Source organism: Ammospiza nelsoni, chromosome 17 (genome assembly GCF_027579445.1).
Source record: "Ammospiza nelsoni isolate bAmmNel1 chromosome 17, bAmmNel1.pri, whole genome shotgun sequence".
NCBI classification, from domain to species: Eukaryota; Metazoa; Chordata; class Aves; order Passeriformes; family Passerellidae; genus Ammospiza; species Ammospiza nelsoni.
This window is the reverse complement of record NC_080649.1, coordinates 10,260,905-10,549,262: the sequence shown is the minus strand read 5'-3', so window position 1 is coordinate 10,549,262 and position 288,358 is coordinate 10,260,905. Positions and strand designations below refer to the sequence as shown.

General features: G+C 40.1%; 2 protein-coding genes and 1 long non-coding RNA gene across 3 annotated transcripts; all 3 read right to left on the bottom strand.

Annotated features, from left to right (window-relative positions):
• Positions 1–32,303: 32,303 nt before the first annotated feature.
• LOC132081222 (uncharacterized) lies at positions 32,304–42,762 on the bottom strand. Its single transcript, XR_009419652.1, has 4 exons — positions 42,661–42,762; positions 37,075–37,143; positions 34,224–34,294; positions 32,304–32,432 (listed from the first exon to the last, which is right to left on the bottom strand). It is a non-coding gene; the product is annotated as an uncharacterized LOC132081222 (long non-coding RNA).
• Positions 42,763–64,936: 22,174 nt separating this feature from the next.
• GRIN2A (glutamate ionotropic receptor NMDA type subunit 2A) lies at positions 64,937–254,828 on the bottom strand. Its single transcript, XM_059484215.1, has 14 exons — positions 254,766–254,828; positions 219,849–220,271; positions 137,855–138,450; positions 127,422–127,536; positions 118,822–119,027; positions 117,277–117,445; positions 117,009–117,162; positions 112,435–112,560; positions 109,656–109,885; positions 103,646–103,806; positions 89,646–89,833; positions 78,677–78,915; positions 75,448–77,108; positions 64,937–71,936 (listed from the first exon to the last, which is right to left on the bottom strand). Exons 1-14 carry the CDS (start codon positions 254,781–254,783, stop codon positions 71,921–71,923), a joined length of 4,302 nt encoding a protein of 1,433 aa, XP_059340198.1. The 5' UTR covers positions 254,784–254,828; the 3' UTR covers positions 64,937–71,920.
• Positions 254,829–257,173: 2,345 nt separating this feature from the next.
• On the bottom strand, positions 257,174–278,297 carry EMP2 (epithelial membrane protein 2). Its single transcript, XM_059484023.1, has 5 exons — positions 278,067–278,297; positions 264,261–264,371; positions 262,184–262,277; positions 261,439–261,585; positions 257,174–260,862 (listed from the first exon to the last, which is right to left on the bottom strand). Exons 2-5 carry the CDS (start codon positions 264,336–264,338, stop codon positions 260,678–260,680), a joined length of 504 nt encoding a protein of 167 aa, XP_059340006.1. The 5' UTR covers positions 264,339–264,371; positions 278,067–278,297; the 3' UTR covers positions 257,174–260,677.
• Positions 278,298–288,358: the final 10,061 nt, after the last annotated feature.

Below are 288,358 nucleotides of genomic sequence, written 5' to 3'. Positions count from 1 at the left end.
GTCCTGCAAGGAAAACTGCCATCAATTCTGCCCAGTGAAATTCCACCTGCTGCACAAAGCTAGACAAATGGTAAATTCTCAGGGGTGGATTTACACTGCTTAATTTAATGCATCTAACAATAAGTGTCAAAGCTGGAAACTAGTCTTCCTGGGAATCTTGCAGAGAGGAAGAAAGAGGGTTGTTGAAAAAATGATTAAAAGTAATACAGTGACTTATATTCCTACCAGGAGGTGGTCAGACCCAGAGCTTTTTTCCTTTTAACTGCACAGTTTCCACCTCTCATGTTATTCAGCGTGCACTTATGTTTACCACTTTCCAAAATCAATATTCCTCCATTTGGAGGTAGCTGCCTGTTTTCTTAAACAAGTCCTGTGCTTCCCTTGATATGAAACCAGTTGTTCATGTCATTAAATCCAGCAGAAGTCCCAAGGCACTGAATTTCTACAAATATTGCCCAAGCACAAGGCTGGCTGGAGGAGAGAGTCCCCATGAGCAGCAGCCTTTGCAGGACCTGAGGGAGCCACACACAAACTCCAGCTCCAAAGCAAACTCACAAGATGCCAGGGGCTGGTTTTGGCAACAAAATCCACTGCAACCAACAGAGCTCAAATCTTCTTCCACAATAAGAAATGAACATCACATCAAATCTGGATGCTTTTTCTCATAGCTTCTTTTTTATTTCCTTGTATATAATGAATTCTGCCTTTCACTTATCTGGGATTATTTATTTCAAATGGTGCTGCATGTCTGAAGTAACAGAACCCAATGACAATGTCAATGCCTATTTCCAAAGAACTGAGTGAACATAGACTTACTTGACAATAAAATGTCTCTCAGCTAACCTTAAAACTTGGATTGAGAGTTGATTGAGCTGTGATTTATTTTATGTGGCAGTTCATCTTAAAAAAAAAAAAAGGAAGAAAGAGGAAATATTGAAATTATTGAAAATACAGTAATATTTCCCATAATATTCATTTGGGAAAAAAAAAAAAAGAAAATAATTATTCGGCTCTAAACTAAAAATGTTTGTTTGGCCTCAAACTGAAGAATTTCTGGTTGTGCCTTTGTGTTGTGAAGATGGATGCGACAAAAAGCTTCCAATTATTTTTCATTATTCATTCATATTTAACTGAAAAATGCAATTTCCAAAGTAACAGTCAAAACTCAGATTGAAAATGTATGAAAATAAAGATTTCCTTCCTAGGGAAAAATTCAGCTTTCTTGAAATGAAATATTTAATTGACATGTGTTGAGAAGAGGAGAGGCTCACTTTCATTCACCTCACCCTGGCTAGCACTCAGCCCAGAGCCCTGCAGATTGCTACATTTTCTCTTCCTAAAAAAAAAAAAAAAAAAAAAAAAAAAAAAAATTTGGAACAAAACCATCTCCTCTTTAGCATTCTATGGAACAAGCCAACAGTGCAGTAATGTAGCTGAACAAATTGAAGAAATTTTCTTAGGAGATTCAATTTTCAGTTAATATCTCCTCTCAGACTATACTCAAGAAGCAGTCAAGGCCAAAGAATACAATGGTGGGGTTTAGCTCCTTCTGCCTTTGCCCTGAGCTGCACTTCCCTGGCTCCCTTGCAGGACATCTGCTCAGTTCCTCCATGAAGACATTTCTCAGGAAGGACAGAGAAAAGCCATTTGCCATCCCAAAGGGGTCTGTATCTGGTACCCAGCACTGCTGTTTCACTGCTATATCCCAGATTAAATGCAAGGTATCTGCTGCCACAGATTTTTTTTTTTTCTTTTTTTTCCAGCCTGTGCCTTCCTGGAGCATGGCAAAAAGACAGAACTCCTGCAGCCCTGCACTCCTAAGAGCTGTAAAATGTCTTGATGATGGGACACTCAGAGCTCTCTAAGTTCCACAAAACTCTAAATATTTTTGCCCTTGGATTTCTACAGCAGCTCCTCACCACGTTCACTCCTGCCAGGACTGCTCAGCCCATTGCTCTCTGAGGATGGATGAATGCAAGAGCTTTCTACTACTTTTCAAAGTTATCTCCTGGGTGAAGGCAAATTTTCTTCTCTTCCTCTGACATTTCAATAGCTTGAGTGGAATCTGAAAAGCCTCTGAAATATCAGCTCATTTCAACCACTCACCCAAAAGACTGGGAACTTTTTGAGGATTATCCCAAACCATGGGGTTTAGCATTCCTTCCCAGTCTTCAGGACTTTTTCCTCCAAAAGAATTCCCTTTCCCCCTCATCTGTCTTCTTTCATCTGAGCTATGCAACAAAGACAAATTCACAGCTTCCTCCAGTCCCAAGTTTCATATTCACTTCCAGAATGAGCCTTGGTCCTCTGCTCAGTGTTGAATACAATTTCCTGTGCTCTGCCTCAGAGGGAAGCAATATTGGTAAAACCTCAAAGCAGACAGAATTTGATTTTTCAGCCACCCCCACAAAAGCCTGGCCAAAAGTATTAATTGCAGCAATAATGCAAATCAAAGAAACTGCATTAAATTATTTACCTGCTGTTACATGGCAAATATGGCTTAGTTCCTTTAACCAAAGAATGACAAAATGAGATTTTTCTGTCACTATTCAAGGTGATGACCTGAATCAGGAAAAATTAATTCCACCTAAAATGTAAAGATTTCAAAAGCTTTCAACATTTTTTTTATTTAGAGGAAAAGGAATCCAAAGACAAAAAGAGCAGGAATTGGAGATGTTATTCAGGGTAAAGACATGAATCTGGTTCCCTCATGGCTCAGTTTGAATATCCTGGGCTCTAAGCTAGCATCTGTTCCAAGATCTTCCTCCTGTCAACTGATATGTTTCCACAAAAAGTTTTAATTTTGATGAATTTGCCAAGGAGACAGTTCTGCTGAAAGCTCCTCTACCCAGTTTGTGTTCATCTCCATGGTAATTCACGTTTCTGGTTTCCCTGCTGGCACTTTTTTGTGTATCCAACAGTAGAACCCATGGCTACAGAAACTATTCCATCTGACCCCAAAGCTGGGATGCTCCTGACCTACCAATTGAGGAGGTTTAGCTTCAAAGCTTTCAAATGCAAGGAGACATTTCTAGAGAATGTCCAGAAAATGTGGCAAATTGAGTAAGGGCATTGTCCCATCCCTTCAGCTTTGCATGTTGGTTCAGAACCTCCTGGAACTCCAATCAAGCAAATTACACTCTGATAGAAAAACTGTATTTAGAAGATTTAGTAGATATTAAGTAGATATTAATCAACATGTCAGCTACTAATGCTGATTCACTGACTTCAAAAGAGAAAAAAAACACTATCTGCACTTCTGAAGGATATTTCAAGAGCCCTGGATGAAGGGAATAATTTTCATTATTACTGTATTTCACTGCCCAAAACAGAACTGAAAGTTTGGTGATACAGTAGCAAATGAAAAATATAAAAGGCATAAATTAAACAACCCAGGAAAATAGACACCCATCCAAGAGTTCTACCTCAATAAAACCCCTAAAATTACATTAAGATGCTTACAACTAGGACAAGAATATAATGTATCTACACATTAAATCAATTTAATGCATGCAGAGCAAAAGATCTCTCTAAGCTTCATACAAGGCAGGACAAAGCTTTGAAATGAGAAGCAAATAGCTGCAATTTTTGCTTTCAGCAGTTCTATTTCCCTCCCTCTGAACATTTCCCTTCTAAACAAAAACCCCTAAATTCTTCTGTCTGGGAGATCACACATCACAGGCAGTCAATAGAAATGTTTGCTTTCCTCCCTTATCTTCCCTTCTACAAAGTGCAGAGCCAGAATGCTGAATTCAGTTATGAAAATAAATGCATCACTTCTTAATGTGTGACTAAAGCATAAAGAAGTTTAATACCAGACACCAGCAAAATATACAGTGAGGGTTTAGTCATACACTTTGATACACATGAATCAAAAAGGCTCTTTCTACAGGCTATTACAACATGCTGTGTGGTTAGAAGTTGTCAAACCTTAAAACACAGAATTCAAGGCCCCAAAACAAAACAGACACAGAAATGATAGGAGAGTAAGAAAAGATGCAACATGTTTGCAGCAGAATCAAACAGAAATTGCCTCTGTTTCAGCACAAATATGTAGCAATATTTAAAGGCAAAAAAAAAATAGAAGAAAAAGAAAAAAAAATAAAAGCCTGGCTGTTATTTTTCTGGTCCACTGTACTGTAAAAATGGCACTGACACACCATTCAAATCTCCAATTTTTTATATATGCATTCTGGCTAAGACTAACACTAGCAGTAAGACTACTTAGAGCAAGACTGAAGACCCAGCATTACGAAACACTTGCAAAGCTCTTGAGCAACACCAATCTACAAACTGGATCACTATTGGTTTTAACTCCAAGAATTGTACCCAGGGGTTACAGGCTGGTGGGTTAAATAAAGGGAATGATATTCCTTTCCTCTAGATAAGAGTGGTGATGACTCCAAGCAGCATTTCTTATTTAAATTGTATACAACTTGCATGTGTAAGGGATTTTGAAAGTAGGCCAGTAACAAACATTAAAGCATTAGGTTCACTTATTATACCTGATAATTGAACTGGCAGTAAACAGTACAGATGATTAAAGGCATACAGGGTACAGGAGCATTAAGGAGATACTGAGATTACATTTTAATTTTATTAACATTTTGTGAACACCAGCTTTATCAAGAGGACCAATTTTCTGTGTTTCTTTCAGCACGTGTCTGGACCAGATAAGGAAACAAACACCATGATCAGAGCAAGCAGAGTGTAGATTTCACAGGAACATGGGAATTGCACTGTGTTTCACTCAGCATTAGAGTCAATAACACAAGAGCTGCAAAATCACTTTCCACGAGCATGGAAGTACAAATCCCTGGGTGGAGATTGAATCTCTGAAAACCAGGAGCAGCCTGAGCAGCACTGGAGCTGAGTGAGCAGCTCCCAGGACACAGACCTGTGTCTGTGCCATCGCTGTGACACCTGCCGGGACCCTGGTGACTGCACAGACTGTGGCTCCCCCTGTCCCCATCCCCCAGGAGCAGCCCTCAGGGCAGGACTGTCACCAAGCAGAGCCAGCAGTGCTAGGCAATCCCTGTTTCTGTCACTGCCAATGCAAGTCCTGAAGCCCCATGGTCTGTAAGCAGCAGAGGAGAAGAGCTGGCAGCAGGGCAGGTGGCAGAGCAGCTCTGACCTGCAGGGCAGCCAACATTCTCCTGGGCAGAGCCACACACATCCCCCCACAGCCACAGCAGTGGCACACACGGGAGTGACCAAAATCAATCCCACACCAGAGCAAGGCCCAGAGTGTGATCAATATGGGAAAGGAAGCACAAACACTTAGAATTTGGAGAATCAGATGTTTGCACCAGTCATGTTTAAAGACGTGGCGCTGTCTGACCTCCATGAACATCCTGGTGTTTGAGAGGGATGTTAGTGCAGTCTGCTCATTGCTGCAATTTAACCTGTTAGATTTATCTGAGGAGATGAGTGTTCAAGGGAAATCACACAGGGAGCAGCCCATGCCTGTCCCACTGAGCTGATGAAAAATAGCTTTCTAATTCCATGACCATATTTGTTCCATTCAACCTCTCTCAGGTTTTGTGGCAAAATAATGTGACATCTTTTTGGAAAAAACCAGGCAATAATAAGAAAGTAAGTGACATTCTCAATACCCCATGAAGCACAAAATATCAGAAGCCAATAAACTCATAATACTTACTTCATAGTCCCACAAACTGCCTATCCCCCTTATCCTGCACTTCTCATTTCAAAGCAGCTTAAAATACCTCCCTGACTGAAAATAATTTCCAGACTTTGCACAGAGATTATTTCACCCATCAGTAAAAGGCAGTCATTTCTGAAGTAGCATTTAACAGAGCACAGCAGCCTGGAACAAAAGGTGAAGAATAACTTATTTAAATGAAATGTGGGAGGAAATCTAGATAGGTAGAACTTTCCTTTCAAAATTAGCTTAGGATATTCAGTTTAAAAAAATCTGCATTGTGGAAATTACAACAAGTCATTGAAAGAACAAGATCTGAGATGTTTCATGAGTTGATCAGTCCATCTCCCCCCACCATCCTGATATAGCAACTGCATATTAACTCCACTGCTGGAGGCTTTTAGCTGGAAAGCCACCATCTGCAGCACAAATCATGCCTTGGAGAGCCCTCATCCAACACTGAGGAGGTTAATTCAAACAGCCCAGGGAAATCAGGCAAAGGCAAGGCAAAGTCCAACAAGGCTGTCATCTGTATGGCAGCTCTAGAGCAAATTAAAGATTTCCCCACCCGAGCACGAGCTTGCTGACCTGAGGCAAACCCCTGTGGTTTCTTTTTGGGCAGCTATTTGTCATGTTGAAGTGTGTCCTGGATTCTGCCATGTCCTTCTCAGTGTAGGTGTGGGAGCACTCTGTGGACAGCTGGCTGGCCTGGGAACCCTTCCCATAATAAACACACTCACTGCACACTGTTGGAGCAGCCTGGAGCCATTCCTGCCTCCATTCTGGAGCCTTCCCTGCAGCCAGCTGAGAGGTTTCTCTAAGGGATGCAGCTCCCAGGGTGTTGAGGGGCTTTGCTGGCTGTCCCACTGCTGAAGGCACTCAGGGCCAGGGGTTGGTGTCACTGAGACCTCCCCAGCCCCGATAATGCCAAAACCCCCCTGGGGCCAGCACAGAGGAGGGCACAGAGCCCAGGGGCACTGCAGGTTGCAGCAGGGATGAGAAAAGCCATGAAGGTCAAGGCACCCACTGCCTGCAGGCCAGCACTGGGAAGGAACACACTGTGAGAGGTTCTGAGAGGAAATTTCATCACACAAAAGAACAGACACACAAGTTTTGGATATTACAGTCAATTGCACGAAGCTGGTCCTACACAAGAAGCAAATGAAAACTGCAGCAAGTGGACAATCACCTGACATGGAAACAACACACAGGCACTTGTATTTTTCTCTATAAAGTCTCTGCATTCTCAGGGTTTGAATAGCAAAGCCAAGGAAGGGAAAGCTCTCCCTTGCAGTGGCAGTTTCTATGGCACCCAGACAAGTGCCCATGCTGTCATTTTAGGATTCTGTGCCTCTGCTGTTCCGTGGGGGTTTGTGGAGTGCTGAGGAGTTGCAGGGTGCAGGGTGGGTGCTTGCTGTCAGCTTGCACAGCTTCCCCCAGCCAGGCAGCAGGGAGGGGGCTGCTTGGGATTCTATCCTGTGAAAGATGGAGCTGCTCCAGGGGCAATTTTAGGGCAGAGTGAAAGACAGTTTAAATTATTACTCTGTTAACAGGAATAGATGTCTTTCTTAGATATGTTCACAGATATTCAATTTAGAAATATTTTTATACAAAAAACCCCAAACCCCAGAGCAATAGCATTCTGCTCAGTCAATAAGTCTTTGCTTATCCTGGATATTCTCAAAATAATTACCCTTGGAAAAAAAATGTCATTTATCGAGGTTTTCCCCTCCCAACTAATTTATCCTGACTGCTCTTGCAATGAAATTAAAATCTCTTCTCTATTTAGGATTTAAAATAATCTGTTGCCTGAAACCAGCCATCAGAAATCCACATTATAATTTTGCTTGAAGAGTAAAGAGGACTAGATAAAGAGAGATAAGTCCCTTCTTTGAGATACAATTATCTTTCATAGCTTAAAAAGAAAGGAACAATGGTGTAAGAAATCATATACTATAAATGATTAAATACTGCAACATGAAATTCAGCCTGTAACAAAAACCCACTCCAGAGAATATTCCTGAATACCAACATCATCACTTTTACACATGATCAGAATTCAGAACTTGAGCATTCCTCCACACCAGGTGTTAACTATCCTATGTAAAGCTGATAATGTTTCTATCTTGCAGCAATAATAAAAAGATGGATTGCCTCCTTGGCAGCCTCAGGAAGGAACTACAATCCCAAGTTACAATGTTGTGAGTTAATTTTATTACTTTCAGCCCTGGAATACAATATTATTTTATATTAATACTGCTTGCCTTGTGTTAATGAAATCCCAAGTTCAGCTTACATGTAGACTTCAAATATGAGTGTTTCACAGATAGAATATTTTGTCCATGGTGCTGTGTGCGTATCCATTGCAGGCTCACTATAGAAATATATTTACTGTATATCCAAAGGCTCACTATTGATTATTTAAGGAATTCTAAGTGGTCCAAGTCCTTTCCTTCCTCATTTTTTAAAGTGAAAGGCAAAACGTTGTCATAGGCAATTCTCAGAAAGAATGTCTTAAAATAGTATTTGTAATATGGCCCTTGGTGGATTGCTCCAAGTTAGGAAATAAATAAATTCAGCAACACTAAATAAAACTCCAAATAACAACCAGAAAAAGGATTTCTATGTTTTCCTTAAGAGCAAATCGGCCACAGTTCCAAATCACTGTGCTGCTTGTATCCAACCAAAAGCAAACAGCAATGAGCTTGTGCCTGTGTCTCCACCAGCTGCACAGAGCCCTGAGCATTTTTACTTGATTTTCTTTCCACTTCATGTTTGGGCCCTCAGCTCATTGCAAATCCAATCCTCCAGTCCCTGAGCATCTCCACCACCCTTCTCCCCCATTCTTGGGGCAGCACTCAAAGGTCTGTGCTGCCATCAGCCAGGGCCCAGCGACAGGAACCAGATGGACCCTCCTGTTAGCTCATGCTGGTGTCACACATGATTCAACTCACAGCCAAATAATTAGACCACCACCTTCTGCTTCCTGCCTGCAGTTCTTGCTGTGGGAGAGACACGGGCAGCTTATATAATATTTGGGCTGTCTCCCTAGAGGGTGTCCCTATGGATAACCTGCAGCCTGTACACAGACACCAGCAGCCTCTTAATGCTCAGTACAACAGTACAAATTCCTACCAGCAAAGGAATTGGTGCAATCACTTCAATCAGGTCATCTCCCCTTTAAATACAGAAGCAAGCTTCATAACAAATTCACTCCCTGACCTGCCTTAGCCTTTGGCCCTTTCCAGCCATCATTTACTCCTTTGCAAAGGTACTGCTATGGATTCTTAGCATATCTTCTTGTAGACTGAAAATTATTTTGAAAAACATTTTAAAAAGGCAACCTCTCTTGAAAGAAGTATTCCTTTTCTCTCAGTAAAACTGCTACTAAATATAAGCAATGCTGTCTTTGAAAACCTACAGAGAGCTGGGAAATGAGACACGATTCCTTAAATATAGCCTCCTATTTCTGAAGTGTACCTTTACCTAATACGTCCATAATGGCTAGAAAAGAATAGGACTGTGTAGGCACTTGAGCAGTGCTACAAATGGGGAGGAGGAGGTGTTGCTTGCCTAGATTATTTCTAATAATTAAAAGGTTTTCATGCAGCCTTTAACCTGCTAGAAATTGTATAATATCTATTAAATCTCCTTTTTGCAGATCTTCATAATCTGTCCAATAAAGTAATGAATGCTGTTATCAACTGTCATTGGAGAGTTAAGGATTAATTTTATAATTTCATGGATATTTTTTGAAAGATTACCCCTCACAAAGATGATCATCACTATTTCCTTCTAACACCATTTATCTTAGTTCCTTCTTTAAAATGCAGATTCTCCCAGGAGCAGAGCTTAATACCCCATACCCCACTACAAACAGGAAGACTGAATACATCAAATTCAGACACACAGGATACTGATAGTAAACACAGGAGTTTTAAAAAATCAGGGTTTTAAAAATAATATTCATGGCTAAATGATGTGATTTTCCTTTTGTTGTTTGGGGTATTTTTTCCCTTCTGAACATTTTTCCTGTTTAGAATTGTTTTGATTTCTAAACTCAATAGTTCAATTTAGGTCAGTTCTAACTTCTGCTGTGCTATCCTTACCCTAGCTGTTAAAGTACCTCCCCAATTATTGCAGTTTTTCCCTCAATACTGAGCATCTTTCTAGATGAGACATGAATTTCAGCATGAGTTACCAGGTGGGGTTGCACAGTGAGCAGTACAGGGTGTCTGGGGTAACCACAAGGGTGCCTTATCTTTCTAGGACTCATCAGGACTTTATCACCCTCTCCCATTCATAACCAGCTGTGTCCATCTTGAAAACAGCTTGGCTCATCACACCCAAAGCCACCCATCAGCTCCTGCATGAACCCCTTTTTTCAAAACGGTGGGGCAGAAAATAAGATTCCCCTGAAGCACCGCAGCCACCTCTTACTCCCTCTATCCTTGCCTTGCTGCATTCAGTGCAGTGATTTTCCTGAACTGCCTCACATAACCCTCCACAGAAAAGTGATGGACTGCATTTTCTAATTTGTTTTTCCTGAAAGTTATGGGCATGGAAAGTTTGACCACAGATTGAATTTACAAAGCAACTTCTGCAAATGGTGCTATCACTTTTCCTCTCCTGCCCAAGTTAAACATCCAAGGCATTTGAAACATATTGCCAATTATAAGACTGCTTACAAAAGCCATATTAATGTATTCTGAAGCAAATTCCAGATAACATCTGTAGTGGATTATGTAAAAAGCAGCCCTCATTTTCTCTTTAGCTATACAAGCAAATTCACCTGCTGTTCCCTGTAAAGCAATGAAATTCTTAATGATAAACAAAACCTCACAAGTTGAGACAAGATATTTCATTACCGTGGTGATAACATGGTCCATGTTATTAGATTTTCAGTTTCTATCTACATCCCATGAAGGATCAAATTACTAGAAATCAAATAGCTCCACCATGGTGTATTGAGAAACAGTAACTCACAGGGACCAGCAGAAAAAGCTGAGCTCTTTCTCTCAGTGAAGGACACAAAAGCAGAGATTGATGTGTCAGCTCTGTGGTGTCTTATCACAAACAACCTGCTCAGATAATACATACTTGGTTCAGCTGGTGGTGCTCTATCTCCCCAGACTCACAGATGCCTTATTTCAACACTGAATTTCTGGCCAAAGAGTTTGGCTGTGCCTTTTAGCACATTGCCTTCTCCCCTTGGCTGGGACACACTGGATTCCAGGATATGGATATGTAGCACACACTGAGTGCACCTTCTTCATCTTACCCTCAATTGACAGAGTCAGTGAGTGAAATGCCTCAAAGAAAACTTGGAAATTACATTTCTGTTCTAGACATCAACTTGTTTTGTCAATTGGCTGTCCATTGTTTCAGGAGAAAACTGTTCCATTTAACTCAAGGTACCCATATTCCAGAATGACTTTTTATATTTGGACTTGCTTTATATCAACAGATTCCAGAAGGAATCATGGAATGATAAAAGATCTGTTTCTGCCAATTAGAAACAGCCAAGTCCCACGCTATGTGTGTTACCTTCCACACTAATTCTTTCTACAACTTTGATTTAGGTTTGGTAAGACACCAATTCCCTTCTCACAGGCCTTGCCATGGAAAAGACACCAAGCTGCCTGTTGGTTGCATCACAGACCCAATTCCAAAGACTTAAAAAGCAATATATGGTCTTCAAACTGCTGCAGAAGTTTCCCAGTATTAGCCATGGGGCCATCACAGCATTTCACACAGAAACATCATCCTTCTCCCATCCACTCACTGCAAAATTCCCTTGCCCACCTGCCCATACACAATGCCAAGCCACCTTCCTGCCTCCAGCCTATTTCATTCTTTTACCATCACAGGAGGTTTGCAGTGATGTGAGGCAGCTTTGGTGAGCAGCTGGGGCTGAGCTCTGATCCATCTCAGCCCTTTAAACTGAAGGATTCAAACTTGGGACAAAATTCTCAGCCTGCCTGGTGAATTATCAGGGACAAAATTTCTCCAAGCTATTTTATTTTTATGCACTTTCCTAATTTGTTTGTGTTTTCTTTTAATAATAGTTTCTTCTTGATGAAAGATGAGCAGCAAATAAATTTTCCCATTTCATTCTATAAATATTTTAGTAATATGGATGTATATATCAATAAAAAGGTATACAATAGAAACTGTCTTTGGTTATTTATTAGCATTTACCAATGCTTGATGAATCCATACTCAAATATGATTTCAAATTGTTTTCTTTATCATTTGCAATGACATTGACTCTCTATTCAACTTAAATCATATCCCTACTCACATCACAGCCTGATTTATTTATGATGTATCAATTTACAGGCACAGGAGAGTAGTATAAAGTTAAACAAAAATGTCCAGAAAACCAAAAGTGGTTATGCTGAAAATAACAAGTACTGGCCACAAAAAACACAATAGAAATAGTGTGAAGAAAAGAGAGGGGGGAAAATATAGAGGGAAACAAGAAAAATCAGCTGATCAAAATACTCTGCTGCTAAGTTTGCATTGGTCACCTTGAAAAGGTGTCTTTTAAGGTGAGATGACTCCAAAGAAAGGGGTCATGAGCTTAAAAGACTCAGAATAAATGCAAATTCAGACGTATTCCTGAAATTATTAAGAATTTCCACAACCTCTTTATTACCAAATGTCAAAGATTATATAAGATTATTCAATAACCTTAATTTTGCAAGCTATTTCTAAGATCCAGATGAACACGTATTTTTCTAACCATTCAATTTAAGAATTTCAGATTCTAAAAGTTGATTCAATTTCATTTCAATTTGCATATGCATTTGAAACAGTATTCAGAAATATTCTCTAGAGACACATGAATATGGACACCGCAGGAGTTAGAACTGGAATTTATTTACCCTTCTACAACCTCAGGGCATGATCTTGATCAAGAGCCTTTTGAATTCAGTACAAATTAGAGATTTTGGTTTCCCCAAAGAACAGTGACCTGTCTGTTCTAATATGCAATTTAAGTTTATATGGAAAAAAAACCTTTCTTAATTATGGGGGTCATTGTACAAACAAATTTCTTGAAGTTGTGATTAGTTAAAATGTTGTGATGATAATTACTGATTATACAGAAGTTGTGAAGATGCTTCTGAATAGAATCTGCAGTTTCTGATTGGACACTTGATCCTTTTTCTTCCCTTGATTTTAAGGCTCACAAATTGAATTCCTTCTCAGTTATTCTGAAGTGAATGTGAAGTAACTCCTGAAATAATATTTTAGGTACAGAAATCTTGTTCCTATAGACAAGGTAGAGACAACAATATCCAAGATGACAGCAGAGAGCCTGTGATTGCTAAAGCAAAATGCCTAAATTTTAGATATGAAACATCAAATGATATGAAATCTGAAGCCAAGCTAAGTTTCAGAGAGTCCTTTCAGAAGATTTTAGCTCTGAAATGACAAATATAACATTGGATGCTGGAAACCATATAACTACACCAGGGGTGTTTTTATAGATTTCATAATAAGAAAAATCTTATGAAGGTAATTCAAATGATCCCTATTGAAGATGATTCCTCCAACAAACATGAGTTTTAAAATCCAAATTGTGTCACCTGCTTCACACTCAAACTCTTGGACCAAAATTCCCACTATTGACAAACTCCAGATGAAACCACAGGAATCTGACAGCAAAGGACAAGTGCTAAGTGATGACACTAGAAAAGTGTAGATCAAAACTATTTCCATAAATAAACCTACAGATAAATGATGCCAAGCATTAATTACTGTGATACATTAATATTTTCCCACCTTCATCACAGTGATATTAAAATTAAAGTCAATTTTTGGCAATGCAATTTTGGATAATGACTGATATCAAGTTGCCATGAAAAAGCTGACAACCATTCAAGCAATGCACTTCATGGAATGTGCTCCATCAAAGTTGATGCAAAGCTTTCCAGTGGTCAAATACTGAATAGTCAATCTAGAGCTACATGAACCTGATTTGTTCTTGCTCAGTTTAGGCAAAAACACATTTTCAATAGGACCTGTCTGCTCCCTTAGTCTTAAAAATAATGTAAGAGTCAGGAGAAATCAGAAAATGTTCTCCTAAAAATATGCTATTTCCACATGGTGTATCCACATCCAGTGCTGGATACACCACAAATATTTGCTTAGTAGAAGCAGGGAAAAATAAATTTTAGTACGCATTTCAAATGACAGCATGCTTCAGTACCCAAATAGTATCTGACATCAGAGATGTTTCTTTAGCTGCACATTTTCCATACAGCACCAGTTAGAACTCCAGTCTAAGGTCTTCTTCCATACTTGTTTTATGCCAAACATGTTTCTCTTACACAAACTAATAAATACTCACCAGGCAGAAAGAGTAAAAAATTATCAACTGCTCTAAGCACTGTTTGAGCTTTTGCAGTGACCATTACAAAGAGGAACAGGAAATTTGCAGCTGAAGGGAAAAAGAAAGAATATTTGGGAGCTTTTCCAGGTGTCCCACACCAGTTTTAATAATGCCTTAATTCCCTATTGTTTTGAACAGACTAGCTCTGTAGGAACTTCAGCATTTTTTGCCCCACTCACTCCCCTAAATAATTTGATCTTGGATGTTTCTGGGCAGCAACAAAACACAAAAGTATATTTTGGGAATCCTGAGCTGCAGTCATCACTATGTCTCTGCTGCACTGACCTGTCTCACCAATACTTTGGCACTTTAAGGTCTACTGCTGGCAGAGCAGCAAGATCCAGGTACCCAACCACACAAGCTGCAACAAACCTGAGGGTGTCTTTTTCCAGATTCCTCATCAATAGAAATATCTAATTGCTAATCAATGAGCCAGCCCAGCATAACGCAACGCCTCTACCCCCAGGTGCAGTCACTGTCTCAGCAGCTCTCACAAAGTCACACACAGATTTTCACTGCACCACAGAAAAGGCTTCACAACTCAGTCATTGTTTGCTCTCACTATGGATTTTTTTCCCTTTTAAAAGCAGAATATAGGTTTCCTCGTTTCTGAACTGAGGCTGCTCCTGGCATTGCCAATCCTCTGACCCATGATGCTTCCCCTGAAGATTCCCATGCCAGTCATGTTCAAATCTGTATCTGTACATCCATCTTCATGGCACTTGTTAACAGCTCAGGGAAAAAGCCATTTTTGTTTCTCATTTGATTGATGTTGCAAGGTTCAGGATGAAAACAGATGATAAGAAGCTATTGTAGAGTGGACAAAGATTCTCCCTCAGCTACTTGTTTCCTGAATATAACGAATACCAGCATTCATAAACCATAAAAAGGGCTTATGTCTGCTGAAATCTACCCAAGGACTACAGAGGATATATAGAGGTTTTTGAGCAGCACCTCAAAAACCATCTAGAGCGATATCATCTGCAAAGGCACTCATCCTTTTCAAAATGCTACACATTCCTTGAATTAAGAATCAGCCAGGATCTGAAGACAGCAGTAGCAGTTTTAAATAGGAATAATTTAATTTAAACTGTTTGGTGGAGTTTTGTTCCTTTTCTTGTTTCAAATATAAAAGCCATCCTAATTTGAAAAACACTGATTGCAATATGGTCAGGATTTCCCCTTAAGCTTCCATGAATTACAGATTCTAAACCTAGAAATATCTCCATTATACTAACAATGCTGAGCACCACGTATTTCTGTTACTTCTCACTGTTGTACCCTCTCCTCACAGAGTCTAAAGGCATTGCTCCACTCTGAGAGAGGATGGTTTTGCTTAGTTGATGAGCTCCAAGTGCTTCACTGCAGCCAACAAAGCCACACTTTTATGGGGGTATATACTTAAATAAAATATATATATTAAATATATAATTTTTCCCCCCACCGGTTTAAAAATATCCACTTAACCATTCTGCAAAGCTGAGAGTAGCATTGAAAAAAATAATCCTTTCTAATAGCACCCAATCATCTACAATTCCAGATATGTCCATCTTGAAACAAGCAATATACTCCCTCTTGCATGAGTTCAAAGTGAGAAGAAAAGTGAGAAATAAATATTTAGCTTTTCTTTGTTTAGTATGATGATATCCCAGGAGTTAGTGATGGACATGAGTAGTTCTTTGCAGAGGGGTGGGCTGAGATGGAGGCACTTTACTGGCCAAATCTCACAGTGATCCATGACAGAGCTCTGACACTGCAATTGTACTGCTTGCACCTTTCTAGTACTTTCTATTACCTCAGATCACCTCTGCCCAGGAGAGTTCTGAACATTCCTGCAGGGGAGGGTGACTCAAGGAAATATCAAGCTGTCTTTTGTCTTTCTTAGCCATTCCTGCACACAGCAGGACCCTCCAGATGCTGTGATTCTGTTCCTCAAAGCATCTGTCCTTACCCAAGCTGGGTTAGCATGGTCCAGTCATTTCTTCTAAAGCGGGATTTTAATTCACTGAAAGACAACTGGTTTGTACATCTCGTAATGCTCCTCAGTCTGTAAGTGGAACGAAAATGTGGATTACTTGAATCCTGAGTCATTCCCTGTGAAAAGCTGCTGCAACATCAGAAATATTGGGCCTCGAGGCTCCCTTTAACTGGAGTGTGGTTGTGCGGTTTGTGCTTGCAGTGACAGGAGGAGCTGCCTCGACACCAGGCACTGCCAGCAGACCAGCAACCTGCAACTATTTCAGACCCCTCAGGGATCTGTCTACCAGCTCAACTTCCCTGCAAAGGCTTTTCAGTTTCAGTTTTATTGTATAAACCCAACTAACCTAGTTAAGGGGCTGTTTCTTTTATTTCTCTTGACCCTTCTATGTCTCTGCTTTTAAAACAAGTCAACAAGCTGAAGAGATTTTATGAAATAGATCTGCCCAAGGGTAATGCCAGAAGGCATACAGATTTTCAATAGTCTTCAACAAGTCTCAACAATCTATCTTTGAAACTAAATTTGCAGAAGTTTACCACTCTGATTCACACTTAAAATCATACTTAATTTTACAGTCTGCAGTGATTAAAATCCAAATCTGTTCTGACCACTTACGAGGAGCAGACAGTAAAACTTCAACCAGCAATTTCTGGATAAACCGTACAGCTTTTTTTTTTTACTTGAATAGTAGTTTACAAGCAACATATGACAAATCCACCATATCTTTAAATTATTTGGTTGAATGGTGAATTCTCCCCCTCATTAAAATATATTTATAAGCTTTTTGTGGCTATCATTGAACTTCTACCCTGTGTTTTACTACATATGAAACACAATCTCGAGTAGGCAAGTATCATTCAAAATAATGATGTTGACCTATAAAAAAACCTCTGCAATTTAAGTTTGAATTCCAGAGACCTTCTTAGATATATATATATACAAAAATCTATAAAGAAACTTACTGAGGAGAAAACCCCCACTTTTTCTTTTAATCTGTCAGGTTTTTGGTGTCTTAGTCACTAAAAGCTGTTGTAAAAACACTGTGCTATATTGACAGAAATAATAGCTCTATTGCAACTATATCACTTGTGTTGTGAAACTCAGAGTGCTGCAGAGAGCAAGAACACAAAGCAAAAAAGGGACTGAGCACCAGCACAGGGCAGAGCCCATGGGCAGAGTGAGGGGCCAGCAGGGAGCAAAGCAGCTCAGGATTCCCTCAGCAGCTCCTGTGGCAGCAGGGCAGGGACGTGCCCTGCTCTGGACAAGGCCTGGCTGGCAGCCAGGCTGGGAAGTGTCCCCACAGCTGCAGTGACATTTGCTGAGGATGTGCAGGCAGCCAGCTCCTGGGGCAAGGCACCACGCTCTGACCCAATGCACTGCTTCCACTGGACCTTGGCAACACCCCTGCCTCCTGTGCTGCTCCTTCCCTTAGGCTGAAAACAGTTCTGACTGTTTATATTGGTGATAACTTATTAATATCAACATATGTCAATATTATCACACATGGGCTTCCATCTCAAAAGATCAGCTGAATAAAGGGCAACTTAATAGTACTAGTAATCTTCAGACAGATGCAGCTTGTTAAGCAAAACCATCTGCAGCAATCTGCTCCAAAGGGTTTTTCTGTTTACTAAAAATACTTTTGAAAATATTTTCACAGAGATAAGGAAAAACAAAGGCCAGACAGCATTAATAATCCCTCTTTCTTGTACAAAACATTTTTTCATTTAAAGCTTAATACACAAATAAAGACAACAACTGTTCAGCCACTGCCAATACCTCTCCCTCTGTCTGACCGATATTAACTCTTTTGCTCCCCTGTGCCTCCTTCCCTACCTGTTTTCCCTTGATTTACACACAGAACCCAGTCTCCTGGCGATACCTTAGGTTTTAAGTTTTTCTATTTTGTTTTGGTGTGCAGCTTTAGCTTTATATTAAGTATTACTAGGATTTTTTCACAGAGCGGTGAAGACAAAACAATCCCATTCTAGCTGGAGACTCAAGGAGGACCTCTTCAGACTTCAGGCCCAAAGCACAGACATGAGAAGAGGAGGGTGGGCAAGCAAGCAAGGAGGATGAAACTCCATCATTTGAAGCTGTTAATTGGACAATTCACTCCTATATGCAAATGGACTAAAACTTACAAAAATGTGAGGTCTCATGACCAAGCTCTTTTGCTCCCATCTTGGAGCTGTCTGGGCAGGGCCACGACTGTTGGCTCCACTACTGCCAGGGTGTGGCCTTTGAAGGCTCTTCAATAAATATCCAATTTTTTCCTCTGAACTCCATCCAGCCTCTGTTCCAGCTCCTTAAGGCATCACTGGGAGCTTATTCTGCCTGTGGAACAGACACAGGGTATCTCATCTCTTCTGTGAGGTGCAGCACAGGTGTACTAAACTAAAAAACTTTGTAAGTAAAAGCAATGAGAAACCAGCCCAGACCAGACTCATTTCCAGTTCAAGGACCCAGGTGAATGCCAGGTTTTGCTGTTTGTGGAGATCTGGACTTTACTTACATATAAGGAGAAATCCTGAAACATGCAGTACCTAACAAGCGCAGGTAGCTCAGCTGAAGCAGCGCGTTCAACAGTTCCCAGAGATGAAGAAATCCCATTTCTGCATTGAATTAAGTCATCACAGTCCCCATATCGATTTACAGTCTCTTAAGGATTGGTTTGTTCCTGCTTTGCAGAAGTAATACCTGGACAAGCTTCTGTCTGAAAACTGACATGGCCCTGATGGTGAGGAACAAACCAGACATGAATCCAAATCCCTGAAGAAATCCTCCCAAATGCTCACATTGAAACCTTTGACTTCCACACCCCTACCCAAGAGTTCAGGGCAGAAGGTGAAGGTGGGAATCAAGGCTCCAAGAGTTTAACACTTAAACACACTTCACTAATCTCTGTGGAACTCACAAACCAGCACTCTTCCCTAAGAAATGCTGTGTGCATCTTCCAGTCAAGCCCTAATTTATCACTGGCAGAGAGGACACAGATCTCTCACATCCCCAGACTGTTTGGAGTGGAAAACCAGTATAATTTTTAAGCAAGTAGAGTATGAGCAGAGGGTGACATTACTACAATACTCATTAAAGACTTATTTAATTTTATTCAAGGGCATCCAGACCATGTGATCAAAGAACATGCACAGTTCTGGTGAGGGAGCCAAAAATCTTCAATAACCACAGGGTTTGATTTCTCCATTTCTGAAACAGGCATAATGCTCATTACCAAGAAGAGCTTTCACAGTAATTGCTTTGGAGCATCTGGGGGGGAAAAAAAGGAGAGAGAAAAGTGCTATTTTTGATAATATTGGCTCAATTTGTCAGTGTTGGCAGATGACTGGAAGTGCACCCACATTAGTGGAGTGATTTCTTTTTCTTTAATAATGTGTTCATATTTGCCAAATGAAGAGCCTCAGTTTCTTCCAGATGACAGAAAGTCTTCACAAAATCAATAAAAAATTCCTACATAAAAGAATCTGTGCACCTAGTATCATTTTTTTACATAATTGCTTCATTTCAGAAAGGCACAAGCAGGCTGATAGAAGATCCATACGTCAGAATTTATTCATGGCCAAACACTTTTGTTAGTTTTACAGATATTATTCCAGTGAAGCATTTGAAAGCAGAATTGAAGGTGTGTTGAGTTTATACATCTACATTTATACATGAAGCCATTTCTCACTGACAAGTTAATGACTGTCCTTTGCCATAAACTTCTTCAAGCTACTGCATGAACTGCCAATATCAGCCAGAGTGATGCAAAAGCCAAATTACTTGGTGCAGTTTCAGCTAAAATGTATAAACAGTCATGGTAATTAAAGAGATTATTAAAAAGATGGATAATTTAGAAGCCTATTCCCTTAATACCACTCTCTTCTTTGGCCTAGATTAGCCCCTGAAAAGGAAGCTCAAGAATAAGGGAATGAGAAGAAGGAAAAACAGTGGGAGGTCTGTGTTATTTAAAAAAAAAAAAATTTGTGAAGTTTTGAGCTTCAATCCCCTGGAAATCAGGATTATTCTTCACTTCTTTCACATGAATCTGCTTTTGCAAGTGGTGTTTTTATTTCTTCTTCTTTCAATATGGGCTTTTTAACACTATGCTGAGACCATATTGCTGCCATAAGAATGCCCACAGAAGAAAAATGAGTCATAAATCCATTCAGAATGATTTAGCCATGGTTTCTAGAGGGAAAAAAAAAAAAAAAACCAAAACCACCCAACTATTTTCTCCAGCTATTTGCTGTAACAATGAAATACTGACATATTTGTGTTATCAGAGTTCAGTTTCATGCTGGTGTTCCAATGAACTACACACAAACAGAAGAATTTAGTTATAAGAACACATTTCTGCCGCAGAAAATGTGTCCTTTTTAAGAGTCTCTGTTGACAGAATGGCATAACATAATATCTCTGAACAATATCACTTTGCCAGCTAAAATCTGCAGCAGGTGTGGCTTTATTCAAACAGTAAATGAACAAGCATTCAATATTTTCATTGATCCAGGTAGCCTGGCAAGATCTGAACAAGAAAATACTCAAATAAGAATGGCTGAGTGAACAATATCCATAAAATACATAAACTGAAATTTGCTTGCCATCAAACCACTGTGATTAATTAATATGCCAAAGTTTATCAACAGACAGTTCAGTTGCAGAGTCAGAAAAATGCCTGTGGCAAACGCTGGACTCCATTCTGCTCCATAGAAATTGTATCTCATCATGGTAATTGTAGAAATTAGGCCACTTCTAAGATTTTGTCACAAGGTTTAGGTGATATAGTCATCCTAAGACACAAAGGTCAAATCTCTTTTCGAGCCAAACTTTTAGAAATTAATTGGAGCTTTTTTCCAACAAACATTAACAAATTAACACACACTGCTGCTACTTTTCACTGGTTGTCAGAAAAATAGCTCTTGGATGGTTCCTTTTTGTGAAGATCATGCATTAAGACTTCTTTTGAGGGAGCAGGAAAATAGAAATAGAAACAGATATCAGCAGGAGGGGGAGAGAGGGGCAAAAAAGGAACAGACTCAACATTTTCTACAGATTCAATCATGGTGCAAGAATTAAGGTCATGCTGCTGCACTAACATGCAAAGATCAAGATGTGTAGAAGAAAGCCCAGCTGGCTGCTGGCATTGCCAGAGACACCTGAGCCCTCTGGGCAGGTGGAGCACAGGGGGTGGGTTGTAGCACAAGCCACCAGCTGCCTCAGCATCCCACCAGGCAGCAGAGAGAGACACTGGGACAGCACCTGGAACACCTGCACACCCTGAGGCCATGGGTATTTTTAGCACAGAAACAAGGAGTCACTTCAGAGCACAGACCACTGCACAAAATAAGGCCAAAAATTGCTTGAGCAGAGCTGTGCATTTGAAGGGACCAGTGCTAAATGGGGACCACAGGCCTAGAGCTGGCTGGCAGGGGGTGTCTAGGAAAGATCTTCAAAACCGAGAATTCTGTTTTCAGAATCCTCTGCATCCCTTACATGCAAAGCAGCAGAAACACACTGATGAAATTTCTTCCCTGAACTCTGTGCTCAAGCACTGAATCTTCTATGACCATAGAAGAACCTGAAGTTCTGATATTCCTCACATAGTTTGGTACTCGATACACTCTAAATGAGGGTTACTCACCCTAAGAATCATTTCTGTATGATGCACCCTGGAACACCAGTCTATTACTGAGAATACAGTTTCAGTGACATGGACAAACGACCTACATACACTCATTTACTTTGAAATGGTGCAGGGAATTTTCACCAGCACCCAGCAAATGCATGCAGGTGTCAGTGGGCTTGATGGACACCTCAGGAATACACTTCCATGTACCACCTCATTACCTCTCTTCAGGGGCAGCCTGGAGCTCTTTCCATGGAGAACTTTTTCCTCAGAAAAACAAATAAGCTGCCATTACTAGCTGAGAAAATCCTATTCTAAATGACCACCCATTATTCATTACATCTTACTTGAATATTAAATTCTGGTGGCCTTAAAATGGGAGACCAAAACATGACTTATCCCAGCAATTAGGTTGCCTTCCTCTTTAAAACCTTCTTTGCATCCACAGCATGGCACAACAAGCACTATGGCAAGGAACAAAACTGAGATGGATCTCATGAGACCCATCAAATTAACCTTTAGAGGTTTGCAACTACATCACACCAACTCCCCTCAGCCACTTGTTCTCTTTGTCACCAAGATCCTTTCCTGGAAAAAAACCTCCAAGTGCTTTAATTGATAATTCCTGATACCTTCTAAGATATTGATAATGCATTATCCTGAAATTTGTGAGGTTACTTTATTCACTCACAAAACAAATTGTTTCCTTTGTTGCCACTATTTCTTAAAGGGCTCTTATGCTTCTTAGCCCTTATTTGGCCAGAGAAAAAACAAAACACAAAAACTAGAAATAATTCAGAAATTGCCCAAGGGAGAATATTAAGAAAAGAATCATTAAAGAGATATTTTGTTTATCAGTTAATAAGCTTCATCTTTGCTGTGCTGTGCAGTTCTTCCCTCAGATTCTCATTAAGAGAAGTTTTTCATTAGCCTTCGTACATTTCCACGTGGTGGAAGCTCTCCTGTGCCTCAAGAAAGGGGGAAGGTCTAAGAGGTTCTTTCCCAGAACTCCCATGTGGGAGAAAGCTACAGCCAGAAAGCCGGGATAAAGCTCATTCCTGTGATTGAGGAGTTGTTTTACCTGGGTAATTTTTTAACCCTGGACTGAATTTGGACATGAGATATGTGCACCACAGTGCAGGAAGGGAAATTCTACCCCTGCCACTGAAAGGCAGGGCCTCTCATTGTCCTTCTCCAAGTGTTTCTGTGGTTGAAAACAAGGAGGTTCCAGCATGGATTCACCCCACTGTGTAGCCTTTGGTGCCTCTGAGGCTGTGCCCAGGGCTACAGAAGGATGCAATGGAGAAATCAGAGATGCTGTTAAGGTGCAGAAACATTCACAGCTCCACCTTATCCCCAGCAGAAACATCTACAGTTCCACCTTATCCCCAGCAGCAGCACAGAGAGAAGAGAGAAGGTGCAGGAGGCAGGAGATTATAGTAAAACAGGAGAACTCAACATCTGGGAAGGATTGGCATCTGACTCCAAGGTTTCAGAATGCTGAACACTCACTTTATCAAAACTATATTATATTACATTATACTATATCTATACTACAAAGAATACTTACTTCTAACTACTGAAAAACTCAGGACTGTCTGCAGACCAACAGCCCACACAGCTTGGACCTGATAGGCTAATTAACATAAACAATCTCCACCAGGATCCAATTACCAAATTCCTTCAGATAAAAAAATTTCCAACACATTCCACATGTACAAAACACCAGGAGCAGCAAGCAGAGATAAGAAATGGTTTCCCTGCTTCTCTAACAGCTTATCTCAGGAGAATCCTGAGAAAGCTAAGTCTCTCTGTTCAGAGGGCATGTGAATAGCACAGGAAATGCATCCCCGTGCTCCCACTTCAGCTGGAACTGCACAACCACCCTGGTGCTGGGCTGCACATCCAGCTCTGGGTGCACAACCCAGCCCTGCCCAGTCCCCACCACGCACAGGCCCACACACAAAACATCTCTACAATTCTGCTGGCATTTTTCCTGGTACCAGAACCTCTGTCGTGGCAGAAAAAGATCAATAAAGCCAAATAAATTAAATACAAAGCTGTCCTAATTAACTAGCTTAGTGGGCATAATCTCTTATCTGAGGAATTCCTTGATTTTTTTTCTGGATTGATTCAGGTGTCTCACCTATTAGAGTTGGAGGCACAGGCTAACAAAATCTCATGCAAATGGTTTGGAACAGAAATATTTGGTGAGAAAAAAATTAGTAGATTAATGAGTCTTCCTTACCAGACACAAAAATAAATATATCAGAGTTATCATGAAATAATTGAGAATTTAAAAAAAAAATCTGAAGATATAATGGGCAAAATATTTTATCCCAAGCCAAAGTTCTTCAATTTTCACTTTGATTTATTTATGCAGCAGCATTTCTGGGGTATGTAAAATTACAGAGCAACAGTCTTCTGAAATTTGACAAATTTGTCATGTGAACAGATGGGCTGTAAGAACAGAAGCTCTGAACTAGGATTAGGGATGATTTGGTCTTGAAGGATTCCATCTAACTGCTAGTTACAGCTAAAACAGCCAGATATAAACTTAGATTATCCATCTATTATAAATCATTCCGTTCATGACATTCTTTGGTCAGAAAAACTACATTTATCTCTCCTTGTAAACTTTCCCCCACTCTTCTGATTCTTTGAAAAATTATGCTGGACATCAGGTAGGGGAATTAATACTGGCTGACCAGAAAAATGAATGCCTTCCCCTCTCGACATGTCAGACATCACATTGAGTTATGTTGCTTAAATCTAATCATAGCATGCTGCCTTGTACCCTGCTGTTCCACCTAATGCAATAAATCACCAAGCCCTGTTCAAATCAATCCATGCTCAGCTGCAGCACTGCTCCTGTACCCACTGCTTTGTAGCATGTTTAAGAGATCAGCACAAAACTCAAGCTGCAGCAGACTGCTCCATAATTTCATGGGTGTTAGAATAGGATTTAAGGAACAGTAGAAGCCAAGGATATATTCACATACTTTTGTGTATCTAAATCCAAACTCTTGGCTTGGAGTATCGTGCTCTGCTGCATGAACCAGTTCATGACTGCAAGCAGACACGTGTGAAAGCTGCCCAAGCACTGGGTCACTGATCTGTGCCACTGGCTTCTCCATCCACACCCGTACAAGGCTGCTGTACCCAGTGAAACATGGTTATCTTTACATGCCAGTAGCTTTTTCCCAGTTTGGTTTTTCAAGGGGTTTCTGCTGAACATAAAATGTCTGATAGATAGGTGTGTATGTGGGTGTGTGTGGGTGTGTGTGAGTGTGTGTGCGTCTGCAGATGTTATTTCAAGCCTAGAAATCTCCAAGTACTAGAATGACTTAAGAAAAAAAAAAAAAACAAAAAGTTGGTATTTCACACCAAGCCTAACCAACAATTACTTTGGACTGAAGTGTCAAAAAAAACCTAAAAAAAACCCCACCCACAAAATCTCTACTAGTCTGTGACCACAGCTTCCATAAATAAACCTCCAAGCCCAGGCAAGGTAATAAAATTCTCCTAGCTGGCATTAGCAATTACTAATAAGAAAAATGACTCAAATACTAATCTGTTAAAGTACTTCATTAATTACATCTTCAACTTGTAGAGCACAATTTGCAGGAAATACTGTGCAGTTATGTACAGTAATTTACACAAAGACTGCTTGTCACAGTCCATTTGTTTGGCTTATAATTTTCTTTTCTGCTCTCCTTTAGTCACTCATTAACTGCTATAACAATTTACAAGCATGAATCTACTGTAGCTTTCAAAGAATATTTGCACACCTTGAGGTACATAGACACTGCAAACTCAATGGTCAACACAAATCAACTCTACCATATGTCAGTGAAAGTGAATAAAACCTAATCTCAGGCTTCCTGCAGCCTGCCATCTGAGAATCTTTGAGAGAATCTTCCTCTAAAAAAAAAAAAAAAAAAAAAAAGTAAAAAAAATGAGTCGGTCAGCCATTAGAGTCCTAATTCTTGAGCAGACGAATGCACTTGCAACCTTACTACACTCACAGGAATTGCTTGGCCATAGCTAACAGGGTTACCAAGAGAAGCATTAGGACCAGAAAAAATTTTTAAAAGTTATCAAAAAGACAAATGAAAAGATCATCTACTTCTGTCATTCATTGATCAAGTTCAATAACTTTACCAAATTTAAACAGGAATGATTCAAGTTGCAGAAATTTAGTACACCTTTAGATAGATACCATTCCTGCCTTGCTCACACCTATTTTCCAACCCACAGTGCTAATACCAGTGTAACGTCACTGACGTGTTATTCCCATTTTAATCACACACGTCCCCAAAACTGTATTACAGGTGGCACTAGAGAGAGTTGATGTATTCCCAATTACACCTGAAGACTGACAAAGATGCACTGCTCATTACAAAAATACATTACTCATCCAAATCTGTCGTGGGATGATGCATGAGCAATTCCTTGGTAAGCTATGCCAAAAGTGTCCCTGTTCAGAGTTCCTGTCTAAATTTAGATTCCATAGCACTCCAGTTAAAAAGAAATACTAAATCAGTGATGAGATGTGGAACATTATTATTTTAGATAAAAATAAGAGGTTGTCTGGGGATTCTAATTAGTTCAATAAGTTATGAATGAGTATAACCAACTTAAAATATGAAGAATAATTTTGCCTTCCTGTTCCACTAATTAAGAAATACCTTCAGTTGCTGAACTGAAGAGTCCTGTTAACTGTAACTAATAAGCCTAGGCTAGTTTTGATGACAATTGAGACCAGATAAACACATTAGAACTTTTTCTGCATTGGAAACAGTAAAGCTTTAGCTTCACAGTCTTGCCTCCAGCAATGCTTTACATAACTGCATTTTATAAAATGTCATCAGCTCTTTCAGTGCCTGAGGACCTACCATGAGGGAATGCCACAGTTCTATGTATGCCACACATATTCTGAATACTTGGCAAAATAATAGGAACATCAATAACCTGACTGACTGCATATGGACCAAGAAGGGTTAAATTGTTCTTTCTACCACTTGACCCCAACCAAAGAGTTTGCAGAAAGGATTTAACTAGATTCAAATTTCCAAATGGACTCAGTTTTGCCTTTGGTGACATGCTGCAGATCTTGCATAAACTTGCATTTACAGTTGAATGCCAAGGAATTGTATTGTTCCTTAAAACCAATGTATGAGCAAGCATCCTCTTCCTTCTGCCCACATGCCCCTATGTGCCTAATTAAACACTCCTATTCAATGAGGAAATTGTTTAAATTCACAACTTCTGTTGCCATCAAAGCGGGATAAGGTATGTTTTCCTTGCTAGGCACTTGTATTCTGTAAGATGTTAAAATTCCTGACACATCCAGGGTCTGTGGGACAGATGAGCAGGAATTCCCTCATGGCACCAGCTCCCACAGAGCAGCTCTAGCATGGGACTGCAGACATTCAGTATCAAATTGTTTCTGTCCTGAACTTCTAGGTTTCCAGTTGTAGATCAGGAGCCTTGGCAGTCTTGAAATTCCCAGCTCAAAACAGAGCTCTCAGTACTTTTCCCTATTTGTAAGGTTAGTTTGGCTGCCCTTGCTGGGTTGAAGATATAGCAAATTCTAAAATTTCTGACTTAGTCTCTTCAAAACAGGTATTTTTCTTCTGGAAGAGGCATTATCTAACAATTTTGGAGGCTAATTTTATTATAACATTTTGAAGTATTTAGCACAAATTGAAGGAGGAAAGTTTTAACTATAAATTGGAACTTTGGTGAAAATATGTAATGCTCAATTAATAATTGTACCCTGATAACACTGTGCAGGAGGTCATGCAGGCAAACACAGGTATTACAATTCCCTATTGCAAGTAGAGTGCAGAGGAAAAAGAGAGAACAGGGAAATTATATCTGAGAAAGGAACCAGAAAAGCATATTTACATGGCCTTTCATCTCTGGCAGAAAACATGGTGATCTGGGAATTCATCTTAGCAATCTTATCATTAGCTCACAGCCTGCCTAAAATGCACAGCAGACTGCAGAAAAAATACGCATACAGCTTGGAGAGAAAAAAACATCTTGTTTCACTAAGATCTATGTATTGCCAAAGGACAGTGACATTAAAAATACAGGAGGATGGCCAAGAGCAGCCCCTATAGCAAGTTTATGGCAAGCACTTGCAGGTGTGTGAGCTCTAGAGAAAGCCAGCAAGGAGCATCTGTTGCTTTGATTTTGTATTAGGCACTTTCTACCAAGCCAAATGAATCTGAAAGCCAATGCAAATCAGAGCTACTCCATTGTTTTCCTCTTGGAAAGAAAAATAAATTGTACCAGGTCAGATAACTCAACCAATTGGGAATAAAACTGAGAACTATGCCAGGGAATAAAATAAAAAGAACTTCTCTGATCCTAAAGAATGCTCTCCAAATGCCGTTCATAAAACACAATGAATAAAGCACATCTACAGTGCTCTATCCAAAGTGTTTCCAAGGCTGGGTGCCTCATGAATCCAGCACACAAATGCATGCAGGGAGCTGCTTATTCTCACACTAAATTTTTTCTTACTTTTTTCCTATAACAGAACTGAGCACACAATGTTGAGCTCAGAATGTTGCTGTATTTAACCATTTTATTTACAAAGCTGCGTATCCACTCAGGAGTCAATAGCAGCAGCCATTGCCTTTCACATCACAGGGTGCTAGTCAAATCATCTCCTATTTCATGTCTCAAACTCATTCAAAAATTGCCTGAAAAACCCTCCAATGTCTTTCCACACCAGATTACTTCCATCAGTACAAAGAGCACCCATTTCACACCCAAGGTGAAAAATATTGATGGTATTCCAATCAAATGTTATAAGCTATTCCTAAGACCAGATAGGAGAACATCTGGTGAGCAAATGTGCTGCTATTGTGCATTTCCCAGGGCTGGGAGAGACCAAGGAGGACATTTGGAGAGAAGAATGAGTGGTGAAAATTGCACAGCATTACAGGGCAGAGAGACCTGCACAAAGGCCAAAAGGCCCTTGGCTACTCAGCTCTGCCAGCCTCTCCTGCCAATACTGTTGGGTTTTAGAACTCCATCAGAAAACGTAATAAAGAGGATTTTTTAAAAGGGAACAGGGAGAGGAGGGGATAAACAGCCCAAGCCTATGGCATGCATAAATTGCCTGAGTCCCACATTTTTAATTAGCAATAAATATGAAAAAATTCCCCATTAAACCAAAAGTCCAAATGAACTAAATGAGTACTCGTGCCAGAGGACAATATGTCCATTGCCAAAGGCAAAAAAGCAGTTGATGAATGACACAAGTACAGCAGACAAAAATATAAATCCCTATTTCCCATTCCAAATCTTTTTAACAAATTAGTCATGTCATCAGAAGAAGAGATACCTGTGCTTCCATCCTGGCTGATCTACATCAAGAGCAGATGATATTAGAAACAACTGAGCAGGATTCAAACTTCACATTATGTACAGTCAGGGAACTGAAATGTCTCTGCTTTTAGGCACCATGTCCTGCTCAGCATTCTCTCTTGCCTACTGATGCCCTTTGCAAAGGATCAGGAGAAATTTTTACCCCTAACATATGCTTCCATGGCTTCATTATTCTTTTAATTCTCTTTTGCTATCACAAGATAGGAACAAAACATTTTCACTTTGATCATCTTTCCATTCCCTGTGAACCAGATAAAAGCATGAAATAATTGCCAGGTGAAACAATAGGCTGCTCCTTTCAGTTCCAGCCTCTCCTGCAAGCCACACACGCAGCATTTTTCTTGTAAAAGAATCAGGTGTGAGTTTATAGTGCTTGGTTTCTGTTCTGGATGCCAGTGGCTCTGCGTGGTAGAAATGAAAGCCTGAAGCTTTGATCTTGAAATAAATGCAAGTTGGTAGCAAAGCTTCCCTCAGTTTAAGGAATACAGTCCTCCTCTATCTGATTTGCTCAAACCATCAATCAAAACCCTCCCCATTCCCTGGTTTCTACGTCTGTGGGAGGAACTTTGCAGATTGCCCACTCTGACCCTTTCCATATTACATTTAAATGTGTGGTATAGCCTGTCTTATCCAACAGGAAGATTTGCTTAACTTGAAATATATTCCCCAAGATAACATTATCCAAAGGAAATTTTATTTTCTTAATTGAAAAAGATAAAAGAGAGCATAGGTGTGCATGTCTCAAACATATCCTACTTCCTCCAGAAGACAAAATGTTGCATCCAGGTTAAGTGGATTATAACTTCCAGGCTCCATTTATCTAATGTGCTATGGGAGATAATTCCCCATTCTCTGAATTGTTGTGCAGTAATATAAACTTGGTTTTCAGTAAAATTCCCCCTGATTGCTAAAGCCATTCAAGCTGTCTGTGATATCAATGGTACTAATCACATTTCCCCTCCATGGCCCTTCCTCTCTTTTCCCTCTAAAATCCAGAGATGCTTCTATATCAACATTAAATGAACTTGTTTGCTGCCTAGAAGCCAAATTAAATGCGCTCTTTTATACTCAGCACTCACAGAATAGGGAGAAATAAGAGAATAAATGAGAGCCATTAATTAAATCTCACAGGGAACCACATTGCTGCAAATGGAAAACAAAACCTATTTTTCCGGTAACTATTATTTTATGCTAAATGCATCATAATTGCTATTCAAGACCAGATTAAGAGCTTGTTTTTCCAACATGCACTTTCTTTTTATTTGTGATCAGACTGCAGACTGAGTCTGACTCTTGCTATTCAAGTCTAGGTATGAGTTTTCAGAGCCCTGGCTGTGCCTGTGGTCCTGCTGTGATTGAGAGACCCAACAGTGAGGCTGAGCAGTGTGTGCTGGTGACTGGGGCTCATTCTGTGCTCCCTCCCAAATTCCTCACCCCATGTCCACCTTCTCAGGTTGGAGGAAGGAGAGCAGAGCCTTTCTGGTCAATAACCTGCAGTTTTGGTACAAAGGACCCCATGCCTTGCATGTCTTTGGGCACAGGGCTCACAGACAGAGCCTGGGCCCATAGGGCTGCAAGCATTAAAGATGCTTTTAGGCCTGGCCATAGAAAGATCCTTTCCTTGCTAAAAGCCATTCAAGTAAAAATTGTTTTAATTTATTTAATTTCAAGGCTCCCCATCTCTAATTTACAAAGGTTATTTTTTTTCCCATCTCTAATTTACAAAGGTGAATTTTGTTCCAAAAAAGGCAAATTTTTTTGTCTCCATTTTGGTTTCTGTCCCAGTGCATTTTCCCTCCCCATACACTGGTCAAAAAGAACATCCTAAACATCTTAAAAAAACATCCCTGGTGTGAAACAGCTTTTTTTTTCTTTAATGAAGACATAAATCTATAAAGTTCCAAGTGCATCTTCCTGCATTTTGTTATATTACACATATATGAAAGCCTTTCTAAGCTTGCAAGTCTTTTATGACATTAATTTCAGCTGGCCATATAAAACCAAGCACATGACACCCTGGAAAGCACCTGAAACCAAAAATTCTGAAACCACAGCCTGTATTTAGAGCTATATAGATGTTTCTCAGCTTGCTCTGGGGCAGTGTAATCACTCCTGCTCCCTGGATAGCATTTTATAATCAACTCTCCATCCAAAGCCTGGCATCACTGTGACCCCACCACTCTCCAGACAGAGCCTGCAGCTCTCTGCACCCTGCCCAGCATTGCTTTGCTTCTCAGAGAGATTAACAACACACAGCACTCCTTCCCCATGGGCATGCTCGACCCTTGTAATTCACCTAATCCCTGAAAGGCTCAAGTCAAACTCAAATAAGAAATTTGATATTTATTACAGAGAGGATCCAGGATCTCCACTCTCAATTTTGAGAGCAGGAAAGCAGCAGAGGACATGCAAGTTGTAATCACAGGGAATTCACAGCCTGGCAGTGCTGTGGATACCCCAGCAGCTGCACAGATGTTATTTCTAAAGTGCATTTCCCAGCCAAGTGGGTAGTTAAGCTGTAAGATCCTGTCCTCCACAGCAAATAGGCTTCAAAGCCAAGTTCTAACAGATGACAGAAATGAGGGGAAAGAAAATCTTCCACTTAATACAGAGCAGAAAGAGACCTCACAATTTTAAGGTGACAATAACTGACAAGTACAGGACAACCTGTAAAAGCTGGAAAATAATACCAGAAATATGTGATGAGCAAAGCAACTCAGTAGGTGTGCACGGCCCCAGCTGTGCCCATCTGAGGACAGAGCTCTCTTTCTGTGCACGCTCACAAACACCAGAAGCCGCTGACTTTGTGCATTCATGTGCACACAGAGTAGGAATGCTACACCTAATATGATCCTAAGAGCTTTCTCCATAATTCAAATGGTTTCTGCCCTCTCACAGGCCAGAGGACAGGCTTTCTGGTTTGGGTTCACTTAGGTATTGCAACCCTGAAGTTTCTTCTAAACCTCTTAAACAGCCCCTGACACACTTAAACATGGATTTCTCTAATCCACTGTGAATCCATGTGTATTTGCCTTCACAGCTCTTTACACTAAGTGGTTCCACGACTTTTATTTTGCATTAAATGAAGAAATACTTTTTTTTGCTTTAAACCTTGTACTGTTTTTCTCAGTTCAATTCACCACTCCTGGTTTTAGAGGCAGCTATAATTTACACAGATACACACTCCTTTTAAAGACCTATTCAGAACTCTGTTTAGAATCCCTTTATTTTACTACACATGAAAGCCACTCCATCTCTTTCATTCCAGATATACCACCCCTCTTCTCTACTTCTGTTTTGTGAGGTGATGAGAATCAGAAAAATGTGTTGCATTCCACACATGAATCTACATCTGTATGAATGATTCAAAAAGAAACAGAGTGAAACTTGTGTTCAAGTTCACATAATAATTTCTAAGACTGTATTTACATTTTACTACTAAGCAGCTCAGGATTGATATATTCACAGAATTACCAATATTTCAAAATCCCTGTGTGTACAGCTCATCATTATGTAGGCATTGGTGCATTATTATTTTTCTACCATGCATTACATCTACATTTAGCCCAAGGTTCTAAAGCCAGTGACTCAGTATCGTGAGGTTCACATTGTAATAAGCTCTTGTAATTCAGTTAATGACAGTGAGGCCACGGATTGTCCTAAATAACCCTTTCGTTCTCACAATTGCTGTGGAATAAGGAGAGAGCTGATCATGGCATACAAATAATCTTCCACAGCCATTTTCTCTACAGGTCCACAGAGGAACCTTTAAACTCTAGCAAAGCAGTGTTTTAAATGATAACATCAATTCTAACAATACTCAGCTGGCCAAAAAGAAAATCATTCCAGTCAATCACAGCATGAAAAAATAAAATCCTATATTCCCTGAGCTCTCTTTTAACCAAATTATCCCAGTAATATTTAATTAATATTCTCAAGCCTTTAAACATTGTATAATTTAACAAAAGTGGTGACTTTTCAATAGTTTGATCTAATTTTGGTTAATAAAACACCAAAAAAAAAAAAAAAAAGAGGAAATATAATAATATAATGGCACCAAATGCAAAGGCCAAGTGAGTGTTTGGGGGGTTTTTTAATGTGCACAGTAGTCTGACTCTCTACCAATTGAAAATCTAAGTAATTCTAATAACTTACTGATTTCAGGGATATTTCTATGGAAACCTGTTGGATTTAACCCTTGTGATGTGATTCCAAGGGATGGCAAGCGGAATTTCTTAACACCAACTCTTCTCATAACTAATGGTGCACAAAATTTTGCATTTATCATATGGTAACTCAAGCATTCTCCAACATCACCAAAAGGTCACACAAAATTATATTGTAATGTATTCCAGTCTTCCCAGTGAGATTATCATTTAAGCAGTAATTTTATTTTGGGGGTTGTTATATTACTTAGAATATATTCTATACTTACATATTTATATATATATATTCTGTATTATATTTATATTTTCTGTTATTGGCAGCCATGGCAGTGCAGCTCTGGAGTCAGCACCTAACTTCTGCATTGGGCAAATCACCAGAGGAGCCAGGATTGACTGCTCAAGAGTCCAACCCAGCTCATCCCAGAGCAGTTTTTCTTTAGTACAAATGGAAGCAGCATCAGGTGAAGGCTACATCATGCAAAATTAAGAAATATGAGCTGGCTGCATCAAAGCACAGGGGTACTGAACACAATGTGGATGCAGAACCATAAAGTCTAATTAAAGACTTATGTGCTTTAAGTCTGATTTACTTCACTAGGATTATTTCATTCTCTTAAAATTCTCTGCATTTTTTATTCTTATAGCATTTAATTATAGTTTAAATATTTCTCCATGCCAAGAAAACTGCCATTTGCATGCTGAAAATGTTGAAACGAGGTGCTCTCAGCAGTTGAAATCTGTTTCTTAAAGCTTTTTCTACACAAAAATTAGAAAAAAAAGATCGATTCAGCCTTTTCCCACACAATTCCGGTTTGACAAATTGGCATTTCTAGATGAAGCATGTTCTTCTAAAACATCCTGTTCAGTTCTATTTAAATACATAAAAAAATGTGAGCAGTGAAATTATGTGATGAGGTATATTTTAGATGGGTCTGAAATCATGAAATATTGAACATGGCTACAGGAGCCTTACTCACTCACTCCAAGGAACCAATCCTGACCCAGCTGCTCCCTGGATCTGTGAGGAGACAGCAGTCAGAAAAAGTACCTGTGTTGCAAACAGAATAATTTTCATGTCATTGCTTCTCTCACAGAGGTGTTCAGAATATTCAACTGCTATTCCAAGTAAAAGAGGGGCAAAATAGTGTTTTAAACTTGGTACTGTGAAGCTTGGTGATGCCCAAATAGAGCCATTTTAGCATGGTATATTCATTTTTACAGATAATTTAAATTTTATAACAGCACAATTGGCACTGCACTGGTTATTGCCCCTTCATTTTTTGCATGTGAATTTTTCTCCAACATCCAGTACTGGAGAGTGCCATAAAATAATCATATCCATGAGGCTTCACTAGAACAGTTGAACACTGAATAAGCTGAAATTTTAAGTCATAATCATTCCTAATTTTTTTTAGAAATGCATGATAGAAAACATTATTCTGTCTCGCAAATATCCATAATTTGTTACCCGTCATTTAGCTCAATAATCATGTTATGAATTCATTTGTTTGACAAATTCCCTTAATTTTTAATCATATTATTTGACAGCAAGCATAAGAAACTGTATCAGACCTCTGTACATTGATGAAAAGATCTAAAAATTAATTAAAATAAGGAGATGAGAAGTGCAGAGCTCAAATGAAGAATTAAAACATTAATTTAATGACCTAATATGGGACTAAAACAATGGGAGATTGATAAAAATATTCACAAAAAATAGTAAAATAACTAATATCCTCAACCATGTCTCAGATAATGGGCAGTAAATAGACTTCAACACAGTTGTTATAGCAATCAATTTTTTTTAAAGTCATGGTAAAATCTAAACTGTAACTGCAGCTGACTAGAGACAAGTCAGTGGTTTGCAACCTGAAGTAAAATTTTTAAGATTTTTTTAAGATTTGAAGTAAATCAATCAACAGGAAGAATTCAAGCCCCATGTTGTAGTGCAGTAATATATCAGGCTGTAATCAATGAATAAAAATTTAAATAGAGAGGACACAATTCCTTCAGTTTAATATAAGGAGCATGGAAAATTCACAGAACTTTATTGCAATAAAATGAAATAAATCACTTCTTGGCTTCTTCTAGACAGCTTCTGAACACAGACCACACCTGATCTGGCCTCTTCTCTCAAAATACTCTTCTCCTATTTTTCTGAGTTCAAACAATAGGAAGAAATCCCAGAACTTCTACATTCCTGAAGAATCTTATTGATTTGCAATTGCAAGCAACTGATAAACCATGTGTGGCAGAGGTCACAGCAACAAGCAGAGATAAGGAGTAAATGATACCCAGGACTGGTCTCTGCTTTCAAGGATGAACTCACAGTAGGAGTCAGAAACAAACATATTTCTCATATTTGCTCTTCTTTGCTGTTGATTTCAGCGTAGATAATTAAATTTTTCTAATTACTCAAGCAGTGCTGCCTGTGAGACTGGTCAGGGAAGTTGCATGGTATCTTTTCAATCCACTTTTTACAGCATTTAATTGTTTTGTTGGGTTTTTTTTCCCTGATGTATGTGTGATTGAGATTCAGACTGTTGTGGTAAAACTACTAATATTGATGACTGAGGTCAAGCTAAGAAGTTGTCTTTACTAAAAGAGGCTTCCCTTCACCTAAAAGCTGATGGCCTGTGATTATTTCCAAGTCCTTGCTAAGATAATACCAGTCTAGGCTCCACCAAGAGCCACCCCTCTATATTGCCCATATTATTTACTGTCAATAATATTTGCTGTACCATTTACTGGGTTTAGTGTCCATATTATTTACTGCATTAGCTTGATTCCCAAAACGGTGGCAGTTAAGGAGATACTTCAGCATTCTGCCCTCCCCAGGGATGGACACCTGGCTGTGCTGACTTTGAACTTTGTGGGTTTCCCCTGTCTCTTTCTCCACCCCAGTTTATGGCTGGGTCTGCAATCTCTTGGCAGAGAATCAGATGCTGTCCCCCTGCTCTCTCATATTTAACAAAGCTTCTCTCTGACCTGTCCTAAATTGCACTGGCTTTATTAAACAGTTAGAGTCCAGAGTCTCCAATGGGATATAATCACTGCTTAGGAATGGCATTGCATGCGATGCTGGAATTCAAACATCAATTATTTGTATCACAACTGATTGGGAAATTCACTAGATAAACTACTCATAATTATTATTCTGTTGACTCTAAATTTCTTTGTGAATTATCCACCTCTGAGGTCAGAGTGCTTGTACTTGGGAGAGACATCACTGAACCAGTTGTAATCTTTACTTGACATGTCCAGAAACTGCAAGGAGTTTACATCAATTTTTCTGGGCTATAGGAGTGTATATCTAACTGAGGACAGGGGTTTAAAACTGCAATTAAAAAGGATTTTTTAAAGTGCTTACAGGCCAGGATGAATAAATGCACATTGCAGTCTGTGAGAAAGTCAGAGGAGAAAGGCTATGAAATATAACAATGAAGACAATTATATTCATGGATTCAAATATTTGTCTGCATGTCCAATTTACTGATTTTATGAGTTTCTGTACACCTGTAAAATAAGTTTGACCTTGTTCCAACCCTCACATTATGGTAACTTGTGTTTGATCAATCATCCTTTTCATATGAATAATTTACTTCCAGTAATGGCACATTACTCTGAAAACTATAACCACAGAGGTCTCTTCTGTACTGAAATACCATAATAACTAATGTTTAAAAAGCAAACTTATTTTTACCTATTATTGTTTTCAAAATTAGCAAAAGATAACAATATATCTAAATTCAGAATTCTTTCTCAAAACCATTTTCATAGTAAATGCAAAATTATCTAATGTTTAAGGATTTTTTTTAAAGTACTTACATGTATAAATATTCCTGGCACACAGTTGAAAAGTTGGGTGAATCAGCAATATTCTAGTTTGCTGGACAGCTAGAAAACAATAAAACACAAAGCCAATTTATTTTAGATCACCCTGATTCAAACAGCACTTGACACAGAATAATAAAACAGTAAGTTACTTCCCAGTGAGTTCTTTCAACATTTAATTAAGGATGGGGACCAAAATACATCAAAACTAAGAATCCAAATACTTAGGAGACTTCTATCAGTAAAAGGAAAATCAATATAGTAATCTTTTAAGATTCTTTAAACCATAAAACACTGGAGTTCTTATTCCCCCACCTTTTCTAAAATACTGCTAAAGATCAGCAAAACAGCACATTTCAGTGAGCATTGCCTGAATTTCTGCATTCACCCACTTGTCTGCCTTTCAAAGGAACAACCTCATCAATTGCTTCAGAACCATTGTGCTGTCAGTCAGCAAACTACTCAGGCCTTCCTTCAGCCATTCTGCACTAAAATGTTCAAACATGCCCAAAAGATACTTTTCTGCCTCAGAACACATCAAACATCCTGCCCTTTACAGGTCCAATGGCATCCAGGACCATTCAGCAGTGGGCTGAACAGGAGCAGAACATCTGCCTGTGCCAAATCCATGTGCTCTGCAGCCCCTGGAGCAGCAGTGGGATTTAAAACTACCTCAGGACCCTGAGAGCCCTTCAAGGAGTGGTCAGAGCCATCTGCTGAGCTCCACAAGAGCAGGCAGGAAGGTGGAGAATGGATATGAATAAATGCTTCAGGATAACAATGGGAATGGAACCAACAGTACCACAGTAAACACACAAAACCCCTGCAGTGCTTCATGCAGCCTCTGCAAAGGACAACAGACTTTAAATGAGTTCTTGTATCTAATTGGCACAGCCTGCACATAGTGCAGGGAAAACACTTCTAAATATATTCAGCATTGATTGTATTGGGGAAAAAAATAAGAGATCCAGTAAGCTATAACTTTTACACGTGGTTTCCCCCCCCCCCATCAATAATGTCCAGCATTTTAATGTGTTTCTAACAGCAATAATGTATTTCCCATCACCTCACACAAAAAATCACTAAATTATTCCTTTGACCTATTACTCTGGAAACACCAGGACTGAATTGTTTGAGGACCAGAGGAACAAACCCCAACACCAAAGGCCTCTCTTCCAGTCCTGCCCCACAGTCTCTCAAAGAGGACTCATCTCCATGTACCTCTAACCTGCTCCTTCATGGCTCCTGCTCCTCCTCCTCCCCTTCCCTGCCTGCTTTTCCTGAGCTGCCCAGCCTGTTCTCCGGGACTCCAAGGGTACTTCTCATGTTTTTGCAGGCACTCACAACGGGCATCTCTCTGTTTTGTTATTCCTGAGGTTTCCCCTGTCCCTGTCACCACATCCTTTCAGTCCTGCCTCACTCTGGGCTCAGTCTCTTCTGCCAGGCACCCAGCAATAGACCAAGAGGTCACAGTCTTGAGCTGTGCCTGGGGAGGTTTAGGTTGGACATTAGGCATCACAGAGAGGGTGATTAAACATTGAATGGAGTCACCATCCCTGGAGGTGTTTAGGGAAGGACTGGATGTGGCCCTCAGTGCCATGGTCTAGCTGACATTGTCTGCTCTGGTGCTGTTTGGTCACAGGTGGGACTCCATGATCTCAGAGGTCTTTTCCACCCTCATTGATTCTGTGACTCCCTGTGGCCTCCCAAGTTGCAATCTCTCCTCAGCAGGCTGGAAAAGGAGGCCTTGTCCCCATTTTGTCCAGGTGGATCCCATCAGGAGGAGACCCCTCCAGGGCTCCTGCCCAGGCCCCTCCAGCCCTGCCACTGACACTCATGGGGACAAACAGTGGGGAACATCCTCAGGCCGGACACAAAGCCTCTCCCCAGCCCCCTGGGCTCCACAGAAGCACTTCCACAGTGCCTGGAGCAGCCGGAGCCTGAGGGGCTCTGCCCCAGCACAGCCCTCCCTGCACAGGGGCCATTGGGGCACAGTTCTGGGCCCTCAGACAGAGCTCAGCCCTCAGCAGCTCCTGGGGCACCGAGCCCCTTGTGCAGCTGCTGGGGAAGGAGCTGCCTCCCACAGGAGCCAGGCATTGTTCCATGAGTTTCCATGGGAAAATATCCTCCTGTCAGTCCTAAATATCCGTCCTGTCAGCTGATTCCCTTAGCTCTTGGCTCCTCACCATCACAGCCCCAGCTCCACTGTGCTCCCCATCCTCAGCACCCACAGATCTGGTAGATGGAGGTGCCTGTCCCTGGCAGTTCTGAACAATTCCCAGAGAAATGAAGGGAAAGCTCCTAATTTATCTCAGCAGTGCCTGCTAGACTCAGAGAAGCCCTTGACTCAGGCAGGAGGTGGGCGTTGAAGGCCTTGCAAGATCAGCCTCTTCTCACTAGAGAATGCTTTTGAAGAGCTCCTGACATCTCCAAGTTCTCATTTGCAGAGGAATGTTCTTCACTGAGCGGCTGCACTCAGGAGCCCTCCCCAGCCCAGGACAGATCTTTGTCACCAGCTGGAAAAGTCAGCAATTTATCAGTCCAGAGATTTTTATTGATACAAATCCTCTTCCAACGTAATTTGTCTGGATCAAATTTTGCCATGTCAATTTGTAAACTTAATTAACTGTGGTCTCAATAAAAGCCAAGATTACTAACATAATGATTAATTAGATCCTTTTAAGTAATGCAATGGTTGAATTAGCTAAATAAAAATAGTGGAGAAACTGGCAAGATAACACACCACTGATGGATTGAGGTTTGTCCCACAAAAGCAAATGCAAGAAGCATTATGAATTAGCACAATAGAAATAACTACAACATTAATCATTGGAAGCACAGAAGTTACACACAGCTCCTTTGCATATAAAAGCCTAGTGATTGCACTGTCTTACCCCAGAGAAAAGGGAAGCTGTAGCCTCTCCATATGATGTCAGAATTTAAGCATTAAACTTTTAATCTCAAATAAAGAATCAGGTCCTACTAGCCTATATTTTTGAGATGAGCTATTATGTAGATGAAGATAATTCACTTCCCCCCCCCCCCATATTTATGTGGGAGTAGCAGACTTTTAAGTAATCAGCATTGCACATCAATGCCAACTTATATTGTAATTTTTAAGCTGTTCTGATATCAAGTTATTTTTATCTGAATTATTATTTATTTATGCATTTTTATAGTATATTAATACATGAGCACACATACAAAACAGCAATTCCAAACATTCTGTTCACCATCAGAAGCTCTGGGACTCAATCCCCAATCCCTGACCATGACAGCAGAAGCTGTAACAGGCTCTTCCTTTCAAGAGTTTAGCACACCAATGCAGATCTCTGTGAACATGCATCTGACACCAATTTCTCCCCCACTCGTTTTTGAAATTAAAAAAAACATATTCCACCCTCTTCTTGGAAAACATTTTAAAAGCATTGAATATTATTCTGTAGTTATTAGAAAAGTTACTACTCCATGGTCAGAATTTCACAGGTGCCTTAGGACTCCAGTTTACAAGTCAAGAAGAATCTGCTAAACGTTAAATACTTTGGAATATTTAACCAAGCCATTGTATAGCTGAACATTTATAAACCACACTACAGTGGCAAGTTGGTGTGAGAGAGAACAGTTCTTTAGGTCTGCAAGTAATTGGTAGTAACCAAATGGATTTAGAACTATTCTGTTTCTGCAAAGACCTTGCAGGCATCATTATTAATTTGTCCCTCTTTTCCCTTCCACCCTCTCTTTTCTCAGCTTGGTTACTTTGGACTAAAAGCCTTTTTGATACAGGTGCAGTTAAACAAACTGTTGACTCCTAGCAAAATAAGACTTCAGACTAGCTTAAGTTTTCTTAACAACAGGCTTAATACCAATCAGGAGATAAAAACAAGTAATTACTTCCTACAGGCAGGTAAGGGAAGGAATCTCCTTCATCATTTCCTTATTTTCTAGCACCATTCCTCAGACTAAAAAGGTTTCGAGGACAGATATATCTCACAAGGTTGATCTACAGTGGTGTCTTCGTTGAAGGAAGCTATTTTTTGTTCTAACCCAACAAAGACACATGTGAGCCACAGTGGAGTGAAGCTGATTTCAGATGTTGGGGCTGCTCATTGTCACAAGCACTGTTCTTTTTAGTAACCAGTGCTGAAATTTACTGGCATTATTGTTACAGCATAACTGTGTCAAATAAGTTTAGTTCTGTTTAATTGTTTCCCATGTACATTTAAATCTGGAATGGTTGTGATAACAGCTAACAAATTGTGAGATGGGATTTCACAGGTAGGGCCTAAAATTATCATGGTCCAAAATGTGTGAAATAGACTGACCAAAAAAAAAAACCCAACAAAAATAACCCCAAAACAAACAAACAAAAACAACAAAAACCCAAACCACACAAACCCCAAGAATCTCACAAATATTTAAAATTGCAGACCTTTTAGGAACAAAAAGAAAGGAAAACTATGCATGCTACCTATTTTCTTTTATTCTCATGACAAAACCAGAACTGCAGCTGAGGAGCTGACTAACTCGATCACTTGCAATGAGTCACAATTAAATGGAAGCTGCCAGACTCAATTAACGTATCAGTTTAGAACAGATATCATTCTGTCAAACTGAAGGAAGAACTGTTTTTTTCAGGTCTCAGGAGTTTATTGCTTCTTGCTTGTGAAAAAAGCATACCGCATGCCAGCCTTTCCAACTGCTTTTGCCACTATTTAGTAAACCAAAAACCTAAAAACTGCAGTTTATCAGGCCTACACACATTAAAAAATATGTTGGCCAAAAATTGGCATAATAAAATATTGGCACATCTGTCCAAAGTTATCTCAATGTACTTTAAAGTCTAATTAGCAGGGGCTGTGTCTGTTGTCATGTGGTGGGGTATTTGTTTGTTTTTAAAGCAGCTGTGGTAAACAAATTAAGATTTATGTAAAGCATCAGACTGGCTCTTGAGGATGAGAATCTAAGTGGATTTTATTAAATTTAATAGGCATTGAACTTACAGCTGAATTCCTTCAGAGGCAGCCATAGGGTTTTTTCCTGCTCCACACTAGGACTGAACTTGCAGTGAGACAAGGGGCCCCTGGGCAGACAGGACAAGAGCCCTGGAACTTCCTTCCCTGAAGGAGCTGAGGACAGCACAGCCCTGGGGAAGGGGCTCAAAGCCACAGCTGTGCCAGCAGCAGGCACTGGGAGCTGGGAGAGGCCACAGCAGTGGCTGTTATGGGGCTGACCCATTCAAAGGCACAGCACAGATTTCCATCCAATAAGCAATTTCCAGACCAGCCATCCCTGTTCTTTGCCAAACAAAGGAAAACTCCTCCAAAACATTAAAATCCATCTGTGTTTTTCCAGTTACAAAATATACTTCTCCATTTTCACGCATCACTTTAAAATCTACAGCGGCCTGCGCACACTTATTCTCCTAAAATGCAGGGCTGGAAGTCCCACCCTTTCCCAAGCTCTTTTTTATTACAACAAGAATTTTACAGAATCTCAAGAATGCCCCATCTAAAAAAGGAGGAACTGCCAAATAATCAAGTCCTAGCACACTGAGAAGACAAACTTGTACTCATAACTCACCCCATCAAGCATTTGATTCCACGCTCAGTCAGTTTTGTGTCAAGGACAAGAGAAAAATAAAGGGAGCATTAACTTCTCTCCCAGGAAGGGGTGTGACAGGACTCTAAAGAAGCAGCAAAGCCAGCTGCTTCCAATATTATTTATTAGCTTCCTTTAAAGGGCAGTTGAATCCCCTTTAAGGCAGACACACCTGTAATCAATTGATAATTTAGTCGCTAGTAATACAATTTCAGTAAACCTGGCACAACCCCGACTCCTGAAATACAAAAAATTGTGCTAAAAACTTCAAATTAAAACTCCCTCACAAAAATAATTATATGGTTTTGCTCTTTTATCTTTTTCTTTGAATTTTGTTTTGGATTTTTGCTTCTTTTTGACTGGAGAAGTAATAAGGCCTGTAGCTAACAGCACCATTGTGTTTACCCTTTGTAGCAAAGACAGCACTTACCCTGTGGCTTTCCATTGCCAATTCTCCCAGCCATACAGACACAGAGCTTTCTGCTTGCCTTGGAAATAACTATTGTAACTCTGTGTGAAGAAGTTTTGTGTCTTCCAGCTAATGATCAGGCTCCAAAGCTCACAGCCAATTAACTATCTTTGGTGGCTCTTGGAGCATGTGCCTGCTGCCAACATCTGAGCCCAACCCATTAAAATCAGCCCCAGCTTAGCACAGATGTTTCCCTGGTTGCTTTCTGCAGGCACAAGGGAAAAATCAACTCCACTGCCTGTGAGCAAGAGCCTTTCCCAAATAGGATCTGGCCTCTCAATATGAACATGAATTTCATGTGGGAGCAGACAGGGATTGCAAAGGTGTAATGCATTTGTGTTCATTACTGAAATAAAATCTGGGGCAAAACCCCACCAAAATTCATGAATAAAAATACTTTAAGCACTCTTTGAAATCATTCTACATTCCTAGTTTGTATTTATTAAACATTAGGAACTTTCAGTACATGGTCCTCAAACATAATAGCCCTAGGGAATCTCTTAATATCTAGAATACTCCTTATTTCTCATTAAGAAACAGACAAGCAATTGAGAACATTCTGATATTGCCCTTTCATAGCTGAGAAAAGATTTTTACATTCATTATTTAAATTTTATGGCACTGTCTGCAGTATTTTTTGCTTTGCTACAACAACAGAATTAAGGGACAAAGGAAAAACTATTCTTTCCAGCAGAATTTCATTCCAGACCACATTTTAAGACTCAAATGCTATGCACTCATGAAAAGATAATAAAAATCTTTGATAACCCCATGGAAATATGGCCTGAAGGAATGAAACTTAGAAGATATGAATAGGTCATCTAAAGGAATTTCTTCATGTTTGAAACCAGAGAAATGTTGACAGCTGCAAGCGCAGTGACAATACACATTATCCAGGGATGGATTCACAAAAATACTTAGGCAGACCAGGGAACCAGGGCCAGAAGCAGGGACTAAGCATCCTCAAGATTATCCTCCTAATTTTCTAACACTTTCTTTAGCAAGTTAAACTTGCAATTTTAGCTGAGTGGCCTCAAATGTACCCTTATCTCACTGGCCTTGCACCTGGGGCTATCAGATTCTTTTTAGAAGCTTTAGTTTCTAAAATAAAATATATAACATTTGCAATAAAAAAAAATAGGTGCTAAGTTATGTGTTGCTCAGATAATATGGGAACACTGATAAAAGAATACCATTGCATGTTAATGTAATCTTTCTTTTCCCTCTTCCAAGAGCACAACACAGAGAGTTTCGCTGCTTTTCCCTTTTATTTTGAAAAAGCAAAAAAGAAACTACACAAAACTGCTTAGAATGTAAAACTTATTTTTCCCCAGTAAAATAATGTCTTATCATTTGCCACCAGTAAAAGATTCATCTCAGACCCTGCACACAATACCCACACACAATATGACCATACAAGTGGCCACACAAAGCACTGTAGGAATGACTGGAAATGTGAACAGGACCTGCTGTGTCTCCTCACAAGCACTGATTCAGTGTCATATTTACTATAACCAAAATCATTGAGCTTTCCCATTTTCTTCTGATCTCCTCTAATCATTCATACAACCAGAATGCAACAACATCAGTAGCCAAACCCACTGCATGTGTGCCACACATTGAAGCCTTTTTCAGGCTCGCAGAAATGCAGCAAAAGTGAAAAGATCCACTAATTGAATTACACTAAGTCATTTAAGCAAGATACACAGCTGGAATTAACAAACACATGAGGATATTGCACTTTTTCAGATTGAGAGTCCATTTAACTCAGTCTCCTGCCTTCAGCAGTAGCCACAACAAACCTCGATGCATTTGCAGCTTCAAGTGCTTCCTTCACAGTGTCTGGGATTTATTTTAATAAAGCCATGATCTTTTAGACAGTTTATAGGAATTCAATTTTCTGGGCCTGAGCACAGAAAGGGGATGATATCTAAAACACCAGTGTGCAGCAGTTGGCAGCGGGTCCATCAGTGTCACTCATGGTCACTCCCAGGCCCTGGGGATGCACAAGAGCCCAGCTCAGGTGGGCAGCAGGGCTGCTCTGCTCCTCCTGCAGGCCTCAGCAAGTGCTGCTGCCAAAGAAACCCACTCCACTGAATTTAATTTGCAAGAAACAAGGACTATCTAGGAGAAATTTTTCTTACTAGAATAAAGAAAATTTACTTTATGAATAGAGTCCAAACCCGGTAGGACCTTGCTATCCAGATCTTCAATCACAGTCCAATGCACCATGGAGTAATCATTAGCAATTTCAGTTTGCAGTGGTTTTATATATGAAAATTCTATTTCTTGCCAGACAGCAAACATTCAAGATATTAGTATACAAATTTGTTCAAAGAAAGTTTAACATTTAAACAATACTTATTTTATTTTTGTCTTTTATTCCAGTCTTCTATTGGGAAACCCTGACAGATGTAAGTAATTCTTGGCCCATAGTGAATTCCAAATTAAGTTTATAGCATGAAATTATTTTTCCTGGCAGTTATTGGTAACAGAGATTCCAACAGCTTGCTAGTTAATATGTAATTTTAGTAGCATTCATATTTAAGCAGCAGCACTACTAATTTTGAAGGCACATAGCAACAAATATCAGTAAAATGACTGACTGCTGCAAGGAATTGAACAGTGCACCATTAAGAACAGGTGCATTGGTTTGAAAGTGTTCTGATAGTATAAAAAACTAACATTTCAACTAAGAAGAGTAGGCAGGTTTTCAAGTGCAGACCCCTATTGCATGTGAGAGAAGGAAACATACAGATACAACTCATGGAATCAAAATAGTCAATCAGAGAATATTTGCATATATCATCAAAACCCATTTGCAAATGTATGCAACAAGTTACTTTTCTTTTTCACGAGTAGTTCAGCTTTGTCCTGCCACACTAGCCAAACAATGAAATTCAGATAAAAGCCTGTCTGTACCATCATTTACATTCTCATTTGGCCAGGTGCCATAAAAATCAAGTTATTATGTAAATCAGGTGTTCAACTGGCCTTTAGAACGATCAGCACTTTACCATCATATATTTCAGTTTTATCTTGAAATTACTTCCATTTTTTTCAGTGACAAACTGGAAATACTTCCAACTAATTTCTTCTAAAGCATCTAGAATGGCATAAACCCAAACACATATTAGTCAGTTTACAACAGGCTCAATGCCAAGCCTTGCTAACGAAATGGGAAGTTGTCTCTTTTAGCCAGAAGATTTTTAGAAGTAAAAGACCTACACATGCAGGGGGTTCCTTGCAGGTGTCAGGCATGTGGAAGTCAAGAGTTTGAGACTTCTATAGCTATAAAGACCAATAAATGCTAATTCAGAGCTTTCCTTCCCTTCACCCATGGACTATAAAAATTCTTTAACATTTCTGGAAGAAGGAAATTCAAATTTGAGTGCAACACCAGGTGCTGTTTACATATAGTAATAATAAAATATATTTGCCTTGAAGACTTACTCTTCCTCTCTTACTCCCAACATCTTGATAGGCAAATATGAATAAAATCAAGTTTGAAAAAAAAAGACAAGAAAAAAAAGACATTGAAGAGCCTGGTAAAATAGTTTAGCAATTTAGCACAGACAATCTGTCTGTATTATTATGAGCAAGTAACCAGAAATATTCAGTTTTCCCCTAATCTTCACTGATTCCTAAGGCTTTTCTACATGGTCACATCAAAGAGAATTAACACCTAAATACATTTGTGTGATAATATTAATTCCCACACAATTCACACCATCTTTTGATCAGGATTATTTTTGAGCATTATAGACAACATGGCATATATGAAATTTTTCAGACCTTCAACATCATACTGTGTAAATGTTTGCTTAACCAATTGCCATGAAAAATCATGTCAGCTGGAAATAGCACTGATAAAAATATCTTAAATCTGATTTAACAAAAAGACTCTTCCACTAGAGTAAGACTGGAACATTAATAAATAATTCCAGTGATAACACTACTGAAATAAAATGCTGTGGGCTTCTTTTGGCATGTGGCAAGCTGTTAGATTACAGTGAACCATCTATAGACACTACAACCTCCACTATTCTAATGAGCTATGGAGAAACTTCTCCATATTTTTATGCTGTTGGTCTTCACCATATCTTTAGAATATGATTAATTGTATAGTTTTGTGTACAGGTGAAGCACTGCAGCCTAGTGACTGCAGCATAGGACCAAAACCTAACTGATGGTTTCATTTCTGCTCTTTGATAGGTGACCTTAAGAAAATTCTTTGCTGTCATTTGCAACAACAGGGACTTATTATTAGCCTATAAATGAGTTTGGGTTGAGATGGGCTGGCTAAGAAGGGTCAAAGATTGCAGTTGTGAGGGGAATGTGGCATCAGCCATGGGCAGATTTTGTAGTGCCAGGACAAAGTGTGACCTTCTGGCTAGGAAGGCTGATGTCCCATGTTTTAACTATGCTTGCAGGGTCTCCACAAAAAAACCTAAGTAAGAATAAGGTGCTCTTCCAATTCATAAATGTGTAGTTATTCTACTCTGTCCACGCACATTCTTATATTGTGTGAACACAGGGCAAATGTCCTGAAGAGCAGGACAATGCTCACTTTCCTGCACACCTTCCAGATCCAGGGCCTTGAAAGGCTCATGCTCCAAGCACTTGCTCTGCAGCCCTGCCCTGGATGTGGACACCACTGACCCAGCCAGGCCTGTGAAAGACTGTCACAGGTGTCCCTCCTTCACCACTGGAGATGGACAACGCCTTTCCCTCAGTGCCACCTTCCCTGCAGAGCACAGCCACAGTCACTCTGGGGCACTTCCTCAAGCCCATGAAGCAAACCTGGCCATCCCAGTACTCCTCAGCCCCACAGATTTCATTTCATTCCTTACAGAAAGCACAGGGACAGATAGAACCCCTGTCCCCTGCAGCAGTAACAGCCAGCAGCTCACCAGTCCCAAGGTGAGCAGGCAGCACACAGCCCTGCTCTGAGCCAGGGCACCATCAGGAGATGGCTCCACTTGCTGTGGCACACGTTGGCACCACGTGAACGACAAACAACTGTATAAAAAGTGCCAACAAGAAATGCCATCAGCACACATGGAGCAGTGCTGATGCACAGCTATCAGTGAGCTGGAGCACATCACAACCCACAGCAAAGGGACACCCCTCCTATCACCTCCAGCACCACAGGCAGGCAATTCCCTGGCTCTGCAGCCTGACACCATCTGCTGAAGTTCTCCAGAGGCAGAATGGATGCACTGCTGTTAAAACACAAGTTAGAGAACAGACATATTTAAGATTCTCCTTTAATTTCTCCTCTGAAAATCCATAATAAACTAGCAAAGGATTAAGATTTGGTGATTAGCACCTGAATGACAACAAGTCATTATTTTTGCACCAAACAAGGATAGAGTATCAGGGGTAATTTATAGTGGATAATTAAGATAATGAATACTTGAGAGTATATCAAATAAATAGTCCCTAAAAGTATCATTTAAATAGGGGCATGATTACAGACAGCACTAAAGAGGACCAAAACAGAAACAACATATCTGTTTTAGACCCATGTTTTAAAAAGGCATGAATCTGATCACTTAAACTGTCATCTAAGTTGATCTTTGATTAAGACCTGTTCTTCTAGTTTTTCTGCATGGGCATTAAAGTAAAATTGGCAATTGGTAAAATTATACCAATATCACCACCTGTGTGAACACATTTTATATTACTTTTTGCTTGGCCTACCTTGAACCAAATGATATTATTGGAGGAAGAACCGTCTTCTTCAGTGCTTCACCCATGGAGAGGTGAGCAGGTGGAGGGTTCCCATCAGATGAGTTAGCCTGATTTTCTGTCCTCATTGAAGCTTAAATATTCCACCTTTCAGTACAGCAACAGCAGAAGAGTGTAAGCCTGGACTAATGTTGCCAATTCCAGGGCTCAACAGGATTATAAAGCAGGAAAGGCCTGTCTAAAAAGTGTGTCCTGCCACAGAGCTGCAGGCTGTTGTTAGCTGTTTAGCTAACATTGAACCAACCCAGTGGTGTTTCCTATGTCCTCCATCTCAGCAGGAGTTCCTTACTCAGCACTTTGTAAGGCTCTAACACCCAGCACAGGCATTGAGTCATCCCTCTCAATCCCTCTGGGCACCTTGGACTCCAAAATGAAGCTGCAGCAGTGCTGAGCTCTTCCGCCCAGCTCAGCAAGCCCAGACATTGTTGCTTTTTATAGGGCTCTTCAGCCAAATTATGATTATTTCTTAGCACATCTTGAAAAGAGGGTCACTCCTCCTCAGTACAGACTGAGGGGAAAACACAGCTGCAGAGCATTAAAGAGCCAATCCACAACCAGGACCCATCCTTGCACCTGGGTCAAGGAGAGGCAGGTCCCCAAGTCACTATGGCCACATTACCAAGCTCAGGAAGATAAAAATAATCAGCAATGTGGGCTTTGCAAAGCTGCAGGATATCACCCGTGCTAGGAATTTATTTGGGAGTTTGAAGGTGGTAACAGCTGAAGGTGTCAAGTTGTTCCAGCTAGTCTATTCCTCCTGCTAAATCACAAAGTTGAAAAGGACAGGCTACTAATGAAAAGCTAAATGCTCATAATATGACCTGCTTCACTAGGAGAGTCCTTAGGTCCTGATTACTGGGAAAGCATTAATTGCAGTGGTTTTCAGGGGCAAGGTGAAACTTTAATGGGTAATGAAGTGTGTACCCAACATTAGAAGAAAACTCCAGGGGACGGAATATTCCCTTGTACCTGTGAATGCTGTGACCTCCTGGGGAACTGACTCCTTTGGAGAGGTTGCCCTGTGCTAGAAACAGCCCGGGGGGCTTATATTGTTTGGAAGGGAGTTTATATTGTTTATATTGTTTGGAAGGGAGTTTATATTGTTTGGAAGCCAATCTTTGGATTAACTGCAGTTTCATGCAGTCTGGTTTCCTTTCTTTGCTTATCTTTGTGCCTCAGTTTTATGTAATTTCTCAGTTTTATGTAATTTCTCAGTTTTATGTCCAGCCTGGAGTTTGTAACTCCAGCCTCTGGTTATGGCTGATGGCTTGGGAGGTTTCATGCATAGAATTCCATCTCTGCTTTATTAAAATCCTAAGTTTGAAGGGAAAGTAGTCACTAAGCCTCTAAGAACATAATGCTGGTTTTCATTGCAAGTGTTGATTGATCAGAAAATTGGTGCTCCTCACAAATTTTTTCCCTGCACTCCTGTGATTTTAAAGGTCTGATTTAAAATTTTGCTTGCCTGTTTGAAAGCATAATGAAGTCTATAATTATCTATTTTCTTCCAGGCAGTTCTCAAGTTTTGATCTTCATTATTACTTTCCTTAGAAATACAGGAGAAAATCCTTCTGCTATCTTAGAAAAATACCTTCTTCTTTCCTCACATAAGCATGAGCTATAATACTCAAAATAATCTATTTCTGCAGAGCTAGGAAAATAATTTAATAACCAAAACAATCACTACCACAACCTTCCCAATATTCTTTTCCAGCTGCTAATTAATATATTGCTGAACATACTTCATTTTGTTTCTGGAAAAAGTCCTGCAAGCTCCACTATTTGCAGTCAGTAGCAATCCTGTCCTTCAAATGTTCATCTTAACACAACAAGTGGAAATGTGATTTCTGGTCTCTTATCTCCTTGCTGTGCACTGTGCTGGGCAGCACTGGGAATCTTATTTACAGAACTTTCTGGTCAGGTACTGAAATCCTCCAGTCAAATCAAAGACAAAGCTGTCAAATATAAGTTGTCTTAAGAAAAAAAAATTATTTTCTTCTTTAAGAGACAGTATAAAGCAGTCAAAAGTAGGAAATATTCCTATAATTTGATATAATTTGAAATATTCCTGTAATTCTGTATATAAAGGGACCTGTAATTGTAATTTTGAGAAAAAAATAATATAAAACGAACCCTTTATGAATGCTCTGCTTAGGTTAGATATCTGTAATCCAATAGGATCAAGAAGAAATCAGCAGTTTGCATTTTGGAAAGAAAGAATCCATGAGGATTTATGTAACACTCATATTTCAACAACTTCATCATGAATTGTCCCAGCATTAAACTTTAGCTGTTTTCCCTGCAAAGTGTGGAAGCATTTCTTAGTTAAACAACAGACTTTTTTTTCTTTGTTTAATAACAAATAAATTATGAGGAAGCTTTTGTTTTCCATCGGCTTGACAATTATGTCACTGTTTTGCTGGAAATCAGAGCAGTTGGCATTTTCTTCATGCCAATATATGTGTGTGTGTGAGTTGAATTGTCTCTGAACTATGAGCAATACAAGATAATCCTTGTACCAGAAAGCAATTAGTGATTGCTCTGCAGCCAGGTTATTCCCAGGGGTGGGAGCCCCTATCACAAGTGGCAGCTGCAGCTTCTGCACAATGGGAAATCATTTCTGAATAACTGCTTAGCCCCTTTAAGGAGAAGAGACTTTCCCTCTTGGATGTATTTTATTAAAAAGAACCCTCTTCTAGCCATATGGAAAAAAAAAATCAAAATAAGGGGTGCAATGAAAAGATTGTAAATGGATTATTTGAATTTCCTAATGTTCTAAAGGATTTGAGGGCTAAGACAACAGCATTCTCATGCAAATTACTTTTTTGGCAGCTTTCTCTCTCTGTTAGAGACTCCAAAACTTTCTGTGAATTTGGATTTACAAGATCAGCACAGAACTAAATTTTCCTAGAAGCACAAAACCTATTGAGGCACCGGAGAAAACCACTGCAAACACCCAAATGTGCAACCATCATCTCCTGCCTCTTCAGCAATGTCACTCAGTTACATAAACATGCCATGCACACTGAATTTCACATCCCCAGTGCCACTTGAAGCAAGCCATAACATTTCCCAGCCAAATATATACACGACTCCCATATGCATATACATATAACTCCAGTACACAGCTAATGAGATGCAATTATTCACAGCTGATAAGACTCTTGTTCTAAAGCCCTCTACATGAAAGCAAGAAAAATTTGAGTTGCAGAGAGACTTTTCCCTTTCATCAGTACTGTCAATTAGAATTCCAACATTATGTAAGAAACAGGAGAAATCGGCTCTGATCTGGCTAAAGGTTAATAAATGCAGCAGTTCAGGGAACTGGAGCAGAAGAATACTAATGGCTCCTGCACCTGGAACACAGCTTCCCTCCTCATCCTAATTAACTTGTTCCCCATCAGAGCATTTGTGCCCACTGCATTTATGAAATAATGCAGGTCTCTGGCTTCAATAAGTCAAGTATAAGTCAAATAGAGGAAAGAGGGTGTTAGAAAAGACTGACCTTGTTATCATTACTTATTTGGCATAAAATAATATTGACAGCTCTTCTGCTTTTTCATCCCCATTAGAAAAACCCAGTCATGAGTAATTTTCTCTGGATTAACTTAGAAATATGTTTGCTAATTTTCCTGTGTTGATATTTTAGGGTTTTCTGTAAGTATTCTGACTTCTTGTCATGCACCAACAGGTAATGACAGATCTGCAGCAATGCTGTGTTTCTTGTGAAACCGTATTTTCAAAACATGCAAAAAACCCAACTCAATCAAAATTCTGTGGCAAGAGATTTCCTGGCAGTGCAGTGGTCAGGAATACACAGTGTACATTAAATATCTGATGGAAAAGGCGAGGGAGAGACCCAAGGAGTGATGAGCTGCTCATCTCTCACAATGCCCTCAGCCAGCACAACAAATTACATGCAAGACATGCAGAGGATGAAACACAGCTCCTTTTACCTGTCAGAGTGTCCTCCCTGGGATCACCAGTGCCACGGGGCTGACTGTGACACTTAATCAACCACCTGCTTTTTGTCAGCTTAGTGGCATCAGAGAGAGGCAAAATAAACTCATCAGAGAAGTTCAGACATTTCTCTCATGAAATCTGCCACATCATTTCCTCATTCTTATTGTGGGTCTTTAGCTCTACAAATATTGGCTCCCCAGAGCAAATCCAGCTCTTTTGGCTAACCACCAGCTCTGGAAGACACAGCCTCCATCAGCAGCTGCATATTTAATGATTCCAGTGATTTGTGGAACATATTCAGGGGTAGAAATACTACTGGTATAACCAGAATTGGTTAAGGTTACAAACAGCAGATGAGGTGTCAGAGGGAAAGTCAGTGATAAGAATCTGTGAACTGCTTGTCCCCCAGCATGTCAAAGTGTGTGAGATGGTGCCCTTCAAACCTTGCAACTCTGGGGGCAGGAGCCCTCACTCCCTGCCCTCCCTGCTCACTGGGACAGCCCCACACCAGGCCAAGGTGGGGCTGGGGCTGAGGCATCACCTTCCAGCCTTTCAAGCCCCCTCTAAAATGTCTGCACCAGGGGTAGGACTCTTATTTTCTTGGTCTACTTTCCTTTTCCAGGACAGGGAATCCACTCATGCAGCAGTGGGAGGAGGATTTTTTTTTTTTTTTAAGATAAAAGAGAGCACTGACTGCTGCCAGAAGGAAATCCTGCAGAGCAAGCCTGCAGCAGCAGCAGCTGGTGCAGCTGCCAGCATCCCAAAGTCCTTTTCCTCAGGACTAAGGAGCTGCCTCCTCCTGTGAAGGTGCTCCTGCCAGCACAGGAAGCTGATTCCAGAGGCAGAGGCACACAAAAAGCAGAATTCAGCAAATCTCAGGCGTATTGACTCTCTCTAAGGCTATGGCAGGAGGTCTGAAAGTGGGGCAGTAAACAGGATCCTGGCTAAGGGAAATGCAAACCTTCACCCAGTTCATAGATATTGGTATGGATCTCCTGAGAACACAAATATTTACCTCTCTAGTAATTGTTTATATATATTGCAACACGGAAGCAAACAGCTCTTTGCAAACTCAGGAACAACTTCTGCCTATTGTGAGGACATACTAAATGTTCTTGTACTGCAAATGGTTGTGTTAAACCTCTGGAGAGGCTTATGTGGTCAACATGTGATATATAAAGCTCTAACTCTAAATAGCTGCTGTTCCTGGGATATTTGGCCTAAGGGCTGCAAGCCTGTGGCCAGTGCTGTGCAGAACCAAACTTTACCAGTGGCTGAGGTCAGAGCCCAGAACAATGACACACCACCTGGAGCAGGCAGAGGTGTTTCAAACATGCACTAAAAATATTTCCTTTTACTTCTTGATTGAAGAAAAACCAAACACCTCCTGCCTATATTTACCTGATGATGTCAGCTCATGACCTGGCCCATCCAGCAGCTTCTCTGTACCTGAAGTCCTCAGTTGTTATTCCTTTGTACCTACCTCCAGGCATGTGGTGAGACAAAATCACACACAAAAGTTTGATAACTCCTTGCTGTGAAGTTAGTCACTGCTGTCCTTGGCACAGATTCTTCCCTGCAACATAATGTTTAATACAAAGGAAAGATTAATTAAATTTTGTGGAACTGTGGCTCAGGTATCTCACTAGGGACTTTTTTGCTTCTTTTTATTTAAACTTGCATTAGTTTTCATTAAGCTACATTACAGGTTGTAGCCACTTTTCCCTTCTTCAACTCAGCATATCAACTTAGATGCTTCAAGGATTGCAAACAATGCAAGGTAATTAGCCCAGGAAATACTCAATCCCTCCAGGAGTAACTTTTTCCACAGCACACCTTCCTGTCAAAGGAAACCAGAAGCCCTGTGAGCACTGAGGCGGAGGGCCAGGCTGTGAAATTCCTCTTGGAGGCACATATTCAGTCTCCAGAGTCAGTACAACATGCATCCCTCTGAGTGAGAAATCCCACCTCTCCCATGGTGGGAAGTGGTGAAAATTACACATACCACGACTTGCATGGTTGAGAAGTTCTGTAGACACTTTTTCATGCAGCTGGATGCAGCCAGCAGCAGTTGGGCTCTGTGTAATATCTCAGTGTCTTTTCAGGCTGAGAAAAACTGGGCACCTGGTGCTCGTGGACACCTGAGGGTGACACCCATCACCCTGACCAAAAACCTCCCCAAAAGCCTGACCCACTGCTTGGGCTGCTCTGGCACACACCCCTGTACTGCTGACCAGTGACCTCAGCAACTCTGACTGACTGGGATAAGAAATATCTGAGGAAAAGTAAAAAATATTTCCTTTTTAGCCTGAGTAGGGCCCATCTGGTTCATGCCACAGTGCTCCTGTACATGGGCAGGTCAAACAGAAAATCTCTTCAGTCAAAACACAGTGGAAATAAAACTGTTCAGTCATGAGCATGACAGACCCACTGTAATGCTCTTACAAAATTGATTGAATGTCTTGGAGCCCTTCAGGCTTTTACCACGGCTTGAGGTCTTGATGGCAGATGCATTTTCCATCCAACAGCCCAGAGGACAGGCCACGGCCTCTTGCACAAGCAGCTCCCCTCCTGCCCAAGTGCAGGGCAAAAAAGGCAGAGAAAGGCCTGATTAGAAGAAATACATAGTTTTATTCAGTTTTGTTTCTATTGTGAAGCCCTTTACTGTCATACTCAGTTCTCTGGTGGCCTGCACAAGGGTTTGTGCCAGAAGAGCAGGAGCAGAACTTCCCTGGGCCAGAAAGGAGCCTCTCATCCTGCTGCTGCTCTTCTTTAGGGTCACCCAACCCCCAGCTCCAAGAACACACTGCCTACCGTACTTTCTGCACTGTCTCCCCTACTTTCTCCACTGTCTCTGAATTCTGTCCTCCCAGTTTCATCCATCTTCTGGTTTGGGCACAATAACCCACTACAGCAGTGAGTATGTGACCCCTTCCCTTTTAGGACATTTCATCCACCTCTTTCCATGCACTCAGACCAGCCTTCCCAGGCAGGCCCCAGGAGTTCTTACCGTGCCCAACTGGACAATTCCAAAATATGTCTTGAGTTCCAGCACTCTCTGAAAGGTTTTAGCTGGGAAGGCCGGGCCAGGGGCAAGTGTTGGAAAGGAGGATCATAAATGAATGCTTGGGGTTTAGCAGGAACTTCTATCAGCCTGCCCTGGACGGGTATATGTTATCTAACATAACTGAGCAGATGGCTTTCAGGAGGAGAAATCCATCAAATCTACCTGGTTATATGTGGGGAGCACAGATGAATGAGAGGGAGAAATATTATTTATAAAAGCAAAACAAGGAGTGTGTAATACCAGAGAACAACAGAAGAATGCATTTCCAGAATAGGGTGTTAATGCAGAGTTCTTATGAAAAATGATTAAAAGCTGGTAGAAAAGACAGGTTGCACAAAATTGATGTTATCAGGTTCAATTTCATTTTAATCCTTCAAGATACTGAATCAGAGTTATTATAACCAACACTCAATAGTCTCAGTAGTTTTTCCTGCCTGAATGTTTATTATCAAGCTTTTCAGATTAAGGCAAGAATAGTGAGGAGCTGATGTTAAAGTACAAGGCTATGAGCACATTTGTTATAGGTTATAAAAACTGCATTTGCCAAGCTTCAAGTTGCCACATTGCAAGGGAAGGAAATTAGAGAGTGGAAATCCATTTGCAGCTTCACTTTATTCCAAAAGAAGTCATGTGGGAAAATACAAGGATTTTAAAATGTCTGTTACATGGTACACTCAACAGCTAAGACATCCACACTGGGGAAAGGCTGGGTCAGGAGTGAGGGGAGTCAGCAGCATCCTCAGTGCCTGCCTGTGCAATACACACACTCCTGCTCCTTCCGACACGGCACACACCAGCTGAGCAGAAATCTGACAAGGACTTTCAAGCCCAGCACTAACTACTTACCCGGGCACAGTCTGAACTGAAAGTTCTTGTTCTTGTGCAACCTGTCCTTCTCTTTTTTTTTTTTTTTTAACAAGAGCTGAATTTAGTGTTAGAAGAAAGAATGTAGTTCATTGTTCACAGCTCAGCTGATGTATTTCTGCACCAGCACCTGCGTAGACAGTTTCTCTCATAGGTATGAAAGGACACAACATCAAGGATGGTTGAACAGAAACCAGTTCTTCTGACACTCAACTGCAACTAGGACAACCTGCTGCCACCAGGGCAGTCACAGGAGAGGGCTGTGTCCCCTTCACAGGGCTGAAATTCAGGGTCAGCTCATCTGTGCCAAACCCCAAGGGGGTCCTGCGCTCCCACCCGCCACTTTTCACCGGGTCTGCATTTCATTAGTTCTTGTTGAAAGTTTAATACAATAGAAAAAGCTGTTTGAAAATGGGTGCAAACATAGAGGGCTATGACATACCTGTCAGAGTCCAGCACATACACATGGCTCCTGAAAACATGTATCTTCTGTCTCTGTCTGTCAGGATACAACACAGTGTTTGTCTCTTGGAAGAGTGAACATATCATAGGAGAAAAGGTACTGGAAAAATTAAAAAAAAAATTAAAAGAAAAAAAGAAAGATTGAAAGGAAAAAATAAGTATAATTAATTATAAATCATGTTTCTAAAAAAAAGCCCAAAACACCACACTCAATTTTATTAAGGGCTAATGTTCTTGCTGACTATGAAATTTGATACATATCTTTTTCTTCCCCTCTGTACCTCTGAGGATACCAGGGTGCCATATGTTGAACAACTTAATCAGGACTCATTGTGTTTTACTTGAAATTCTCTTTCACAGAACTGGAAAGGCTGAAGAGAGGTTCCAAACTTAGTTGGGCTACACTATGCCAGCTTCATTAATGTAATAAAACTTCAAAGTAGAGAATTTATTCCAACTGTAGCAATTAAAATGTAAATAAATACAAGAATTAAAATAAATCAACCAAACATTCAGGGGCATTGTATCACTTTTGGGAAGTGTAATACTTACACCAGCACGTCAGGGAGTGGAAAACTGGCTCACTCACACTCAGGAGATTCATTTGAATAAGAGGGCAACACTGTTGAATTCAATGGCACAGAGCAAGATAGCACTGCACCTCCCAGGGCTCAGGCCCTAAATCAAAATTGCTGTCCTGAATATTCTGCTGCATCACTTATTCAAAATATAAACATTTTATTCAGCATTTGGAAGCATTTATCAGCATAAGGAGGGATTCATTCTGCTTGTTATATAGGCTGAGTACTGTTTTCATTATTTAATAGAGAAATTTGACTGGAGCTTTGCTACATTTGATGCAGCTGCCATGTGGCTGCTCCATCCCATCCCCAACACTGTCACTCTCTCACTCTGCCTCTTTCTGCACTGGCAGACAAGGCTCAATAGCAAATACAGCCTCTTACTCACTGTTTCAGTTCTCCTCAAGCAGAGTTTCTGCTGGGCATTTCTTCCCTTTGAAACTGCCATTTAATACTTTCTTTTCTGCCAGTGGAAGGACCCTTGTGCCAATACACTGAGTTACCCAGTGGCTCTGTCCCCCCTGCCACTTTAACAAAGGGCTCTGTGGACAGATGTGGTGGGGTGTGGGCACAGGCTGTGCAGAGAAGGCAATTAAAAGACATCACAATTTTAAAATAGGACTGTCACCATCTTATATCCACAAAGAGATCTTTAGTTTGATTGGCGGACCATTAAAATGCAGGCCCTTAATTAAGATGCAACTCTAGTGCAAAGATCATTTTTGGAATACAAATCAGCTCTTCTGATTAAATCTCCAAAACCATTACTACATTGCTTCTCTTTTTATAACATATCTCATTAAAAAAATATTTTGACCACTCTTGTAATAGTTCAAATTCTTTCATTAAGTCCTCTTTTCTGACATTTTTCACATGTTGGAGTTCTTGAGGGGAAACAAGCTGCTTTCTTCAGAAGGCTTTTCCTTTGTGCCCCTTGTAAGGAGGACAGAACAATAGCATTCAGGACAGCTGTTCTGCACTCCACACAACCAACCAGCCAGCAAAAACAGTGAAAAATTAAGCCAAAAAAGGAAACACTTTCATATTCATTACTCCCTGAGGGCACTACTGCGAGTTCACAGGGGTCATACGAACAGCAAATGTCACAAGTGTGTCCACTGAAAATACCATGTGGAAAAGTCTTTAAAAACATGATCTAACAACATAACTTATATAAGGTTAAAAGAAAAAGAAGTTTCTGTGTAAGCTCAGGACAAAGCATCCCACAAAGGTCAAAAAACCCAGCATTTTCCTTGAGTTGATATTAATTTCATGTCCACAGCTTTAAAAGCAGTACTTTGTGTGCTCACACTGCAAATGTGTCTCCACAGCATGGAGAGCAACATGGTGTCAGTCCTGTCAAGGATTTATAGCTTGCCTTGCAGGTAATTGTGGAATAAGACTATTTTGGAGGCTTACCTTCATTGTTACACTTCATCCTGAATGTTGGTGGCTCAGTGACACTCTCTGCTTGTTTACACCTCCCTGTTCTTTGGGCTTCTGGTGACTAAGGGACAGATGTGGTGAAGTTATGCCAACAGACTGCAGGTTAGGAGAAAAATTAATTATTTTAGTGCTAGTAACTATTTTATTGCTGCAAAGCCAGAGTCTCTGCCAAGACTTTAGTGCCTGCTCCATATGAGATACTGGCAAGAGACACTATACAAACTGAAGGGGCTCACAAGATCCCACGACATGGTAACGCCAGGCCAGCATTAGAAACCACCCTGAGATTCCCAGTCCAGCAATCTGCTTTGATCCCTACCAAGAATGAAGCAGGACTTTCACAAAATCCCATTCCAAGCAGGCTCAAGGTTTTCCATCTTCTCCAGGACATGGCAATCACACAGCACAGGCTGTCCTCAGTGCATGGGGGCTCTTTGGCACACACTGGCAGGGCTTCTCTGGCCTTAATGACCACTGAGTCATCCATCACCCCAAAAATCATTCATATTTTTGCTGCTAAAATCAGCAAATAAGAGTCTGTGATCAGAGCATTGCAGTCGTGCTAGAGAGGAGTTGAGGGGCTGTTTGTTTAAACCATGCACACTCATGCACAAGTGTGTGCACACAAACACCCAGCACTGAAACAGCAGCAGCCCTGACTTGGTAACAGCCCCATGCCCCCTCTGCTCAAGCCCTGCAGTGCCTGCTGAAGACCAAGAATCCAGAACCAAGTTTTCCCTGGACTACACCAGCACAATGAAGCCAGTGGGAACACTTTGCAATTAGAGGGATGGTAATTGGTCTTTGTGCACATCAGCACAGCTGTTCGTGCACGGGCTGCCGAGCCACAGCCACTGCTGGCACAGGGCTAAGAGTCTGCAGTTCCCTGCAGCTCATTTGCCCTTAATTCCTCTTGTGCTGCCTATGTAAATAACTACCTCTCAACTTTCCATCTAAAATCATGGGCTTCTGTTGCTCCATCATTGAGTCTTTACAGTTATAGAAATATAAAATTATTATGGTTGGAAAAATCCTCCAAGATCATCGAGTCCAGCTGTTAAACCAATGTGAAGCTGTAGCCCACAGACAGCAAGGGGGTACAAGCATCACACTGCAGATAACATCACATCCTACTTCCCCCCCAGCCTCAGGAGGAAGAAAGGTTTCCAGAGAAATACACAGAACCAGGGAATACACAGATGTGAGCAACGAGCTGGCAGCTCTGGTTCTTAAACACTCGAATGTACCCACCCACTGCACTGAGAAATATGTAAAATACCATGATTAAATAGGGCTATTTTCACCATTGCCTCAAGTTCTCTCTATAAAACTGCTTCTGCTACCGGCATCCAGCTCCCTAAAGAAATAAATTTGTGATTTATTTAGATTGCAGAGTGAAAGAATTGAAGACACATGCCATTTTCTCAAGGTATCAATATTTAATACCTTCTTGATCACCTAAACTGTGGGTTTTTCATTATCTGACTTCAAAGCATTTCATGGTCTAACCCAGTAACATCACATTATATAATCGACCTTTTTTAAATGCTAAACATTATTTCAGAAAGTCCTCAGTGCACAGGATGCAGTTTCACAACATGCAGGCATTCAGGTGTGTAAATCTGTCCAGCACCCCTTGCAAGACACAACTCATACCCAAGCCCTGGTCTGCAAATGTTCTGGTATTTCTTTGCTATTCCAAGCTCAACAAATTTGAAGGATGTCTGAAATGGCCTGTCAGACTCAAATATTTAAGGGGAAAAAGTATGTTAGTGCTTAGAAATGTCATAAAAACAAACATATGCAAGGAGAAATAGTTCAACCTATCCAAATGTTTTGAGTGCAAAACCAACATCTGGAAAAGAAGGTTATGGATGCCATTATGCTCTGAATACTGAAATCATCTCATTGCAGAGTGGCAGTTGATAAATGAACAAAATGTTAGTTTTTATAAAGACAGGAATAGAAAAGAACATGGAGATTATAATGCTTGTAACACACAGAAATGTGCTGACCATGCAGGTGCAGCTCACACTTCCACAATCTAACAGGGACAGAAATAAAGAAAACTGCTAGGAGTAGATGGAAGGAATGGGAAATAAGAAGGAAGGTGATAAGATCACAGCTGTTTTGTTCAGAGAAGTACAAATATAATTAAGGTCACATTGGCTGCTCCCATTTGCTGAGACAATAGTGCATCCATGGAAAAGAACAGCAGTGGGTTTAAAGGTGAGGGAAAGAGGTCCTGAATAGCATTTCAGCATTTCAAATTAAAGAAAAAATCTAAATGGCCTAACAATTTGAGATTTGATGTTTCATTAAAATGAATTATTTTCTTGGGTTGTTAACAGCTACTGCTAGAAGTTCTTACTTCTAGCAGTATATTCATATTCAAAGAGATTTACACAATTTTTTTGCAGGATACTTTGAGTTGTCCAGTCCTATTTGAAAGTCTCCCCCATAGCAAAAACCCTCAGCATCATCCCCACCCCTATTTTTAAACATAAGCTTTTAGCACATTTACGTATAAAATAAAAAGGGTAACAGGAATTAACATGCTCTGCAGCTTTTGAAGCCCATATTGGGAAACACTCACTGTGGCCAAATCAATGCAACAGCAGTTTTGTTCTTAGAGGAAAATCAGCTATTCTTGTCATCCTCACTCCTACTACTTTTATCTTCTCCAAGGTATAGAAATGGTTCTTCTTTTATAACTGCAGAAAAGGGACTTGAAGGCATTTCAGCTACCAGGAGAATTATGCAATTTACCACATTTTCTGGGAAAGAGGAGGGTAAAATCAGTATTGTTCTATTGTGATAACACTGAGGAACCTTTTTCTTAAGTTGGCAAACCTCTTAACTGATAAAACTACACCATCTCAGGAACTGGAGGAAAATCCAGCCAAGGTCTCCGCTTTCCCTTGAGCACAAAGAAATGCCTGTTATGGTTCCTACTCAATTTGCTTTTCCCCATGCAGGATGGAAGGAGACAGCTGCTCACATCCAAGCCTCTGAAATGCCAAACAGCTTCAGTCCCCAAAGTAATTAGCAGAACTGCACAATTTTATAACGAGAGGGCCTGAGACTTTCAAACCTGGTTAATATTGTATTTTGTGTCTCTGGAGTTTTGTGTTCAGATTTTTTGCTTTTTGTATCTTTCATAGCTCTTTACAGACAGTGTAAATGTTATGCAGTTATGGACTATGAAAGGGTTCAATGATCTCATGAGTTGGGTCACATCTAACTAGTAAGCTGAGGTCTACTCTAAAAACACCATTTGCTTTAGCAGTGCCAATAGTTTTTTAAGGATTATTGCTATTAAATTACACCTGGAGCTGCATGGAGACCCCTGGAAAATGTCTTTGACCTCGCAGTAACCTTGTCTACACAATGCTAATCACCATTATATTCTGTATTAGCATCCCCTATTGCCTACTGCAAAGCTGAGAAACCTCCATGCGTTAAAATCATTACTGCCATAGCTGAGGAAAATCACTGTTTACATTATAAATACACATTATTTTTAAAAATATTTGAGCATGTTGATTTGAACAGAATGCAGTCAATATCTGCAATGATCATCCTCTGTAAGCTAACTAGTGGCAAACAAATAAATAGTCAGTAAACAACACACAAACACAACCCCATCCTTCCTCCCACCTGAAAACTTCTTTGGGAACATCTAGAGAGAAAACACAGAAAGCAGTGCAGAGACCCTTGTTCAGCTTGTGAAACTTCCCTTTTCCAGTGGAAAACAGGGCCAGGCTGCTGCACATGGGGAGGTGCCTGCTGAAGTGAGAGAAGCACAGCGTGACAGAGAATCATAAGATAGATCAATAATGCAATTTGTGGAAGCCATGGTTTGGTTTTTGTACTGCAACAAATCTGCAAGGGGAAGCTGATGCTGTTTGTAAACTGCTGGAAGAAGCAGAGAAACAAACAGCTAGAATGATCAGTTGGAAAATTCACCACAAGGAGGTTGAATTGTGTTTCTGTATATAGACATGAGCAGACTTCAGCAGTTGGCCTTGGAACAGCTGTTTTTGAGTCCAAATTACAGGGAAAAACTTGTGTTGGTACCGGGTGCATTGCTCAGTTCGCTGGGAATGCTGCTGGCAGTGCCATGCAGAATAAGCCATACTTAAAAAGCTTCCATTTCCCAGTCAACACTTAAACTTTATTTTTTTTTAGCAAGCAAAGTCTTAGAAGACTGGTAGTTGCCATAGACACATCAGCAAAGCCTCAAAAGAACGATCTGGGGGAATGTGACTGTCTTTGAACCCGATCCCAAAGGGAATCAAAGCTGAGGCTGAGCTGACTCAGAGACACACAGAGAGAATCAGCTCTGCTGGCAGGTAGAGCTGGGAGGAGCAGCCCTGATGCCAACACCAGCCTGGATACAAACACCATTATCACATAAAAACAAAGATTCAAGCTCAGATGATGATTCATAATGATTCAGTAACTGGGGCACATCTCATGTTGTTTCATGAAATGGAGATGTTTAGATACAAATAGGGCAGGGTCCCTTTGAAAGAATCTTCTAGCAGAAGAGCATAAACCCAGCAGGATTTACCTCATTAAAAACCTCATTAAGGACAGAAGTCCAAATTTATATCTCTCATATTATCCATGCAGTCATGTTCAACATGGGAACAAATAGACTGTTCTGCTGTGAGATATCCATAAGCACCTTTCACCCCATCATTATATTTACATCCAACATGTCCCTTTATCAAAAGGATACTTTGAGTTTTTATAACGACTTTCCTCCCATTGCCTCTAAGACCATTATTGTAATTGCCAAAGGTTTGCTTCTGCCCATTCTGTGGATTCAAAGGTTTTAATTAGCTGATGAGACATCAGGGAAAATGGGGTCCTACGGAACCACTTCAGAGCACAGTGTGAACCTCACTTCTTTAGCCCCCATGGCCAGGCAAATAGAACTAATTTTAAATGCACCACTAAAACCTCTATTTTGATTTATAATTTGATTAACCAGAACATGAGACAAGTCTGTGGGTACCAAGAGTCATAGCAGATGTGAGACTGCTGTTTTCTCACTGCTGTTTTCTCACCCCCTGCTTTGCTCTCCTCCATCCTCACCTGGCTGACTCCACAGCTCCAGCTCTCCTCAGGGGTGGCATCATTCCTGGCAGGACACCTCCTTCTCAGGCTGGATGCCACCTCCACAAGGGCCCAAAGAGCTCCTGCCTTTCAGTGGCCAAGATCTCCTCCTCCTGCAGGCCCACCGTGCCTCGTGCATCCGATGCCTCTCGGGATTTGGGAGGATTGGTGCCCCAGGGGAGGGTCTGTCCTTCACTGAGCTCCTCCTGCTCCCTCTGCTCAGGGAGCACCTCTCAAAGCACAATTCTCGCAACAAAGGGATTCTCCATAAGTTAATTGTCTCGATCCTCTTTGTGAATTAAATTAAATTGGGATCATCAAGCACACACTGTCAGCTTTAGCTTCAGGCATCTTCACCTTTAGATAATTTCTAACAGCAAAGGATGTCTCAAAACATGTGGCCGTTAGCACCCTTCAAATCACATCAATGGCTAAAGAAAAAACAAGTGTAAACCTTCTTCCTAGGTGATGCCTCATCTTGCCCCATTTAACGAGGAAGACAGACAAGAATGATAACATTGTTCCTTTTCATATTAATTGGCAGAAATTATCTTTATTAGAAAAATGAATTTTTCATATATTTACAATTTTTACATCATGTTATACTTGGCACATGTGTTCTTCCAAATAGTTATATACATTTCAGTACACACAGACATTCAAGTCCCCCATTCCCTTAATGTTTTTCTACATATTTAACAAAAAAAAAAAAAAAATTAACACAATACAATTTGTCAGACAACCATAATAATTATATATTTCTCTATCATAAAAAGTTTGAAGCAAACTTTTTTTTTTTTTTCTTTAAAGATATGTTTCAAAATATTTATACAGTATTAGCACTCAGTCATGCACTGGGTTAGAATATGGTCAGGGTGAACTGCAGTGAGACAGGATGTGAACACAGGAGAGAGGAGTGAGACCCCAGCTCCCCCACGCGCTCTGGGGCAGCTCCAGCCTCCCCCAGGTCTCTGGGAAGGGGCAGAGGCTGCAGGGGGAGCTGGGTGCTCGCGTGTCAGTGCCACACAGCAGCTGAAACTGCGTGTGCTCTAATTCATTTCACGTTGCTAAACCTAGCTAAAAGAACAGGCAGTAATTGGAATGTCAAAACTAGATTTTAAAACTTCCCTTTTCCCCCAAACCCTTTCTTTTGAAGAATCCATTAGATTGTGAATTTTATAATGGAATTCTGGATTCTCTAAAAACATAATTATTTTATAGTTGATTCCACTTCACCAATATTCTTTTATTTCTACTCTAACATCCTGAGTTGTTTTCCCAGATGTAAAGAGCTCTTCAAATCTCTACTATTCTTTGCCAGTAATCAGAAATTTGTGACTTACACTTTGGTTTGAAGTATGACGCTTTTGAGACTGCTACAGCAAATTGTACTAGGAAATAACAGAAGTGACAGGATTTTTATTTTACTGTGTATGGAATCGAATGGTTCCAAGATTTCTGGTAGAATTTTTTTTGGCATGCAAATTTCTCCTAGTGTATTGTAGGTTAGTGCTCCATGTAATCGATACAAACTATTACACCTGGAGTTCTTTTCTCCTATCAAAAAAAGAATATTCTAGTTTTCTTTGTTTAAAAAATCCTAAGTTAATATTGTGAATTCTTTTTCTCGGTTGCATTTCATTTTTCATAGTTCAACTGCAATTAACTTCTAATCAAACTCAAAACAACAATATATTACTTGAAACTGTTAATAAATTATTATAGAATCTTTGTCACAACTCTGGATTTCTGTCTTGCCCCTCATTCTCCCCAAAAAACTTTATACATATACATATTTATATATAGCTTATATATATACACATGTATATGTACAAAAACTGATCAAGACAACACATTAAATTGACATTATTCAAGTAAACAGGTAAAAAATGTTCTTCAAAGTGTAATTGGAGATTTTTAAAATATTTCTGGTGGGTATTGTTTAGCAGCACAGAAATATTAGTGTTTCATCTAAGCCCACAAATATCCTTAAACAGGATGAAAGGAAGCACAAAATACCCTTAAGGTTTAGTGTGAATTTGAATCTGATGAATTAAAATCAACATTATTAACTCACAGGTGAAGTGCTTGTGAGACCCTAGCATCTATGGATGCAAATTTTGTATAAAATGCAGTGATGGGTTAAGAATCAGTTAGGAGTTTGCCTAACACATTAATGAATTCTGTTTGTGCCTCCTGGTTTTAGCAGGGAAGGCACGAGATCCACTGTGCATGGGTGTGAGTGAGAAGACAGAGAGATCAGGCTGTTCATCGTTGGTGCAAAATGGATGTTCTGAAATGAGCAAGACTACTCCTAAATATTTTACCTGATATCAAGTATAAAGTGCTAACAGCTCTTACTGGAATTGCACTGGTTTCCTTCCTAGCTGTACACAATTTAACATGATGCAATTTCCAAACCTCTGCAACATGAGGTTTTAAAACATGGAGATTTTTAAAATCTGAGCGTGAACTGCATTTAGGATCTGCCCTCCCATCACTCCCTCAAACACCCCTATTTAAGTCAAAAGGTGTTTTTTCCACGTTTGTAACCCAAACCTAGACTAAGCAAAAATTTTCTTGAAACCAAGTTCTGCTCCAAAACATACTTGCAACGAGCAGTAAATAAAGTCTGACCCTACAGAATTTATTGTTTCTTGGTTAAGGTGGAAAATTTGGTAATAATACAACCTTCAAAAACAGCTCAATAATTACTTCTAACAAATGATTCCAAGGTATTTTTTTTAAGTTTTAGTTGAAGCAGTATAAATTTAGAAAAGAAGCCATTTCCACACTTATTCCTCAGTGGAAATCTCCACATCACCAGTACTAGCAAGCACAAAAGCCTGTGCATGGAGAGATGCGATTGTGCCTTACCCACCACTGCTAAATCCTGCCAGGCATGAAAAACCCATTTTGGAGCCTGCCCAGTCTGCATGGGAGAACACACTGGTGCACACTCCAGCTCCTCTTCCCTGGGGATTTCGTTCTGGAGGATCCTTCCTCAGCTACCTAAAGTAATAGATGACCAGATGTGGATCACATGAACTAACAGCGAGTTTAAGGTCAGTCTAAGTTCAGACTGAGTTTAAGATCAGTCACCCGGCCAACAGAGCCTCTCTGGCCAAGAATTTTAAACCAGCATGAAAAGCAATCCTTTTCCTATGGCTTGGTTATTACAGCAAGCATCAATTCCAGCTCTTTTGGACAGCAACTTTCTGAATGTTTCCATGTGTCCTAGCACAGAGCAGTCCTGACCCAAACCAGTCCTTTAGCCCCTTCTGTACCCAGCATCAAACACTACAATAAAAGCTGCTAGAGGATTTCTAGATGTGGGAGGTTTGGGAAGGAGAAAACCACTTAAAATAAAGCACTGCTGAGATGTGTCCCACAGCTTTGGGAGATTACTCACGCATGACTGCTTGGAAGGTGTATGCACGCACGCCTGTGTATACTGTATATATATTTAGGTTAACAAGTTTCAACTATTAATAAACAGCATCTTATGGTATTTGGTAATTAAAATATCAGGCTTGTGTCATTCAAAATAGTGCAACCTACATAGCAATATACAGGAAAATTACACACATTGTTCCTATTACCATTAATATACTTGTGCATATCAAGATAACAGGATACCCTTTTCCATAGGATTAACCATTTGCATATTTAATTGTATTCTTTGGCCCATTTTCCTGTGAAACCTCATACGAAAACGTAAAGACTTTGGCTTTAAAAGAAAAAGGAAACTCCCGCTTTTTCAGTTACTTTCAGAAACTTAAGTAGAATTCAAATTACTTTAGTTAAAAATTGTCATCTCCTCCAGAAACTGCAGACCTCTGTCACAAACCACCACCCCCCCCCCCCCCAAATAGTGTGGCTAACTGTGAGCCTCCAACTTATTTTTATTTTCACTTTTGAAGATCATTTACACTTGCATTGTTGCACAGCACATCCTCCAAAAGCGTCCTGGACTCCTCTAATCTGGTCCCAGCTGGGAACAAGGAAGGTCCCCGTCCCCAGGAGCGCAGAAAGGCAGAGCAGCCTCACCAGGGCCTTCCACTGCATCACTGAGTCCAAGTTCAGGGTTTGCAATGTGAGACAGAAGCCAAAATACATTCCCGAAAAGGTTTTTGCCATTAAATACCATTATTCAACGGGCTCAGGAGAAAACATTATCAGACAAAAAAATGCTGTAGTAATGAAGTAACACAAATCTCTTCAAAGCGGTTATTCTTATGTACTGCAATGCACAAAACAAATTTAAAAATGTAATCTCATAATGCATTTGCTGAGAAAAACATATCATTTCTTCTAATAGTACCAGAAGTGCAAAACAAGACATTCTCCATTAAAATTTCATGTCACTGTAAATATTACCATTTTCCCACATTAAAGCTTAGTACCATTTCTGAGAAGTGAGGAAACTTTCATCAATTCCCAGAAGCAAAGTACCATCTCACTTGGAACTTTACAGTGCACTGAATAAGTATCACAATATTTATTGGTATTTATTTTCACAGTTTTCTAACGTGCACAGAAATAGAATTTTTGAAATATATTAGTGAAAACAAATACTAATACAAAAGGGAAAGGACAAAACATCTAGTAGTATAACTGCTTATCACCACTACTTTTTAAGAGTTGGAGAGTCGAACCCATCTCTTTTAAATATGTAATACTATATTTAGTGTGGTTATCTATTAATAAAGGTATTGCATGACAATGTTACAGCATGGCTATATTCTCTACTAATTTAGCCTTGTTTCCAATACAGGTAAAGAATTAAGCAAAAGGAGTAAAAATTGTCATTTAAGCGCAAAACAACAAAAACCTGGTAAATAGTGAGGTAACTTATTTTTACTTATATTATTTCTGGTTTTTAAATTATAGATATGACAAAATCATCACAAAATCAGCAGTGGATTCTTACAGCTGTTAGAATGGCAGAAATATTTTTTTTAAAAAAGAACAGTTTAAACCATGGCAGATACATTCTGCAGTATGAAACAAAAAAGCTGATGATCCCACGAGGAGAACCAAGTGCATTTTCACTGCATTGCAGGGTGATGCACACCTGTATTCCTGGCTTCCAAAGCCACAGGACTTTGGAAGAGCACATATTTTCAGAGCGCATTCTCTGTACACAGGTCGAGAGAAGCAGGGGGAAAAAAAAGTTAAAGCTTGAGTGAGGGAAATAAATGAAGAGCTTATTTACAGAGAGTGCAGGAACCCTCCCCAGCAGGGCAGGGAGAAGCAGGGCAGGATTGCAGCTCCCTTGAGAGCACAAGCAGCCACGTCCCCTCTGACAGACACCGCTGCGACACGGGAATGGGGAGAGCAAGGGGCAGCTCCACAAGGACAGCGAGGAACTGGACAGAGCTTCACACCAGGGACAGGATGGGCACACAGACAGACACTCTGCATGACCAGAAACATGGAAGAGACAGCACAGTCCTGAGGCTACTCCCATTTAACCACAGCTTCACAGGTGACTCGAGCCTTTCTTCCATCACACCACTATCCTGTCTGTGCTTATACCCACATCACAAAGCTGTGATTAAACTGAGCTCCCTCAAATGCTGACATGCTGCCAGTACATTTAAATAAGACAGTACAGGTGAGTTTGGGCAGGGAAATGGCTTGTATCATAAGTCACATTTTGAAAGGCCTTTATGTTCTTTCAGAAGTTCCTTCAGTACTGCTAAGTTTGGAAGGCTCAGCTCTCAATAAAAAGGAAGTTTATATTAGCAAAAAAAAAGAAATCATTGCTGAGAAAATAATTTAAGTCTATCCCTGGAAAGCTGTTTTTATGTTGCAAACCAGACTGTCCTACTCAGGAAAGGTATCTGCTTTAAAAGGACTTTTGAGCTAAGATAGGACCAGAGCTGGGGGAGAAGGGAATGTATGACACTCATCTTGAAAGAAGCACAGAATGTGATGATTAACACTTGACACAATCTAGCCAAGCCACAGAATAGTTACTCTTTTATATTAAGTAGGAGAGGATTTTTTTTTCATAAAAGTTCTGTTTTCACTAGGTTTTATATATCAAATATCTTAAATGCAATGTAAAATAACAAAAAAAAAAAAATTTCCCCTCTTGAATTCTTCCTAAATCCAGGTAGATTCTCAGACCCTTAGATTTGTGACACAATTTCCATTCTACATTGATAAACCCAGCAAGGGAGGGAACAGTACCAAAACCTTCCCCATCTCTAAGGTGCAAATGGTACACTGCAGAAATATGAAAGCAGCAATTTATTACACAAGGATTAGATTCTGATACTTTTCACCCTTGCTGGGCAGTCACATGGTATAAAGCAAATTATCATCCCAACTATGCAGGGGGTATTGCAAACCCCAACAAAAACCCTATTTTCATGAGCACAGGAACCTATAACACCTCCAGGGCTGAACATGGTACTCACTGGCAGATTTTTGAGGCTGGGGGTAAATAGAGCATTGCTTTTCTAAGCCCACCTAACTGAGCTACATGAGTTAGGAGCCCATACTTTCTAAAAAGTCAACAGCGAGAGGTAATATATTTCTGGACACATCCCCCACATAAATGCTCCAGAGCCTTCAGTCCTCTGAACTTCCTTCCACAGGGAGCTTTCTTTCTCTTGCTTTCTCTCTCTCCCCACTGCTAACAGAGCTCAGCCTTCCAGCACAGAAACCCAAAGCTACTCTCACAGCTCTAGCCTTTGCTTCCTTTAAAACTATATAAAAATATTTGCTTTCATCAGGAAAAAAAACAAACAACCACACCTGATTTCTCTTGTGAGCCTTATTTCACCTCTTAAATGTTCCTGAAAGACCATAAAGAGACATGTATTTATGAGATGCTGCCAAAACACAGTGAGCTGGCGGTGATTTCATTTCTGTTTGTCTACAGCACTCTTTTTTTCCTAACCAAGCTTCTTAGATAGCAGAGTAATGAATTCTGAGCAAAAGCTGCAAAAACATTAAATTAAATTTTCCAGAAATGCAAAATCTCTTAATTTTCCCTTATTTTATCTTATATATTAAAATATCTTATTTCCATGCTTTTAAATTAGTGGGTGGCTACACTGTTCTAAGAAACACAAGCAGAACACAAAATCTATCTGAGAGAAAAAAGGAAAATTTACTGTGGTGAAAAGGGAAAGACAAAAACATGAAGAAATTCTACAATATCTTTAAAAGAGGAAAAAAAGCAAGAGGCAGGTATGTCTACATATCTGTTTTTACCTCCATGTACCTACTGCATTCCTCAGCAATTCAATATCCTGCCTCCACAAAAGGTGTCGTCCAGGAGCAGTGTAACACTACAGGACATGCTACCAAGAATGGCCCAAATCATTTACAGCCTGATTCAGTTCCAGCTGGAGTCACAGGAAATCGTGGTGATAGGAATGACCAACAAACTGCTAGAGCTGTAATCAGGAAAATGTAACAAGTCACCAGCACCATCCAGAAAGGTACAGAAAGGATGGCCACTTATGCAGGAAGATTCTTTTCTCCTCTTCAAGTATAGCAGCAGCTAGAGTGAGAGAGAGGGAAATACAGAAAGTCTTGATCTCGGTTTAATTGAAAGTCAGTGCAAATATATCAACAAAGCTCAGGCAAAACTCAGAATTCCACGCGCTCTAGGCTGAGCCTCACAAGCTGTGGCTTGTGGCTCTGTTGAAGATTTTTCTTCAACTTCTCAGCTGCTTCTTCTTTACACGAGCACATCTGCAAGCACACCGGTACTGCCCTCAGCCCTGCCTCAACTCTCCTTCCCCCTTCATCAACTCAGATTTATGCCAAGATCACAACAACGAAAGCATGCAGACTCTGACTCCCTCTACTTTCAGTATCTGGTGGGGTTTTTCCCTCTTTAAGGCAGCATCTTACATTTCCATGTGAACAACTGCTGTGCATGCAACATTATCAAGTCTTCCCTCAGTCTCGTTATTTTGGTTTAGGGCAGGTGGTTGTATTGCATATTGCAGGTAATAATAATAAATCTCTACAGTCACCAGAAATCTGCTCAAATCAGAAAAAGCAAACACTGCAATAAATTTTGTTGTAGCTAATTTGCTTGTACATTTCACAGAAAGATAAATCCACCTGGGTTGAGGATATTTACAAGTGAATCTCAAGAGAGAAAATGTAAATGGGAATTTTTCTTTCCCACAGCTTTCCATACAGTACTCGTATAAATATTGAATATAATGTGTGTCTGGTTAGATAGAGATGATGATACAAAAGACTTGGAGCAACCAACAAATACTTGAGAGCTTAATGATAATGTGAAAGACAAGAGCCACCACTGAGTTTTATGATTTACTGGGTAATATGCTCAGCAACTTCCATGGCAGGATTTGGCACGACATCAGCAAATATCATATCTGCTGATACACACTAGATAGTTCAAAATACTTTGGATTTTGGTTAATATACTATGATTTGGACTGGATATTAAAATTTGGCTGAAATATTTTTATTATAGTCATTACAACATTATGCCTTCAGTGCATTTGCCGTCCTGCAGACATAAGAGCAAAGCATAATTGTGTCTTAGGGAAAAGGTTTGGGTTCATGACAAGTGTTCATCCCACAAACATCCTAACCCCTTAGGTTAGCTCACACAACTCTTCCTAAGAAGTCTCTCTAAGGGTAGGTAAGGAACTTCTGTTTATAAAAACCCCCCAGTGAGGAATCAGAAAGCATCCCATGTGAATCAGGGCCAATAAGTATGACCAAATGTTGAATAAAGAATACCCAAAACAGAACCTGAACAGCATAGAGATACCCATAGATATGCTTTCTGATCATACTTATAATAAAGTATACGAGATTTTTGGAAGCTGGAAAGAGATTTGGAAGCCCAAATCTGATTACATTTCATTCCTTTAAAAATATCATCCTTCACCATCATGGTGAAGGTACAAATTCATTTGCAAATACCAAGAACTCATTCTGAACTTTGATAGCCAAAGTCAGTTTAAATCTGTTTAATAAAAAAAAATTCTGTAAACAAAATCAAGAAACTTTATTTTGACTATCCCTACACATCTCCCATCTATATTATCTCCCATTTGCACTCTGCTCTGCAGTATGCTGTTCTAAATTAAACACCTTGCATACTGCACCTCTGGCATGCAGATGCTTCAATTACAGCTGACAGGCACGATTCTGCTGAAAAGAGTTTCAGTTTAGAGAAAAGTTAGGATAATATTCACATTTTCCAATTCACAGTGGTAATGGTTTCCCTGCTCACCGTTCTTCAGTGAAATGGAGGGAATAATGCTTGAATAATCTAAATTTTGTCTACACAAAAATCCTAAAGCAATTCTCAGAGAAGCAGGAAAATGGGAGAGCACCACCTCTGGAACACTTTCAGTAGTTAAATGTACTAATACTTATATTTACTTCTTTAGTTGAAATTAAATTTGCAGCTGTACACTTTTCTCCTGAAAGGCTTCCTCTCTTCCCTTTCATGCTCCCTTATGGTTAAAATCTAGTGGGGTTTTTTATTCCAGTGAGGGTATGGAAGGGTGTGTAGCAGACATTTTATTTGTGAAATAATCTGACATCTATAGAAGGAAAAGTCATATAACAATGCATCCCTGTTATGTGAATACCTTTGTGTATCAGTAAGTGATAATAAAGTTACTGTTTCTTAGTTACATGTGCATATATTCACTTTATACAACAGACTTGGTTGTAGAGGTTAGAAAAATGGTCTGATGTTCAACAAATATGCGCAATATTGTGGAAGGAAGAAGTCCTTTCAAAGGTGTTAATCCTTCTCTGTGTATGGAAATAAATGGTACCACACTCCTCACTGACCACACTGAACTTATGGCTGTCGGTGTTTGATACTGTATTAACAGCTTTAGTACTATTAATATACAATTAATTAGTTGTCACTAATACACTATGAACAAAGAACTACAGTGGGTTGGGATTTGGTTTGGGAAGTGAAAGAATAAAAGAAATACTATACAGCCCTGAGTAATCACCAGTAAGGGGCAAATGCAAACTTACGTACACATTAGGCCTCAAGGTTACTAATAAAGTCCACAGCTCCATAGTAAGTGCCATATAGTGATATCTAAAAATATATACTCTGGATTAGGCAGCTGTGAAATTTCTGACAAGATTAATGCAAACTTTTCAATGAACTTACTTTGTAATGGTAAGTGCATGTGCAATATAAGAAAAGCATTTGTACATGAACATTAACCAATATCTATGGGGCTTCCTTTTGGTACACAGCAGTTCACATGTTTGGGGTTACTGCCTTCCCATCTACTGTCTGTCAGTCTAGAAGGAACATCCTAATTTTTGTGCTAACACATTGTATTTTATTTATTAAGGTCCTGGGGTTTGGGGGTTTTTTAAAATTATTTGGCTTTGAAAATGATTATGAAGCTAAAATATATTTTTGGAAGTCTTAGCTTTCTTTTCTCGTTTACTTTTGAATCTGTGCAAATGCATCCCTATTTCTTGTTGTCTGTGTCATACTACATGCATACCATATTGCTTATCCAGTACTAGAAAATCATTAAACATTTCTAAGGACAAAAGTACATTGAATGATACTTAGCAACATAAATTAGAATAACTGAAATAGTAAAATAATTAGGTACAAAACAGCATAGTTGCCAACATATATTGGGGCTATTTCAGTACAACTTGCCATTTATATATAAAGCACACATAAATGGCTATTTTTTATCCTTTTTAACAAGACATATTTTAAAAGGATAGATCAGAGCATACCAGTTTACCTATTCATGTACAAAAGTACATTGGGAAAGGGAGAGGTTTATGTATCATTTACCAGAGCAGGATACTGTTAAAGGAAAAATTCTCCCTCTAAGATGGTGGCAACTATTCTTTCCCTATAGATAAAGTGTTCATGGAAAATTTAAACATCTGATTCAATGCTAGGCCTTTTCTTATACACACGTGTATTGCTACAGGAATTTAAAAACCTTGGAGTTGAGTACAAGCTATTCCTATTTGCAACATAAGGCAAAACATGCTCTGAAATGTACATGTCATTATGGATCCGACCATCCCTGGAAGAGTATGATGCTGTAGACTGTATGGATGACCTTAAATAATTATCATTTCTTCCTCTTGTTGGCAATGAATGTTTATAAAGATCAGCTGGACTTCGCCTAAGAGATAAATGCTGGTCATCACGATAGGAGTGCAGGAAGGGGTTATCATCCGAGTGAACAGCGTACAGGGACTTGCTCCTCTTACTGTCCTCCAGAGCATGGGTTAAAAGTGAGGCCTTGTTGCCCAACAGTTTGCTTGAGGGAACACTAAACATGCTTGCATACGGACTACTTTGAAGAAATTTCTCTCTTTCTTTCAAGCTTATACTACGAGAAGGTCTTCCAATATCAATTTCCCTGGACTTATCAGCGATATTATCAAAAGAGTGTTGCCTGCTAATCCTCAGTTTATTCTTTTTAGAATATTGCAGAGCACTACTTTGTGACCAAGTACGCTCATATATTTCTTCAGGAAGTGATAAGTTCGTGGTGTCCTGCAGCATCTGATCTTCCTCAATGTCATAGAGGTTCCCCATCCGCAAGCACGCATCGCATTTATAGGGAGATCTGGTCGAGTAGTGCCCCGCGTAGGTGGGCATGTTGGAGAGACAGCTCCTGCAGTGCGTGGAATTCTGCCTGAACCTATCGTTCATGTCACCTAGGGAAGTATTTTTTTCTTTGAGAGTGTAGTGCTTTCCATAGAGTTTAAACTGGTCATTATTTGGAAGACTGTCTTCATTATGTGATGGAGTCCTGTTGGCGTGCTCGGCTTTCCTGTAGTTGTCGTTGTGATCTTGGTAAACATCAGGAAGCTCTACAGGTTCTGGAAGGACAATGTTTTCGATGTACTGAGGTGTGTCCAAGCGGAACCCTGGCTCCTTGTCAGCGTCAATTGTGTAGATTTTATCCCGTGGAGAGCCCTGTTTGGTTTTCAGATATGTCAGTTCCACATCACTAGTGTCTTTTGGGTATTTTGATGCTACTGTCCTTTTTTTAAAATTGTCCTTGGTTTTGTGGTGCTTGTTGTTGTTTTCAGCTTCCATGTGGCAAGTAGCTCTGCTTGATGTCTCTGAGACATCTGAATGAACAATCTCTTCAGGAAGGTATCTTTGGCTTTTCAATGAAAGCTGCCTGTTTTCCTCAGACCCGTTTTCTCTCTGGGATCCTTGGCCCTGACGTACAGAATCTTGGCGTAAAGATTCAACAGATTTCATCCAAAGCTGCCTGGGTCTGGAGTTGACTTTTGCTTCTGTTGTTACTGCAACCTCTACTGTATTTGGATTGGATTCATTCAGTGTGAGAGGATGCTGCCCTTGGAAAACATAATTGTTCAGGTTGTCCTTGTGTCGATTGCCAGGAAGTGTCTGCAGTTCACTTATGTTGTCACCAAAAAAGTTGTCCTTTGTCTGAAAGGATCTGTTATCAGAAAACACCAAGTTTCCCTTATCCATGACCATGTCCATAATCAAAGAACCCCTCTGAATAAAATCAGCTGTTCTTTTGGGGGAGTCAATTCTTGAAGGGTTGATATTGGTCATGTTTTTCGCTGTTCGTAGCAGTTTTAACATGTTAGTTTGTGAATTGGTCAAAGAAAAGTCAGGAGACTTCTTCTTCTCTTCAATGTGTACTCCATGAATGCAACTGTAAATACCCTGTAATATGAGTAATATAAGACAAATTAAATCACTAGGTATAACTTTTCACAACTTCTATTTTAGTTTTAATTAGCAATAAAGAAAAATTAAACATTTCTTATCTCATTACTGGAAAGATTAAAAGTACATCTCCAACTTTTTATCATTTCCTTGCATTGAAATGGAGGAATATTTTCTGCTATATCTATTAGAACTACAAAAGAAAAAAACTGCCAGTATTTCACAATCTAGTGGTCTGTCTTGACATCCCCAGCTTATTCCACAATACAAGATTAGAAGGTACCCCAAAGGCTTCCCTAATCTTGTCACAAAATGAAACTAACCTTCAGTAATAGATACTCTCTTATTTTAAACCAGTGATTCAGTTTCCCCTCTAAACAAGCCTGTAGTGGGACTATTTTATTGGAGATTAAGGTATTCTTCGCTTGTACTGAAATAAAAAGGCTTCTAGCCATCATATTTTAGCTTTTCTAATCCCTATCTCAAAAAAACCCAGCTCTTTTTAAAGCTGCATCTGAGTTAATTGTGAGCAAAAGGCTGAAGCCCATTTTCTCACTTCAACCTCTTTGGTCACTCCTGTGAGCCCAATTGACATTTCCAATCCTGTGAATTAGCAATTCTCAGACATTTACCTTTGGCATAAATACATCTTTTCCCCTGCAATTCTTAGGAGAATTTCATATAAAAAAAGCCAGAAACATAAAGTTCAAATATAAAATGTGGAGGTTAAGGTGCATGTGGTTTCTAGACAATCCCCAACAGGGTAGTGCAGACTATTTTTAATGCAGTTCCAAAATGCTCCAATCTACTCAACAGGGTAATTGCAGCACACTTTAAAGCAATTAGCCATTTTCAGTTCTCCTCAGCTATATAAAAAATCAAGAAAAATCAATTACCTAATGAAAGTTCTATCTGTTTTAAAAATATATTAAAAAAAAACCCAACCAATTTGTCAAAAATAATAGAATAAGCCACATTTCCATTTTTTTTACAAGTATCAGTTTCTTGCATAAGTAAATCCCCTTTGGGTCTGGGAAAGTTATCATTAAAATTTGCCTTAGTGACTAACCAGACATAAATGATACCTGTGTTTGACCTTTTCTCATACAGTTTATTCAAGTTTTTTATCAAAAAAAGCTTACAAAAATATTCCACTGTATTTTTATGAATTAAAATTCTCTTGCTTAAGAAATGCACAAAGCCAACAGCTAATGTCTCTTATCAAATTAGGTTTTTTTTTTTTTTGGATTTTTAATGTGGAAATAAATACATTTCCTGCATCTACAATTTCTTCATTGAAATTTTCCTTTACTGTATTTGTTTTCAGTATTCAATTACTGATTATCCTTGTATAAAATAATTCATATCCTGAAAAATCCAATGGATTAAGACTTCCCAAAGACTGCAAATACATCTTAAGCCCATTGACTACTCCAGAGCACCACGCTGCTTCTCTAACCTGGATTTTAAATGTTCAGGTTGGAATAAAAGGAAGGATGAAATTTTAGGGAGGCAGCGTTTATTCCTTCTGTTGCCTAAAGGGGATAAATGAAAGCAGTACTGACCCTGCTGATTGAGAACAGCAATCCTGGCCTATCTGAGCAGACTCCAGTGAAGCAGAATCTGAGTTTCCAGTAAAATAAGTGCTCCCAGACAAAGGTTATTAAGCTGAGTGCCATGGCTGCTGCGAGCATGTAGAACACTCCTGCCATGTTGTCGATGTCCAGCTGGCTGCTCATGACTTCGTTCTTCTCGTTGTGACAAATACCAGTCAGCCACAGGGTTTCTAACTCTTCCATTTCCCCTAAGGAGAGCAAGGAGTCAAACCAGTTAAAATGCAGAAATCACTGCTCACAGAATTCGAAAGTCTTTGCAAGTTTAAAAATACAGCACCGTTTAATGCTTCATTCGTGGAGCACTGCGGACTTATCGAGCCAGGAGTTGCAAATATAGCAGATTTCAACTCACAGCACCCTAGTTTCAGATGTCCTCAGATTTCATAAATTACGTGGGAAGCTGGATGCTCTAGAAAGCAGGATCGGCGGTTTAGACAGAACATTTTCTGCTTGCTATAACTATTAGGACTTGTTATAGAGAGTGGAGTGAGTTAGTGAAGAGCTGGGACAGGCTGTGTTGATCAGAGGGAGAACTCGTCAGAGAAGCATCCGGACACCCAAACAGACCCTTTCATGCCCCCTCCTCTCCACTGCCCTGCACTTGGTACCCACCTGATCCACTCTGATCCCTCCCTTTGGCCCTTCCCTTTAACATCACAAGACAAATTTCACAAATTCTTGTAATTCTTTTAGTGTGCCATGAGAAGTTTGTTCTTTCTCATCTGATCCGTGATGACATTATTTCTTCTTTGTAAATAAACTGCAGTGTTGTGGCTGAAGCCCTCCTTCAGAGACACATCTGGTCTCTGCATTTATCTCTGGTATCTATTCCCTGGTGCTGCTGCCATTCCAGCTTCCTGGGCAGCACCACAAACACCAACAGCCTCATCCCATGCCTGAAATGGAGCATTGCTGGTTCTGGCTGTGCCCCATCCCCACTGCCATTAAACAACTCCACTTACAGCTAAGGAAGCAAATCCACTCCCTCCCTCTCTTGTGCACTCTTAACTCTGAGTCCATATTTCACTGATGAGATTTGGCCTCAAATGAAGGACACTGTCACCTAGCAATGCTTGCTACTGCCAGCATGGACAGAGGTGGGCAAGAAACTGCAATTGTTCCTGCCAACATTTTTTTTTATTATTATTATTTTGCATGATTGACTAATTTTCAGACATTTAGTGGTGTTCTTACTGAAGCACTGCATGGGCATACAGGCCTTTTTACTCTCTTGGGATATAGTCAGCTGAGTAATTATTTTATAATGTTTAATGTCATAAACTTCATTGTTTATAGAAAATACAGCAGGCAATGTAGAGGGCCAAAAAGGACAGTATTAAAAGGACAGTATTAAAAGGACAGTATTAGCTTTCTTGGTGTGTTTTCCAATTTAAGATATGGCTTCAATATGGGGGAAGAATTTCCATGGTTCCAATCCCTAATCCTTAGCCAGTGATTAGGGAATACATTTTCAGTATTATTATAATTCATACATCATTGGAAATAAAGAACAGAAAAAAATGGCTAGAAGCTATATTGACATTTCAGCTACCTTCAAGCTAGACTAGAAGATCAATGACCTGCTGTGAAAAAGCATTTTGCAGGATAGGGTGCCAGGGCACCAGGAAAGCTGCAGCCCACAGATAATTTGGATGTGAGTTCCAATTGGAAATGGAACACAACACTGTGATGGAGAAATTGCTTCTCAGAGAATGTGAATGAAAAACTGAAGTAGAAAGGACAAGTTCTGATGCACTTTAGCAAAGGCATTTCACAAATTTGTAAGAGGGATTATTCGGTCTCTAGCTAATTCCAAATTTAATTTTGTGCTTGAAGCACGAATTGAACCTCTACATCTGCAAAAGGCAATGTGTCTTCTCCCAAATTACAGTGTTCAATCTTCAAAATACCTAAGAGCATCCCAAAGAAGAAAGTCAATCCTAATGAATCTTTAAAAATCTTCTAATCCAGGACATTGGGACAATAAATTATTAATTGTAGCAGCATAGATATTGCATACATAGATAATTGGGGTTCATTATTACATTTCCATCTCTTAGAACATTTGGATTTCTTTTGTTCTGCTAAACCTCAGTGGACTGTTTCCCTTGTCTCTCTTTCAAGTCCTCCCCAAGGTCTATGAATAAAACTCACAGAGGCCATGGAAGAGAAAAGAACCCAAGTCCAAAGAGAGAGCAATATTTCTGGTCTGTGCATTAGCTGAAGCCCTGCCAATCAGATCTCATCACTTCCCACAGGAAAGCTCACATCTCCCATGATTGTCAGGCATCAATTTGATTTGACTGCTGTGCCCTTTCACTGTTCATAACAAAATTCACGAAGGAATTTAAACCTCTATTTTATTACTGCTTCCTCTGTGTTCCTTTCCCTTTGGCATGTACATTTAAAGTAACTATTGATAATCCAGCAACCTTTCCAAAAACATCCCGACAGAAATGAGCTAAGCTTGTTTTGAGTCAAGATAAATGACAGTGCCCTGGCAAGCAAAGAAGAACAAAGCATCCCAGAGCCTTGCAGATCCTGCTATTGCAATATCCCTTCCATAATATCAGACAATTACAGCAACGTTAATTAATGCTCAAAAGGAATCCATATTTTTAAGACAGCAAAGCACTGTTTATCATTGGATTAGCATATCTGTGGAATGATGCTGTCTGGGAATGGACATATTAGCTGATAATTCTGGTCTCTCCATATAAAGCAGTTGCCATTTCCAGTATATATTTTTATACATGTGCATAAATATTTACATATGTGTGTGTGTATGTACACAAAGAAAGACAGACAAAAAACTGGTAATAATCTAACTGTAATAACACTTCAGCATAGCTGACCCTATAAAACTGGCAAAATGCCCAGTCTTCTTATTGCTTTTCCTGCCCATTACACTTTAAACCAGATAGTCACAGAAACCATAACATTTTTATTACAAAATCCTCAGGCATAAGAAACTTTTTTATCTGTGGTGTCAATTCATTCCTTATTAAAATCTATCACTTAAAAAACTGGCCTGGAGTTTGAATTCAAAACATTGAACTTTGAGGCTAGTTATAATTCGGTTCAGAAAATAAATTAATTTAAAAGAACAAAGTCCATTTGGAGAAATGTTATTTTTCAAATCTTTTTGGGTGGTCTGGCTTGTGAGTTGAATGACACCTATGGCAATATATTACAGTAGGCAATTGAAAGGCCAGCAATTTGTGATTACCAGGCACTGGAGAGTTCAGTCATCCCTGTGTGTGCATAATACTCATTAGCAAGTGGGAGCTCCAAATATCCCATAAAACAGACCTTGAAATTCTAAGTCAGCAACCTCAATATCCATAAATGCCAGGCCTCACTGAACTGAGTGTTAATGGAGTTCAAGTCTGCATCTAATTGGGGGGGGTCTCAAGTTACTCATAAATATTAATCAGACTTATTTTAAGGGGTTTTGTTTCTTCTTCAGGCACTTACTAAAGGAAACTAATGCCACAATCATTTCCTACCTTCATTCATGTGTGGACTAGATTAACATGTAAATGAACAGCTGATCTCAGTACATCATGACACTTGCAAAGACCAGAAAATGAAGTGTCACTGTGTATTTGACAAAAAAGTACAGTGTTTATTTTCTGTTTAATACATGCACAATCTATTTAACCTGAAAAACTCACAAATGACTACATGATTCCTACACTAAGAGATATTTTAAAAATTCTATAGCACTGTATAAAAAAAGATCTGCTTCATTTATAATGTAAGAATGAGCATGAGCAAGTGCTTTAAAAATCCATAGTTCAAGCAATGTTGAGTGTCTGCAGTATTCATTCAAAGCACACTCCAATAAATTACAACATTCCAGCTCTCTCACTGGTAATCCAGCACTATTTACAATGGGTTCAGGTTACCCATCCCTTTGTGCTCCTCCTGGGTTTGTTCCTGTGGCTATGGAGCTCTCTGCTGGGGCTGCTATTTGCACAGAAACATGCCAGTTGGCCATTTGGCCTGCACAACCCACAAGGGCCTTCCAATCTACATAAACTCCTCTGGCCTATTTCACACGTTATCATCCTTGGAAAGCACTGATAAACTGTCCACTGTGTCCCCCGAACAATTTTGTCACAATAAAAATTTCATTATCCAGACACAGAAACCATACAGCCTAAAGGGTACAATTACATGCTTTTCCTCATCAGGGCCCTTAGCAGGCTGTGCCACCCATCCCATCCCTCACACAGCCTGAGTCACTGGCTCTTGAGATGTGCCAGCTCTCTGGGACTCCTTTAGGGGAGTTACTGGTCTCCTCAAGTTCCTTTTGTTTCTGTGGCACAGAGGCACCTGCAACCACCTGAGCACTGGAACCCGCAGTGCTGGGTGCACCAGCACCAAACTTCAGCACCTGTATCAGCACCAGGCCCTTCAGCAGCTGTATCAGCAACTGCAGCTGCACATGCAGTCACCCACCCCTGACTCCAAAAAACATTGCCTTGCACCAATGAGAGTTGTCTGGAAAAATTAATTCTCCTTATATTGTGTTGTGTCATGCATCGCAGCCATCCCTGCTCTGTGTAGCCTGCACATCCTGCAGGAGGAAAGGAGGCCCTGTCCCAGTGGGGAAAGCAGAGCTGCAGCCCAGCACCCTTGTGCTTTGCTGGTTAAGTACAGCAGACCTCTGGAGTCAGCACTTCCCTGGCACTTACATAAGGCCCGGGCCAGGAGCAGGGCACTGCAGGAGATCTCAGTGCATGTGTCACAGCAGAAGGTGCCAGAGGAGCTGGCTGCTGGTGACAGTGTCAGGGCCTCTCGTGCAATGTCCTATCCTGAGGATCAGCCAGCACAGCAAACTGGCATGTACCCAGAAGAGATGATCAGCAGGAGGGTTAAATATGTACATCCACACTGGTCAGATGAAGGGCATCATCCTCACAGACCCTGGCGGCACTAACACTGCTTACTCAGGCTGGACAAAGGGTAGTTTTCAAATTTAGGGGCAGACTGTTCCATGTTTACTGTGGTAGAACTCCCCCTGAGAGAGGAGCAGGATAGCACCTCACCACTTGGGGACTTTAAAATAAAAGGGTGTTTCCCCCTGAATAGTGGGGTCAGCAGCCAAATGGGTTGATGTGCATTTGGTTCAATAAGCTCATCAATTCCAATCTGACCCAGTTATATGATCCATACAGAATGTTTCAGAGAAGAGATTACATAAAAGCACAGCAACTTTTCAAATTCAGCCTGGATCCCCCAAAACAATTTCTCTCAGTCTTATTTTCTGAGTTATTTCCCCCTGTAAAAATAGCAAGAGGAACACAGATGACTGACAGCAATAAACTTACTGTGAGCTAATGACTTCACTCTGCATGTCCCCATTAGTTAAGGATGAATTAACAGAACTGCTAAGCACGACTTTCAATATTACAATCCCTCTAACTCTTGTTCAGCTACACAAACGCCCTCCACTTATACACTCACACTCTTCAGTCACATTTGTTCCACCCACTGCTTAAGGAGGACACTAAATATATAAACAGAAAATCACTGTGATTGTGGGTGTATTCTGCCTGAGCAGCACACACTGAAAATATGTCCTTATAATCACATACGTATTTCCTTCTTGGGCTTTATCAGCCCGTGTGAGTCACACTGCTACACTTCCTTATAATCTAGACAGTGATTTGGAAGGCTTATGCTAAAATATGAACAAAATAGCAAAGAGCTTTCCCCTTCCAGATGTAAGGGGGCAAATCTCATTTCCATAGTTACCTATTACCCGTAAGGACTGGGAAGCAATTATCCACCCAGGAAAACAATTCTTAGTGTACTAAGCTGCCCTAAAAGCACATGAAGATTAACCAGAACTGAAAGTTATTAGGAAGGGATAACAGACTCTGTGGAAACTCAGACCAGAACCAGTTTTCTTCTTTATGCCTCTGTCTAATTGCTTTAAAGTTTTCAGCTTCAAGGGTTAAGGGGTTAATACAGCTACACCATCTGCCCTCTTCCTGGAGATCTCTTCCCACACTGTCTTTTGAACTGAGCTCTTAATCTGCAGGTAGTGCAATACATTACAAATACCTCAGAAAAGTAGATGCATAACCTGGCCAGCTGGCTGGTACTCAACACTCCTCCCCAAAACTGCTCTCTTTACCCAGCTTTTTCTGTTCCTTGTATCCAACCATTTCTGCTGCCATGAGTGTTTGATCCCTCTATTCTGCTGCATCCCTCATAGCTAAAGGCTCCTTGCTGTCTTTCTCTTCATTTCATTCACACTCAGGATCTCTCTTACTCTCTTAATTCTGAAGCAGCTTTGTCATTTGTAGCTCAATAATCTCATCTTCTCAAAGAGAGATGGGAGAAAGACTGAAAGAAAAAGAGAGGAAGAGAAAACTAAATTCTCCTCAGTTTCTATGCACCAGTGGTTCTACACCAAACCCCAAAGACAGAGTGCTATGGGTTTCAGAAACAATTCCTCCCAAATAACTTAGTGGGATATTTTTAGAAAAAGTACTACTCTTTAACTGGCCTGTGCAGCTCAAGCCAGAGGAGTATCAGCAACAGCTGGGCCTGCAGGCAGGTGCCTGAAGCTCCTGCTGTTCCTGGAGGAGCAGGGCTGTGTTCCCGATGCTGCGTCCAGAGCTGGGCACTGCAGGCTGTGCCCGAGCCCTCTCCCACTGCTGGCACCTCACCCCCTGTGTGCCCACAGCAGTGACAGTGCCAGGTGCCACGCTGCTGTGGGGACATCAGCCTGCCCAGCTGCTCCTGCAGAGGTTCAGAACAGAATTCCAAGCAGGGATCATGCGATTCCCCAGCGCGCGGCATTTCTGTTCTGACACATTCCTGCGGCCGTGGGCGGAGGATCCAAACAAAATGATGGTGCTGTTTCTTAGCAGCCGTATCATTTGAGCTGCTTCTGAACTCCTGGGTGCTTCTACTTCTCAACAGAAGATTGAGATTCTGTCTCAGTAGAAATATTTTTACTTCTCTGTTAAAAAACAATGGAGGTTTCATCTTGTGACCACAGCAAGACAAAAAAAGCAACACAACCACCATTGGGCTTTAGAGAATAATACCAATGATCAACTATCTTAAACAAAGCTGCAGATGTTAATCATCAACTCAAAGCTTTTGCAGATAATGAGATGTGCTGTACAGAAAGCAAGATGAACAAAGCCAGAAATTCACTAACAATGCACTTCACTCATATCCCTTACGCAAGAAAAAGCAACTCCTAATTCTTTCTGCTACAAAGATTCAGAGTTCCAAAGCAATTAATCTTGCACTAACAACTGCTCATTCATCTCAGCTTCCCATGAGCAGGGCTATCTATGTGAACTTGCACAGACCAAGGGATGAAACCTTTTGAGCACAACTATACTTTTGAGACAATTAAGTAGCTGTTCTTTAAACTCCTCAGCAACTCATTCCCATCATTCTTTCCTCTGTCTCTTTTCCTCCTTGTTAGAGTAACAAATTTGGCATCTTGTAGCCAGCTCCTTACACTGAGACTTCAGAGCTGCTCCCACAGTGTGATTGATAATTGTCAGTGTAATTGGTCCACCCAGTAGAGCTATCCTAAGGATGGGAACACTATTCGTGTACAAACATATATAGATAACCACCAGTGAGAGCTTGAAGTTATCCCTAACAAAAGCCTGCAGCCCTCTGAATTTAGTTAATTCTTTTTCCAGTGCCAATAAGATTAAAAAGAGGGCTCGAAGTCATTGGCTTTAAAGCAGAAACAGCATCATGCTTTGAGGAGTATGAAAAGATGCCCCTGCATGAACAAGCAATTAATTCTTCAGCTGGATGTTTTACATCAGCAAGGAAGAGGGAAGAGGTTCCTACCCACTGCACAAAAAATTCATTTCAATGTGTAAGTGAACTGGCTTAGATAGGAGAATGATAGAGAAGCAGCAAGGAAAAAAATCAAATGAGAAAAATCACAGGAGAAAGACACGTGCAGAGGAAATTGGAAGCTCTAAAATATATTTCAAAAGGCCATTTCAGTACTGGGTAAATGTAAAAAATAAATGAGATCATGGCTTTTTGTATGTGCAATCAGATATACTTTTACACAAATTACTTGGTCTTATCCAAGGTTTTTCCTCTTATTAACATATTATTCATATAAAGAAACAGTGTTTGTTGAATTCATTAGAATGTTTTCTTCTTATAGTTATGGAACTCATTAGGTTTACAATCATTCACTGAAATTATTCCATACCCTGATGAATGCCCTATTACACATACTGAAGAATAATTCAATCCTACTTGGGGCTCTGCTCTTTTACAGCTTATTCTTTGAGAATAATATATTCTACAGAAGCAATACATGTGAAATAAGATTTCTGCCTTCGTTTGTGTTTGCCTATTTATTTAAACAACCTCATTCAGGCTCCACTCAGCCTTTCCCAGGAGTACTCTCTTAGGATGAAACTTTCCCCCCAACCATACTTGCTTTTAGTCTAGAGAACTTCAAAGAGATTTTTAGTGATACAGCAAAGTGATGTTGGTCTGAACTCTGGGTTCATCCCTCCTAGCTCACCAAAACAGAGTTATGTAAGTTCACAGCTAAAAAGATTATCCATCGAACTACTGAAGTTAGACATGGATTACAAAATCAGGTCAAGCTAGTTCCAGGCAATTACTCTTTACATTTAATTTCTTGGTGTTTAGTTCCAGTTCACCTGCAATGTACTTTGTAACTCAGCAGAAGAAATTTCATTATTAGGGCTTGTTTGTTGATTTTTTTTTTCTCTTTTTTTCCCCCCACATTTGGTGGAAAATCAATTGTTTTCCCTGAAAATGGTCATCTAGACCTGTGAGACAAAGTGAGACAGTTCTGGGACTCAAAGAAACATACCTACAAGAATTTCTACACATCCTACATGTCCAACTACTATTCTCTTTTCTCTTTACTAGAGACCACACCATTTTCTGAACAAACGTAGGGATCCTTCACAGGAGAAAAGTAATGTTTTAGCATTCCTGGGTTGTTCAGAGTAACTTCTAATAGTAAGGAAAAAATACCATAAATGTAGTCACAATTCCCATGGTTTGTGCATTCAACATGTTTGCTTATCTTCTGAGCAGGGCACAAACATTTCATAATGAGGTTTCATTCACCTGGGTGTTCCCTTTATCTATTGCTATTCTGTAAGTTTTAATATTGAGTTTTGTGGACAATTCATTTGTATTATTTTAAGCAACTAAAAATGGGTTAAAGATATAAGGATTTGTATGCTATGGAAGTCCACAGGTCAAAGTGTAAACACAGGGTAAGACTTGTCACACTTTGCTCCCACCCACTTTGTTTTGTGCCTGATATTCAGAGTTGAGATGAAGCATAAAAATGCAGCACATTCAGTATTTTGATGAGATTTTTCTTAAATAGCTTCAAGTGCTTTCCCTTCAATTTCATTTATTATTGTTCTCTGTCATTTAATTTTTTGTGTTGGATGAGAAGTATCAAAAATGCTGAAGGAGTAAGCATGAAGGAAATGCAAAGTGAAAGGAATGGACACTCAAGTATTGCTGTGGACACATCTGTAGGGGTTAGCCCACACTGAGAAACACAACCCAGATCCTCCCTCAGGCTACAGGAGATTTTTCTTCTTTAGTATGGGACCAGTAATTCAACTTCTCTGATTCCTCATTTAAAAGTGGCTCTGAATTATAGCACCTAATAATTCTTAACAGTATTACACAAACAGAAAATAATATTCAGGAAAATGTGAATGTTTGAAAGGCAGCCATTGCAGGTCATTTAGGCATTCCTTCACCCAAGTTAGAGAGGTTTCTTCCACAGCCTCTCTAAACCCAACAGATGGATATGATGGCACTGTTATTTCCATATATTCATCAGAAAAAATGCATCAGCCGTGATGATGACACCTCTTCCAGCTGTTTAATGTTATAATAGGAGTAAAATCCATGTGCTGGAAGACTTACACACTCATTGTCTGCCCCATGAAAATTAATGTCCTGTGGTTTACGGAACAGGAGGCCACTCTGCTAAGTCCTGCTCTCTGCCACTGTTATTACACTGAAATTCACTATTCTTACCCTCAATTGCTTCTTACTGGTGACATTAAAGCATATTTATCTTTTCATAAAGCCCTCTCTTTCACTGATAAAGAAATGCAGAGTCAACACACACATCTATGTAAAAACCAAAATAAAGATTATGTAATACACACCATATCCCTATCTGATAGAGGATTTCATCAGTCACACCACAGAAAACTTTTAATTACCATATTTCTATTTGCTCCCACAGGTGAAACACGAAGCTTTCTACAACCAAAAAGGAGTTCATACCCTCTGTGGAGACTGAGTCATCACTGCTGTTTTCAAATATATCAAAGATATGCAGCAAGTTTTCTACTGCAGGGCAGAAGTGCCAAGAGGACCTACAGTTCTTCTATTTCATGTTAGAATAAAAAATATTTGTTTGAAGTGCAATGAAACGAGTCACCCTAATTCAATTTCATAGGCATTCTTTCAGCAGAAGTTTGAATGAAACCATCCTGGATTGGGGATCACTCACATCAGCTCAGAACTGAGCTGAACACTTTTCAATAGCAGAACAGTCATGCTGAAGGATAACTCATCTACTAAGAGACAAAAGCAAAGGAAATAAATAAATGGATAAATGCTCTCTAACACTTAGGCTAGCTTTACTTTGTGATGTATATGAAAACATTTTCTGAAAATAGAGGCTGATGCCCTTGGTGGTGAGGTGAGTGGAAAAGAACTCCTGTGTCAGCACCAAGAAGTAATTTTACTCTGTTTTACCTTTTTTTTTCATTTTAAAGACTTCAAGAGAACAGTACTAGCAGGCTCAGAGCTACTAAAACTGAATTAACTGTGCATACACAGAGGAAGAAAAGAAAGGAAAAAGCTTGGTCCCTACCATCTCCCACAAACTGGAGGAGGGCGAGATCAATTTGTCTCTTCCAAGGTGATCCTTTCTGGAGAGCAATCCCATAGCCAGTAGTGGCAAAGATGTACCCACTGCCTATTGTGACAAGTTTGCAGCCTTCATCTCTTCCAGCCTTGTAATTCAGCACTGCTGCATCATAGATGAAAGCATCCAACTTCCTGAAATAAAAGAAAACATTTTACAAACCAAATCATTAGGGACAGCTGTTGTCAGACTTCTTTTGTCCTTGATGTTAGGACCCTGTTGAATATCATATGGATTCTTTGATATCATTAATTACATATCCTGCTCTGCTGTATCTAAAATTAACAAAAGGCATCTATTTTAGTGAGGGGAAAGTAGGACACATAGTTTTGCATTTCTATTTTAAGGGATGCTGTTAAAAAATACTGAGCAGGAGAAACCAATCTACAAAATGTCTTGCCCTGATATCTTTGTATCTTTGCTCTTGGTATGGAGAATAAATACCTTGAGATGAAAAATGGTCTCCAAATCCAACAGAAATTACAAGAGAGAACTTAGAATTGAAACAAAAATAGACAATTAGTATATTTCAAATACTGAAGGAGACTGAAAATATTCACCAGTTTTACATACACACCCTTGTTTTATTTCTCTTTCCAAAAATAAACAGTGAAGGTGGAGGTTAAGTCCTTGATAAGACAAAGTCCTTGGTATGCTCCAGTATGTCAAAGTCCTTGATATACTGGAGCATATGTCATAGAGCTACCTAAATCCCACTGAAATATGATAGAAAATATTTCTTTATGATTCACAGTTCCAAACATACTATTTGTGTATCTGGAGCACAGCAGGAAGAAAAGAACTTGTGAAAAAGTTTAAGTCTTTTACCCCATCTACCTAAAAATGGAAGAATGTGATAATCCCATTCTCTAAAGAATACAGGGAACACAATAGGAGTGGAAAACAAACCCAGTAAAGAATGGAAAAGAAGCAATGTCCTCCAGGGATACTTTCTCAGAAGCACTGTAAAGCAAGCTAGAAGGCAGGTGCATGGATGTTTCACAAATGAAGGCAATGAAAATGCACATACAAGAGGAGGAGGCCATTTGGAAGGACAATCACTTGACAGCAGCAGATCCCAGTCAAAGAAAAGGCATTTTTGCACTGCCAGAAATTCACATGCAAACTTCAGAAAGAAACAGACAAAGCTTTATTTTGTATTACTGCCTTCATCTGCAGCCTAAACCATTTAAGATGTTTACTGCTTGCAGAAGAGCAGCGGAAGGAAAAAGATGTTGAGGCCTCAGCTCCAGCCTCACCTGAATGACACAGAAAAGCAAATCCACGCTATTCCCAGGAACACCCCCTCCCTTCCCAGCATCTGTGATCCTGCAGGAAGCCAGAGGAGCAGGAGGACAATTGGCTTTGCTGGGTGGTGTGGGAGTCTCCCCCTGAGCCCCAGGCCCTGCCAGCTGTGCCTGCTGAGCCTCTGCAGGGGCACAGAGCAGCACCTGCAGCACTGCTGGAGCCTCTGGCGGGCTGCAGCTGACACAGCTTGGCACCACACTGCCCACCAACAGTTGGGGTCTGTCTCCGTGGAAAGGCAGCTACAAAAATAAATGTACTGTCGCACAAACAGGTACAACAGCATCAGCTTCAATTACATTCTATCAGGATGCACCAGTTGTGAATTCTGTTGCTATGAAGTTTTGGAGTCACGCTTGCTGCTAAGCTTAAATCAGTTTATGTTGATAAAGCTTTTAATTTATACCCACAGAATGGAGAAGGATCTAGACATATCACCTTTTGACTACTACAGAAAAAAAGGCCCAACATGCTTTCATGCATATCATAATTCAAAGTTTATTCATAAATAATCAATCAACAGAACCCTCAGTTTTTCAGAACTCAAAATCAGACACCAAAAATGTGGCACTAAAGAAACCTGTGTCTATCTCACATTAAACCAAGAGGAATACCAGGAGAGAATTAAGTTGTTGGATTTTGTCTGCTGTCACAAAAAAGGGAACTTCCTGCCACTTATTACTATTCTTTATTGCTTTCCTTCAAGGATATTTATCCCAACAGTCACCATTCAAGTAATCTAATTGAAATTTAGTGATTTGGTTAATTCAGAGTTGAGGTGGTTCATGCAACCATTAAAAAAAAATAGTTGGGCCATCAGTTCTTTTGCTTTTCCCCTCTTCCCTAAAATTCAGTTGATGCAACTTTCAGTTTAAAAGTCAGATTAGTTCCACCAATGCTCAAAATCTGGTTTCCTCCTTCCTTTAAACGGATTATTTAATATGCAGAAAATCACTAAACATCTAGTAGGCAATGACACAAATTCAATCCATAAATAAAACATGGATGGCTACCTGGCACTGGGGGTAATTAATTTAATTATTAAATTGGAATAAGTCAAGAGGGTACTGGGGCACTGGCCAAGCTTGCAGCCCTCAACATAAGATCAGAGTTTTCTAAATGATGGGCTTTGATGCAGCACTTCATAGACAATATTTCCTTGTATGGAGAGAAACAACAAAAATCTGTGTCCTTTGGGTAGGCTCACAATGGGAAAAAACCTCACAAACCTTCTTGCTGTACCCTCAGGACATTGTAGCTTTTCTGATCTACAGCAGACAATTACCAAAATCAATAGAGCCCAGCCTGACTGGCTGCCATCTGCAGTTATCTGTGGGCAAGGAGGGAGGGAAGGAAGGAGGGAAGGAGGGAAGGACTCTTCCCCTCCCAGAGGATGCTTAGGGACTGGGAGGTTTTGCTCTCTCTGTGGGTACAGACACTGCTGCAACCAGACAACTTCAAACACACTCTGGAATTTGTTGTCTGTTTATTCTGGGATTTATAGTTTTGCAATGCAAGCACATAAAACACATGCTGCTAAACACAGAGAAAATATAGAGTCAGCTATTCTTCTGTCAAAACAGCCTCAGTCAGAAATACAAAGGAAGAAGATCTCTGCTAAAGACTCCAGGGCAAAAGCCTTGTGCTGCCTCTGAAATCACTCTCTTCACATGCAGTTTGCCTCCTTAGTTACTGAGCACTGCAGTAAAACCTTGGGACAGCAAGACACAGCACAGCCAGAGTTTCACTCCCTCGCTGTGGAAGTGCCTCCCCAGCTTCCCAGGAGCCTGGGATCAGTGCAGTGCTCACACATGGAACAGGTTCTGAGGATGCAGGAGGCTTTACTTTTGAGGACTTTTTCTATTCTGCTTCTCTAAGGTCACAACAAATCCCATTACATGAATCAATTTAAAAACATGAGGTACTTTCCTGACAGATGCTGAGAGCTGAAGGTTCTGCTGTCAGTCGCTGCCCAATGTCTTAACTATAAATCAAAAATTGATTGCCCTGAAAAACTCTCAGTGTCCACAAACACAAACTTATATTCACAATATATTTTCTGCATTTCCAACATAACTCTTATAACCTCTCAAGGCTTAATCATCTCTTCAATGTGCTGATTACAGAAGTACTGTTCCTGCAAAGCTCCAGAACACCCTGTACCCCTGCAGCGTGGGCAGGGAGGAACAAGCCCCAACTGAAGAGCTCAGATTTTAGGGCACCCAACTCTTCCATCACTAGGACGTGAATTTCTGGCATTCCAAATTTTTAAGAGCTTTCAGATAACTATAAACACTTCTCAATTAGCGTTTCCAAAAATGGAGACAGCAAAATCTGGGCAAATCCCAAAATGTGACCCTTTCTGAGCAGTTTGCAAAGCTGGCAGCTAGATCAGCCCTGGAGGAAGACAAGGCAGGGATGTGTGCAGGCCAGAAGGCTGCTGGGAACACGGAGGACTTTCTTTCCTGCCATGTCTGTGTGGGGAAAGCCACAGCTGCTGTTTTTGCTGGGCTCTGATGGAACACCAGGCTGGGAGCATGGCAAGGACTGCTGGACACAGGAGCCTGTCCTTGTCTTGCCATTCTCCAGGCAGGACTTGGAAGCCTGGACCTCCAGTGTCACAGACATCTTTTATGAAAAACCCTTTCCTTAGAATTTTTCATCCTGAGAAGCTGAGAGGCCTCAGGAACAAAATGTAAATAGTTATCTGCTGCTGTGGAATGCAACAGGTGCATCTGTGATTGGTCTCATGTGGTTGTTTCTAATTAATGGCCAATCACAGTCAGCTGGCTCAGACTCTCTGTCCAAGACACAAACCTTTGTTATCATTCATTCTTTTTCTATTCTTAGCTAGCCTTCTGATGAAATCCTTTCTTCTATTGTTTTAGTATAGTTCTAATATAGTATATATAATAAAATAATAAATCAAGCCATCTGAAACATGGAGTCAGATCCTCGTCTCTTCCCTCATCCTCAGACCCCTGTGAACACGGTCACACTCCAGCTCTCCCTGTTCTTCCTACAGAGACTGGCAAGCCCCAGGTGTTGGTTCTTGTGGCAGCAAAGCTGCAGAGTGCTGAAAGGTGAGCACAGTGCCCCTGGGGTCACACCCTGAGTGCAGAGCAGCCTCCACACGCCGAGCACACACCCTGCACCCAGAGAGGCTCAGAGCCCCTGCAGGCCTCAACCACAAATTCACAATTGTCAGCTCACTGCAGCCTCAGCAGGGAGTGAACAGCTCTGTCACATTGTGGAGGTTTAAATAAAGTGGTTAGAGATATTAGAGAGCTGAGAGAGAACTGCCAAAGCTGGAATGGCAAAGGTTAATACGTGCCATGAACCGGTCAGACTGGGCAGGCACCTCCAGCCAGTGCAGGACCACAGAGCTGTGGCTCATCTGAGCTACAGGCCGGTCTGCAAACCTCCTCACAAGCACTGCAATAATCCTGGCTAGCAGGAAAAATAAACAGTTTGGAATGTTTATATAACAGTGACTACAAAGGCAAATGTCCTTCAGCGAGCAAGCACCATGAGAAAAGGCAATGGGAAGATTTTATCTCACAGCATCAGAGAACATCAGGTGGTATGAAATCATGAACTGGAATAGTTCTAGAAAAACTCAAAAGAGCATTACTGAATGTAATAATTTGAAGTGGGAGATATGTGAAAAATAAGTGTGGACAATCCCATAACTAAACATTTATGATTCATCAAGAAGGATAAGAGTTGAAAAATCAGAATAGCTATAGCAAAAATTTGTTCTCAAGCATTGCTTAACACATGCAAAATTGCCTTTGTAGAGAAAATTTAAGTTAGAGAAAAAGGTACAAAAAGCAATTTCAGAAAAGTTGAAAACGCTTCCCTATAATTTTCCCCATCTTTATTATTGACACAACTTTTCATAAAATTCCTATGATGAAAACTGAAAAGGAAGATGAGGCAAGTGCTCCTTTTTTAGTCACTTCTCCCTTACAACAGAATTGCAACACAATTGAAAAATGTTCCTTTGCTTCCTTAACCAGCTACAATGATCCTTCAATGACTTTGCTCTCTTGATGGAATGAGAAATAAAAATCAAAAATGTCAATCTGCTCAGTAGTTCTGGAGGCACAATGACAAAAAAACCCAAAAACTAAAAAATAAAAACAAAAAAAAACCTGTGTCCATTTAAGGCGAGAAGATTAAGTTAAGTTTTTGGAGATCATCAATAGCAGTGTTGGGAAGGCAGCAAGTACAAATATACAAATATGTCTGTAAGATCTGATGGGTTTATGTCATCAACTTTCATTTCATCCCTTCTTTCTCCACAGAAGGGATAAAAGAAAGTGTGTCAAGAGTGAACAATGAGGGAGAGCATCATTTGTGTCTCTGTGTCCTGGGGATCCAGTGCTGAAAGGTCACTGTGGAATGGCACAGCAATCAAAGGGAAAGAATGCTGCTCTGAAGATGAGGCTCCCATGAAAGTCTCTAAAGTGACACTTTGATACTGCTGGAGCAAAAGCAGATATTTAACCTTTAACATGAAGGACTGTTGATTCCTCTGACACAGTTTTGACTAAAATGCATTTCAGCTTATCTGATGCACTTCATCCCCAGCAGTGACTTTATCTTTCATTACACATTCAAATGGCTCCTCACAGAACTGAACTTCACACACACTGAGTGGATTTCTTGACATCTTGATATTGCCAATTCATTAGGGGAAAATTGAACAACCACCCCCTGCAACAGCACAGGTCAGCAAAGTGTAACCCAGTTAAATGGTGAACTCAGGAGCACAGAACCAGCTTTCAGCTTTTCTCCCAGCTTAAACTATCCTCACTTCAATCTGCACACAGGAAACACAGACCAAATTTGAAAGAGCAGGTTCTGACAGACATTAACACCACCATCAGAGGTTGTGGAGGCTTCACTTCACCTGTCAGGGCAATCCCAGCTGCCAGGAAATCCATGGAGAGCCTCCCTTGGCTGTGGTCACCTGCATGGGCACCTTCACCCTCCTCGCTCACAGGAGCTCTCATCCACCTCCCCTCTGCCCAAACACCTTCCCTGTCCCTGTAACATTTCCCTTAGCAACAGAATAATGGAAAATTTAGTGTGCCTTTATGATTAATTTATACAATGGAAGAGTGTCCCACTTCACATCTCAGAAGCCAAGCCAAGAAGTTTTTGCAACGCATCAGTTTATCAAAACACAAAACTTGAAGAGCTGAGTGGGGGGAATATATTTTTAGATTAAAGATTTTGTCCCAGTTACAATAGCATAATGAAGGATAAATTCAGCACAGCTCACCAAGTACCTGATCTCAGCCCCAAATGAAATGAAGACTAAAACTCAGAATAGCTTCTGAAAAGAATGGGGGTTAGATGGCACACAGCTACTTCCACCTGTTCATTTTATTTCCAGGCTACTTGTAATATTTAGAGATATTAGATAACAGCATTACCTAAAAAAGTTATAATGCAGACAAAGGAAGCAATCTTAAAAAAAAAAAAAAAAAAAAAAAAAAAAAAAAAAAAAAACACAATCAAAAAAAAAAGTCTGCAGAAGAGCACTCAGGTACTGAATAAAAGAATTGGAAATAAATTGCTAAAAATTATTTTTTCCTAAAGGCAAGTTTCTATGCATCAGGTGAACAGGAGAAACAGGGTTGTTTGTCTCCTTTCTTTAAAAAAAAAGTTTCAAAAGAAGCCATATTTGAGCCAGGAAGACATTCCTGAAAATGTAAGAATTACAAGAATATAAGAATAACTGCATTTCCTGAAAGGACAGCAAGTTATGGGGAAGGAGGAATCAGCCATTAGAAAAACTGATGCCAGAAAATCCTGCCATGAGTGGAAATGCCACAGGAGTCCTTAAGTCTGAGCTGGCAGCTTGCAGTGCTGAACTCTGCTCACTTCAGCACTGAAATGAAAGCTGTGCTCATTCAGCCACACACTTCTTTTAAGATACTAGATTTCAGAACTGATTCTGAAGAGATCCTTCTGAAAAATATTCCTAGATGGAATAGCAAATTTAACCATTTTCACATCTCTGCAGCCTTCTGGCACAGACAGCAGCTGCCCAGTTGCAAACCAGTTTTCCAATTCTTAGCTCGTGTGGCTGCAGCTGGAACATCCATTGGAAATCATTCCCTGCAGAGCACAATGTCAAAATGAGCATTAGAGTGAACACTGAAATATATATTAGATTAAACCACCACAGAAAGCATCATAATGTAAATTGAAATTAAGTTACCCCAGCCCTCTGATGCCAAATTAAATGAAGTTATTGATTGCAGAAGTTGTCTGAACTTGGTCAGCCAGGACAGAAAACCCTGAATGGGCCAAACTGTTTAGCAGAGATGTTTTTTCACAGATAGTCAGGAAGGAAACAGTTATTCACATTTTTGCTCCTTCAGACAGTTTTAAGGAAAGTGTATTTGTATTTGTACAATAATTTAGTGCTTATTGTCAAAATTGATAGTGGTAAGTGGACACCATGGAGCACAGCAAACATCTGCTTGTCCCAGGTAGTTCAGGATCTTTGTTCAGTGCTCTTTGATGTTTTCTGTGTTTATATTATGAGAGCACCCATACATGGGACTCTCTCTTCATGCATCATAGCAGCTATCCTGGAGGATTGCAAGCAATAAATTATTATGACTACAGATATCTCATGCTGCCTACAGGCCTTTTCCTTTCTCCCTCAAACACTCTTCAGAGTTAACCATCCCTGTTAAAAATTGGCTTTTAACAGAGCTAACCATCCCTGGTAAACTCTTAAAAATCTGGTTAAAGATTTGGACATTTCTGTGAGTTCTGGTTGTAAGCTGCTATTGTATCCCCATGAGAACAATGAAGAATTTGTGCTTTTAATGAAAAATTAAAATATATCCTTTTTCTTTCAAATAGACAACTTCTCTCACAGCTTGCCCTCCTCTTTTAAGGTGAAAAGGTATGAAAGAACAAAAACCAGGAAGTTTTTCCTTTGGTGAAAATGTTGATTATATTTTTTCTTTAAAAATAAAATAAAAATATTGAAATTGGTTTTGCATTGAAGTGGAGAGATGTCAGCTGGCTGCCTAAAAGACAAGTTGGGTTTGACTTTAACTTTAGGCACATCACTACTTAATTGGCAGTCCTAATTAGCAGCAGCACCTGCTGGGCACAATCCCAACTGTGCTGCAGCTGATGGGACCAGGGATGTTTGCCTCCTGGTTATGCCTGTGCCACGCTGCAGAGGCTGCCAGCTCAGCCTCTGACCGGCTTGTATTTGTTCAACAAATAACAGAGTGTGTGAGGCTGTGAATTGGATAATTTATAATCACTGTGAGAGCAACAAAAATCCAATTCAGGCCAATAAACTCACAGATGGGGTTAAAAGGCCATTGGGGCCTTCTGGGGTCTTCTCGTGCACTCTCTGTGCTTAGTGCCATAAGATTCTATAAAACATGTTAATAATCATGTTCTGTTCACATGGGAGAGTGGGCTTGCAGGGAGGAAATAACTCCTCAAGCCATTGGCACTGCTTCCAGGTGTTTGTGCTGGCATTATACCTTGTCATTAAAGGATGCTGAGGACACAACCGCCACGTGTCCCTGTCACAGTGACAGCTCAGGACAGCCTGCAGGCTGAGGGCAGCTCCTCAGGGGCAGCTCATAAATCATGGGGATGTAACCCTTCACTTCTGATAACCCAGCACAGCTGAGGCCATCCCGGCTGTGGCAGTGCAGCCTTTCCCAGCAGCTCTGTAATTCCATCAGCATGTCACAGAGGACGTGGGAATAAGGTGTTCAGCTGATGTGAATCAACACAAGCACTGCTGTCTTTAACAGGAAGGCAGATGAAGTCCCAAGTAAACTTTTGCATCAAATCCCTGAGCACACAGTCACAGCTGTGGCTGGCAATAAAAGCTGTAAAGCACTCATGACAGCCAGGGGATCTGCAGCTGCTTGCCTGGGGAACACCAGGGACTCATTCCTGCAGCTCCCTTGAAAGGAAGTGACGGGCAACAGGCAAGCAAACATTTCCCATTCTATCCCTACAGTAAAAAGAGCCTCTCCCAATTAAATTTTCTCATTTCAGCCATTAGCAGTTGAATCCCAGACTATATGCCACTGTAGATGTGCTGGGGCAAAGGTGAGAACGTGGAATGCATTTCCAGTTTATTGCCATTGCAATTTCTCCTCTTGACAGTTTTACAGCCACAAATAGAAACACTGCGTGCAAACTCAAGAGCTATGAGCTCATACAGCCCACACCAGAGAGCTGCCACTGGAAGGATGCTTTGCCTGCAAAAAGATGGTATTCTTTAACTATAATCTCTTCAGGAAAGATATAGCCAGGCAAACAGAAGGAAGCACACCCAAAGAGCCATGGCCAACATAACACAATAATTAACGACTATTTGGGAACTTATTCTCTCCTCAAAAAGCACAATCAATAGGACCTGTCTCCCTGCTACAGAGGGTTCTAGAAATGTAGATCAATTAAATGCAGCATGGACAGAAATGCTTGCAATGCATTTTCAAGGCTGTATTTGATCAATTAACGTCTCAAGAGCTCAGAGGAGCCTCCCTGGCTCAGGCAGAGCTGGGCGCTCCCACCAAGAGCACATTAGCTAATCCTCACAGACCCTGCTCTCCTGAGCAATGCCCAGGGCAACAACTGCCATTTCTCTTCTCATTAAGGAACAAAACCCTACAGAAGCCTGAGCTGCTTGGTCCTGCCTGAGGAACAATCCCGAGCTCTGCACGCAGCACAGCACATGTGGACCACCTGATCCCTTAAATGCATGAAATTCAGTGAAAAACACAAGTACACGTTTTGACAAGCTTATAAGATCCAGGTTGCTTTCAACAGCAAACTGGTTTGAAGGAGGGACAATATTTTGCCATTTTGAAGATTATTAAGTAGCACTTCACTAACAAGATTTTCCTTTTTAACAGGCCTGGTTGCAAACTGACACATTAAATTAATAAATTTCTGCTGCTGTTCAAATGGTATTTCAGCAGCTTCCTGAGAAACACATCTGTGAATCTCAGAAATAAGGCTCTAGTGACAAGAGATGGATATTACTGAGTCTTTACAGAATTTTTTAAAGATCTTTTCAGAAACAAAGGTTGATTTTGTATCAAAGAGGAAAAACCAATAAAGCTGATAACTTTGCCTTCACCCCAGATGGCAACAAGCTGCAGTGAACCCCTATGGGGACTCACCTGAGGGAGGAGGTATAATGTCAATGTCAGGCTAACACAAAAATCTCATTGCCACTTTGATTTGCAGCATTTCCCAGGTGATGATCTCAAACATTTCTGATGCTAATTGAACAAGATAGGTCCAAGCCTATTGGCCATGCAATGAAGTTGCTTGTTCTAATTAAAAAAACAAAGGCAGATGCTTTCCTTGTACATTAATTTCTGAAACAGCACCAGCCTCACCTCTCAAAGATGAAAGCAGAAAGGGGCTGGGTTTTGTCAAGGCTTCCCAGACACAGATGTGAGCACGTTCACCTCTGCATGTACAGCAATGCTCCAACACAAGTCTTATCTAACCCTTACACCTGACCAGGAAATAAAGGCAGGAATACCATTTATTTTATACGTATTTCTATAAATGTTTCTATCTACATTTCTCTCCCCCATTAGCAAGTGGACTGAAGCAGCTGGTTTTCCACTTCTTGAAAGAAAGCAAGATTTAAAAAATATCCAAACCAAACAAAAAACCACAGCAGTTTGGTTTTGTTTTCAGAAATCTGTGCATCTGAAATTTTGTGTTTGTCCTCTTCCTGCTTTCTCCTTCTAGTTCAACTCAATAACATTATGTATTAAACATAATGGTCTCAAAGATCAAGATATTTCCAATCCATCTCAAGATGTTAATGCTAATTAAAGTTGATCAAAAGACTTTGTTTGAGACACAGGAAAATCAGACTGAACAGTGACAAGACGTTACTTTATAATTTCATTTTCTTTGGATCACAAGGGCCACATGTATGGCATTATTCAGTCACTAGCATTGCTTCACTGATGGCATTTTTTTATCCATCTTGAAATTAGAATCAAACACTATAAAAAGTAATTAAAAGGGACTAAACTTCATGTCTCCAATTAAACAAAAGTAGTTTTTCAAGTGATATTGGATATACAGGTTATACAAACACTCTTCAGGGATAACACAGTTCATATTTATTTTAACTCACAGCACCAATTATCAACCAGATTCTTTGCAAGTCCTTCTCAGTCTATAGAATATGACTAAAATTATCAGATAGTTCATTTTCAAAAAGCTGTGTAGAAGCAGCAAGTCTTACTGTGGACAAGGGAAGTTGCTTGTTGTATCCCAAGGATGAGAATGAAAAAAAAAGATAAAAGTACAGGAAGAGTTTTTGAAAGAGATAAAGATGAAAAGAAACAAATTAGCTGTAATAAGGTGAACAGAGCACACACACTGAAGAGGAAAATAGAAATTATATATTTGTTTGGAAGCAGAAGCAGTTTGAGGAAGAAGAGATGAATCATCCTCAAAAGAGCCATAGAAACACAGACTCCATGGGACCAGATGTACTAAATATCATGGAATCCAGTGAATCAGGGAGGGAAAGAAGTTAAAGACGTCTCAACTAGACTTCATTGACTTTAGTGAAAGATGAAAGGACAAATTTCACATGGAAGAGAGAAAAAAATTGCTCAACTAAATCATGAGGGGAAGAGAGAGAAGATACAATTCTGTATGCTGAAAAACAGAAAATTTGGCAGAAGAAATGAAGAATTGTTTTTGAAGACTATGAGTCTGAAAGCAGCTGACATCCTGCTGTTCAATCCTTCTGCAGGTGCCACCAGACAAAATCCCAAGGAGCACAGCTGGAGGCAGCAGTTACTTGTACTGACCCAGAAGTTTATTTGTACCATCTGCTACAGAAATATCAGCCAAGGGTAGCAAGGCAGACACCTGGGGGTACCCACACAGAGAAATCACTCACAAGAGGAAAGAAACTTCAGCAGGGGAAGAGGAATCTGTCAAAAATGAATAGCTGATGCTGTCAAAAGGAGCAAAGCTCTTGAGAAGGACCATCAGCTGGCCCAGAGCAGCCAGCCTGAGTTTCAGTGAACATCCTGAGCAGCCCTGCAGTCAGCTTGGCCCCCCTGTTTTCACACTTTAGTGTCTGAAGAGTGGCCTGATTTTCAAGCTAACAGCAGATTTTCAGGGCTTTCAGTAGCACAAATGGTTGGTGAAAAGTACAAGTAGTTTACATCCCCTAAATAAACTGTCCATCCAGCAGAACAAGTCCTACAAATGGCTGAAATCAGGACATCTCCTTCTTCAGAAATTCCCAGCAGGAATGGTAGGATCCAGCTGTCCATCTCTAATGCATAATTCATCTGTCACCCAGGAAATGTGACCTGCCCAGGCTGGGTCATAGCAGGAGTTGCAGCCTGGCAGCCCTGGGCAAGGCTGGTCTCAGGCAGTGTCACACACCTGGGCTGGCATGGCACAAACAGGCTGGGCAGTGCCAGCTGAGAGCGCCAATGTCACACACCTGGGCTGGCATGGCACAAACAGGCTGGGCAGTGCCACTGAGAGTGCCAATGTCACACATCTGGGCTGGCATGGCACAAACAGGCTGGGCAGTGCCAGCTGAGAGCGCCAATGTCACACATCTGGGCTGGCATGGCACAAACAGGCTGGGCAGTGCCACTGAGAGTGCCTGCAGAAATGAAGGCACACTGAGTCCACACAGCAGCAAGGAGAGAGGAGAAGGAAGAGAAGGAAGCAGCTGGAAGGATAACTTTTTGAAGAAGGAGCCTTTATTCTAAGAAAAGATTTCGAGATTTCAAGGTGTTTGGCTTAATTAATACATTATATTGCCATACAGGTTTGGCAGAACGGGAGTAAAAATTAAAAGGATAAGCAGTTCCCCAAAAAGTATCAAAACAGGGTATTTTAGTATAGGAAGAAACATCTCCTGTGTTCATAAATAAGGAGAGATGTTCCTTGAAACAGCCTCTAGAGTACATAAACCCACTTAAGTAACTTCTCACCTCAAAACAAAACCTAAAATCCTATATTGAGAAACTAATATTATTACTGTTTTTTTAACAAATATAATCATGTTGCTATCAAGGCTAAATGTTTAGAGCCTGCCACCCAGATGAATAATATATGAGCAATGAGTCAGTCTCATACCTTTGGAGGATTAAGAACGAAAATTTTTCTTTGTCCAAACAAGCAGATTGGGCTACTTCAGACAGAAAAGGATGGATGGCACTCAAGACTAAATTCTCAGATCTTAAGAAAGAAGGACACTAATATTTATCAGAATATTTACCAAGATTGTCAGAAGCAGGATTAGGCAGCACTGCCTATAACTACAGACTGTACTGTGTTCAAATTCAAGAAACATTAATTCTGCCCTTTGAAACTACTTCTCACAGGATATTGAAGCTACCATGTAATTTTAAAACAACCACAGAAATCACAGTCAATCATTTTCCTTTTTGATAACTGTACAGTGCAGTTAGAGGGAAAAAAAGCACCCTGTAGTACACAGCAGCCTGCCATCAGTCTGTCCAGTACCACAGAAAGTACAGATCAATAGTTCTCTGTTTCTGAAAAGTTTACAGTATTCTTTAAAAACCATGGGGAAAAAAAAAACTCACCCAGTTTTCAAGCTGACCAAGGCATCCTCAACTCCCTTCTGGTTAAACTTGGTCATGTAGAGGTGCATGTCAGGGTAGTTGTTCCGGATATTCCTCTCCGTGCTTCCATTTGGGACCGTCCCAAACCGAAAAGGAGGTGAATAATCATGAGGCCTTTGAAACTGGAGATAAAGGGGATAAACAAAGTGTTTCGGGCATCCAAAATGTGAAGAAGGGCAATTTCAGCTTTAAAAAGACAGAAGTTGTGTCAATTGCCTTAAATTTTCTTCTAGGCAAATCTGTGGGTCAATTCAGGTCTACTGTACCAGAAACTGTCTTCACACAAAGTGAACATAATCTACATCCAAGGTAAAACCAGCTCCATTTTGCCACTCAAATGTGACTCTCTCCCATGCATTGCACTTTGGCAGGACAACAGAAGCTGGAGCAGATCTTCATCTGCCAACATCTCTCAGGGAACCCAAGCACACTGGCAAACTGCAACCAAAGGAAAAGAGTATTTTGTTGATAGTAATTTCACGCTTCCATCTCAGTTGGGACATTGTGATTCCCCATCAGGAAGATGGGAAAAGGATCATCCTCAGTACTCAACAGGGAGCCCCAGTCCTGGAGAGTGCCAGGGAGAGGCAGAGTGAAGGAGTTTCCTTACCCATGACTGGAGGGGAATAAAAGCTCCTGCAGCTTCCACAGGGGCTCAGAACCCATAGGCTGATATGAGAAGGGCTTCTGGAGCTCCCACACCTGTAATCCTAGTCCCTGTTCACCCCTACCATTTATAACTATGAACCATTTGCTTGAGGACATTGAGGTTTATTCTACAATTTTACTCTATCATTATTGCATCAGCACAGATGAACCAGCCAGGGGCGATCTGCAAAGGAATGGCAATAGCTCAGGGCACGTGCAGGCTTCACACTTGGCAATCCTTCAAATAATCCCACATAAATTTTTTGCTAACAGATCTGAAAATTTTATATGCACCTTTTCAACATCTTCCTTTAAAACCCAAGTGACAATTTAGGATGAAAATGTCTCTTTAAGAAACAAATTAAAAAGGTCACTCAGATTAGAGGAACTATTGGCTAATGAGGAAATTGAATTGAGCATTGATAAAAGCAGTCACCCATGAACTCCACTCTAAATGCACTCTGTTTTTATTGCTGAAGTCAGAAGAGCAATCTATATATCCTGTGCTGCAAGAGATGCCTAATATTTATACAGCTGCTGATTCCTTTGGGGCTCCATGTGAAATATCTCTCTTTTTAACATTTGGTCTCGGGGCATCAAGCATTCCCAAGATCCAGTGCCAATTTGCAAAGAGAATACAAATGGGTTTATACAAAAACTGGGAGTATTTTCAATTCCATCAAAGTTTGACTGTGAAATTATTGCTGCAACACCATTTTCTTGTTACAGAACTACAATTAAATACTTCATTTTAATTAAGCATATTTTGACAAAGCATAAAGGAATGAACTCTATTTTTCTCTATTTGTTTAGCTAAGAGATGTCTTACTTTCCTCATTTTCCCTTTTCAGAGCTTTACTGTTTAAATTATAACTTTGCTACTACTTTTACACATAGTAATTGACCCCTGCACCAAAATTACACTGTACACTACTCATGATTCTTAGTCTATATTTGCTATCTCTCTTTCTGAGTTTATTATGCAGCACTAAAACAAACCCTGCTTTTAAATATATGTCCAGAGAGTCTACTGATATAAACATAGCTTGCTATGAACTTTATTTAAATCTAGAGATAATGTGTCTCTGATGTATTGAGATGGCTTCATGTGTCTCCTAAATTTTCCAGTCAATAGAACTGGAAAAAATAGAACTGCCAATTTCAAGACCTGTAAGACTTGCTGCTCCTTATATTGCTGGGATTTTTTGGAAATTCATCTGTGGGGAGCATTCTGCAAGCTCAGTTCCCAGTATGGCAGGGGAACTGGGGGAATGGCAGGAGAACTGGGGAAACAGTGATTTTAAGGTGGAGAATTCTGGTGATTTCAAAATGGAGTTTGTTTTTAAATATTCTCAGTTTTCAAAAACTTTCATATTAATCTAGGATGTTGGCAGGCATTTCTTCTCACAGGAATAGTTGAAAGAATTAACACATCTGTTCAAATTGAACTTTCATGGCAGACAAAAATATTTCTGCAGAATACAAGGATGAATAAAAAGCCCAAGTTCATTCAAAAGTCACAGAGTTAAAAAGCAGATTAATAGTTCCAAACCCCATCTACAGCCTGGAATTTCTTGGCACCAACCAACAAATTTTATCACTCACGAGGAGATTATTTTTGAAACCATCATCTGCTATTATACTGCTGCTCACAGACTACTTGTAAAGAAGAAAGAGGTTTAAATCTTTTTCTAACACCGCACTCATATCTGAGATGCAAAAAGTTTTCATCAATAATATTAAACTTATATTCTGTGAACTTCCACGTCCTGGAGAAGCAGACAGGACTGTCACTGTCTGTGACTGCAGCAAAGATCTCTATGGCAGGCAAGAGACAAGAAAAGAAAAAATAAATCAAGGCTCTATATGCATTCATTTTCCCTAAAGCCCCATGATGAGAAACAAAATATGTCATGTTTGCTAGGAAATAATTTTCTTCCTAGACATTTCATGAAATGCTGATCTTTTAAATCATGGAGAGAACTCTTGAGCTGAATGCACAAGGCCCTTGTTTGAGTCACAGAGGAGAGGTCTCCTGTTACTCTGAAGAGTGACCAATTCACTCTTGTCTCCCCCTGCTCTGCCACCCTACAGAACACAACTCCAGTCTTTTGCTTTTATTTTATTTTTTCTATATGCCTTAACAAAACTGGAGATCTCATTAAGTCAGCAAAGTCTTCCAGAAACATTACATAATGACTTAATTTAAAGATTTACTTGCTTGCCTGAAAAGGCTGGTGTTGAGAGCAGCTGTTTGTTGTTGTTCTGGAGTTTTTAAGGAACTTCAGGAAACACTACTAAAATATTAGAAAGCAGTAAATAATCTCCTGCCTGTCAGTGGCATCGTTAAGGTTTGCTGTTAAAGCTGAAGAGCAGCTCCTGGGCCGTGTGTATGTGAGGCAGAGCCCCAGCAGAACAACACTCTGAGACAGCTCTGTGCACAGCTGCCCACCCTCCTGCAGCAATTTTTTCTGTTTCATTGCATGGAATAGGCACAAAAGGTCTCAAAAGTACAAAAGCCACGAATTTCAGTCTTTGCTGGATACTTTGGACTAATTTTCTGTTCCTTTTGATGAAGACAAAGCTTTTGAACATCTATTACATACACAAGAATGTCAAAATATAATTTTCCTCTCATTTGCTGAATCATTTGAGTTTGTGAACACCCACCCCTCCTAACTCCAGAACAGGCTGTGCCATGGATTCCTGGGTGACACTCTGGTGACGTGGCATTCACAAATTCATGAGCAGCATTTCAAGGGATGAGGAAACTGTAAAGAGGTCTTAAAGCATAAGGGGTAAATAACACTGTTGGTTTCTCGGCTGTTTTAATGACGTGGAAAGGCTCGGGGTGGCCTTGGGCAGCCTGCGCTCCAAAGGACGAAAAGAGGCTTCAGGTTTTTTCTCGGTCTTCAGTGTTTATTAGTTTTTTATCTAAAAGATTTTCTCTCGGCCCGACAGAGGTCTGCACAGCAGCCAGCCATGAGCACACTGCGAGCCCCCGGGGTGGTCACTTATCTTTATACTCAAAATTACGTATACAATATTTACCTATTTTCCCCAATACCTCTTACCCTTATTGACCAGTGCACTTTTAGTAATAACCAATCCCAAAGTGCCACCATCACCACAGAAGATGGAGGCCAAGAAGAAGAAGAAGAAGGACAGGACATGCCCCAATTCCTCTATCTTACTTCTCTAGACCCCCCTGTACAGAAATCCTAAACCCTGTGTCTCACACTCTAATTAAATTATCCTTTCACCATTTACCCCAGTGAAATCCTCCCATCCTCATACAGGTGTCGTCTCCCGTGCAGGATCAAAGCCCAGCCACCAGACACTTCTGGCAACGTTCCAGGACCTCCAAGCCCCCCAAGGGTGGTCTCAGTCACTCTGCACATCAGTCCTGAGGTGCTGAGATCCCACATAACACCTTATCATCACATCAGCAAATCTGGTGAACCAGCTGACAGAGGGCAACAAAATTCCTGAATGGGACAACACTGAGTGCTGAGGGTCAGGGGTGGCTGCTCAGAGAGAGGGGCGTTTTTCCTGATTCTTCCTGATTTTTCCATCACACCCCAGCATCTCTAACTGGAAACACTTTGTTACACTGGCAGTACAGCATTGACAGAAGAGCTTGACTCTTCAGGTATGGCAGTGGGAAAAGTGGGAGAGGAGAATACTTCACAAGCCCAGAAGTGGGGTTTGGTTTTTTTTTTTTAATTTTTGCAAAAAAAAAAAAATTAGTGAACTTTTAGGTATTAATTATTCAAATTTGATTACACCCACATTTCTGGCCCTTGCCTGTGACTGCTTTGCTTCCTGCAAGGGTGAGAGTTCTGTACTGAACTGTATAAACATAGAGGGGGAAAAAAAAAGAAAGAGGGGAGAAAAACAATTTACCATCAATCAGATTACATTCCCATAAATTATCCCAAATTATTTTGTTTTTTAAAATCCAAGAAACCTCAGGATTGTGGAGGAGGCAAAACCTATGTATGACAAGAAGAATGTTCTTAAATAGTTCATTGCTGTTCTGGAGTTCTAACTTTTTTTATTTAATCAGAAAAGGCATGGCTTCCCTGCCTTATATCTACGTGCTTCAGGCAAAGTTTGAAGAACCAAAAAATAGAAACAAAGGTGGCAGATCAAATAAATGATCAGCAGACCACACAAGAACAGATGGTATTTTCTCATTCAAGTATTTTTCTATTTTTATTTTGCTCTTTGTGGAAACGAAATCCTACTTAGCAGTCAGAATAGAAAAAATGACAAGCCTGAGGAAGTTATTGGCCAAAAGCCACAGAACAGGCACTGACATTTCCAGCCCTGTGGCCAGCGAGGAGGGGAAGGTGAGGGTCAGTCACACCTGAGCCCACTGCGGTGCCAGGTGAAGGCAGAGCCTGCAAAAACCAGGGCCCAGGAAAATGCTCTGCTCTTGCTCACCAAATCCTCTGCTCTCTCTCACCAACGGCAGAAAGACATTTCTCAAATCTTCTTCTTCTTTAATCCCAAGAGACAATGCCATTTATCTGCCTCTTCTAAGAATATTATCTTAAAATAGAGGGATATTTAACAATCTTCATGCTCTTTTAAAGGTTTTGACAATACAATTAAGTGAAAACAAAACTATTATCATTTCTTGTCTCTTTTTAGCTTTCCTTTAACCATGCTTGCTTTGATATATCAGGCAATCAATCAAAGGCTTGTAATAAAAAGAAGTTAAAACAAAAAAAAAAAAAACAGACAAGGCTGAGATGTTGTCTTTCTGGTTTGTTTTTAGTAACATTTTCCTTTATTTTCTGTCCTTTGAGAAAAAAAACCTTTGTGAAATTGTCCCCTGGGCTATACTATATTTAAATATTTCTTCTTAATGTCAATATTTAGTTTCATTTTCAAACAACTGGGCACAGACTTAACAAAAGCATGCCCTTCAGGTATCTTGTGCATATCCATCACAATAATTCTGTAAATTGACTTTTTTTCTATTAATATACTACTAATATCCAACAAAATTTTTCATGCTTTTTATTTTGGTGAGGCATTATTTTTAACCAAGCACTAATTGATTTTTGTAATAAAATAAAGGTGATTTTCAGTTAATGCAGCTACTTTTGAATAGGCTATGCAGAGATTTTAAAAATAGACTGATGTTTTCATGCTTTGTGTCTTAGGTTTGTTAGTAAAGTTTGCACTTGCACTCAGAAGGAAATCATCCAGTTTTAGTTCATTATCTTGCTCAGAGATTTTACCACGAAGTACAAATTTGTAGAAGGATTATGGAGAATGCACACTGACATCTTTTGAGCTGAATACCTACCTTCTTATCACTCAGCCCAGTCACTTGGTCAACAAATTCCTCCTGAATCATGAAGGCAGCTAAGTTGGCAGTGTAGCTGGCCAGGAAGATGACAGCAAAGAAAGCCCAGACTGACACCATGATCTTGCTCGTGGTGCCCTTGGGGTTCTGCACAGGCACAGAGTTGTTGAAGACCAAGCCCCACAGCAGCCACACTGCCTTCCCAATGGTGAAGGACGGCCCATGGGGATCTGAAAGTTCAAAGAGCACTTAGTTCAGCTGCACTTAAATTAAACCTTGCCAATATACCATGCAGGGACAACCCATTAGTGCCAGAGACATGGTTAGAAAATATTTTGGTATATATATATATATATTCACTGTACTCCAAATCTACTCACAGGATTTACCATAGGTACCCTCCATTGCAATCACAACGAGTTCCACATTTTTAAAGCATAATTCAACATTTTTCTGCATGGCATATGGTTCAAAATTTTTAAGACAAAAATGGAAAGGATAGGTTTGGAGGAGAAGCAGGCTGGTGTGTCTCCTGCAGGAAGAAATGTGCCACACTGTTGCCCTGTCAGTTTTCTGTGCCAGCAAACATGTGAAATGGAAATCTGGAGGTTTAAGTCTTAATGATTCAATTCTAGTACTTTTCTTACCCAAATTATTTTTATCATCTCCAGTCATCCAACATTATGCTTTTTGAACATTATGTAAGCATTTTTAAGATCAAAGTGTGTGAATGTGTCACCTACTTTTAAGCACCTTTGTACTCAGAGCATGAATCAGAAAGACAGAACAAAGGAGGTACCTCTATAGACAGGGAATTTAGAGCAAGCCAGGCTCCGGCTGCCTCACATGTTCAGAGTCTGTTCTGTGGCTCCAAATGTGTTGACATTGCAGGTGAAATTCTGTCCCAGCTAAGCCATGCTGTAATTTTTGTTATTTCTATTTGGGGTCATCTTTTAATTCACCCCAAAGCTGCCCCCAGGCTCACCCAGGGGCAGAAGTGAATGAACAATGTCATTATCCACCCCAAAGGCCCCATTTATGGAGCCTGGGAGCACCAAGGGCAGTTATTCTCACCCAGCCCTAGGCAGGCACAGTGCAATCACACATTGCTCATCACCCAGACTCCCTGCACCCTCAGTGCAGAGAAACAGAACTCCCCTGACTGTGACTCATTTGGCCTACTTATAATTATCCTTTTTTCACTTCAATTGCAATTTAGTCAATAAGCTCTGATGCAAAAATCTGTAACTTTATCTCCTTCCCTGCCCTGTCCCTTTATCCAAGGGGATGCACATTACAAATATAGATTTAGCTATTCATTTAAACTATAATTTATCTTAATAATAATTCAACAATTCTTAAAATAATAAAACCCTAAGTGGGAATACTCAGTGCATGTTCTCATTTCAGTAGAAATGCTCTCTAGTGCGGTGCAAATATTTCACAATGCAGCCAAACTCTACATCTCAGATTATGCTCCTGTTCTGCAGCAGCACTAGGAAAATAGAGTGCAGTAAAATAAACACAATGGAGCTGCAACTACCTTCTAGACATATTAAGGACTGGCTGATACAGGAATAATGTGCATTTTTCTGAACAACAGTATTACAGAAATTATATGCCAAGGGAGCAATCTAAAATTCTGTTTATGCCACTGGGGATTATGTTACCACTGAGATTCATCCTGCAAAAAATGCCAAGGGAAATGAGAGATGATAAACTTGTTTGTTTGTTTTGGTTTTTTTTTTTACTATTACAGGTTTGAAATTATTGGCAGCTAGATTAGTGGCAAGTCTTTAGAGGTAAGTTGGGATGGTCTAGTGCCATAACATGTCTTTGTAGTTGTAAGTGCACTAAATAATCAATTCAGGCATAGAACAGAACAGCCAAGCCCCTGGATCCCCAGTGTCTATATTCACCTTTGACTTCTCTTTTAACACAGTGTTTATTTCAGACAGAGGTTACACATTTACCATTTTATAAAAATGATAACATCATCTGAACATTACAATAATCCACTTTTTCAGGGAACAAGCCAGCCATTGTCTAGAATAAACACTTTTAATAGTGCCCAGAACTGTGTTCACCAAGCTGGAAGATCTCTTGTTATGAAACAAGGCAAGAATGATTTAGAAATTTTAACAAAGGCTGCACTCTGAAATGTCACTGAAGAAATGGGAGGATGAGGGCATGGTGAGATATGAAATCCTCACTCTTGAGTCAAAGTGCAGCTTTCACTGAGAAAGAGTTAAAACAAAGCTTGTCTGTTTTGAAAATGAAGTTTCTATAACTGAGGGTGCTACACAGAAAGGAGAGATGCCCTTCTGCCAGGGGCCTCATTTCAAGGCTAAGAATTCTGATATTTACAGGGACTATACAGAACTATGGACAGTGTAACTGCTATTTTTCAGACTGGACAGCAGAGCACAGGATTTCAGGTAAATTTCTCTGAACTGGCCATCAATTTGTAGTGGCCAGGAGTGGAACATATTTCACTGCTGACACTTTATGACTGATGCCATGTACTAACCACACACTGCCTGAATAAAACTCTGATACCACTTACCCTGCTCCCTGTCTGTATTCCATTGAATTGGAATTATAAACATGAGCATATCAGCCTTCAAGAAACCATACTTTAAATGAAGAACATAAACAGTTTAATAGCTAATTGCATTGTTTTATTCCTATGTTATGTTAATTTTAAAAGATGGAGACCCAGGGATGGGAAATACATATTTTTTAATAAACATAGAGTTGAGTAAAATGCAAATCTTACCTCGCCCTTGTGCTAAGTTCCTGTTGTATCCTACAGGACTAAAGTACTCAAATATAAAGACAGCCATGGCAGACACGATGAGAAGCATCACAAACATCATCACCCAGACAGAAGCACTAAAAGGCTCTGCAGCAAAACAGGAGAAACAGAAACAGTTCATTAAACCAGTCACAACACAAGAATTCTAATGTCCTCACCAGGCAAGCCCAGCAGCTTCCTCTACGTTAGCTTTTCCCAACAAAAATAACTAAGCAAATAGCTAAGCAATATATAATGAACTGCTGTTAGTATATATAGACAAAATCCATAAATTCAAAAGCTGAAATGTAAGTTGTAATTAAAAACAAAAGGCTGCACACTTTTCTTTGACACTGAGTGGCCCATAATTGGTTTGACTTGCTCCTTATTCAGTCCACAACCAGGTTGCTGTGTCTATTCATCCTGAATTATAGAAATTTATCAACAGAATGGTCCAACCACTGTGACTGTGTTTCTGCAAAGCAAAAGCAATTAAGCATATGTTTAATACACTTGGTAATTCAAGGATGTAGACTTCTCTCTCATTTTCTATCCAACAAAAAGTGTTAGAGGAGGAAAGATAAATACTTGCACTCAAACTAAACGCTTTTGTTTAAGGATTCTTTTCTCTCTGTGTTTACTTTCATCTAACACCAATGAAGATGATATTTTTATCAATTGCAACCACATCCTTCTGAATGTCTCATTCTCATCTGGGAGCAAATTACTGAAATCAAAAGGGTTTATGGAAAATTGGATGTCAGTTTGAAAGACAGAAGAACCATAATTACGTAAAAGAAGTAGGCTGTAGCATAAAACTAGAAGCAGCTTCAAATATCAGACTAAGCACCAACTTTTTAAAAGGACTCCATATCAATATCAAATATCATCTTTCCCAGCCAAAGATTCTGTCATTTCAGGAGTACCTGTGGTATCTGCTTTGGTACAAGGATATTTGTTAGAAAGATGAGCATAGCAAAATAATATCTCTTTGTCAGGCCAACTTATTTGGGGCACTTCACATCATAACGTGTGCAAATAAAGCAAGTGTGAGCATGCTCTGAAGTGTGAGAAAGCAAATCTTAGTATACTATTTCTAATTGGGACAGAACCAAGAAACAATAGAAATTACAGAAAATTAGTGTGTTACAATGTTTTGCCTGTTTTTGAAAGCCCAAGAAGTTCCTCTCTTGTAGCATTTTCATTTTCTGAATTTAAGATTAGAATCACTGAAACTTCTTCCCTCACTGCAGGAAAGGACAGTGACTGAGAGCTGAAATGTTCTAAGCCCAACAGCCCAATCTCAGCCTTGCCCAAATTCAGATGATTCACCCAGAAGAGAATGAAATGTGATAATTCGTGTCCAAGCATAGAAAATCCATGAGATCTTTTGTCTTTGCTATGATTTCTTCAGAAATCTGTGACTTAGACAAGACCAAATAACAGATAGCCCCACTGGTGCTTTTGGATGGTAACTAAGGCAAAGCAGGGACATTTTAAACCAAACTCTTTTCCCCTTGCAAAGGAGCAGTATTTTTTCAATTAGTTATTTTATTTTTAAGAGAGGGTATGAGGTTCATTCAAGTACTGTAATCATTTGTATGGGAGAGAATGGAAAGTTAGGAAAATAACAGAATTTGTAGAAGGCAGAGAAAGATCTATGTAGATGCAGCCAGGAAAGGGACATTATGTAGCCAAATACAGTCTAAAAAATATTTTCTGAATTCAGTTAGCAACTGGATTAAATTGGAATTCATGTAGAACTACTATAATATTTTGACAGCATTCTCACAGAAGAAAGCGAGGCTGATAAAACCCTTATCAAAAGCAACAGTGTAGAAACAGCAATGGTAATTTGTCAAAATCTAAAGAAGGCAAAGGGCAAAATAAGCCAATGCACAAAAGTCAGTTATAAACAAGAGTTTAAGCAGAATTCTCTTTAATAATTTAAGGAGTCTGGTAATGAGGTGGTGAATTAATAGAAGCAATAGGAAAACAAAAAGCTATTTGGGATAGCAAGCAGTAAGATTGAGCAAGTACAAAATCAACTGAATAACAAAGTCGATCTTCCTGTCATATCAGAGATCCAATTACACATTCAGCACTGTGCTTTGATTCTCAAAGGACAGGACGGGAACTTCCCTCAGGCAAGCAGCAGGTTTTAAAGGAATTTTCAGTAAAGCTATAATATGGCAGAAAAAAACTAATATGTGACTTGTTAGTGTATATTTCAAATGACTGACAACAGAGAATATCAAGCAAGGAAAACGTGTCTCTGAGTCCTACCTCCCACCACCAAAATCAAACTTAAGGAAGACATTAAATAAAGAGGGGCATAGATTTTGTATTCCATCAATGCCTCCAGAAAAAAAAACTGAGCTCTCTTATGAACTCTCCCTCTGAAAAATACAAACATGGAGATTTAAGGTTTTACTTTATTTATTTGGTTTTTAAATGAAGTTGAACTAAAACTCCATAGAATCATTAAAAAAGTATTTGTAGATCTAGCGTATATTATCTCAAGTACAATGTGAAAATGTTTTACCATGGATAAAATTCTCATTTGAAGGAGACACATCAGAATCAGAACAGAGCAGATAACGAGGACGAGGTTGTCACAGCCCATCAGTTACTCAGATCTGCTGGGCACAACAACTGACTGGAAAAATCTAGTCAACAAAAAATCCTGTACTTGTCCACATTCATAGAAACAATTCACAAACCCAGATATTTCAGGAACTGTAATCAAGTGCTACTCTTCAAAAATAGTACTATATTTGACAGATTTTTTTAAACTCTTTTAAAAGTCTTACATAAGGTGACTCTATTCTCAGACAGTTATTTAATTGAAACAAAATCAGTCTGTGAATAAATTCAGTTATCTGCCTGATAGTATTTTGCAAGGCAAAACATTTTACTACTACACACACCTCATCAAAATACACAGTCAATTCCAGCAAACTGGCAGCTTCATCTATGCCTGGAAAAAACAGAGCACAGACTTGATTTATTGGTGCAGTAAAATCAGATTTCTTCAAAAGTAGAGCTATTTTAGAGAGCTTTATGAGAAGGGGTTCTTTTTTTGTTTCTTTTGAATTATATACACATCCAACTAAACCAATAACATTAAATGCATTTTAGAAATCTAATAACTCTGTTGCTTGCGAAAAATGCAAAAGCAGCTTCTCTTTTGGTGGTGGCTGTAAACAGGTTTGTAAGGGAGAAGTAAAAAATCAACTGCACTTGCACTTTAGAAAATACCCCAATTTTTATTTCCAATGGTCATTTCAACATGCTGCAACTGCAACTTAAAAAATGAACTTTACAACTCAATGACTCAAAGAAATAAAGATACTCTCTGAGTACTTTTATTACAAGTACAGTTTCTTGCAATTTCACTTAAAGTCTTTCATTCATATCAAACATCAGCAAAATCTACTTAGGTATCACCACATTTGGGAAATTATTTGATTACTCACTGTGTCATATTTACTTGCATCATCTCTGTAATGTTCTTTTATGGAACAGATATGAGAAATAAGTCCTGTAGGTAAATGATGATTCTTGTATAAGAAAATTCAATTATTTGCCTGCTTGTATCTGATATTACACTACTAATCTGCTCTTCTGTGTCTGTGAGCAACTTCAAGAGGTGTGAAGAACTTCCACTTAGCAATTTAGGACTGGTCTCACTGCAGACCCAATGGACTTGAAGATTCTAAACTGTGCCCTAAGATATCTGGAATATACTCATTATTTCTTTTTCCACTTAATGGTTTTAGTGCCACTATTCCAGTACAAAATATCTTTATAAACAGTAGGCCCAAATACATTATGAAGACCATAACAGCATTCTGGGTACTTTTGAACCACCTCATGGCTGATTCTCTTTTCAGCTTCAGGTAAATTCAGGCCAAACATTAAAAGAAACTATAAACACTAAAAGAGGAGAGGGAAACAATGAAAGGAAAAATGCACAAGCATGCAAGAAAAGAAGCCCAGAATCTTTATTTCCTCATCCCACCTTCTGTCTGCCCAGCCTTTCATTTCTTTGCTCTATCTCCACTGTTCAGATGCATCAATGGAGAAAACACTCAGCTCTCCAGTGCAGTAGTGTGGTGTTCAGCTGTTATCAAACTAGCTTTAAACGATATCTAAAGATAAGGAAGTTGCTCTTCAACTCTACAATGGGTTTTTCAATCATTTTGTCAATATTAAAAAGATATTAAGCAAATTATGATGGGCTAAACAAGCATAAGTTAGTATGTAAGGAAGCAAAGTTGAGGATGTAATTTTCCTAACTGAAGGTTTTAGGGGATTCTTTTTCATGCTGAAATCACTCTTTGGTTTTCAGTGTCAGTGTCCAAAACCAACAGCACTGTGTCCATGTGTTAATGATCATGTTAATCAGCACATCAACACAGCACAAACTCCTTAAGGTAAAATTCAAAACTCAGCAGAACTGTGTTAATGCACTACATATCTTAACACACAATTAAATCTACCCAACTCCACAGAAATGCAGTCAGGTTATCTGGACGGGCTGGGGACCATACCTAGGAAAGCAGACGGTGACACTGTGCCGTTGCTCCGTGACACCATGACACTGATCCCCGTCTCCACAAACGGCACCGAAAAGTCAACGACTTCCGAGCGCTCCTCGTTGATGGTGAGCGAGCCCACGGCCATCACTGCCCGGTGGTACACCACCTGATCACGGGGACAACACACACCAGGGTCAGCACAGAGCTCCTCCCTCCTCCAAAGAGCCCAACCAGACATCACTGAGTCCTTAGGAACTCTTTTACCCAAAAGAGAACTCACTTCACCAATCATCCCGTTCCACACATTATTGACTTTTTTGCCATGCTTCCCATTCGTCACCAAGTACAGGTCATATGTGAACTTGACAGTTTTAGACAACTTCTTCAGGATATCGATGCAGAATCCTTTGCAGCACTTCTTTACGTTTGTTCCCTCATTAGTTTTGTTGCTGTCAACAGAGAAGACACACATAAATATTCCTGCTGGGAAAAACAGAGGCAGCACAACAGCAAGATACAGCACACTGTGAAACAACATTTTGCCACTCTTGTAAATGACCATGTTTTTCTGAATCAAGGCAAAAATAACCCACAGGATGCTTTTATAGCTATATGGTGTTTGCAGCTCCTGCTAATCATGACAGAGTTGCTTGGTGAGACAGAAACAACATTACCTCACATGACATCCTTCTACTCCAGGATCCAGCCTCACGCTCTGCACTGCTCCATCAGGACATACAGCCTGCTCTTACTAATCTCTCTCTTAGGATTAGATTAAACTTTTATTACTTTTACTCTCAAGACATCAGACTACATGTCATTTAGTCATTAAAGAACATGTAAACTATAAAAAGGCCCAGCAGTTCACCGTGCTGGAAATGGATGCATCGTCTCAAAGTGCACCTTTCCCTGCACCAGGAGAAGGTGAACTTCAGGCCACCTTTAAGTGCAAGGATGTAAGTTTTCTCTTCACTTTTTTTTCTGAAATGTTCATTTTGGGACTTCTAGAACCTTTTAGTATATGCACCTTCAGAAGGCAAGGCAGTATCTTACAGCCTTTCAGAAAAAATTAAAATTAAAATAAAAGTAGTTTAGAACTTAACTAAAAAATAAATTTCTCTGGACTTCAGGAAGCATGTGCACAACCATTTAGCAGCCTCTGGAAATCTTCAGAAACATGCATCATATTCCCTCACACCTGATCAGTAAAAATCCTGTTATATTCAGTTCATAAATACACAGATCAAGGCATAGAGCAGGTGAAACACCACTGACAAATGTACAGTGGAAACTCTTCCACTGATTTCTAATGACTGCTCTGAAGTTATGGAGCATTGACAGAAGGGGACTTTTCTCTTGACAGTAAGTCACAGTGGTATTTTATGCTGGAGTAGTTTATTCTATACCAAATTTCAGCATAAACTTAACATTTTCATTAGGAGACATTTTCAAATTGTTACAGACTAATGAAAGCAGGCGTATCTCAACATAGCTGGAAACAACTCAACGAGGGCTCATTAAAACAGCCCCATTTTGGAACACAATCTTCTTCCATGTGACTGAAATGGGCTGATTCTCATAGACTTTGCATTTACTATAAACTTACTACCTTGTTAATAACTCAATGTGACTTACACGTGTATAACCAGAAACTCTCAACTTTTTAAAAAGAAGGATGTGCAAAGAGGGAAGGGAAGGGAAGGGAAGGGAAGGGAAGGGAAGGGAAGGGAAGGGAAGGGAAGGGAAGGGAAGGGAAGGGAAGGGAAGGGAAGGGATTTTATTTTGCAGTCAGGAAAAGAAAAGGAAGCATTGTGTATTTACTCACTTAAGTTTGACAAATTTCCGGCAGGGCACGGTGTTTTTTTGGCAGCTCTCCATGAGGGGATCCACATCCTCCACGATGACAAAGGGAGCCTCCTCCAGGGTGACAATGCTCAGGTGGTTGTCGTCGGGGTCGCTGTCGGCGAAGGAGCTGAACCTCGGCCACACCGAGTACTTGAGGCTCAGCGAGTTGTTCTCCCACTTGCCCACCTGCAAGGCCAAGAGCCACAGGCTGCTCAGAGCTGCTTGATGGTGCTGGACAAAGGGGAGCCAATATTAAATGGGCTGGGACACAGGTACAGGGAATTACATGGCCAGGACAGTTCGATTGGGGTTTTGCTGTTAAAATTACTTTAAAATTTATTAGTAATTGCATGAAATGAGAAAATGCACAGTGGCAAAGACAAATACGGTACATTATTCTAATAGGTAACTGTTTTATAACAACTGGGTGTTATCAGTTAACACCATCTATCCCCTGGTGCTACATGCACTGAAACTTGACATTCAGCTCTTCTATTTGAGCCAGAACAGCAACCAGATACTCTATTTGCAACCGGGACCCATTTGAAGTAATAAAAAAATATTTTTAAAAAAGTCAACCAAACAAACAAACCCCAAACAAAAACCCTAATGCACACTCACACCTACGCATCTGACCAATAACCAAAATATCACAATGTCATTTCAGTATCTTCCCAAAGAGAAGACTCTTGTGTTCTTATACATTGAAAAGCCATTGTAAAAGCCTTTACCCAGGCTTCCACTAGAGCCAGACCAAACCACATTTTTAGTAAGAATTTCCATTAGAAATAACTATTGTCCATTAGAAGGAACTATTTTATCCTTCCAACTGTTGGGTGCTTTTAAGAAAGCAAACCCCACTGCACATGAAAATTTCCAGCTTATTTACTATTAAAAATATCCCTTCTAAATTAACCCACATTTCTTTCCATTTCCAGATCACCAGAAGGAGGTTTATGATTTAAATATTTTTGAGTCTAGTGTTTTCCTCCTCAGATTGTTTAACTACTTTCTATCCAGAAATCTAATTACATGTTTTATCTGATGACAGATAATATAAATGAGCTAGCAATCCACATAATTTATAAACCTAATGCATTTTAATAATTCTTGAGCTGCTTAAGCTAAACAAATGACAACATAATCATAAGACTGTTCAAATATTTATTTTGCAAGGAAAATGGTCGGAATTAACAGTACAATCAGAGACTCAGGCAATTTAAAAAAATTAAAATTTTTACCTATGTTCTGTCTTCTAAAATCTTGAAAATTAATCACAAAAATTCCCAAAGAACATGATTTATATCCATTCCTATTTTGGGAAGCCTATAAGCACATGACCTTTGCAGTTTTCTTTCCATCCTGTTTATAAGTCGTTTTACTGAACTTTCATGTAGGAGGCAGAAATGTCAAATCTCTACTCACTTAAATTAGGAAATTCAAAGTATCTCAAGGGAAGTAGGAATTCTCACTTAAATCAATGGGAGTTCTGTATATGATTACTGTGTATATATATTTCTAGTATGAAATTTAACCAAAGCCCTTAGGAGAAAAGCCAGTTCAGCCCCAGGGGAACAATCTATTGTTTCTATAAAGAAACCAGTTTAATTGTGGAGGCGTGGTGAGCAGTGGCAGTGCCAGCAGCGTGTGCTGGCTTACGTGAGCTCACACGGTGTCGTCACAGCCCTGAGCACAACATGGAGGTGACCATCTAGAATGGGAGGATTCCAGCCAGCCCAGGCCCTCAGACAAACAGCAAACGTGCCAAGGGATGCCAGGGATTTCAGAAGTGGAAAATGTGCCTGTCTGCCTATTCCACACATCAGCAAGGAAACGTGATGGCATTTGTGTGGTCAGGAGGGCAGCAGATCCCAAACCACCCGGGGCAGGATGCTGGGAGGAGGCAGATCCTGATCCTGGGGCACATCCCCCTGCCAGCCACCCCTGGCATCTGCATCCCTGTCACAGGGAGCACCTGGAACCACCCCAGTGAGGTCACCAAGTCCTATCAAGAACACAGCGATTGCTCTGGTGTTATTAACAGAGGAACACTAAAGCTGATGATATTCTGATATCATCATTTCTGATATCCTTTCTACTTCAGTGGGAGCAACTCCATTTTACTGTTCTGAGGAGGATATAACCAGACGCATTTAAATGCCTGAATCTGGAGAAACACTTATTTATTTTGAGAGTTGCATCTATGAAACTGCTGTGTTGAGGTAGTAAACACAGTAGTATGTATTTGTAAACCAAATTTTTAAAAAGAAAATTCAAGCTGTGGGTAACACACTAAAAATGCAGACATGCTCCATTACAGAACTGTCAACATATCCATTTGATGACACAAAATATCCAGAGACTTATAAAAAATTTCCTTCATTCCTAGTTATATTGATGATAAATATGAGTTTGATCCCAGAGAAATACAGAAGGTGACCTTCACTTGCCAAAAGAAATAGAAACATTTCTGGGACAAATTGTGTCCCAAACCATAGAAATCCTCATTTACAGCCAAAAGAATGGAAATTACATTAAAAATATAGTTTTATCAACACATCAAACTGTTGATTCACTATGGTAGGTGCAAAACTCATCTTCAAGTAAAGTCATGCAATGGTACATACAACCATTATATTTATTTTGAACTTGCACATTCTTTGCTATTTTCTCTGACTTCACATGCAGTCTGGAATATTCCCTTTGGTTTAATCTCCACAGGATGCAAAAAGGAAAGAGGAAAATAGCTGAGAGGACGGAAGAGCGGGTTTGAAGTCAGACTGAGGTAGCAGCCACAGGGTGCTCATTTCTTCTCATCCACTGTTGCCTAAAGCTCCCCACATCTGACTCTGGCACAGCTGCACAGGTGCTTTTACCACCCCACCCAAGCCTTGTTATCTTTGGAAGACTGCAGCCAAGGAGAGTGAGAATGAACAATTTGGTGTGTTTCTGTGTGGCAGACAGAGACCTGCACAGTTCCACATCGCTGTACCTCAGAGTCCCCCTCCTGCTGCATCCCAAAGAAGTCTCTGAACAATGCGAGGATGATTAACACAGCCCTGCTCACACACCTCACAGAGAACCAGAGAAAAAGAGCAAGGCCAGATCCTGAGCAGAGCTTCCCTGTGTGCCAGTGCTGGCACAGAAAGAGATTCTGTCCCACCAGCATATCTCACCCAAAACAAACCAATACCTCAGTCCTGTCACCCTCCTCCCAGCAGATGGGAGCTGTACACAGCACATACCCATCATCCCTTTGTTGGAAAAAATGTTACATGACAACAATGATACTAAATGCACTCCCAGGACTAGCCAGCCAAACCTTTCAAAAGAGAAAGATTTTCAGGGATGTTCCTTTTACATTTAACACACATATATTGCACAACAATACTTTTTGAGCTGTCTCAGTTAAGAAAATAGTGCTGAGCAAATAAAAAATCTAGCCTATCTTGCTTTATTGAAAAACTATTTACTACTATTTTTTCATTACACTTTTCCACTTAAAAGAAAGAGCTACTATGGCAAGCTTTAAATCAATAACTAAAAAGCTAAAATAGATTTTGTCAGGTTAGCAATAACAGCTGCAGAACAAAGCACAAGAACAAAACCCTTCCTCCAGACACAGCATCTGCTGTACACCACCTGCTGCAAACCTTTGTGCCACTTTTATGTTTCTGAAGGTCCATGTTTCACAATGGCACTCTAAATTTAAATGACAAAATATGATGTGAGCAATTCCATGTCTTATTAATAAGAAGTGGTTTTGAGTCCTGAATGGTTTGAAGACATCCACTTAAAGACTTTGAAGTTTCCAAAATTTGCTGCAAAATTCTCATATGGGGAATGCAAATGTCCTGCTCCTCCCTCATGGCTGCTGCTGACACCATCAGGAAGGCACCAGTCCTGTGCCCAGCAGGGCTCCAAGGAAAACACAGCATCCAGGGAGATTATAAACAAACAAGAGGAGAAAGAAAAGCTGCCACATCCTGCAGCCTCATTTTTCAATACAGAATTATTAATCAGCACTCACCAAATCCTCCGGGGCTGGTACAGTTTTGGTTCTGGGCAATGTCCCAGATAACTCTGTGCAGTGCCAGAGCTCAGGCTCATACCAGAGAAGCCATTTTAAGAGTTGATTATGTCATTAGAAAGAAAGAGAGATAAACAAATTGACAGCTCATTCTTCCATCTCCCAGTAGGGGAAGATTTTTTGTCACCTCTGCACTCAGTGAAGACCTTACAGCTATCCAGAAATACCCAGACAGACACACCTTTACCTTCAGAGAGGGAGAGCTGCCTTCAGAGTCTTCCTGTTCTCTAATATATAGGTGTAAAGAACAGGGGCAAAGCACACCACCTTTGCTTTCCATGGGAGTTATGAGTCCTTTACAGCAGCAAAGAAGTGGGATCCTCCTTGGGAATACATGATTTAAGAAATGCTGCATAATAGTTGGTGCAATTCAAACAATTCAGCAGAGTAAAGGTCAAAGGAAAGGCCTTTAGGCTAGGCAGAAGCTCACTGATACAGAAACAACATGCAATTTTCAGCTGACAGTAAGTGTCAGGACAGGCATATTTACAGCAAGGCTAAATACACAAAACAACAAGGATGGAATACAGGGAGTGACAACCCAACAGATGTTAGAGAGCACGCTGCTGCTTCTGCTATGGGCAAAAAGAATATATCACATTACAGCACAGAGCTTCTGACAAAAGATACCCCAGCAAACAGATTATTAGCTCAGGCAATTTCATCTGTTCTAGTTAAAATATCTGCATTTCTCACCAGTGTTAGGGAATATCCATCAGGAGACACAAGGATTTCTCATCTGTCATGACCCTTGCTTAAATCAATCGAGTTTTCACAAGAAATTACCATGGAGCACCTCAATGACGTATTTATCGCCACGGTACTCTGACAAAAAGCTCTGTCAGAAATTTGCCTGAGACTGGGTTGGGTTTCTCAGCTCCTGCCCAGTGAAGCCAGCCCCAGGAGCTGTCTGTTCTGGGCTACATGACAGTGGATGTTGGTAGCCAGATGGAGCTCTCCATGAAGACCTTGCTTCATTTATTCCAGGCAGGAACCATGCACCCTCTGCCCACTCCTTCCTACTTAGATACAAATGTGTACAACCCCACACAGAGCCTGTAAACCTGGCATATGCTACTTAACCAGAGAAAAATCCAGTTCTGCATTAAATCCTGCATTAGTGGAAAGTTAAAGATGACAGGCTCTGCTTAGAATAAGCCTGGATTTAAAGGAACAGTTCTTGCAGTGGTGTTTCATTAGCAATTGTGCCATGTAGTACACAAATTCACCCAGAATACAGACCACCATGGTAACTTTATCTGCATCTACCTGGAGCATCAGTAATTTTTTTTATTATCTTTACACATGGAACACACTCATCTTTAAATGCAGTCTTCCCCACCTCACTTAAAATATGTGATACACACTGCTAATTAAACTGCCTACTTTTGCCACTGCTAATCATATTCTAGCATATGACTTTAATATATTGGATTGACTTTGTTTATTTCCACATTAAAAATATGCTAAAAAAAAGGGGGAAAGCCAGACTAACAGACTGTGAAGTTGATGGGCCAGGTGAGACACGCAGGTCCCACCTCTCTGATGTAACATGAAGAGGGGAGCTGCAGCTGGGGCTGCTGAACCTCTGAGGGTTGTTAAGCACCAGCACAGTGATCCAGCAGTGCTTTGCTGATATTTGGGCAATACTGCTAACTCTGGTAAATTTATCAAGTTTCACTTTAACGAGCACATTAAGCTTGTCTTCTTAAAAATCTCTTGCCTGAGAACAGCATCCCCTTTGCCTGTCAAGAATTTGAACATTGGTGTCAGAAGTTTGAGAGCTGCTTTAGGATCTGTCAAAATATCTTGCTGGATGCCTGTGAAACATGCCCAAAAAGTGATTTTTCAGTCTTCAAACTATTATCATTCAAACAGCTTTCTTCAGCATCTGATATGGGACAAACGCCTCAGCCAACCCCACTTACATGTGAAGTTACCACCTCAGAGTTTCAATATTGAGTAAAGAAAAAATAACTTATTTTCTGAGGGGTGAGATAAATGTTCTCCAGCTTCTCTATAACCTTCAGATTTAAGTGAAGTATATAAATTCTGAAACCAAAGAAAAATTGTATTTGAATAAAAGTAGTTTAAAAACAAAGAAAAAATGGTTTTAAAAATAAATCTTGAATTTTTAGGAGAATACCAGGTAAAAAATTCTTCACATAAAACACAATTACTCTTTCTACATAAATAATAAATTAGCTACTTGCAGTATGCACGTTAGTTACATTATGAGGATTTACAGGCTGTTGCACTGTCATTTTTTCACATGAGTAAATTATTTAATTAGATAATAAGACTTGATTTTTCCATATAGGATTGAGGATATTTAATAAGACTTCAATAAAACCATTCTGTGATATCCCTGCTACACTGTAAGAGAAAGGAGAAGCAAGTGCCTGTCTGGAAACTCAGGGCAGCAAATGTTAGATCTCAGATGAGTAACTTTGACAGTTTTGAAATTGAGCAAAACAGCTCAAGGAGAAAGGAACAAGAGGAAAGAAATTGCTTAAGAGATATGGGGTAAAACCTGCAACTTGGAGAGAACTGCTCAAATAAACCATGTGGAAGAGAAGGGCCTCCGTCAATGGAGCTGAAGTGCACGGCGACACTGCTGAAAAGATGTGGGGTGTGCCCAGACAGCCCAGAGCCACATCCAGCGTGCCAGGACAATTGATCAGTCACTTTATTTGTCCTCATCCACAGAGGCAGGATCAGCCTGTGGTCAGGAGAATCAGCCTGGAGGTGACAGAGCGTTCTTGGCCGCCTCTCACGTCCGCCCTCTGACAGAATTCCTAATTAAAGCTGGCCCCTTTCCACAGCCCCTCTGGAGCAGCGCCAGAGCTGCCCTGCCCTCACTCCTCACCCCACTGGGCACCAGCAGGGCTCCAAACCAGGGCACACACCAGCACACACATCCCTTGCTGTTCCTCCTCCTAGAAACCCCTCAAACCTGACAGACAGCAGGAAGGCATTCACCAGCTGGAAAACTGCAGAGACAAGGCCAGGATGAGCCTCCAGGGAGCCCAGCACTGCAGGGGAGTGGGCACTGCTGCCCTGCAACCATGGCAGGCACTGCACAACCCACCCCAAACCTCATCCTCTGACAGGGACTCACGGGAAGGTTAAAAACAGTTCCAGTTATTTCTTGGAATAATGTTCATTCATATATCCAGTATTTCCTTGCTGCTGTTAGATTATTTTCCAAAAAAAACCAAACCCATCCCTCCTTGTCCTTTGAATGGTGTCTTTAGAGAAGTTTCAAGGTACAAAATGTATGAAATTATTTTAACATAAGCATTGTTGGCTGCCTCTTTGAGCCTATTTTCTTCCTTTGGCACCTCATGCAAATAATATTCCCCAAGCAGTGTAATATTTTTCCAGAACATTATACATGATATGCAGACTGTTGAAGAATTTTAAAATAGGGTAAGAAATTTTCATAACAGTTAGTGAGCAAATGATTCCTCCAAAGATTCAGATTGACATATTTGGAGAGGATTAAATTTATCCTGAGAATTAAATTTGCATCATATGAACATAAAGAAATACACAGCATAATCTAGGACTACTCTATGTGTTTCTGCATGACTAGCATATTTATTGAGATGTCCTTCAGTAATTCTGATTTTGTCATTATTATTCATCATCATGAAAAGTCTTGTAGTCTTATAAACTGGAGTTTTAAGCTGATTCAATGGGTTTTTAAAACTATAACAAAAAGAATTCATAAATTTCAGCAGCAATTTAGATAATGCAGAATCATGTTTCATGAATTTAAAATAAAACTGGTGGATGATTTAGATGTATGTTTTCCTACAGTCTTATATTAAAAACAGCTTCTTAAAACAAGTTTTTAAACATAGGGCCACAGCCTGCAAAACTCAGAGCCAAAACAATCACAGGCTGGGACTGGAGTTTAAAAGAAATGATGCTCGTGATAAACTTTTTCATTTACTACTTGCATATATGATTAACATTGATGCTACAACATTTTTCCTTCTAGTCTATATAGAAGTCTATATGGAGATCACTTGTCTACCTGGACTAGTCAAGATTCTGAATTTTTTAGGTAAACAGGGATAGGATTATTCTCCAATTCAACAGGAACTTCACAGTTGGGTTTTTTAAGTGCGCTTTTACTATAAAAACTATCTGTCTTAAAAAACACAAAATCAAACAAATGAAAGAAATGGAATAGTCAAGATATAAAAATCCATCCAAATTCAAGTAGCTGAGGACCAAGCTTTTGGACATTTTTCAGTTATCCATTTTACATTACTAAATTTTAAGAAGAACTGGAAATGCAAAGTGTGTTTCGTAGAAATTTGAACTCCACATGGCTTTTCTTCACTGATCTGTTAAAGCTCATCAGATATACTCAGGATGGTGCAGAATGGTCCCTTCTGAGTGCTGTGGCACACCTGCAGGAGCAGGACCCCTGAGCTGTGACAGGAATCCATCCCCAGTCCCACAGCCGCGCTCACCTTCTCCCACTCGCGCTCGTTGTTCAGCACGATCACCACCAGCCTGGGGTGCGCCTGGTACCCGTCTGCTGTGAAGGACAGATCTCTGCCTTCCCACGTCACATTCATCATAAACCTGCAAGGCAAGGAGGAAAAGTTCATTGGAAAATTAATGGGCTGTCTGTCCAGCAGTAATCGAGCAACAAGCGCAGTCACCAGCAGCACGGATGAGGAGATCCATGCACCAAGCCCTGCCAGTGCTGTGGGAATCCTGTGCTTGCAGCGTGGGGACTCGGGGCATTTCAAGGAAGTTCACAGCTCAAGACAAAGCAAAATATTGTTGATGTGTGAATTATAATGCAGACATCATTTTTAACAGCTTCCATGTTACATCCCTGAATAATCTTTCTGGCACTTTGGAAAACCTCACCATTTTTTCAGGAGCATTTTAAACAAACCCACATCACCTCTGTGGGTAGCGTTGTACTACTGTGTCACTGAGTAATACTCAGAGCAAATACTCAAATCATCCAATCTGTGTTCCCCTGTTCAGACCTCCAGAGTCCTGTCAGCTCCTCCCAAAACTGGAGCTACACACAGTGGTGTTGTGCCATGAGGATAAATTCCACTAATGCCAAAACCACACATGAAAGCTTTGAAGGTGTTGGTAAATATTCAGTTCAGTAATTTCAAAAGAAAAAGGATTTATGTTCTTATTCTTTTGTGTTTAGCTTAATTTTCAACAGTTTTTAAAAGACATATGAATTAATTAGTATTTTGAATAGGGACAAATAGAAGAATACAAAATAAAATACAAAATAATGAAATTTTTTAAAATTTCGTTGAAAAACATCAAAACTCCACACTGTTAGTGTAAAGCTGACAGGGCTATCCCCACAGTAAGAGGCAGAACTGCAATTCAAAGTCTTGGGAAAAAGACAATGCATCCCCCAGCCCATCTCTGTGGTCTGAAGTTATTCACATTGAATTGCTCTGAATTCTCAGTGTATTTAATTGAAAGAAATTCAGCCCAAGACTGATGTAGACAGAAGTTCAGATGTCCATCCTATAGAGAGATGTGTTCTGAAGGGCAGAAATTCACTGTTATTCATACATTACTTGTAGTGATTTACCCACAAGACACCAATACTGTTTTATATGTTTGCATTGGTTTGGAGGGGATTTTGGGGTTAGTTGGTTGGTTGTTATGGCTGGCTTTTTCAGCAGCAGTGGCAGCATAATCTCTTGGGGAATGTGACACTGAAAAAATTCCTCAGCTCCAGATTCAAAGGAGAAGGCTTTGTATTGACATAGCTGCCTGAAATCCCAGTAGCAGAAGCACACTAAATAAACATATATAGACCCAGAAGAAATGATGGCATTGTATCATAACAGTTAATAAATAAATGCCCACCTGGACAGCCATATTAACATCATTCAGCATCAGTTTGACAGCAATTTGTAAATTCACCCATTGTAATAACTCACATTTCATTACAGACTTCCAGTGTCAAAATTTTCCCCTTGACAGAACTTTGCTGTCCAGTTGAACTAATTTCCTATGTATTCCATTTTTCATCCAGCAGTGAAAGATCTTGCTTGGGAACAAAAAGCTTGTCTGCCACCTTGAGAGGCAGCAAACAGGATTTACTTGTGCTCACATGTAGGGAACCAGCACAACATTCACTGTGACCCAGGGAGCGAAATGCCCTGGCAGTCAGCACAAGAGGAAACCAAGGATGTGCTGTGAAAACCGGCAATACTTGCATTTGCACCTCTGCACCCTGTCCCAGTTCACACCCATGAGCTATCACCCCTCACAATGAATAAATCACCTGACAAGGCCAGGCAGAAACCCCCTCATTCCACTGGAGCTGAAGGCCAAGCAGTGTGTCCCCTGCCAAGGGACCCCAGACACACACCCTGCACTGCATCAGGCTCTTGTGCTCACCTGGGCTTTTAACCACACAGAATATGGTGACTGGACTGGAGGTTGAACCCTTCCTCAGTAGGATCACCTGATTTCAAACACTACTCATCATATTTTGGGCTTAATGTTCAAATAATTTCAAACACTACTCATCATATTTTGGGCTTAATGTTCAAATAATTTCAAACACTACTCATCATATTTTGGGCTTAATGTTCAAATGTCCTAGCCTAGAAGCCAGGCAAGGGGCACCACAAGATGCAGTGCTGAAGCTCAAGTGCTCCAAAAAGACTAATATGAACCACAACTCTAAAGTGAAAAATTGAGCTCAGTGTATATTTTAAATCATGTGAATTTACCAGCTATTAAGTAAGGAAACACATTTTGCAAGGTTTGAGGGGTTTTTTTTAATTCCCTAATCTGAAAAGTCTCTTAAAATTGTATTCTCTGATCCTGATACAAAGGTGCGAGTGACGCACTCTGAGCTACCCCAGATTCTCACACTGCAGCAATAAGAAAGAACTTCAAAGAGATTCTTGTTTCCCCAAGCACATTCTTCTGTACAAAATTCATCAGCTGCTGTGTTTTCCAGAAATCAATGCCTACAACCTACACTCGCTTTTGAATTGTCATTTTTCCTCTGCAAAGGACATAAGTCCTGCTCTGCTTTTACTGGCCTCAATCCCAAACTGCTTTTCCTACCAAAAATGCCCAGTGCTTGTCTGCTCCTGGTTAGGAAAAATGCTGTGAAGAATTTATATTATGTTACTCTTCTAGAGTTTTAAGTTTATCCAAGGTTAATTCTGTGCAAGAGGTCTTTGGCTTGTGAATTGGATAAAATATATTTCTGAAGTAGCTTTGGAAATGCAAATTCCTGTTCTCAACTAAATGAGGTGTTTAGTTATTTGAACTCCTTACTTTGATGGGGCAATTAGCGACATACCTTGGATTTGTAGTTAATCTGTTTTCATTCCTCATTAAAGCTACAGCCTTTGCAAAGGCAGGACAGCACAAGGCCTTGTGATGGCATTATGACACTGAAGGCTTAATTAACTTTTGCAACCTGAAATTTGTAAGATTCCCCAGGTGATACAAAACGGCACCATTTTTCTGACAGAAGTTTAAGCTGGTCTCACATCGAATCCAAAACAGGTCTTTTATGATGCAAAGAACCAAACCTTAACAATGTATTTAAAAACACTTTTAAACATTTATACAGTTCTCTTTTGCTTGTCACCTTCCCCAAAAAACTGAGAAGTGTTGGAACACCACAGCAGAGCACTTTTGCTGTTGTATTCACAGCAAGCCTTAGAAGCACCCAGGTTACAAACTTCTCTAAAGGTTTCCAACTTCATTTCTCCAAGCCTCAGAAAGATCAAGTAGTTCACACAGAGCTTCAGATTAATGCTAAAACTGCAATATTTATCCCTGTCAAAATTCGAGCTTTACCCTGAAAGCCAGAACATACTGAAAAAGCTGGGGTTTCTTACCCTGTAACTACAGTATCACAACTTCATTGACTCCAATTCAATTAACAAATGGGTGAAGACTGCCAAAGGGATCAGGGCTCAGTTTTCTGAGCACCATTTGCTTGGATCCAATAGTGCTGACACAGAGGCACCTTTCTGGCCAGACTCCTCACAGGAGACATGGACTTCCTCATCCATGAGTGTTTGTTAAGGATTTCCTATACTGAATGAGAACAGCTGAAATCCTGGAGCAGAATCTTGGAGGTTTTCTCAAAGAAAAGGCAAACACGTTTGCAGGCTATGGCATTTCTTTTGAGCTTTACCATATATATATCTATTCAAGAAACACAAGTGTTCTCCTAACAGATCAAAGGATTTGAGAGCAAAACCAAGGCTTAGTGGATTCTGTGTTGGGCATTATTTTAAGGAAAAAAACCATAATTTTATGTAAATTATTAAGGTCACTTTGTTTCAAACAAAGATGAACCCCAGCGCTGGTTTCAAAAACTCCTCAGGGTGACCTGAGAAAGCCACCAAGGACAGAGTGGAAGCACAGCAGAGCAATCCCATGGCACAGAGGTGGGTGTGAGGCCAGCTATGGAGCCTCAGCACCCTCCAGGTGCCCTCTCGGGGTGCCAGGGAGGAGCATCCTGAGCAGGGACCCTCTCCTGCCCACCCAGCTGAGTCCCAAAGACCCCCCAGGACTGGTCAGGCTCAGGAACACAATCAGCTCTGCAGCAAGGGGCTTGTCTATAATTAGTGTGAAATTCACCTAAAATGCAGCTCCCAAACACACCAGCAGCTGGGAAAAACAGAATGGGGAAGGAAGAGGCATTGATGAAAATGTGTCACCTCTAAGCCACCTTCTGAGGAGAGAACTTAATCCCTAAACCTGTAAAACAAAGCACTGGGTCTGAGAGCTGCAGGGAGCACAAAGACCAGGGGACCCCTCTCTGCCTTGAGTCCAGAGCTACATTTGCTGCCCTCAGGTGAGATAATCACACTTGATAAACTCCCCAGGTGCCATCATCAGGGACTATCATTTGTATTTAGCATCTTCTTCACCGTGGGGCAGAATTTCAAATCTCTGAGAACTGCAGGCAATGAAGAGAAGCAGGAGAGGCTTGGGGAAATACATCTTGCATAAGAGAAACTCTCCCTCTTCTCTCTCAAACAAGGAATTTCCAAACTGAGATTTAAAGCAGATGAAATGCCTCAAAACCAACATGTTTTCTGGAGATATTTCTCTTTCCCGCAAATAGTGTAAACCCAACCATTTTAATAACCTAGACAACCAGCTGATCTGGGCTTGGCATTCACTCAGCCTCATACCTAAAAAAGCAGGAGTGAATGCAAATTTTGTCTTTTCTTCTCTATCTTGTTGAGGCTCTGAACTGCTGAACTTCCTTGCTATGATTCATCCATGACATTTGAATGATACTTATCTGTAGAAACCCCCAAGACACATTATTTATCATTAAGAAACAGATTTCCTCTGTAAAATTAAATCAAAAAAATACTTCATGTAGACTATATAACGTGTGAAGTACATACAGAAATACATCTGCAATAGAACTCTATTAAACAAGGCACTGATGCATTTTTTAAAGTCAATTCTATATCTTATGCTATGTAGGATTTTTTTTTTTCTAAATTCAAATCTTTTGCAGTGATGCAGAGTCACTTCTTCCTCTTGTGCAGCCTCCTCCTCCCCCTCCCAGCCCTCATTCCTGCACAAGGGTCCCTTGCTTTGGAGCTAGCAGGATGAGTAAAGCTTCGGGAGGATCTGCTCAGTGACCATGCAAAAGGAACAGCATGCCAGCTTTGGGACCTCCTGCCAGCTGCTCCTCAAAGCACTCACTGCACTGGCTCTGGGAAAGTCACCCTGCCCCAGCTCTGCAGACAAACAGCAGAACTCCTGGGGAACCCTTCTGAGAGAGGGAGGCAAAGGGAGGGAGCGCAGTTAGGAATTCAGACATATCCCAGCTCCCTGGGTGTGCCACAGGTGAGTGTAACTGAACACCAGAATGTTTAGCAAGTTAATTCTATTATCAGCATCAACATTTCATAACCAGCCCTAATTTGATCACATACTGCTGCACCACCTCAGAAGCATCCCCAGCTCCTCCCCATGACGTGTCCCTGGTTTCCTGCCAGGGGATGGTGCCTGCAGCAGCTCCATCTCCAGGAACATTCTCTGCTATGCTGATGTTGAGCCCTGAGGGCAGGCTCCACTCCACTGCCAGAGGCCATGCTTGTTCTCTTGTTTTAAATTATTTTAATTATCACAATAATAAGGTAATGTTCTAATACAGTAACTGTTTGGTACTTTCTGTTTCCTAAGCTGAACAAACCTGGGAGAAAATTCTAATACAGATTTTCAGTAATTTCTTGAATCACTTTGTAAGTAAACCAGCACCATGCTGGGGTCTGTGGGGCAGTTTTCCCCTACAGAACCCCTCCTTTGTTGCCTGTGAAGTTTAGTTTTCCTTTGGACACCTACATAATTAGTTAAATATCTATACACCTTCAATCATCCAATAAAGAAGATGATACATATTGTTCCCAAGTCTTCTGACTTAAATGAACAAATCCTCTATAAATTGGCTGTTGATCTTTAAGTGGGAAAATATTAAACAGATTTGCTGGATTATTCATCAAACCATTGTGTCCCTTTAATCGCAGATTTCACTCAAAAAGAGGCAAATCTATCTGTCATGATGGAAGCTGGAATCAAAATATTGAACTTGGTGATTGACTATCAGGACAAGGGGGACAGCAAACCCTCTCCCTCTGAAGAAGGTGCTGTGCTGAAGGATAACAGCAGCACAACAGCAAGGACAAATGAGCTTTTGTCCCTGGCCCTGTGGACTGCCCGTTGCTCCTGCTCCTGGTTCAGGGATGACAAATAAAGGAAATTGTGCTTGGGAAGGGTAGGATACACTCTGAACCCACACCCTCACTGCTGAAGGATGGGTCTCTAAATCCTGCCTACAGCTGGGCTGCATTGCAGAACAGAATCTGACCAAATGTCAGCCCCACATGGCAAACACCTGACTGCCTATGGGCAGACACATCTTTCTGCTTTTCAGGACCAGCAGGGTTGGAAATGCTGCAGTGAAATGTCTCTCCCGGGGTCAGGATTTCCATACACACCATGAGTACTCTTGTAAACAAAGCAGCCCCGTTTCAATGCACAAAGCTGCAGCATTTTCCATGACTGGCAGGGTCATTGTGTTTTGCTGTTTGTTTGCTTCTGTGTTTTCCCTTTTTTAGAGAGAAAAAGAGTTTGTTCAACTGACTTGGCATTAATGAGGTGCTAATTCTATTTATCCTGCTGTGCCAGTATTTCACACAATAGTGGTTTTCTGCCTTGGGAGACCTGGGTCTTACACTGACAGAAAAAGATGATCTGAATCAATACAGATACAAATATACATATATATCTGTGTTTTTAATGCATTGAAAATGAGCCCTGTATTTTATTATAAATCCTTTATTCATAGGGAAAAACTGGCTTTCCTATGTGTACCAGAAATGAGCATTGATCAGATCATTCCATAAACTAAAGCAAACCTTATTTTCTTCTGGGTCTAAGAAGCCAATAAATGCATCTCAGAATTGCAGTGATGGGGGAAAGACAAATTGTGTGCTTCAAAACAAATATATCTTCAAACCAATTTAATACTCAAAGGATTTGAGAAAGAGGGAGGAGGAGCTTTTACTTCACTGCTTTCTTTGCGTAGAATTTCTTCACAAACAGAGATCAAATGGCTATCTAGATGTGGGAAGTCACGCATAAAGCATTATTAACTTCCATTTACAAGCAAATTAGCCATTATAGCATAGCCTCAGAATACTATCCTGGGTTTAAAGCTGAATTAGACTGCCATTACAATAGATGGAGCCTAAAACTCCTGGGGTTTGTCTCTCTTTTTAGCTTTGTTTTGCTCAGGCATCCCCTTACACAGCCCCTTCCCTGACTTCCACTGAGTTCTCTGTTCCTGAGCCTGCAGCAGCATCCTCTTGATGCACCCAGCACTGATTCCCTGAGAGACAGGGGGACAGAGCACAGCAAACCCCAGGTCGATAATTTACTTACAATTCCTTTAGCCCTTTCCACTGGAACATCCTCCAAAATCCTTTCCTCAGGTTAGTTTAATAATACAGAACATATACATTTGTCTTGTAGTTTACAATATGAAACTGCACTGTCTGGGACCTGAAACTGTGAAGATTCCATTTCAAAATAAAACCCCAATTAGGCCACTGATTTTTCATGTAAAGTAGAAAAGTAAAATTAATGATGAGGATGAAATAGTCCAATGAATTTAGGTAATTCACCTTGGCATAGAGAGACTGGTCAGCTCCACAGGATTACTTAGTCCTGGTAAATGCTTGTATGTACTTGACTTGCTAGCAGATTATATGTGACAGGAATAGTCTTGGGGAGTTATTACATAAGAATGACTATTTAAAGTTTATTTATTTTAGTATAATTCTGACATTTCTAAATTAAAAAACAACCTACTCCTTGTTCTTGTGGTGTTGGAAAAGCTCAAAGAATCTCCAGTACAGAAAAGGTATTTTTATTTCATAGCTCAGTGTTTCACATCAGGAGGAGACTTTTTTAACCACAGTGCACTACAGCTTCTCCTATTAATAATTCCTGGGTGCATCATGCCCTGCATGCTGCAGAATCTCCTGGTGAAGTCTAATCTCACTACCCCAGCACTCACAAGCCCTGTTCTTGTACTCATGCAGGTTTAATGAGAAAATAAAGATTATTTAGAGAAATAGAGCTTATGCTGGGTTCTGAATACTTAATTCAAGTCTGCACTAGTGTATTAGCCAAACAACAGGGTAGGAGCCTTTTTCAAACCAGGGTCAAGTTTTTGTGCCCCTTCCAAGAGTATTTTAAACCCCAACACTTATGACAGAATACAACTAAACTTTCACAGAAACTGGAGTTTCAATTATTAATATTGCCTGCCTGGTTTGTAGGTCAGGTGCTGCTGTTCAGGCGCAGAATTTGGTGAACAGGAGGCTCCCACTGCTCCCTGGCACTGCCAGCACACACACCAAGAACCAGCATGGGGGTGACATGGGGGGGACAGTCCCCCAGCAGTGCCTCCCCTGCTCTGCCCTGAGCCCAGGGACACGCCAGGGACAAATCAGGGACAAATCAGGGACAAACAGGGACAAACCAGGGACATGCCAGGGCTTCCCCAGAGCCCTGCTGGGCACCACAGCCACCCACAGCTGCAAATCCTGCCCCAAAAAGTGACTCCAGAACATACTGAAAATCTGTATTAGAATTCTCTCCCAGGTTTGGTCAGCTTAGGAAGCAGAAAGTACCAAACAAGTTACTGGATTAGAGCATTACCTTGCTGTTTTGTAATTAAAACAGTAGGAAAAGCAGGAAAAGAATCGTGGGGTTTCTGCAACGTCTCCAGGGAATTTGTAGTTTTTGAGGCAGAGGTTCAAAAATAGGAAAGGAAGCATAAAAAAGCCTGCAAGTGTCATATTAAAGGCAAGTTCTTGCTAAGGAAATGTTAAAATTATTTTACTCAGTTGCATTTGGCTTTTGAGGAAGCTTCTGAAGAATGCTGTGTGCAAAGAGGCTGTTTTCATGGAAAACTGTTCCAGGACATCGTGTGGTAATCAACCCCTAATCTAAATCTGCACATCCATCTCAAGATTAAAACTGTTCCAAAACCTCCTTTTAGAAATCAGCACCAATTTTCCTTCTGGTGCCTGCTTTTTTGTAGAAAGCACTTCATCTGCACTATTTGGTTAGAACAAGGGTCATAAATACTTCCTAGTAACTTCCACATTGACAAGAGTTATGCAAGAGATAAAAATATGCAAGAGATCCTACTTCCTCTCATAGACCAGATAAAGAAATATATTACCATGCAACATTTTGGATAGAAGTAATCAGAAGTATCAAGTCTAAAAGGGATAATTAAAAAGAAAATAATAATAATAACAAAATAAGAATCCTGATTTAAACTTTGGCAGCTCCCATCTGACAAACTGTTTAGAGAAAACATCTATATCAGCTTGGATTAATGTCAGTTAAGTTTCACAGTTATTCTATCAGAGGTGACAAAAATATACCCTTACAAGTAAAGGGGACAGATTTCAGTTCTCATGTGATAAAAGCTGCCTAACTAATGTAATACTTCCATAATTTCCAGGGACAGTGCTTTGATGCTGCATATTGCTTGTCTCCTAAAATATGACCAGGTTCCTGCTGATGCAAGTGATACAGGCTCAGCCTCCAGAGCTTTTTGGCAATTTTAGCTCATAGTTAAAGCACACAACAGTCCAATTTTGTTCAGTCAGCTTCATACCCTCTCAGACCAATTTCTGTCATCTTCCACACTAGATTCAGAGCAGTGTTTATTCTCCACAGCACACATCACCTCCAGGAGCACAGCTATTGTCACAGACATATTTTCTGAAAAATCCTTCATTAGGATCTTTTCCCCTGAGAAGCTGAGAGGCCTCAGAAACTAAATGTAAACAATGATTATCTGCTGCTGTGGAATGCAGCAGGTGCATCTGGGATTGGTTTCATGGTTGTTTTTAACTAATGGCCAATCACAGTCCAGCTCTCTCTGGTCAGTCACAAGATTTTATTATCATTTCATTCCTTTCTATTCCTTGCAAGCCTTTTGATGAAATCCTTTCTTCTATTCTTTTAGTATAGTTTTAATATACCATTTTCTTTTAATATAATATAGATCAATAATATATTGATCAATATATAGATCAATATAATAAAATAATAAATCAGCCTTCTGAAACATGGAGTCAAGATTCTCATCTCTTCCCTCATCCTGGGACCCCTGTGAACACCACCACAATCTATCAGTGCAGCAAGTCCTTTTGGACATTCTCCTGCAACATCTGAAAACCCATGCTGAAAAAGGGCTCAATGGGATTAGCAAAAACCAATATTCCCCTTCAAGAAACATACAATGGCAATAAAAGAGAAAACTATCAAGGCTGCAGAGGTTAAAATGACCCAAAGCAATCATCCTTACTTGTGCAAGGTTTGAGAGGGCCGGTCGTTTTTCTCCAGCTGTCCGTAGCAGCTGGTCCGTGCCTCAGGAAGGAAGGAGTACTTGTCCAGCATGGCTGAGGCAGCAGTGGCAATGACCCCCAGGCCATCCCGGACCCGAGCTTCTAAACTGTAGTCCCACTCATCATAAGCTGCTGAAATGAGTCCTGAAGGAAACTCCTTGGGAGTGATTTCTGTGTTACCGCTAACCAGGCTGGGAACTATCCAAAAGAAATCGTAGCCAGTGAGGCCCAGGGAGCGAGCCTCATCCAGGATGTAGACAGCTTCATCCTTGGAACAATACAGCAGGATGACAGATGAATGGATTTTCTTCAGCTGGATTTGGGTCTTGGCATCATCTCCAAAGGCAGTATCGAGTATGATGACGTTCTGCATGTCCCAGCCCACAAAACTGTTTTCCACAGTGGTCTTAATGACATTGATGAAATCTCGATATCCAGGGAAAGTGGTGGTCACCAGAGAGAACACGTGCCAGTCATAATCCTGCATGATCTTCAGCATGATAATGGCTTCTTGCTGGATGGAAGCCCCAAACTGGAAGAACGTGGACATGACATCCTAAAATGCCAAACACAGCAAAAGATTAGCAACTTGGTACAGCTCCAAAGGGAACAGAATCTCTAATTCTGCTTTCTGTTCTACCGGAGCTGCCAAACTTCCATTGCATTCCAGTAACTTTCTGTGGTTTATCATTTTCAGACCATCAGTAGCAACACTGACCATAGGTACTTACAGCTAATCAAAATATTTGCCAAAAAGAACAAACTGATATTTACATGAGAAATTTCCAAGTGCTGGATCACTTGCAGAAAACTCAAATCAGTATCTACTGAGGCAGCTCCCTGGGGACAGCCACCCACAGTTAACCCACAGTTAAACAACTCTCCAGCAGGAAGTTTAACATTCCTGTAAACACATCAATGCCACCCAACAAACTCACAGCAATTTGTAGTTACAACAGAAATAAACTGCAGTGCACATGCTGGAGGAGGTCTGTACTTCCAGGCATAATGTCTGAGGGGGAATTCATCTCCAAGGTTCACTAGGCTTGGTGCAAGCTTTCAGACTCTGCAGGAGGAGATTTTCCGTCCCCAGGGACTGAGTTCAGTGCTGGTCCTGCTCCGTTCAGAGCACACAGCCCATTGATGCCTGATGGAGAATTAAGGGGATGGGACTCCAAGGACAACCAGCAATCTGTCAGTGTCCTCATTAGATGGAAATAACTTCAAACAATGGCCTCACCGTCTGCAATTGCTCTGTAATGTTGCCCAACACAGATTTGTTTCTAATATTTGTCTTATGATTTACAGAATTCATAACATTTTATACAGTACAAGGGCAGGTGCTGCTTATTTTAACATCATCAGAAATAGGCAGCACAATTCATTTTGCTGGCACTAAATTTCCAAAACCTTTCATTGGTATATTTTTACTAAGCTGCTGTAAGATCTAAGTTTATTTTTTTAATTTTACATTCTGCATTTACATACAATAATTAGAGTGCCTAAACTATACATGGGAAGCAATATAATCTTTATTTTTCTTTATATTTTATATTTACTTCAGTATTTATTCTTGACCAGTAGAGGAAACTTATTTGCATCATTTTCAGACACAGAAAGCATGAACTCTTGGTGAAACAAAAGCTTATGATTTAAAAATAAGATATGAATCATTCAAGATTTCTTATGCAGGCTTCTGAAGGAAGACACATATGATGTTTTTAATTTAAAGATTTTTATGATCATGGTCACAAACTGCTATCCTCTTTTACACTTGCAGGGAACAGAAACAGATTCATTGATTTCATGGCAGGGTGGTGTTAAACATACAAATATTAGTGAGAATGATAGCTCAGCTCTGCAAATCTATTCCAAGAAAACAGTCTGTACTTTTTTAAATAGATGAAGAGTGTTATTACTTTCCAAGAGTTAAGAAGCTGGTACCAGGATTTTATATAGTTTGACAGCAATAAAAGTCTTACAACTTGTGTCAGACCTGAAGACTGATATTGAAGGTATAAAATCACACTGCTGGCGGTAATGAAATCATCTGCCATGGCTCCTTTGGTACCTCATGACATTCTGAATGCCAGAGACAGATTTGAAATGTTTTAGGTTAATTACAAATGTTATAAAATATGTTTTGGAGAAGAATTGAATGAGGAATATTTGGTTGCTGATTTCTACAAGGAGCTATTGGTGACTTGGACTAGATACGTAAAAACCAGTAAAGATTTTCATGTGGGGACTCACAGCTTAAGGAACCCAGCACACAGAAAAGCTGCTCAGAGTCAGCATTTAATGATTTAATTACTGATTTACTACTACAAAGTAAAGCAGGTATCTACAGACAGTGCCCTGAATCCAACTTTGGTGCAACTCCTAACTGATCACAAAAAATATTGCATTTCTAAGCCAATCACTTCAGTTTTCTTCTCCAACTCTTATCTTGGTTTCCATTTATGATTGTGCAAAATTACAGTAAAAAGTAAAACCATTTACAGTAGATTAAGTAGATTGTATCCATCATATCCTTTCACTCTTCTCATTTCTGTATGTGTTTTATAACAATGGAATAATTCTTTCAAACAATAGATACATCTGGTCCTTTGTGCATCACAAGGAACTTCTCCAATGAGGGCATTGCCCCCAACAATTGAGGGCAAGAAAAAAATAATCACATGGACATTTGCTAGTGTGACCTTTCTAACTAGTAAATACAGATTTTTAACCTAGAGCAGTCCTTGGCATCTTCCCTGGCAATTAAGAACAGTCTTGAGCACAATGCTCCATGTCACCATTGCAGCAGGCTGACAACCAAAGAGAAGTCATAAAAGTAAATCCTTTCCTTTTGTAAATATTATGTTAGAAAAAGTTTATGAAAGGAGTTTCAGACATTTTTGTAAAGGTCGCACCCATATTACAAGAACCCATTTCCTGCAATTGCGAATGCAAAGTCTAGTCAACATCAGGCAACCATTATCAATTTGTGATTAAAATGCTAAAAAAACCTGTAATTATACAGTGGAAAGAAGTTTGGGGTTAGGAAAAATGGAGACACAAACATCACAAGTGAGACTCTCATCTGAAGAAATTCCATGTAACTGCACTGACTTCACTGGATGCTTTTATGGAGCTGAAGACCTGACAGTATTTACAATGCATTTGAAACAGATGGAAGATTACAAGGAAATTGCAGCCTAAGAAACTTCAGCAGATACTTAAATTACTATAAGGAGAATATTCAAGGACATATCCATTAAATAGGGGGGAAGGGTGAAGTTTAGTGAAGAAATAGCAAATAAATAAAACTGTATCAGATTCAACTATCGTATTCTTAAACATCTACAGATTGTTTTCATTTTGGGGAGTTTTAAGCTTCACATTCTTTTCAAAAAGCATCATTATTCCTCTGCTTTATACAGACTTAAATTCCATATGTGTAATAAAATACTAAGTTCCAATTTTCTACATTCAAATGCAAACTAGAGTGATGTTTGCAAAAAACAAAATTATTGCGTTATTTTCATTTAACTGTCATCTTGTCATGTGTTGAGACATCCATCTAAATCATTGCTGAAGCAGGAATACAGATGTAATATCAGAGGTGCTTTGAAAGCACACTAGAAATATTTTTCTTTCATTCCTCAATGCCTCCAACTATTGAGATTACTGGTGGAGGTTGCAAGGAAGTAGTACAATTTATCCAGGGCAAGAAAATTTTTACAGAGGAATTTCTCAGATAAATCTCAAAGCATGACAATCCCAAGATGCTACATTTAGTATGAGTAAAGATTTAGTTGGAAGTATTTTTCTCTTCCAACTTCTTAGCTAGATTCCACCACATCCATGTGAACAAGAAACATCAGTGAGAAGATAAAGAGCAAATGAAAACATTTTGCTTCTTTCTGTCTTGCACATGAGCGTGCAGTTTACAGCAAAACATCTCCCCATATGTTTCACAGCAGAAGGAAGTAATCCTTCAGTTTGCTTCTTGCAGAATGTTATTCCTGAATTTTGTATGTGACAAGGTTCTGTGGTTGCAGGAGAGGGCACCTCAACGTTCCCACGCTCGGGCACAGAGCAGCCCAGCTCTCCTGCTGCTGTCATTTGCACATTCATGTCTTCGAGTAAGTTGTTTTTAATTAGTGTACCCAGTCTATAAATCTGTCACTGTTGTCAGAAATGCACATTTCACTTCCCAATTCCAGCAAATTACAGGAATATTTCTCTGGAAATCTCCTCCTCAGCCATTGTCACAACATCACAGCTTCCCAGCTCTGGCTTTTCCCCGAGCTCAGCAGGGTCACTCCCAGCTGAGGGAAGCCCTGGTGCTGCTTTGTGCCTGCAGGGAAAAGGCTGCAGGAGTTGGTCAGCTGAGGAAAGAAATACGTGTTATCTAAACTAGTGTAGCTTTTGTTAAATGAAAATTAAACTCTAGACCAGAACAAAACTGGGGTCAACATGGGAGCAAATCAATTTTCCTCTCTGCAGACATAGCAAGGGACAATCACTTCACTGGTAAGACAATATTATGACAGGAAGGGAAAAACCAATATGAAAAAGAGTCTAAAAAGCAATCCAGATGATGATTTTATTCAAATAGCAGCAAGATTATCATGACAGACTACAAGTAGGACTTTAACGTTATCTTAATTGCTTCATTCTTACTCTCTTTCACAGAGATCAGCAAAAATAATTTTTCTCTGATTATGCACCACTGTAAATCAGACAACCCATTTTCATAAAGATTTGCAGCATGTGGTGCCAGGTCCCATACACAGTGCAAGCTGTTCCCTGTTTAATGAAATATGATAGTTATTTTTCATTTTTATAAAGACTGGCAAAAATGAAAGCCAGAGGTTAGTCATGAATTCAGCTGAATAATTTAGCATCGCATCAAAAATACACTGGATAAAATTATTTGTGCTGATCTCAGATGTAGGTAAAAACATGCATTTTGCAAGGTGTTAACTTGGTACCATTTTTTTGGACTACTTGAAGTGGTGCCTTGATTCCCTGGTAAACATGAATTGAATTGCATTTCTCTGCCATGAATTTCCAGGCCCCAGCCACAGGGTTTTCCTTTGTGGAGGGGCACAGACCCATGCCAAACTTGCAAGTAAATGCAAGCACTGAAGTGGAAGAGCTGAAAGGAAAACCTTTCCTCCAAGACATCCTGCATATTTTTGAATCCTTAAGTTATTAAATTCCGCCTCTATTCATTAAGAGAGAGAGCAGGCAATTCCCAACACAAACAGCTCACTGAGGTGCCCAGGGAGAAAACTCCTCCATTATCACCATGGGAGCAATTTGAAGGTGGTTATACAAAAATTTGTACTTCCATACAAAGCGTAGCAAGATGTGAGGGTGGAAGTAATTTACTCATTCTTACAAAAAGCAGAAAATCCTTGCTTCCCAAGGACCTGCCACCTCTCTGGCCTCACACATGATGAAACCAGAGCCAGAAAAAGGGTGGAAATCTTCTTACTCTGTAATTTAACTGCTGCAAATGCACAGCTACTAAATGTATAAAGGTCAACTAAAAGGACAAACTGAAGCCTTACTTTTTATTTTAAAAGTTTGCTCTAGGAGAGGAACACTGAATTAGAGAAGGGCAGTAGAAAGCAAGGGAGTGCATTATGGGTTTCTAATATCTGACATGTCCCCTTTTATTATTTCACGGAATAAATACCAGAGAAACATGATTTCAAAAGGTTAGCACTGGCCTAATCAAGCATGTTCTTTCCCATTTCCAGAGGGAGTCTGCAGAAATTCATTTTGCAAAGACTTCTGTATTTTTAGGTCATGGCTTCATCCTAAGAATTTTGCTAGATAACAGGTTCTGTGGGTTTTTTTCCTTTTTATTATATCCATTTAATGTTATACCACCTATTTGGCTTACCTACGCCTGTTAAAAGAGCTGAAGTTTGTAGCTTTTTTTTCTTTTTGGGTACCAGAACAGCAAATAAACAAAGAGAAAGTAATGAGAACAGGGTTTATAGCAGTCATTGCAGAGTCACCTGGGTTTGATCCTTTACATTTTCAAAAAATAGATTGTCATGTCTAATGAAAGTAACTCAATATGTGATTACAGTGAAATAACCTAATTATGGAAGATGACTAGTTTTGCACAGAGCTCATGAGCCATTCCTGGGCTGGAGCTCACTCACCATCTGGGTTTTCTTTCACAGATTGTTCAAACTCTGGAAATTGGGGTGGCTCAGTGTGAGCTCTTGATCAACCAGAACAGACAGGTGAAAAATGTTTTCAAAGGCTGAAATGATCCAACAAGAAATGAGCCAACAAGAAAATGAGCCAACAAGACTGTGACCAGGCAATAAAATCCTGAGAATGTCCACATGAATCAGCAGGGATTTTGGGGCGCTCATTTGATGCAAAGTTTACTTACAAGATGCCTTCTTTCTAGCTAGACTTTCATTTCCACAGTTACAGAAATGCTTTGCATTACCATGTTTACCACTAATATTTCAATAAGGAAGGGCAAAATTGTAGGTTTACAAAATAGCAATATGGAGCTGCTTTGCTATTTGGATAAGTAACAGCTATTCTGCAGCTTTTGGAGCCAAAAAGAATCCAAATGTAAGAAGTAGAGTACTGATGCCTCAAAGAATAAAGGGAGAATAAAAAGTGTTTTCAAAAAGAATCTATTTGTTTTGTACGTTCAAATATTTCTTGAATATAAATCATTGACTCTTTAACCCACACTGGGTCATGTAGTTCTGTACATCAGTGTAATCAGCATTATCCTAAAGTACTTCACCTTTATGGGATGTGCATACAAGTTTTGTTTCCTGTCAGAATTTCACCCAGAAAATAAATATTGAAAAATGTGTTTGACCTGATATATTGTGTAGCAAGGAGGATGGATTATAGCTGAGTATCATTTCCCTTATGCCCCTTGCCATGACTGCAGATAAATGCTTTGCCATTTTTTAAATTTAGATTTTTTTCATGGCTTGTATAAGCAGTGTCCTGCTTTATTCATGCAATTAGTCATCACTAAACTGATGTAAGTAAATAGCTTATTGAAGAGCCCAAGAAGGCTTCATTTTCCATAGGAAAATGACTTTAAATGAGCCATGGAGCACATCTTTCACCTCAAGGAACACCTGAGTTCACATGGAGAGCTCTCGAGTCTGTCCTTTCAGTGAAACCTCTTCAGGCAGTTGTCATGAATGAGGGGAGAGTAATCAGGAAAATTAAAGACTTTCCAAAGACAGGAAAAGCAATTGCTGTGAAGTTACTCCAGTTAATACCGGTGAAGGTAACTGGCTTTCTGCTGTGTGGGAACATTCATCTGCCAACAACTCACATCTGAAACACCAAAACAAAGTTTTGGTGACAGCATTAGGGAAAAAAAATGGGGTCCTGTTCCAGCTCTCCCCATGAGAAAGTTCAGAACACAGTGAGGGTGACTTGTTCTGTACAGGTCACCTAATTGGCTGAGAAAAAGAAATAAATGATTCAACCTAACCCCAAACCATGATTTTACTGCAAAACTATCAAAATGCACTTGTTGGAAGGTAGAAAGCCTCGGTGCATTTTCAGAAACAAAAACCATTTTTCAACCTTATAGAAGGCTATTCACCAGGTATCAGAAATAAAAAGCATTAAGAGAGCATCAGAGAGCTTGTGAACTAACCCAGTGAAAGGCCAAGACTCAGGAAATCCAGCAGGGATACACACAGGCACTTTGAGAAAGGAAAAGTCAAGGTAACCTTCCTCTCCTAGTACTGGTACCTCCTTATAACTCACACAATTCATCTCTTGAAATAAAATACCATAAAGATATAGGATATATGAAGGATACCAATCAAATAAGCTGGATAGATGTCTGGGAAACAAATAAGAATCTTTGTATATAAACTGTCCATCCCCACTACATCTCATATTCCACTGGGGCTTTATTTACCAATGTTCCCTTTGTTTCATATCACTCTGCTTTTTAGTGCCAAAAGAAACACTGGGCCATGGGGAATACCTCACCTTCCTCCAGCTGCACTCTGACTGTGGAGAATTATCTATCAAATCAATTAGTTCATTCACTTTGAACTACATCTGCTCCCATAAGGCCATCACAAGTGAGCTGCTCTTGATTCATGGGCATTTGGGGGAACCTAAATGTATATAAAAGCAAAGCATTTAGGTTACAGTGTGTTATATTATTTCTTGGAGCAGACAGCTAGGTCTAATTACTAATCTTGAAAACAATCCTGCTGATAATATCTTTGATTCCTGAAATAAGCCCTGTACATGGGGTTTAACCAGTTCCAAAATGAATCCCAGATAGCCAGGTTTTGGTAAGCCAGATGGATCTGTGACACAAAGGAAGATTCTAAAGTTTTCAAGCAACTCCAAAAAGAAAGAAAATTAAAAATAGTGCTTTATCTTCCTCTTTAAATAAGAATTTAAGCTTGCCAATTCATATTTTTTAGATTTTCAGTAAATAAAATTTTATTGTAATAGTTAAGACTTACATACCTTACTGCCCCAAAGGATTATACCATAAGTTTTTAAAAAGCTCAGTGGTCACATTTGGTCTGATCAGCAGCTTTTTACAGTACCAGCCTAATTCATTTTCTCTCCAGAATCAGTTACCCATATTGAGTTACCCATATTGAGTTCGCTCTACCACAGCCATAGATTTAAACCTGCACACAAGTTACTGTGAGCCATTCACAGAATATGCTAGAATCCAATTTACTTGACATCTTCTTGAGTATCTGCTAAATTAAAATATGTAGTGGTAATATTTTAGCTAAGTAAAATTTGATGTGTTTATATTACTATTGCTGTTCAATCAAAAAGTATAAGTTGTCTGAACAGCTTATGGAAACTTTCAAGAATCAATGCTATGCAATAATTCCACCCAGGAACAAATTTTCATTCCAGGTATTTAGTATGCAAGACCCTTAAGCACTTTGCATAATTATATGACTTTTAAAATGTCGTTTGCATACATATTGTATACCCCAACCTATATGAAAAGTTGCTTAGAACAAAGATTTAGGGTTGAGGATAAGTTTAATTTTCTGTTCATATCTCTTTTCTAGCACAAGTATTGCACAGGAAAATCCTGCAATATCAAACCACTCACAGTTCACACATCGACAAAAGTTACAAAAATTTACAGCTTTTGCCATTAGGAGCTTTTAAAATAACACTATCAAATCTTATTAATACTGTAAACAGAACTATGGCCAAGAATTCAGCATTAAATCCAAAATCAGTAGCAATTTAGGATTTAATAGCAGCTGAATTAAGCGAAACAGGCTGTTTGCTTATAGTATGTATTGCACGTGAGCATAAATGCCATACACTATATAGAAAGATAAGCATAATTGAATATAAATAAAAATGCCTTAAGATATCATCTCCTTATCTGAAAACATTTGGCCTCAACTGAATGCTAAAACACTTCTCACTTGTGTTGAGGATGAGAAGCCAGAAAACCATTAACTAAGTCATTTCCATACATCTCCACTTAGCAAGTAAAAACGAAGGTAACAAACAACCTCCTCCTCCACCCCCTTTCACCAAATGGTGAGTATAGAACATCAGGGGAATAAAAGAAATAAAAAAAGCCAATTTAATTTTCTGCTGTGTGCTTATAACTGTGCTTTTCCTTGATGAGCCAGAAATCTTGGAGCAGCAGTCTGTGAACCTGCTTGGACCAAAGAGACAAACCCAACAGCCAGAGACAAGCTGGGGAGGGCAGGCAGACAGATGGGAAGGGAATTTTTTAAGAGGAAGGCTGAGCAGAGTTCAAGGGAGCCATTCCAAGCAGCTTTCCATGGCAACAGAGATTTGTAGGATAAAGTTTAAGTATCAGAGGAAGATAAGAGATTGAAGAGTCTTGATCTCATCAAGAAGACAGGCATTTTGGTTCCCCAGGTAGTCTGGGTGCTAAACAAGAAGAGGAGCAAACCTGACTCACTTGCCTTAGGAAAGCAAAGTGACAAAACCCCTGTAATTCACCCCAAGCACATTAAATTCCTCTTGGAGGAAGAGTTTCACAATGCTCAGAATGCTCCTCTGCTCTGAGGTACAATCAGCACATCTGAAGAGGGGACTGTACTCCAGGGAAGTTCCATTTATGCTTATCCTTTCTATTCAACTCTTCAGGCACCATCTCCAGCCTCTGGGCAAAACTGCAGCTGCTCTTGTGTTATGCTAATAAATATTACAGCCTTTCTCAGACTGAGGGATCAGCCTATCAATCTAGAAATTAATTTCCTTTTCCACTGTACATTTAAGAGCAGCAGGTCAGAAGCACGTTCAGTTACAAAATTCCTGATATGTGATCTAAATCCATACTTACATATCACCTGAAGAGGATCACCTAAAAGCTGAAGAGGAGAGGGTGACTAACTGCTCATCCTAGAATTAATCCTACTGATAAGAAGGCAGCACAAAATACACCAACAATGAACAGTATTTCACTGGCACTCACTGCAGAGCCTTTGAACAATCACAAAACAAATCACATTTGTGCTAAAGCAGTGGCAAGGGCTCCAGTGCTCAGAGCTGCTGCATCCACAGCAGAAGGAACTCAGGAAGGCTGTGGAGTTCAGCCGCAGGCAGATCCAACAGTTTCCCCCATCCCAATCCAGATAAGGACATAAGCACTGACTGCATTCTGTGATGGAGGGTGAGGTAATGTAACAGAAATGTGCAGACAAAAAACTCCAATGCACCTACTTTCCTGACTACCCACACTGTTCCACACATTTGATTAAATCTACATTTTCTTTTTGGCATTCTGTTTAAGGATGCACCAACTTATTTAGTTGCAAGAATATCCCACATCAAGAGATTCCCCAAGCATTATTCCCATAAGCAAATAATACTCCAGGCAGAAGAGCTTTACCAACATATATTCAAATTACTGAGACTTTCCATGGGCAGTAAAACTACTTCTTCTGTGAAATAGCTTAGCTTGTTAACTTTTCCTTAGTTATGCAGAGGCAAAACATCTTTAAGCATGGCTCTGATTTACAGTTAATATCAGAGGGAAAACATAACATCAAGAAGGGAAATGTTCAAAATACGATTTATCATCTCCTTACAAAGCATAGTAATTCTTTCTAGAAATTATTACAGATTTAACAGTCATATCACACAATGTAAATGCTGCAGTGCTACAGCAAACTGAGTATCTCATTCCCAGCTATTAAAAAAAACATGCTTGTACAATGTGAAGAGGACTGAAGACATCTTTCTGAACCTGTACAATATCTTTGAAGAAAGAAACATCATAATCCTTGTACTGAACACAAATACATAACAAAACTTATTAAATGGGTTGATGGTTTTAAGCCCAGAAATTTTTATTAGGTGCATTTAACAACACAAAGCATGCAGCACTTTTCTGGTACAACACCAAAAAAATAAATTACTTCCATGGATTTCAGTGAAAATATGAAATTATACTTTTGAGGTTTTCTAACCTCGGCATGAAACAAACAAACAAAAAAGACTTATAGCTAATCTTGGTATATGCAACAACAGATTTTTTCAAGTATCCATTGTGCAATTAAATTGCAAATGCCATCACATCTAAGTTCAATGGGAGCTCAGCGTGTTCAAAAGTTTTCAGGGGTGGGTTTGCTTAAGCAGAAGGGAGCATCTGCACAAATATGAGGGTTCATCCATTCCTGTTATATTTTTGCTACTCTGTGTGTCCTCAGAAAAGAGTTTCATGCTCAGTTAACTGAAATAGTTTCTCTACAAACACAAAGTGGGAGTTCTTGATAATTTTCATTAAAGAACAAAAAGAATTTAGATGCCAATCCTTTGGGTTCCTTTGAAAAAAACCCTTTTGTGTGGGATGACTAACAAACAAAACACCTGTTCTTACAAGTTGTTAAAAGCTTTCGGTTCTGCACATAAAAGATGAGTATTGTTACATTTTGGGGACCTTATGTAACAAAGCTTGTTAAGGAAGTTGCAGATCAGAATTCAGTGTAAGGGCACAAGGGAATGTGCTTTCCCTTAAACTGTTCATCTCCATTTGTCTCTGTGTCCCCAGTGCCATACTCTGGAACAGCAAAGTTAAGTTTACAAAGTACAAAGACTGCTTTTCTTTTGCAAGTCCTTTAGAAATAACCTATGGTCCCCAAAATCCAGTCTGAAAATACTGACTGAGCAGCATCCCAGCCATTTCCATCTGATACCTGATCTTCACAGCAGGTGTATTATTTCACTGTTATTAAACATGTCATTAAGTAATTTAGGATTGATTTTCACAACGACTTGCTGTGATGTAACATCAGAAAGGAAAAGATAAAAGTTACGATCTGATTCCTTGCAATATATTGCAACAGATATATACATAATTTATATATATATTCCACAAGAACTTCTGAAATACAGGTGAAATTTGGAAGAACAGGGAAAGTCAGTGCACAGCTCTCACTAGGCAGTTCTGACCTTCCTCTCAGTGACTCATAATTCTCTGTATACAAGCAATGTGACTTCAAGTTTGTTAGATAACACTTCATGATCATTAACAGATAATTTAAAACACCTAAATAATTAAGCTGTCCCAAATCTCCACTTTTTCTGCAAGGAAGACAATCTTCTGGAGCAAGCAGGGATTGTTCTGTGTTCAGATCCAGCTCATATTAGGGAGAGAAGTGCTGATTTTTCAATTAAGACAGCCTTTCTGCACAGTATACATTGAAAACTGGGAAAGAAAACTGAGATGAAAATCTTTGCTATACCGCTCGACAGGCTCCATTCCACAGAAAGTGGAATTGCTTACCCAGGTGAAGCTCTTGAGGAGATGGATACCTGGATGACTCCATGGGACCTGGCATTCCTCCTGATGGACAGACAGCTGTTGTGCATGTCCACAGTCTGTCAGTCCATTAGAAACCCCAAAAAGAGGAGCAAAAACATGCTTATGTAGAGAAAGCTCCCTGCTGCTCCTGCCTCCTCATGGGGGAGGAATTGGTTTGATCAGGTCAGGAGCAGGGTACTCAGGACAAAGGTGTCTCCAAAAAGCACACCCAGAACAAATGACCGTGTTTGTGTCACCAAACACGTGCTGCAGGGAGTGGGCCAACACCCCACAGCAGGGATCTTCTGTGCTCAGCTTGCCTGGCACCGACTGCAAAGTCACTGGCAAGGAATTCAGAATCCCTGAGCCACTCGAAGGGTCTTGGATAACCAGAGTGCAGGAGAGGAGCAAAATTCCACCCACTGGAAGGGAACAGTTCCCCTTTATAGGCCTGGAGAAGAAGGGCAGAAGTTGGAAAGCACCACAAGACAGGAGGAGTCAGGTGAGCTCTGACCCCTACCAGGTGTCCCACAAGTTAGAATTTCATCTGGAGCACTGCCTCTAAAAGCCATTTCTGGTGACAGCTCAGCTATTTCCACCACATCTTATCCCAGTTCTGCTGTCCAGGGCTGGCACAGAGCCAGACAAACATTCAGCATGTTGGAAATAGATGAACAGTGCAAAACAATTAACTCCCTCATGGGTATCAGAAAATACTTCCTTTCACTGTTAGTGGATTATTACCAGTAAAAATTTGGACAACCACTGGTTCTCAATAAAAGTATTAAACATGAAGTTTTTTATCCAATTCTAAATGAAACACTTTCATTTGAAAACACAAACAGGAAGTCCTGTCATTTGAATTCATGCTCTTTTTCAGAAAATATAGAAAAGCTTAGAACAGAAGTAATGCAATGTGACAGGTGACCGGACACAAATCACAAGCAGTTAAGGAATGCCATTTACAAAGCCCATTTCTTCAAGTTAATCACCCTTATTAATAAACAAATACTAAGAATAACATGATTTAAAATAAAATTAGCGAGAGCCAATAAAAGTTTAACTCACTCAATTACAGCAATAATTGTCCATTACTCTCCATAATGTAGCTTAGCCAGCACTAATGTCTGTCATTTCAGACTGCATTTGTAAAATGACTGCATCATAAAATGGGATTTTCACAAAAGTTACATTTCAACAGCTCTCAGTTTCCAAGATATAACAGGTTCCCTTTGTAATAAGGAGTAAGCCTTAGAGTGAGACAGAATAATGTATATCCTTGTAAATCTTTGCTCCTGGAAGATTTACTTATCCCCAACAATAGATGGAATAGTTTAGCACAAATCATGTCACAGTGCCCCACCTCATGAAATGTCTCAAAACACATCCATACAGAAATGGTTTCTAATCTCTTTCAAGTGATAAGTCTGGTCTAAAAGTGGTTTTTTTAGTACATATGGATGATGATGTGTTGCAATTGATGCCCATAATACAGGATACAACTAAAATACAGGACATAAAGTGACTTAAATTATCTTAGCGTCTCAATTGATAACACAATCTGATTGTGCAATAAAAATTAAAGATGAAAAAATGGTAAATTCTATTAACATCTGATAAAAAATTCAAGCTTGTAAAATCAACGATGTTGTACATACTAAATTTTACACTGTATGTGTAGTATTATTTACACCAGAGGACTTCTGCAGTTTCATCCCTCTCCAGAAGATTAAGAAGCACATTTTCCTTGTAATTTTTTGCCCAACCAATCTCATTAAGGAGTTAAATTTGTTATTATACAGTCACTCCATAGAAACAAGACACACTAACATGTTCCTGCCCTCTATGTAAATTTCAAACAGCTTGTGGTGATCAGTGACAACATCCCATTTGTTTTTCCTATGAAAAATTGTTATTTCTTACAATCTCACCTAAATCCCAGAGAAAGAACAGATTTTATAAACTATTCATGAGCAAAATTCAACACAAAGCACAGAATTAGGTATAAATAAACGTAACATAATTAAAGTAATATACAGATGCTTGGGGCTATAGCAGAAATTAGCATACATGGAAAAGTATGGCCTTAAAGAAGGATTCAAACGGTGGTTTCTAGTTCATCACAACCAGAAGAACATTGCCTATAATTTACCCATCAGCCAAATTAAGCACTGGAACAGCATCAAATCTGGATGAAAGTTTTGAAGACTTGCATTGAAGGTAAGCAGGGATAAAGCATTTTGTTGCTTGTTTTGTTCAGAATCCAGGTCAGGTTCTGAGCTCTGTGTGTATTCCCTCTCCAACCCGGTTCACAATTCCTCTTCACATCCCAGTTCCCTTTCTGCAGTGCTCCTGCCTTCCAAGTTTCTCTCTGGATTACACCTCAGACTTGCCAAGGCCATTTAAAGTTAATGAAAGTGGACTGGCTGAAATTTCCTTCAGGCTACAATTCTTCCACAGCACTTTCATGCTTGTCTTTCATGTCAGTAATACTCTGTGTACCCACAGAAATTTAACTTAGCTCTACTACTCTTGCACACAGGCAGACTGATGAAATACTACAGAAAGGAGTAGCAAATTTCATAACACATCATGCAGATAAAGCATACAGAGATTGCAGGGATGTTCTTCCCTTTAGACTTCATCAATTTCCAGAATGATATTTCAAGCAGTTTTTCAGAACCAAAATCTCAAAACAGGAAAGGCCTGATCCAAAAATCTCAAATGATTCTACAGCTGGTCAGCATCCATGGCTGTAAAACCTGCACTTATAATGTAAGAAAAGTAAATACCCAATTTGCCATCTGTGACAAATTACAGAAGCTTTTCCCATAACATTTTAACCTAAACAAATTGTTCATTTCTAGATCTACAAAGGATCCCAGTAGAGTCATTAGCATGTTAGGAGCATGTTTCTCCAAAACACACAGGTCTTTTTCTTATGATCACTGTATCACATTCATCACCATTAACAGTCTCAGAGGTGTTCAACTACTCACACCTGGCTCAGGAAAAATTGATACCAAAACCCAGGTACTGTCTCCAGGAGGTGGTGAGAGAGGATTATACCTGAACTGGCATATGGTCATAACTTCCAAACATAACCCAAACACATTCCAGGGTTCCTTGAATAGCAAAAAGCATATGATGGTTCATTTATGAAATGAAATTGCATGTATTCTTTCTTCTTTTTGCAGTGTTTTACCAACCTTGCAAAGTCGTAAACAAAAAGCCAAAACCCACAAAACTTAACACTTGATCTTCATCTATGCAGATCTGGCATGCTCTCTTTTCCATAAAAGACAAATCTCAGATTAGAAAATTCTGACATTCCAAATTTATATTTAAAGCCTTGCAGTACCTGTGTGCTCAGCTGTTTGATACCCAGGAATAGAAAACATGCATTTTTGCTAAAAGAAAACAAGTATCCATTTCCTTGGAGCAAAAAGGGTGCAAACCTCTTTCTTTTCACTTTAAAAAAGGTGAATCTCTAATTTCCAAATCTGTGAAGTACTCCTTTAAAAAATCTGCTGGCATAATGTTTTCCTGGATGAAGAGCCTGATGTTTTGTGGAAGGCATTTTCTTCTGTCATTAAAAGGCTGTGACAGAAATCACTTTTGGGCTTTTCACAAATAATTAAGAGAAAATTAAATTCCTCCTGTTTTAAATGAGTTGTTTTAATTAGAAGTGGAAGAAAGACATAGCTCCCAAGTGACCCACAGTGCATTTGAAACAAACAAAAATATCATTTTCAGCAAGAAAAGCCTGTTTGTGGGTGTTGAACCCCATGTGTGCTGAGCCACACTGATTATTTCTGTAGTGCTCATAGCTAATTTACAGGCTTTCCATAATCATAGCATTACAGTGTTTCAATGATTCCTAAACATAGAGGAATTTATCCCAACACGTCTGTCTGTAATTATCCTGTTGAAGGAAAGCAAAGCAGAGTAATCACATCTTAGAAAAGTGATTCCTGGGAAATTACCATATAAACCTTTCCTGTCCTCTCTTTGAAATGTTTCCAATTTTTACTGCTTAACACATTTTTTAAAACCTCTGCTCATTAGAATAGAGTTTAAAGCCATTTGAGTTTTTGGGGGAAGCTCATTGCATAGGAAAGGGTTTTGCTGAGGAACAGCTCAAATGAGACCCCACACCCCATAATAAATTTTGTGATTGCTTTTGCTTGACCGAAAACTGCCACAAGCTGTTATCTGTTCCTTGTAGGTTAAGATAAAATGCCCGACTGGAATTGCTAAATTTTTAGCAAACAGGAAACTTTCATTTTTAGATTAGAAGAGCAGCACTGATTAGATGGCAGTGATTACAGAGTGGCTCAGGCAGAGATGCAGAGCTCGTCTCACATCCACGGAGGACTCTCTCCTCTCAGAATTTACTGTACCAGCCCGTCTGGATGAGCCAGGCTGTCTAATGGATCAAGGCAAAGACAAAACAGGTTCACAATTAAAGCTGAGTGAGTCCTGTATCACTCCTAGCACTGCTCATTAAGCAGGTGTTTGAATTCAGAATGCACATGGCCAAGCTGCACCAGGCAGTGCCTGGACTGCAGAGCAGGTCCCGGGGGAGCCCAGAGCACAGCAGGACTGACAGACAGACAGACAGACAGACTGCAGAGCCAGCCCCTTCCTGCTCCTCACCTCAGGGCAGCAGCAGCCTCAGCACAATTCCGACAACTGTACCCCAGTCTTTTATTTCATTCTTCAACAGCATTGTTTATTATTTTTAATTATAAAATAAACATGTTGGCAGACCTAAATCACAGACTGAAAAACCTGACTTTCAGTTTTACAGGATGTAAATAGGAGTTATTGAGGTTGGAGAGGTTTTGACAGGGGGAAAAGCTGTTCCATAAAATCCTCAATTTCTCTCTTAGGGTCTCAGGGTACTCAACCATAGAGTTTTCTAATTGTCCACTAGCACAAACTGCCTATTCACAGATTATGTATTTACATGCAGAGTCCTTCTTTGCATGCACTGCACTCTTTGTGAAAAACACCTAATGACAGTTGATGTAGGAAGTGTCCTTTTATAGCTTTAGACCCTTCATTGATAGTCCTAATGAAAAGTGCCTCTGCAAACATTTTTTATAACTGCACTAATTAATCTGGCAAAGTCTCTAAAACAGTCTAAAAATTGATCTCTCTGATTTTGAGAAGACACCTACATATTTATTTATGTTTTACAAAATACTACATTAATGCAAACAGTGCAAGAATTAATGTGATATTAGTTTAACCTAGCATTGCTTCAATCAATAAATAAAATTAGAATAATTTACTCTCCCACGACTAAATGCTGAATTTAGCAGTTTTTCCAGATACACAGCCAGATGAGACCAGAAAATTAATTTCATTAAGAGTTCTTTATGCTGTGCTCTTCTAAAACTGAATCTAACTTTTCCCATTGGGCCCACTTGGTTTTGAATGAAATTTATCTTAGGATGTACAATACTTTAAATTGCCATCAGCATGAAGCATCACCAAGATCAGCTGCATTTGAATGAGGCCAAAGGAAAGAATTTCTGTGCCACCATTTTCAGCATGGAAAGCTTTCCTCTAAAATAAGGTGTTGGCTGTCACTTGGCACAGCAGGGAGACAAAACTGTCAAAGAAACCATCTATCCTTATCTATCTCCTTTGATACTTCTAACTCTTCTAATGCTTAGCATTGCTAAAGGCTTTAAATTCCTCCTCCTTCAGGGAAAAAAAGAGTCTCTTACAAGAATAAAACATTATTTGGTTTAATTCATTCTACAGGAGAAAAGATCTTCTGAAAGCTGAATAATGTTCCCAAGGCCACAGGGACTGCAGGACTAAAATGTCCTATGGGCTTAAGGCTCACATTCTTGAAGATATCCAGGTAGATGCCCAGTCCAGTTAAGTTCAAAGTGTTATCAGAGCCCAAATCCCTTTGGGATCCAGGCATTGGTATATTCCTAACACATCCCATACTTCCAAGCAGGGCTCTGTGTTTAATAGCTGTTGGTATTGCTCTGAGAGAACTCTCACAGTTATCCAGCATCTGCTCCATGTGCACTTTCAGCAGCGCCAACCAAACCAGGAGCTGCCAGAGCTCGTGCAGCCCGTGGATTACACTGCAGCAGCCAGGGGATCAAGGGTAAAACAGCCACAGATCAATGGAGAATCCCACAGCTGCCTGCTTTTGAGGGGAGACACCACTTCTGAAAGGTGCCAAATGACAACTGCAGAGCCCTGATGCCCTTAGAAACTTCAGAAGAGGGGTGGGTATAAGCAAATCCAGATCTGTAAGATGTTTTGGAAAGCCCCCCTTATTCTTTACTGTCACCCTCTGCTAAGTACAGCTTCACAGACCATGACAAGCCTGGGAGTGCCAAGCAAAGCTACATGTTGTCATTTACTCACTGAACACACACTAGATGCTTGATTAATTAATTATAGGTGTTTTCACACTGCCCCAAAGAGTTTTCACACCAGTTTGAAATATGACAGTCAGCTACAAGTTGTGGAAGCACAAGCTGAGAATTACAGAAACCATGAGGTGCCACAGTTAATCAGTGTACAGAGAGGGAAACAACATTGGTGTGCTGGGCAGGTGTCACCACAGAGGGGAACATCCCAGCTCACCATTGCCACCCTGGGTGAAAGTCAGACCAATTGCAGGGAGGGAGGGACACAAATAAGGACAGACCACTGGAGTACCAACACCTACAACCTCCACCAAGGAAACTGAAATTATCCTCTTTTGATGTCAAGACTGAATTCATATTAAACCATTCACTATTACAACAAGCAGGAAATGGCATTTCTTGCTTGGTCAGGAACACAGCACAAGAGACATTCACAGGGGGAAACGGTTCAGCGGAAGGTTGGAATTGAGCCAGAGGCAGGGCACAGTCTCTTCCCAGCAGTCACAAAGCTTTGAGTGAACAACAGCTGGAGCCATGGCTGCATGGGCCAAATCCCAATCCTTTCTTTGTGCCACTGGGCTGAAGAGTGAGAGAGCAGAAATGCAGCACTCCCTGTTTTGTGCTCTCTGACTCCTTTGATTCAACTGTAATCATTTTGAGCACTGAAAATGCATCTTTGTCTTTGCAAAGAACTATCTTGGTCAAAAGTGCTAATGTGAATCTTCACAGAAGAACCTTTCTAACCAGAACAGAAGCCTCCTGGTTTAAAAGGCAGGATTCTTTCTGGACACAACTCTCCTCTAAGATTGTTATAAACACTTTAAAGCCCAAGATTGTTTTATGCAAGCTCCTCCTAAATGAGAATTAGTAGTTGCCAAGCAACCCAACCTTCAAAAGATTACCATAAAAATTCTATAGAAAAATAATCACTAGCATATACAAAAAGCACAGGAGTTTGTGGGGGAGTAGAAGAGTTAAAAAAATAAAAAAGGAAGAGAGAGAAGAGACACCAGAAACATTAAGTTTTCAAACTGACTTTAAGCATTTGCTGTCACTAAATGCAGTTCTGTATGCAAAGCACACCTCCTCACCCATCCCAGCAGCTGCATGGCAGAAATTACCTGAACAAACTTCAGTCACCTCATCTCTGCTTAACTTCTGTTACAGGTGAAATTCAACAGGCTCTGAGGCTATATAGCTATGTTAATACAGATAATTGGTATTTTCACAAGCAGGCACACCAGGACGTTCATATTTGATACTCAGAGGAAAACCAAATGTTGACGTCTCAGATTTCCAGGTCCACAAGGCAGGAGCTGCTCCCAGGCTGCAGCATAGACAACAACGAGGGGATTCTGCTCTCTCAGCAGAAACCAGAGAACTGAAATCAGCACAGATCAGATACAGCTCCAAATCTTCATCCTTTTCCCTGGCAAGAACTGAAGAAACCAGGCAGACTATTCCCAGCTACCTAGGCCTAAAAGGCTGTGCTAGCTGCCAACACTTCTTGAGCTGTTTCTTCATAACTTGCCAGGAAAGAAGGAAACAGTGTGATGCATCTGATTTACTGTCTAGGGTACAAATGTTTGCTGACTGCACAAGCTATTAAATTCACCTCTATTCATATATATTTCAAGATATTAAATTCAATTATCTTCATGGAAATAAACTGTGCATAGAGCATTTATGATTATAAATTTAAATAGACCATCTTGCAGTGGAATAAATACCTGACATTACAAGTTTCACAAAATCAATCTGCTCAATATCTGTGTTTCCAACAGTTGGATGCTTAGAGCAGAGGTGTTTATCCTGCTTATTATCCCAAACCTTCTGTGAACAATTTAGCCTCATTCTGGTTCATGCAAAAAGGAAAAATGTCTCAACACTGAGATCACTGCAGTCAGAGCTATGAATAGACTGCAGGGACACACACATTTACAGGGAAGTACAACCTTGGTAAGTATCTAGATGGAGAAAATAGAAGAAAATTTGGTAAAACACTAAAGGCATGTAAGGCTGCAAAGCACCCAGTCCCCAGAGTTAGCACTGCCTGGAGCAGATCAGACACCAGACATCCAGAGGCCATTGGGAATCTGAGTTTTACTTTGATTGTTCAATCTACATATTCACAGACTGTGTCCAATGACTAAGGGGCCCTGTGTGACTAACAACACTGTGTTAAATTTTGATGCTTATACCCAAATGTCTTGAGCCATCACAGTACTCTGCTTCCAAATATGACAATCCTATTCTGACACCTGCAGCAGTTTTACATTTACATCATGGAAGAAGGCTCAGTTGTGCTGACACAGACATGTTCAGAGGATGGCACAAGAAAAATCAGTTCACGATGAACTTCAGAAATGCATTCCAAGCAGTTCTGTTACTTCAGCATTTCTAATTATTTTTAGAAATGGAGCATATATCAACAAGAAGTGGTGCATCATCCATAACTCCTAGTCATTGGGCTAGTTTGTCATCTTGGATTTGTAGAAACCTTTTCAGCACATGGGAATTTCAATTTGAAAGATAGTTGGGTGCAAGCTCTCTGCAAAAATTTCCTGTCACTGAGGTGTGTCACAAGGCTCCCCAGCCCAGGAGTTGGTGCTCAGAGCCCAGTGACACAGCAGCCATCTGCAGTGCCAGCACACAAGGAAGCCCCAAATATACTAAGTCCCTATAGCCTGAAGCTATCTTTTTTGGCCGAAAAATACTGGATTTCTTCATGCAGTTTTTACAGCCATGTGCCTCCGCAGCTTCCAAAGCTCTTCACTCTTCCAACCTTGATCACAATTAGTTTTGAGACAGGCTCAGGAGAATTACTTGAGAAGTCTAACAATTATAATAAAAGTGACTGCTTTCCCCAGGAAAGCCATGAAATGCATAAATGCTTTCTAATCATTGTGTGATATTGAGTCCACAGTAACCTACTTATTAACAGATTATATAAATGGCTTAACACCCATCCAAAAATCACTGGAAGGAAAAGTACAACTGTACCTGAGATAGGTGTCTTAAAACAAAAAAAAAAAAAAGCCCAACCAAACACCTTAGTTGAGAATGGAAAATGTATCAAAATACCTGTCTTGGACCTGCAAAGATAATCCTTAACTGTTGCATATGTTGTATCAATATCAAAAAATCATGCCCAAAAAGAATTGCTTTTCTTAACATACTCATACACAGAGGCAGAGAAACACAGAATCAAAGCAGTGAAAAATCCAACACATTTGAGATCCACTCTGAGAGGATTTTACCCACATGAGCTGTACATAAGTGAACACTGTTTCAGTGACACGTCCTTAAACTCAGCCGCACCCCATCCAGCTCAGAAGATCAAACCACTCAGTCCAGTGAACCTGGGCAGCCAAAAGGGTGGCCAGAGGCTGTTCCTTGGACTGATGTCAACCTAAAATCCGTGCTTGGAAACAGAAGTCTCCAACTGCAATTTCCAGTGAGGAGCAGAGCAGTTGTGGACACCAGAAACAAGCACTGCCTGGCTAATTTTAAGTCTAAGCAGGTGGTTTTGGACTACAGGACTGTCTCTCGTAAGCAAAACCTTTTTCTGAGCAAAACCTTAACCATGTTGAGGAGAGTCAGTGGTAGAAAAAGAAGTGGTAGAAAAATAATTTTTTTTAAATTAATAAAGTGTGGACTGGATCAAATGCGCAGTAAATTTGATTTGTGATGGCATCTATCAACATACTATGAAAAACTGAACACAGCAATCAAACATCAGCTCCCTCAGGATTGCTGGATCTTACTAGGCATGGTAAAGAGAAATTCTTCATTAGTAATGTAGCATTATTTTTAATTGACCCAAAAAGCCAGCTGTCAAAGTGTTTTCAGTCTGCCAAACACAGCTTTAGGTGTGTGGGAGGACACTTAAGGACTTTAATGTTTCTTACAAAGAAAATATTCACACTGGAAAATGAGTGAAAACTTAATCAAATAGATGAGGAACTGAGTGAATGCCTCCAGCATATTCTGATAAATTAAGAACTGCATTCTTAAGAGTATTATACTGTGTCTATGATCAATTCCCATAATAGCTATATATTAAAAAACAAACAAAACAAAAACAAACAGAAAAAATGCCTTTGCCATACTCCATACAAAGGGGTTCAAACCAGAAACAGTTTATTGGTTCTGTAATTTCTTAGCTGTGAAATCTGGATGGATTGAGGAACTGGGGGGAGGATCAAAATCCACCAACACACTCAAAGATCTAAAATTAAGCTATTTTCTGCACATACAGTTTTGGAACTGGCAGTATCCTGTGACATCAGTGGGTTTTGGCATTGCAGCATTTTATAAGCATTTATTTTTTTGAGTGTAACACTTTCCAAAAAAATGTCTTGAAATTATGAGGTGGATCATCTTTACTGTTCTCATCCCAAAATCATCTAGACTCCTCTTGTAAAGTGAATGGATTCCTTGGTAGTTGTATCCTCATCCAACACTCACCACATCTCCCAGGCAGTGATCTGAAATGCTCTGGAAGGGAAGATCCTGTGCTTTCAGTCTGATCATGAAACAAGTTCACATCCAGCACAGGAAATACCTATATGGGCACATTTTCTCACAGTTGTTGGTCCTCTGAAATTCATTCACATTTTGGAAAGAGGCCATATTTCATATAGGCTTGGCGATGCTGGGTGGAAGCCAGATCAGTTCCTTGCTCTGGTTCACGGCAGCGCCGTACAAACGTGCTGGCACAACAGATGGCTGGGGGAAGGTGAGGAAACAGGCATGCTTCATGGTGTATTGCTGTCAAAAACAACTCTCCACCAAGCCATAGCCTCTCTATAAGACAACATACAAATAAACCCAAGATGAAGTCATTTGAAAAATGCCCAAAACCTTACAGGCAAAAAAGAAGCAAAAGTTGTGGATTTCTCCAGCATGAAACCACATGGGTGACTTAGTCCAGTCCCTCAAAAATATTTACATATAATGGTAACTAGGTTGTTAATCAGATATGGTTTAAATCTGCTTATTACTGATACAGACTGCTGACTAGAAGAGAGAAAAGACATTCTGGAGGAGAACAAAGAAACACACCCACTTCTCCAGCCTGTCTACAGTGATGTTCTAAATGAAAGAAAATATCTACACAGCCATCAGCTCAAGCAGAAGGTTCAATACAAATCACTTGTTTTTCAACCCAAAATTTAGAGTATTGTACTTTCATTTTCATTTTTTGAATGTTTAAATGCCCAAAAGCAGACATGAAGTGGAGGTGGGCCTCTTGGAAGCAAAGTCCACCATGTGATTTTCCTTTATCCAGAAGCAACTGATTGTAGCCAATACATGCACTGGTCATAAGAAAAACTAAGAAGGAATTTCACTTGCAGATGTAATTTATATACACTAACAAAAATCCTCATGACTAGGGTTCCACCTCCTACATAAACTATTTCACTACTTTAAAATATTCCCGTATTCATGGGAATATGGCACAGGATTTTTGGACTGTCAGGAAGAATGGCAGGAAGCTTCCACTGCCCTGCTCTGCTTCAGGTGCTAGTTAAATATAATTGGACCTTTGATAGATTCAGACAGTGAAAGCATTTTTCCAGTTATCAAACTTTATGCTCTTATTTAATTATTCTGCACCCTCAAGCATAAAATGCATTATTTACATAAAACACACTTTATTCTCTGTTGATAATTTCCTCACTGTGTTGACTGACTACAGCTTTATGAAAACTTCAGGGTTTAAATTCTTATCTATTTTATGCAAAAAGAGATTTAAATAACATCAAGCCACTAAGAGAATAAACATCTCTTGAAAACCATGTGGTTGATTCCTAATGATAGAAGACCTAAAATATTCTGTACCTTCTTAACTGCAATTACTACAGCAACTGTAAGAGTAAATCAAAATCAGCTACAGAAGCAAGAGGAATAAACACAGAGTCCCTTCATGGGAGACCTTATTAAGGAGGGAAAGGATAAGGTGTTTGGGTTTTTTCTACCTCCAGCTACTGCCATCCACTGTTCCCCAAAGAAAAACCAGCACTTTTTCCCCCTAATATTGAAAATAGACCAAACACCCTAATGCTAATGAGTCATTTTGGTGCACAGTTTTGTACAGAGCCTGTAAGTCAAGTTCAGTTAATTACACATTTAATTGTCTCCAGAAAGATAAGAATTAATTCACAAAAAGAAAACAAAAGCCTTGGCTACATGCTGTAATAAAAGGTATCTGAATGTCTTACTGTAATTAAAAAGTCTTGGAGACACTGAAATGCATCTATTTTGGCAAACCTCCAGTATACAACAATCAGACACTGACTTTGAAACTCCTTAATATACAAAGGAAGAATAATGGGACTGAGAAAGAAATTACATCCAAACTCACTCAAGCATTAAATGGGAAAAAGCAAAACAACAAACAAAACACAAAAACAAACAAAAACCCCCATGCCTTTCACCCAACTTGTATACCATTAACAAGTTCTCACAAAAATTCCCCAACGCACTGAAGCGACACACGCTGTGGCTGCAGACAGATGAAAGCCAGACAATATTTCCTGTTCAAACTATCAGAAGGAGCCTTTTATGTTCCAATCCCATTTCCCTCTCTGTGCCTGTCATCCTTGCCTGTCCCCATGCCTGCAGCCAAGGAGAGCTGAGCCCTTCCCAGCTGCCCAAGCCAGGTCCAGACAGGAGCCACCAGCTGCTGCTCTCCAGCATCCACAGAGGTGTTTGACACCCAACAGCAGGACACATGCAGAGCCGTGCCTGAGTGAAAAGGGGAGAGTAAAACACATTCCCTCCTTTGCCACTCAGTATCCTCAGTTAGCAAATACTGCTCACTTCATTTGTATTTGATAGGAATATCTCTGGGCATTCACTGTCTTTATTGCTGCTCTCTCCCTACCAGCAAATGCCAAGTTACTTAATACTGAGAACCTGATAAAATCTCTGCAACACCTGTCATGCTGGAGCCTTTGCAGCTTTGTCTGACAAGGAGAGTCTGATGTGACTTGATATTATACAAATCACACTTTCTGCTCTGTTACTAAAACCTGCCATGCCGGTTAGAGGATTGTCCAGCCAACAAAGACCACTTGACAAGGGCAGTTCCCTGAGGAGCCACATTTTCTCACCGTTCTGTGCACCAGGCTGGACAGCTCCTTACAGCAGCCACCACCGCCAGAGCTGCCTGGAGAAGTCAGCACTCCCTGGTGCACAGGGTTCACCTTTATCAGAGCACCCAGACCGAGAGCCCATCCTCAACACAGGCATACAGCACACAGAGCAGTGACCAACCACTGCATTCTAGAGTCTCTGTATTTTATCTGCAGACTCCCAAATATTCAAGAGTAATGCCCTTTAGACTGCTTTCCTGGCTTCCTGATCCTTTTTTATGAGGTCTCCACCTAGAAATGCACCAGCTCTCAGTACCACAAACAACCAGCAGTCAAGGCAGCTCCAGGCCAGCAGTACCCAGGCGGGAGCTCAGGGAGAGGTTTTGACTGTGCCCTCATCACCTGGAGTGTTCCATTGTCTCAAAGCCAAGGAGACCATGGAATTTTATAAATTTTAGCTCTTACAAAACAAAATCCTATTTGGGCATTCTCAGAAGCAGGGGGAAAGGGTTCAAATGAACAGTGTCACCACAACAGGCAATCATTACAACTGCTTTATCTCCAGGATTCCTGCAATTCAAAAAATAATCATCAGCATCAATGATTGTAAACTATACTCCAACTGATGAAGAGTTTCTGTAAGACTTTACAGTGGGTTTTTTTATTAGTAACATTTTTTATTGAAGGTAGGAAATGCCAAAATAATTGTTTTATTGTAGTCACAGTTATCAGTATGGTCACATAAAATGTCAGTTCCCATTTTCACCAGGCAGTTCTGTGACAGGCCTAAACTAAAGGACATGCCAAGCCAAACAAAAATACCTACTGAGCATAAACAGACCAAATTACCTTGTCAGTAACAAACCATTCCTGAGCATTTAATAAAGCTTTTTAAGAAAAAAAGGCACCTTAGGATCAATGCCTTTCATTCAAAATTCATGGGCTCTATTAATTTATCAAGTATACATTTTTATTGGTTCTTGCACAGCTCACTTGAGAGACAGACATTTTAAAGCTAATTAAATAGAAACCACCACATTCATTGTTCTCTGTACTCAGCTGAGGATGCTGCTTCCACCACTGAGGCATTTCCATTAACATCTGACCAAAATTTTTCAAATCAAATGCAAATATACAAACTGATATGAATTAACAAATCAGCTAGGACTTCTTGATTTCATTTATCCATCTATTAAAAATACAATAGTACTGATTTGGCCAATGACCAAAAAGAGCTTCCAATATTTAAACCCCATTTCCTCTGGCATGACAGCTTTCTAAAATACATTCAAAAGTGTAATTCCAGAGCTGACATGTCACACAAGGTTTCTGCTCTATGTGCAAGTCTGTCTGAACTTCCAAGCAAAACCCCAGCACCATTTCAGAAAGGTGAGCACACAGCACTGCCAAACACTTCCTTAGGAAAGATGAATCAAATGGCAACTACTGAAGCTGCCTTGTTGATAGTACCTCCATAAAAGCATAAAAAACACATCTTGCATACTAAAGATATGGAACAGCTGTTGGCTGCTACATAAAGAGAACATAAAAATATATATTTATTAAATTATAAATGAGGATAAGGGAATTTTCATTTTTAATAGACACAGCTGGAATTCAAGTTTTTCACTAAAGGAATGTGTGCCAATGTATCAGTCCAGATTCAGACAGCAGGCTCACATGGCATGAGATCATTTTCCAGCTTCATTCTAGGTGATCACATGTGAATGAGCAGGGGCACTCTGGAGTAATCTTATGATTTTGTTTAGGCAACACAATAGCACATTTAAATTGACAGAACACCCATCAAGTGTTCTTGTTCAACTACCAAGTTGAATAAGAACACCTGATAGTGTTTGGTAGTTTTTGCATTAAAACCCTACTCCTTATAAAGGTTTAATATTCAAGCACTTGACATTTCTTCAGCAGGTAACAACATCATCAACTCCAAGATACCCACCATCTCTGTAAGGAGGAATATAGGCAAAACACACATAGCAATTAAAGCTGTATTGAACTCACATAGCTAAAAGCACAGGAAATGTGGAATGAAAACATCATTAATTCAGCTGCTTTGCACACAGAGTTCCACATTCATTTTTTTTCTTGATTAAACATTAAACAGGTAAATACATTAGTGTTTTGTGAACAATTTCACTGAGAATTTCCACTTAGATTATAAACAAAGGATCATTTTGCTATGGATAACAGGTAAAATTCCCAAGGAGGAAAAATCTTTCCCTTCCTTCTGAAATCTGTCCTCACATAAACACACTGAGACCCTCAAGGCAGTCTCCTACTTGCAGAAATTCACTGGCTTGCTCAAAGGAAAGCCACAACTCCCTTAGCACATATTCTAGGTGAGACAAAAGTGCTAAACAGCTTACCAAGCAGCATCAGGCTAATTAACATCATATCAGCTCTAATTGGAAGCGATTCAGCAGTGTCAGCTCTGTAGTAGGAGTCTTTTCAGGACTCACTGATGTGAAAGGCGAATAGTGACACCAAGAAGTGTTTCATTCTCCTGCCCTGTAGAGCAATTGCTCACTGGAGAGTGGTCTGGAGTCACCAGCAAAACATAACCCAGCCACTGTGCCACAATTCCCTTCCCACTGGTGTGTTCAAACGTGCTTTTGCAAGCACACCAAACTACACAGGCTGGCTAAATCACCTCTCTGGTGCTGGGAGGGGCCAGAACAAGAACGAGATCAAAACCTCAGGTCCTTCAATCCTGAGAGGTCCTCTGTTCTTTCCAAGTTACTCCATGCAATCTGCAAGCTAAGACAAATATCAACTCGACTGCCCATTTCCTACTGGGTTATACCCACCAGAAGTTTAACTCTTTTAATAACTCTTTTAATAAAGATATAATTAAAACATTTGTCAGGTCATGCAAACCCTGACCTACTTCTTTGCACTGCTGTGAGTAATGAGAACTTCACCAATCTGACAAACTAATTAAAGAGTCTTAGTGTTGAGTGTGGCTATCAAGCATGTAGCCAAAGCAACAGAAATAAAATGAGACTGTTGAAACCAAATGAACTTCAGCAGCCCCTGTGACAGCCCATAAGGAGCATTACTGCTGTTCAACTACACAGAAAAACAACTAACAATTAAAAATATTCACCATGATCAATGTATTAAATCACATTAAACTATCCCTTCCTTATGAGATGTAAATTTTAGAGCATTTGTTCTAAAGGACACATGAAAGAGTGAGACCTTCATAGAAACCCATACAAAATCCTTGATCTTACTGTGCTGTGGAAGAAGCATGGCAATGCCTGCCTGTGGCCACAGCTCTCTTCACAGAGAGCAGCAGGCACAATTTCCCCAAGGATTTTTCCTGGGGAAAGCAGTGAGAAGCTCAGAGAAGAAAAGATCTCTCATCTCTACTCACTGCTCCTGCTGTTTGGCACATGTGGAATGTGTTATGGAGATTGTTTACCCAAAGTGATTTGTTAATTGGACACAGGTGAAGGTTGTTTGGATTCCTTGGCCAACTGGATCCACCTGTGTTGTGGCTGTCTGGAGACAGCCACAGGTTTTTCTTTTTTATTCTTTAGTATAGTACCTCTTTAGTATGTAATTAGTATAGTATTAGTGTAATATAGCATAGCTTAATAAAGCAATTGTTCAGCTTTCTGAAATCATTGGAGTCAACACACATTATTCCCTGGCTCAGGGATTGCCTGTTTCTATACCTGCCCTCCTAAATAACTGTTCAGATGGAAAGTGCTTATTTCAGGGGTTTTTCCTCACAGATGCCAGTAAGTAGTGCTCAGGATATAAAACAGCTAAAATCCAATCCAGCATCTAAACTCAAGTCAGTGTATGGCATGCACTTAAAAGTGAAGATATCCCACATCTCATCTCTGTCACTCCACGGAAGTCACGCCTAATGTGTGACAAAAATTGTTCCAGAAGAGAAGGTTCAGAAGCACTAATAGAAGTCTGAGCTATTTTACAAAAGGATTTCTTGCAAAAAAAGAGTGCAACACTATAAAAATGAGCTCCAATGACACATTTCACATTGAAGTAGAGTCTATTATCAGGATATAACATTTTCATGCATCATTTTATATTAAGGGAAGCTGTGTAGTCTGAGAAATGGCCATGTCTAGCTCCTTCTGTCATAAAAATCCTCCTTTGTGCTGTGGCAAAGTGTGATATCACCACAAATTAAAACTTAGCTTCTCTCACACCAATTTCCCTATCAAGTGTAAAAATCCATAATTTTCCAAATTTTTTCAGAGACAGCAAGAAACAGATGGACAAAGCCTTTTCTTCTGTCATGGTGTTCACATCCCAGTCTGCCACTGGGGCTTCAGCAGCCCTTCTGTGTCACACTCAGCCAAGGAAAATGTGTCCCACTGAGTGACACTCCTTCGAAGAGCCCCAATTTCCTTTCTTCTCCATGTCAAAGGAGCTTTAAATATCTACATGTACTGTCTTGCTCCTCATTTGATAGCTATTTTAAACCATATTTCAAGATCAAGTAGTGACTCAAAGACTGAGCACGGAGCTAAAAATCTAGATCCAAATTCTAATGGTGTGTCATTTGGAGTAATGCCTCCTGGACTTGGTGCCCACTGCAGTTCAATGAACCACTGGGATGGTAAAATATTTCAAGTAACAAGCTTGATGTAAAATGTGGTCAGAGTAGAAGGATCAGAAAGGAAATATGAAAAATAAAATAAAATAAAATAAAATAAAATAAAATAAAATAAAATAAAATAAAATAAAATAAAATAAAATAAAATAAAATAAAATAAAATAAAATAAAATAAAATAAAATAAAATAAAATAAAATTCCATGTCAGGAGAGACATACTGTGGCAGCCAGGCTGCCCCATGGAACATGGCCTCTGCACCTTCCCTACCCCACAGAGCACAGGCATCACCACAGTGAGAAGCTCTTCATTTTTATGCAAAACACTAATCCAGCACTGAGGAAACAATGGCAGAAAGCTGTCAGTGCCTAAAGAAAGTAGTAATAATCATGCTCATGTAATTTGCTATTTTAGGAAATCCCATGCTAATTGATTAAAGTAATTAGCTGTGCTAATATTAGCAGATTCTTCTTTTGCCTTAAAATCATGCAAGGTATGTACAAGGAGCGACACTTGCTTTAAGAGGGCCTACTATCTTACTTAAAATACTTCAGCCACGCTATAAAAACTGTCTTAGAAAAAGTCAATCACAAACTCATTGGACAAAACATAAAACATCTTTGTTGATGACAATTAAACCAGAACTTTGCACTGGAAAATTCTGAAGATCTCAATGTGCTTGCAAATGCCTCATCCCCTGGGCTGAGCAGTTCTCAGGAGGAGACTCAAGGTGCAAAATAGTCCCAGAGGTACCATTATCTCAGAGGTTTTAGCAAAAGGCCTTGCAAGTCAGGCTTCAGCAACATGCACAAAGTTGGATGAGAAAACATAGCCTGTGGGTGTCTCCTCTGTACCTGGTCAGTCTACCAGATCCAGAGCAAGTGATGCTGCTTCATTTTTAGGTTGAAAAATCCAGGTCTCAACTTATGTTCCAAAATTTACTTGAACTAAAATGGAACATTAGAGGAAAAAGCCAGGAATGTGAATTTCTGCATTAGCATATATGGAATCACCTAAAAAGACCTTGGCTCTCTAAGCCAGGAAAATGAACACCAGAGACCAGCAAAAAGCAGGGCCTATTACAATTAATAAAACATTTCAGACTTTAGCATGTAAAGATTAAAAGTTAACATGACAATAAGGCAACTGAAGTTCAGTTATTTTTAGATTGTGCATTTATGTCACTTCAACTGTGCATAAAAAGTTCTTCCCTAATTCATATGGCTTTTTAGTAGTTTGCATAATGCAGAAACTAACAGCAGAAACTAAGCAGAGTCTATAATATGACTTCATTGCAGTTGATAGAAATGGAACAGCAAATGAAGTATCCATCCAATATCTGCTCTGAACTGGAAGATATTATGACTTACCAAATCATGTTAAATCTAATTTGCCAAAAAAAAAGTCACTCTAAGTTAAATCTTTCCTCAAAATTACTGTCAGAAAGCCCATGTAGGCATCAAAGCAGTACTAGGATGAACCCCAAGTCCTGTTTTATTATTTAGTACAAGTTCATTAACACCTTTTGTAGTAGTGATTTCTACATATCTGAAGAGGCTTTTCATTTTTAATCTGTACATCCCTGCTGCTCAGTCCATTCTGTGGTGCTGGGACACAGCAGCTGCTGCTCCATTGATTTTACCTTCATATCTCTATTTTGTCTCATTGATTGAAAAGCCATCAAAACAAGTTTGTGACTAATTGAATCAAATATCTGGGCTGTCTTACTTGTAAATGGACTTTTAAGCAGACTGTTCAGCATGTTAATATCCCAGCAAGTCAAGAACATTTTTACCTCATACTCAGGGAGTCACAGGCTCTAAGCATATTCATCAGTGATTAAAGAATTAAAGCTTATATGTCAATAACAATACTTCTCAATATTCTGACAATCTTTTGACTCTTCTCTCTAGAGTTGCAAAGCAATTTACTGATACACACAAATTAATTCTCAGTACCCTGCAAGGTCAGAAGTATCTTTGTTTTCCAGGGGGTAAAAGCAATGTATTCAGCAAAATGCAGTCATGTTCAAACTGACCCAAAGTCCAGACTGCAGACCCCAAGAACTGACAGTAATTAACTTCCAGCTATGGTTTAGGATTTGCATACTGTCCACAATGCTGGCTATCAGGACCTACACGTCTTAATTCATGCAGCAAAATCAGAAATGACCAAGGAAAACAATCTAACTAATTACAAATGCACACACAGGCGAATGACAATTTTTTAATCATAAAACTCTGAGCACTTTCCTACCTCCAACTTCATTAAGTGTTATTTCATTAGCATTCTCACTCTGGAACTTCAGAGCAAGTATAACTGCCAATGCACAATAATTAAGATGTTCCCTTGAAAACAGAATTGTGTGACTAGAAGCAGATGCGAAACTGGAAGCTTGAAACTAGAAAAAAAAATTTAGCTTCATCTTTTCACCATTTGTATTTTTTCCAACGAAAAGGGTGCAGCTTTTTAGAATTATAAACATCAAAAACTGTAGCTGCTTCTGTTCTTTTGGATGACCCCACTAAGAAATAATTTAGAAATAATACTAAGAAAATAAGAGTGCTCAGCTGACTCAAAAACATCAATCCATGGTTCCCTACCCTATGGACAGAAACAGAAGGTACCATGCAAGAATATTTCTTACAAAGGACACAAAAATTGACTGACTTCAGTCTGCAGTAAACTATTCATCCCTGCCTGCACTAAATGCTGGATGCCCTGCTGACACTACAGCCAAGCAGAGTCCCGAGTATGGATTTCAAGAGAAATGAAAAGGTTAATAAGACTTATATGAAGAAGATGTCTCAAGATGTCATGCAACTTACACTGTCATGGACCTCTTAAGTAAATATCTTTTCAATCAGTGAACATATTTTAATCTATAAGTTCCTTAAAAACCTGATCTTCCTGATGCCCTTTACAAAGTCCTGTGGTTGCTTCGTGAAGGACCAGCACAGATAGAAACCAAGGTTCAGGGCAGACAAACAAGGAGTGAGAAAACTAAAATTCCTGCAAGAATCTATAGTTTAAAAGTACACCATTTGAAGCTTCTGAGTTATTATTCTACATTACTAAGTAAGAATTCTCTTTTCCTAGTAAGACTTATTTGCTCTGTAGCAAGGAAGAATATCCTAATCAAGGCAGAGGAACAGCATCTTGATGTCCAGGCATTTAGAATGAGTTTCATTGTTGCTTACCAAAAAAAAATAGGATGTGTGAATGCCAGAAGACACCAGGTATAAAGTAATTCAGCAGCACACAGAGCAATAGTTATGCCTGTGTTCATGTAGTATCTAGGGCATTTAGGGAATATGGCTTAAATATAAGGAATTTAAGCCATAAAATATTATGTATCTGATCAAATAAGAGAACTGATAACTGATCTAGTTAACACCTGCTACCAGTCTCACAAATAAAACTTAATGAGCAGAGGTTGAAAAACAAAGTGCACCCCACTAAAAGGGAAATTGTTAATTATCAAAAAAAAAAAATCTATGCACACTCATAGAGCCTGGAACTGAGCCCTAAGTCACTGGACTTTGAAGCAACCTCAATTTATTATGTAAGAAAAATACCAAGAGCTACTTCTATATTTGTGTACAGAGGCAGAGAACACGCCTGCAGTTACCCACTGCCTGCTCTGCTCTGGACGCAGAGGGAGTCAGGCCTGTCAATGCTGCCATCTACAGAGCACTGCTCCGGAGCTCAGGATTTCACTCTTTGTCAGATAAAGACCTTGAGGTTTTGCATAATGAACTGCTTGGAAACCAAACCTCCTCCACCTCTGTTCCTCTTTGCAGCAGCTCCAAACAGAGTTATAGTCCATGGGAGGGGGCAGGGGGAATAGCCAGGGGATAACAATGATTTCCAAACAATTTCTGAGGCACATCTGCTCACACTGCTGTGGCTAATGTCACCTGCAGTAGTAATGCACCATTCCCTTCAGCACTTTACAGGGAATATAAAAATCAAGAAAGAACAGTGAAAGATTTTCACATAAACAACTGAAATAAAGCTAAAAAAGCCTTTGGTATATTCAGAATTATTTTCACCTTTCTTTTGTTTCTCCACAAAAGTAAACAAAGATATGATAAAACAAATAATTCTTTGTGATAAATGCATTCCATCTTTAAATGTGACATTTTTTATTTCATCTGCCACTACAACTGTTTGATATCATAATGATCTTTAGAAGGTATAAGGAAATCTCTACATAGAAAAATCTAAGTGAAGAGTATGACAAAAAATTATATAAATGCAAATGAAAGTGGATAAAGTGATCTCTACGGCAATATTTTGTCTTGCTCTACAACGGAGGCAATAACCTTTATAACTTGAAAGCATGTTTTGAATTACATTTGCTACACAATCAGGCAACTTTCTTTGATATAGATAAATCTCACTCTTGAAACTACAGTTATGGGGAAAACTTTGCTTTTTCTTTTCTTCAGTCAGCTCTACTGTAAACAGCAGGTTTCACAGTGTAAGACCATTTTTCAGCCCCAAATACACTAAATCCCAACCAGTGTTCTCTTCTGTAATCACAAAATGCACTCCATTTAGGAAATGAAGTCTTAATTGTTCATGCATTTCCAGTGCTAAACCCTTAACTAAATACACAGTACCAGGGTAGCTCCTCAGCCCCAGAAATGTTGTTTGTTCTGGCAGAGGGAGCTGGCCCTGCTCCAACACCTTGCCAGTCTGTTACTGAAATGGTAACTGAATGCAGAAAGGGCTCATTTTCTTCTGTTTGAAATTCCTGATAATGTGTATTTGGCCATTCAAGCTGTGCACATTGCCAGAACAGGTTGTGGACCAGGAAAGAAAATGAAGCCTTTGCAATAAAACAATCTGGAATGCTGCTGGGAGAGCACAGCACAGGAGTTTGGTGCTGCCCAGGCCATTTGCACAGCTCCTGCTCCCCCAGCAGCACTCCTGGCTCTGTCCTGTCCCCCAACAGCTACACCTGCCCAGGGGAGCCCTCCAAATAAAGGGCCCTGCCTTTTCCAGTTCCTGACCCTTCTCTCACAGAGCTTCCCAGAGCAGCCACCTCTGCGCTGCCACCACGAGGGACTCTCACATTCAAGATGTACCACGGCCATCATGATGCTTGGTCACGGGATCACGCAGGATCTGCCAAAAATTTCATCTGAGTTCTGGGCACCATGCCCAATCCTCACCCAATACTGGATTTTTTAATAGCAGGAAGTTCATATTCCCCTGCTGACTGGCATCTCAAACAGACAATGAGCTGACAGCTAATAGTGAGCATCACTTGCAAATGTACCTCTAGGTTTAACTGCCTACACAGCAATGCCCCTGATTTTCCACATCAATCCATTCCAAGAGGCGAGTCAGCAGGGTGCTGCAGGGAGCACATGTAGCTCAGAAGCTGAAAGAGTTCGTGGAAAAGTTGGCAGAGCCCCTACAACGCACAAAATAAGTGAACCCAGCAGGCAGGCAGTGGTTTTACAGGCACACACTTGCCCTCTCTGTGGCCAGCATTTCCAGAAAATGACAGTCAAAAGCAGAACCTGACAACAAAAAGAGTGACATTAACAGCTATATAGTTACAAAGCTCATGCTCAGTAATTCACAAATTTTAGCCACTGGGCAGTAATATTCCAGTCACTTTTGTACAACAATGAGAGCTTGGCGTAGGTCAGGGACCTGAGGTACACTCACACACCAGAATGTAATGCTGCTGTCACACACATTGAGCCACTGGACATTGATATGTGCCCACAGTTTCCAGCAAAAATAAAACTTACAATGTATATCAGGTGACTTTTTCTACCATTTGGCTGCAGCACCACATACCCAGGCCTGTGTGAAAGGTGCTTCTGCAGAGCATGGTGCAGGTAAACAAACACCAACCCAGCTGGCACACAGGGCTGTGTCTCTGCTCTACCACAACACTGACCAGGTGCTGAACAGATTTTAACAACTTGCCCATCTTTTACTGAAAACATGAAACAAGACATACACGATAAAGTCCCTTTCAACCTCCATTTCCAGCCCATGCCCCTGCATTCCTGCTGTACCATGAGATAGGAGGATAAGCCACAGTGGAGCACAGAAAATGTTCTCCCTTGAGCACGCAGCAGGCACCATGTGGGAAACATGTCAGCAAGATCAAACAAGCAAACACGCATTTGCTTTAATTTTATCTATGAAGTTTTGTACAAATCATAGTTTGGGGAGAAGCTGCTTCTATTCTAGCTTCATATGAATTTCAAATACTTAAGTTTTATTTTTAAGACGACAGTTATCTACGAGCCAAAGATTTAGGCAGCCTATCTTGAGCCTGAAAATACAAAATCTGTTGAAAGCAGAATTGGCTAGGACAGCTCTGAAATTACCCGCAGAGAGAATACACTTTAATTAGAAGGTTTTCACCAGCAAGTTCTTGTAGACAGCAAGTACCTGTCTCAAAAATTATGTAAGAAGAAAAGCTGCCAAAACTTTTCAACTGACATACCGACATGACATGGATCAATGGGCAGGTGTTTGTTTGAGAAAGGTATGACTGCTAATTCCTTAATCAAGCATTACACATACAGCAGACATTGCTAGAGGAAATCTCTCAGGAAAAATTGACCCCAGCTTTGCTGTTGGCCTTCACTCAACTTTTCTTTGTCCTTTTTCTTACTTACTTCTCTACACAAGTGTTAAAAATGAGAATGTCTAATGAAAGCTATTAGCAAACTATATTATGTAATCAGCTCAATGAGAAGCAACATTTCCCTTTTATTATCTTCTCCAACTACAACAGAACAACAAAATGACATCCCTAACAATATAAACCACTGTAAGAGTGAGCCAGCCATTCTTAAACTCCTTGGTTGAATTTCACAGCATCCTATGCTGCCCTTTGGCAGTTCATCCTCAGAGCAAACACGGGCTCCTCCACACAAGTACATGTGCAATCTTTCTTAACCTTTAAAAGGCTTAGAGCACAGGAATTTAAATAGTTCCCAACAGCATCGCAACACAAAGTGAAATCATTTTGCTCCATCTGTATATCAGTCTGTAATTGTGAAGGAAGCTGCAAAAGCAGATCTTTTTGCTGGAATTCTGGAGCAAAGCCACCAAACAGTTATGGATATCTATGCTTGACTGAATGCTATTTCTGATCCACTTCCCAAGCATTAGTTGTATTTCCAGTTAATTTTTGGGTGCACTGGTCAATGCAGGATACAGGAATAAAAGACATTACAAAACACAATTAAAATTATTAAACCTTTCCAAGATCCCAAACCTATTTGGAATATAAATAACATCAAACAGCCCGCAACATCTCAAGCGGGTAGCAAAAACCTGCATGTATTTTTTAAAATAAATTTAAATGCTCATTTTTTCAGGAGACTTAAGTATCAGCAGCAATTAATGAATGAATTCTCTAACATTGCTGAGTACCATCTGCCTGCAGAGATAAGGCCAGCACAGAAATGGCCAATGCCCCAGTGCACAGCGAGGTGAGCAGGCAGCATCACAAGGGCTCAGTTCCCTGGGCACGCAGGGGGTGCCAGGTGCAGAGCAGCCTCTGGAGCTCCCTGGGCTCCCTCCAGCCTGTCTCAGTGGGGAGCTGGCTGCTGACTGCCATTTGAGACTGTCTGCTGGATTCATGCAGAGTGAACCCCCTAAAATTGCTCAGTCATAGCCAATGGCTGCAGGATGATGGACTTTCCCTGTCTCAGCTCTGCTCCGGACTGTGGGATCACTGCCCACCCCTTCAAGTGAGGCCAAATCCTTCCCACTCTTTTGCAGCTCCCCCAAAGGTCCCACAACACTGGCACACAAGCAGGGACTCACTGTAGGATCACTGCCCACACAGAAAACACAGAGAGCCTTTGCACCCCCAGGATCTATCAAACACTTGCCTCACACTGATCCCACCAGCACTCACTGAACCACCACTCCTCCAAGTCACTGTCACAGTCACATTGCCCACTTCCCCAAAGAATATAAAAATACACTTGCTAGAATCCAGCCAAGTTTCAACAAATCATTTTCCTGGTAGATGATATCAATGCCTTCTATTTAAATAGATGCAGTATAAATAGGCTTTCTAATGAGAAAATAGTTTGAGGAGGTTTATGTGATACACTAAAAAAATTATTACTTGATCTAGTCTGCAACTCCTTAGATGTTACTTAAAATTAGTTTCAAGAAATAAAGGAAGTGCCAAATCAAATGGGACATCTTCTTTTAGAAACTGTTTAATTTTTTCCCTTATCCAGTGATCCCTGTAAGGTGTTAAGGGCTAGCAAGCTCAGACTAGTGACCAGTCTTTCCCTGCTTTCAATTGCCAGAGCAATGAAACTCAATAATCTTAATTGTATATACTTTCATCTTTGTGCTATAATAAAAATGCATTTGATTTCAAGCAGAATACATATGCTTTGGCAAGTTCAGCAACAAATCACAGTTTGCATGTAGAGTAGTTTTAAAGTATTTTAGCATTAAGCTGCACCTAGAGAAGACTCAGAGACTGTGGACTTTGGGCCATGCCTTGCCTGTGCCTCTCGGGTGCCTTTACTTCCACAAGGTTGCATTTCATTGCATGGTTGACTGAGCAAAGGCTTGTGAAGTTGTCCCTTGGGTGTTCCCTCATCTCCAATCATGCTTGTCTAATAATTTCTTTTTTTCTGAGATAGCCATGTTCTCTATCTTTCTGTCATACGGAGGAAGTTAAGCCTCCCCCCAAAAAAAAATTTAAAAAAACCCAAATAAAAACATAACACAGAACTTTCAAGGTTACTAGAACAGCTATATAATTAATAGCTATGGGAATGCTTGCCAACAATAGCTTACTGAATAAAAAACCACCTCACTTCACATGTTGACTTTTAAGAAACTTTGAACATTTCACCATTGTGTGAACTCCTTTAAAATAAAAGATTTAATACCTTTCTTTACATAACATTTATATACCACACATTTGTGTGGCATATGTAGTTTCTATAATCATTCTTCTGCATTTTTATCTGTGCTGTTGTTTGAACAGATCTTTAATGTGTTTCAGAAAATGTGAGAATTAACTACCAACAGGCAGAAAAACAAGCTTTGAAACTAAACTGTCATCTCCCAGTTCAGCAAAAAGAGGTAATGCCCACTGGCCTTTCTACAGTAGCTTTCCAATGTGGAGAGCAGAGGACATTCTAGAATTTCCCAGACAAACTTGTACACGTGTTGTACAGGCTACCCACCAGGACAGGAAATGTAACACATCAAAACATGATTATTTTAGTGTACAGGAACAAGTAATCTGCACATTTCAGTGGATATACCAAGGATTTCCAGTTGGCTTGGGCAAACATCCCAGAGGCTTCAATTCCAGCAAGATCTAGCTATTAAAAATACATTGAAAACCCTATGTACAGTAGGCGTAATTGTGGATATTCATTTTGTCCTGCACACACAAATTGATACATCAACAGAAAGGTCTCATCTCTGTCAGGTGACAAAATTGAGCAAAACCTCTGTGTTATCCTGAAGACTTGATCTTGGAGATCTGGAGTCTCAAAACACAATTATATTTATAATAGCAACAGGGGTTTTTTTGAAGTAAGAAAACATACAGTTTTGACTGTTCACTACATTTGCAGCTTATCAAACACAGCATGATTAGTTTTGATCTTCTTTCAGAGATCACACCAGCAAATTTGCATTAAAAAACCCAACAGCATCATTCCACTGGTGGTTTGTCATATCATTATCCTGAACAGGAAAACCTTGCTGCAGCTCCACATGGAAACCCTCATTTCAGAAAAGAAACTCTTTCCAAGAGGACAGCAACAATAGAAGTGACCAGCTACATAAAGAATTCTTTATTGAATCAAATATTTTAGTTGTATTTTGCCACAGATAGATTCTGACCCAGACTAAAACTAGCCCTGGCATAACTCTAAGTTTTAATTATTTTTTTTCAATGGCTGATATGCATGTAACAAAGCCAGAGGATTTGGCAAAGTAGGTGATGACAACATTAAGAACTAACTCCTCTTGTCATTAAGTTCCTTTTTCAAAAACTAAAAAAAAAAAAATCCACCTGCTCAGCACAATACACACAGCTTAACTCCTGATAGTGAGAAGTGAAATAATTATTATGGTGTCTTTGGACAAAGAATCTCTTGATAATTACTTCTAGTAGATTCCATGCACACTTTGCACAGCTCTCTGTGCATTTCTCATCTATCTGGATAACACAAGTACACTGCAGCTGCTGAATAGTTTGATCCTACTATTATTTTGGTGCAGAGGACCTTAAAACAGACCAAAACAAGCACTGTAAACAGAATTCAAAACGACAGAGACCTGCTGAGGTCACTAAGGTCTGCACTGAAGAAGCATCTGCCTGTGGTCAAGCTGGCTGATGAAAAGGTTGTGTGCACCCCCTCACAGCTATAGATGGTGACAGCACAGGCACAACTCTCATCCAAGGTCAGGGAACAATCCACAGGCAAGCAAAGCTGCCCTGACAGCCAGGGTGAGTGGCCATGCCTGGGCAGAGGAGAGGCAGCTCCCAGCAGAGCAGTCAGACTTTCCCCGTGTGGTTTCACAGAGCCTGGACAAGTGAAAGCTGCCAGGAAAAGGGGGCTGGGGGCAGCAGATCCCCCAGGCGTCAGCAGCGGGGCCTGGCAGCCAGGAGGGCAAACCACACACAGGGGCAAACAGGGCTGGCAGCTGGGAAAGGACAATCCTGCTGCTGCCTCCAGCTCTGGGGGAGCTACCCCAGAGACCAATGTCAAAGCAGAAAGGAAAATGGCTTGGGGAAAGATGTTGTTCATACTTTGTGTGGCAAGGAAACTGCGTGCACCTTGAATACGTGATACAACCAGTTCAGCAAGACAGGCTTTGCTGCAAAAGCAGATGCAAACTGAGTTATCTGTTTTATAAATGGAAGGGATTTCATTGTTTTAATGACTTATTTACAACATTTAGATTCTATCTTGTAGTGAGGCTTAGCACAAGAGATAAGGGATGCTTATAAAATATTTTGGCCAGTTATGCACCCAAATAATATTCTCAATTGCCTATGGCTCACAGATGTAATTAGACAATATATTTCTTCTAAGTCATAAGGTTGTTTAGAGATGTGGTTGAATAAACACATCAAAACACAGAATTGTTCAGGAGCTGAGCTGGAAAGGTCAGAGAAAACGTCAAAATATGAGATTTTTTCTCTTTGAAGAAAAGAAACCATGGAACAAGGGCAAAGAGGAGATGAAGAAAGTTGTAGAAATAGGTTCATTTGTCAAAAAAAAAAAAAATTAAAAAAAAAAAAGAAACTGACCAGGAATGTTTCCAAACTACATTATAAATACAAGCATTAGCATTAATTTGTCCCTTACCTGTGAGGTTTCTGCATGCACCATCCTATCCTGGACTTTAGGACAGATAAAGATTACATCAAAGCATGCAAAGGATATAAGGAATAAAAACAGTTCTTATGCATACACAAGATGCTCAGAAGACCGGTAATCAGGCACACAAGAAAACTCAACTAAAAAAAAATCCAGGTTCAGGCCTGCACTTTGAAATAGGGGCAAATATAGAGCAAGTGTAGTGCTGCAGAAAAGCTTGTTCCACATTCACAGAACCTTAACTTCACTATTCTGCAAACTACAAACTTTGATTTATTAAATTCCTTGCACACAATTTTTTGATTTTTTTTTTTTTTTTTTTTTTTTTTTTGCCTAGACAGAGCATTGCAAGTTTTTTCCTACCTGCTAAACTATTTTTTGTTTTTAACCTGGGTAGCTCCTTCTATTTTCTGCTTGATAGCCTGTTCTGGGTCTTTAAACTACACAGAGAACCCCCTGCAGGAAAACCACATGCTCACATTCCATTCCATATTTCAGGTGGCAAGTGCACCACAGTGACCATCCCTCTGCTGCCACTGAGGGAGGTGAACCTCTGCACCTTCAGAGACCAGCTCATTTCTGCTACAAGCTGGAGCTCAAAAGGTGAGATTTGTAAAAAGCACCAAGTGCATAGGATGGCACACTGCTTGGCAGATCACATTACAGATTGCACTTCTCGACATACTGGCCATTCTAAAAGAACTGTGCTGTGCAATGATCATCTTGAGAAAACTTGGAAGCAAAGGTGATACGATAAATAAGATCTGGAGAGAGAAAACCAGTGAGAATCATTAACAATTCCACTTCAACCTCAGAGAGGACTTGTGAAAGAGGTTCGTTGTTTAGGTAGGTAAATATATATTATGGACTATTTTGCATTCTGTTAAGATGCTCAAATGCCTCAAGACATTTCTCTTTGCCAGTCACTTCTATTTCAGATCAGCAGTCTATAAAAAGAAGGCAGCAATACATGCGAGCGTTCATGCCGCAAGAGCTCGCATCGATATAAATACCCTGCTGAGCAAAAGTGCCCACTCCCAGCATCTCATGCAAAGACACAAGGAAAGCCAAGAGTTTGCAAGAAATCTGCTGCAGTACTAAACTCTGCTTGAAATCTCTTTCAGGTTAAATATATATATATATATATATATACACACAGGCAGGATAAAAATATGGGAGGCGACCACCAATTCTCCATCCAGTAACCTCTTGCAACACTCCCAAATCTCTGATTTACTCTGGGACAATGCCATGGAGCACTCTCTTCACCAGCCCTCCACAAAACTCACAGCTAAGAGATTTGGTCCAAAAGAGTTTAAAGCAACAAAACAGTTAAACCAAGCCATGAGGGAGGTGATGTTGAAAATAACACAGGTCTTGAACTGAAGTTATTTATATAGCTACATTTTTGGGTGTTCTCAGTTTTCTCCACAGTGCTGGACAGATTTTTCCTGGGGCACAGAATGGTCTTTTCCTCCAAAATGCTAAATCAAGCCAACTCCCAACAGTGCTGAACTCTGACACAGCCATGTGGACTGTCAGCTAAGCCAGCAAGGAAGAAGGATCCCACCACAGAATGGAATCAGCCTTAATATAAATTTTGTTTCCTTACAGTGGTTTGTGCATTTAACAATTTTAAGTGTTCTGCTTTTGCAGATAATGAAATTAATTTTTTTTAATTAACAAAACCAAGCAAACAAAATAAAACACTCCACAAAAACTACCAATAAAAGAAAAACCAAACAAAAAAAAGTTGATATTTTAAAGCATAAAGTAGACAAGTAACCACACCCCTGGAACGATGCTGTCTTCAAAGATATTTTCAGTAACATCCCAAATGCTCTCCAATGGTATTTATGATCTCCCCCAGTACTGAAATGGATGAGGACACTGCAAAAAGGTACCCACAAAAACTGTAGAAGAGTTCAGTTTTTTCTAGTTCCAAATCCCAAACAACAACATCATTACACATCTTTTGCCAAGCTGATATATTGTTTTATTACACATAGTAAACCCTATCCTGGTCACATCAAGGCAATTCTTAAATGACTTATCTGTGTAGCTGCTGACCTAGGGCATTTTACTCAACTTGCAAGAGGAGGGTGTTTTCTGGAGAATGCTGAAGTACAGAGGGAGCTTTACTAATTGCTATAATTACATGCTCGGGGTAATTTAGTTGAAAATGAGCCACACAGTGTTTTCATGTGGCTCCAATATTGCTATGTCTCACAGTTCAGGGAGAAGCAGGAAGTCACAAGGAACCTACAAATTAGACAAATTGGATCAAAGCTGAGAAAACCATCTGCAGATTTACCTGTGACAACCTGTTTGCCCGACACACAGGCAGTGATGAAGCAAACAAGCAAAGCCCTGGCATATGCTGCTCAGGAGACAACAGTAAGACAGCACAGTAGAAAGCAAATTTTATTGCTGTGTCCTGCTCCTAAGTACCATCAAAATGTTCCATATTTCATCACTGAGAGCGTGCAGTGAGTATTAACACAGCGGCAGAGCTCCACAAGTTAGAACTGAGGATAAGGCTTAACCACCCACCTCTACTGCCCAGGCAGGAAACAGGTTCAGAATGAGGAATGCCTGTCCCTACTCTTCAGCCTCAAAATACAGAAATTCCATCACTGAATTGCTGAACCAGGCTTAAGACCTGCAAAACCCTTCTGTCTTAAACATCTCCCTTTTTTGTCTGCTAATCAAATGCTAAGCCTTTGATCTGTGATTACTTAGAACTCAAACTGTACTGGACACTCAAAGGCATAATGGACAAGGGGTGGAAAGAGCCTCACTAAAAAAGAAAAGCAAAACCAGAAAGCAGCCAAAGTCTTCCAAAAAAAGGCTCGTCTGCTTACAGTGACAGCTGCCTGCTCTCTGACAGACTTGAAGAGAAAGAACCCTGGTCCCTCCTTTTCACTTCACAGGGAATGAGCAGATGCTGCTACAAGAGCCTGTGACCCCCAGGTCTCCTGAAGCCCCCCAGCCTCAGGCCTGTCCAGCACACGAATCACAAGGCTGACACATGGCTTTGGAGGGCTTTGGAAATGGTGTCTTCACAAATGGAGCCTCCCTCCTGCACAACTGGCTGCACGTGCACCAGTGCATGTGCTTCTGTATGGGGGATGGTTCTCCTTTCTGTAACAAAAACTATTACATCTCTATGCTTGAAATTTTCTCCCAATTCTTGATACAAATACTGGCAGATATTGCTACCTTTGGTGTAGAGAGATTAATCTTTGGCCTGTTGTAAACTTGTAAGTTAAATGAGAACACTGCAGAATCATGGGAATATCAACCCTGGGAAATAGACTTACATAAATTCTCTAAAATGAATGGCAAACTTTTTGAGTTACTAGAACTGGGAGGGTTTTTGACAGCTGGTTATTGAGTTCACATGTTGGACAATGTCCTGGAAGACCACCCAGAGATGTGACTTCTGTCAGCTGTGGATTTATATCAGCAATATTTCTGCAGCCTGTGACAAAAGCATATACTATGCTACATCCAAAAGGTTCATTCACCTATTTTTTCCAGTGCTAGGACAAGCTCTTTACACTAGCCTTAACAAAAATTGAGTATTTTAATAGCAAGTTTAGTCAGGTATCTCCTCATTTGCTTGCCTGTTTTAAGAACTCTAAGTGAATTTCTAAGAATGGAGCTATTTTTTAACCTTCATCTCTGACCAAAGAACTTTTGATGCATTCCCAGTCACAGAAGCTTCAACGTAGCTTGTGGGTTAGAAGGTGGCCTTGTTGAAGTAAAGGGTTGTTCAGATTTATGCCACTAAAACATTTTCGTAGACTTCATTATCTTTTTTGGCCAATAAGACAGAGATAAACCAACTGAATGGTCAGTGAGAAATGTTAAAACATTCCACAGAGAGAACAGATGTGCCTTTTGTTTGCAGTACAGGACTCCAGTGTTCACATTTATCATGCCAACAGCTGTGCAATGAAACTCTTATTTTCTCAACACTATGTAAAGATTAAACTGTGGCTTTTGGAAAATTGGACTATTTTAGTAGCTGTTTAACATTAAACCCAAAGCCAACAGTATCATCCCAAGTGTTACCTTTGCACAAATCAGGGCTCCTGGCTGTAGATGTGAAAGGCAGGAACAGAACAGCAGAGGCTGGACAACAGCTCCAGCCCAACCTAGTAGTGAGATTAAAATATAAAACTTGGAGCAAGTCAATGGGCAACAGGATTGTCATAGTAAGCAAGTGCAAGCCATTTTAACCAGTGGCCCATCAGAAAAGTATCACTGAAAGGATAAAAAAAATGAACTGTCTGAATATTAATGACAGTCAGAGAAAAGTTCTTACTTAAGCAGCTGTTTTTTCAACCAGCTATAAAAGAATGTACCAAAGGTAGGAGAAAGCCATTATCATGTTTTGCCACTTTTATAGACTTGGCACAAATCAGGACAATCTCTGTGAGGCGCCACTAAGATTTCACCCATAAAACTGTCTGCCATTTCAAAACACTGGTAGAAGTGTCAGACAAAAAAGGACACTTAAAGAACAGAAAATCACCTAAATGGCTAAAGAAATTAAATTATGATGACTATATTGAAGAAGCACATTTATGCCTCTGTAGATAATAAAAAGGCCAAAGGGGAGCTAAAATTTGATTAACTGCTTTTTGTATCTCAGTGTATTTCATTTACTATACTGCAGAACCAAATGGAGCTTCTCTGAGTGTTTTCAGATCATTATCAAAGCTGCAAAATACAACCCTCTATCAGGAAAACACAGTACTGGCTACTCAGAGAAAAATTATTTCAAGCAGTATATTCAGCAATGAGAAGACAAAAAAGCATTTCTAAACATAAGCAGTGAGAAGAAGATTAACGTTATCTTCCACTATTAATTTCACTGCAATCATATTCAAACTAGCAGCTAATAAAACTTTGCAACACTGAATTAGATTCTAGTAGATTATTGGATTTTCTTTGTGCTTCAGTAATCAAGTACACTAACAAACTGCAGTTGTTGAATGCCTATTATACTCTGCCCTTGTTTCAAAACATTTAGAGTGCAGCTTGGAATTGTGATTATTTATACATTTACTTCTTCACACCTTCCAAATTGTTAACATTTCATTAGGTATATCCAGAGCCCATGTTTTTTTTACAGTTTAGGAAATTTCCACATCAGCTTGCACATGAGGAGAGAGGGAAAGGAAGTTCAGAAGCTAACTTGGAGCTTTTTTGTGCCATACTAGAAAGAGGTTTCAAGGTCTTCATGAAGCAGAAGGCTCCTTTCAGTGATGCCCAGTGACAGCATCAGCAGAGAAGGGCACAAAGTGAGCCATGGGGAGCTCCCTGTGCACACAGGGATCCCTTTTCCTCTGTGAGGGTGCCCAGCAGTGGCACAGGACACCCAGGGGCTGTGGAGCTCCATCCTCAGGGATATCCTGGAGCTGTTTGGACACAGCCCTGGGCAGCCTGGGCCAGGTGACCCTGCCTGAGCCTGGGGTTTGGGCCAGGTGACCTCTCAAGGTTCCTTCCAACATCTCTTATTCTGAGATTTTGTTTCACTGATCCAAGAAACTCTCCCAATACCCATGTGCATGTCCATGAATTTGCCCTGGTTAACGGTGCAACAGTATTGAAATAAGGAAACTGCAACTGGTGAAAGCCATATTAAGAGACCAGAATGAGGAATCAGTCCCCTGTACAGCAACCTCAGCCCATGGGCACCTTGTTATTAGAGCAAATGAGGCTAAGAGCTGAACTGCAGGAAATGCTGATTTATACAGGGCTGTTAGGCTGTCAATAATAGGGTAAAATACATTTGTTCTGAGATGTATGTGTCAAAGGCTATTTCCTCAAAGTATCTAATGAATAAAAGGGTAGGACAGTGCTGTCATTTCAGCTTGGCTCAAAACTCACTTTTTATGTACCTTATAGGATTCTTTAGAAATGTAAGCATCAACAATATTTTGTTATCTAATAAATTAGGCATCTTTATTAATTTAAGGGAACAGTGCAACAGTCTGAAGAAAGAGACAGTACACTCACAGATAGTATAATCTTTTCCAAAAAATATACACTGATGGTCACACTGCTACAATGTATGTACAAACTATGAAAATGATCAAATTATAACCTAAATTTCTTATTTGACATATAAATCAGATGCAAATTAATCAGAACTATCAAATTAATAAGAAGAGTGACCACAGATTAAATACCACTGCTGACAAAATGATTCTGTAAGTGAGCTACAGCCACAAGAAAAGACTGATATAATGCACCTGGAGTGCTTCTCATTTACACACCTGAATTATAAGGAAATGTTCTGCATTTCCCCTTGGGGAGGAGGTGAAATATGCTCCACTGAGCTGGAAACTCACTGCTCTTCATTTTTCTGCCTCAGGTTGACTTAGATATTCCCCCTGTACATCTGCCAGACTCATAGGAGGAAATTCCAAACACATAATACTCACATTTGTCGGTATCATGTCAAAGTCATACTTTTTTTATCATGGGCGTGTATATTCACATAGGGATTTTTACACACACACACTCTCCAGTAACATTTCATTCTTCCTTCTTCACTGTTTCCCTACCAAGAGGCTCAGCAAGGGCCAGGGACTGCAGCATGCCCAGCTCACAGGAACCATTCCAGCGCCCCAGAGATGGAGCTGAGCCCGAGCAGAGGGAGGGGAGCAGCTCCTCACAGCCCCTGCCTGCCCCTCCTGAGCCCAGCAGGACTTGCACTCCCACCCCTCACTGCCCCTTCCACCGCAGCTGTCCCAGCAGCTTCCCCACCAAAGTAACTTTGCCCACAGCCTTGGAAAGAGACCAATTTCTCACTTTTTTATTCTTGGCTCTCTCTCTCACACTTTGGTAATGCTGATTGAGGTGCAGACGTGCACAGCAGATCTTGCTCAGGCCAAGAACCAAAATAGTCCAGGCCTTGTTCCAGGTTGCACCAAAGTCCTTAAATGGTTTGGCCTTGTTCAGCACTTCATCACTTAGCTTTGATGCATATGCCAGACTTCAAAAAGTCACCACCAGTCAGCATCACATGTCCAGACAAAAACAGATGTAACCTATATTGTCACCAGGACCGTCTGGAAGAAAGAACAAATGGTGCCAAGCCCTCCTTCTACTACTTCAAGACATCCTTTGACTTGTGAACAAAGCTCATCAAAACAGTGCACAACTCCCCTACACTGGTAAATTATTTCTCAAGGCAACTGTCACATTCTTAGGACGTGATTTGCCTTGTGACTTCAGTTTTGACTGCTTCTAGATTGGACTACAGTAATTTCTGTACCCAGTAACAAGGAAATTTTGTAATGTTCCAAAGGATAAAACTCAGTGAAAGTTCTGTTATACACAATAACCCTTCACTAAGTAAAATCTTGAGCAGAGAACACAAAATTAACAATACCTCAGAAGAAAATTCATTAAAAGAGTTATCCTTCTCAGTATCTGTTTTACAGATAGGAAATTCTGGCATAAATTATTACAAATATCTAGGGCCATATACAAATCTAGCATGGTATTGTTACTACTAGAACTAATGCATGTAACCTGCTCTTTTTGTGCAGCTATAAAATATTTTCTCTAAACCCTCTTACTCTAATAGCAAAATTATTATTTTATCCCCCTACTGAAAAGGAAAAAAAAAAGGAATATATAAATCTTGCACCTGAAAGCTTAAAAGTTACAGCATGGCCCTCACCCATCCAAGGTCCTGCTTTTCTCCTTAAATCACTTTGAATTCTAGACAGTCTGGCTACATTGCCAACACATCCATTCTGCTTTGCATGGCTTGATTGCCAGATTTATTAAAGTCCATATAATTAAGTACAAACCTTTTAGTCTGAAACCCAGAAGTCGGGAGTGCAGGAGCAAGCATGTCTGAAAGTTAAGTTAACCATTAGTACAGCAAATATTTTAGATCTATAAAACAGTTCCACAGAATAGGCTACATTTAACCTTATGGAGCACAATGGGCCATGAAGTACAAAGCAAAGATCAGTCTTCCATGAAGTTATAAATGAGGCTAAAATACAGACAGACACACTGACTCCTGGAAGATCCAAATTTAGTCAATTATGAGTCTTGGGTAGACTAGAATAGTAACTCATTTTTCTGCTGGAAGTAGCTAATTACAGATTCAGAACAAAGTTCAGCAAGCTGTGCAATTTCCAAAATACAGACAAATTGAATGACAGGTATCATTTCAATTATTATACACTTATCAGAGCGCCAGCAAGATCATGGAAAGCTGGTTTTGGCACATGTATAACTGTTCTAAGATAATCCTCAGTAGATTCTCAGTATACAGTCATTAGTAGCATTTTATCCATCAATGACAGAGTTTGACCAAAAGAGATAATGCTTAAAATAAGGGTTCATTTGGGTTAATGAGTGTTTAATTTGACAGATTTTGTCTGGACCAGAATGTGAACACTAGTTTGTTAAACCAGCAATGTAATCATCTTATTTTTTTGCTTCCAACCTTCTAGAGATTTTGGTTTTGTATCTTTATTTTTACATTTCAAGATTTCTCTAGGGAACCATACAGAATAAATTATCGTACTAAAAATCCATAAAATTAGTTGCAGCAAGGCAGTGGCTGCTGTCACCATTGTGCTTTTAATTCAGATTTTAATTCATTGTGCTTTTAATTCAGATTTGCCCCTTTCAGTAGTATTTTTGTGTCAACATTTTAGAACCAAAGAGGTCACCTTGATTCCCTTTTAACAAATTAAATCTAATAAAGTAGAAATTAGTTTTCAATGGCTTTAAAAATAGTTTGTTGTTTCTCCAGTGAGCAAAGAGTCACCTCTCTGTTAAACTTGACACGGTGGGGAGTGCCCAGCCCTCTGCTTTGTCAGGATCCCTCTGCAGGGCCCCTCTGTCAATGGCTCTTCCCAATTCAGCACCATCAGCAAACTGAGTATGCCATCCAAGCCATGTATGAGGACCTTGAGGGGCACAGGAGCAAGGATGGAGCCCTGTGGATCCCCACTAGTGACAGGTCACCAGCCTGGTGGCACCTGGTGCAACCCTTTGCCCAGCCCATGAGCCAGTTGCTCACCCGTTATGTGATGTGTTTATCCAGCTGTGGGCTGGACATCTTGTCCAGAAGGATCCTGTGAGAGACAGTAACAAAAGCTTTGCTGAAACCCAAAAAGATTGCATCAGCTGGTTTCCCTTGATCAACTAGATGAGTTACCTTGTTAGAAAAGAAAATGAAATGTGTCAAGCAGGACTTCCCCACCATGAACCTGTGCTTGCTGTGACAGATGACTGCCCTGTCTTTCAGATGTTTTTCAAGAACTCCCAGAATGATCATCTCTGTAATTTTACCAGGCATCCAAGTGAGGTCATCAGGCCTGTAGCCAGGACCATCCCTCCTGCCCTTTTTGAAAATTTGGACATTAGTCAGCTTCTAGTAAACTTGTACCTCTCCAGATTCCTGAGACCTTTCAAAAACCATTGAGGCCTCAGCCAGTTCCTTGGGTACTCTTGGATGAATCCCATCAGAGCCCATAGACTTATAGGGATCCAACTGTTCTTATCAAAACCAAAAGTGAATTAACTGGGGGGCAGAAACAGGTGATAAAATCTTGTTCCATTCTACTCCACTATAAAACAGCAGATAGAGCTTCAAAGAAAACCAAAACAAAGCTTTTGATTTTATCCTAAGTGTTTCAGGTTTGCTTCCTTCCTCCTCCAACATAAACTGCCCTTAAGCTAAAATCATGCACAGATATATTTGTAAATGGATTGTTAGTTATCTACAGAATTCTGTCCAAGGTCACAAATGGCAGAAGCCTGATAATTCATCCCTAAATGTATGTTTTACAAGTTGTCTTCATTTTAAGCAGTGAAGACGTCTGCTTGTACAAAGTGACTCACCCAGCACACTTTTGCAAGCATTTTCTCCCAGACAGTTACTGGTTTTCTTTGCATTTAACACAATGTTAAGAAACATGAGAATTTTTCTAAATTTGTTAAGCACATTTGAAGGCCTATATGTTTCATTAAGATAGATAGCATCCTGAGCCAACACTAACAAACATCACTCAGCTTCCACAGTAATTTCTGAATCACTAGGAAATATACACACTACAAGTAGCTAAATAACAACTACTTGTGTGCAAGACCACAGCTTGGACACTCAATAAATGTCCTACCAGAAATCTGAGGGAAGCAGCAAGGAAAAGAAGTTTTCCAAGCTTTCTTATAATAATCAACCAAAATCATTCCCAATACCAATGCATTGGCTCATGTGAATTGTAGACCTAAAGGCAAAAAGGTTTATTTTACTGATATGCCAGAATCAGTGGTTAAAATTGTTCTTTAAAAATCACAAAAACTGCTTGCCCTCCAACTGGTAACAGATAGGATGTTGTATCTTCTTTTAACTCAGGTGTCTGTGGTCTAAATCAGTGCACTGGCAAAACTGGCAATGAAGTAGCATCACACATGGCAAGAAGAATCCTTCAACATTTACAAAAGAAATTTTAAAATTAAGCAAATTCATTCAGCCTTTTCTAAAGCAATTATGCAACACACTATAAATTTGAACAGTACCATCTGGTAGGAAGATGTACACTGCACATGTATCCATTATTCGCACATTTTCACACTGTACCAAGCCTCTGGGGGAATATATTTCACCATGATATTTGAATTGGAAAAACATCATTTAAGGACTTGAATTTGAAAATAAATGGTTTTCATTTAAATGCAGTTACCGAATTAAAAGTTTAACTCACAATACAAAGTAGAAATAATATGTACATTATCTAATGAAATGGGTCAGGAAAGAAAGATATTGACATAACCATTTTCAACATCTACTTTAAGTGGTTGCATTTGCTACACAGACCCTGCACCAAGTCTGACTTAGGTCCACAGAATGGCCTTCATCTCTTCAACAGCTGTTCAGGGAACATCAATTCTTAATTAAACCACAAGAAAAATAACTAAAGGAACTGTAAATATTAGTTAGACCCTAAATTTATAATACTGAAGCTTACTTGATTTCAAGACCTCTTTCCTTCACAGTGCAGATATGTGAACTGGCAAGTACAGAGCCAGCCTAGGGGACAAAGACTGGAAGATATTATAAGCATGCATAGCAAGACAGAAGGAAAATAAAGGCTTCCAAGAAGCACTAAAAGATCCTTTCTTCATACAGGATTTATCAGAAAAATGGCTGGTCTTAGCAAGATCCAAACACGAGGGAATTCTTTTTCTCTGGATACAACCAGGTTCTGGACAATATCACTGGACAAGTGAGACTTATTCACCACATTCCCAAATGCATTTGTACCTAAACACACAGAATCCAGCACATTTCAGACTGGCTGCAGTATTTACTGAGCTGATTAAGCCATGTTCTATGGCTGCAGTCAAACATCACTGGTGAGGTTTGTAGACAGGAATTAGAACCTTATGTGCACCAGCTGAGGTGATCTAATACAATAAACTACCTTTAGCAGCAGACCTAACAGAAAGATAAATCATTTTCCTTGGATTACTCCAATTATCCCCTCATTCTTCTATCATCATAACTCAGAAGCAGAAGTGGATTAATGCTTGACTCATGTCTTATTCAAAAGTAGAGGGCAAAGGGCAGAAACAAAATTTCACTTGAAAAATACAGTTTCTATTTACAAACAAGATCTAAACTAATTTCCAACATAGACTTTCATAAGCTCCTTTGCTATAAAGATGAGTCTTTCTTTGTCAGCAACTCTTTTTCCTCAGTCATTGCACAAGTACAGTAGCCCAACACTCTCTTCAAAGGATCATGCTGAAATTTTGCACTGAAAACTCAAACATAAGGAATTGGGTTCAGATGAAAATTACTTGGCTTACTTTCCTGTCTATTTTTACACAGAAGTTGAGAGAAAAAGAAAAGTATTTCAAGGATCTCAATAAAAAATCGTATCTGACATATCTAGAGCTATTTCTTATCCAGATAGTTGTCCCCAAAAGAACAGAATTAAAATTAGCTTTAAATGTTTCTTGAAGTAATGGATAGGCTTTTCATGCCTGACCATTTTGCCATCATCTAATGTCCAATTTATACTGCAGAATCCTACAGAGAGTTTTAGGAGCAAATCATCAGAATCACCCTGGGTTCCATACATGTTGGAGCAGCCTCAAGGTTAGCAGTCTTCAGAGCTTTTTTCCTACATACAATGACAAATTGGACAGGACCAGGTGGCAATTTTGCTGGATGTTTAACCAACACTGGTATATTTATAAAGTTGCTTGCTTGTGTATTTCTTCTACCGGCAACCATTACTTTAATTAAAATTACAATGCAAAGCTTGTATTTATGAAAATAGGCCTTGGGCATTCTTGTTGTAGAGTCACGAAAATTGAGAAGACTGAGAATGTGTCAGAGAACTTCCACTGACTCTAGCCTATTTCTCTACAGCAGGCTGCTTCACACTTTTTATAGAGTAAAGAAAGCACTATGAGAGAGCTTGATCTCATCTCTTCAAGAAAGTGTAAAATACATTCTAGAAGTGTGAGAAGAACCAGTGAGAGAACTGCTGGGATTTTCTCACTGGGTGCCTTTATCTGAATGTCAGCAACTTTAATCTAGATCACTCATTATATAACAGGACCCCAAAAATTCAGTGATATATTGAAAAAAGACCTTTTCAACCTGGTTTGTGTTGGTCCTCTATTCATTCTTAAAGCTTGCAAAGCCCACTCAGGGCTAACTTGTACAAATACATGAGTAGCAATAAATACCCCTTTAAAATATCACTTAAGGTCACAGCTAAGATATGAGATGTTACTTGCACTGCACATTTTGTTTGTCTAAGCACATTTGGCAGGTAATCTCACAGTACAGTGAGCTTCCTCCATCAGCTCAGGTTTAATTGCTTCCCAGCACAAACTCTTTTCCTATTAATGCTTTTTGACAAATTCACTGCACATTAACATTCATTACTTGCTCTCTCATGCAAAATGGGCCACTATTTCTGAATCCCAGTAAGTTCTCAAAATGAACCAGTTTCTAGCTCAGACAGGTGCAGGTGTGGGCACTGCCACATTTGGGATGCTGCCAGTACAGTCAGAGGCTTGCCCAGAGTCAGAGCAGGGAGCAAAGCAGGGTTTCTTCTTTACTGGGGCACCACTAGAGAAAATACTACCTGCTGTTGTTAAATAACAGAGAAAAGCAGGGTTTTCTATAGACAAGAAGTTTTTGAGCCATGCAAATGGAACAGAAGAAGCTTTGAGGACTGTTACAGCAAAACCCTTCAGTGATAAGTTTCGATCAGTAACCTTCCTCTAAGTGTTCCACTGTGCTATTTCTGCAGTCAGATAGCTTTTCCTTACTCATGCTGTTTCTTCAGCTCAGGTGAAACTCCTAGAATTTGACATGCTTTCTCTGTCCTACCAGGATTCAGTTCCTGCTTGATCCTAGACAAGGCTTTCAATCTACCACTCAAGACTTTCTCTCCAGGAAGGCTCCAACTTCCCAGTCAAGAGGATTATACAAAGCAGATTGGCACTGAGAGTCTTCTACAAGCCCACCCATCTCTGCCCCCAGCCTAGAGCTGATGACCACTTCTGAAATACAAATAGAATTAGTTCCCAATTCACTTTCCTGCACTCCAGTTGAATATTACAGGCCTCTGGTTATCGGTCAAAAGTCTCTCGTATTTAACACAAGAACACTGTGAGAATCTTTTAAGAAACGGCAGGAAAGCTTTGTGAGAGAAGGCTAACTGAAGGGAGGTGATTTCTCCTGCATAGCATGTGATAGTAGCTTGGAGCCTGTGAAACTTGAACATCTTATGAGAAATTTCATAGTCAGTCCTTTAAAGCTATGGACCCTCTTCACCTCTAATTTAAATTAGAGATGAAAAGCATAATTATAGTAATGGAATAAGTATTTTTGGGGTAGATCATTTAAACACCAGGGTCCTAGACAAGGAAGGTAAGTTTGCACTAGTTCCAAATTCTAAGCAAAAGCAAAAGTTAACAAGATGTTCCTAAAAATGCCTTTCTTGATTTAAATAGTAAAAAAAAAAAATGCCAACCTAAGTTGATCCTTCTTGTATCATTAATACTAATTCTTGGACAGTCTTTATTTCACCACATTACTGCAGAAGGCAACCCCTGAGATACCTACAGAGTCTACAGATAATTTTTTATGTTCTCTCAACTGCAAATTAAGCTTATTTATAAATATGAAAACATGTTCTAAGGTAACAGATGGGAGATTCTGTGAGAAATATGCACATAAATTTTAGGTTTCATGTGAGCTGTAGATGAAAACAAGCATACTGCCTCCAATTGAAATCTCCCAGCTGTATTGATTTTTCAGAATGGAACATGACTAGAAGTTATTCACAGATGCTCTCCTCCTGCAGCAGCAAGCTGCTCTCCCTCCTCTCATGGGGAAAGGTGCACTGAGGAGAACTACAGATGAGCTGGGAAAAAAAAAAAAACTACTGTAGGCATGAACTGCAGTGGATCTGACTGAAGAAATGCATTTGCTCAGAAGTCCAGGAATTTTTTTTTTTAAAAGCCAAACAACTTCATCTCTCTTCTCCATCATATATGTACATATAACTCCACTATGTGATCTGCCTAAGAAAACAATCCTGTCATAGACAGCAATACTACTCATAAAAGTCTCAGTCCCAACCATTGGCAGACATTCCTTCATTTCTTCACTGCTCAGTCTCCCAAAAACTTTGCAGTGGGGCTTTCTCCTCCTTCTCTCAGCACCAGTGTCCAGGGAGGGACCCTGCAGCTCACACAGAGCATTCCATGGGCTGGTTTCTGCAGGCTATCACACACACCAAAACAGCTTGCAGAATAAACCCAATCCAAAGCCCCCACAGCTCTTTGAGTTGTCCTGTCTCCCACCCTCACAAAGTGAAAAGTCATTCCCCCTGCAAGGCTGCCAGGAAGCTTTTAAGCAGGGATTGTGCAACCAAGCATGTGCAGAATGGATATAACACTGGAGAACCAGGTATGTCCCAGGTTTGCTAGGATCATGGATAGGAAATCCAGCTTGGATCCATGGTACTTGTGATTTACATTGGCATGGACACATCTGACCTCTTGAGTTTGTTTTTTTATTGTTTGGATCCATGGCCTCATCTGGCAAGCATCCCAGTAACTGAGCATTTAGGGATGCTTACCCTGTGAGTTAACCCCTTCTGAACAAAATCTCAGCAATCATTCAGGAGCAATCTTACTCTGTCAGTGGGATGCCCACATGTAGCCTGCACCACACAGCAAGTTGTAATATTCTGCAGGAACAGCCTTCGTGATCTCAGGACAAAAGAACATTCATAGCAACAAATTCTGAGCAGAGGCATTTGATACAGTCACGACACTCTGCCAAGGAGGATTTACTTCTTTAGTGAGGCACAAGATTGCAACTGCTGAAATTCTGTCTCCCAGGCACTTGAAGTCTACAGCACCTCCAAAAACTTGAAGTTTACTCAACTAGAAAAACTAAAAATAAACCCAAATATAAATGACGTGGCAGACTGACATTCATAGATCCTGAAATCCAATGCACATCAATGCTGACCTAGAACAACCAAAGCTGCATTGTCATTTCACAACTCATAGCTTGTCCTATATAAGAGATGCACTTTACTGGTGCTAAATTCTGAAGAAAACCAGCAGTCAATTGTCATCACAATTACAAGTCCTTTTTTTTCTTATTGTATTCCTCTAAACAGACTAAAAATGAAAAACCTTGGCAATTGCTCCCAAGGTTATTCTGCACACTCCCACACAAGTGAATTCCTGGGGGTATGGATCTGATGAAGTAATGAATCACAGAGTTTTAGAAACAACCTCAAGAGCTGGTATAAACAGATCAACAAGCATTTCCCTTGCAACTGCACCATTACAGAGACTGAGCTCCTGCCCCAACAGACACCCCAGGGCTGCTGCCATTGGGATTCCAACATGAAAAACTGGTGCCTGTACCGGTCCCACACCTGGAAATCTCCATTCTGGTCTTATTTAGGCTCATGGAAACCCACATACCGGATCAACTGCCCAGAGCCAACATCCCATGGCTCTGAAGCATCCAGAGCAGCCACAGCTGTAGTAGGAACAACTTCATAGTGACAGACTGATTCAAATGTTCCTGCTGAAGAGTACTTTTGTTCTTCCATGAGACAAGCGGTTCTGACAGTCCCTGAAGTCTGCAGCTGGAAGCCTCACACAGGCAGCAAATGATGCTGCAGCAGAGAAATGATGGCTACTAAGTCATCATCTTTAGAAGCAGAAGCCACAGGCACAGCACTCCTCTGCCACATTCACATTCCTCGAGCACTCTCTGCAAAAGAATTAACTCTAAATTGGGTCCTCAGTGTAACAAAACAGGGGATTCATCTTGTTCACCTTCAACACAGAAAAGGAGGCAAAATATCCCCCTGCAAAGGGAACTCTTCTCCACCAAAAAATCATCTCCTTCAAAATATTGAAGCCAAGTCCCAGATTTCAATTTTTGTAAGACGTTTTATGGTTAGCATCATACCTACCAACAGTTATCCTTAAATAGTTCAAGAAGATGTAAAATGGTATTACACATCATCCTGAATATTCAGAACATCAGATAATCAAAATTTCTCATCTCAGAGGGGTCATTAGGAAGTGCAGGTCTCACTTCTAAATTGTAACTTCCAACCACTACAGATCATTCTAGCAAATATACCCAACTATTATGTTTATCCCACAGCCTAAGTCATCTCCCAAATGACTACTGGAGCCTCCAGTTTCACTTGTTATCTCTTTGGTGGTGCAGTTATGCATGAACAATAAAAATAGTATAAAAGGAAACCAAAGTTATTAAAAACATCAAATAAATGGGATTTACTCCTACAAAAGCACCTTATATGAGGTAAGGCATTAAGTTTTAACATTAAGTGTCAAGTAACATCCATTTTCAATTTTAAAACCCCTCTTTTAAAATAAACCTATAGTTGCTCCACAATGTTAAGTTATTCTTGATGTGCTTCTTCCACATCCTCAATTTCTATTTCAATTTTTTTTAAGTATAGAGGATGTACATTAAACATGACAAAGGAAAGATGCTTTTTAAATCAACAGCACCTCATCTGAACTAAAAGCATCAGTTATTTTTTGCAGAAATCCACTCCCTCCACTTGAAAGCAAACATTAGCACATCTTGATACACTTTCCAATACCTTGAAAGTCTGAAAAGAAACTCACATATTTTATAAAAACCAGTCTTGACAGTACATAAACTCTTTACTTTATTCGAGCATTTAACCAAATTTGCAAACAGGTAACAGTGAAGAAAGCAGAATGGATAGCACACAACACATCTAGGAAAATTTATAGCGTGGACTAGTGGAAAGAAAAACTAAAACTACTGTTACCTAAGTTCTAAATTCACATTAAAAATTAAACCCTACACCTGCCACAGAACAGTCTCACTAAGTCTGGCTAATCTTCAGGGTAACTGCATGTGGCAAAAGGAAGATTCATTTACATATCTTAACACACAAACAGCCCAGAGAAACTGTCCCATATACCACAGACACGTTGCTCCAAAATAGGTTCCTGAAATAAAAAAAAGAAAATTCAAAATCCTTAAGAAACAGGAACCAGGAAAAGCTCCAACCAAAGTTTTACTTTCTGATGCTTGCGTGCCTTCCCTCTGCTCCCCGTTATGTAAAACGCTTGAACACAACACGCTTAAAGCAATCTTGCCCAGTAATCTCCAGCAGGGAGCTAAAGGATGCAGGAGCTTTTTCACAAAATCTGTCTTCAAGCCATCAGCTAAATATTCCACAATCCACGGGTAACTGCCTGCAATGAAACAGCATGTTCTATTCTGGATTTGGGACCTTGCAGCTTTAACCAATTATTTACATAGTCATGAAGAGCAGCTTGAATTCTGGAGATGTTGCTGCAGGAGATCTCCACCAGCAAGAGCTGTCATGGAGCTCCTGGGAGGAGGGAGCAGGAGGGTAAAATGATGGATAAAATGGGAGTCAATTGGAGGGGACCCCTTGCCCAAATCACTTCAAGTGCAGCCTTGTGGTGTAATTGGGAGATAGGGCACTACCAGAACCTACAGCAAAACAGCACTGGAGTCCAAGATGAAGGTGGACTCTAACCATAAGGGAATAATACTGGAATTTTCCCCACTTTGATGTGCCTTGGCAGAGGAATCCGGTGCAGTACAGAGCCCTGAGGCTCTACATTTTGCAGGGAAAATGAAAACATTTCTAATGCTGCAATGAGAAATGCAGAAATATTTTAAGGAAAGTGACTATAACACAAAAAGAAGAAAATAATAATCCAACATTTTCATGCCCTGTTCTATACATCCTATCTATCTAAAAAGCCAGCTCCCATATACAAAATAAGAGAAGGATGGCCTCTCATATTATGTTTCACAAGTTCACTTAGGAATATAACAATCCTCACCTTTTTTTGTTACATATTTTAAATAATTAAACAACAAAAGTTCCAGATACCCATCCGCAATATAAAGCGCAGCTTGTGCCCTCAAGGCAAGCTCCATGTAGACCAGCCCTGCCTGTGTTCTCTGATAAAAGAAGGCAATCACTCTGAAGGAACTGTCACCATTAATGTCACTGTAACAAGTGCTTTTGACATCTCACCAACCTGAATTGCCAGAAATAAAAGTTAGAGAAAGCAAATTTCACTCTGCTTGCAGAAGAACACTTTATTATGAAACCTTTGAAACCAAATTCCCACTGGCCAGGTGCTGTAATGTTCCTGGTCACTTCTTCTCAAGGAAGCATCAAGTACCTGTTTCTGTGTCATTGGTTCCATTCCTTAGAGTGAGCTGTGGAGGTGCAAGTGACAATTGTCCACTTACACAAAGCAAATGAATCATCATGTCACCGTGCTCCTGTGCAACCAGAGCCCAATGGAGTTTCAAATCTCCTTCTAAAACTTATTTTTAATAAATAGTTCCATTCTAGAAGTCTTACCAAAATTTAGCCACATCTCAGCTGCCTTCTCTTGCCACATACCTCGTTACAAATGTCAAACACTGAAACATCCGAGTTCTGCCTCATCTCACAGACTGTAACACATCTAATTTTCAAGCCCCTTGCCTGTCAGTGTGCAAGCTGTAAATCCAGAAACCGTGGGACAAGCATTACATACCACCTGTGCTGGCTGGTTTGGAGCTTGCTGCCCAGGAGGTCCCAAGGCTGGGGTAGGAGGTCCTCATCCTCTATTTATACTTTGACTGACAGTCATGCCTAGAGGGAATCCTTTCCACTAAACCTAATTGTTTTACTGAAATGCTGCCAGACACCTCCATCACACCCCTGATGTGCCAGGAGGAATTATAGCTTTTATTTGCACTTCCTGAAAATAGCTCAGCAGTGCATGCCAAGATGGGGATCCTGACATTATTCACAATTTGGAAGAGGCAAGCTATCAGTTATCTTTAAACAAAGCATTGCTCTACTTTCTTTTAAGAAAGAAATTATCCTATATTCCAAGAGAGGGAGAGTTAACTGTAGCTACCACTTCAAGGGCATCCCAGACAAGAACGATCTTTTGTAAAGATCTAAATTTCCTGCCACAAGTACACAAACAGGAGTGATATCAGTTGAGATCCCTGTTTACTTTGTTAAGTAGTTGTTGAATGTTCTTTTATGTAGGCATTGTCTGTTTTCACCTTTTAGCATGAACCAGAAGAAAATATCCTTAAAATGGGAAGTGCTGCTTAGGTTGCAGTGCATTGGCATATACCATGCAACTACATTAAATACCATGAACTATATAAAACATTTCTCTTGCCAATTATAACACCATTTATGTGATAACCAGAAAATGCATTTATGCATAAATAAATGTCAGTGCTTTTTCTCCCTCTACAACAATACCTCCATTTTCCCCCATAACCAAATATTTTCCCATAGTACCACTAATGCTTCCATTTTAACTCTGATGTTATTAATGTAATTTATCATTAATAACAAATAGCAAGTTTAAGGGGAAAAAATAATACATACAATAAAAAGAGGCAACAAGATACATCTTTCTGGGCTAAAACCAACTCATTCAATAGCACTTGCAGGACTGACTTACACTGGCACACAGCAAAAATTCTCAGTTTTGTCTTTCTTCTACAGACACACTCTGTTATTATTCCCAAATGGAACACAAATTTTGTCTCCTTGAACAGCACGGCCAGCACACAAACAGCTCTGTTTGCTTTTGAATTTCTCACACATCCACTGCTGCCTCAGCCAACTTGAGCTTGTTAAGCCTCCTTCCCAGGCTGTTTGCTTTGTTTCAGATTTCAAAGCACAGTGATCTTCCCTCACACTGGGTTTTGCCCAGTGGTTGTCCTGTGCTCTGCTCCCCCTTCTCAGACTAAAGAGCAGAATGAGTCCCAGTGATGTGACTGTTGCTGCAATGCACTGGGTACCAGCATGCAAAATTTTCTGATTGCTGTTACTTTGTGTGACACAAGATGTTGTAACTTCCCCTAACAATTTGGTAAATTGGCATTATGCAAGGATAATAACTGGAGATATGGAATGGGATTTATTTCTAGTCTTTCATAGGCCAGTGGCACAGAGATGAGTACTCTTACAAATATAAAAGGAATAAATTCTTTAAAAAGAAAAGCATCGGTGAAAATTCCAGGTACTTTCTGATTTACTGAATGGCAGGCACAGTTACAGTTTAACTTGCAGGGGATTAAAGCAACACCCAGGGGTCTCTCACAGAGGAGCATGCAAGCACTTCCTAAACAGCTTACACCCATACTGGTATCACTTCAGTATGTTTCAGCATATACCTCAGCTCAACTGATCTATCCTAGCAAAGTGTATCCCTGCATTTTTTAGGTTTCTTGTCAATGCACAAGCAAGTGCATACATGATGAATTAAGCTAAGGAGAAATAAACACTATCTGGTTTATTGTTTTGCCTTTCCCAGCAATCAAAAGTCCATTATCCTCAATGAAAGGCCAATAAAAGTTAGAGAAAGAGAACATTTCATTACCCACACAGTATTTCATAGGTACTTGCTGCCATACTGATAATTGAGGCCTGAAAACCAGTTTACTTGAACAGCCAGTAGATTACAAGTCTATTGAGAACAGTTAGTAACAAAATTAATATTCAAGCCCAGTATCCTATTAGGGCATTTGTTCTCATTTGGGATTTACAACTTATTTACCTGATAGGCTTTCTGCAGTGGAAGATAGTTCACAGTTCATAACTTCAAACTTCATCAAGGCAGCTCCCAAAGAGAACGATATCAGTGGGATTTTAATCAACATGGCAGTATGCCAGAGGAAAATACCGATTTTCATATACCTGGTAGGGTAAATAACAGACTATTCACTGGACTAGGAGAAAATGGGAAAAGTTACTAAGCGCCAGAGTGGGAATATGTTGGGTGATTTACTCTTTTCCCCTCATCCCCTGAAAAGACTAAAATCATGTAATTTACAAAACTATTTTTCTGACAGCCTGAGTAATAGCATCTTCTGCTTCTGTTTTGTCATAACTCTTTAGCTATTCTCTCCTTCCAAATCTGGGTGTCTGCTAATGTCTGCTGTTTCAACCCTAAAATATTACCAAGATACACAAAAGCTGTGTCTGAGCAGAGTACATGGAATAAGATAACACTGCAGCACAGATCAGCCATCCATGTCTGAAATAATGATAAAGTAAAAACTGCTGTAATCCCAAACCACAGATGATGTTTGGGAAAGCAGATTGACCATCCCCTGGACAATGTCCCGGGCTGAACTTCGGACGTCCAGTACCTGGAGGACAGAAGGAACCTGCCCCACATAACCCTTCTCCAGGAGTCACACCTGCAGCCTTTCCAACTCCTCCCTGCCACAGAAATGCCCCGACATCACCAGCACCACTTTTTGAGTAAACTTATCACTCACAAGCTCATTAATCACCTCTTAAAGAGCAGAAAATAAATATTTCAATAGAAGGTGACACCAAAGAAAGCAACTGACATATCAATTGTTCATATGTGAGCAAGAGCTCCTTACACACTTGTATCTGCCTTGTATTGTGCTTCAGTCCTTTAAGGACGACAAATTTTCCTGCATATCCATTCAGACAGTTACTGATAAGCTTACATGAGAACAGCCAGCTTTGAAAATCAGGGTCTGATTTTGAGATCATGTTTAACTTGGACTAAAATTATAGCAATTATGAATGCATGGAGGTTTTTTTCAAAAGCATCATTTAACATAAAAGATCAAACTGCTCATTTGCTGATTTTCTAGATGTTTCTTAATGTTTTGCTCTCTTTGCAGCATGTGATCTTCCCTTTAGAAAAAATACAGGGCAAATTCTGCAACTTTTCTGTCCAAAACAGCAGACAAAGCACAGCTGCCATTCCAAGGCATTTCCAATGAAACTAAGGCAGGAGACCAAATATCACTTTTAAAGCAGAGGCAAACCATAGGCAACTCACCTGGCCCTGAGGGCTTCTGTGTGCCAGTCAGACTAGATCAGATGCAGCAAAAGAGCAAAAACGATGGAAGAGACAACTTAAAACTCCAAATGCTTTTCCAAAGCTCACCCAGCAAAGTAGGTCTGGAGCAGAGTGACACTGGCAGCACAGGGGAGGGATCAGGGGAATCAAGACACAACTTATTTGATGAACACAAAGCTGAAAGTAGATGGTGCTCCTCTCAAAATCAAAAATTGAAATCTCAGTTGATAAAAGAAACAAGAGGAGAACAACTGCAAACATGGCTTTGTTGGTAGACATGGAAGCAGCTCCAGGAGTTTTGGCTGGGCCAGCAACACGATTTTATTTCATGACTCTGGATGGTCTCATCAGTAAGCCAGTGAAAACAGAAGCACTGAGTGACTGAGTGATAATGCCTTTCTAACTCAGAGCTTAAGGATGTGCTTCAAAAAGAAACTGGTGCCTGGCAAGGGACTCACAAAGCTACACTAACTTCTTCCAGCACCACATACCTCCCTGTTTAATGACATTAGTACAAACACACAGATGTATCCCCTTTACATCAGTCCCACTAAAAAAAAAAAAAAGGAAAAAAGGTTCATCACAAAAACACTCAAAACCCTAAAAAAAGTATGCTATTCCAATTTTATTTTATTTTTTCTGCTCTCCCAAAAGCACAGCTAGGAGGGCCTTAAAATTTCTGAAGCACTTTCTTTAATCTGCATTGGCCTTTTCTTTCTACATGGCAACATATTTTCATTAATAAGCATATTTTAACAAAATAATTGGCCTATGAAGGTCCCTGAAAATGAAACAGCTGTAAAAACTAAAGAGATTAGAATTCCAGTATTAATGAAGTCTGGAAAAAGAGTGAATTGCTTCAGGGAAGAAACAGGCTTGGTCATTTTGAAACAGAATTTTATCCAATTTGCTGTTCAACCTTTTTTGGAGGAAAAAATACAAACAAAGGTCTAACCATGTGTTGTAGACCACATGTAGCATTAACACATCATTTTAACCTTCCCCTCCAGCCATAGCAAATAATCAGAAAAAAGATTTTGCCCACTTCAAAGTGTTTTAGGAACTATTCTGTTCTTGCAAGGGCATTATTTCAATTCTTTAAACATAGCCACAGAAAATGGCAATAAAATAATGCAGCATAATTAAGGTTCTATAGTCTTCCTTTCCTAATGGTCTGCTGACCTGACAGCTTCACTCAGGTACTGAAAATCCATTCTTCCACAGCTTGAATCTACACAAAAATTTTAGATTCTGGAAAGCATTGCCTTCTGTAGCCTTTTTTAACAGCTATTCAATAATAAAACCAAATTCTCAGTGATAGTGACACTCACTTCCAATTGCTCAACAAGGCCAGATAAAAGTGTGATGTCTCTGAAGAACCCTTCATAGCCGAAGACTCTTCAAGCTCTGTGAACAGACACCTGAAATCATCCTTTCCTCAGGACAATAGTGAAAAGAAAATATCATTGCACTAATTGCTATATAATACAGCAATTTCTACTCCCTTGACTAGATTACTTACAATAATCACATTATCATCACCTCCTTATCTTCACTACATATGCATTAGCCCATGGCTCATCCCCCTGCATGTCATGGCAATCACTACAAACCCTTTCTCCAGAGCAAAAGAAAAAATATTTTAGTCCATGAAACAAAGTTTTAAATAAGAGTCAGAACATTCATCAAGATATTTTTCAGTGTCAAATCCAGCTGGTTGGCCCAGAACACCTGATTATTTACAGACAGAAATACCACCGTGCAATGGCAACAAACATCCAGCATACACATGAAAAATCTGCAATGTTTTGGGTTTCCAGCTGCAACTGCAACCCAGACTGCTCAGAAATTTAGGTTCTATAAAACACTGCAGAGCATGTCTGACAGGCAGACATCATCACTGCCAGCTTAGGCTGAGACTGAACCATGGAACACACAAGGGTTCTGTTATGGATACTGCAACCTCCCAGCCACCCAGCTCCAGGGCTGGTAACAGTTTCTCCTTTCCCCTAACACACCAGGATGACAAGCAGCAAACAGCATCGTTTTTCCAAGTGGAGAGTACATCTTCATCACTTCTCTCTTGAGAATTCTGTCACTGCCTGAGGCACAAAAGAACAAAATACAAAAAGGCAGAAATACCAAAAAAAAGTCAAGTTCTCCTGCTTCATGTAAAAAGGTTCTTCTTCATGTAAAAAGATACTTCTAACTTCTGGGGAAATGTTCTTTTCTAGGAGATGAGGCTTTAAAAAGTGTTTAGAACATAGTTTGCCATATTCCAACAAGAATCCCAAGGCCAGTCTCTTTCCAAGGCTGATGAGCAGAGTTCCTGATTGTCTGATAAGGGGTACGTCAGGATCCTACTCCTCCCACTTCACCTTTACCAAATCTAACATTTATATAAGCCTGGACATTTATATAATACTAGATTTGGAGGCAGTGGAGGCAGAAATCTCAAGATTTCTGTAAATGCAAAGAATGTAGAATTAGAAAGAACATGCTCATCCTTCTTCATTGACCAGTTTCCATCATAACATCAGCCCGTTCTTGCCATTCCTGAGCTTCTTCATTTTCCATCTAAATACCATTCACCTCTTTCAATTTCCCACCCAAGTTTCAGTTGTCTGACTCATTTTATGCTGTTTCATCAGTTTTTCTTCTTCCTGCATCCAGCCACCACATCCTCCTCCCAGGCTCATTTTTACCAGATTAAACAAAACCAAAGTGCCTTATCTCCTGGAGGTGAGACTTTCATTCCCTGGTCACTGAAGTAACAAGTTTCTAAGCTTATTACAGGATCAGGGCTTTTTAGAAGGTGGGAGACTAATTGCAGACATTATTCCAGAAAATTCTCTATTGCTAATAGCTGCACTGATAGAAATTAGACAAAGAAACATCCTTCCAGCTTCTGGCCCAAAAACTTTTGCTGCGTTCAGCCAGTCCTTAACAAGATGTTACAGCTGGGGCCTGTTAATGCCATTCCTGTTGTACCCAATTTTTTTCTCCTAAAATTTGTATTTATACAGCCAAAATATGATAAATTTATATCTATTAATACTTCAAACAACAAAATTTATCTAGAATAGACTAAACTATAAATTGTGGTGCTGTAAGCAGGCAAAGCATGTCTGGGCTGTATTTTTAATCAAAATACAATTCCATCCAGTGACTTCACCATAGTTCTTTTAGCTGTAGTCTTAACCTCAGAAAATTTCCCACCCTGGTCAACAGACATAACTAATCAAAAACTAGAATAAAAAGCCACAGTGAGCAGCACAGATTTTAATCCTATCCACCCAGTCATGGAGAGAACTGCTAAAATCTGGGTTAATCCTTCCAATCCTTAGTCAGAAATGAAAGTCTGTGCAATTGAAATAGTATGCCAGAATTAGATTTGCTTGTGCTAAGGATTTGATTAAGCCAAAAATTAAGATCTGAAATAGCTTCAGTTAAAACCAAAGTAGTGCATTTCCACTGACAGATATTATAATCCAAAAGAGTCATTGTACTGAGACCAAACTCACAACTCTTCTCTCCACAGGAAATTAATTTGGGACAAATCCCAGACACACTGATTTTCAGATAGTTTTGTCAAAAAAAAAAAGAAAAAAAATCAGCTTTTCTTCAAAGTGATGATGACAACCACTGGGCTGGAATGTCATGAATGAGGAACAGTCACTTGTGAGGAAGACCACAGAAATAAAGACAATTACTTACATTGACCTTAATAGGAATCAGAGTCTCACAAACACTGGCAATCTTAGCTACTATAAGTTTGTTACTGCCCTCAAAAACATGACATATACATTAGATATAAAATATGCATCCCATATCTATCTACCTGTATTGGGCAGGGATTGACTATTCTCAGCAAACTGACAGGTTACACATGACAACATAACAAATTTTTAAAATGAAAAGGGAGGTTACCACTCTCCCAGGAGCCATGTCACTTGAAGCCTCTTCATCACTTGATTAAAGCCTGCACAAATCTAAAATATTACAAACAGTCTGCATTTGCTGCTGCTGCCAGTCTTCAGCCTTGTCTGTAGACAATTTACATCAAGGCTGAATTTGATGGTTGTTTTCTTGTTGGAGTTAGATGAGAGATCACTTCAGGACCCAGAACACCAGTGATCCCCTTGAGCCTACAAATGCCTCGTCTGTGCACTTGTGTGACGCATCACACTGTGCAGGCACCAGGGGAGCCAAAAGCAGAGTGGCAGCAAAACTCTCTGTTACAAATATTTAAGGTGTATAGTAACAGAATAATAGAGGGAAATATTCAGTTGTATTCTCCATGTCAAGATAGCCAGAGGTTTCAAGCAGTTGCATAAGCACATTTCTGTAATCTTTGTTGCTCCCAAGCTCGAAGCTTTTACTCAGGCAAGGCTCTTTGAAGTTACTTTGGGAACTGGCTCTCTGCAGATGGAAAAAACAAATGATTAAACCAGCTCAATAGGGAGCCAAGCTTACTGTACATACTTGATTTAAAAAGAAACTAAGGAAAGGAGAATTTTTTTAACACAAACTAGAATGCTTGTTAAGAAGGAAAATATTCCACCATTTGAGCTGAATTAGAAAAGCTACCAGAATTTTTAACTGGGTGGAATATGCAAATGAAACCTCAGAATGACCCAGTAAGGCAGAAACCTAGCTATCAAAATGAAGTTTAAATAAGTTAGTGTATAATAATCAGGTTTAACTCAAATTAAACCAACCAGCTTGTCAAGAGGGTATTTCACTAGCAATCCAGTAAATCATGAGACAGAACTCCCCAAGTGCAGCCCCTAACAAACCAAATCATTGCTTTAGCCAAAGATTGCTCTTCTTAGCAGAAAATGCTTTAAGTCTATTGCATGCTTGGCCTTTCTATCTCATATTACAAGATATTACAAGACTATGTCTGCATCTTTATGGCTGTTACATAAAGAACATACTAAGCCCTTCATCTGAAAGAAAAAAACCCCTTCATTATCTCTTTACATGGCAGCATTAAAATTTTCAGGAAAGGCAATTAAATAAGCACTAAAGGACTAATTATTTAAAGCATTTGCTTACTTTGCACTTGCTCTTCATCCTTTACTTCCCAATGAAATCAATCACACCAAAGTCAGGATCCCACCAGCAAGATTTTTGCTTTCCACATGGACTTATATATGACATGCACACTATCTTTTCCTCATGGCATTTTGTTCCTCAGCTTTTAGAAATGCCTTTGCTGACCTAGAGAGCTTTCTTCTGCATAACTTATTTAAAACTAAGGTTTTGCATGCCTATAACCTACTTTGTACAGTTAAAAAAACACAGCAGAGTGTTGGAAATGTGCAGAGTTCATTCTTATTTCAGCTTAAGTTTCTCACTGTTTTCAGGCAGCGTCCACTGAGGGCTGCACTGCAGCTTAACAAATCAATGGGACCTACACTGGAATAAGGATTGCTGAGGTGGACTGTTACACTCTATTATTGCCTGAAATCTCTCCCTATTTAAAGATCTTTGCCTCATACTGTAAAAAAGGTACATCAAAAACCAACATCTCTTAAGCCAGGAGTCATCTCATACCAGGAAGGAGTCAGAAAGAATAAATTAAAACAATTTAAACAAGCACTCTAAAGATTGGTAAGGCTTTCAATGACCACACATACTGCAGGTGACAGCTGCAATCACAAAATTCCAACACATTCTTTTAAAATTTTATTCAGAGATCATGTGAGATCTCTGATTTTTATGAGAAATTGGGAATGTCATCGAAAATATCTGTATATAGGGAGTGTATATAGTGAAAATACCTGTATATAGTGAGAAGACACTGAGCAATGGTTCAGGATATAATAACATGATTTTTCTTTTATTATTTGCACCTGTCCTAAGTCATCTATTTAGTGTCATTTTTTCACTGATCATTGGAAATATTTCAGCTACTCTTATACTATAAAATAGTGATGGATAGCAAAGAGCAACAGGAATGTGAGAGATTGCAAGCCTGAAACCTGAGAAAGGTTAGAAAAGGTGTGACATTATTTTTGCAGTTGTTAAGACTGGTAAAAATGACCGGATAAGTATATCTGGAAATGGCTATGAAAATAATTTTTGTCTTGTTCTAACCCAGAGTGTGGAGGGGATCATGTAATTTGTATTTTCCCCTCCACAAGTAAGCTCACCCCACAAAGAGCCCAGGCTGTCCTTGCCCGGCTCTCCCCTGAGCTCTGTTCTCTGCAGACACTTCTCATTTTCAGCCTTATGATCCAACCAGATGTTAGACAACATCAGGATCTGTGTTATTCAGGATCCAGAATTTGTTCAGTGCATGTAATAACAATTTAGGAACCAAGTGCCAGTGAACCTGAGCCTCAAAATGGTATTTCTAAAGTAATAACACAGCACCTTCACATACAGGGCAGACTGCAAAATTAGCAATCACCTAAGACAGTGGGAAGAAATTTGCTTTCATATTTTTTCCTGTCAGTCTGTCCTTGCCACAAGTATTCTAAAAGCCCTAATGGGAGATGCAAAATTCAGAACTGAATTAAATTATAAAAGGGAATTATTAATATATTTTGAGACTCCAGTTCCTAAATAATGCAAGGTATTAGGCACTCCCACAAAGCACCTGAACAGAGTGAATATAGATGCATAGAAAAAAGTACTTCTATTACTACAAATCAGATAATTAGTGAACACTCTTTCCATTTTTATAGAAATTAATGTTTACACAGAACAGCATCAGTGGCCAACCAAGTGCACAGCAAAACAAGGGGAGGATTTTATTTCAGGAAAAGCCTATAACAGACTCCCCGTCTCAGAGGTTACACTAAAGGAAAAAACCAGGAACAGTAGGGAAATTTCAAATTGCCTTAGAATGGATACAAGCAGACACTCCAATACATCAGTTTCCAGATGGTTAACTCCAGCCCAGACTCCCCACACTGCAAAAGGAAAAGCAAGAACCTCCCTGTGCAAGTATCTAAAGTAGTCAATGAATGCAGAAGGAATGACTTAGGACTGAAAGGCATTGCCCAAAATCCCAAGGTCAGGAACCCTGAAAAGATAGAGATGGAAATTGTTCAGAATTTTCAGTAATTCTGGTTCTCATACTGTTTTTTTCACAAAAGAGCAGTTCCATCACTAATTTTTATTTCTGTTTTATCACCACCTCAGTTTCCCACCAACACTGCCCTCACTCACCTGGCTCAGTTTATACTCCTTTCCTCTGTTTCCTGCTTATTAAATAAGAGGTTTGGCTTAAATTCATAGTTTTTACTATGTTCTTGGGACCCCACAGAATTTTTATTTTCTCCAATTAAGATGATTTTAGCAACTGTCTTCTGTGCTCTGTGTACACTGTAAGAGTCCCAGCATTCCTAAAATTCAGGGATACAGAATTTTAGGCTGAGAGGTATATTCCCTCCTACTCACCTTTGCTTCTACTAGAAGTAAATAAAGGCAATAAATGAAAATAAAAAGCCATTCTAACTAGAATGACAGTCAAGTATGAAGTGGAATGGCAAGTGGATGGGGAGCAGCTGAAAGCTCCAGCAGAGGAGGGGGATTGGAAGCAGCTCCTGGGAGAAGAAGGTTGGCAGACAATGGACTGGGTAAGGAAAATCCAGTCTAAGAGCAAGTGAAGAAAGCAAGTATTTCTTTTTACAACTTCCGCACCAGTTTGCTGTTACACAGTTATGGGACAGAGCTTAAAGTTTCATGTGCTAAGCAGCTGAGCCATGCACATCTTGCTCTGGAACCCAGATTCCACAAAAGGAATTGCCAGCCTTTTTGCAGATAACAGTAGTTAAACACAGATAAAGGAGAGAGGAGGGGATGGCAAACAGATCAAAACCAAATAAAGAACAGGGTTAGTTTGTTTCCTACAAAAATAGTGTGACTGCTGAAAATAAACCAGACCATCCTAAATGGTACTTGACTAGAATACAGACACATAATTCATAATTCTGGCATTTGTTTTCTTATGATGAATTCACAAGCCTTATCTCATCCCAATTAGGTACTTCATAAGCTCTGATGCCTATATCAACACAATTTACTCAGAACTCTTAATTAGCCTCACACACAAAAAATAACATGCAATTTGTCTGGTAATTATATGTTTCTGTAACTCCTAAAAGCAACTTGTTACTTAGAAGAGATTACCTTAATTCTATATTCTGTCATACACAATTGTGTTGCAAATTTTGTTGAGCTGAAATGTGGCTATAAAATCCCTGCTCTTTCTTCTTTCATAGTAGTTCTACATACACTGCGTGTTTCCACTAGACACAAAATCAATGCAGTGAAAACAAAGCAGTCCTATTGCTAATTTAGTCACATGGAAAGGCAAACTGCTCGGCACAAATAGACAAAACTTTCCATCAATAAATTTAAAGAAATCTTGAACCAAAAAAAAAAAAAAAAAAAAAAAAAAAAAGATAAGCAGCTTTCCACTCAGCAATCCTTTGAATGAAACATGTTTATAGAAATATCTTGCTGCTATGTGCACAAAAGGCAGGTTATAAATAGCCACAAACACTGAGCAGAGGCCATGGAGCAAGACCAGCACTGGAGCTCTCAGTCATGCTGCAGCAAGGAACTTGTGACAAGGAAATGGTTCAGCCTATCTTCATTAAGAGCCTAGAAGGAAATTACTTTCCCAAACCTATGATGGAGACAGGAAGCCCAAAACACTGACTGGGGAGTCATGTGGTAATGAAGCACCTGTCCAAAAATGCTTACTCAAAACCCAAATCAAGGGATGCACAAAGTTGAGAGGTCTTGATCTGAAAAAAATCCAAGCTACTCCAGAATGGCTGGATGTGATCCTGCTGGGAAATCACATTTCTGTTAGCCAATGCAGCTCACCAAAGCACCACCACCTGCAGGCTCCACCCAATGAGTAGGTAAATCATTGGAAAATATTAAAGCAAAAAGATTACCACCTGTTTTTCTCTCAGCCTTCCTTCTCCACCTTCAGCAAGGGAATCCAGGAAAAAGCAGGGAGAAGAGCCTGCATGTACACCAAAAATCACAAACCTTGATTTCTCAGGGCTGATCGCACCCAAATAAGACACAAAAGATGTCCAAAGAGATGTCTTTCTTTCAAAAGAAATTGAGATTGATTTGGAGCTGTATGCAGAATATTACAATGTTTTAGTCAAATCTCATCCAGAACCCTTTAATGTGTTTCTCAGTGTGTTACAGCCAGAAGGAAATGTACCTCTACTTTCCATTTCCCCATCCAAAAACATGTTCATCTTACTAAGCAAGATTGACCAATATACAACCAAATGGAGTTACTGCCATGCTCTAGAAGTTTATGATCAGTCTGACCTCAGAAATGTTGCTGGATTTCCTAAATTTAGTTCAGCCTCTGTAGCTGTTGAAGAGGAGAACAGAAAAGAAATGGATTATACAAGCCATCTACATATGTACATTCATGAATTATTTCTTTAATCTGCAAGTGAAGCTGAAAGAATCAGTATGCAAATAAAATCTTAGTCTCAAATTTGGACTAGAAATGGTTCCTTCTTCAAGAGGTTTAAATCATTCAAAAAGGTTGATCAGGGAACCCCATTTACCCCTCAGCCCAGGAGGCCAGAAAGGACAAACATCTCCAGAGGAATTTTGCTCTTCCCCAAATAAGAGACAACTTTTACACCTGGAACCTGCTCATCCCCCCAGATACTGAGACTTTTTAATCCCTTAATCTTCATGTGTATGGAACATACAGAAAAAAATTGCTATAGGGAAAGGAGACAATGTTAACTGCCTATCATAAACTTACAGCAGCGTGGCACCAACCAACCCCATCAGCAACTTGGAATATCACATTTGCATAACAGCAAAACTCATTTTCCTAATGGCTGTTCAGCTTTATACCACCTTTCTTCTGCACACTTCAATTTCTCTCCAAACATTCCCCCTTCTAACCAACCACTCATTTCCAGCTCTGGTTTCACCTTTCCCTGACCCAGACTATCAACTCTCAGGACAGACAGGATTCATCCCACATTTCCCAAAGGGCACAAAACATTTTCCTTGAAAGAGTGGAGAGACAGAGCATTATCCCTGAGCAGCAGTGTCCCTGCAGGGCCATCAGGGCCCGGCTGGGTGTCCCCCTGAGGAGCCAGAGGGGCTGGGCTGATGCACTGAACCCACTGCAGCTCTGCAGGCAGGGAACTGAACCATGTGCAGCTTTACACACTGTGCCTCCAGCTCATGCACCTCAACTGCAAGCACAGGGGTTTTCTCCTAAGGACATTAAGTCTAAATCTAATATAAATAGCCAATGATGCTGCTGCAGCTTTATGTATTTATTTCAGTGAAGTACAGAAGAAAATATCTCAAGGATTTAAACAAACAATATGGTGACAGATGGTGTGGAGACAATCCAGGCTGGGCTCTCTCAGTAAAATCCACACAACTTCATAGCTCCAGGCAAGAGCAAAGGCGGAAGGAGGAGGGAAGAGGGAAGAGGGGAAGGGAAAGAGTACAAACCAGATGACCACAGATTTGTAAAAATTAAAAGCTACAGTCTGCAAATTCTTTCTGTGCATCTATTCAAAGCCCTCTGTACCATCACCACGTAGGCAGATCTATCCCAGATTCTTCCAAGCAAAAAAAATTATAGAGAAATTCTCCAAATTAAATTGTTAGTTCAAATAAGTGACAAAACACACTAATGAACTGTCTATTCAAGTAATCTAAGCATCCTCAAAAATAATTAATAGATGAAACACAAAAAATGTGTTTGACATTATATCAAAGCCCTTCTGTTCTGTACACTGCATAATTTTAGACTTTCAGGTACATTCTCTGGATAATTCTAATTGCCAGAAACTTGCTATGTATGTTGTAATGACCTATAATTATTTTATAGCTTAAAAGGAATATTTTTGAATTTTCTATTTGAGAATGTTCTTGGAAAAAAAAATCCAAAGAAGTCACCAGGAGTTTCTGGAAGCTGAAAATCATGCTGAAGGTCATGTGTCCTACTTTCACAGCCCAGGAGTGTGCTGTGTTGTAATTACCCACAGGCAGGCAATAGTTTGGAGAGATTGCATGGGTGATCTACAACAGGGACTTGCCAGCAGTTTTAAGATGTCGCTGCTCAAAACAAAGATACTTAAAGATTTCTATTTCCAAGGTAAAACTAAGAACAGTTGGAAGAGAAAGAAAACAGTACCTTTGAGATGAAAATATACAGCTTACTGCAAAGGACTAAAGTGAAGCCAAACCATCCCTTCTCCTAAATGAGTGGAGTGTGGAAACCAGCCCTGCACCCTCAGCTCAGCTGCAAATTTAAGCAAACTAAGATATCAGGAACTTACCTACATGTAAACTGCATGAAAAACCAAGCAAACTCTAGAAGACTTCAGTTTCCTATAACCTGCTCATTAGTTACCAAAGTTCCTAATATTTTCAAAACTATCTTCCTTCTGCTTTGGAAAATTAAACTAAATATCCCTCCCTTGAGCTCCATAAGAGTGACAGTTCAAGTCTACTCTTGCAGTATTCCAGAAATCCATCCATGTTTCCTTCACCCAATTAAGAGGGATAAGCTTTCATGGACAAGCGAAAGAGGAATAATAAAATCACTTCTAGGAAAATTTATTGCTAGGAAAACCATTTAGTAAAAGGAATGGGAGAAAGAGAGCAAGAAAGCAAAGCTCACATCATTAATATAATGCTCCTCTGAGTTCCAAGACCCAGTTGAAGGCAGCAAACACTCCCAGCCATGCCAGCACAGTAATGGCAATGTCTCAACCAGCAGGCTCTATCCCAACCATCTCGCCCTGGCACAGCACTGCCTCCTGAGGAGGAAAAACACGGGATATTGTATGCACTCACTTCATTCTCCTCAACAGGACAAATCCCAGGCATGTTTTTAACCATTTACCACCACTGATTACAAAACGTGTAATTGCAGAATGTGCAAAAGGTACTGCCACAGATTACGTTCTAGGTCTAAAAATCTTATGGATGTGCAAGACTTTCTTAAAAGTACATATAGGTTGACTTTATGGATATGGACAAGTAAACACAGATTTGCAAGGAGGTCAGTGCTACATTCCTATTGCAGCTCAAAATAAAAATTAGAATATCTGAAGGTTATTCCTCCCATAGGGACCTTCATACAGCTAGAAAGGAAGAAAATCAAATTCAATTGCTTCTTTAAATGAGTCAGAAGCTGGAAATATTGTGTGCAACAGACTATGTAGTAGTGCAAGCTACTATGTCTAGACCTGAAACAGCAGTTATATGAATACAGCTATTTTTGCACTAAAGTATTATTAACCTGTGGTTTAATCTTCCTAACAGTAACAAAGCCAATGTGAGTATCATGCTCAGATACAAAGTGCCATACACATCAGCCATCAGCAAGGGGGAAATGAAAAGTTGCTATTATAGAAAATCTTAAATTTACAGTTTTCTATAATGAAATACAGAACTGCTTTTACAAGCCAACTAAACGGACTAGACAAATCTATGTATGCACATGGCAGACACATGAATTAATGAGCACATTCCATGTAGGATGACCTCCAGAAAAGATTCTACAATAAAAAACAAATACAACAACCCTCTGCTATCCATCAAAGAAGGTTGAAAGCATTAGGAGTTGAAGCACACTTACACAGAGTAGAAGAGTTAAGTGTGGCTTTTGAACCTCTTTTGGTCCTTTAGAGAATCCCTGTGCCATGAAGACATTTGGCAAAGAGGCTGGAGGATGTGTGGAGGAACTTGAACATCTAAGTCACATACAGATATGGGAGCATAAATGCTCCAGAGCCAGGAGTCTGGGGGGGCTCTGATCACAGCTGCTTAGAGCTCTGGTTTGCACAAGTGCAGCACAGTTTTGTGCCTCTCAAACGAGCTAAAACAAAGCAATTCCAGCTATACCTATAATGAGGTGAAAATGTCAAGTAATGCAAACATCTTCAAGTGTTTCACTAAAGTACCTAAAAAATCACCACGAAAGGAAGGAAAGATTTCAAAGCAGAGTTTCACTCGGTGCTTATTAGCAGTTAGATGCGATGCTGATGAAGTGTCCGGCAGAGCCCCAGGGGATGGGCTGGAGGTGAGTCAGCAGTGCTCCCTCTGGGTGGCACAGCCCAGCCTGGCTGCGGCAGCCGCTGCTCCAGGGAGGGACTGCTCCCCCCGCAGCACCCACTGGGCCACATCTGCAGCCCCCTGCCCTATCTGGGTCTCCCCACACAAGACACCGATGTATCCAAGGACGCCCGAAGTGCAAGGGCTGAAGGAACCTTTTCCCCAGGAAAGCGACAGGTGAGGAGCGCTGTAACTGCAGCCGGCAATGGCACTGAGAGCTGGACTCAGATTCACAGCAAAAGAACAAAAGCCTGTGGTATCAAGGGAAACTCTAATGAGATAAAAGGAAAATATTTGCATGGTGAGAGAGGTTAATTGCTGAAACAGATTGCCCAGAGAGGCTGTGGTATCTACTTCCAGGGAGATATTCAAAACTTGACTGTATGATCTGATTTCAATATTAGCTCATCAGAGAGCAAGGGCTGGGTTAGACAACCTCCAGCAACCCTGTCTAACCTCCAGGGCTCTCACAGAATCATTCTGCAATAATATATAGCACTAACCTTCTGGAAAAGCAGTTAATTATTTTGCATAACATTCCCAGATCTGTTTCAAGAAGTATCACTTTGTGATAACCCTTCTGGAAAATTACCCTCACCCTTAACACTTCTTGACTATGTTATAACTTTTGAGTGCTTCCACAAGAAGAAAATGCCTCAAATTATGTCTTTTAGAAAGACTTCTGGAAACATTTAGGTTTGCAATCAGCAAAAGCAGTATCTTTCAAAGACACTAAATATTCCTGGACATATTTACAATACGTAGGGATAATTTTCCCACATGTGAAGAAGACTTTTAGCATTGACACAGAGCTACACATCATGTTCTGTTTTTAAAAAAAAAGTATCACAAATACTGCCGTTATAATCATAGCATGTGGTGAAACAAAGGTAACTACGTTTGAAACAAAATGCTCAAGTCAGAAAACAGTTCCTAAGCAATGTTTGTTGAGATGTCTCAAATGTCAAGAGATACAAGAAGAATAAACAGCCAGCCTGTTTTCAGCATCCTCCAAGGGATGCTGATGCACAGAAGGCTGGCACAGATGCCCCAGACAATTCTCATCTTGTTTCAGCAGACTCTCCCACATCTGAATATGTTTGAAGTGCGTGGCAGAACTGGGGACCAAAGCCAAGGAGCAGCTCATTGGCAGGAGAGCTCCTGCCAAGAGCAGGGGATAAAATCAGCTGTGACACTGCCCAAAGGGCATCTCTGCAGCACAATCAGGAGCAGGTAAGTGCCATAAACCCCCAGGTGTCCCATTGGTTTGTTGGTAGGGTTGATATCAGGTGAAAAGAGATCAATGAGTTCAGAAAACATTCTGGATTGGTTGGCTTCACATGCCTGTCTATTTTCCATGTCTGAATCATGCAAAATCCCTCCTCAGATGGTGCAGGCAAAGTCTGAGCAAACTGAAGCAGAGCTGGGCTGGCAAAGGAGGCAGTCTAGACAACACACCACTCACCCCAGATGTTCAGACAGGGACACAGCACTTCAAAAGCTCTATGTCCTGCATTAATCACTGCAAACTCCAAATATGGCCATACCTCATTCTTGGAAATATAAAACAGCTTTCTTTTTTTACAGATATGGGTCTTCAGTCAAGATTCACATTGACATAATATTTATTAGCCACAGAGAATATGGTAGCTTATCTCCTCTGAGTCATTCAGTGAAGTCTTCAGCAGTATAGAGCATTATAAATGAGTTCCCATTCCTGTGCCCTCAGTTTAGTTGAGTTCAGCATCACATAACAACCTGGCACAGAGCTCATAGGATAAGGACATAAATGAAATGGCCTTATTAGAGTGCCAGAGCACTACATCCACAAGCAGGAGTGGGACCAAGCACCTTTTGCACAGCCAGGCATCTCAATGCATGAGACAAAGCAGGAGACTTAAAATAATCTTCACAAGTCAGCCAACACCTCTGCGTGCCAGCTAAAATCCTGACAGAGACTTGAAACATATTTCCAATCCTTCTCCCTCAGATTTCATCTCCCCGCCTTTATGACAGCACTGTGAATTTCAACTTCATCTCCAAGGAATTCATTCCTAAATGAATGGTTAATTGAGTGACACCTGCAAGTCTCATTACTGAGATGTTCCAAACCCCACTGCAAGACACTGCACATTGCAAAGGTCAGGCTGAAAATTAAGGCAATATTAGTTGCATGAACAAACAATTCCTTCACCCAATTCAAGCTACTGAAGACTGCTCTGTTAGATTGTTTTAATACACAAAAGACAATTTTGATTTCCCAAATGGAAATATTAGAAGCTAAATTTCAGCAGGAAAGTTTGCTAATAAAACTTTCATAACCCTTAAAATAAATGGCAGTGATACAGTAATGATAATATTAGCATACAGTGAAAATAGTAGTAATTTACTGAGACAGAAAAATAGACTGTTTCATTTTCTAGAGGCTCTTACATAAAAATAAATCTGTATCAGTGACATCCTGCATCTGCCACCAAGAGTGAAGATGATTCTGTAAGAATTTCTTCCAGTGTTTCATCACTTAGCCCTGGCTGAGATCAAGTGTTCTTACACTGGCAGACACAGTTAAGTGAAATATGTATCAAATAGAAGCACTAAATACATATAAACCCAGCTTTAAAAGACAAGTAAATCTGCACTGTAATTTAAAAGCACATGAAATAACTGCCTCTGTAATTTGGTCACTGCGATTGCATTTGAGATAGCAGCATTGACTGCTATCAGATAATTTATACAGATAATTTATACCATTTATCTGTATAAATCAAGATGTCAAAGCCATTGTTATAGGATCCCTGCTATAATTCAGCACTTATTGTCCTCCATTGTATGACAAGTTCTATAGGATCATTATTCAAATAAGAGAATAAGAGAAACAGACCTCTTATCCCAAAGGAAAAAAGTCTATTCCAGAGGTAAAAAGTTTCCAAAGTTCAAAGCTGATTCCTCAATCATAATTAACCCTGCTTCTTTTCCCCCCAACTTCACAAAATAATACATCTGGACCACTTCCTTTTCAGATGTGTTCAGAGAGCCTTTACTACTCAAAAGTCACTCTTAAGAAAAGATAATATTCAATGAATAAGGAACCCTAAAGCATGGAAATACCAGGAAATAAGTTAGAATTCACATTAAAGATGCTCAAGTGCTGGCAAACCAGTGACTTGGCACATGTGCACTCTCTCTGAGCTCTCCTCTCTTACACCGCACTGGGAGCTCCTCTGAGTTCCAGTGAGGCAGAGCCCCCGGCAGAGCTGAGCCCTGCACTCAGTGCCTGTCTCAGGAGCAGCAGGGATCACCTCAAAATCAATGCTGCAGTGCCAGCAAAGAGCTCTTAAAAATCCTTACAGCGTTAAGGAACTTAGGACATGAGTCACTTTTGCTCTTCCAGTCTCACAACAGATTACATAAAAATATGTTTTCCAACAAGACCATTTATCATTACCTCCAGATTTCAGACCTTACTGGATTTTCATGAACTACAGCAGCAAAGTACAACTATCCATTTAGCAAAAACCTCATTCAATGAATTCATGGAATGCAGTGGTTCATGTGTGCACAACTACTTAATTCAGATGCTGTAGTGGACCACTAAAGTCTGGGTTATTATTGTCCTATTATTACTGTTGCACCCAGATACATTCAGGTGCATCTATTCCTTGCTATTTCTCATAAGCACCACAGAACATCTGCTTATAGTTTTACAGCTTATCCTCAAAATCATTTGATGATCCTACTATTAGGAGGCTGTTTTTACATGTATTGATCATATTAGCTATTGAAGTTTTTTAACTGACCATCATTCCATGGGCTGGAGAGTAATATCTCATTAGGGCTGCTTTGATAATGTTAGAAAGTTGAGTTTCAGGCATGAACCCTGAAATATTTCTGAATATTTGATGAGCCAAAGACACCATTATAAATACTTTTTCAAGTACAGAGAGACAATTAAGGACATCTTTTTTAAACTTGCTTGTAGCAATTATTCATGATAGACACCAATACAATCAGAAGTACATCAGAATAGCAAGAGCTCTTAATAAATTTTCCTACCTTATCTGCCATTATCATGGAGGCCCCACCATGAATTCCAAGAATTGGAATAGAAGTCTGAGATGAAATAAAATCCAAAATCTGAGCTACTGCCTCCTGATCAGTGTCATCTCCAAAAACCACTCCATGGATCTTGGTGCCTGACATCAAGTCACAAACATGTGTTATGATGCTCTTAGGGTCAGTCTGGTTCACAAGAAGAGTCACGACATTGATATCAACAGTCAGGTCTGCTGACATTTCCCTGGTCCAGAGAGCTCTGATATCTCTCTCTGTTATGTGCTTGGTCCTTCCCAGAATCACTGCAATGTTCAGGATGGGGTAATTTTTCTCTGCTCCACGAACAAGATCCAAAGGTGCCAGAAGAGCTTGGAGTACCAGGAGAGCACAGCCAATTTTCCTCATCTTTGCCAGCTTTATCCCCTGTAAAAGCGATCACAATGCATAAGAAGAAAGTAGAGAAATATATATATACTGCATATCTTCAAAGAAAGTTTTAAACAGAAAGCTTCTGGGCATAATGCAAACTTTAGCAGCTTTTTATAATGCATCCTTCACCTTAGTTCCAAGTCAAGCCTCTTATATCCTATCACAAACTTGGCTTGATGACAGTATTACAGCTGGCCTTCCACGAGCAAGGCAAAAACTGTAGCAGAAGTTCAGAGAAAAGACCCATTAAAATTCTTCCTGGATAGCCAACAAAATTAAAATGACTGACATAATTTTTAAAAAAGACATTCTCATCCTTCTCTTTAACCTTGCTGTGCTAAAATAGGTAAAAGCAATCTTTTTCCATCCAGAATATTTTCCTTCATCCTGGCCATCTATTTAAACTTTAGTCACGGTCTATCAGAGAGAGGTATTTTAGCCCAAAATGAGAGAAGTGAGCCAAAGGTCTGCTGGAAACCCCAGTTCACATACTCCATACATCTCACAGCATCCCAAACTCATGCTGTTTTATTTCTGAGGATCCCCCCTAGGCAGCCGCTGCTTAAGGAATCCTACTGCATTTCTGGAACAGATTCAAAAGCACAATATTCTATCTTAATTCTTCTCTGTCCTCTCATGCAGCATTCAGAACTTGAGCATCTCAGAACTGCTGATCTCGGACACAAAGTTGTCCCTAGTGTTGAAGGGGAGGGTATTCCATAAATGAGCATCACTGCACCGGTTACCTCACGTCTTCACTGAGTCTCTGTAGGGGGCTGAATATAGACGGAGTAGGATGGGGAGAGAGATGAGCCACAGAAGGGATCTGAGCTATCTGAAGGAGGGAGAAGGAGAGCAGGTCTGACTCTGCAAGATCTCCCCGTTTCTGTGCCCCGGGGGATTTCCACCCCCACACTGGCTCTCCGCTAGCTGCAGGAAGGGAGTCCCTGTGCCACATCAAGCCAAGCTTGTTGCGGAGCGTCACGCAGAGCACACAAGCGGGGCTGTCCAATCAGGGGTGGCATTTTCCACATCTCCCCTCTCATCCCGCCAGCCCTATCCCCATCCTCAGCCACAGCCGCCTGCTGCTGACACACACACAGCCAGACAGGGGCTTGCAGCATAGCCACCTCCTTTCGGGGCACTCCACAGAGCATCCAACCGCGCATCAGCGCTGCACATTCACTGCGGGCCGGGCTCCCGCCGGCCCCGCCACACGGAGCGCGGTGGGACAGCACACCGAACTGCCCCGGCTTCCCCCCGAGCCCGAGGAACGCTCGGGGCCCCCCGAACCCGCCGTTCCGAGCGCTCCGATCCCCCCGTTCCGAGTCCCCCTCGGGCACGGCTCGCTGGTGCCGGGAGCGCGCACGGACGGCCAGGCCGCGTTGCGAGGGCGCCCCCGTGCGGGCGCGGGCCGCACGTACCCAGCGCCTCAGGAGACGGAGCGGCGGCGGCTGCCGGAGGTGCCGGTGCTGCTGTCGGTGTCGCTGCAGGACATGTCGCGACCGCGGGCATGTCGCGCCCCTCGCTGCCCGGGCTCAGGGCTGGCCTCCGCGCCGCTGGCCGCACGCGTGATCCCCGCCGCAGCCTGCGAGCGACATGGCATCCCGGGAGGGCAGCTACGTGGACAGGGAGACAGGCAAGGGGGGGCTGGACACGGGGAGAATGGGACGGGACAGCGGGGGGACAAGAGGAGACGAGGAGAAGCCGTTAGTCATGTTGCAGATTTGACAGGAGAAAAAGAAATATATATATACTTCGATCGCATGTGGTATGTGAGCGGAAATAAAGTGACTACAATCAAAAGTTACCCCCCTTCACTTAGATTTCAGCTCTTTGCTAAAAGCAGCTCCGTGAGCCCTCAGCCGTCCGGGATACGTCCCTCATCTTATCCAGGTCAGGAAAATCCTGAGCTCCCAACTGCCCGTGTGCTTCCAAGTGAGATGGACGGGTTTGAGCGCTAAGGCAAGAGACATCCAACCTGGAAAGCGCAGCTAGAAGCAAGCTAATTAACATGAGCAAGGGCAGGAGTTTTCTTGGCAGGTTCAGAACGAGCATAACCCGGAGCACAGCTAAAGCGGTGTGGGATAAAACTCTCCTGGATCAGAACCGCTTCATTCCCAATTTACCATAAACAACCCCAGAGGGACACTAAAGCAGAGCCCGCCACGGAAAGCTCGAATGCTCCGGTTTTTTTCATTCATAACCAGTAAATATGCATGAAGGCAGTTCTTCAAGCACCCCCAGCTCTATGTAGGACGCTGGCTCGCCAGGCAAAGCAGCCGGCGCTCCCTGCCCGGCCCTCGGCGCTGCCGGGGAACTCGGAGCCGGCACCGAGAGCCCGAGCCCTGCGCCCCTGCCCCGAGCTGGGCGCGATCCGCGCTCCCCACCAGCGCTACTTACTGCATTCTCCCTCCACATAGTTCCAGTTTAAAGATCCTCAAAGTCATTTCAGTAGATTCCTTTGCAAACAGCGAAGTGGAAAACAGGTCCCTTAACGCCCGGATTTCATCCTGCAACTTGTTCCCGCCGCAGTAAATAGCAGCCCGGCAGCTCTTTATCGCTTGAAATCCCGCATGATCAAGTTTTAGCAGAGCCATTGCAACTGAGATTCGCTCTTTACTTTTGGCAAGAGGCATTTAAGCATCTTCCTTTTTTTTTTTTCCTCTCTTCCCTTTTTTTAAACGGCGATATTGCCGCAGCAGCTCCCCAGGACGGCGGGCACGGAGCTGCTGTCGCTCCCTGGACGCGGCGGGCACTGCCCGGGCTCCGGGAGGTGCGGCGGCTCCACCCGGGGCCGCCTGCGCGGCGCTGCGGGCGCGCTCCGCTCCGCCGCCCCCGGCACGGCCGCCCTTGCAGGGCGCAGCTCACGGCCGCCCTGCCACAGCCGGAGCAGCCGCTCTGGATACTTTGAAGGCTTCTCCCCCACCCCACCCCCCGCCCCGCTCTGCTTGCACAAGCACCAGCGAATGAGTCAGACGCAGGCAATCGGGGGAGGGGGTGTCAGATCTGGGGGAACGGCGAGAACGCCGGGTTTGGGGCGCAGGAGCGGCAAACTCCAGCGCTCTCCCCGCGGTAGCATCCCCCGGCCAAAGGTTGGTAGCCCGGGAAACCCCAGTGTTCTCCTTTCCCTTGGTGCAGGGGCTGTCAAGCAGAAATCCCTGCCGTGGGGCTCGGGGGAATCAATGTGCAGCAGCAGCTTACACACTAAAAGCAGCCCTAAAAGCTCCAGACAGCAGGCAAACATCACAAAAAAGCTCTGTAGAAGTTAGCTCCATCTGCGCATCCCTGCTGCTCCATCCTCCTTCCCACATCCCCCATTTCAGAGCCTGGAGCCTGCTTCCCCATCTCCCATTCCCCTCTCACAGCCCCCCCCGGCCTTAGAGCAATTCCTGCCTCCCTGCCCACCCCACAGCCCACCTCAACCTCCCTCCACCACACACTGCTCTGCCTTCTTCCTCACTCCACTGCTCTCCTGCTTTTTCCTTTCCACCATCCTGCTCCAGCTGCCACAACTTATTTGGTTTAGCACAAATGAATGTGCCAGCTAGAGTACCACAGAGGGATGGCCTCCTCCATGCTCCATCCTTTACAGGCATGCTCATTCCCACACTGAAGACTTCAGAGTAAGGCAAAGTCACACGTTTTGACAGACCCCCCACTCCTGTGCCAGAGGAAACTTTTGGGTTCAAATAGGAAAATGCCAAATGTTCACCCTCTGAAGTTGGCTTTTCCCTACATTAAGACACAGAACACCAAGAAATCTCTCCCAAAGACATTTAACAACACATCAGCTTTACTGCTCTTGACAGTCTCATCATTGAATTCCCTGATAGGTCTATGCCTGGGTTTTTTCCTCCTTTGAAAGATCTCACCTCCTAACTTATTTAGGGATTGCTTCCTCAGACATTACATTAGTCTTTCTAAGCAAAGCAATTAAGCAGTTTCAGCTGCCACCCTTTTTTTTAAATGTTTGATGTCTTAATGCATCTCTGCATTTCACCCTGGATGAACATTTTCCCCCTGTAAATATTATAGTGATGTTGTCACGGTTACTGGAGATGAGGTTGCAGTTCCATCCTTGTGTAAGGGTTATTTCAGTGTTATCATTCAGGAGATTTACTGGAACAGCAGCAAAAACAGATTCAAAATCCACAAATACAAGTGAAATTCAAAATGGTGAAAAATTGCAGCACTAACATTAGCCTATGTTTAGAATATGTTTTTGGGAAATGCTTAGTAAACAAGTGTACAATACACTGACTCTAATGGTGTGAAAGACCAATACAAGAAATACCCACATTTTCTAACTTCAGAGCTATATGATTTTTATTAACCCAAATTTAGAAATAGTTTAGCATTATTTCCAAATATTTTTCCTCAATTACTCTCATAAAATTTTGTGAAATATCATGCTATAAACAGTCAAAATTTACAAATTAGAATTAGAATATCGCATATTAAAATTTTGTGCAAACACAGTGGGATTAATCTTGGCAATACATACGCAGTCTTCCCAAAAGCTTCACCAAATTCAAGCAGATTACTGCCTACAGAATTGAGCAAATGCTGCAAAATTAAGTCTACTGCTTTAATAGATATTCGCATTCCATCTCTAGGTATATTTGCACAGTTAATTTAAAGAGCTGCAAACATGACAAGTCATCAATTTCACTCAGCAGAAACAAGAAAACAAAGCTGCATTTAAGTGTCTAACCCCTGTAAATTTTGTGTAAGGGAACACTTACTTCAAAAGCACTGTAGCAAACACTAACACCCCTGCTCTGAGCATCTTCATGGACAGCACTTATTCTGGGAGGCAGGTGGATTCACCCTTAAATGATTGCCTGCTCCACATGGGCAGCTCTGCACTTTTCTAAAAGCAGCTACAACACAAGTTTAACAAGTTTGGAATCGTGCATTCTGAGGATATTTCCCACCTGAAGTTTCCCTACAGGCCTGTATCCTGTGTAAACATATATTTAAAGGTCAGGAACTTTCTTCATACTCCGTCCCTTCTAAAATAACATCAAATTACAGAAAGGTTTCCTCTTTCTGTTCATGACCTGTTGCAGAGAGCACTTGCCAACAGAAACAAGCAGCCAAATTGCGAGGTACAGGCAATGTTTCCACAGCAGATTTCTGTCTCTGTGAGTGACACTAACTTGCTCTCTAATTTGCTTTACTCTATCAGCTGAAAGGTGCTTAACCTCAGAATGTTAGACAGCTGAAAGTCAAATTAAACCTCCAGGTTACAGAAAACAACTCCAATTTTCCTCTTGCTTTTAGATAGTGCAGTTAAGTAAGCTAAGTATAATCATGTTCTTTAAAAAACCAAAACTCTTCTCATTAAATTACACCAAAAATAGTTTAAAAAATACTGTATTAGAGGTCCCATTATTGCCCCTCTACCATCAATAGAGGTAGTATTTACAGTCTTCTTTGCAAGAGTTTAAGACAATTTGAGAGATCTCAAACAAATGGCAGATTTCCTCAATAATCCTTGCTACATGAAAACTCCATTGCAACAATTTCTTAAATTTCATTAAACAAAGTAGTAAGGAGATATTACAGGCTGGGTTAAGGGAGAGAAGCTTACTTGGAATTCTTTCCAAATTTAAAAATGCTGTAATTCCAGCAATAAACTACTTTTACATTTAGTTACTTTTGCTGTAACTACTAAGAATTTATTTACATGCTTATTATCTTTCACAAATATCTGAATTTCACCTACCCTGACAAATGTGTCCAACAGGAATCAAAAGTCACATTGATGCAAAATCATTTTTCAGTACCACACAGGATCAGGTCTGAAATGGAACCATTTGACTCAAGAACAACTTAATGCAGAGCAAACAAGGGTACAGTAACATAAATTTCTCTTGGGAGGCTGCAAAGTTACTTACATGCTAAATGAAATCAAAGTAAAAATGGGAAAGAACTCAATTGTTTTCAAACTTGCTAAAACCTTTTGCCACAGATGGCCCTCTTATTGAAAACTGGCATAGCTCCTCATTTGGCAGTGCTCTTTCTTGCACAATTTACCAAGTCATGCATGAAATGATGGCCTTGAGCTACTCTCAGTTGTGCAGAGGACATGAGCTAGCTGCTATGGAAAAAAAGAGGATGCAGCATCACTGAGTGGAGCTTGGGGCTGTTACAGCACTTCAGCTTCTCTGGAAACAGCCCCAGCAAGGAGGGAACACCCCAGGGACTGCTCAGCCAGAACTGGTCCTTTCCACCTCACTCTATCAGAGCTATTCAGGATTCACCAGCATTGGGTCTCTGCCTCTTTTGTAATCAATTTCCCATTTCAGATGTATTTCCAAACTCTTCTATGCAGCTCCCAAGAGGAATTCTTTTATATTCAAATCTAACTCTGAGGGTCAAAACAGAATTCCATAATGAACTCTGTTTTTAATTAAGGCAGCTCCGTTAACAAAGATCTGTGTCACAGCAGTGCAGTCCTGTGCAGACTGCGTCAGTACCAATCCCATCACACACTGAACTGCCTGCACAAGGCCTGGGCTTCAGGGAACTGGAGCAGGTAAATACTAGTTTAACACTGCTTCTCTTCTTCCCTCGCTGCACTCCCCTATCAGAAATTGGGAAATATTAGTATATTTTCTAATAAAATCTTCCTGGAACACCCAAGGAAACACCTGACCACTGCATGGCCAGTACAGCTTATTCATCAGTGCCTAGAGCAGTAAAGGAACAGTCAAAAATTGCCACTATTTATTTAGGACCAAAATATGATCTCCTAACCCTCAGTCAATTTGGTCACTAAAGCAGTAAGCCTTTATAAAGCAGAATTTTTTAAAATACCATTTGAAGCCTCCTCTTCAGTCACCCCGAGCCCCACAAATCTGCCTCATGTACCTGTTGGGGACAGCATGATGAGCCCCAAAGCCAAGCAGTCACTGCATTGTGTTAGCCTGCCTGAAGGATGCTCAGATTCTGGAATGGTATAATGACAGCAGCAGTTTTGCTCTTGCCTCACTTGGAACATCCTATGTGCTCCCACATTTGAGATGCTCTGCCTTTATCTACCTTTTTCAAGATTTTGCATACCTAAAAAGGCCCCTGTATATATAGCTGATGTATATTTTTCAGATCTTTACCAAAAATTGGTTGAAGTTAGAGATTACTATAGTTTTGATCTTTTGATCAAACAATACTCATGTATTAGGTATTAAAGGGGCTGGACAGAATTGTAAAGTTTGAAAATAATTAGAAAAATACCCTATGAATCTTAAAGAGAGGGGAGCTACTTGTCTTCACCAATATTAGCACTACTTGTAAAACAAAATTTCATGGAATATCATGTTATTTTATATAAAATTTGTTTTAACATAAAAAAATTACTACTTAAGAATGATAAGAGCCAGCAGTGACCCCTCACACATTGTTCATTGGCAGAAACTTGTTTGCTAAAAGAAATTTGTACTGAGTGGGAAGCACCAAGATGCCTACACTGCATCTGCTTCTCAGTGCTTCACTAAGCAAATTCTTAGGGAGTTGAGACTTTTCTAAATCTAGAAAAACAAATTTAGTAAAGGTCAGTGGAAGCTTCTTATCAGCACAAAGTTACCTCAGCTCTAGCTGGAAGATATTTTTAAGATGAGTAGTATTTTGCTCCCTGCATCCAACCCATCTCTCAATTGCAGGCACTGGCTCTATTAAAACTAGGTGCTAAAGGCTTATGAGACATCTGAGCCAGTAGGAATAGATCCAAGATAGAAAAATCCCCCTTGAACTTAAATTACAGTTCCACATGATGAGTCAGAGCCTTCTGTCACCTATTTCTGCCACACAGGCTACATGGCTTTTGTTCATGTACAGGAATGCTATTGAGCCACTTGAGTATGAGCTTTCTTTAGAGTGCAATTACCATGGTGCTTCTAGGTCCTGCATTTTATCTGCTGTTGCTCCAAAGGAACCCCATTTTTAGCTTTCTGTAGAAAGAATTCCCCTTGTTTTTCCCTGCCCAAGGAGAATTCCAGGCTGCAGTGATAATAATCACAACTGTGATTACTAGCAGATTTAATTAGTTTCATTTGACTGTATTTTCAAACTCTGACTTAATTTCACTGTTGGAAACAATGAGCAAGACAAAGGGGCTTTTTAAATAAAATAACATATTAAAGCACATTTGTCTCCTACCTAAAATGCAGGCTTAGCCTACCCAGGAGACCACATTTCTAGGAATTGACATCCATATCCAATTACCATAGTTCTGAAATGTCTTCCCAAGAAAAGCAAATGCAGTTTCACCTACCTCAACTCTTGTCTGACTGATGGGCAGCTCTGAAACCTAAAATAACTGGATTCAGTGGGGTTTTTTTTTTTCAGGTTGCTAGAAACACAGGAATTGTCTCCTGTCTTGTCTGCTTGCAAGGCTACTCATGGAATTAATCCTTAGGAGGAGACATACCTTTTGTTTGTGGTGGTCTCTTTACAGCGAAAAGATACAGGTTTAAAGAGGTCTTTTCCCAAAAAAAGTTACTATCAAGAATCCTGGTTTTCCTTCCTCTCCTATCCTAATGGGACAAAAGAAAATAATTCCTGCATGAATTCTGCAAAGAAAGGTCAAGGACTGGGAAGCTCCTGGTTCTCCAGGTGACACAGGATATATTCACACTTTCTTTGAGAAAAAATTAGAGTTCAGAGGCTGAGATTAAGTGGATCCTATAGTTGGGAGCCTCAGTGACTCCTGGGAGGAGGATGCTGACTGCAGGCTTGGCTTGCAGTATTGCTGCTCTCTCATCTTTCCAAGCTGGGTCAACATTCAAGACAATTCCACCCACATTCAGTGACATAAGTAACTTGCACTAAGATTTGTGTTGTTTTGGTATTTGAATAGAAATGCCTAAATGCATTTTAAATTTTTATGCACGTTAGTGCATCCTCTCTGATGAGCTTTATAATAGCCATTAAGAAACAAAAAGCAAAAAAAAGTTATTTTTTCAAATAATGAACCTTCTATGAGTTACTGGAATGACTTCATAAATGTGACTTCATTAGAACAACTTAAATGGATCCAAATTAAACCTATGCTTACATTAATGATCTTTTTTGCACTGTTATCAATTCCTTTTTTTAAATACCATCTGCTAAACAAGATCTGATATATCAACACAAGTATTAAACTTCTGGAACTCATGAGATAGTCAAGTATATGCTCAAGTATATATTTAGAACTATAAATATCCTGTTTTGTTTTACCTGACCATATAGATACATCACAAACATTCAGCAACACTCAAACACATGCAGGATTAGGGGTGTTTAAGCAACAATTATATATACAAATCATCTAAAAAATATAAACACCTGAAGTTATTTCACCAACTTATTGAAAAAAAAAAATCAGTCTCAGAGCCACTTTCTGGAATTAATATAATTGCTTAATTTTTATAAGCCAATTAACTGCAATCTCACTCGGCAGACGGCTATGTGCTATCTACCCTCACACAACTATTTCTGTTCCCACCAGTCCTTTCTATCATACAGACTCCAAAATAACTGTGATATATGTAGGAACAAGAATATTGCTCCAGTTTAAAGCCTGCCAGATCTTATCTTTCATCTGCAAAGATCAGACAGATTTCTTGCTTTCTTGATTTTAGCCAGAAAGCTAAAATGATGGAAGATAACCAAAAGGATAAGGCTTCCTTTTCAGACTGCCTTGCTGAGTGGGGAGCAGTGCCCTCTTCCAAGGTACACAACACTGGACAAGGGTTCAGGAGCTACTCCATCTCTTTACCTTGTATTGCCTTCACCTTTACACAGACTCTCCTATCAAAAACCAAAAACTGTTAGTATTTGCAGGACAAACAGCATTTTCTTATGCAGTATCCCAAGGAGCAGATACTGAATACAATATCTATATTCTTTTAAAAATTTCAAAACACACTGGGTTTATATTCACCCCAAGTGTTAAACAGCCACTTAACCTTAGTGATCTCACTGCTGTACTAGCTCACAGATTTGTTTCATGGTTCCAAGTTCTCCTTGATGCAAGTCTGAAAACTTGAAACACCATATTTTTTATCAGCTGACTTTTCATCTCTGCTGGTTATCAGGATTCATCCTTGAACACAGGTGAAGGAGCTCTTCATCCCAAACACTTCAAGGTTCAAAAACAAAATGAAAAATATACTGTGTTTACTCTTTGCAGAACTCTCAGCTTTCATTCTTATCCCAGTTGAACAAAATGTTTTTTAATAACAGTAATTTCTAGACTGGCTGTTTACTCCAGGAGTAAGCTATAAGTTTGAAAGAGGTGAATTTTTTTTCTCAACAATCCCATTTTTGGGGATGGGACAGGACATCTTAATGCTCTGAGCTAGGATTAGGCTCAGTTTGCAGACAGGAGGCATGGAGTGGGGTTTAAGTAGGTCATTTTAACCCTTCATTATTTTGAAAACATCTTCCTGTAATTCATAGGGGTTCTGTTGGTGCTTTACCTTCTGCAAGCCTTTATCAGCATGCACAGCTGCAAAACAACATTTACAGATGTTCATATTAACTCATCTAGAACATTGGTTTAACTTGCTCCAGTTCCATGCCCTGACAAACACTATGGTATTTGAAAAGGGCAAAATTCCCTGATGCTGACAATCCTTTGCTGTTTATCACGGCCAGTTCTTATTTAGAGTCAATAAAACATCACCATCAACACTTACACAGGCAGTTCCAACTTCAGGGTTACTGAAGAGACCCCCCAAGAGAAATGCCCTCCAGGAATCTTAGTGGGGCATATTCTGAAGAAAAAAACACCCAGCTATCCTCTGAATGATAAAGACTTCTATTCCTTAAGAGATCACCCAAATTATGTATATAAAAAACTGTACTATGTCAAAATCTATCTTGTCATGCACACAGGGTGATATATATATACCCTAAATATACTGCATCACATCAGGCAAGATTGTTGGGTAACTTTGATAATTTTTCTTTTATCCAACCAACCAGACTAGGGCCAGGAAGGTTTGATACTTTCAACACGTGTTAAGCCTCCATATTTCTCTTAGAAGCTTTGAGATAATCTGCATGTTACCTTGATCTACACCTATATTTTATCTCTGAATTGTTAACTCAATGCAGTGGAGCATTGGCAGGTCCAATGTCAGCACAACAGCAGTTTAGTAAATAAAAGTGTATTTTACTCCCTGAAGTTCAATTAACTGCTGAGTTAAACCTCATATCAAGACGATCAATTAAGGCACTTAGACTGCTGAGAGGAAAGAATAGGCAGGAATCAAGCTCAGTTTCCAGGGATAAGTGAATAGGATTTTCTCAGATTATTTTCCAAATAAGTTAATTTTATTAATGTGAGGAATAAACACACACCACAATGTTTATAATGACAACAATATAAACATTATAGTATGAAGCACTCAATTTCTAAAAGAAATACTAAAAAGGTAATAATTTTTTTCTTTAAAAGACAAATTATTAATCATCTAGAAACTCAGCAAATATTTTACTGATAAAGCACACCAAGGGGTTTACTGCAGAAACTGTTTTCCTTATATTTCTTATACTGAAATTACTTTTTGTGTATTCCTGCAGAAAAGGGCATGGGTCATTACAATCTGATTTACCATTCAAAATAAAGGTCTGATTGGACAGTTGTTCACTTAGACCAAGATGCAAACTCAACCTACAAAGCCATGTCCCAAACCATGCCCTGCAGCAGCTAAATACACACACACTACTGTCACACACAGACACACTCCAGGGACTGCAGAGAGCCCAGCAGATCCTGCAGAAGGACATGCACCCTGAAGGACTGTACATCCATCACCTCTGGAGCACGGGATTGTTAATCTAACCACACGAAGTCAGGGCTATTCTTAGCATCCAGTACGTCACTGTATAAAATGCTCCTCTTGAAGTGTCATATGCTCAGGGTAATTTACTTCATTCACAAGAGCTTCTGAATAGTTAAAGCTCTGGCTAAATCCCAAAATTCCTCTACAACTACTCTTATCAAGCTAAACAGCATCCCAGTGTTCGACCTCCCTCTGAGAAAAGGAAAGGGAACAGCAGGATATAATCCACTCCCTAAAATGGATGGAAAGATGGTCTAGAAGTCAAAGGATGTTAAAACCACTCAAGGGGAGGACAAAAAGCAGCTCCATGCATTGCCTTGCATGGCAATTACCAAAAAAAATGCTGCATGTCACCCAAGAGCAGCAATCTCGCATAAGCACAGAGCAAGTGCACAGTGCACCTTGTTCTATAGGAAAGGTAACTCCAGTCAGTCATTTCAGCAGTTACCATGCCTTCCAACTGCAGCACAGGGATGAGTAAGCTCGTTAAAATTGTCTTCCATACAGGTTGCTTATAGATTCATTGGAACTAATTCCACACAGTGAGAATTCCTCCATTCCTGTGCCAGTCTTCAAGTCTCTTACACTTCTGTAGGCAGCAGTGAAATGATTCACTGAGACCTTAAACTGCCCTCAAATTAAGCATTAACATTGTCTCAGGCTAAGTTTAAAATCCAGGCCTGCAACTGTACTGCAGTTTCTCAGTTGGATCCAGAACACTCATCTATAATGTTCCCTAGTTTGACACTTCATTTAAATCCTGTTGCATGAGCTAAGGAAAAAATCTCTGTGTTTCTGTCCAACTGTTTAAAAAGGAAGCTCAGAATGATACCAAACATATGATTGGGACATATTTGTCCTCAGAGCAAAACTCAAGTCACAAACAGAAAATTTCCCCCCATCTGTACTATTATTTCAAGATAATCAGGTGGATAGAACAATAAGGAAAACAGGTTATTTTAGTCAACTGCATTATTTTGAAAAATAAAGTCTATCCTACATGAAATAATCCAAAGCTACATGAAGCATAAGCAAGTTATTTTAGTTTGATTCTGCATGGAAACTACATTCAAAACTGGGTTGAAGATTTCCAGTGCACAGCTATATTTATATTGTTTACACAAAAACTATTTGAGAAGCTATCCACATAGTGTCCACATCAAATTACTTTGTCAAGGTATGATCTGTAACTACTCTTGAGTCATTAGCATGCAGCCTTGATTACTTAGTAGACATCTAACCACAGGAAAGGAAAACAAATCACATTACCTCGTGCTGATTTAAAAATTGTTACTGGTGTAACGTGATGTAAACTGACAATGCATTGCAGTTCCAGCACTGCATTGCATCAGAGGTGAAACAAGCAGGCAAAGAAGCAGAGCTAAGAATAGCACATTTAACCCTTCAGACAGAGTCACAATAAGCAGCAAACAGAAATTAGGCAGAGCATAGCACAGAAGAAATCCCCTGATTTAGGTCTTTACCAGACTAATCTGCTGGGGCATGGGAATATTTATAGAACATAACAGCCATGCAGTCACGGCATGTGTGCACATGAACTGCCCCCAAGTACTCTGAAGTGCACACACAAGCACATGATGCTTCCCTCCTCCCTGACCCTGGTACAACACTACATCTCCAGCCCTCTCTGAAGAGGGACCAACACTGCAGTTCACTTCTGGGAGTTTTGAAGTACTTTGTTTGGTCAAGTTGGGATTGCTTTATTTCTCCTGATGCTTTTCAAATCAGTTTGTGAAGGCTGTGGGCATAATCCCTGACCCTTGTCATCTACTTAAGAGCATTCCAAATTTCTAAGTAGAGCTGTATCTTCTTTGTCTTTACAATTACATCACTGTCATAGCCTGCCTGCAAATTTCTGGATGGAAATAAAAACAAGGGACAGCAAACAGATACCATGAGAGTGTCCCTCTCCTCTACACACAGAGCTTGAATAAGATTGTTCAGGATTTGGATGCCATTCCCAAAGTCATACCTGAGTTTGTATTTTCATTCTCCTATATAAGTTTTTAATTCATGTGATTTTTCCTGTATGAGGTTTTGAAGAAAGCCTTGGAAAGGAACCTGAGGTGTAGCCAAAGCAAGCTGAGTCTCACTGAAACACAAGCTCCAGCTATTCCACATTTTTCTAAGTGTTAGTGATATCACTTGTGATAAACCAACTCACTGTACGACAAAACAAACAGAAGAATCTTTTTATCAACCACTTTTATCCCCTGCCTCAGCACTGGGACCATGGATTAACTCCAGTGGGTTGGAACTCACACCTCAATTCTGAAAATTGCCGTCACTTCAAATAGGTGAAAAGGCACGAAGTGGAAGGGAAAGATGCTGCAGCACATGCCCAGAACCTAACCTGTAACTCCTAACTGTTCCACATCACTTCCTTCTCTTCCAGCAGATGAGCATATGTGTAATCAGTGTGAACCAAACTTACCCTGCCTTTACAAAAACATTTAAAATTTATGGCTCAGAGAAGCAAAGTGATCTCTGTGCACAAGTCAGGACAGAAGAGAAAACATTAATGTGTGGAATTGTCTCTAACTAGAGATATGTTCCCCACTCGTTGTATTTCAGCATCTCACAATCTCTCAATACACTTATCCACAAAACTCTTGTAATGGAGAAAAGGAGCAAAAGTTTTTCAATCAGCTTTCTTGGTGATGAGTCAGTCCCCTTTTTCCTCAGCTTCTTTATCCTTACATAATATTACATAATAATATAGAAGTGTTCTATTTCCCATCAAGGAATATCTTGCATGTTTTTAAACACATTAAAGCAGATTTACTTTGAAGCTTTGAATTGTTTGTAGCTTCCCCCAAAAGAAGCATTGCAAATATTGCTGTGTAAGTGAAGGATATTTTCAGTTCAGTGGTGAGACCAAGATAGGAAAACAATTTTGTACACTTTAAACCAAAACTTGCCTTTGAAGGAAATGCTGGGATGTTAACCTTTAAATGGCTATCTAAGCAATATAAAACTGTTTCAAAAACAGCAGGTTAAAATTATTTATGTCACAACTGGACAATTTAAATAGGCTTAAATAGCAATATAATACCTTTGGCTGACCCAAATCTGTATCTACTGAATAAATAAGTGGCCAGAAAAGAGTATGTCCTAGTTCTACTCATAAGTAGAACACATTAAAAACTTTTTTCTTTATGTACCCCTTTTACTGTCCTGACTTCTCCAGAAAAGTGCTGATCCTGTAGGATTCCCCGCACCTCCAGAGGAGGCTCCTCTGCCTTCCTCATTAAGTATTTTGAGGAGATCAGAGAAATAATTAATTGTGTTAACCACTGGAAGTACACCACAGCACTTATCCTACAAGCCATTCCACCTGGGAGGGCACTCTCTGTGCACTGACTAATTAAATACCTTTCTCCATCAAGACAGTGTTGGGAATGTTAACCACTACCTCTGATATCAGAAAGTATGAATAAACAAAATTGCACTTAAAAATGTATTAGTTGTATGAAGAACTTAGTTAAAATCAGAAAAATAGTCCCCAATAATCCCGGTTTGAATTAATAGGACAGATCCTACATCCCAGGGAGAGAAGGCATCATTTCTACAGAATTTCAATAGACAATGAGCTCCATGTTAAAATCTCAGAGCAACAGGAGCAATGCCACCATAACAAGTTCAAATCTGGAAGCAAGTAAGCAAAGGGAAAAGAAAGTGAACATTTTATTTTAATCAGCATATATACACTTTTAAGATACCTAATAATATCAGCAACTCCAAGATGCAAAAACCTCATCATTACAGAAGGGGCACACGATCAGTTTATTTATAAGATTACCATGGACACTTACAACACATATGAATGTTTTTAATTGTTGTGATGCACAATCTCAAGAAATTCTTCTACCAATGAGCAGATTTTCATTTTATGTAGTGACACTATAATAGACCAATGTACACTGAAGGAGGTGAGACAGTTTCCCTTTACCATGTTCGTTTCTGCTCTTTGAAAGCTGTAACAGTATTTCTAGATGTCACCATCCTGCACAAATTGAAAATGCAAGACTGAGCCATAAGGAGCTTCCAGTGCTTAAAGCTGCTTGAGAAGGTCTGTACAGCTTCATTTGTTAAAGAACAGTAATTTGCTCTCAACTTATTTTGTTTGTAATTGATTATCCCCCCCTCTCCATACTTGAAAAGCTACATTTAGAGCTTTGTGTTTGTTTGTTTTGCCCTAGTTTCATTATTATAAATTATTGCATTTGAATCAGCTTTTGACCTAGATCCTAAAAAAATGGATATTTCTAAGCAAGAGCTCACATATTCTCAGTGACAGTCACAGTTCTGGGACACAAGCTCAGATTAATGCAGAGAGGAGAGAAAAGTATTGGGAAGTAGGTAATGACATTTCTTCAAGCTAATCTGAAACCAAAAGGGACAATGAGCAAACAAAAACCACTAGACTTGTAATGAAAAAAAACAGGCAAAATCAGTAAATCAGCTGTACTAAATAGCTACAATCCAGAATGCTGCATTCATAGCCAGAAGAAATCTCTTTGCTCAGCAGGAATGAGAAAAGGTCTACAGCAAGAGCCTCCTGTTAAAAAACCTAAACCACATATGACTAATTTTCAGAACTAAAAGGATAGCAGAAAGTCACTTATCTAATGGTTTGTTCAGAAGCACAAATTTCTTCAGCTAAAAAAAAAAAATCAGTTTCCACACAATCAGTCCCAAAACCCAGCAGATAAAACAGATGGGTCACTGGCCATTCACAGCCCATTTCCATGATATGCATTCTTGTGCTCTATAAATAACCAAGTAGGGACACCTGCTGCCTGGCAATGCACTTGAAGTGCCTCTGTGCTTTTCTACTTTCAGCATGTTCTTTATGGATAAGGGATAAAAAGGGATAAACACAATTAAACAGTAAAACTTTTTCCTTTCCAAGACAACACATATTCTGCCACTCCAGCCTCAATACAAGCAGCAAACATGTGCCACCAATTCACTTGGCTGAAAAATGTTCATCTCCCAAATTAAACATACTCAGGGAATTCATACTGGGGGGGGGGGGTGGGATTATTTGATTTTCATTTTATTTCTCCTTCTGGTAGTTGCACTGAAATCACTACTAAACTGCTACTTATCCTTCAAGTATGCATATGCATTCTACTAAATGTTACTTGCTTTGTTGTTTAAAATTTTAACTCAGAAAATTTCATTCTGTAAAAAAAAAAAAAAAATTGGAGAGGGACTCTGGCCAATTAATTCATTCTTTCTGAAAACCCATAGGAGCCACTGTTTAGGGTAAAAAGACAGATAATTTCTGGTGGACCTGCCAAAGGCAACTGTGGCCTTCTGTTGTGGACACGAACAAGCTGGTAAGGCAACCTGCTTTCCCAGGATTTCATTGTTTATTCCCTTCCAAACAGCTCACCCATGTCTTTGTGACATTTGTGAACAATAAGGATAAGAGCAGATGAAATCCACTGAGCACAGGCAATTGGGGGAGAGGAAGAGATTTCTGCCACTGAACATTTCTGCCCAATAAAGTGTTTCAGCTGGGCATGTCCCACAGCTGCATTGCCCAAAAGCCAAGAGTGAATATTCTTCCACAATGCAAACAGTCAGCACTACCTGCCAAAAGCCATTTCTATCTTCTTCATTTCTTTTATTCCAACCACTCATACCTTTTCTCAGATCTGGATGAAATAACTCCTCCCTCTCAAGACTTAGAACCTCAAAACCCATCCATCCTTCTCCAAGCATCTTTCCTCCCACTCAAATATCATCTTTTTGCTTTGTTTACTTTAGATCCTTTTCTTTCAAACTCCCTAACATGTTTTCATGTTGAGCTAATCAATTTCATTTTCCTTTTGGGTTGTTTTCTTCTCCCAGGCTTTCTCACTATGTACCTACCCTTCTCAACTGATAACAGAAAAAACATACCAGAAATTTCTCAAAAGGCTGCTCTTCTGGAAAATAAATGCTTCCATAGGGAATATCAGCTCTAATTTAAAAAATAAAAACCAAATCTAATCCACATTTCCAAATCCCCAGTCAGAAACAGTCAATGGCCCAAAAAAGAAAACACTTTACTGACCTAAAATACAAAACCTCTGACTCAAAGCTCCAATTTACACAATGCTGCAGAGCCTGGCTCCCAGTTTCAGAGCTTGGGAAGAAAATGGTTTATCTTCATGCAGAACATGAAAAAAAGTATCAAAGTCTGGAACCAAATTATGCAAAATGAGAAAGCTTCCTGTCTTGCTATACTAAGTTAGCTATGATTTGAAAAGAGAAGAAAAAAGGAGGACCTAAGAATAATTAAAAAGGGGAACCTAGGAATAACCAAAATTCACATGCTTCACAGTCCATAGAGGCAGGAAGAATTTATTCTTCACTATTGACTCATGCAAGTCTTCCTATAATCCCACTCTTGCCTTCTCCAGCATCCTATGTGCTGCATCGATTTGTTACATGCATTTTAAGAATTTTCTTAAGTAGAAACTACTTTTCTAGTATATATTTATTAAGTTAATATACAAATAAATATAAATACATCAAACAAGATGCAGATGACTATTTCCATATTTGCTTCCCATTCTGCATCAGGAGTTGCCCTCAGACCAATCTGTCACACACAACCAAAGTCATTTGTCTTCATTTGGGCTGTAAGCCCAATTCCATGCAAAATTAAGTGCCAATGCAACTAAACCCTTTAAGACTAACTAAGTTTAAAATCAGCCAGCATACATTCACTCACACCACCCACAGTGGCATTAGACAAACCTGGAGTCACAGACTAATGCCCTTCAACCTGCAAGGAATTCTGGCCAAGATCAATTTGTAATAGCCTATATTACAAAATATGTGCTTGATTTTTCTGCTTAATTGTTTGAGCAAAGAGTATGTATTTCCCCTTCAACAGAGTCATTTACAAAATGAAAAAAGTTACTGTTCCATTACCAAAAAAAACCATCTGGTGTCTCCACATTGACAAATAATTATATTGAAAATTTAAATGCTCAGATTATCATTCATGAAGAGCATGAATGTCAGAGTTAGCAGCCAGTTCAGGTAACTGTGATTGCTTTACACACTCCTGATCCAGTACTGATTCAGCAGCACTAGAAAACATCTATTTACCACTAAAGCAGTTGGGAGACAGGCATAATGAAACATTCTAATTAACACTTACTCATCACAACAACATAGATAAAGCATTTTCAAAGATTTTTCCAGCTCTGAATGAGTTCATTTTTAATGATTTCTTTACCTTTTCTAAATTAATTTAAAAGAATTCCCAACTTACATTTAATACCCTGTCCTTATGGTCCCAGCTGAAATAATGTTTTAGAATGAAAGATGGATAATGCCCTTCAGTGGATGGTGGTGCTGACCATTGCCCAGGTGCATCATTCACACCACAGAGCATTCTGCAGCTGGATTTGCATTTCTTCTGTGCCATGCAAGGGACACACGCAGTAAAATGCCACTGACTAATGGGCAGTTTCTGTATTTTATTCACAGGACAAGTAATAAAGAAAAAGGGAATTACTTTGCATTGCCTAAGGATTTTATTGCCTAGCTGACTTCTCCCCTCACTTGGATGCACTTACCTGTATGGAGAGGTACCTACAAAGCAAACTCTCTGGAAAAGGTTCATGAATATTACAGGTTCCACAGTCAAGCTCTGCAGTAACTGGTAAAGCAAGAGATGCCTGAGCACAAATCTTCAATCCAGACCAAAAAATATTAGGAACACCACTTGGTAGTGTTTCTATTTTTGCTATGTACAGTCTGAGGCAGGATTCAAATCAGTATTTCAAATCAGAGCTTCTCAAACAATTTCACCTAAGTAACAACTGAAATGTGACACCTTGAGCTTTCTATACACCCTTTCTAGGAAACAACTTGTATTTTCTCTAGACAAGATTTTATGTATTTTTCAGGCCATATCTTAACTGGGGTCATTATAAGATTTGTGATTTTTCTTTTTTTTGCCCAGGGTGGGGGTTGGGAGTTGTTTGGGTTTGGAATTTTGATATTCACCTATTTCAGTAAAGGGAGTGGTGAAGATTTCCACCACTGCTTATTAAAGAATTAACAAAGCTTGGCGTCACATCAGTTAAGAGCACTGATATTCAAGAGAGCCTGAATGTAAACTCATTCAGTCTAAGAAATTGAGTAATCATTTACATTTTTGGTTAGGCCATCAAATTTGAAGCCTATCTAAATTTAGTAACTTGCTTCTCTCTACTGTGTATCTACTGTGTATTACTGTATTCCACATGCTTCATTCTGTTACTAGTTGCAGCTTAGCTATTTCTCACATAGAAGTATATAATTATAAAGTGACTTTTTTCCAAATGTTGTACTAAGACCTTTAAGAAGCATGTCAGAAACTACTGTCTCATCTAAAGCATTTGAGCCTTGCATGAGATGCAAAAGCAATAGATTTTTGTATTTTAGAGTTAATCAGATGCTTTATATTGGTATGAAAAGCCACTTACTATCAGATACATTAAAATAAACATTTAATTTATTGCCCTTTCTTTGTCTTTAGTAAAGGGTCAAAACCAACATCGTTCACAAACCTCTTCCTCCTTCTCTTGTCCCTGTGCCCACAAATCCACAGTTCCAGGGAGCTCTAGAGCCTTGTGCAAGTAACATAAAAGTAGCCCAGCTGTCTGTGGAAAAAGGTACACCACACACATTTTGGAGATTTGATTTCCTCTTCTTGGATAAAGTAAGTTTTCTTGACACTTGTTGGTTTTTAAAAAAACAATGGGAAAAGGCCCTAAAAAACCCCCGGATATTCTAGTGATCTTCCAACAACTGACACTACATAGTGTAGCAAGAGTTAGGAAGCTTCAGTGACAGCACATGCTACATCAACTTCAGGAATCTGCTGTAAAAAATCCTCAATAAACACATGACAAGTTGTGCAATACTTATTTAGTCTCAAGAGAATTTCTGGCACAATGGTTAACTCCACGATTGCTGTCAATAAATTTACTTCTTCATAGCAAAATCAAAACTCTGGCAAAGAATAGAGCAGTACAAAAAAAAAAAATGGCCAAAACCAGAACCCTGTGTTTTGAGTAATTTCCAAGCATAAAAAACCTCACTGATAATTAATGTCTGAATGCTTTGAACTACTCTACTCAGAAAAGAAAATGGATGGCAGAAAATTGCTAAGGAAATTTCATTGATAAATCAAAGCATCTCCACTGCTCCCATGATCTGAAGTACATTATCACAACTAAACCCACCTGACATACCTTCAAATGACCCAAGCAGCCCCTCTTTCCTTCTAGAACTATGGAAATATTAACTTGTTATTCCTAAAACATGGCAATCCTTTTTACGCCACACAACTCCAGTCCAATCTCCCATCAGTCACCTCATCCTTAGCTTCAGTCTTTGGGCAGCGAGTTCATCTGTAAACTACCTGCTTTATTTTAATTCTGAGGCATTAGGATGAGTCAGGGAGGTTGGCAGGCAGTCAGTTTTTCACTGACCTGTAAGCACAACAGGAATGTTAATACTCGCTTCACTCATTTAGCTGACCCAATCCTCAACAGCACACTTACTAATTACAGTTTTAAATCCTGTAAAAGGGTTTATCCTTCATTATAATAGCCTATTACAAACACAGAGCTGTAGTGCTAAACATTTTTGGAAAACTGCCTCAGTACCAGTTTTTCAGACAGTATCTGCAGTTCTTCCATAAACGTTAAAGCGTTATTCTCTTCTCACAACACATTAAGAAAGGATATAATTAACTTTGTATCAAAAGCATTGCCAAGGTCTTCAAGAGTAGTTAGCATTTTTTTAATGAGATAGGAAAAATTAAATATTCAGGATTTTTCCTGAAATTGAGAGTTCTTCTTTTGCACCTTTAAACAAGTTCTCAAGATAGGAACACACAGAAGAATCTCAACTGTATTTGAAAAAGCTCCTAGCATGTCCAGATTAATTGAGAGATCAGAACAGAGATGTCAAGAAAACAAAAAGCATAAAAAAGATGCAAAAACTATTTATGGACTGTCTCTTCTCTGCAGAACTTAAAGGAAAAGATGCTTTTAATGTCTTCATTAAGATGCTTTTAATGTCTCACACTACAGAATCTACTGGCACACTCCATGTTGAGTTTCAGGGGCTTGTGTTTGAGCTTGAGGTTCTGGGGTTGGGGTGAGGATGGGGAGGGTCCATTATTGAGATATACAGGAAAACTGGAATCAGCCTCCCTTTAAATTGTGGTTGTTTCCCCCAGAGCAGCCAGGCAGCAAACTGGAGCTATGAGGACAAAGCCCACAGCCCCACTGCCATGGGAGCAGCTCTGTGCCAGGCCAGAGGCTGAGCTGAACCCAAAACAATATTCAGCAAGAGTCTGTTGGCCTGCAGCAAAACCAGCATTATATTGCCATTGCCAGTCAGAAATCACATCTTATAAACCCATCCTCTCAAACCTCAGGAGAGGTCTGGACTTGACTTGGTCTGTCTGGAGACCAAACACGAGATGCTGTTGCTGGTTTTAGTTACAGCTTAGCTTTGTGCAATTGTATGGTCCAAGACCTATTGTTACAGTAACTCAAGATATTCCTCTGATTAATGTAGCATAATAACAGTTTATTCTAGAATAAACTATTTACAACACTAGAATAACAATGAAGTATAGAGCAGCTCAGGCACAAGATGACAAAGGGCTTGAAAGTACAAGCACAGGAAATTAAAGGAGATCCCAACTACATTCAGATTATGAATAGTTGATTACTGGTCCTTAAACATGTGCAAGTTTCAGGGCTGGGTAAAACCAAATATGACAAAAAACTGAAGAATAAGCACCCAACATTCAGATGTATGCAGTATTTATTATTTTTTGGAAATTCAGCTGTAATGTGGAATTCCAGACACATGAAGGAGGACCTAAGGGGTAAGCATGCACTAAAAGCATGATTAGCCCTAAAAGGGCCCTACAATAAGAAAAACCAGCATCATCAGATCAATTTCCTTCTTGTGAAATGTTGCCAGGCTGTCACCTTCCTCCCCTTCCTTGTTGAGGAAAGCTGCACCTCCTGACCTTAGAACACAGAAGAGTGGCAAATGGATAAATAAAAAAGCAGGGGGAAAGGAGGTAGATACAAAGGTGCATGGAATAATAAGTTTAACTCTATCATGACTGAGACCTTTGCTACAACACTACTCTGAAATACTTAGTCCTAGGCTAATAATAACTCTTTGATTAGACTATCAAGACTTTAATTAGGCTAACAAACTCATGGCTTTGCTTTTGCATATGAAGAGTTTCTTCAGGCCACAAGCTGCACAAGATGCAGTGCAGGAACTCACGCACCTAGAGGGAGAGTGCACCAGAAGCAATGATTTCAAAAGGGGAAATCCTGAGTGCCACCTTCTATTTCAAAGCCTCCTCAAAAATTTCTAGTTAGTCAAATACAAGGCATCATTTCATAAGCAGTTGCATCACTGATAATAAATGTTTTAATTTTGAGGTTTTTCTGCATATGAATGAGGTATCTAAAAGTAGTTAAAATCACATATAAAGGATTGTATTTTTATTACTCAAGAACAAGTACGCAAACTGCTTATTAGCACCAAAATTAAACTGACTTAACATTTATCTCTAAATGAAAATCTGATAGCAGCTGTGCAGTAAAGACACTTATGAATAAACTGAAGCTGATTTACTTCCCTAGTCATGTACAGTATCCATTTTGGAGATACACTTAAGTATCTCTTGATTTTCTTATCCTACTAAAATGTTCTCAGAAAACCAGTGCCTTGCTGATCTTTGAAAAGTGAGAGTTGACTAGAAACACTGTCCTTGAAACAATACATGGGGTTTTGCAGAAACACCTGGCAACATTGTTCTGTTTTTACATAAGCTTTCCTAGTGCTCTGGAGAGAATAGTGATTAGCATACATATGAGTATGGGCTGAAATCAGCATTTATGCTATCAAGTACAAAAATTAAATACCAGCATGATAAGCAACAATTTTATATTTACTTTAGAGCAGTCAAATGTCAGTAGCAAACACTACCTGATTATTCAAAATAGTGTTCAGGTTAGTGGATTTTTAGGGGTTTTTGCAGAGTAGTATAGCTAGTGGGCTTCTGTTTTCACAGCCACATCCATTTTTTCTGCAAGTAAGTTTTGGCAGCTCAGTTTCTGTTTATCCAGTTACTCAGCCACTTAAGCATCCCTTCAGATCAAATAGCACTGCACAATGAAAGTAAATTCAAAATGATTGCCAGAGGTCAAGATACTCTAAGATGTGCAAAGAGTATGGGCAATAGGACAGTACAATATACACAGAGCAGTGCTTTCATTAGCATACACAGACACTACATGGTTTTTCCATATATATTTCAATAATGAAACCATAAGTAAAAGTAAGGTAGCCCTATGTTTTCCCTTGTTCTATGGAGTCAGTAAAACAAAGACATGACTAAACAAGGCAAGGAAAGAACACTGAAAATCTGAGGTATCTGTTTCACTATCATATACTTTCAATAATTCATGAACAAGTTAATTTAAGTATTTTAGAGATCTTATAATCAGCCAACTATTCACTAGCAAGTCACTACACCCCTGCAGTCACATCAGAAATAGTTTTAATTTACCAGCAAGTAAGTAATGAACTAACAGTTTAAGTCACAGTATCAATGTTATGACATTTCAGTTAAATTGGGACCTGATTTTTAGTCTTTTCCATGATGCATCTCATGGGGAGATAGCTGGTAGTTGTACTCAGTGTGGTTATGCCTCCATTGCAACTGACCAAAAGACCCAGTTTTGACATCTTCAATCCTTCACTCCACATGGATCTTCTTTAGGGTTTGTTTATTCTACAGTAGCTGCTGGCAACTAAATACCATGCATTAGTCAGGCTTCTGGTGTATTGTAGGATGGTTTTTTAAAGGCCTACTAAACCAGCACAAGACTAAATCCTTTATAATGTTAGTTAAATTTCTGACATTCTCTATCAGAGATCTGAAGTTCTATTTAACTCCTCAAACCACCCTCCCGTGTCTCACAAGGAGATGAGTAAAGCATCTCGTTTCATGAGTAAGCACATAGCTAAAGCCAAGAAAGTTAAGTAATTGCTCATCTCTGCAGTGTGTTGATAACATAACTGAAGCATGCACTGCACCTCTGAAAATGGAGGCTGGGCAGGATCAGCTGCCAAGGTCAGGCTACAGATAAAGCCACCACTACCAAAAACCATAATTACTGAGCTAGAAAGTAAAATTTAGAAGTGGAACTCTGAAGTAGCAGTACTTGCAATGTCAGAAGTAATAGAATTTAGCCAATACCTACATATAAACCAATGGCTCAAAGCATCTATTAGCTGCTGTATTTGCAATCCCAGCCCCTGTCAGTCTCCCAAACAGGGGACTTTGCAGAGCAGAGCCTGCACTCCCAGCAAATGCCTGTCTCTGCTATTGCCTCAGCATTTATCCTCACCTTAATGCAGAGCAGTTAATAGGACAGTGTGATGGATCATTTGGACAGAAAAAGCTGAGCAGATAAACCTGTTCTGGAGAATAGAACCTTTTTTTGCATTGTCTAACTAGAAGCAATAGAAGCAAACTGGACATGGTCTCATCAACTGAAGCAACATTCTATTAAGCATTCAGGTTAAAGCATATAGGCATGTTTCCTTTAGAAACTGGATCTAGTGTAAATGCAGGGAAGAAAGCTGGCTGCAGTATCATGGCTAGCTTTTCTCACAAAATAAACAGGATATGAATGTAATAAATTTTGCACAGTAATGTTATTTTAAAAAGCAAAAGCCTTCCTTGCTGAAAAGTCATATACTAGTAATAGAATAGAGAAGTGAATCATTGGCAAGAAAAATTCTGTATAACTATTCTTGAACAAATTACATCACATCTAAAGTTATTCCAAAGTAGTGTAACTCATGCTTATAGAGTTAATAATGTTAATAATTTCTGTTACACATTTTCAGCTGAAATGTCTAAGGATATTAAAAATACAGATTTAGGGATCAGGTAAACTGTGAAACAGTTCAGCACTTGCAAAGTCTGATCTGAGATTAAGGGCCACAGTACCATTACTGCCTGCTGCTTGCCAAACATCTGCTATTGGATTCATCTAGCCATTACAGTACCATATCTGGTCACATACATTGTCCTTTAAAAACTGTCAATTTCAGCACAGCTGTAGACCTAGAAGGGGTGATTATTTTAAACTAATGCCAGTATTTGAGAAATCCTAGGTATTTACATTATTTTCATTCTTATTTTACTATGCAAGGAATTATCGGAAAGATAAAAAGCCTTTTAAACAGTTCACTTCTAGAAATGGATAGATTTGCCTCTGCCAACTTAAGTTGAAAATAAAATTAATACTTTGAAAGAATAAATAAAGGAGAAGTTGGTGATTTTTCCCTGAACCTATCTTATGCCAGTCACCAAAGCAATTGTCAGGCACAGCAGGGGCTGGTGGGCAGGGCTCTCACCAGCCAAAGGCAGCACCCAGACAAGGCAGCAGGGCAGGCTCAGCCAAGAGCTCACTCCATCAGGCAGATCCAGGATGGCAACAGGTCCAAGGTCAAAGCAAGAAATTGCTCTGCATGTGAGGGTCAGGCCAGCAGCAGGACATCAGCCCCAGGCTCAGGGTCCTGCTCTGCCTTCCCACCAGCCCAAGCAGGAAATGGGCTGGAGGCTGAGTTTAAATCAAGCCTGGGCCCATGGGCAGGGGCCAAAACTTCAGCAGAAGCTGCTCAGGGCCATCAGGGCTTCAGAGCATTGACAACAACAGTCAAAGCAGCAATTCTAGAACCTGCATTTTCCTCTTTTCTGGTTTACCTATTTCTCTTTAAAGACTGCCTGCTTTCTAAATTAAGGCAAAGACAAGAATCTCATTTTGCCTTTGATATAGCAGCTATGGCATATTCTGGTGTGTCAGCTTGTTCTGACTCATCTCCATTTAAGTTTGTCCTGGATACTGTTTGCTTGCTCCACTTTGCACTGCATTTGCCTAGAATTTACTCTCTCTTCATCTATGAAAATCTATTAACCTTTCCTGGTCTTCCAGTTTCCCCCTCCACATATTTTTGTCCATTGCTGTTGTTGCCTACAGCTACACTTGATCACTTTCTGCCCTAAGTGTTTCCTATCATGATCTATCTTTCTTTCCTTATCCCAGTATATATGCTAAATTGGAATAGGAACTTCTTAATACTGAGATGAAATACACTTTGGGTTTGTCTCTTAAAAATAGCCTTCTTCAGGGGCACTTTTAATAATACCCCAGGAGCAACCTGCTGATTCTTAGTTCTGAATACCAATTCAGATGCTAAATGATGCAGTAGGTGGATTTTCCCCCAGTATTTCAAATAACCAATTGTTAACACAAGTTAGTTTCTTCCCACTTCCAAGTCTGAGATACATTATTGTATATCTGAAGAAATTAAAGACGTCGCTAAATAATAATGAAGTGAATTCACAGTTCACTTTCTCTTAAGCTGACTGTTCAAGTGGCTTTGAAAGCCCCAATGTTATCTCAGCATTCAACAGACGTCCTTGGTGACTATCTCATCTAATAGCATGGCTTTGAATGGGCTGAAATGATACCTTGAGGCAGACTCCAGAGCTTTGCTATGGACAGCAAGTGTTTTTCTGAGAATGGGAATCTTTTCAAACATGAACAATCACAGGAAGTAGCCTTTGTATCTTTTCTGAATGAACAAATTTAAATCACTAAATGCAGAAGGCATTCATATTAAAACAAATTTTAAAGTGCAGTGGTAATTTATCTAAGGCAATTGAAAAGGTTTTTTCTCCCTTAGTCATTCTACAGCTCAGAGATTAGAACTCAAGACCTCCATTCTCATTGTGCTTCCATCCTTCTTTTGCAAATGTAAGTGAAAGAACATGCAGTGCAACCTAATACCATAGCATACAGTGGTCTCAACTCAGAACAAAAGCTTGAAAGTGAAGATAAAGACACTTATGATCCCACCCATATATGCATTTTCTGGATTGTTCCACAGTATTTCCCAAGAAAGCTTTTTATGAGATGCCACATGGAAGTTGCCCTATTTATCCCCCTGTCCACAGCAGCAATGTCTGCCTTGGTGACCACCTGGCTGGGAGCCCCTCAGAGGAAGGACTCGGAGCCTTGGCCTCCTGCAGCCCAGCAGGACACAGCCTCTCCAATGCCAGCAGCTCTGCTGTGAGGGCTCTCTCTGTGTGAACAGGCCAACCATGCAAATCCAATTCAAGGAGATCTTTCTAATGGAAACTCCCTGATATTTTTCTAGCAGATCAAAGTTTTTTGATGTAGGTGTTAGTGGGAGATGAGAAATTTCATCAAACAGTCACGGTACTTTCTTAGTCTTTAAAAAGAGGCGTAAGTCCTTCTATCAGCATTTTGATTGCCACTTTATACAAAACCATAATACTTCTTTTTACTTTAATACATCTCAACTTTTAAAGGCTTTTTTAAAAGGAACATTTAAAATACTTCTACTTGGTTAGTGTCCTTAGAAGGGAGTAGGAAATATCTATAAATCAAAAAGCAATCAAAAACCAATTAAAATTATTGTTCTATGGTACAAAAAAATATGAAAATCAGCATAAGACCTGGAGGTCATAACTTCCCTGCTTCCCCAGAGCCAAAAATCACATCTCTCCTGCAACAGTACAACAGTGTCTTTATTAACATTTACCTGAAGGCAGGTCACACATGGACAGTGTGATTCTACTTTGCTAACAAAGCCTACACGAGGTAAGATAGACTGGCATCTCCACATCCCACAGCTTCTGACATGAATGTCTAGTCAAGAGGAAAATATGCAGGATCTAAGCTACGAACAACAGAACACCTTGAACACAACAAACAATTACAATGCTAAACCTGTTTCAACATACATGATGCAGTGCCAAGTTATCCATTCTAGAATCATGGGTTGCCTTTTCTCCATCATGCAAGGCTCAGCTTTGAGATGCCAGAATTTTGAATTGCACAGTTTCAAAGTAAATAAGTCAAACAGGAAAAAGCAGGCAGCTAAATCACATTTCTCCTTCAAAAGCCACAATGACTTTTCTGGAGCATCAAGCAGTCCCATCCAATAATGCTGTGTTACACTACTGCCTTGAGATTTGCTTTCACAGTAACACAGATTTTGCTCACATTTCTTAAAAGATCTTTTCACTTGCATGACATCAATGATCTGACCAGCCATAGTCAAGCCCAGGTACATTTTTAATGCACTCTACAACTATTTTACTCTCACTCAGAGCTGCAATCCTGTTAACACCTTTTCTTCTCTGGTTTTATGCTGCCTCTGGAATTAGCCTGAATGTATGGTAAATCCTGCTAACACAGAGCAGGGTCTTAAGGGGGCTTTCTGCCTTGTTAGCAAATTCATCAGCACAACACACCATCCAACTGACTTCAGAACTGATGACAAAATCCAGAAGAGAACATAACCAAGTTTTTATCTATTTTTGGGGCGGGGGAAGAGAATTACCACCCTCCTTCCAGCAGCAGTAAGCTCTCAGATCAGCTTAGCCATTCATGGGCTCCCAAAACAACCATGATAACTTATGTCAGCACTACCACAGCCTAAATCATCAGCCTGTCCATCACATGTGTGCTGGCTCTACACCAACCCAAGCAAACTGCCTTGGAGAACACAAAAAGCACAGAGCACATCCTGTTAGTAGCTCCCTGGATGAGCTCTGCACAGATTCTGTGAGTGCCCTGGAAATAGACCATGAGTCTGCATCACATGGAGGGAAGGGAAAAGCTGGAACCACAGCAGTGTTGACTTGAGTTGGTTGATGCTGTTGTGTAACAGCACATAAAAGTACTTATTTAGCAGCTTAAAGTGATTAGAAAAGAAAGAACTGAATGAATGGTATTCTGTCAGGCTGGATGTAGACACAAAAATCGCACAGAAAATTTCAATATAAAGGTAGGCTGCCCTCAGGCTTGATGCTTAATGTTACCTAACTTATGGTATTAAGGACAAGCCACAGTGTGCTTTCTACATGAGACAAAAACCTTTCAGTTCAGGCCTTGTTTTCAAAAAAAGTGTAGTTTTTGCTGCTGTTTTCCTAGCCAGAAGCTCCTGTCAGATATTTTTGCCAAAGGAAGCAAGTTAATGACTGAAAGATTAGATGACTCAGAGGAAACAGGTACAACAATAAATTAAATATGTGAAAACATGAGAAAATGATGAGAGGGTCAGAAGTTCTTCAGCCTTAAGTACTTCTAAGTGTTAGGCTACCCCATGGAAGACAGCCATAAAAACCTAAAATAGAGGCCACAAGACTCAAATTCTCATTTGCACTGATCATGTGAGCGAAAACAACTCAAAGACTTGCCTTGTCCACAGCCTGCCAGCATCCTCATGAACCCACGTGTTTAAGCAAGACACTGTGCCAGTGCCATGTCATTAATAAAGCTGCCACATCCCAGCAGTTGTCACCCCCAGTGCATAGACTACTGACCCTCCAATTGAAGATGGCCAAAAGAAACCCCAGACTTTATAATTTAGAAGACTTTTACTCATTATACTCTAAAGTACATGGAAAAGGTATAGCTATTTTGAAATCCAGGCACATGAGTAACATGTCTTTATCACTCACTGGTCCTTGTAAAATAAAGGCAAACATACTCTCATCTGCTTCTATCACCACACTAACAGATGTTGAAGGAAGACAAAACAAAAGAGCAAAACATATGGAAAAGCTTGGAAGCTGGTCCCTGGAAAATGACAGATCTGTGGAGACAATTTTACCTTGGAGCATGCCAGCATCCACGGCTGGTGTAACAGCAGCTCTCAGGGCTTCTGTTGGGAAGGATGTATGAAAAGGAACTTAAATGTGCTGACAAAGATGAAGAAAATAACTTTTGATATTACAGCCTGTGAGCACTCAGAACATAAAGAGTAAGAATTATACAGAGAGAACATAACTTACTTTTTTAAGCTGACATAGCAGCAAAGGCACTCGTAGCATTTTTCATTAGTATTCTCAGCACTCGTGCAGTGCACGGTGCAGTTCATTACTGCAGTCCAGGGAAGGGCAACAAAAACACAATGAACTCTCAGTGATTTTCATCCTGAGATCCGATCCCAGGTCAGTAATCCAGAGAGTGCTGACTTTAAGGTACAGGTAATTCTGGCTACACAATTACAAAAGTCCACCTTCTGTAATATTTTGACTCCTGGCATTAAAGCCAAACACAGACTTTTACTTATAGGTCAGAAAAGGTATTTTTTTTCATCTCTCACAAGCACAAGAGAATGAGTGTATGTGTCCAGTACACTGTAATGCAAGTACCCAGTAAAAAGCCTTTTTTTTAGGAAAATGTGGGCAATTAATCTGATTGCAGACATAACAATGTCACTGACTGTACAAGAAAATTCTGTCCTTTAGGGATGACATCAATTTTCAATGTTCTGTCCTATATGCATTTAAGTGTAAACTAGAATGAATAGCTACCACTTGCATTAAATATTTGCTGAACTTGTTTCCATCCTTGTACAAAGATTTGAGCTGTAACTTTCTCAAATCTGGGAGTCTCTGTGCAAAGGAAGTGTGTGGATTTTTTCCTGCTGAAGATAAAGGCAATTGTCAAATACTGTGCTTACTCAATGAACTGGTCTGGTTTTGGTGGGGGGGTTTTTAAACAGCAGTGAGATCCAAGACTCACTTTGCATTTAAATTTACAGTTTCAATTTAGTGGAATAACTACTGATGTTTATTTAGTTAGGTCTGACTGCTGTCTGCAGCTAGGATGAGGAAAAAGAAGCATATCAATACAGCAGTTACAGACTACATCCAAATTTGTAAATGATAACTGATGCTTCTGGAAGTATATTTCATGTAAGAAGCTCATATTTTAACAGGATAATGGTACACCTAATATTCAAAACAGAAAGGATAACAAATATCAAGTAATTAAGAATTTTAATGTGCTAAAGCAGATAATATGCACCACAGAAAATTTAAAGAACATGCTGGAGAGCTCCACAAACTATTTATATTCATTTCTAAATTATTCTTGAAAAAAGATGATGACATTCCAGATTATGTCCAGAAGGAAAGCAGAAGGAAGCTTAGTGTTGTGTCTTTATGAAAGACAATAAATGGGACTGTCCAGGAAATCCTAAGTCACTTGGCCTCAAAGTGCTGTTCAAGCAAGCAAATTATGGAAGGTAATCAATAAACTCCAAAATAAAATAATTAAGCAAAATTATGCTACTTAGCACCATTTCAAGGAAGGTTACTTAACATGACCACTAACATAATGAGGATATATGCTTTCAAAGTTTTGAAGCAAAAACTATACCCTACAAATTTATGTAGGCCATTCAATTACTGATTATTAAAAACAATTATTTCACTTTTAATCTAGCTAATCAATATAATTTTAATTAGTTTTCCATTAGATCTCTTTGTGCTATTCCAGACTCATAATACAGGTTTAGAAGAGTTAAAAGTTGGAAGATAACAGTTAAATGATTTATCAACACTCTGCCACACTTCTCAACTTATTTCCATTTTATTTGTCACCTCTCAGCATACTTTGTGACACTTAGTGTCTGTTAAAAACCAACAGAACTAATTCTAACTGAGGCACTTGACAGGCAAAAGCCTCATGTGAAGATCTGGACTGCACTACTGTGCAATTCAAGTTCTACTCTTATACTTCATGTTTAAAATTTATTTTTTTTCTCCAAAAGGTAAGAAGGAAGAAAAAAATCAAATCACTTTCTTATCAAAAACTTACACTACACTGAACAGGACTTTTGTAGTTTGTGCAATTTGTCACAGTTAAGGGAACAGCTGCATACTTTCTTTTAACTGATATTTCAAATGTCTCCTGACTTAAAGCAAGACTACATTGTCAAATAAATCTTCACGTATCATCTTATATCTGCCAGCTCTTGATGCAGAAAGTATATTTTTACACTTTGGGTGGATTCAAAATTTATTAGTCATATTTAAGCATGACAGCTAAAAAAGAGGAGCATATCATACTCTCAGAGAGATGCAGAGTTGAGGGGAAGAAAGGTTCTCATATTTTCTGCATGAAAGGATTTTATTTTCCCCTGGTTGTTTATTGCCCTCAGCTTAGGAAAACAAGTTTTTCTCTAGAATTTTACATAGCTTTGTGGGGTTTTGAAATCTTTTGGACAACTACAAACTCTAGCATAATGGACCTGCTAGTTCATTCATGACTGTTAGGAATCTTTTTTTGCTGTAAATAGTTTCAAAACTAGCATTTCCTATATGAAAGAAAATATTTATTTTATTTGCATTCCTTTTGAGCTGTTTCTCAGTTAAATAAGAGATGACTCCTTTCATACACTGCTTCAAGCATTTGAAGAAAAATCTTGTATCCAGACCATGCAGCAATTGCACCACCTGATGGACCTACCAATGGAATCCCAATTATCCTGCAGATTTTTCACAACAGCAGGTCAGAACTTGGCTCCAATTATCAGCCTGATGAATCATGGCTTCAGCAAATTTTTGAGTTAAACTCAACTTGAGAACAGAAGTGTATGTACAGAACAGCATGGAGTAGATGCTGCTTATATTCTTGATGACCTGCTTGTCATTACAGTTGCTAATTGTTTGACACAAAGTGAAGCACAGCACACACAATCTGCCACATTTTTAACATGTATTTAGAAAGTGTTTAAAACTGTCTGCAACTACTGTTGGAAAATTAATTTTCTTTACTTCAGGATTTTTTTTCAGCATAGGTGCACTACAGTAATATTTAGGAAATGCATTCAATTTTATTTAAAATGTTCTTTCCATCAAATTCATGTACTAAGATTTCATCTTGTTATCGTTTCTATTTTTCTCTATGGATCAGGGCAGACCATTATAAATATGTCAGAATTCTGGACTGAACTGCTGATGCTGGAGCCTCTGAGGATCATTCTAACTTCATAAAAATTACTTTAAACCCCAACTTCAGGGCCTTTGTTCAAAACGGAGAGCTAAAATTTTCACTACAAAAATGGTGAAAACTTTGGGATTTGGACCTTTAAGAAGGGCAGCACTGACTCACTCATTAATTGATAGCCTACATCTACATTTTTAGCTATGCCTGCTTTTACTTCCTCTTTCACATTGTGTGACTTTCTGAACTGACTGGAAACTGACAACCATCTGCTTCCCAACTAATGCAAATTCAAAACTCTCTGGCACTTTTTAAAACTGCAATCATTAAAACTCTTGGCTAGAGAGGTCACATAAAAAAAAAAAAAAAAAAAAAACCCAAAAAAAAGAAAAAGGATCCCCTGTATTTCAAAAGGCCTCTCTAAAAAAAGAGCAAAAAAATGTTTGGCTATGAGAATCAAAAGCCAACCTATAGCAGGAAAGGCAACAAGACAAAGTGGATAAGGGGAAAAGAAATTTCTCTAATAACATGTTGAAAAGGACTCACAATTTAATGAGACATTCTAAGCCTGTTAAATGTCACCTCTTGCCCAGAAGATGGAGCATTATGCTAAAATATTACAAACCAAAAAGCATAAGTGAGCTACCCAAAGTACAACATTATCCTTTTGTCATCTTATTGCAGGGGTTCCATACTGCTGTCTCCTTATCACAACAGTTCCATACCTTCTTGTTGTATCTCATGGGCAGCTCCTCACAGCACTGACTCTTTCCTCTTCCCAAAGCAGCCACTGACTCCAGTTCCCTTCTCACCCAGCCACCCCACTCTTTTATAGCATCTGCTTCTCATTGCTTACACCTGTGCCTGGTAAAGTCAGGCCTGTTCCTGATCTTTGCTAATTGGCCCAGCTGCAACTCCTTAGGGGTGAGATTACTTTCTACACTAGCTTTAGTTTCTTATATTCTATCCCCCTACATTATCCCAACAGACCTTTGGCAGCTTCACTTCTGCTGAAGTGAGAACAGCCTGTGGGACAAACACCTCAGTGCTCTGTACATAGAATTGCACCTTCCACAGCCAAAGCTAAGCCACTTTTTAAACTGTGCACTGTTTTTATAAATTGTGCACTTTTTAAACTGCAGGATGTTTAGGACTGGATGGAAAGTTCAGCTTTTTTAACACCTTGCCAAGGGAAAGGCACAGTGACAAGCTGGGCTTTGACTGAGGCTCCTCTTTGGCCACCAGAAGGCTCCATTGGAACGGGATTGGGACAGTAAAACATTTTCTACAGAAGCAAGAGAGGAACGCCAGGAGACACCATGGTCAGAAATAAACACACAGAAACCCTAGCCCCAAAACCTTTTCCAGCCGTCCTTCCCCTTTTATCTTCTTTTTCCTCTACTTTGTCTTTTCCTTCCTTTTCCTCCCTCCCCCTTCAAATCTGTCAGGCCTAAAAATGTGTAAAAGCATTATTTGACAAAAGGATTTAAACTTTTACCCTAAGAGCTTTTAGGATTTTAATTTCCAATTTCTTCAATACTGATACTTTAAACCTAAGATTTTTGTGCTAAAAAGAAAACAAAAATGTCTAAAGTAATACTAAAAACACTTTTCAATATGGCACATTTTTTACTTCTTGCTGATAATATACTAAGAAAATTAAGTCAGTGAATCAGTGCACACATTATATTCCTACCCCTTCCTTTGTAACAATAATTGCCTTCTTGGTTTAAATGAAGTTTTCTGAACTTTACCATTTATGACAGCGGCACCAGATTTGTTAGAAAGTTTCACTTTTGCAGGTTTTTGAAGAGAAATGGAACAAAAGCTTTCTTCTCAAGCAGCAGCAGTAAACAGACCTAAACCTGCACCATATGATATAATTTGGGTATCACTGGCATTGTTTCATACTTGCTGACATTTATTACAGCAGTTTCATTTCATTAAAGCACCTGCAGTTTTACTCATCTGTTCAACGTAAACCTGTCTTAAAACTAAGTAACTAAGTACATGCACAGCTTTTTGACATTTTGGCTAAATTTTTCTGGAAGGATTAAAAAGAACATTTTCCTTAGAAATTCAGTAAGTGCAGCAGTGATCCAAGATAAACAAATACCCTCTGAATGCAATGGGAATTTCCTCATCCCCCCTTTTGATAGCACGAGGTGATGCTAAGTTCCTACTGCCAGTGTGTCAGGAGGGTTTTCTACCTTGGGCAAACCTGACTGGACAGACAGAACCCAAAGGCCAACAAGATGCTGAATATGATTTCATGAATGTCAGGAAGTCTGGGCCAGTGCTCTCAGTCTGGAAACTGTACAGACAGCAGCAATTCAGCTTATAGATTTAAAAGAAGATTTTTAGATTTAAATGAAGTTAAATTAGTATGACTATAAAGTAGTGTGAGTGGTTTATTTTTGTTGGTGCACTAACTGGCTTTGTCCCAGTGCCTAGACTTTCAGGCAATAGCCAGTCTGCCTCCAGGCATCCACATCTTGCCAAGGATCCTTCTTTGTGCAGGCTTCATGAAGGGTTCAAAGACCTTCTCAGAATCCCAAAACTAAAAGAGGCTTGTGACAAAATCCAAGGGTCACGGACCCTTGCAGAAATTGATCCAAATGTGCTTCCCTATGCAGTTATCACCTGTGTCTGTTCCATTTTGTAGCAATTCTGCTTCAGTCTGGAAGAAAACAAGCAAATAAAGGCTTTGCCACTTCCAGTGCCTAGCTCTTTATCACAGGTTATCATCTCCAAAAGAGTTACTTGGTGGGATCTTCTCATTCAATGAGATCATTTGGATGTTCTAGACCATTTGGTGATAATGCAATCCATAACTGCTTAAAAAACCCTTTAGGACACTCACAGTACCTTACCAAGTGTCTGCTACTGCTGGTAAGTACTACACTTACTTGCAGTGGTTTCATGTCAAAGCATTATTAACAGACAGTATTAACTTCATGTTTCTTACTTGTTACAGTCTGTTATGCTACTCCATTAATTTTGTGAGCTTGATTCTACAGCCTTGAAAATGGAAGTCTTCTTTTTAAAATTACTTTACTTCCACATTTCATTTTCTTTCATCTTATTACTTCAGAGGGGATTATTGCACCTATAAAAGAAATGAAAAATATAGTAAAATTTTCAACATCATTATTTTATTTCAATGGTTTTAGGATTCTTAGCTGTTATTAGTATTTGGAAAGGTAGTGGCTCATCTATTCCTGTCTTTAGGAACTACAGGAAGAATTTGTTTCTTTGGTCTGTTTAGCTAAGTGACACAAAATTCCACAATGCTGAAGATAGGAACAGAATAAGTCAAGCAGTCCCTCCATTATTTTGAACACATTAAGAACCACATAAAATTAATTGTTGATGTAGCTGAGGTAAAAAACTAGTTAATGTCTAAGCAGCACAGATCCTATCATCTACAATACAGTATAGCAAAGTAATGCCCATCTCTTGTTCTGAACAGAATACATAAATAAAAACAAACTTTATTTTTATTATCTTGACATAAATATTATAGATTGTTTTTCCAAGATTGTTTCCTGTGCTGCAGATGATTACTTGCTGGGTGAAAAATATAAAGGTACATTCACGGCTGATAGTGAATATTATAATAATCGGGACTTTTTCCTCTTATCCATTATGATTACAAAGGAGAAGTTTCATGGTGTTTGGGGAATTAGTTCTGTGGAACTGGGGGAGTGTTTTCAATGGATCTGTACAAACCCAAGTGTGCTGTGTGATTTGCAAATCCAAAGCTTGGACCAGAGCAGATACAGAAGTCACTGGCTTGTTTCTCACATTATTTGCTCATACAGTCAAGGCACTCAACCTCATCTTAAAATATATGATTGTTTCTGCAAATGATGGAAAATAAAAAAACCTTATAGGTAACTCCTCAGAGCATCAGTGGATCTTACATTACTCAAGACGTTCTCTTGACACCATACATTTAAAAGTTCAATACACTAATATTTTCTCTGCTTACCCTGAAAGGTCTTCAACAAAGGACAAAATAATCAGGTTCTGGTTCTACTTACAGGCAGGAAGAATTTAATTTTACCTGTTCACACAAAAACTCAACTATTTCTCATCCAATATTGTGTAAATATATCCCAAGCTTAAAGAAAAGGTCAGATTGCTAAATATATTGAGTTTGCTAATACAGTACAAGAATTTGTTTTAACTTTATTTTCATGTACATTTTCAGAATATATAGAGTATAGAAAATGGTATATTTTAAAGACATATAAGGTAGAAAAAAACCCATAAAATATGTTTGTTCTGCTCAAACTCTAGTTCAGACTGATTTGTTCACTTGTGCAGAACACTCCCATCTCTTGTGTGGCATCATGCACATGCTGGTGTTTGTACACAAGTGGAGGTGTTGTGCATCAGAGTATTTGTTGTGTGTGTGGTTTTCACTTTATTAAAGGGACAGAGCTTTTACTGTGGAATTAAACTGTGTTCATATATATCTACATCTTTATTTTAAATATTTGCTCTACAAATGACCTGAGCATTATCAAGGCAAGGAACTGAAGCATCTCTGCAAGTCAGTGGCATAAAAAGCTTAACTTAGAATTCTTCAGGACTGTCAACTAGATATTAGAGCTTTAATCTGTATTTGCTTAAAAATTTCCCTTATTGTTTCATGTTTTAATAAAAGTAGCAAAATGCCTAGCTAACAGTCTATCTACTTTCACCCTCAAACCTGCATCTATTTATTTAAGACAAATTCTGTTTGCTAGCAAAATCTCAGGTTTTGAACCTGAAATGTATTCAGCAAATTATAGAAACACTTTTTTAAAAAGTAGGGTAATAATTCTTGAAATTCAGAGCACTCCCACTAAGAGGAAAAAAACCTGATGAAATACTAGCATGATGCTAGATTGGGAAGAATCCCTTTTCTTCAAAATGATATGGGTTTTTAACTATTATTATTACTTTTACTGTGATGTCCTGCTTGCTCATCCTAATTTTTTAACAGTCTTATTGGGATTTCTTTGCTCCCAAAAGACAAGCAGCACATGCCAAAGCATTATAGGATGCTGAAGGAATGAAGATGGAATAACATGACCTGTCACTCATGCTGGAGACAGTTCCTAAAAAGCTATGCACCTGAACTTTTACTTCGTGATAAATCAAGGATAAATCTGAAGAAATCAGATAAAATTTCATTATCTGATGTCTAATGTAGCAATTATTAACTTCAGTAGAGCTACACTGCCTTATGATACTGAACTTGTTCTCCTTTAAGTGTAATACCTCATTAAAAACCTATTTACTTTTTTACTGCCTCTGCATTGGGCCAGCTGTAGTGAATATGAAAAAAATAAATAAATTGTTAGAGCTTTTCAAAAGTCAAATCTGTACTTAAGCATCAAAGCTGTGACTAACCAGGACAGGCTGCTTCATTCATTCTCCACACTGATCTCCAGAATCACCATCAGCCAAATCCAGTATTACACTGCTGAGCAGTTAAGCCTGGTATTAGAGCAAAGATTTAGCTCATAAAATTACTGAAAAATAAAAACCAAGTAATTTTATCTTTAAACCTATCCTGGAATTTATAAGCATAGCAATTGCACTCTGATTTGGTTAGTAGCAGAGTTTAGTTCCAGTAAAATCCACAAAGGAATTTAAAATCAATTTTTTAAAGGCCAATTTCCCAATGGGCAGACTCAGGGAATGCTTTTGTACAGGACACATTAACCATGAAATCACTATGTGATAAAAACTCAGTGTAATAAACATGTTGAGTTAGGCTGTAAAAACCTAAATTTGGCATTGCTTGATCACTAGGCTGCTTAGAAATCTGCAGATAGGCCCAGTAATGCTTTCCTATTTCCCTTTTCTCCCTCCCAGGAAGGCTGCCCAAGGCTCAGGGATCCAGGGCTGGGGTGGGGAGCTCCTCATTGCCCCAGCTGTGCTGGGCCCAGGCTGAACAGGGAATTGGCTGATAAGTGCTCCCACCAAAGGCTCTGTGTGCTTAAATTAAATGTGAAACACAGTCAAGGGAAACATTTGCTGGAGTACAAAAAGGGCTTGTTTACTTTTGCAAAGCAAGTGGTTTTAATAAAAACTTGATGACACTTACTGCACATTATAAAGAGCAGAACACTGGTCCTGAGCCAGGGCAGACGCTCTGAGTGCAGCTCTGGGCTTTAGAAGTGTTTGCTTTTTCATTGTCATCTGGGCCTTGTTTTGTTGCACGCCCCACTATTTAACATATTTCAAAGGGATATCTGGTCCAGGAATATAATTAGTATATTGCTTACAAATTAATTTGTATGGGCTTTATTTGTAATCTACTAGAGGCCAGGAACAAACTGTTAATGTCTAATAAAGGAAAACAATTTATGATGATGAAATATGTAAAAGAATGTAAAAGAAACAACTTGGCTCTGTCTTGCTCTGACCCCTGACCTGGAGGTGCCAGGCATTTCATTTCACCTGCCTTCTTTTTTTTTCTTTTTTTTTTTTTTTTAATTCTGTTTCATATCAAGAACACAGTACATTTTTAGAGAAACAATACCTTTACTACAAAACCATGTAAATGATTATATACAAAATGGTTACTGGAATTTGGTTTTGTACTGTAGTGACAGAAATAACTAGGTGCTGACATTTATTTACGCTTCCTTAATACTAAGTACATCACTCCACTGATCAGGGTAAAGGCAAAGGCAATCCAGGCTAAGACAAAGGAATAGCCATATTGGCCTTTGGAAACTTCCATTACATATCCATGGCTCTGGTGCAGTTCTTCATGCCTGTCTGTGTAAATGGAAGCTGCAATCATAACACACAGACCTGCAGGAGGAAGAAAATAACAAAGGTCAGCATCTTAAAACATTATCAGTACACACATCTATTCACTGTCTCTTCTGTTAGCCGCTTCCACCAATGTCCTTTCTTTGCAGATGCTCATTTTCCATCCTCAAACTAACCTGGAAGCATTTCAAGACATATTTTCAGTTTATTTGGCAGGCTATAAATTTGAAGTGCTGTTGTGTATCTATGTCATTTTCAGTGAACGGAAAATGATTCTGAACATCTGGGTAGTTTTTAAGACTGACAAAAAAAAGAAGTGAGTGCTTGCCTGTAACAATTAGAGAGTTATTTAGTGTCCTCAAGAAGTTCAGCATCTCAAATTCTTTCCCTTCAAAGTTTAAATTACTTTATCCTGAGCAGTGATGGCATCCATGTTTTAACTGTCTATATATTACAGAATGGTACAGCTCACTCTTTAAACAATTATGAAGGATAAGCTATGGCCTCAGGAGCACTACAGAGTTCTCATGCAGCTCATTCTTTTTGAAACCTTTTCCTGCTTTCCTACATTCATGAAGATATCAATAAAGTCAAAAGCATTGAAAAATCACTCACATGACAGGAGCTGGATAACAGAAGTTAACACAAATCTTTCTCCTTGCTTTAGACGGAAGAGTTGAAGAATGAAAACCAGAAATGCCACACAGCAGAAAATGGTAGACAGGATCATGGCGGCCTGAACAGCCTGAATTGATTGATACTCTGCAAAAACAAAGCAGCCTTGATTAAAAATCTTTTCTCTCTTTGCCTTCTCCTGCAAGGAGTACAGGGGCAGAGCCGTGTTCTGTAAGCAGGAGTTCAGCAGATGCAGCAAAGCAGCCGTGTGTGCATTGCAGGGGCTGATTCTCCTCTGCTTCCTTGGTATTATACACAGCCAGTGGCTTAAAGACTTCCAAAAACTTCTCATCAAACTGAGTGAAAACACTGAAAAGACTTCTGCCACATCCCACCCTTTGCTGCCATCAACGTCCCAGGAGCACAGTGGAACTACCAGCTGTCCCAAAGAGCTTCCAAAATGCAGACCCCAGCCTCCCACCAGACCTGGAGACAGCTCTTCAGGAAGGTCCAACCAGACATGACATGCACCCTTAGCACTAGAGTTTCCTCTCATTCAGGTTTTCATCCTGTCCATCACTTCCCTGTAACTGGGAGCTGAAGTAACCAATTACTTTTTTAACCATGAGCAGCTGCTCTGTGTAAATCTGCAGCCACTGTAGCCAGGCTGGGCCGCTGTAAATTTCACAGCAATTTCCCCAGATCTGCTGAAGGAACACACACACAGGCATGGAGGGACACTCACCATTGAACTCATCAGTGATAGCCATACAGGTGCTCGTATTCGTGATACACACTCTCCAGACATCTGCAGAAAAGTTATCTCCCACCCACCAGGCCTGCAAAATGAAAGTAAAGGGCTCTTACAGGGAGAAAATGCAAAAAAAACCCCACAAAACTCCTTTGTTGTCCTAGTGTCTACTGATTAGATACATCAGCCTTAACAATTTTCTGTTCATTTTTGATACTTAACCACTCCAATGAAATGTGTGATCTCATGGCATTTCAGAATAAAGTGTATATAATTATCCACACATTATTCTCATTTTAGACCTCTGTGAAGTAGATAAGGGCATTTGAAACATCTCAAAGCACCAGGGATTTCCACTATTTGGGCAGAAATTTTGTATAGTCGGTGATTACTCACTCCTTGAGGCACCTAGACAAGATGTGCTTTGTTCATCCAGACCCTGTTTAGGATGCACACCTCCCTGAAGGACAGTATTTGCTAATTAGCAGGAAATAGCATCACCTCTGAAACAGAAGTCCTTTATAGATGTTCTGGTTCCTGCCACTGAAATGATTAATCTCAATGCAATGCAGCTGTGCATGAGCTATACATGGCATCTGTCTGGTAATGGCTGACAAATTAACATCCTCCTGGGGTATTTCTATTTTGAGCTTTAACATTCAAGGCAAAATGGTTCTGCAGCATCTGAGCAGATTTTTACAGTAGCCTGGAAAATGACAAGCACTCCACAAGTGGCATTTCCTCAGGAAACCCATTCCCATTCCAATAGCTACCCAGGCCTTTGTTTTGACTAGAGCTGCACAAAATGAGACTTTTAAATAGGATTCCTGGTAGGATCTGCTGCTTAAATAGACATTCCAGAAGCCTCAGAGCTTACTGTGCAGCTTTGCAAACAATACTGCAGTTAAAACTATAATATACTATGGTAGTAGGCATATAGATAAACAGAACATTGTGTTTTAAGAAAAAGAATTACTTTCTCAGAATGCCGTTCATTTGGATTTTACAGTCCCAGTTCAGTATGTTATTTTTCAGCTCTGAGTTCTATATAATATAGAGATACATAATATAAAATCTAACAACAGATGTTTGTACAGTTTAAGTTTTTAAATGTTCAAAGGTAGCTAATGACACAAAGCAGAGTGCATAGGCTTTTATTTCTGCAATAATTTCGGTTGTGTGCAGCAGATTTGAAATAAGATTAGGTTGCTTTGCCCACTGTCTTTGCTTTCTAAATATTCAAAGGAGCAGGGTAAGACAACCTGCTCCAGTGCTCAAATAATGACCTACTTCCATGGAACTATGAACCAGCTGACTAAAATGTAACACCTGAGTTTGTACACTTTGCAACAAAAAGTTGTGAGTAATGCATAATTTCACTTGGAGCATGGTCTTACTAAAAAGTATTTTCAGCAACAGATTTTTTAATATCAAAAGCCTGTACATACATCAGACCTCACAGATAGATTCCACTGCACAAACTTCTGATCAGGATAGTGGGCTGTTTTGGAAAATGGAGAATTCCATTAAAAGCTAGATATAAATACTGGAGAGTAAATTCTTTTTGATCACAAAAATAAAACAGACATTTTGAAACAATGCAATATAAAATATTCTAAAGCTTTGTGCTGAAGCTACTTCAACTTAATAGACACACATACATTCATGGTGTCTCTCACGATTTAATTGGGCATCTTGGACAAACACCTGTGAGGCAAAGCACATCTTGACTGAAATTCTCCCCACACATTAATCACCAGCTGTTTGACTTTAGGTACTTGAGACAAAAGGACAGTGGATCTTCCCCCCCTCTCTGCTTCATGTCCAGCTGAATCAAATCCCAGGGCTCCACCCTGTAAATATCCTCCCTGGCCAAGTCTCTCCCAGGGGAGGGGATCTGTTGCCTTGAGCTTACAACATGATGCCATGGACAGACTTATCCACCAGCAACATGCACACCCAAGGCATTTTTTGTTACAGAAAGGTCTTCGCTTCATTTCTTTGCTTCAATTTTTATGAAGCAAAGAAATCCCAGTGTGTTTGAGAGCCAAGGAGAAGAAATGACACTTACATTGTCGATAGTTGAGATGAACAGCAGAGCTGCTGAGGTTATGTGAAACACGATAATGAAGGCCAGGAGAATCAGCATCCTTGCTCTGGGAGGCTTTAGGCTGAGATAAATCTGTTGAACATAAGAAAGTATATGAACAATCTTTAAGAGCTGTCAGTGGATCAACCTGCAGTTCTGGTGCTGTTAGAGACCATAGCATCAGATGCAGCTGGAGTCCACAGCACTTGTTCTCTCTCTGCAGATACTAAACTGGCATCACGGGTGTTAAAATGAATCACAACTTGAAATGAAGCCAAAAGCTGCATTTTGCAACCTTCCAGCATGATGGCTGCAGTGAATAAACACACAAAGAAGTTTCATTCTGTGTGCAAGGATGGAAAACTCCTTCACACTGGCTTTTAGGGAAGTGCATTTCAAATTACACTGCCTCATGTGCAGTGATGAAAATATTTCCACTGACTGCAGTAAGGTCTTGTTCCAACCATCCTTCCAAAGAAGGAAGAACCAGATTTCAAAAGAATGCTTATAGAACAAAATTAAGTGCACCAAGAACTACCTCTTAGATTTAGTAACACTATGTTGTACCTTAGGCCTCACATCCTTTGTTCATACAGTTATAAGTTTTATCCATTGATAATGACTAAGGACTACTATTTTCTTCAATGTATTGCTCCTACTGGTAGGGTTGAATAAACCCATTAGTTTCATAATAATCCAGTTAGCTATTTTATGTTCAGTCACTTAATACTCTCTGTAGGCTACCTATTACCTTCATACCTTATTTAACCCACCTATTGCAATGTCACCTCTCACATGAAAAAAAAATATATACAAGAGAATCAGAACCTGTATTTAACTGGAATCCCCAGGAAATCTGTGGGCATATAACAAACAGGTTAGGGAAAACTACTGCTACTAATACTCAGAAAAATGCAAATGCTTGACATATCCATTTCTTCTTGGTCAGAAATTCTTTCCCATTAATGTATGCTATAAGGAATTTGCATTCTTGCAGATCTTTGCAGTTAAGATGCACCACTCTGTACATCATCTGCACATTGTCACTCATCAGTACATTAATGCATATGTACTTTCCTTTGCTTTGGACACATGCTATGATGTCAAATGATGCCACTCACATAACACAGCACATATCCAGAAGAAAGGGCAGTTAGGAATTTTAATACTTCCATTATTTTTTTCATGTCTAATCCCCTCTCTCCTACTGCCATTTACTGGAATAATGAACCACCTTAATAATTTAACCAAAGAAAAGGACTACTCTGACAGCATTTTTAAAGCAGCTCTACTGGCACTCTCATCAGGGCAAATAATAACTACTCTGCAAAATTTTAACAAAAAGATAATTGACAGCATAATTACTGAGTGAATAGAGACCAGGAGTTCCAGAATAATCCTCTCCATCTCCACAGCAGTACAGAGTTATAACAAGTTCAAAGGCAAATAGCATTGAAGTGCTTTTTTGAAAAATAAGGGGATAGCCTTATATCCATATCTAATTAAAATGACTGAGTGGGAAAGCCAAGTCAAACCCTAAAATAGGAAAAGCATCTACTCTAGTGCGTATTCCTTCCCATTTCCTCTCTGTTAAACTCTGCCTCCCCAGCCACAGTGAAGAACAGAAAGTGGGAGTTGCCTCCAATGAGGTGATTCTACTGTATGACTCAAAAGTCCTCTGAATCCAGTTCCACTTCCAGAAATGTCATTCATGGTTCTCTATCAAGCCTTGCTTGAATGAAAGGAAGAAGAAAGGAAAAGAAGGTATTTTGTGGGTTTGTATAATGCCACATCAAAATATTTTTCATTGTGATATGTCTTTGCACAGCACCCTCTTGTCTTGTGGCTGTTTTTTTTCTGAGGTTCATTTCTTGCACAGATGGTATCTAAGCATTCAATAATGCAACAATCATCTGCCATATAAGGAGAGAGAACCAAACTGTACTCAGTATTATTTTAAGAATAACAATACAATTTCATCTTATTACATGAAGTAACATAAAGTAAGAGAGACCAAAAAAATGTAACCTAATTAAAAACAATCTTGCAAAAGCAAGACTTGCCAGCACAGAAGAACCCACTTTATCTTCAATCAAGGGAATGGTTTTGTTTTACTGTTTTCAGCCATAAAGAGAAGTGTTTCAGACAGGACAGATAAATATGTATGGCTGGTAAGAAGAAGACATTTTTTGTTTTACCCAAATAAAGCCAAGATTAAATTAAAGATATTTTTATTTCATCTCTAAAAAAAATGGACAATAAGAAAGGTCTGATGGGTCTGACATTTCTTTTTTGAAGACCCTTCCTAAGAATCATCTTTAGATTCCCCCTCCTGCCTTGCTGGCAACTGCTCCCTTCACAAGCTGCTACAACTTCTGTGCACACAGTGCTAAGCAATGACACATGGAGTCAGGAATTAAATACACTGGGGGAAAAGAGGGAGACAGACCATTTCCAAGTAATTAATACCAGGAAAAGACAACAAGAACTGGTTATCCAATCTGTCATGCCTGAACAGGATCCCAGAAGTGCACAGACCTCAATCACTCCTACAAACTTTCCCTTCCCATGGAGACCCAGGAGTTTCTGTGGTTCACCCTAGCCTGCAGAAGGAATAATGAAGGGAGAAGGGTTTTACAGAGAAATTCTTTGTGATTTGTGGGCAGGAAGAAAAGAGCAGCTCCCCTCTTCCAAGATGCAGCCAGCAACATTGCAGATGCTACTACAGAATCTGCATCCCTCTCTAGGCAGAAATTCTGGGTTACAACGCTCAGAAAGATCTACTAGTCCTTCTCAACTCCACAAAATGCTGGAATTCAAACCTTACAGTGCAGACTCAAGATTCTCCCACTGCCTCAGGAAGCAGTTCTTCCTTCCCCAACCCTCTGAGGACAGCCTGCGTGGGAACCTCTCCTAGCAGCAAGCAGCTCCTTTCCTCTCCCTATGAGCAAGGGAAGGACACAGCTACAGAGCACTGTTTGCATTAACATTCAGAATTCTTATTTCACTAATGTATCACTAACCAAACACTTTGGTAACATCCTGTTCTGCACACTAGCTGTACTCCTTTTCTTATTTACCATGAACTGCTTCCTGGACAGAGTGATTTTTCACCTTCTCTCATTTGCAGCTGAAACACACCATGCTCTCAGGTCAGGGTGTCCATGAATTTAAAGTACACTGCCTTTAGGCGTGGATGAAGGCTGAGATGATGCAACAGATATTAGCCATCATTCCCCAAAGTGACTTTTCTTTTAATAGTTTTTACACACACACAAATATATGAGAAAAGCTTTTTGGACACACTACACTTACAATGATGGAGCCACACTTCTCAGAAGTACATGATGAAAAGACTACAGGCAACGGTTACAAGTTGCAACAAGGAATATTCCAATTGTGAAAAAAGTATTAATTATATTCAATGAGCATGATTAAGTACTGGAACAGGGCCCATGAGGCTGTGGGATCTCCATTCTTGGACATCTTCCTGACTCAACTGAAGCAAGGCCCAGAACGTCCTGATCTAACCCCCACATGGAGCCAGAGTCTGCACCAGAGACCTCCAGAGGCTCCTTCCAGCTCAGCTCTCCTGTCAATCTGCAGCTATTTCAGGAACCTCCCTGTACCAACCTCCAGCAAAGCTCTGACAAAAGAGAACATAATATTTAACTTAGCTCATCACATGTGGCATTAAAAACAGATTTGGGGGTTACAGTAAGGATGACTTTGGATGTCAACATAAATTCCTTCAATTGCAAGGCTCAGCAGTTAATACCACTTCATAAGGTGTGGTGTAAGGCAGAAATGGACAGATACCGCTGAGCTACAAGTGCAAACTGCCACTGGATCTAGAAAGAGTAAGTTATAGGAATCCCACTGAACACATCCAGATTTGCTGTGGTAATAAAGTTTCCCACAAATGCTGTTAAGTTGCAGAATACTTATACAAAACACAATAAAACAGAAGGCCAGTTACAGCAACAACCCATATTTTTTTTTTTTCAATTAGAGCAGCAGTAATGCTCCAGTGCTACTTCATTTTACAAGGGGAGGATAAATGCAGCAGTCACATTTCTCTTGAATCTCATCAGTAATGCAGACTTTTGGAAGCAGTAGTTTGCACTTGCCATGGGAGAGAGCCTGATGAACTTTAGAAGAAGTGGCTAAGAAGGGCCTCTGCTATAATCTCCTGGACATGCAGAGACAAGTATGTTTATACAGGATAAAACACTACAATCATCACAGAATTGCACAGTAAAGCAAGGTATCTAGGCCAGGGTTTCCAACATTTCTGAACTGTAGTGTTTCAAAACTGGGTTGTCTCCCTATGTCATATCACACACAAAAACACATCCCCTGCAGAAAAGCTTCAGTTTATCTCCAGGATAAAGTTTATCTTTCATGTCCATCAGTATAAAGAAACATGACTATTAAAGTTTTTTAGTACAGCAAGCAAGCAAAAATGGAAATAGTCTTTGACAGTTCTTAACAGAAGTTTTATCACTACTTTCCAACCCAGATGTCATCTCCACAACAAACGCTTTCCTTTCCTCCCATGCAGTTGAACTGTGCTGCCAGGCTGTTTCTCATGTTTGAGCATACTCAATTTTTGCAAGCAGCAATACATAGTGCAGTGTGTTTGTCCTGGCCTCATTTGCATTGGAAAGGCTGAAGCTTACCCTCCAACACTGGCTGCTGCCCTCACTCCCTAAGATCAAGTCAGGGGTTTTTATCATCTTCATGTAAGCCCATGTCTGAGAAACCTTCCACACAGACAATCCTGGTTCATACCCTTAGAAACACGGTGAAATCTCTGCAGAACAGCTCCTGCTCTGCACAGACCGAGGCTGGGGGGTGTGCAGACTCTCAACACCCACATTTAGAGAGCTGAAAAGACACACCCAAAACAAGGGGCAGAGGATCCTGCTAAACAAGTTACCATACCTGCAGCTCTCTGCACTGAGATGTTTCATTGCAACAAGAACAGCAGGTCTTTGGGCCATCTATAAGCATCCAGTGCAGCTGAACTTTCTTGAGGTCACTGGTGTAAAACTGAATCAAAGCAAACCTTAATTATCAATTCTTCTGCCCCTCAGTGCTATAATTAAGTCTGAAAATATGAATTTATAAGAAGAAGTTTGTATACTTGTAGCATGAGAAATCTGTCATCTTGTGATGCATCCTAAGTTGTTTGGATTTACATGTTTTTGCTCAGAGTTCTTCTGCCACATCTCATGGTGTCTCATGACATGTGAGAACTCAGAAGCTGGCTCACATTTTGCCTGTACCATTGTCTCTGAACTTGCACAAAATTCCCTGGTTTATAAAGAACAGACTGATACTGTTAACTAACTTCTTTTTTTTCTTTTATCAAGTATGAAGGGTTCTTTTTTCCTTGTGTGATTCTCAGAACTGGAACCAAAAGTGAAGTTCAGACAGCAGACTTTCTCCCAAGCCAGCAAGAGCTTTGAGGATTTCAACAGTCCTCTAATGCCTAAATATCAAACAACATAAAGGACAACAAAATCAGGAAATGTAATACCAAGAGAATAATTACACTAGTTGAAACAACTTACTCCAGTTTGTTTATTTCTTCTGTCTGAGTTAATTTAGCAGTTGGGAACACCAACACTCTTCAAGTGTACATTCAAATTGTGACCTGTTTTCATGCCCAGGTGTTACCCAGCTAATAGCCAATACAGAAACTGAATGTCCTCCTTCAACCAGTGTCTGCAGCCTGGAGACCTGCAAGAAGTGCTGGATGGCTCTGACTACATCTCTACAATAGTGAATGGGGACCCAGGAGGGAAATGCAAAGTACAAGTAACAGTCTACACAGCACACAGGCTCCCATCCAATTTCTTCCTGCTGTAAAGCTAAGCATGAAGAACAATGTGTGTTCTACACAAAATAACATTCCCTGCTTTATGCTGGCTTTGGAATCAAGACGGCTACGTGTCCTGTGAGCCCCTAGATGGCACAGAGACCGAGACCATCAGCTCTTTTTGTTTGCCTAACTGAGAACATACTCAAGCTCTTTGTGCTACCTATTTTATGTGGAAGGAAGAGAGCTTTTCACTTACACTTCTACCTGCTTTTCTAAGTCCTTCCTCACAAAGCAAGGAAATCAGAAGGAAACGAATCAAAGCTCCCTGCACCAACCACTGTATGAAGGCAAAAAAATCAATATAGCAAAAAACGAATCCACTCTCTTTTGTAGAGCTCCATTTGAATGACAACATGTATGGCTTTTTTACACAATGGCAGAAAATAAAGCAGGGTCATCCTATCAGTTCTAGATTTATTGGTGCCTTTGCAGCAGGCTGTGTTAAGACCCAGCAACCTCCAGCATAGTTACAGCAGTCAGCTTGTTGTGTTTTGATAGTGAAATACATGGGCTTGGAGAGAAACTCACAAGACACAGTATGACCTAGTCTTTTTCTATTTTCTTTCAGAAAATCATGCCTTGCAACCAAAGCCCTGAGGTCTGATCTTCGTGTGCACCACAACTAGTACAAATGTACACCTATAGCTCAATAAAACCTTTTGTTTTTACCGTGTTTGGATGTCTGTCCATCCTGCTGGTACCGGTGGGATTCCCTGATCAACAGCAGACTTAAAGTGAAGAAGCTCATGTGCCTGGCCTCCCTACCACCTGTGTGTGAGGGGATGCTCAACACCCTTTCAGCTCTTCCTCAAACAACTTCACAAACACTAAATCTGGTCTCCTTTTCAGAAACCCCACCTAGTTACCAAAGTGAAAGGACTGTGATTACAGTCAGGTCTGGCAGATCATCTGCAGACTTCCTCCCTTCTCACAGTCTTCCTCATTAGGTCTATGCTACCAAGCAGGAACTCCAAAGTCTAGCAAATTCTAACCCTGCTGTTCCATACACTTCCAAATAAAACAAAAAAGCAAACTACAGCAAAAATGCAACATGCTAGCTTTGAGTATGGAGACCAAAAGAAGCAGATGTTTCTAATTTCTTAGGAATGCTTTTAATAAAATTTTGACCTACGGATGCCAGCCTTGCTGCCACTTCTGTAACTCTGTCAGTCATTTATTTGCAAACAAGTTTGGACTGGGTTTAGACTCGCCCTACCACTCCTTTCACTGTGGCCCTGCTGTGTGCACTGCTGAGGAAAGTCACTCAGCCATGAAGCCTTTGTGGGCAGACTCAGCAGAAGAAAACCAGCTATGGGAACACAGGGAGACAATGCCCTGCTGTGGGGTGGGGAAGTGTCACTTACCAGGAAAATGAGCCTTGTGACAGCTTACCTGAAAATCCTAAAAAATAGCCTGAAGCTTAAAAACTTCAAGATATATGTATTCAAATACTCCAGCAAAATCTGGTAGAGACATTACTAGCCTCTATATGCTGAGAAGACACTTTAACAGGTACAGAAGTCAGCTGCCTACACAGACAGACATATTTGAATATAAGTCTTTAAGACTTCATCTTCTCAAAACTGCTTTTTAGAGGGTTTTGCGTGGTCAGCAGGAAGAGATTGTCCTGCTCCTCCAGCAGCACAAATCACACCATCCTCAAAAGTAAATCTTTTACACATTCTTATGTTTCCCTAAAGCACTTTTAGTTGTAACTGTACTTTTATACTAGATAATAACAGTCTCATACTTAAAGATGTTCTATATCTGCATCTAATCCCAACACAACCCACAGTGGTGTAAGGTAGGCTGACATATTACTAAATAATACCTAAATGGGTTGCAATTAATCTCTGATTCCCATCATAGTCATCCACTCTTCCACCTTCAGTTTACGCTGAGCATCATATGCCTTTGGCAAATGCTAACAAAACAGTCTTTAATCAAAGACACCCCATGGTTCAAGGGATTTCTCAAAGGGCAAACATTGTTTGAGAAAACCCAGCAGGGATTTGAAAGAAGTAACTGCTTGCGTATTGCAGTTTCTGGTTTCTTGCAAAACATAAAACTATTCTGTCAGCTTTCACAAAGGTATGTGCAAAACTTGTTATAAAATGTTTGTAACTTAAGTATGTATGGTTAGAGCTTAACTGTATTCTTGGAAAATTAAAGAAAGCACGCATCATTTCAGGCGTTCAATGCATGCTCTCTGTTCAGCCAGTTTGCTTGTTGTGCACCAGATACCACTTCAATGTAAACAAAGCTGTGGTGTACATTAAACCCTTCTTAACAATCAAGCTGGTCTAGAAGTACTTAAAACTTGTTTTTTCCTAAACTTAACAAGACAAGAACCTCTCATTCTCACTTGCTCATTTTCAAAGATCAAGACAGAATGGGGATATACTTGCTTGCAGGTAAAGGCAAATACATGGAAGGAAAAAGAACTGTTTAACTTTAGAGATGAAAATATATGGTTATAAATCAGGTGTGAGCACTTTTAGGATGTAAATTACAAGTCTTAGAGCTATCACATTCTGGAACAGCCTTACAATCACCACAGCACAGGAAAAAGAGAGCTCCACAAAAGGATTTCCGTGCAGGGACTGTGCTAGCAGGGCGGCAGACCCGCTGTCCTGAGAGGACCCTGCAGCTCTGCTCTCCTGTGAAGCCTCTCAACAGCTTCACTGAGGCCTCTGTGCATTTCACAACAGGCTTTTTGCATGATACCCATGCCCTTGGCACTGGGCTGAGCTCCCTGCCAGGCCCCAGGGCTGCTGGCAGCAGTGCAGGCTGTTGGGCAGTGCAGTGACACCGGGCTGACCATGACACAGCCAGCTTGAGGCACCTTTTGTTTCTCAGGTGGGCAGCAGAGCTCCCAAGAGTGAGCACAGCCTGAGCCCCTTGTCTGAGGGTGACCCAAGGGCCCCCACTGCCTGCCAGCCCCCAGGGCAGGGGCAGCAAGCACAGAGCCCTTTGCAGCCTGCTGGCACAGCCCTGCCTCTGGCTCCATGGCGCTGGGACAGTGACACGGGGCTGTTCCAGTGAGCTATTCAAGCTATGGGAACCCTCCCGGGAACCTGCTCCTGAAACAAACAGCTGAACTGAGGTGTGGCCTGGCCTCACCCCTGCTCAATCGCTGTGTGGACACATTTCAGTGTCGAGGGTGTCTCTGTTCAATACCTTGGCAGGGCAGGGAGTGACAGACCAAGTAAAATACCAGACCTTTATATCAGGTTGACAGATAAAATGTGTCCTCAGTCAATGAAAAGGGGGGGAAAAAAAAGCACACCTGCAGCATTGACTAGAAATTAACATAGTTCTGAGTGAACCTCAGACCCTGGGCTCTGCTGACTACAGACGGCTGCTTATCCAGAGATTATTCCAGATACAACAGAACAGCTCGACTGATTTATGATGTTCCACCTAATTAACCAACAAACAAAGGCAGAAAAGGTCTGTCTTTCCAGATTGAAAGCAATGCATTTAATTCCGTAGAAATAAAAGCTGATATTGTTTTAACTTTGGCAGATGCTCTGTGGAAATTGCTAGCAATTAAATGCGTTGCATTCACTGTTATAAAATTTTCAAACTGCTTGTTTTGATTTGGCTTTGACTAGCTCTGTGTTGAGAAATTTTGGTTTTAGTTATTTCAGAGTTTACACATCATCTATCAAGAGTGTGAAAACACATTTCTATTGGTGGTACAACAGTTGGTTATAAAACAAAAAGCTTAAACTCTCCACAACTACTACTTTGTTTGACAGCAACACTGCAGCACAGGATTACACTGAATACTCTGCCTACCTCCAGAATGCAATTTTTACACCATAATTTGTAATCAGTGCCATTAAAGCTGCCATGTGGACTCTACAAATCCAGGTAGAAGGATTTCCATGCCTTGTTTGAGCACACTCAGTGCACAGCTCCTCTACAGTGGCTGCTCTGTGGGAACAGCCCAGTCCCCTCAGCCCCTGGGTCACTCTGCCCTACCCCACAGCTGCACCTTGCTAGGCTGGACAGTGCCTGGGTCACTGCACAGCCACAGGGCCAGGTAAGGGTACACCAAGCACCCTGACAGATGGGCAGGCTCAGCCAGAGCCCTTCAGTTGTTCACAGACTGTTCTGCAGGCTCTGGACTTGGGTTTGTTTCTGCCTTGGAACTAAACAGCAAGTTTGTTCTTCAGGGGACTGAGCACTGCGAGCCCTGGAGAACAGGTGAGTGTGCAGAGCCCACCTGGCAGCACATGCACCTCAGCAGAGACATCCAGGCCTTTGGAAGGCCTCCTTCTGTCTGGAAGAAGGCCAGAATTTGGATCTATTTCAGGACACTGAACACCTGCATTACACAGCTGAGGGAGTGTTCCTACTGCCCACCTCAGCTGTTTGCGGCCCATGCAATCCCAAACATAGCACAGTGTTTAAGAATCAGTGAAGCAAACCATAAATATATATCCTATAGCCATCTCTAAGGGGTATTTGAGTCAGTCCACTTTCTGCTCCACCTACAGACTCCTGTGAAGATCTCTATACAGCCAGAGGGTTGTATTTTAAGGTCACACCCAAATTATGAGGCTTCACCTGGCATGCACATACCATCATTAAACCTGCCCATGAAACTTCACCAGCAAAATAAAAAGGTGTAATTACATTTTCCCTATTCAGTGGAGATATAATAATTCCTTTGATGGATGAATTCAGGCCATCAGTCTTTTTCTTGAGTCTCACCCAGCAAGATGTATTTTCTAATAATTATGATACTTATCTTCCTAATGAAGTCATAAGCATCACCTGACATTTTGAGGTATATTTTACAAAACTATCTACTCTCTAAAACAGTAAATTTTTTAGCAAAAACTGAAACTCCACTGCAAAGATCATGGTTTGCTTTGAGCATCCAAAAAACAAGCAAACCCTAACAAACACTGAACAGCTCCATGAATGGAATTCCTTAGCGCTGTGCTTATGTTCTCCCTGCATTCCCTCTGAGACCAACGTGATTTCAATAAAAGCTGTGCATTCCTTTCTACTTTCAAATTTGGCTGTGCTGGTTTCACATGGATTTTACATACAGTGTTTGTTTCACCTCAGAGTACATATCTTTCTTATTAGTTCCTGTATAACACAGTGCCTCATTCTGCTGGGTGTTCTTCCAACAGGAACATGGAGGAGGACCTGGAAAGTACATCTGCCAGCTAGCAGCATGAAAGACCTTGTCCCCAGAGACCTACTTATCTCTTTAATTAAACACATTCTGGTCCTGATTTATGTGGGGATGTCATGTCTTACATGATGCTCAGGATGCAAATTGAATGTGAAGTGCCAGTGGAAAATCAAAATATATTCAAGTGAAAAGGGAAGAGTCTCCTTGTGCTGCCACTGATTTCATTTTTAAATGACAGGGAAACTGCATTATGAAAGGAGACAGCCTACACCTAATATACTTAGCAAAAGTAGAGGAAAGTCTTGCTTCTCTAAATACCCATATGGGACTCATCAGTACAACATTCTTCTAATCACTGAAGGAATGTCAAACCTGAATTGAGAAACAACCTTGAGACAAACAAGACAACAAAATAAAAGCCATAATAGTAGAAGTAAAAGAAAGACACAAGGCAACTGTGAAGCAGGAGATGCTAATAAATCAAGAGGGGTCAAGTGCATGAACTGAAAGTGGGTGTGAGATAGAGATGCTCATTTCTTCTAAACAATGTTGGCCAGCAACAATAACTCCAGCATCTATGAACGGAGACAGATTCTTTGTCTAAGATAATAATGTTGCAGCAGCCTTCAGTCTTGACCTGCTCAGTCTGTTGAACAACTTCCTTTATTAACAAGGTTTTAAATCTGTGTAACCAAATAAAACTAACTGTTTTTCCTTACTGGCAAATCCACAGCATAATCAACACTGTTTGCATGTTTATGATAGAAGTCTTTCCAGACCACAAACAAAGAATACAACACCAGTAGTGTCTTGTCTACTGATTGCATGTTGTTTTTATTTGAAATTATATTAACACACCATTTTTCTTCCTCAATGAGCATACCAACAAGAAACTGATCAGCATGAAGAGTCTTCAAAGTATTGCTGCATTTCAGCTCCAGCTAATGTTGATGGCTATTGGCAGAGCAATTCCTGGATTCCTGGGCAGACAGGGACCTGGTAACATCCCCGTCAGCCACGCAGCTGGCGTGATACAATCTGTACACATCTTTATTCAGCACCGAGGATGAATCTTCCCTCAGGTATCCCAACAGTCTATTTCCTAACTCAACTAAACAAGTTCACAAGAGGTTCAGAGAACAGCAAGAGTTCCTTCTTTCAATGTCTTTGAAGCAAAGGTGAAGTCCTTAAATCTTATGCTGAATAAAGTCATATCAGCTTCTACTGCCCATGTTTACCATACGCCTTCGTTTCCACTCCCACTTTGATTTCACCAGCTGTGGCAAGTATCTGTACCCCAGCTGCATTCCTTAGGATGGCATTTGTCACACACTCTCTTACAAAAGCCTTACTGGACTGTGCAGCAAAGTATAATTCCCATTTCTCCCCCCAGTGAAACTCATGCCCAACAGTCCCCTACCATTTGTGTGGATTCCTGCCTGCCCACACCTGCAGCCACCGGGCACCTCAGTCCCAGCAGCACAGCCTCACAGCTCTTGTCTGAACTACATGGACAGCAAAGCCTTCAACATCTGAGAGGAGGTCTGGATGAAAGAGTCACTATAGACTATTTTTATTTAATAGAAAAAACATCTGCTCAGGCAGGCAAGAAGGCTTATTTTATATTGCTAACACACCAACACTCTATATACAGAGTCTGCAAGTAAATAAAGAGAAAGAGCTACATTTTGTTTTTCTGATGATGAGCCAACCATAGCTGTTTACTTCCAAAGTTCCTAAAGAAAACGCCAAGGTAATTCAGTGTGGATTTCACAGCTATTTAGTGGGTTTCTTCACAGCTCTGTATCAAGTCTGAGGATACTACTAAGATGCTCTACAGCGATAATTACTGATCATTTACATACTATTCCCAACTGCTGTGAGGAGGGGGGAAAAAAAAAAAAAGACCTTCCTGCACCATGTGAACAAAGTATTCCTGTCAATAAATTAAAAGAGAGGCTGAAGTGCAGGTTTCTTGATGGCAGCAGTCTGTGGGTAAGAACAAGTCGTGGATAAGCCTGCTGAGGAACAGATAGCAATGTACTGTTCTTCCTAGAAATGTCCAAACAAGGAGTTGACCTCTCAAATTCAATACTCAATATTGCAGACAACCCACGATACTGAGAGCTGCCTGTCCAGTATCTGGCACACAACATCCCCGATGTAAGTGGAGCATTACCTATAGATAAAAACCACCTGTGAGTGAAACTGCAGTTCGACTCAAGCAGAAAAACCTTTAATGCTGGCCAAAACTTCATAAACCGAAATCTGCACTGAATTACATCTAAGTGTATTTCCCTTCCACTGTCCGGGGGGGGAGCTGCCAAGAGCGGCTACAGCGTTACTGCAACACACGCGAACTCCGCTGAGAGTTCATTAGAGAAAAGAACAGCAAGAAACTCTCCCGTACACAACGCGAACTTTCTGCTGGCTTGGCCCAGCCTGGACTCGCTGGCGAGGAGCCCCTCGGCCCGCCCCGTCCTGTCCCGCTCCCGGACGCCCGGGGCGAAGAGCGGGGCCGGGGCTCGACGGGACCGGGACCGCTCTCTCCGGCTGGCCCAGCGACGGCGAAGCACCGCAGCCACCCAAATGAAATGTGCTTCGTAGTAAACAAACGCGTGCTTTTAATTTTTCCCCAATTCTGACGGGTCTCTTCCTCCCCTGGCTGGCGAAGCCGCCCGCTCCCCCCGCCGCCGCCCCGCTCCCCCGCGCCCCCCGCCCGGCCGAGGCTACTCACGGGCGCGGGCCGGCGGGCAGCTCTCCGGGGCTGCGACCGTCTGGCGGCGGCGGCGGTGCCTCCGCCCGCCCTCCTGCGGGAATGATGTCAGCGGCGGCTGGGTGTGGAACCAGAAGGGCTTTCAAAAGTGCCCCCCGGCCGCTGGCGGCGGGAGAGGGGTGTGAGCGTGTGTGTGTCTGCGAGAGTGTGCGGGCGCGGAGGGAGGGACGGACGGACGGGGCGCGCACAGGAGAAACTTTCCCCGCCCGTTCCCATTCGGGCGGGTATCCAGGCGCGCCACCGCCCGGCCCTCCCCGGGGGCGCTCGACCCGCCGTACCCCGCGGCCGGGGCCGGTCCCCGCAGCGCTGCCCCCGCCGGCCCCCGGACAGGGCGGGCCGAGCCCACGTACGGGATGCCAGCGGCCGGGCGCTCGGCCCGTTCCCCGGGCGGCCCCTGCCTTCCGTCTGGGCTGAGCCTCCCGGAGGAGTGACAGTGACCGCTCCGCACCGAATGCGGGAGGCGGCGGGACCCCGGCCCACGGAGCCGCGCACAGCGAGGGGCGCCCGTGCCACCCGTCACCGCTGGCAAGGACGGAGGGCTGCTACCCGATGGTAGCTGGGCCAGGGCTTTTCCCGGGAGGGACAGGGCGAGGCCCAAGGCGGAGCCTTCTCACGGGAGCCATAGCGGGGGAAAGCAGCCGCGATTCCCAGAGCGGCCCGGGACAGCTGCGATGGCCGCGCCCGGCGGAGAAGGGGCCGGGAAGACGCCATTTGCAGCCGGCTGTGCTGGAGCCGCTCCCGGCCCTCAGCGGCGGGCCCAGCGCGGGCCGAGCCCCTGCCCCGGGCGAGCGCCGCTGTGAGGGACGGGCCTGGGGGCGCCCCGGGCGGCAGCGAGTGCCATGTTAGGGCAGAGCTACCCTGGCCCGGGGCCCGGCGTGCCAGGCTCGGCTCGCTGCTGCCTGGGCTTGTTCGTCACGGAGAAAAACGAGGAAAGCTGCCCTCATAAAGCCGTGCCCGGGCAGCACAGGTGAGATTGGGGTCACTGCCCGCGCCTCACGCCCGCCGCTCTCCTGAAGGGTTCCCCAGCCACCATCGCCAGTGGCAAACATCAGTCACCAGCTGTGCCCGATTCCAGCTTGGCTCTCACATAGCCTTCGTCAGCGGGGCGATGGTATTTACCGTGACTCAAGCAGGCTGAAGACCGTAATTCGGCTTTTTGGCTGCCTTGCAGGTTTTGGTGTGGGTACAGCCTCTTGGTTTGTTCAGATGGCTAGAAGGTCTCACCTGCCCTTATCTGGCTGTTCCCGTGTGATTACCAAACTGTCTGCTTTACATTGTTTTCTTTTGTGTCTTGCCCTCTGTTACAGTTCTGCACAAGTTGCTGTCAACCTTTGTTTTGGATGTTACCTTAAAATTCAGCAGACCATGACTCTTTCGGTTCAGACTGTACGTGCAAGTTTACGAGCAGTGTTTCCCAATCCCAGAGATTACCTGTTCTGTTAGAACTGTAGTGAATTCCAGCAACTCCATCCCTATTCCTAGAGTCTTTACATAAATAGCAGCTCTTATGCTGAGGAAAAACACTGTGTTGGTCACTATTCAAAAATTGGCAGCATGGCCCTACTTCATTGCACCTTCATTTTTTCTGAAGTGCAGCATTAGTGCCCTTCTACAGCTGTTAGGAATCTCACATCTTGCTAAAAAGCAGAATTAAAGGAACACTATGAAAAAGTTGCTTTGTCATTCTAAGCACCACCAGCAAACACTGCAAGCAATTCAGCTGGGGTGAATGGCATTTGGTGGCATGGTAATCTCTTATGGTGTCTTTTGCACTCTGATATTAGCTTCAGCTCTGGTGTAACTGCCAAACACATCTTGTGTTCACAGTCACTTCAGGATCGTACACAGGAATATCCAGTGCCATAAACAGTCTATAGTGTTCACTACAATTTACATTTCTCTATGTTCATGTATTCCAAGTTTCTGGATAGGAAAGACTCACACTTAAAGTAGTGGCTGCTTCTTCGTTTGTACAACACCTCATTTCTAGTAATTGCCTTGAGGTTACACTGGAGGGGGAATTCAAAGTGGGTCTCAGGGGAGATGTTCATAGTTGTAGGGCTGAAGGAGCAAAAATGAGAAACTTACGAGTATCAAGTTGAGGAGACAACCCTGCTTGTCAATTCCCAGGGATTTCAGGAAATTGGAACCTCACACTGAGCCAACCACTGCAAGCATGCCAGCCTGACTTCCACTGAGCAGAAGTATTAGAACTGAAGTCACTAAAACATTCCCCTCATACAGAGATAAGTTTGCAAGTGGAATATGACAACAGAACACTTGATTTTTAAACCAAAGATGTTGCTTACAAGTCAAGGTACTAGAAAGAGGTTAATTGTGCTTTATCATGCACTGCATTTGAGGTGCTGCTTGCTAATTAGTGCAGAATATTGTCCCTATAGGAAAACATTTACTGTTAAAAATTTGGGTCTCCTTTCTTCTCCCTCAATGCCTCATACTTGAATTTTTAATTGTTGAATAGCTGTTATCCATATTTTATCTTAGCTAGAAGCTGAATAAATGCTTTTAAAGCAATGTTAGCACACTGCCAGATGACTACAGGCTTTTCCTGGAAACAGATTCTCCAGGTTCTGCTTTTCAGGCTTGTGTTGCACTGATGTACTTTGAGTGGTTTGGTTTTTTGTTCACTAATGCAGCGCTAAGTATCTGAAAGAGGTATTGACCTTTTTCCTGCCTTTTCCTTCCCTAATTTGCAGGAGGGATAATGATGTGAAGGAAAGCTTGTTACATCCAAGTGCCCCCTTCTACTTTGCTAAGTTGACAGCGGAGTTGTTTGAAAGCAAAGTCACTGACAACAGAATTCCTGGCATGGAAATACAAGACAAGCCATGCCATTCCATGCCAGTTCTTCCTGCTTGTCCTGCCATGTCCTAGACAGCATCTTTGAAAGTACCCAGAATGTATAAATGAACAGAGCTATCTGTCCTACTTCCCACTACCAGCTGCCATTCAGTGAACACAATTTACCTGTGTATTAGAGATAAGCCTTTTTTTTCCACTAGTTAGAACTCCCTTTTACACAAGGAGCTTTCAGAGCAAAATGTGAAAGTGCAGGCTGAGTAGCCATCATGACCAGGAGAGGCTGTATAATGGAATTACAGGCTCAAATAGTGATCTTACTGGCATAGTGGGCATTGGATGGTGAAAGTTCCATGTGAAACCTTGATTTACAGACAATTTGCAGATATATACATGGACCAGCAATTGATAAATCTCATTAATTTGCAAAATAACAAGTGGAATAATAAGTTGGGTTTTTTTTACTCACAGTGATGACATAGCTACAGTTTATGCTTTATTATGTGTCTGTTAAGATGATGAGCAAGTTCAGTATTTTTTGTAGCCAGCAGGGATCAGGGAATGCTCTGTGCAATAAGAGGCTGTAAGTAAAACCAGGCTAACTAGATCTTTGGATTTACCTGAACAGGAATACAAGTGAACCTGGAAGAAAAGAATCTCATGATTGCCACTGACTCCAAGGAAGAGAAGCTTTCAGACTGAGGGAGCTGCTGATCAGTAGGGGTAATTGTTTAATTACTTGTCTAACTGTTAAATGGCTTCTGATAAAAATATCTCTGCCTAAACAGGCTGTAATCTGGCTTCTCCCAAAATGGAAATACTGTCCCAAAACTCCTAACAAGAGGAATATAAGGCACCATCCTCTACAGGGATCCTTGTAACACCAATTCATTAGTTTGTCACAATGAAAACCAATGTGCCAATGAAAGACTTCTAGCACAGTAACAAAACTGACACTGTATTTTTTTTCAAGAATCTGTGCAAGAATCCTCCGTATTATTGATTCAGAGTATGCAACACTACTACTTCCTGTGCTTACTTTTCAAAAAGAAGTTACATTTACTGCCATGCCAGCATAAGGAATATGAGCTGGTGCTGATTGGGAAGTGGTTTCATCAATGAAACTGAGTTCAAATGTAGGCTTGTATGGCAGTGCTGCCATGTCTATAATTGAATAAACAGGAAGTGTGCTGTAGGACAGTTTTACCATTGGATAGTTTAAGGAGGAGCAGGATGGAGAAAACAATGAGAAAGAGTGTCATGGACTTTTCCTGTTTCATGGCTCTTTTAAAGTCCATCCAAAGGAGCTGCTATGCCATAAATTCATTAGTCCTCTAAAAACCACTGAGCCATAAAAAGGTTCTCACACCTTTGCCCCCCTTTTCCTTTCTCTCTGCAGGGATCAGATGGTTCTTCTACAAGCATACCTAAGAGCCCTGCTATGCTTGTAGAAAGAGTCTCAGATCTGTACAAACCTTAGTGTAAGAACCTGACTCGCATACCCCTTCCCACTCCAGCCTTGGGAATGTTTCCTCCTCCCCCTCAAAGAAACTTTGGGAGGTTAAGCAAGAGCAGCAGCTGCCCAACAATTCTTAACTCCTTGAGAACTGAAGTCCTTGTTCAGGCTTGCTGAGTCTAGAACAAGAACCTTGGAAGGAGTTCTGACAAACTCACGAAATCCCGAAGGATCAGAAGACATTTCCTTTTTCTCCTTCCCTGCTTCCATCAGTTATTGTTCTTCACTGCCTCTTGCACAAGTCCAAAAATATCCTGAAAATTAATGTCTTTCATTGGCTGCAGTTAGGCTGTGCTGAAATACGACTTAGGCATAAACAGCACAGATTTTCAGGGAGCAAATTCCATTGTTTATACAGCAAATAAATATAGGAGATATTAATTAAAATGTTTGTTTACCAAGTTGATATGCAGGATATGCAAATCTATGGAGATGACATTCAGTAAAAAGGAAGAGCATACCCTTCCTTTCTTCCTCACTGTTGGGTGTTCTCCTGGAAAATGCTCCTTTTTTTGTTTTTGTATTAATGTTATAATTACTTAAGAAAATCAATAAAAAATTCTGGCAAAAATTAGCCAAGGCAAACTGTAGTGCAGCCTCTGGATCAAACAAAGTTGTTTGCCAGTGCAGTGATTGTTTTATGAGAACTTCCTAAAAGCAGTCCCTCAGAAAGTGGTTGTGGATGAAAGTAGCAAAACCATTAAGTCCAGAGACCTTTAAATCAGAGGGTATTTTGATGCTATTGGCTACTGGATCATGTCTCTTTAGCCCATTTGCAGAGTTTTTCTATTTAGTAAAAACTTGGCCAGACAATGATAAATTAAAAATTAGTTTTGTAACTGGATCTAACTATTAAAATGCTTTAACATTAGGATTTAACAATCGTAGCTTTGTTTGGAAAAGAAAAGGAAATCAATTGGCAAGGGCTAAAGGCAAGCTACAACAACCAAAAAAAAAATAAATGCAGAGCCTCTGAAGTACAGTGCAGTATGTCAAGGGCTTAATACATTACAAATAAAAGTGTGTGTGGCTTACCATCCTGCCAAAACAATTGCAATAGCAACCCAACCCTCCAAACAGAGCTTTACAAATCAAATACCATAGAAAAGAACTCATAACCCATCACTCTGCTAGAGATGGGAATTCAGGAGACTGAATTGTATTATTACAGAGGCATAATAAGGCCTTGGCCACAGAAAATTTGCTGTTGTTGAAGTCTCCAGGAGGGTGCAGTTGGAGTGGCAGGACTAGGATTTCATTGTACAAACAAAATCCAAAAGAAGGTCAAAGTGCCCTACAAGAAGACGCTATTTTGAAAAGTAGGCACTTGAACTGCTTAGAGGAAGAATGTATTTTGTCACTTTGGCTCTTGACTTCGTAATCCAAAAAAAGCACAAATCTTTAAATCACTTTAAATCATTTAGCATTAATTGGAAAATATGGTGTTTGCTTCTCCAAGAGAACGACTCACTCCATGCACTCCAAACAACATCACATATTTAGAATGCAAGGAGTTAAAAGATTTCCATCTGATCTGTAAAGGAAAATAAGCTACTTAGGATTTTTATTTCCTACGAGTGGCCAAACAAGAAGGCTTACCCATTTGCAGCCAAAGCTGAGTGAAAATCAGCTCCACGAGTGAGGACACTGTTTCTGGAGGGATCTGTTCTGCAGAGCACACAGTTAAGTAACAGGGACTCTGAGCCGTAGGTGGGATGGTTCTGCTTCCCTCCCCATGGAGCAAACCACAGCATTCCAGCAGAATTCTCACTCAACAGCAAGCCTGACATGCAGATGCTCTTCTGTCCATATAAATTTGTGCACATGTACATTGTACACTGTCAAATATGTACACATAGAAATTCAAATCCAGGAGCTGGATAATCTGAAAAGAATATTTGGGTTAGCATATCTTCTGAGGACTGGGCCACACTGCAAAGATTCTAATTCTGTATATCATTTGGAAATCCATCTTTGTTCATTATTGTGATGTCTCCATGCATGTGTTAGCTTCTTCTAAGTGTCTATTAGAAAAACACAATATTGTTACTTCTACTGGATTCCTATGTAATTTTAAGTATTTAATGGCCACTGAACTGAATCCCACAGCAAGCAATACAGAAAAGGGAGAAAACAGACTTGCTGAGGTCAGTGGAGTATGCATTTAACTCTTCGTGAGAGAATTGGGGTGCTGTGTGAGACATGGACATGACAATGCACCAGATTCTGCCTGCAGATATGCATTTTTTTAATCTCATTTATTTAAGTGGATGTTGCCACAGGCAAAATTTGGACCTGTGTACTCTTAAACCAGAAATAGTTTTCATAGTGATTGCAAATATTAACTAAATGTGCGTAGTATGAGGCCTATCATTAAAAAGATCTAATCTTTTAGTGCATTAAAGTTTTAATAAAAACCATAAATTTGAAGTAGTAATGATTCTTACAAATTTTGCATTTTAAATCCTGGTAAGTAAACAGTGCATAAGGGTGTCAGGAAACATCAGTGTGTTGTAATTCTTGCAACATTATTACAAGTCTGAGGCATTTATTCTTTTTTCAAAGGCAGTCATAGAAATATGTGAAAGCCTTTTACCCTCATATTAAAAAAAAAAAAAAAGAAGAAAATGTATTTGTCATCTAAATGAAGCTCAAAATTCATTTTTTGATACCTATAATTTTTTAATCTTATCATAAAATATGTTGCAGCCTGACACAATATTTTTGAATGTAGGCACTTGCCAATACTAAGATATTATCATAAGGGTCTTTTTAAAAAAATTAATTTCACAAAGCAGCTCAATCTGTATTATACTAGCTGGGATTTGTATGTGTATTGGGGAAAGAAGCAAAGACTAGAGCATTGCAGCAGATTGTAAAGATCTGTTTGATACAAAGGGAGTGAACAAGAGATACTGATGAGTTTGAGCAAAGGATTGTTAGTGAGTGGAAGATCTGAGCCTGAGGAGAGAGAGGATGTGGAGAGTCACATCAGTCTGTACCAGCCTTGCAGGGCTGGGTGTGTGCAGCCCTCCTCCCTTTTCCCTCTGGCCCAATTCCTGCTTCCACAGGAAGGAAGCACACACTGGTCATTCAAAAGGAAATCTGAGTGTGCTCCTCCAGCCTGGCCAGTTGGCCAGAATTGACATCTGCTCTTCATTATAGCAGTGGATTATCTGGGCAGTTTGAACAGCGTCACTGGGAGTCTCAGCAGCGTTAGGATTTAGATCAAAGAGTAGGATTTTGTTAAAGGAAGGAGCAGCATTCTCAATTTTAAGTAAAAATTATTAAAGTTGTATTTTTTTTACTTTTAATTTATAAGAAAGTATCGTTAGGATGTTCAGGAAATGAGATGGGATCTGTTCCAAATAAATTTTAGATAACTGAAGGTGCATCAAGTACTCTCCTACAAAAGTTGGGGAGAGCAATAGTTATAAAGGCATTATCTCAACAGTTTCTTCATTCCTCAGATTGTAGGTCATTAAAAATTTTAAATTATCATATTATCAATATGTGGGGCATAATCTCCTGCTGATGGGAGTTGAATTCTCCTCTGGGAGCAAAAGTTTTTCTGTTGTCCTGCAAATAGGACAAATCAGGTCGTTCCTCCCTTCCACGACCTTGTAGGGTTGCTGCAGTTTCACTGCAGAGCTGCTCTGCAGGAGGTGGAGGAAGGTAAAGGTCTTGTCCTTAGCAGCCTTTTATGTATGTGGACGCTGTTGTAGTTCCCAGATCAAACAGCCTTTGGCTGTTGTGAAAATACAGACCTGCCAACACTTTGTAGGTGCAAATGGTTGTGGGTTTGGTGGGATTTAGTAACATTCTGTCATCAGCACTGAGTTCAAAAGCTGTACAGAACTTCTGAATTGTTCCTGAAAGAATATGTGAGGTCTGTTGGGATGAGTCATTTATCCAGTGTGTGTTCTCATCTGAGCTTCCCCATTAGCCTTATCCATTGATGTTTTTTATTTTGAGTTTCTTCGTTCCGGTTGGGATGTTGTTGTTCTGGGCAGGTTGTTACCACATCATAAGGAAGCATTGCATTGACTCTTCAGTTTGTGGTTTTAGGTGTATTTTTGTGTTTCAGCAAGCTTTGTCTGTTTGAACACAGTATGAATGGAGTGGAGAGTGGATTTTTTTTTCCTCCCAGTGGAACTGCTCAGTGTCTAAAGCTGCAGTACCTGTTCTGCCTGGGAGGCTGCTGTCACAGTGGGGCACCTCCAGTCATCATCCCAAAGGGAGTTGTTTCCTCTCCCTTTTCACCCACATGTCCTGTGTTCTTAGCCACAAGACCAGGCACTGTTCAAGCTCTGTTATTGGGGGTTAGGAGGAAGTTAGTGCCCATTCAATTCTAAGAAGCTGTGCTGTTTTGGCTTTTTTAAAAAATTATCTATTTAGGATCAAATTCTGCCATCACTATGAACAGGTTTGACTCAACCTGGTAAGTGAAGCTTTCCATTTGAGCCCCAAAAGGGTGCATACATGCAAGTTTCTAGAGTAGCTTTAAGTTTTTCCTTCTCTCTTAGAAGATAGGCCATTTCCCTTACATGAGAAAAGCAGAATTTTTTCCTAATCATGCATTACAAAGACAAAAAGATATGGAGTATTTGAGAACTTTGAGCCTTCTTTGTTGCTGAATTCTTCTGAATGAACCATAGCAAGCTGTTTATTGTCCTTTCATTGAAAGCCTATTCCATAGGCTCTTAAATTACAGTTGAAAAAAACTTTCTGTATTTTCTCTCATCTTCCTTTACTATGCACAAGCTTACTGCCACCATAAGGTAATTTACTGATAAATTGGAGCACTTACTGCCCCAATTTATCAATGCCTTCCCAAAACAACGTGTCAGAATCCTCATTTCATTTCAAGAGTATTATTCATTTCCTCCTGTGTTAAAGCCGGAGTCTCTGTCCAGCTCCCCTTCCTCTCAGGGCTGCACACGTTGATTGCTGAGTGATTGTCCCAGTAACAGGCAGGAGCAAAGCGAGCCAGAGCAGCTGAGGCAGCTCAGATGAATGTCCTGGCACTGCCTCTGGGGATGCCCAAACATCTCCCTGCCTTGCTGCCTCAACCAGGTGCCGAGTTGGTCCTCACAGCAGGATAAACAAGGGGTGAAAAGGAGCTGCAGCCCTGGAACAGGAGACAGGAGGCCACAGAAGGTACACAACACTGCTCATTCTTTCCCATGAGGCTGTACTCTGAGCAAGGAGCTTCTACTTAATGACAGCCATCAGCATTTTAAAAATCAGCTTCATCTTTGGAGTTAGCCACACTTAGTGTGTGCTTCAAGTGCAGACTTAAGCCAAACCTGCACAGCAAGGACTCCTATCTTTTTTTTGCAAACCACAATGTCCTGTACAGTGTCAGTGTAATGTCTTCAGCCCAAAGCATGCTGCTTGTGTGCTAACAAAGTGCAGTTGCAAATCATTGCTAACACCTGAGAAAGAAAAATTACTTCGGTTCCCCCACTAAGTTAAAAGTACAACACTTAAACCCCCTCCCCCCCACACAAAAAAAAAAAAAAAAAGCGAAACAAAACAAAAACCCCAAATAAACCACTTCAAACACTTTTTTTACCCATAAGTAAGAGTCCAGCTTTGAGTGTGGTATGGTGAAGTTCTGAGCCCATATTCATGTGCATGTTGAATGCCATAAAGTGCTCATTGCATTCTGTGCAGGATGATTCACTTTTTCCAAATACTTCAGTGTTGCACATATGGAATCTGTTGTATATTGTCAGCCAGTGCCGCACTATGCTTCATCCCCTTGTGTATATAAACCATTCTGAGTAGTTCAGCCATCCAGTAATATCCTTATTTCTTCAGAATTCCACTCAGGAGAGAGGAGGCAAGGCTTTTTAATACTTTATTTTGCAATCTAAGTATGGGATCTAATAATATATTAAACTTTATCATA

Excerpts from the sequence above, each read along its gene's own strand:
- GRIN2A (XM_059484215.1), bottom strand. Across the intron at positions 138,451-219,848 it reads CCATGATAATGGCAGATAAG|GATGTCATGTCCACGTTCTT; the intron begins GTAGGAAAATTT and ends TTGGCATTTTAG. Across the intron at positions 117,163-117,276 it reads GGAACGGGATGATTGGTGAA|GTGGTGTACCACCGGGCAGT; the intron begins GTGAGTTCTCTT and ends CCCCGTGATCAG.
- EMP2 (XM_059484023.1), bottom strand. The coding sequence starts at position 264,338 with ATGCTGATTCTCCTGGCCTTCATTATCGTGTTTCACATAACCTCAGCA. Across the intron at positions 262,278-264,260 it reads TCATCTCAACTATCGACAAT|GCCTGGTGGGTGGGAGATAA; the intron begins GTAAGTGTCATT and ends TTCATTTTGCAG. Across the intron at positions 260,863-261,438 it reads TGTTATCCAGCTCCTGTCAT|GTCTGTGTGTTATGATTGCA; the intron begins GTGAGTGATTTT and ends TTCCTCCTGCAG.